General features: G+C 35.8%; 1 protein-coding gene across 1 annotated transcript; it reads right to left on the reverse strand.

Annotated features, from left to right (window-relative positions):
- Nucleotides 1-8,579: 8,579 nt before the first annotated feature.
- On the reverse strand, nucleotides 8,580-243,121 carry WDR70 (WD repeat domain 70). The gene is made up of 18 exons (XM_006207669.4): nucleotides 242,973-243,121; nucleotides 242,811-242,876; nucleotides 239,657-239,740; nucleotides 233,281-233,401; nucleotides 226,366-226,561; nucleotides 199,882-199,941; nucleotides 194,259-194,392; nucleotides 167,753-167,906; nucleotides 151,774-151,850; nucleotides 98,113-98,287; nucleotides 52,852-52,951; nucleotides 49,948-50,032; nucleotides 48,345-48,483; nucleotides 30,448-30,548; nucleotides 28,760-28,839; nucleotides 26,906-27,022; nucleotides 24,730-24,892; nucleotides 8,580-8,752 (listed from the first exon to the last, which is right to left on the reverse strand). Exons 1-18 carry the CDS (start codon nucleotides 242,995-242,997, stop codon nucleotides 8,665-8,667), a joined length of 1,965 nt encoding a protein of 654 aa, XP_006207731.1. The 5' UTR covers nucleotides 242,998-243,121; the 3' UTR covers nucleotides 8,580-8,664.
- Between the last annotated feature and the right edge of the window lie 672 nt (nucleotides 243,122-243,793).

The raw sequence follows: 243,793 nt of genomic DNA on the forward strand, positions 1-243,793 counted from the left end.
AAGGTGCGGGACTGCTTGTCAGATGTCTCCAGAGATAAAAGCAGTAACATCTGCTCATTGTGCTGTTCTGTCTTCTCATTATTTACAGTCCTATGACCCTCAATAAAGGGGAAAGCTGACTATACATAAATTAAAAGAATATTATTGATTGCTGTTGACTGTTTATAATGACAAGATCTTGGAAGATGCAAGTAAATCCAGGCACAGCTAGTTTAGGACCCCACATCTGGCCCTGAGTAGATTCATGAGTCTCACCTCCAGGCCACACATTGTCTGGCGAAAGAGAGGTTCCTCACGCACGACACTCTTGGGGTTCAGCCAGCCTTGGAGCTGGATGAAATAAAGAATGTGGCCACTGGGGCAGAGCAACAGGAGGAAGCCTCGGGTCCTAGTCTAGCTTCCAGCTTCCAGGTGGGCTATGACTGCTGATGGGCACTGAGCAGGGAGGGATTTCCAAAGTACGTTACACATTTTTGAGGTGAAGAAACAGATCTGCAACATGTTCTTCAGGACTTCTTTTCTCCAGATCAAATAATATGTATGGCAGGATGCAGCATTTCCGAGAAATATCCCGAACCAGAATATCTGAAAAGTCTGCCTGCTTCTGCTAGGATGCTGCTGAAAAGAGAAGTAGTAAGAACACTCATGTAGCATACCGTTGTTTGCAGAGTGCTTTCTCACTTTGATCCTCATAACGAGAGTCACCTAGGCTCCAAAGAGCTTCTGTAACTTGCTCACTCTGGGATTTGAACCCAGGTCTCCTGACTCCAGAGCTTTTCTCTATGCTATGTATCTCTGAATAATATGGTATTTCCCCCAAAAGAAAAATACCTCATTATTTTTAAAACAAAATTAGGAGAAGAAAAAAGTCTATGTACTTTAGAGGCAAGATTGCCGCTGGCCACTTGTCACAGCTGACCTGCTGTTTCTCATAAAAAAGAGGCAGCAGGGTCAGAGGGAAAGACCACATGACACCCAAAGATACCAACATGGTACTTTTCAATGCTTTGGAAAAACAGGGCAAACAAGAAAAAAGGGAATATCAAAATAGTATATGAGAGACACAAAAGAGAACTTTCCCATTTTTCTAAATTTGGAGGTTTTGCGCATACTGTTACGACCAGCACCATGAGGGTCATTCAGTCGAAAGCGGCCAACAGTGAGGCCAATAGGAGGTTGATCAGGGTCCCTGCTGGCATCATGGGAAGCTGAATCAGACAGGACCAGGGCCACCCAAGACAATCCTAGCCAGATCTTGGGGAACTTCCACAGTCGATGACAACCTCTCAAATACGCAGAACCAAATTCTTCTTGATTGTGGGGCTGATACGGATTTGGGCTTGTTTTCTAGGAATGTGCCCGTCATGTGCATTCAGTGAAATACTAGTAATAAATAAACACAAAAGCCAACAACTATATTACCATTTCATGGTTTGCAAAGCCCCTTCCTCTCATTTGAACCATAAAACACCCCTCTGGATACAGGCTGAGTGATTAATATCGTCCCCATTCCACTGATGAAGAACCTGAGGCTTACCGTTTATATGACTTTCCTAAACTTCACAAAATTACTGAATAGCAAAGGAGAAACATGAACCTAAAACTTCTGACTTCATATTTCATGCAACTTCCTAGATACCAGCCATACCACTGGTTAAGACTCCTTGACTAATGTAGTAAATATTCTTCAATCATATGTTTATCTTTTGCCATGGCTGATCAACTTCAGAGACCTGAGGAGAGGCACCAGACATCTGGTCTTAGCTTTGTCGGGCAGATCTGAGGAGAGAGTCCAGTTGTCAGCTACCCAGGCTTCAAAGTGACTCATGAACAGCAAAACCATCACTGTTTATTCAGCCATTGGTGTCTCAGAATACAGAAGGAAGGCTGTGAGGAAGACTTACTCACAGGCTCACAACCTCATGAAGACTGCATAGGAGGCTACGGTGTTGGACATCTGTCTGTCTCAAGGATCCATGTGTGGAAGCCACAGCAGCTCAAGGAAACCCTGCCAGCAAAGTCAACTGAGGGGAAAACAACTGAAGAAGGAACAGCTCTGCTAACTCAAGTTTATTACAATTATTACAATTATTTCCTTTAGCTAAGATCTCTGGGCTTGTCCCAAGCGGTTCCTGACAGTCTTCCCATCCTAGAGAATAAAATGTCCCCTCACTCCCATTCCATCAAGAAAAACCAAAGTGGGGAGGGTACAGCTGAAGTGGTAAAGTGCATGCTTAGCATGCACGAGGTTCTGGGTTCAGTCCCCAGTACCTCCTCTAAAAATAAAATAAATAAATAAAACTAATTATCTACCCCACCCCTCCCCCCAAAATAGAAAAAGAACAGGAAAAGCCAAGTGACTTCACTGCCTTAAAACATATTCTTAATAAGTCTACCCCATATACTCAAAATATAAGATGAATTAGCTGCATTAGAAATCAAATTAGTTGTCTATTGCTGTTACAAATTACCCCCAAACTTAGTGGCTTAAAATGACAACCATAGTAAGTCCATACTGATGGTTGAGGCCTTGACGGGGATGGGGTAAGGTGAGGGGAAGATGAAAAGATTCCAAACTTTGATGTTGAACCTTGAGAGTCCTGCGAATTTGTTCTCTCTTCCTGGGCCCTTAATGAGTTGTGATAAGGAGCCTTGTAAAGCCATCACCTGGAACCAAGCATAGCTTACATCTTGCTGCTAGGCATATTCATTTCCTAGGGCTGCCTTAGCCGATTTCCATGAACTGGGAGGCTTAAAACAACAGAAATTAAGTTCCTCACAGTTCTGGAGGCTAGAAGTCCAAAATCAAGGTGTCAGCAGGGCCATGTCCCCTCTGACGGCTCTCGGGAAGGATCCTTTCCTTGCCTCTTCCTAGCCTCGTGGTTGCCAGCAGTCCTTGGGGTTCCTTGACTTGTGGCCTCATCACTCCAGTAACTGCCTCCATCCTCACATGGTCTTTTTCCCTCCATGTGTGTGTCTCTCTGAGTCTCTACATGACCTTCTTATCAAGACAACAGCCATTGGATTTATGGCCCATCCTAATCCATCGTGACTTCATCTTAATTTAACTAATTACACCTACAAAGACTATTTCTAAATAAGATCACATTCTGAGGTTCTGGGTATGCATGAATTTTGGGGGGACACCATTCAACCCAGTGTACTAGGAATATTTCCCAGAATCATCTTTAGCATCTCCAGTTGGGTATCCACAGATAAGAAAACTACCAAGGTTGCAGTGAGTCATTCTCATAGCAAAAACAAGTCATTCTTTTGACCTCCCCTGCCCCAATTCCACTTTGGTAACCAACTCTACGAAAAGAATCCTAGGTATATAAAGAAACTCTAGGTATGGAGCTAAAGGCAAAGCAGCATTGCTCATAATAGCAAATTTGAAATCAACCTATATTTCCAATAATAGGAGAAGAAACATCTGTATAAAGGACAACTAAGTAGCCTCTAAAATTATATATGAGGTTGGTAATAATGTAGAAAATTTATGTGTTTATTTAAAAAGTGAAAGACATACCATATTTTAATAAATATTATTACAATAATGTGTTCAGAAGAGAAAATAAATCTCAAAATCGTTCATAAAAGAAAAAATGGAAAGAAATTCATCAAAATATTAGCACTATTTGTATCTGAATGGCTGAATATCTTTTTTCTTATAAGTTGTTCCAATTATACTTTTGCAAAACAAACTGACAACTTATTGCTTAAAATGATAATAATCATTCACTTTTCTCATTAATCTGCAACTTAGACAGGGCTCAGTAGAGGCTGGCTCATTGCTGCTTCATGCAACAATAGCACGTGTGATTCAACTGGGACTGAAGGATCTGCTTTTTAAGATGACTCAATAACTTGCTGGTGCTGACTGTCAGCTGGGAGTTCAGTTGGGATTCTTGGCCAGGGGCCTCAGTTCTCCAAGTGGGCCTCTCCATGGGACTACTTGGGCTTCCTAACAGCTCGGCAGCCAGCTTTCAATAACAAGCGTTCCAAGAGAAAGGAAGGAGAGACTGCAAGTTTCTTAGTGCCTGGGCCTGGTGACCAGCACAGCACCACTTCTGCCATGCTCTCTGGGTCATGCCAATAGAACACAGAGCATGCTCAGATTTAAGGGGAGGGGATCTCCTTGATGGAAGGAACACCGAAGAACTCGTGGCCACCTTTAATCACCATTACAGATCAGTTTTGACCCCTAATACAGTCTTCAGTAATTCAGGAAACTACTTACAATAGGAAACTTCTCTTCTGTTTGCCCTTAAAGGCCCTTCTCTACCTACAGACCTCTAGAGACACACGCACACACATAATCTCATCTTTAGGCACTTTGCTCCTGGTCTGGTCTTCTCTCTGTTCTTTGGTGAGGGTGGTAAGTAAAAATACTGTACTGTCCTGGTGGCTTGGGCTACGCCCCATTCCAGACAGATACTTTTCACTGGTGTCAGCAACCATCCATTTCCTGATCTCCTTGAGGACACACAAGAAGACTGGTAAATGGATGGGTATATCCCCTCTAAAGGACTCCTGACCCTGGCTCTATGTATACATCTAAGCAGGCACCTGATTGCCCTCTCTTCCTCTTACCGTATCTGACTCTTGGGTTATCAAAGACCTCACAGTTGCCTGAAATAGTCATATCGATTCTTAAAATCTTTCCCAGATTGGCCCAAGTCTCATAATATGTGCTCTTAGATCACATAAAGAAGGGCTCACCTATAAACAACAAAGTCCTAATGTATAGCACAGGGAACTATATCCAGTGGTGTGTAGCGACCTGTAATGAAAAAGTAAGAACATATATACATATATATACTTCAATTTGAAAAAAGTTAAAAAAAAAAAAGCACTCACCTTTGGATGCTGCCTTCATGTAACCGTGAGACTGATATCTAGTTTTTAATGGGACAGAAGGCTAATAATCTTTCAAAGAATGAATACAGGATCTGACTTCAAAGCAGTAAGATTAACTGCTGAAGATTAAATGTGAGCCAGTATGTTAAAAGTTTTTAGTTTAGCTTCTTTTGCATGGTATTGGGTGTGTTTGTATGAATGTGTTCTGGTTTTCAGGGCTAAATGGCCCAATTCTACACAGTCCTCTTGAGAGATGAAGGAGCTGCTAGCAACACCTAACATTCCAGAATTTAATTAGCGCTAGAGATCTTCTCTACAGAAAGCTGTATATGAACATAAGCAAAGTGTGCTTTGTACTCTGAGGGGGTTCGCAGCCACCCTGTCCAGGTTAAAACCCTCATGCTATCAATGCCTCAGATCTTTGGTGACTCAGGACAGATGAGTGCATAAAGATGCCAGGGTGGCTTAGGTCTTGTTGGGCCACGCCAACAACAGCACAGACACCTATTTACAATCCTGCTTCTTCCTCGAGCCAACCAGTTACCTGTGAATACCGCAGTTGCCTGTGTAAATCCCAACAGAGAAAGGCAAAGCAGCCTGGACAGGGACCAAGCTTCGGTATTAATAATCCTCCTTCCCATCTGCAAGGCAGAAGCAATTCTCACGCTTCATTCTCTTCCCATCACTTCTTCTCCCTTTCCTCTGCCAAATATTCAGTGAGCACCTTTTTAACCCCTTTCACCAGGCTAGGATCTAGGAATACAAATGTGCATATGGCTGCTCTCAACCTATTAAACAAATTCATTGAATATTCACAGAAACCAATGTGCTTTAGTTTTTACGATTTACATCCCCTTGGAAGAAACAGACACACTCAGGCCCACAAGCCATGCACACATACACACTTGCAATGCAACATAAAAGAAGGCTTTAGTGGAGAGATACATAAGCAACTCTCGAGGCAGAGGAGGGAGGAAACAGTTGTCGGCCTGGGGGGTCATGGAAGCTGCTCGGGGAAGGTGGTATGGTCTCCACGTTCAAAAACCAACAGGCAGACCAGGAAGGAAGATGTGACAACATAGGCAAAGGCATTCAGGTGCCAGCGAACATGGTACTCTCCAAGTTCAATGTGGCTGCACCTCAGAAGTATGTGGGAGACAGTAGGAGTTAAAGGAAGAAAGACCAGGAGAGACCAAATCCTGAATGTCCTAAGTGCCACCCAAATGGGTTGGATACTGACATGGAGATTCTGGAAGGCTCTAAGCAGAGGAATGAAATGATAGATTTGGGATTTAGAAAGCTAATTCTGACAGCAGAATAAAAAAAAGATGAATTAGATGAGGGCCAAGTGAATCACAGAGATGAGTTGGGAGTGAGGCTCCTGAGAGGTCCTGGTGAGGATGAAAGAGGGCCTCAGTTCCAGGAGGGGCAGTCGGCAAAGAGATGGAGGTCAAATATGAGAGATTCAGAAGACAGTGTGGATGGATGGGAACTGGCAAATGATTAAAAGAGGTGGGAGCAGGGGTGAGGGAGGAGTCATTATTATGACTTTCAGGTTCTTTATTTGAGCAAACAGAAATGTAGTTGACCAGGATTAGGGACACAAGGTTGTAAAGGGTCAGAGAATTGAAGCCTGAGGGGCATGAGGAGTGGCAGGCCTGCAGAATCACCATCCTGGCGGTAAGATGACAGTCAAACGAGCTGCTGCTCTTTGTCCAGTCCTGGATCCAAGGTCCTTGCTCACCAAAATCGGGATTGGAAATCCTTATGTGTATTCTGACAATCTTGTGTGGAAAGAAATTATGCTTCACAAAATTCTCTCAAATGAGACAGATCATCTCAAGCATGAAAATGGCCGCTTGTGTTGTGGGCAACAATGAGAAAATCATCTTCGTGCTAAACTTGCCTTTCTCTCCCCTTACATCATAGCAGGCTCCGCCAAGACCACTATGATCAAGTGTTCGTTCCTCCCTCCAACCCTCCACGGCAACGTCTGGCTGTGCAAGACGAATACTTCCATATGGTGCGATATTTAAGATGGGAAAAAACATGAAATGCTTTCAGTAAATTTTATCCAAGAAGTAATAAATTTACAAATCCTAAGCAGCTGGAACAAAATATTGGCCTGTAATTGATTTTGGAGGAACTGTATTTCAACAAGAATAGGAAATTGGGGACAGTAAGTTGTTAATTACTGTTGTTCAGAGAGACCTTGGGTGTCTTCATACAGTCCCCCCAGACTATCATCTCTGACAGATTATGTGATGTGCTGGACTTCTTTCACCTCCTCTGTAAAATGGGGTTAGCAATTTTACCTATTCATGGGGTTTCTGTGAGGATTAAACGAGCTAATGCAGGTAGAGTTTAGAACAGTAGTCGTCAGACGGTAGGCACCCAACCCACGTCAGTTCTTCCTCTTATTACCTATTAAGCTCAGTGACAAGGGGAGGGGAACGGGAGAAGGAAAGGACAGAAAATAGTTGACAAGAAGGAAGATTTTTAGGATTTATCAATGAAGAATGCCCACTGTCACCTCAGAACCATAGAGGCAAAAAATGCTGTGTGAATTCAACTGGTTGTTAGAAAAGATTCTGGGGGAAGGGCGTGGGGTAGTGTGTGAAGTCTGTAGAACCAGGAGCTTTCTGACATATTTTGGATCATCATTCTCTTTTATAACTATTTAATTCACTGGGACAGATGAGAGCAGGAGGGCAGAGGGCAAGTGTATTAAAATACCTGACTTGTCCAGCGGGGACTATTTGACATGCAAAACCTCCCCCAGGTCTATGTGAAATCAGGGAAGGGAAAGGCAAATTTAGCACAAAGATGGTTTTCTCATTGTTACCCACAATACAAGTGGCCCTTTTCATGCTTGAGAATGAAATAGGATTTTATCCTATTGACTCATTATTACTTTGGACAAACAGCCAACTTTTGTTTTAGTTTTTGAGTCACAAAAGGACAAGGATCTTTTAGAATGATTTTTAACATCTTCTACTTACGTCGCTTTTACGTTCACAAAGCATTTCTATACCTTTCTAATTTAATACTGTAAAAGTCAGGCAAAGTTGGTATCATTACCTCTATTTTAAAAGAGCAAATATTGAGTGTATATTTACTGTCTCAGGTACTATACTAAGTGCTCTACAAGGATATTTATCTAATCCTTCTGACAAACGTACGAGGGTAACCCTATGATCATCTGAGTCTAGAAGACAGAAGCTTAACTCTCCCAAGGCGACCCAGACAGTAACAAGCAGACCCAGGATTTGAACCCACATCAGCCTGCCTTTAAAGTCTTCCTCCTAAATCCTAATCACTGTTTTCTGCTATTGAAGGATAATCAGATACACGTTCTTTCCTAGTATGGCAATGCTTTCAGTCTGAACTCAGCCTAATTGTTTACAGTCGTGTAAACAGCTGTTGTGAAACTACACAGAAATATTAACCGTTTTGATGCCTATTTCCTAGAAACACTCGAGACAGATGTACGTCTCAATGTGCATCCCCCTCCCCTAAGGCTGTAAGACTGTACAAGACCAGTAATTGTTGAATAAAGTTTCAAAATACCTTAAGTACTTGGTAATAGGCCAAGAATCTGCTTCTTATTTACTTATAATACAGTTTAATAGTTGTAAGTAAGAAAATGTAAGCACAATTTTAGTGGAAGGTAGCTGCCAATCTTTTGAATGGTTCGATAATGCAAAGAGCAAAACCTGTTCATAAAAACGTATTTTTATTTCATTAAAAAAAAGAACTTCAATATCCCTCCCCCTCATGCAAATAACTCTCACATGAGAGTCTTCAAATTTTACGTTTTTTCCATTCTGGCTCATTCTTTGTTTCTTCGTCATCAGATTCAACTTGGGCAAACATGGTTTTGGGCTGAGTCCTGAAAGAAAGTTAAGGGAAAGAGGAAAAACTTAGGCGGCAAGTGTTTATCAGGCTTCGCTTCTCTCAGCAAGTGGAAGCACATTTGCGGAATCAATTATACCTCAATTATTAGGTATTATTAAACTTCTGGCAAAGAAAAGGATAATGCACATTTAATTATGTTCAAGTTCTTTTAAAGGTTTTCCTTCTGCGGCAGACTATGTATGTTGTCCTTTCCTTAAATAAAATGAAAATGTATCATATTCAGCGGACTCTTATACATCCATAACCACCCTCCACCCGAACTCAGGCTAACCAGGACCGTGTGGGAGGCCAAACTATAGTCACCAAGCAAGAATCTACATGATCTCTATTTATAACTCTCCGAATGTTCCTAGACTTAAGTAGCCCCAATACACATGATTATGGTGCACATGGATAGGAGAATCTGAGTCAACAGTTTTCTTATCTAATGAGATTAAAATAATAGATACTATATATAGCAATTTGGGCACTGCCAATAAAAATAAAAAACAAAACAGACAAATGAACATTCCCTCCACCCAACACCTAGATCAATGCATGGAAACGTCAAGCATTTTAGGACATACAACTGAGTATGACTGCAGTAATACTGGCACATAGGACACCAAGCAATCTTTGCATTAGGGCCTGCTGTGCTTTGTAAACATACTTGGTTCAATGACATTCCTTTTTACACTGTTCACACAGAAAATAATTCCAAGAAAATGTCAAATGGTTATAATTTACTTTTGGTCATACTACTGCTGATTTCCTTTTGAAAACAGCTCCATACATTATGAGAAAACATCAAAACATTATATCTGAAGATGATATATGTTAGCTTACATCTTCATTTAGAGTTCAATTCATTATATCAAAGTAATTCCAGAATGGTAAAAAAAATGAAAATAATTTCTTTTATTTAGCAAGTGAAATAGGGTTAAAGCCTTATATTACTAACCAGGTGGTTGCCGGCGGTGGGGGTGGGGGTTGGGGGAAGAAAAGAAATACGTGAGGAAGATGAAGAGGTACAAACCTTCAGGTACAGAATTAATGAGTGATGGGTTATAAAATGTACAGTGTGGGGAACAGGGTCAATAATTATGTAATATCTCTGTATGATGACAGCTGGTAACTAGGCTTATCATGATGATTACTGTGAAATGTACAGAAATAGCAAATCACTATGTTTTGTACCAGAAACTAACATAGTACTACTTTAGGTCAATTATACTTCAAAAACAAAGAAACAAATAAATTCACAGAAAAAGAGATCATATTTGTGGTTAACAGAGGCAGGGGATGGCGGGGAGGGGGAACTGGATGAAGGCACAAAAGGTACAGACTTCAAATTACAGACAAATAAGTACTAGGGACATAATGTACAACATGATAAATATAATTAACATTTCTTTATGTTATGTATGAAAGTTGTTGAGAGAAAAAATCCTGAGGGTTTTCATCATAAGGAAAAAATTGTTTTTCTAGTTCTTTAATTTTGTGTCTATATGAGGTGATGGATGTTCATTAAACTTACTGTGGTGATCATTTCATGATGGATGTACGTCAAATCATTATGCTGTACCCCTTAAACTTACACAGTGCTGTGTGTCAATTATAACTCAGTAAAACTGGAGGGAACAAAACCTTTGTATTACTTCTTTCTGTTTCTCTATCATCCTGGGGAAGAAGTATAAACCACCCACAGTCCATGCTGATGTTGTGCTGATGCAAGCCATGTACTAGAATTCCTCAAGCACAAGCTAGTCACAATTCCTGTCTCTCCAGTTACCTACCTAGAGAGCCCAACCTGTCCCCATTTACAATCCAGTTGGTTAAATTTCTTTTTGTCACTTCAAGACACTGTTATGACATCTGTAAACAAGTCATAGCTCTAACATTTCCAAAACCAGCTGCAGAGTTTCATAGGTCATGAGTTGCTGAATTACTAGAAAGCAGGACCGCTGGTCTCTCACATGCTGCAAGGCAATCAGTGCACATGACGTCTTTCATCTTCTCGCAAAGATACTGACCCCTTGGGTACAGACCAACCCGCACAGGAACAAATTTGTCTGGTTTAAAAATCCTTTGAAAGCCTGAAGCTGTGAGGAGTCTCTGAGCTAAGCCTCAGGTTGGGGATCCATTCCCAGTTTGGCACTGATTTGCTCTGTCACCTGGAACAGGTGTTTCCCTCAGGGGCTTGGTTTCCTTCTCTATCAAATGTGGGGGTTGAATTTGATTAGTGGGTCCCGAAGGACTAAAGGCTCAGAGCAGACAATGCTGAAGTATGTGTTTTTAACATTAATGCAAGTATAATACAGACAGAAAAGTGCATGTTTCGTAAATGTACAGGTCTCTGGATTTTCACAAACTGGACATGCCATGAAACCAGATGAAGAAACAGAGCATGACTGGTAGCTTCAAAGCCCCTCATACTCCCCTCCAGTTACTAAACCCCTACCCAGAGTAACCATATCCTGACTTCTGGCCACAAAGGTCAGGCTTGCCTGTGTTTGTCCCGTCTCTGGGTGACGCCTACAGTGTGCACTATTTTGTGCCTGGTTTCTTCCATTTAGCATCATTCATGGTGCTGTGTGTAATGAGCATGTTTGCAACAATACATTCCAAAAAAATACAAAAAAATGAAGGCAATACTGTGCGTTTTACCTTGAGTTAAAATGAGTTTAACTTAAATTACTATCCTTTATTCTAAGATAATGTTCTTTTATTTTGTAATAAAATGTCTTGAAAGTTAAGCATCCGTAGAATTAACTACTTGATTTCTAAGGGGATAAAAAGAACACAGTCTTCTAAAGATACCTGGTAATGCTTCATAAGACACCAGCTTATCAACTTGAGTTGCAATGAGACTTAAGTACCAAGAAGGTGTAGTGTTGCTTTTTTGAGAGTATAAAAAAAGAAATTGAATGACAGGTCACAGGAAGAAAACCTAGAGCTTGAAAAGGCTATTTCATTTATGGAGTTACTTTTTTTTTATAATCCACCTACTTCCAAAAGTATTTTTAGTAAGTTGGTGGCTAACACTGAAGGGCATGGAATCAATGGAACCATTTAACAAGGGGCAAAAAGGAGTGATGATTGCAAAAAGGCAGGGGGGAACATTTTGGGGGAATGGAAATACTCCATTATCTTGATTGAAGTGGTGATTACACAGGTGTATATACTTGTCAGGACTTGACATGGGTGCATGTATTTTATTACATGTAAATTATAGCGCAATAAAACTGACTTATAATAAAGAAAATCAAAACAAAACAAATGACTAGAAGGTCGAGAACAAAGGAATGAAAAGGTATGTAACTGAGTATAAAGTTTAGCACTAAATTTCCTAGCAGCCAAGACTAAAGAAAAAAGGAAAAAGATTAGTTTTTCAAAGAAAAAACCTTTATCCCCCCAGCACTGAATTCAGCAAAATCCACTGAATAAATTTTTACATCAGGGTCACTCAGACTGTCACTTTCAATTACCAGATCACAACAGTTTCCTTTTGCTCTCCAGATATTTTAACTTAAGATATATCAACTTGTTTGGAAGGCAGAATGGTCTTCATTGTGAAGCTCCATGAAATTTATTTTAAATTCCACTTTTGAACTAATAAAAATGTTGCCAGCAAAATCACCATATTATGTGTATGCAACATCAAATCATGACAATTAGCTTTCATGTTCCACTTAGCATTTAACAGCCATGCTTCCCTTCCCCAAATTGCCAAAACCAAGGCATAAACCAGTGTCCAAATTTTCCTAGCAATGCTTGCCTACCACTTTTTCTTTCACTTTGTTGGCCAGGTAGGGAATAACTGAGTTTGAGAACCGGGTTTCTTTCAACAAATGGTGCTGGGGAAATTGTATATCCATGTACAATGAAAGTGGACAGTTTATCTTACACCATATACAAAAATTAACTCAACATGGATCAAAGACCTAAACCTAAGAGCAAAAACTATAAAACTCTTAGAAGAAAACATAGGGGAAAGCTTTATGACATGGGATTTGGCAATGATTTTTTTCAATGTGACACTAAAAGCACAGGCAACAATAACAAAAATAGGTAAACTGGACTACATCAAAACTAAAAACTGTGCATCAAAGGACACAATCAACAGACTGGAATAAAGAACTGTCATTTAGTGGGTATAGAATTTTAGTTTTGCAAGATGAAAAGAGTTCTGGAGATTGGCTGCACAACAATGTGACTGTATTTACTAACACTACCAAAATGTACACTTAATAATGGTTAAGATGGCAAATTTTATGTTATGTGTATTTTACCAAAATCTTTTGAAAAATGAAGAAGAACTAGACTCTTGTACTTGGGAAGAAGGAAGAACAAACAAACCCCCTTCCTGGGTAAAAGGTAGGCACCTTGGAAAGGGCCTTGGCCTCCAATCTGGGGCCATGCCTAGAACAGTGCTTCTCAAATCATCAGTGGTGCAAGGCCAGTTTTTGTTTTCTAATTGCCAACCTTATGCAGAAAAATATTTCTAGAAAAATAAAAAGATTATAAAATACAGATTTAAATTTTTTTTTATTAGATTCAATAAATGTAAAAAATTGCTACAGCATTTTTGGAGCTTATCTCATCAGCACTGGCTGGTGGACCGCACCATGAGTAGCATCTGCTGGCAGCTCCATCCCTCCCTGAGCTTGGAAAAGAAAGGACTCAAGCAGGGCTCTGAAACCATACTGTAAGAATTTGTCTTCTTAACATAAACTTTTACACATGATGAGCTTCCTCCAACTGTAAGAAAATATTCTTCACATCTAGAGAAGCTGTGTGATGCTACTGAAGACCTGGTGAAGGAATGAAGTCCGAGGCTGCACTCTCACAGGACCCCCCTTTAAGGAGCAGTCGTTAATTCTCAGGAGTTCAGCCTGAGACGTGATGTGGCCCACAGAAGGAAGTTCCCCTCGTTCCAACCCATCTGGCCCCCAAAACCAAGCCTCTTACGGCACAGTTCAGCATCTTCCACAAGAGCTGTATGCTGTTTGCTGAATAAAGACTAGGTTCTTCAAAGAATATTATTTGACTTCAGCACAATGAATATCTCTGCCTCATCTGGAGAATGCCAGTACTTTATTGAAGCAGAGGGAGAAAAATACAGCTTTAAATCATGCCGCTATTCTTTCTTGTCAGCAACTTTTGTCTTTAATTTTATTTTCAACAGTTTTTCTTTTGAGATTTGTTTGGAAATCGATGTATGAGGAAGACTCAAAAAATTTCAGTTCAGGATTATTTAGGGCATTTAAAACAGATTTCTTTAGTCACCACTTTTCAAGACAATGAAGAACAGGGATGATTAGGCAACTTCTAACAGAGTAAGGAATAAAACCAGGAGATTTATTCCCTGGGGATGGCCTGGTCTGCCCTTGGCATAGAAAACTACCATAAAAACACATCAGCAATGTCAAGCAAGAGTGAAATGACACATACAAAAAGATAAAATATTCTGAAAACACTTAAAAGCTGGTCCAGAAATTCCTACCTTTAAAACCAACAGGAAACCGACAAATAGCAGAAGTCCTCTAAGTCCCAACTAACCGTGTCACTGGCCACATAAAAGGGATCCCTTTCTGGGCTGCTTGAAGAAATGGAATTTATACACTGCTCTTAACACAGGCACTTTTGGGTGCTTCCATAACAAAAAGTAGGAACAAACCAAGCCACATGGGCACTGAAGCCATGGCAGCAACTCAGGAAATACACGTATAAATAATGTGCAAGAAATATATTCTACTGCTTGAAGAAAGCATTCCCATTACCCACCCATTCCCTGTCTTCTGTTCAATCAGTTCCTCCAGAATTCTATTATCTCCTTTCTCGAGAGACAGGAAGTTATCAGCTCAAACTTACAGACTCACGGCAGATTTATCTCAGTTGCACAAAACAAAAGCCTGTAAAGGGAGTGACCTAAAGAAAAAGGAGGCAAGGGGAACACCCATTGAGCCAAAGCATCATGCATGCCCAACAGGTTAATGGGGATGAGGTAAGCCTCACTGAGACCCAACAAAGTACCCACCCGATTGAAATCAGCTTTATCCAGACTATTTATTTTACTGGTTTACTGTCCACACATATCCATTTTTCTAAATCTTAACTGAAAACTTAAACTTACAGGAGGCTGATGTGAAACTTGTATTTTCCAGTTTGATTAACTCATTTGGCAAATAGTAAACATTTTTCACTTAACTATGTGTCATCTTGTTTACCAGAGTTACCAGGAAAAGGCGAGCAGATTAGATAGCAACATTATTATTACTGCTAACCACTAAATAAACTAATCAGAGGAGTGCTGAGGGTTTTATTTTAGCTTCAGTAAACTCTGCATTTGAGTAATAGCTGATATTTCATAGAGTAACTATAAAAGCTTAAGCAAATGTCTTTCTCAAATCTATGAATTCTGAATAGCTAATACTTTATGCTGATTCATTTTCCCCTTGGAACATTTTTTAAACTGAATTCTCCAAGTTATTTGTACAAAGTGAGTCTTTTCCAGCAACTGTGTGTTATAGAAAAACGACAGAAGCCCAACAGAAACCAAGTCCCACTTTCAGTGTTTCCATTCAGAGGAATTCTGTGTAGAAGAGTCAGTAATGGATAAAAATTCTCCCTGTAACCTTCTAGAAGGGCACTGTTGGGTGCACTGTTTGTGTAAGAGATTCTAAGTGTCAGCAAGGCTGTCCTTTCTCTTCTGACCAAGCTCGACCCTAGACTTTCCACACTCTCCTCGAGTGCTCAGGTGGAGTGAAGCCTCAAAATGTCTCTGGCTGCAATGGGAAGCCCACAGGCCAAATTCTTCTTAGTTACGGATATTCTTCTGATACGATTCATTCAAAAAGCATGAAGTGAGCGCCAAGATAACAGAATGAGTATGAGAGGAAATCACTTGTAATATTTAGTCAAGCTTTTTTGGCTCAGGGCCCATTGTTTATTATGAAGGAAAACCTCAAAGTGAAAATCAATTATAGCCATGACTTGACAATCTGACACACTTGTTAACCCTGTTAGAATGAATACGGTCCAGATGAACTTTGACCCAGTCATCACAATCGCAGAATTATTAAGATTAAATAAAGGCTTGACCAAAAGATTCCACTTGAAATGGTCCCTTCTTTCTGGTGAAGAGCTAATCAAAGATAATTTTTTGAAAAAAATATTAGGGATACATAAGAAGATTGAGAGGTAACAAGATTTATCTAGATAAAGAATGTTCTATCTTCTTTAGGAAATGAACACATAATGATTTTGAAAAATAGATAAACATATCTTAGACTCACTAAATAGGAGATAGTAAGTCATAATGCTTGTGTGAGAATTCAAAGACTGGGTGAGGGTGGGGACAGGGACATACATGAAGCCTGTGGAAATCAGAAAAAAAAGAGAAAGAGAGAGGGAGAAACAACCAAAAGTACCCTCTAAAATCACCATTAGTTACTTTATCACTAAATGGGTAAACAAGTTAGAATGATTAAATCTTTGAAGAGCACACAGGCCTGAGGCAGCCCAGGTAATGTCAGGTAAGTCCGTGCCCTAAGCTCACATTTATAAACTATGTAACTATGTGCCACAATTTCTATCTGAAAACATGTATGAAAGCTGGGCATTAGTATAGCCCTGCTCTCCTACTTCATAGATGGGGAACCAGTGTCACTGAAGATAAGTGAATCTCAGAGCGGGAACTAGGCCCCAGCACTTCTGATGCTCAGTCTAGCATTCTTCCTGCGTGCCACACGGGCTCACACAACAATCTTATCAGCTTCACTATTACTCAGCTTTTCTAGTAGCTACTACCAGTTGCTTTGTGATGAGAAGCAGTACACGACAGTAGTCAAAAGCAGAAGCTTGACTCTGAGGCCAGACTCCCCGTGTTCAAATTCCAATCTGCCCCCTGCTACCTGTATGGCTCTGGTCAAGTTATAAGCCTCAATTTCCTCATATGTAAAACTGGAATAGTACCACTTTCCTCACAGGACTGTTGTGAGGATTAAACAAATAATATGTATAAAGTTTTTAAACCAGCTTGGCAAGATTTAAGTATAATAACAGTGTCATTATTACTATATACCTTGCTTTGGCTATCAGGTGTTCCTCATTTCATATTTTTAAAAAGTTGTATGGAGAATATATTTGATAAAGTAATATATTTATTAAATACAAAATAGCAGCTTGCTAATTTTTTTTTAAAAAATCCTGGGGGAGATACTTTTCTATGTAAATAATCTGTCTTCAGTATGACTCTCTATTATCGAAATAATCTACTCTGTACATGTGAATTTTCATAAGGGCGAATCACTTGTGGTTTATTTTAAATAATTACTTTTGTATTATGACCAAACTTCAGTGTGCAAAATAATCACCTAGGGAACTTCTTAAATTGCAGATTCCCAGTCCCAATCTCTCAGTCTAATTGAATTAGGATGAAGACTAGAAATCTGTATTTTTAACCCTCCCACTCCCACCCTCGACTCTGACAAAGACAGTTCACAAAATCACTTTGAGAAACACTGGCCTTCACAGAGGAATGTGGTGGTTAGTGATATTGGTCACATAACTATATAACAGGGGGGGAAAGTTATATTTTTCTCTGTGGGTTTATGTCTCTTCCTGGCACAAAATAATATATAACTCTCACTCACTCGAAGAGTATCCTCTTTAAATATTGCCTACTAACTCAACATGACTTAAATGGACCCTTTATAGACGGGGATGATATTTTAATACACATACACATATCGGACACATATCCTGTATCAGACAAGACGTGCCCACTGAAAATTAAATTGACTGAACCATCAATAATGGCAGCCTGCCTGGCAAGAAAAGTGACCACGGCTGACAGAGCTGTCAGGCTACTGGCTGGGGTTCAGGCTCCCACACACAACTATCCCTGTTGATGTGTAAGCTAATAGCATTCTGGATCTTCATCCTGCCCACTCCCCAGCCAGCTCCTTTCCCCTCCCTCCAGCAGCATCTTTTGACAAGAAACTGTAATTGAATCCACTCATGGGTAGCTAAACAAGAGTCCTCTATAATTCTGCAGTGTTTTCAAACTTTCATGGCTATTACCTTGTGAGTGCCAGGAATGAGACTTAAACAGGAATGAAACTTAGGTTCAAAGACTCTTTGTTCTCATCACTGGAGAATAAAGGTTCGAATGTGTCATGTGCAAGCAGGCAGATCTATGTAATATCTAAGTGTGCTTTTCTGCGATATAGCAAGATACAGTAAATCTTCATTTCATCACTGACACTAGTCAATTGCAGTGAAGAAAAACAACCAGACACACATTCTCAATTACAGTGACCTTTATGAAAAGATCCTTTTAAATATTAGCTTCCCTTCAAATACTTTGCCACTTGGCAGTGAACAGTATACTCTAGCAGGTGAACACAGGAGAAACTGCGCTGCAATTCTGGCTAACAAATTACATGCCACAGACAGATAGTGCCCTGAACTTAGTATGCAATGTAAGGTGACAAAACTGAGTAGAAGGAGAGGGATAGGAGCCAAATGCAGCTGCAGCAGAAAGGTGTATATTAAGAGAGGTCACAGTCCTCTCTTAATGAAAAGTTCATTAAATTAGGGATCAAGAGAAATGAAGTCTAATTGTAGCAGCAACCACTGTGACCTGTAAGTCTCTAAGTTTTAGTCTCCTCACATTAAGGCAAGGATTTGACAATACCTGTTGTAGCATATTATTCAGCTGCAGATAGAATTAAATCAACTACAATGCAGGACAATGCCATTAGGTAACAGTAATCAATAAACAAAAGCAATTTCTGCTTCAATTAATTCTACTTAAAGAAAGTTGAAAAACTGGATGAATTTTTTCCCAAGAAAAGATTAATTACCAAAGCAGGCTCAGAAGAGTTAGAAAATCCATGACGGAATGGAAAAGAAAGAGAACAATTGAGGAATTACTACCCACCCTCCCCTCCACAAAAGTATCAGACTTTGACAGTTTCAAAAGTGAATTCTATCAAGTTTTTACCAACTGAGTAGATTTAACGGTAGCAAAACAGTTTGAGAGTACATATAGAAAAGGTAAGCATACACAATTTTTATGAGGAAGTCTGACACCTGACAAAGAACAAACCATAACCCTGTGAGGGTCATACCAAAGATGCAAGGATGATTCAATATTAGGAATTTTGTAATGTAACTAATCATATTCATTGATCAAAGCAGAACTACACAGACATACTTCCACAGAGATACAACAAAGGAATTCAATGAAATTCAGCATCTATTTCAGATGAACACACTGCTGGCCTCTGTATGGTGTTATCTTTGCATGGGATGCTCTTCCCTTAGATATGTGCATGACTCATTTCCTCATTTCATTCAAGTCAAAGATCACTCCAGGAGAGGTTCTATCCTGATCACCATACCTAAACACAGTGCCCATTTCTCTCCCTGATTACTCTATGTCCCCTTGTCCCTATTTCAGCTTTCTTCGTTGCTCTTACTACCATCTAACATTTATGGATTTACTTGTGTGTCTCTGTCTATTGGAATACAGGCTCCATAAACAACTTAGAACAATACCCAACACATTGTAGGTGTTCAATAAATCTTTGTTGAATAAACAAATAAAATAAAAAGAGATGAATTTAACATCTTGCATGTGTGTGTTTTCAAAAGGTGTCATGCCTTATGAAGAAACCCATTAAACTGAAAATAAAATTGCTGATAATTTGACTTTTTCTCCATCTATAGAAAGGGCAATTCTGGGGCGGGGGTGGGGGGTGTAGCTCAGTGGTAGAGCGCATGCTCAGAATCATGAGGTCCTGGGGTTAATTCTCAGTACCTCCATTAAAAAACAAACAAACAAACAAACTTAATTACCTCCACCCACTAAAAAAAAAAAAAAAGAAAGAAAAGAAAAGAAAGAAAAGGCAGTAACATATGTTTTAACGTAATCCTATTAAAAGTTCAAAGCAGGAAAAGGATGTGCAGCGTCATTGTTATTATTTAACATTGTTCTGGCAGTACTAGTCAATATACTTAGGTTAAGATAAAGAAATAGCAGGTATAAAAATTGGAAAGGAGGAGATAAATTTTCATTATTTGCATATGGTATAATTTTATGCTTGTAAACCCCTCTAAATCTGACCACATTAAAATATATTTTCCTTCACATGGGGAAAAATGCCATAAAGTAAAATAAAAATGACTGACTGGGAGAAATATTTGCAATACATGACATACAAAGGGTTAAGCTCCTTAATATAAAGAACTCTTACAAATCAGTAAGAAAAGGGCCAATCAACCAAAAGATAAAAGGGTAAAAGACATAAATAGAAAGTTCACAGGAAAAAAGGCTTTCAACATATGAAAAGATGTCTAAAAATGTAAAAATTCAAGTGTAAACTACAATGGAATACAAACTTTCACCTATCAGATTGGCAAAGATAAAAATACCATATTCTCTTAGCAAAGAGGAGGGGAAGGAAGCACTGACACATTGAATAGGATAGTTAAAAACTCTCTTCGGAGGAAATTTTGGCACTTTCTCTACACATTTAAAATGTAAATACCCTTTATCAATGGCAATTCTATTTGCACATGTGGACAAATAAGTATGCCCAAGGATATTAATTTCAGTATTGTTTATAATAGCAAAAGCCTGAAAACAATGCGAATGTCTTTCAATAGGGTGTTGTTTTAGAAAAGTATAATATATCCATACAGTGGAAAATATCAAGAAAGTATAAAGCATGAGCTAGACATGTACAGACGGGTCTGGTCCAGTCTCCCAAGTAATAAGGCAAAAAACCAATAATCAAAAACAAAAACCAGCTTGTAAAACATGTTATATACCTGTTTTTAAACAATGAATGTATCTACACATGTCTGCTCATTTATACATGGACTCTGCCTCAAAGCAAATACAAGAACCTGTCAATGGTGGATAGAACCGTTAGTGGTAGAACCAAGGAACTACGATTAAAGTGAAAGAGAGCTTTCAAATTTCCCTTGTCTACTCTTTAGCACTGCTAGATTTTTTTTTTAAATTGTGTGCATGTTATTACTTAAAATCTCAGACATGAAAATTACCTTCTCAAAATAAGTATTTGTCAGAAGTTAGAACAATAACCTGAAGGTTCTAAGGCCAGGTTCCTGGCTTGGTAGATTCTAGCAATAACCTGCTATCCAGCAGGTTCTAAAAGTTGTCTTCTTGGTGTCTCATTTTCTTCACTGATAAGTTTGACACCTTTCTATGAATTATATATTGCTAATATCAATCATTAATCAGCAAACAGCATTATCTCAGTATTTGTGGAGATACCTCAATGATTTACTTAGTGTATAAACATAAACAAATCTATTGGAACAGTTCACTATCAAAATGATACTTACTATGTTTGGCAAATTTTAAACCATTGCTCTGTTCACTCTTCTTTCCTCAGCTAATTTTGGTATGCTTTTAAATAAGTTTTTTGAAATACAAAAAAACTCTTAATAATAATAGAAAATAACTACTCCTTAAAAACAGAAGTGTCAACAGAGGCATGATCTATAAGCGTATCTGAGTGCCAAGGATGTGTTGACATACATTAGCTTATACACACACAGATTCTATATAAAACGAAGGCTAAATGCACACTATTTAGCTGGCCAGACTTGATACAACCCTCCAACTGATTATTCAGAGATGTTCCATCTGTATTATCTAGTTATTAATACATGCTGTGAACACCCACCAATGACATTACATAGTGAAGTCTGTTCTGCTACAATACATACAGCAGAAGATGCGGTGCTCCCCACAAGATGCCCTCAAACCCCATCAGCATTTTTCTGCAGGCTGCTTTCACTGACAGCAGCAGCAGCACCCATCTCTCTTTGTCAGAGGGCTGTCAGCAGGTTGTTAAAGCCCTGGAGAGCTGGAAGTGCCGGAAATGTCTCCTCCAGTCCTACCTCCAGCCATCACCAACGACCAACAGATGTTGGAGTGGAAGTGCTCTGGTTACTGTGCTGACCAGGGTCTCCAGGGTTACCCTGTGGGACTAAGCCAAAGTGATCCTTCCTGGCACCTTGTTTGATACTGTACCCTTGCTTGGCATAAATCATTTTTATAAGAGTCTTTATCCCAGGGTCTGCTTCTAAGGACAGCATGTTTTTCTTTGATGCACAGTAGCTCATAATGAGCAGCAGATAGGGGACTGATATTAGTATAACATGTAAGTTCAGGTGGTTTCTAAAGGATTTTTTCCAGTATATAAATGGTTTGAAAAGTAATCAGGGTCCAGATTTCTCATAACTGAAGAGAAAACTTTTGCAATGCATAAAAACATCAAGAAAAAAGCTGAATAACTTCCAACAAATACAAAAACACAAATGTAAAAATTTATTCAGTGTTAGTAATTGCAAAATACTGGGAACAACCTAAACACCCATACATAGGAGAGTGGTTGAATAAACCATGGTACATCGACACAATGTAGCATGATGCAATCACAAAAGGAATGAGAATGAGCTCTACTGAACTGATGAAGAGCGATGTCCAGAGCATACTGCTAAATGAAAAAAGGCAAAGCTCAAAAGAGTATACCATGCTACTCTTCATGTACAAAAGGAGGGAATATAAGAAAATATTTATCTGCTCATTTGCACAAAAGAAGATAAACCAGAAATGAAAGGGACTGATTGCCTATAGGGGTGAATGGGAAAAGGACTGAAAGGGGCTACTGGAATGGGGGGAGCAGGGATAAAGAAGGAGTGACACTTCTCTGAGTTTATCTCTTTTAAAGCTCTGACCCCTAGCACCACAGTAATATTTCACATACCCTACACACCCTAAAAAACAAAGAAATATATATAAACACTAAAAATAAGCCTAACTGCATTTTCCAATGAGTAACATAATCACACTGATGAGAGTGGAGAAGAAAAGATATAATCTAAGTAACTATGAAAAACAGTATCATAACTAGACATGGTAAGGATAAAAAAACAAAAAGAATGATACACAAATGCTATAACCTAGTTAGGGCAAGTGTTTCTCACAGGGGGTTAGCAATTTTAAAACTGCTTTAGGTGTATATTAGAATTGAACAAATAAGTAAACGTATTGTAGATAATATGAGCTGCGTTTCTCACTATTAGAGAAAGAAGCTACAAATATGGAAAGGAGAAAGGTTAAATGAACCCTGTGGTACGGGATTGAAATCAGAGGCACCATGGTTTAAAAAATATATACAAACAGATATATACAGAACTATTATGTGTGTATATGTGTAGGTTAGTACTCATACATATATATTTGCACTTTGTCAGCTGAGAGGACTTAGAAGCAATGAGCACATCTAGCACCAACCTCCTGGTTTCTAAACATCATTCTCCAACAAAAAGGAGCCAAGGCTCCTTGAAGAAGTGGTTGATTCTAGGACTGTGGCAAAAAAAAAAAAATGAGGAAGAAGAACCTGGAATATCTTATGGTGTCAGAAAATAAGGAAGCACTAAAACTAACAAAAAACAACAAAACCCCAAAACACCTTTCTGCAAGGAAACAGGAGCCATTCTGAAGGAGATTCCATTGGTTAAAGTGGGAACAAACTAAATAATGACAGTATTGGGTTTTAGTCCATAAAATTTAGTATTTTAAAGTCCATACTGACATTTAAAAAACTTGAAAAAGAAATAAATGTGGAAGAAGGAGTAATTCTTCCTTTCAGTAGAACTCCAATTGACAAATGTAGGAAAAAAAGAGGGAAACAGAAAATCACCACTAGGCAAATACCATGGTAATGGCTGCTGCCAGTAAATCTACCCATGGATGAGAAAATGAGAGAGTGAAAGTTTAAGGACAGACAGGATTTGCATGGTCTTAAAATATTACCCCCAAGAAAGTTATCAATTCAAAATGGAATGACAGTAACTTTACAGTGGAGAAACTTGGCAGATACCACCTTAACCAAGTGATCAAAGTTAGCATCACCAGTCAGTCCTTGATATAATGCACTAAGAAGGATACAATATCATTCCTGGGTAATTTTTGCCAAGAATGCATAGTTTTATTCCAATCATGAGAAAATAATCAGACAAACCCAAACTGAAAGAAAGTGTACAAAGTAATAGAACAGTGTTTACTGAAAGCATCAAGGTCATGAAAGATGAGAAAGAATGAGAAACCACTATGACTGGCAGAGACTAAGGAAAAGTAACAACTAAATACAACATGGGATCTGAGACAGGATCCTGAAACAGAGAAAGGATATTAGTGGGGAAACTGGGAAAATCACATAAGGTCTGTCTGTAGCTTAGTTAACAGTATTGCACCAATGTTAATTTCATGGTGTTGCTGATTAATTGTGCTATGGCTATGTAAGGTGTTAACATTAGGGGAAGTTGAGTGGAAAGTTTTCATGAACTCTCTATACTGTTTTTACAACTTTTCTGTAAGACTAATATTAGTTTAAAATTAAAAATTACCCCCCCCCAAATTCTACGCTAATGCCATTCTTTACTGTAAATGTAGCTGGTTTGGTGGCTTTAAGGACCACTACATGTTCACCTCTGTGAAGCTATCTGAGGGAATCTGAGCAGGCAGGCTCTATTCTGCCTATGTAAGTGTTACAAACAAAAGTCAGTCTTTCATAACAGACCTACAAGCTGCTCCCTTTGATTTGCTTTTCACCCTCCCTAAGATAATGCATATAGGCAGTGGTTTGTATTTTTTTTTAATCACAGGTATAATGGGTTTCACACAATGGGTTTATACTAGGCTATAACTGATGGAACTTGCCTAGTTTAAAAATTTACCATTTTAGAGCCTGCAGATACAAACAAATGCCTTGGTTTCAGGACCATGAGTACCTGGCCTATCTTTCATGCTCAAGAATAAACAAGACATGGAGAAGTCAGAACCTCAAAGCAGCCATTGTCATGTTCTTCCCAAATCATTAAACGTAATCATTTTTCTGTTTTAAAAGGCTGTCTCCTTACTTGGAATATGCTGGAGACACCCAGTACGGGTTGTCCTCGGCTGCTTTGGCATGCCGCAGAATGGCTTCCCGGGGATTGCTGTCATCTGTCTTGTCCAAAGCAATGTTCTTCACAATGTACGAGGACAGAGTGCCCCCGTGGGTTCCAACCCGGCCGCCACGACCTGTTCCAAAGGAGAAAAACCAACTCAGAAATGGAGTGAGCACGTATCTTGTGTACACTGGACTTACCTGACAAGGCTGGGAATCCCACACTGCTGGCTTCCAAGGAGGCCAGTTAAACAAATGACAGGGTAGGGCCAGACATTCAAGCTTTCCTGATTTTTGTCACTGACTGAGGACTCAAGGATTTGAGCACTCTGGGGCTTCTAAAGACTTTGGTTTGAAGCACATAAATCTCTAAGTACTTGGGTATCATCCTTTCAGCTTTTATTTATGATAATCACAACCAGAGTAGGACATCACCATTCCTCAACTCCCCCATAACATTTTAAAACAGAGATACTTTTAATTACACCTTAGCTGCTTAATTTACATAATGACACCAATGTAGGAAGAATTACGAATAGTTTGCTATGTATATGCCTTAAAAAATTCCTCAGGTATGAACATCTGAAATTTAACTAACAAAAATAACCAATATTTGCTAGATGCTATTTTAGTTTTAAACAATATATCTTAGGGCTTGCCACCTTCCAAGTACCCTGTAGGAGAGAAAGCAAATAGGATGAACTGACCGAGTCACATTATTTTACCAGACTATAATTGCTCCCATAGACAAGAAGCTCTGTACGGGCAGGAATTTGTTCCCATTGGACCCTCAACAGCTAGCCTGGTTCCCATTACTCAAAAGATGTATGACTTTTTAGGAAGATTAAGAAAAACAAAAAACACCATACCACCACACATAAAGCCAAGTAACACTAAAAGATTAATTTTACAAATCAAGATAAGAAGACTAAGGCAGGACACAATTGCCGAAGAATCTGTATGACCAGTAATCATTACAGCACTTAGAGGAAGGAGAGAGCCCTTCAGGCCGATGTGATGGTGAGGAGAGGGTATTTAGGAAGCGATAAATCCAATTTGGGAGAACTCAGAAGACAGAGAAGGTTATTTTCAATGAGCAGAATGGTTTAAGTACAAAAGCACAGAAAGAGGAACATTCAATGGGTATTTGAGGGCAGAAGTTAACCAACAGCCATATCAGAAGATCAAAGGAAAAAAGTGAGGTGAAACCTCACAAGTGGATTAGAGTCAGCCTGAAGAGAACTCTGAATCTCTGGAAATGCAACTGGACAATGTAGCTTGTGAAGATTTGAGGGCAGCAGCAATGCGAAAGCTAGAGGGATTGGGAATCAAAGCTGTGTGTAAGATGAATAAAACTAGGGTGGTGAGGACAGAGAGTAACTGGAAATAAGGTGCCTAGTTAGAAGAGTTTTTTGATAATCCAGGCAAGAATATTATTTAGGAACTTTTGATTAGGCTGACGGCAGAGAAAATGGAAAAAAAACTGAGTTTGGTATATGAAATATTTTCAATGCTGAAGGGGCAGGTAAAACAGATAGAGGTCCAGAACTCAGGTTCGGATGAATAAACAAGTCAAAAGGTAGAAGCTTGTGAACCTAGGACAAATGGACACTACACAGGTAATAACAGAAAATGAGATCCTACGAAAGGTATGTGCTGTATGATAGCCAGTGCTGTCTTGCTTTCTTCTGGTACCTACTTTCTTAGAAAGCCTGTGGATTTTTATTCATTTTCTAGGGAAATAGGCAGCTCCATTTTATCAGCATAGAACTAAATAATGGCCACTTTCTGCCTTGTGGGAAATCGAATCCAGCCTAATATTCTGGTCAAAGTACCTAACGCTGTATATTAAGCCAATATTGAGAGCAGTGGTTAACACTAGTTCCAAGAAGCCAGAGTTCCACTGAGGTCACCTAAAGGCTCTAGTTGGAGGTGGAGCAGACAGGGCTCCAGGTTTCCTTTCCAGGTCGGCACGTGAGCCCCATTTTCATCATTTTTATGCACTGGGTTTCTGCATCAGATCTTTGAGCAAAAAGTTCTGGTGCTAAAAGATGTCTGAAAACTCTAAAAGATCTTCCAAATTCTGTACCAATGACCCCACGCTGCCCCCTACCCCCTCTGCAGGTCACCAGCAGGATCACAGTCACCTGGGCCTGCTACAGGAGGTTCAGGCTTGTGCGACTTCAGGGGATCCAGTCTGTCCTTCTCCAGCTGTTTCCTTGTACTCCGTTGGCGGGGCTCGCGGAACATAGGCAAGGCATGAGCTACGAGAAGTCACATTTGAAAAATTTCATTACGATAATAACCCTTCCATCCAAAAACATACCTAAAGCATGACTAACTGAAGATGAAGTGGAAGTCATAATGACAGCCTTCATCTAATAATAAAAGACAGTCTTACTGCAACCAATTAGCCAATTTCATGTGAAACCAGACTCATTGTTCACCTCTCCTGGCAGCTAATGGCACTCAGGAAATACTGTCAAATACTGTCATGGAAACATCGGTGAGGCTCCCCATCTCCCAAACCATGGGTAGCAGTTAAACTTAATTTCTGTGGTTTTGAAAAGAAACATTGGGACCACCTCTTTTCTTTTCTTACAGGACCCAAATGTGAATAGCGCCAATAGCTTGCTTGTCAGACCTGAAGTTTCCTCAGATGCCTCACAAACACTGGAATCACTTCACACGTTTCTGAAATGTGACCACCTCTCAGGAGGAGTTGACAACACGAGTAACTGGAAGGGAGGAACACTTATCCCACTGGAACTGGGATAAAGGTTGCCTTGAGTGGAGGGAGGTGCCTGAATCTCTTGACATGGTGACTTGATGGGGACTTATCCCTTCTTCTGTACGGTCGACAAAAGAATAAAGATCAAAGTGATACTTGTCTAACTGCTGTGGGTTGTTTGTCATAATTAAATTTCAGAATATAAAAGAGTATACAAATTTAAAAGGGAAACAGTGTGACATTCTGGGGGAGAGGGAGAACATTATTTGGGGAAGAATTAAATATCTTTTTTTTTTATCAAAAGAAGTACCAAAATAATTTCCTTGAATGTTTATATGCAAAGTAAAACATCTTTAAGAGAGAAAACTGGGGGAGAGATAAAGGGAATTTATACTATGAATGACAGAATGTCTGTAACACCTCAAAAACACTTCTAGTGCCCCCCATCCTCTGCCCCTACTTTCAGCCTGGACCAGGACCGTATCTCTCACTAGTAAAATATGCCCGCCTTGAGTCAGGGGAGCTGAAACACAGCCACCCGTCACTCTGTCAGGCAACACGACACAACAGTATTTTTAGGAGGGGGAAAAATAGCTTTTCACTTCAAACAACTGCAGGAATTTAAGTAGGCCGCATGTAATTACATGAGCTAGACTGGTTATGACATCGACTTTTAACATTTCTACTCTTGCAAAAAGTGTCACGGGATCTCTTTACTGATCATAAGCTCCAAGGGACTTTGTCTTACATGAGACCCACCACCAGGGAGAAAACCCAGCAGTGCAGCGCCCCCTGGGCTTTAGACTGAGCCACTGATAAAGTCCACAAGGGCATCTGCTAATGACAACTGATACTGCATCCAAGATCTCCTTCCCAGTCGCTACCTGTGACAGGTCTGAGACTGTGACTCTGGGAAACAAAAACTAGTCAGATTAACGAGGTTGTGTAACAAACCCGGGAGAAGCTGCTCTGTCTTGGTAGTTAATTTTACATCTGAAGGTCTCACTGGATCAGTCTACCACGTGGCCAGAGAATTCAGGCTTTTCCCTTTTGGGCTGAAAAGTTACATGAAATAACCCTGTCTCTGTGATGAGTCACAGAAGCTAAAGGGGTTAGCTATTACGTGACTTGCAGTCCTGCCCACAAGAATGGGCTATTTTGTAATATATGCCTGAACTCTGAGGGCTTCTTCTGTTTCTAAAGCCATGAGACCACAACACAGCAGAAGAGAAGACAGATGTGTGATGGACAGACCGTGCTAACAACTTACGGGTGATGATGTAGTCCTGGGTTAGAGTCTCTGCTTGTTTCGCCTTCCGCTGGGTTTTAACGACGCATAATTTTGCTCCCCTGAGGTGAGTAAAAGCAAATTATTTTCTTTACTTGGTCTTAAAAGTCTATCTCAAAAGCATTAGGTACTTTTAGGAACACACTCTGTGCACACCATTTTACCAAGTCCTTGACTTTCTAAGGAATGATAACAGATGGAACCCTCAGTGATAAGAGATTAAACATAAGGGAAAGCAAGTCCGTGAGTCAGTGGAGAGGTAACTAGGCAACAAAAGGCTTGTTTAAAAAATCTATAGAAATAACCTAATATTAAGATCTTAAAGAGATATCAATAACATGAAGCAACTTTTCACCCTAAAGGTCATAGGGCTCAAATTTTAGTTTATGTCTCAGATGAAAGCAACCTGGGTGGTCCACATCCCAAGTGGCATTTGTCCACATCCCAAACGGAAGAGTACAAGTATCTGGAATTGAGTCAGCTTGGCAGTGCTGCCAAGGGGCTACAGCCCAAGAATATGTGGGATTAACCAAAAGTCTACTTAGAATATTTCACTTCTTCTTAGCAATAGCAGCCCTATCAGGAGGAACAAATACAAACAAGCAAATTTTTTAAGTAAAGATTTCAAAGATAGTGCCTTCTACAGGGTGCTGTCAAATGGGGTTTACTATTTTTTCAAGTTAAACAGACATCTTCCCATTCTAATTACACTGGCATTTTTTATTTCTTTATTAAAAAACAAAAACAATCCTATTTGTTTTTGAAGACTACAACATGTAAATTTATTTTATAGGGCAAAGGTTCTAACTCCAGAAAATTCTGGAGGAAATAGGACTGTCTGCTTCTATTCAGAGCCAAATAATGGCCAATAAATACTCATTAATAGAGGATGGGATTCTTTTCCCCCCAAAGAATGTGGGACCTCAAAACAGGTTTATGGAGGAATCAGTAAATTTAGTATGTGAATTTTAATACTAGCTAGTCATGGCTTACTCTAAAGAATGAGCTAATCAGTCACTGTACCTTAAGAGAGAGAAACAAAACCATCCTTTTTTTGGGGGGTGGTGACACGAGTCCACCTTTGTGCCCAAGGAAAACAGAAATAATTGAGGCACTGCCTCAAGTGAAGTTTTTGGGCCCCTGAAACATGTTGGTGTGCTTAAATCTGGCATTTAGGGTGGACAGAGGTTGAAGGGGAAAGTACTTGTGCTGTCCTCCTTTGCTGGCCGAGAACAACCCTGCCAAACATCCAAACTGGTACCTGATAAAAGCCCAAACAGAAAGGGAACAAAATGGACTAGCTGTTCCTATTTCCTGTAAGTGGTTAGTTCCCCACTTTGTTAATCCCTTACATGTATCACTGCTAATGCCACTGTCCAGGGTGGTATGCAAAGTGGGCAGGACTTTTCCCCCCTTGCACTCAACATTTCAGCTAAAGAACTGCAAATCCCCAGGAAACTTTCACTTTGAATTCTGTATGGATCAAGGGAGATATCCAAATCCTCTTTAAAGCACAATACTAGGAGTTTGAGGCTTTACTCTGTGCCAGCTGCATTTTCTAAAAGGGTGGATCCCCATCAAAGAGGGAAATAAATAAAAGCAGAGGTGAAAAAAAAGCCCTCCCCCCAGTTGTTGGCATCCATCTAAAACAGGCAATACTTATGAAATACCTCTGACTCTTGTTGGGGTCATAATAGACTTTAGCCAATCCATTTCCAGTCCCCACCATGATCTGGTTCAGCTTTGGATGCCACAGGCAGCGGACAACACTCTGAAAAGGAAAGGCATGCTAATTAACTAGAGAGATAACATATAAATGGAAAAAATCCTGCTGATACTTTGATGGCTAGTTTACTAAACTGAATATCATGGGGATGGCTACCTCTAAACTTTTAGGACATTTTCTTCTAAACCATGGGGTCGTGTTCCTGAGGTTGTTTCATTCCATCACTTATTATCTGTGTGATACTCTATAAATTTAAAAGATGCTCCCTCCCTGACATCCCTCTTCTCCTTTTCTGGTACTCTAGAAACCACAAAGTTAGGCTTTCCCAGCTTCACTGTCATGTGAGACTGGCATTGTGGAATGCTGGACCCACATTACTGAGTTCATTTTACCACTGAAGCAGATTTAGATCTCAGTGTTTCATGCTTTTACACACACAATATGCCCCTCTGGACAGCATATTGAGACCAGGTGGCTATTGTTTTTAGTTTACAAAGATCTAAATCTCATAAAGCTTTTTCAGGAACAACACACATTTGCAGGTGTTGAATAATATCTCCCTATCTATGAGATAAGCCAGTAGGATAATGCAGAAGTAGACAGAGGTACAAAATACAAAGACTTGACATGAAACCAAATGAAAAGCTGTTTATGAGAAGGTTCACTGGAACTTACGATCCTTTGAATTCATTACTAGTAAGAAAAATAAGTGGTGCTCTGGGGTCGGAAAGAACCATGAGTTCTCAGTGAGAACTACAACCTGTTTTTAATTTTTGCTGAAGTAAGAGGGCAGAGGTGGAAGGGACAGCAAGGACAGAATTAAGGGGAAAAAAGATGAAACTAAGGTTGGTAGGCAGAAATACCACACACATGGATCTGCAGAGCTTACTCTGATATTACAAGAAATGAGTGGAAACATTAATTCAGTGTTCATTGGGAACCTATCCTGTGCCAAACAGCATACAAGGACTAAGGGGAAAATGGTACAACTAGATATTGCCATTTTATGTTCTAATGCTAAAATGCAAATCATGGAATTTCTGTCTCCCAAATCTATCCTGGGCTGAATTTCTTTGGTTTCTTCTCCCCAACCATCCAGCTCTTTTGTTAAGACAGAATATCTGGGAATCTCTGTAATCTCTTTGGATAGAAATTCTGGCTCTCACCTGACTGGCAAAAAAATATGCATATAGTTAAATGGCTACAAATCCTTCTCTGAGATTCCTGAGAAACTAAGGAGGAAATATAAGAGTCTGCAGAACGTCTAATTTATGCCTGACAATACTCTAGAAGATGGTTCTTAACTCTGCATCACCGAGGAGGGTTGAGATGTTCTACTGAGAAAATCAAATCAGAGTGGCTATGCTTCCCCTGTCGTTGGGGGAAAACTAAGTTAAAAGGGCAGGTTTTCACAATTTTAAGTTTTCTTTCCACAACTTTTCTTAAACCTATGGTGCCTGCTACCCAATGTCTGCTAGCAAGTGCTAAAAGATGATAAAACGTATACACTGGTGAGTGAATATTAACAGAAAAACTTGAAAATAGTAAATCATATTTTTAGTAAAATATAAAAATAGTAAATCGAAGTTTGACTTTTTGTGTGTGGGGCTGTCATCATTTTGTGCATATGCTCATGAAACTTACTTTATAATGCATACATATAAAAAGTCATATTTTCTCCTAATAACAGTGTACTTGGTTGGTTAGCTGAAATAAGTGTATCAAAAGTTCATGGTCTGCAAAGCACAGCCTGACCACCAGGAGCTCAGCCAGTAGGACTAATTTGAGAACCATGCCTGGACCACTGGAGATTTCCAAATAGTCAAGACCAGGTATATGGAAATATGAGAAGAATCATAAACATAACTTCATATCCTATCTAGAATAAGTCCATCCAAGCCAATAATCATCGCCTTCAAGTCTCTGCTTAAGTGTCATTACTACCCAGATCATCCTATTTAAAACTGCATCCCTCAAATTCCCTTACTTTCTTTGTTTTCATAGCATGGATCACCTTTCAACGTAATATATAATTTATCATTAATTATGCTTACTGTCTGCATTCCCCACTAGAACATACGTTCCACACAGGCAGATCTTGGTCTGTTTTGTGCAGCTAGAGTAGTGTCTGGTACTCAATAAATGTTTGCTGCAGGAATGAATTAAAAGTTATAGTTCACCCAAACCTAAATGGATTGCTTTACTAGATAGTGTGAGACAATTTTCAAATTAAAATCATTACTACCTATGAGGAATAATTTGATTTCTCCAAATCAGTATAATATTCAAGTACCCTATAAATACAGTAGGGTTAGTTCCCTCCTAATATGGTCCTAAAAAGAGGGATATGCAAGGACCAGAGAGCATGAGAAGATAGTGAGAGGGGCTTTCAAGGGCCTTCAGAAATCTCAGCTACCCACACACAGTCCCAAGACAATTTTTTAAGGACACAGTATTAAAGTTATTTCTCTTCTTTGGTTCCCTAGCGGTCTGGCTAAGCAGTCTGAGATTACTGATTCTCAAATATGTGTTCAAGTGAGCAGGGTGCAGAATTGGAAAGGATCCACAGTGTAGGCCTGGTAAATTCCAAGACACCCAGCCAAATAAGCAGTTTCCAGGGGCAGCAAGTTACTGTTACTCTCTCCCTCTATGCCGAGGGTGTAAATGTTAGAGAGAGGCAACTGCCTAGGCCAAAAGACCAATGTCAGCTTGCTTTCCAGGGAGTCCGAGCTCAGGGCAGTGCACCTCATCCCGTTCACAGCCTTTACTCTCTAACGCCCTTAGACAGCATAAGTTCTCATGAAGAAGCGCATTTACTCCCCTATTCACACAGAAGCAAGAAGAAGGCAAATGAGACCCCTTGAACTAAGCAGTCATTCCAGAGCTCCATCCACTGCAGTGGTGAGTCACCAAAGTGGCCAATGAGAGCTCTGGGAGCAGTTTGACTTAGGCAAAAGATCGTTAAGGCTCAATTACCCTAAGACTGGTTATTAATCAAATACTACAAGGATTCCAAAACATGGAATGAAGAAACAGAATTCAAAGTCAAAGGTGGGTGGGCTTTTTTTTTGTTTATTAATATTTATTGTGTGTGTTTAGCTAACCTCTGTAAACTTTGCAGTTAATGCGGCTCCACACTTCGTCCTGTCAAGGAAATGCATCTTACAGCAGAGAGCTGGCCATCTGCCAAACCAAACAATCCCTGAGACGGCAGCAAGGCTGGGGAGCAAGCAGAGCTTCACGCTGCTAACTTGTCAAACACACATACTGGGTTTTACTTAACAACAACGGGACACGTGCCTGCTAGAAGAAGCCCAAGGAACCATAAGAAGACAGATGAGCTGTAACTACTTAGAAAGAGTGCATTTACTCAATCAACCATCCACCAAGGACTTCCTCCATCCTCTGTTCTTGAAGAGGTACTTCTGTAGCTGGGGGCTTGCCACATTCAGATTTACTGAGTGATGATACAGCAAATGAAGGGTAGAGAGCATGTCTGAATCAAAGGACCAGAGAAAAATGTCATAACATGAGGTCTACATGAACCAAAGGGAAAGCCTTCTCATTGTATTATGAGATTCAAATGACAGAAGACCACTGTGGTGCAAAGAAATAGATTCCACAGTCAGTCTGCAGAGTTTAATATACTGATTTGCTTACTTAAACTGATAAAGTGTTTTATTCTTACACTAATCTACTTCATTTTACCAAAGCATGAGGGACCTGCGTCGGCTTCCCCTAGCTGCCTAAGTGAACTCCATTTTAGCATAAAATTAAGTTTAGTTTTCTAAACCAAAGCCTATTGTCATTTTAGATAATCGGGCAGTGCAGAGCAACCACAGTCTGCCACCCAAGTACTTAGCTCTAGCAGCAGCCACAGAGCGTCAATAACTAGGGGTTGGAGATCATAAGCAAGTTGACAAGGCATTACAAGACTTTCATGCGCTCAACACAGAGATCTTTCTTCTCTGCAGAGACCAAAGGAAAAACAGAGGGGTGGGCTAGGGAAGAAGAAAGCACTATGCGTACAAAAGACAGTGTCAAGATTCCAAAACAGGAATTTGGAATTTACTCCTTAGCAAAAGTAAAAAGGCTAACAAAAATTCCAAGTAATTTATTTCTGTGGTTTATCTGTTTACTTTAAGTGAAATCATGGAAGCAAACAAGGAGAGGAGAAGGAAACCGAGGAGAGAAACGAATTCATATTTTAGGACATGGAGGGAAACTATTAGGTATCTGGAACTTCATGTTATTAAAGTAACTGAATCCTCTCAACTATACCACAAGAGTAGTTATCTCACACCCACTTCACAAGGAGAAGCTGAGGCTTGTAGGAGGCTGGGTAACTTTCCCAAGGTCACGTAACTTGTACACAGAAGAGCAGGGATCGGCAAGGAGGCTTTTCCAACTCCAATGCTTGTTCCTTTAGACTACCTAATTATGTGAAGTCCTATTTTAGAAGTTGGGGAGGAAGGGATGTGGGAGATGTAAAATCATTTCTAAACTCACCTAACCCAGAAGTAGAAACCTTAGCTAGTTTATATTAAAAAGCAGATGGTATTACTAAAACCATAAAGGAAAAAGCCCACCACTACCCAGTTCACAAATGTTACTATAAAAGAAATCAATGCCTGCGTAACATCTTAGGGGTCTGTAATGCACATATCCAAACACTACCCTTATTCTACTTTACAAGCTAAAAGAAGCCCAACATCCTTCATAATTTTATATCTTAAACATGATTATGATGAAACACCATTTCCTGATCCTTCCCAGCTGCTGACCCACACTGTAAAAGAAACTCCATCTGGTTTTTTCATGTTTGGTTTTTGTCATATAGTACAAGAATGAATAAGCTAACTCGGCGATTCCTCGGGAGAACAAGCATTTTCCAGAATTTTCAAATAAGGAGCCTTACACCTGTCTGAAGGAGAGCGTCACACAGTTTTGCAGACATCCTCCAGACTACCCACTGCATTTGAAAGGCTATGTGTATACTGATGCCCAAGGCTAAAAACGCAGATCAAGATGTGAGTCCAAAACAAATAAAAAAGAACGCAGATGAAAATGGAAAGGTTACTGGAGGGGAATTTTCTTCAGATTTCCAGAAGCCCAAGTTTTATTTCACAGAGAAAGAAAAACTGCTTTCCACATTAAGATACTGAGCCAGGGAGGTAGAAGAGTAAGACAGGAATTCTTTGAACTTTTCCAGGCTATTTTTCCTGTCCTCCCATTGCCTTGCTTTTCCCAAACCTGGACTGTTTTGCAGCAGGCATGGGCCATCGGGCTTAGTCTCGTTCCTCTAATGTTCAGGAAGCAAACCTGATGAGTAGGCCTTAGCCTACAATAAATAAGACTCCTCAACACCCACCTGATCTCCGTGGAGACATCCCTTAAATAAAAACAATCAAAGGCATTTTCTCTGCTCTTCTAAGTGAGCACTCACCTATCCTTTTTCCCTCCTCCACATTCCTCCAACTCTAAGGAAGTTCTCCCACAGGGCCAGACTGTAGCAATTGTCACTTTTTGCTGGAAATCTGAATCTTCCTTCTTCCCTGCCCCAAATAATTTTGTTTCTGATAAGTCAGCTAGAAGCCCAATAGTGAAAGGAACAACCGTCTTGGCACCTTCATAAATGCAGGGGTTGCCGCAGAAAAACCAAACAAGGAAAAGTGTTGCTCTATACCTCCATAAATATTTGGTACAGATGCACAGATCATACTTTTTTAAAAACTGGCATCCAGTTATCAAATTAAGTCCCATCAAACACATGGAAAATGCATTTATTAAAATCAGTTTATTTACAGCCTCTGCTTTCAAATTAAGGTAACTGCTAAAGCAGCAAAAATCTGGAACCTGGTAATTGTCCTTGGCACAAAATGAAATCACATCTGTATCTGATAATGAACTTGCCTAAAGAATTTCATCACGAGAAAAAGTTCTCAAGAGAAAAATGGAAGGTCTCTTGGGTAAGAAAATTAAATACAATTTTCTTCATCTAATTCAAAACACTAAATGTTAGTTTGCTCCAACCTGCTATTTGAGAAGAACTTACAAAGGCAAAGAAAGCACAAATAATGACTGAAGAAAATCTGGTAATTATTCTTATTAACAACAGTCTGGGAGCAGGAAACAAACAGGAGGCTGGATGCTGGGGTCCATGTCAGTGAGTGACATCAGTGGTGGGTCATGAAAGGCAAATACCCCAGAGGCCCCGAAGCACAGTGATCCCTTAGAAGCAGCTCTCACTGGAGGCAGGCTCCCGGAATTCAAGTAGAACTTCCTACTGGTGGGCAGAGGATGGATCAAGTATGCCAAGATATGGAGCCCCTCAGGCTTGAGAGGGGCCTGGGGCACTGGAACTTCATGCAAGTCAGTTCTAGCAAACAGTAGCCTTCTCTGTTATATCATATACTATCGTCTATAATGAGGACCAGGTTGTGCAAAAGCTTAGAAAGCACTACTGAGGCCATCTCTCTCAATCAGATCTGTACAGACCCAGAGCCCTTTCCCTTCTTCATTTATCCATAGTGCAACAGAGATAGGCATAAAGAGCATGAACATAAATCTCTCCCTTATATGAATGAACAAAGCACAAATGGATAAAACTTTTAAATCCCTAACTACTGGATAAGAAATATATTATGATCAAATCTCAGAAATCATCAAGTATGTAAAACAAAAATATATATATATATAGGAAAAGCTCAATCTTCAAAGATAAACTATACAGGAGTGTAAGGCACTATTTGTCTTAATACAGTATATGTAAAGATGTCTTACAAATCATACTCTTGTATTTAGCCCTTTGGGGGTCTCACAACCCTTCGTCCTACAAGACATAGCATTATCTATCACTCCAAAAAAGGAACACTGTCCTGGGACATGTGTTAATTATAGAACTTTTTCTTCCCCACACTATATATAATTGTGAAAGTTTGGCTAGAATTCCAACAGAACAGCTGGAAAACTTGTTACCAAAGATCGTTCATCAAGTTCTGGTTGGGACAGGAGAAACTGTCAAAGAAAATCCTACAAAACAAAGTCCTTCACTTGGTCTTCTACCAATGGGATGTAATAGGTGCTGAGGTGAGACGATGGAGCACCAGTCACTACTGTACTGTATGTTTATACATTATACAAAGAACAGTGTCGTTTTGAACACATTTAAATACCTACAAAATCAAGTACTTTTTTGATATTTTATAGAGTCAAGTATGTATCTCCTTCAGGGTTGTATTATCTAATGCCCAATTCTTCATCCAGTTTCACCATTCATGGCAATTATGTCTATACAAGGAAGTACAGATATATTTAAATACCAGTTAAATAAAACACCAAACTCTTGTGTAGAAAAGGAAAAAAAGGTTCTAATTAATCAAAAGGGAAATACTGACTGTTTCTACTCTTTTGAAGGACTAGAAATAGAAGCAAAACAGTAAACAGAAAACATTTCCTTGAAACTGCTGACACCAAGTAAGTAGTAGATGCCTCTTAACACTGTATGTTGCAGGTTAAATGACACTAGAAACATGAATAAACTACTTTTTTTGAATAAACTATTAAACTGGACAAGCCCTCCTTTTAATCCTCATTCATCTGCCTTCGATGATTTGTAAAACCTGAAGCAGTATGTGATAGGCTCTTCATCTCATTGTAACTCCCAAAACGAGATCACTGTCAAATAGATAATTATAGGAAAAGACATCTCACCATTGGTTTTGAAACTGATTCCCACAGTAAACATTACCTCAAAGAAGAGAATGTTGAATAGAGAATCAAAATAACTACATCTGAATTAAGGGTCTACTGGCTAAATTTATAAATTGTTTATTAAAGAGACTGAAAATGAGAACGAAATAAAATAATAAGCACATCAGAATTTGTCTTCTAAGGAAGAATAATGATTACACTTTTGATAAAATATAGTGACAAATTCCAATTAATAATATTTACTTCCAAGCACAGTGTATTTTACAAAATAGATCCAGGAAACAGATCATATTCATTAACAGTATAACCACCAAAACAAATTATATTCATTAGAGTTTCAAATTACCAGCACTTTAAGCATCCGCAGTAAATTTGTTTCCTCCACTGAACTCAAACACAGCTATTTTTAGTAAGTCTGAAAAAGGATCATCTCAAGTTTTAAAGAAGCAGACAATTAAAATCTGTACTTCTTTCATCAAATCTAAAAGAAAACATATTTATGCTCTGAAATTCCAAATTAATTAGAAAAACATTAACAAAAAAGAAAAATAAGAGAAGATGGTATGAAATAGGCCATTATAGTAAGTCCCAATAAGAATCTACTAGAATAAAATATATTAAAAGGAAAAGCAAAATTAACAAATACATTTTTATTAAACACCTACTATGACATGCATTGTGCTGGCCTTTAGGAACAATGCCCTTACCAGCCACATGGCAATGAGGAGACCCTTACTTCAATTTGGTCACTGGAGAATCTAGAAATGACTGACAAGAGTGTGTCAATGATAACTAAAGTGTTGAGAAAATGTGACCCACAAGGAAATGTTAAAACAACAACAACTAAGTCTGGTTTGCTTAGACAAGATAAGACAGCACAGTAACTTTATAATCTTCAAGGAAATAGAGGATGTTGACCAGCTGTTCTCCAATTCCTTGAGGACTAGAGTAAAGGATGTGGGCTCTAAGCATGAGAATGTGAGGCTAAAAGAAAAGGGAAAAAAAAAAAATTTGACGGTGAGGGATTTCATAACCAGAAATGAACTCTTTAGGGAGACTATAAAATCTTCTGTTAAAAGTTTACTTTTCATGTTAGGATAGTTGAGCCATAGTTCTCAGGTGGGCAAGAAGGTGGACTCTTGGAAAGTAATATCGAGACACTGAGCAAAGTGTTCCTGATGCCAGATGGCAGCTAATAAAGAAGAAGCCAGCAACTCTGCCTGTGGCATAGTTATGTCAAGGGAACACATCACCAGAGTAAGAGAGGTGACTCACACTAAGGATCAAGGCCATTACTGTATTTCCCACAATATGAATGTCCCTACGAATGTGCAGCCATCTTAGAAGCTTCCTCTTAGGCACATCTGCTGCAATTTATACTATTTCATTATTTATTTCATATAGTGTTTTCCATCACTGTTACAATTTGTTTGATTAAAAAAATCTCCCAGTTCCGTGTGAGACAGAGGGATCACATTCCATTCAGTCTCTCTCTCTCAATGCAGTTATAAAACCTAAATTTGAGGATTCTGAAAAGCAAGCAGTCCAGAATTCAAAGAAAGTGTCACTGAAGCAGAGGTGAGTTTACTATTTCCCCAATTCTGGTACTCAGATCTCTCCCTCCTCTCACCAAAAACAACCTGTTATTAACAAAATAATCAAAGTTTTAAATAAAGACAGGATCAATCTAACTGAGCTTTCCTTTGGCCTCAGGCTTCAGTATGGCTTGGTATATAGCACTGTTACTGATCTCATTTCTTCTTAAGTATTGGAATTTTATTCATTATGAATTTTTTGCATTAATTTTTGTTTTTTATAATGTTGCGTTAAAATGTTAATTTATCTTGATTACTGAGTTTTTTGGGCCTCCTTAAATTTTGTATTTGAGCCTGACCCTTGTCCTGGCCTTGCCTCAACCTGTATCTTACTTTATTATACAAAAATTAGCTCGAAATAAACCATGCACTCAAAATAAATCACATAAAACTTCTAGAAGAAAACAGAGAAGAAAATCTGTGTGACTGGGGGTCAGTTAAGGAGTTTTTAGATACGACACTAAAACTACATTCTATAAAAGAAAAAAACTGATACATTAGACTTTCTCAAAATTAAAGTATTTTGCTTTGTAAAAGACCTTGTTAAGGGGGGAATAAAAAACAACAAGGAACAGATTGGGATAAAATTTTTATAAGTCACATATCCTAAAAAGAACTTGGCATCTAGAGCATATAAAAGACTCTCAAAATTAACAGTGAGAAAACAACCTTATTTAAAACTGGGCAAACAACTTAAACAGACACTTCACCAAAGAAAATATAAAAATGAACACATGAAGATACTCAACATCATTAGCCATCAGGAAAATGCAAATTGTAACCGTGATGAACTACCACTTCACATGCCTATCAGAATGTATAAAATTAAAAATGTTAACAATACAAAGTGTTAGTGAGGATGTAGAGCAAGTAAAAACACACACTGATGGGAATGCAAAATGGTATTATTAATCTGAAGAATGGCTTGGCAGTTTCTTATAAAAATATACACTCAGCCCATGACTCAGCAAGCCTACTCTTAGGCATTTACCCTAGAGAAATAAAAACTTATATTCAAACAAAACCTATATATGAATGACTACAGCAGCTCTATCCATAATCTCCAAAAATTAAAAACAATTAAATGTCCTTTAGAAGATAAACAAACTGTGCTATTCCCATACAGTGGAATACTACACAGCCATAAAATGTAACAAATTATTGATCTGCATAACAAACCTGTATGAATCTCAAAGGATTCTGCTGAAAGAAATTGATCTTAAAAGGTTACACACTGTATGAGACCATTTATATGATATTCTTGAAAAGCCAACACTATAGTGATGCAGAACACATCAGTGAATATCAGGGATTAGAAATGGAGGGCAAGGAAGTGGGTGAGGGTATGACCATAGAGAGAGAGCACAAAGGAGATTTGGGGGAGTGATGAAACTGTTCTGACCCTGTTGTATTGACAGTGACTACAGGAATCTAAACAAGTTTTTAAAAATTACAGAACTGTACACTTTAAAAGTAATAAAAGAAAATCAGCACTAAACTAATTCCTTTCCTTTTCCCTAGGTAAAACATTTTAAGACTTGATAAGGTAGATATTAACAGTTAAACCATCATGAAATTGGTGTTTTTTTTCCTCTTTACTCTCATGTGTCTACAGATGAACACTCAACTGTACTCTTAAATCCTGAGAACTACTGTCCTGGAACATCCATAGCATGATACCTTTAGGTGCAATGAGAATCAAGAAGTAATTTAATTAGGTCTTACCAGCCCCACCCTGGACACTGAGGCTGACTTACTAGCGACTCCAGCCGAGTTACAGTTACTGTTTAAATTGAACTCTGGTTTGCATGCTGCTGGCTTTAGGAAATCCCCAAAAAAGGGTTTAGTAAGTTAAATCACAAAAGCAGTAAAAATGCAGTATTGTTTTTCATCATAGCCCAATAGCATCTCTGTTTGTATTAAAGAAAATACTTCTACAGAAAGTAGCAGTGACTGATCACTGTGCTTCTTGACAGTAAAATAACCATGCTGAAAGTTAGCTCATGATCCTGGGGAAAGGCAGTGCTTGAAAAAGAACCACGTGACTGCTGTGTTGGCAAATTTACACTAAAACTCCAGCATCTTCTACTTACTCCCAAGTTCCCTATCACATACTCATATATCTCAGAAGACCAGGGAACACCCAGAGCTCACTTACCCTGTCTTTCTGTTCTCAAGTAGCAAACGCTTCATAAACCTATGTTGAGTCTATTGTCTTCATTTGGCGGTGGGAAAATTGACAGATTTTATTAAATACAAGCATGTTAATCAGGATCCATCTAGAATCTACACTGTCTAATCCTCCTAAGAAAGTGAATTACAATAAAATATCATTAAGCTGATACTGTTTTATTCAAAATAATACATAATTCAAAGCAACTGCTATTTCCCCACCAGCCAGCTGCCTGATTGCTATTTAATAAAAATCACATAATGGAAAGCTAGTTAACTCAAAGCCCATTTTTTTCCATCCCCTTGTGCTTCACATTAAAAAGGTTTCACTGTATTTTAGAAAACAGATAAATGCCAAATATAGTCTTTTTTTCAAGTTTATTTTCAGTTGGCATTTGCACTGCCAATAGCTCAAGTTCCCTCTGTGTACTATTTCTTATGTGATCCTGACTGGGCAAAGACACTGCTGGACTCCTTTATTTCTAGAAAACTTTTAAAGAGGTGCACTTCGGCCTGAGCTGGGACTTTATATGAGTGGGACAGATCATTAGCCTATTTCCAGTACAGAATGGAAGAACAGATGAGTTCCTCAGCATCTTCAAAGAGAAGCTTTCACAGGCACAGCTTCTTTAATTCATTAAGTTTGAAGCAATTTCCCAGATTAGTTATATCTGTATTCAAATATGAAAACAAAGATACATTCCAAAGCCAATTCTGAGGACCCCTGGAATAGCCATTAATTTGAATGACCTTTCTGCTCTCCTTCACATATAAAAATAATGGGGGAAATGACTGTGTATCTGAAGACTCAGCATGTCCTTTACACTTATAAATTAAGATAAACAGCTAGATTCATGAAGGATCTATTATTTCATGGCCCCATTACAGCCATTTATTCTTTTTCAATCTGTTTGGATTTAAAATATTCATATTCCCTCCTAGTAAGAACACAAAAACTTTTTATGTGAAACGCAAGTGGTAATCCTTTCATTTTATATGTTATATGTCATTTTATATGTTAACACATAAGCAACTTTTTTGGACATCAAAATTCATTAATTTAAATATCTGGGAATAATCTATGGGTGATGTGATAAGATATGATATTTAATTTCTCAATGATCTCTTGTTAGTTTTTTAGATTTAATATGTACTACTTTTATAATCAGAAAAACTCAATTAAAATACAAAAAGCTAATCTGATGTAATCCTCACTAAAATATATATATGAAGAATGTATGTATATATCAAGAATTAGATCTTACAAGGTGAGGAAAACTAATGTGAACTCAAGTTCTCTTCAGAACTTCACCTAATTAAATAAAGAAGGAAACAAAGTTGGTATTTTTATGGAAATTTTTGCTTTTTTTTTTGTTAAGAAATCTCTCTCTTTTTGTTACATAATATGGACCTTACCTTCTCCTCAGTATATGAAGTAGGCTATCTCTGTAATTGGACAAATAGGTCTGAAATAACAAACTTTCCCCTCCTTTTGGTAAATATATAAACTGTAACTTAACATAACTTTAACAATAATTATATACTTTTCAACCAATACCTATGATAATAAGGGGTAAAGATACAGCCTGTAGGTAGTAAGTAGATAGATAGATAGACAGACAGGTAGATAGATAAATTTGGTAGAAAAACTTCAAATTTTCTCTATCTTTTAAGTAAAGGCCAGAATTAATATTAAAAAGAAATAGAAAAGTCATTATTTATAATTTACTTTCCTCCATTTGACAAAGATGAAAATAACTGACAAAGTTCTGGGAAGGCAAATCCAGAATATAAATACTTTCTGTAACTATAGGGTTGGTTCTGTGAAAAAATTAATAACAATTTTTCAAACTCATAGAAAATACTAATATTTGACACTCTTGAGTTTTCTTTCTGAAAGAACATAAATGAGGTGTGCATAATCCCAATTTCATACTTCATAGGGAAGGAATATTCCAGAGAACAAGTAGCGGTAGAAAGAAACAAAAATCTAAGAAAATCCTTGTTCTCTGCTATCTATTCTCTTCAATGGTTAAAAAAAATGTTCCTAGAGATAATCAAATATGCTTTAGATAATCGCAAATGAATCTTTTTTTCCTTTTCAAAAAAGTTGTACTTATCTTTCTTATGTTGGTACTAGGATTCTCAATCAACTTTGAAATGCCTAAGGCAGTCTAGTTGAAAATGCTACAGCAAATTTCCCTTCCCTTCCCATCAGTGGCCAAATGCTAGATCAGTTGTGCTAAATGCTATAGCTACGTTTTAAAAATAAAGGTTTCGCTTTTTTCTCTTTTGACCTCACTTTTGTTCAGTCAGTGTTTATAGAAACAGAAATACCCAAGCAAACAAACAAATCAGAAGAGAAGTCAGGATCAGGTGTGAAATTTCTGACTTTTTTCCCTTGCACTTTTTTTCTTTGCCCAAGGGAATGTCTGTTATCTCTTTTAAATTACTCTTTTAAAGCAACTGAGGTGAAGAGGCCATCATCTTAAATAATACCAGGTCAAAACAACTTCATTTCACTATGCTTGGGTTAGAGAGTATAAATGGTTAATATGCTAGTACAAATGCATAAACCATGTCCCTTGATTTATATTAGTGAAAAAGGAAATTCTATTAGTCATTTTTCAACAAATTATAGTTTGGTGAAAAAAATCACTAAGCTATTAATAGTTTAAAATGTTATTTCAGAGCATTTACCAAAATAACTGGAACTTTGTAAAGGCTTAAACACTTCTCTGTTTCTTCTAAACATAATTATTCCTTAAAATATTCATATGCAATCTCCAAATTACATTTTGTCCATTCTTTCTCTCCTGTGTTTTTCTCACATAAAACAGAATAATAGAAGCCTTTTACACAATATATAAAAAGTCTACGGTCCCATCTCATACAAAAATAAAAGTGAGCTTGTAAATTCAAGATTCAAGTCACACTCTGGAATTTATCTTAGAAAAGAGGCTAAGCACATTACTCAAATCACAAAGAAATAGATGATAAATGAGGATATGCATTTTTTTAACTTGAAACAAAATTGGACTATAAAGGAAACATCTAAAAATAATTTTAGCAAAATTATAAAATGTGTACAAACATCATATAGTAAAAATAGTAAATGTTAAAGAAACATTTGTCATCTAGTGAAGAATGTTGAGAATCTCTACATTGAATAGAGAAAGACAATTTTTCAAAGCATATGACAATGCAGAGTGTGTAATTAAAACCATCTTTTAAAGTTTGTTTCAAAAATAAATATGGAAAATGTAATTGTTGTAAATTTAATAGCCATTTATTGTGAAGATTGGAAGATAGTTTTAGTTATTAGGAAATTAATTTTATAGATTGTTAACACCTCCTAACAGAAAACAATGTTTGGCTCCCTACATGTGTTGACCTAGGCATTCCAGAATATAACTATCTAGGGGTTTATTTGGTTTCAGAAAAAGGAATGAGAGAAAAATATAATCAGTCATACTTTACTGAAGAAAATGGAGACATGTAGGACAGACATAAAGCCACCTTGGCCTGCCTGGTCAAATAAGCAAACAACTAAATGTTGCTATTAAGAATATGAGACGCTGCTTTTTATCAAATTAAAACTCATTATAGCAGAGTGTGGTATTTCCAAAAGAAATAACTATCATGGCTTTTAATGACAAAACACAAATAAATAAAAGAGGTGTTATTGGCCTTTCTAGTATAGTGTCCACCCTCTTCATCCATTCCAAAGAATGAGTTTGTTTATTTTCTTACATTCCAAGAAGACTTAAAACTTGAGAAAAGAGATCAAAGGGGCAGTTTAAAGTCCCTTTAGCATACCATTCTACAATATAAACAGAAAGCAATGCTGTCTGATGTTAACAACCAAAAAAAGACAAACAAATCCTCAATCAATGATTTAAAAGGCCACATTAAGGTGTGTGGTTTTGTCCCTATTTGAAGTTCCCTCTTCATCCATTAATTAAAATGGGTCTCAAAGTCTGTTTCCTGACTTTTCTAAGATAATTCAATACATGGTATATTCTGTCTACTTAATGTCCTCACTCCCTTGTTTGCTTCTCATCACTTGCTCATCCCTTAAATGCTCCAGTTTCCTAGGGTTCATCTTTCTCTATCCTTTATGCCTTTGCCATGACCAAACTAGCCAGCAACCAACATTTCAAGCATACACTATTAGTACTTCTCCCCAAATTGTGCCTTCTTTCTTCTGAGCACCAAACTCATCTCCCCATCTGCCTTCTGAGCATCTCCACGCAGAGGTCCTAAAGGTACTTCAAGTTCAACATATCAACAACAAAACTATTTTTCTTCTAAAACCTGCTTTCTTCTTTGTTTTAATCTTAGGGAACACTGACCCAGTCTCCTAAATATAAACCTCAGCCTTCATATACAAATGAATGCCACATCCTGTAAATCTAACCTCCATACCTCAGTAAAAATTAACTTCTAAAACCTAGATCTGAATGTCTCATTCCTCTGCTTAAAAGGCCACAAAATAAAGTCATCTTATTATTACGGTATACAAGGTCAGTTTACCTTTCCATTTCTAGATACTTCTCTCCTGCCTCACTCTCCCAAGACACATCTGTGCTCTACAATATGCATTACTGGCACTTCCCAAGTATACATTCACGCAGTCAATAAACAAGCGCCATCTACATGCCAGCCACTGTTTTAAGCATCAAGGATATCGCAGTGAAAAAAATAAAGTTTCTGCCCTCATGGGCTTACATCCAGTGGAAGAAGACAGACCAAAACAAGCAAATATATAATAGACAAGGTGGTGGTAAGTGCTATTGAGAAAAAGATGTAGCTAGGAAAGAAATTTAGAACAACACAACAAACAGCGTGTTCCGCACAAGTAAGAAATCCAGCATATCTTTAAGACTGCAACCATACTTCTACACCCCTTAATTTATTTACATTTCAGTTTAAATTATAATTTAAAAACACAACACCATGAATAACACTGAGATGTATAGTCACTGAGAGGCATAACAAAACACAGCTTACTTCTGGAACAACCAACTAAAACAATAATTTTATTTTTTGAGATTAAAGTTGAGGAAGTCACCAGTGTTTTTCTTTGATTCTGGTGTTTTAGTTGGCTCCTGGATGCACCCTAAAAAGTATTATTCGTGCTGGTACATTTCAAATTATGTCATGAGATTAGTATCTGTAAAACTTAAGGACTCATCTAGAATTAGTCTCATTGTTAGTTCACTGCCTCTAACTATACCATGGTTTTAAATTTAAGGCCTACAAATTAAGACTCCATTGTAATACTAGAATATTAGAGACAGGAGCTTTTTGCTGGTGATTAAAAAAGAGTTGTTCAATTGTCTGAATCATTTAAGTACATAATATGTCTCAACTGTTTACAAAGAGCTGAAACAATTGGAGAAACCTACATAAGAGCACTGTTTAAGATATAGGGTGTTACTAAAGGATTTGACAGCACGCCAAAGAAAATTTGCACTGACATTAAATGGCCTGTTTCATACTCAGAAAATAACAATGATTTGCTTCAGTATCTAAATAATAATACATACTTTGAACGACTTTAAAGGAACTCAGATTTTCCTCTGGGAATCTTCACTATTATTGTATTACATATGGCTCCAATCTCGGGACATGAATTAATGAATGCATGCATGCATACATGCTGGTATTTTAGTGCTTACGTAAATCTGTAAAGAAAACTAAAGGGCTTTTTTTTTTGGATGTATTTAAGTTAAATTTGAAATGTTTTAAACTTCCAATAACTAAACAGAAATTAAGTTCAATGGAAGCTAAGTCTTACTTTTTTTATTTTTAATGAAAAGTACTGGGGATTGAACCCAGGACCTCATACATGCTAAGCATGTGCTCTACCATCGAGCTCTACCCTCCCCACTGAGCCTTACCTCAAGTGACAACTCTGACAGGGAAGACTCTGTCAAAGTTTTCAAACAATGATACATACACTTCATCACATTCTCAGGGCGTAACATTTCACTTCTGCCCATAATCCCTGAATCCTCACAAACAGGCACATTGTGGCAAGTTCCTTTCTGTGTTCTACACGACGATCAGTTTCTCCTCTCCTCAAATTGGTTGGCAGAGGGGGTAAACATCCCAGGCCCAGCTGAAATTCTGACTAAAGTGTGGGCCCACAGGAAATATTGGGTCAGGGGAGAGAGGAAGGTAGTTAAGCCAGTCTGCAATGTACTAATAATTCCTGTGTTGGAGAAAAAAGCAGCTACTATTGCACTATAAGGGCAAGGGCTTACGTTCTGTTTAAAAGCCAAAACCAAAACAAAGACGGCTAAAAGGCAAACTTGACTTCATTCTCAAGACTGGAAGAAAAGAATATACATACCGCATCCGTGATGTCTATTTCATATACCCTTTGGAAAGTCCTGCGCTCAAAGAAAACAAGTTTGCCGCTGCCACATCCCCTTTGAACAGATGTACCGGTGACAATCAGTTTATCATCTGGACTGAAACAACAGTCAGTCCTACAGACAAAAAGAGTTTATAAATACAGGCTTATGACCCCACAACAGTGCAGCGATAATGAGTGAGTTAAATAAAATAGAGCAACATCATTGTAATAAGACAGAACTCTCATATAGGGCTTATAATAAGTCAGGCACTTACATTAATTCACTTAATAATCCTTTGAAGTAGATACTATTATTCCCATTTTACTGACGAGGAAACTGAGGCAGAGAGAGGTGAAATAAACCTTGCTCAAGATCACAAAAGTAAATGGTGCAGCTGGGATTAGAACCTGAATAGTCTAATTACAGAATCTATGCTCTAATTTCTATACATTATAATATCCTTTAATGCAAATAGAGTGTGGGAAAAACTCAATACAGACATTGACAGTGTCTATACACAAATAGACATTGTATGACTAATGTCTAAGCAGTGGTTATTTTGACCAGTTTTGGAACTGTTTTTTACCAGCACCACCTCTCAAGTAATTCGAGTTTTGTCAAGTCAAGGACCATGAAATGAGAAGCAGGCTGCACCGCTGGAGCCTAATTGATGGCTATGATTCAGCAGCTCTTGTGATTAGAGGTCTGGCCACCTGATTGTGAATAATCTAAGACATACCCAAAGATGTTATGTCGTTAGCATTACTTGCAGCAGGCATAACAGCTCAAAAAATTCTCATCACCTATAAATTCATGTTTGTTTGTCCATCTGTTTGTTTTAACAGATAAATGCCATGGGCAGCAGACCATGTTAGAGTTAGTGCTCTGATATTACACAGTTTCCTCCATCTGATGCTTCCATTACCTTCATGCTTTCCTTGTTGGTCATGATTTAACACAGATGTGAAATTTTATTTCTACCAAAATAGAAAATTTTGCTTAGGCACTAACTGTACAGCTCAGAGGTCAAATCCCAACGTAAGCTGCCTCAGAAAAATCTTTAAAGCTTCAGTTATCAACTTAGTAGAATGGATAATAGGGTTCAATGACTTAGAGCGAGACAGTTTCAGTAAGTGAAAGTTACCGAATTATTGACTGGAATGATGGTTTAAAAAAAAAAGAGAAAATGACATATAATAATATTCAGTAACTATGAAAAATTGCTTTAATGGTACGAAGATTCAAATTTTAAAAGACAACAAATATGTAGGCCCACCTTGTCATTTATATTTATACACTTAAAAGAACAGTTCAATCCTTTAAGTATTTTTACTCCCACAAGACCTGTGTGTGCATACAATATACACACACAAACCCATGAACACACACCATTTCAACATCAACAATAAAATTTTAATTCTGAAGAATGTACAACGAAAGGAAAAATAAAATGCATCTTTTAAAAAACCTATTTCAATCACTCTTCAAGTCCCTTTTCTAGAAGATCTAAGACATATAATACAAATTAACATGAAGATAAAGAAATTACTTTTCCATTCTCTTATGCTTATCAAATATTAAAAATATGCTACTTACATTGGGAACATGGTGGGAAGACCCGAGGCTGAAAAGAGTGGCTTATTAAACTGTCGGATATCCCATAATTTTAATGTATCATCACCTGATAGAGGAATAAAAGAGGAAAAAAAAGACAGAAAATAAATTTACCAAAAAGAACCAATTCCAAGTTCAGAGTTTGCTAAACTTAGTGTATAACTATAAGAAGGAAGAAAGGGAGAGAGGTGGGGAGGGAAGGAGAAAGGAAGGAGGAAGAAGGGAAGGAAGGAGGGAAAGAGATACACGTAACATGTTGTACTTTTTTAACTGGGGAGCTTGAAAGCAGTAGTTGGGAGAATAGTAGAAAGACACATGATAATGAATTAGCCTTCTAGAAATTACTTTCCAGATTGTTGTAGCATCTGTAGGCTGGAAAGAACCCTGGAGAATCTACTCTAAAGAGTGACTTTAGAGCAGATGGTAGTTTCCCAGTGGTATACTTGAGCATAACCTGACTTCTTAAGAAGATATTAATTTAACAACCATCCAGACTGAAAGCAGTTCAATTCATAACAGATTCTTTTTCCCACTAGTGTGTGGGTGAAACTATCCATTAACATTAATGAGAGTGAACCATGTGCTTCCCTTCCCTCCAGTGTAACTCTATCTGTGGCTATCAGTCTTCACTTTGCTGGGGAGTACAGCTTTTCCAAGCCATTTAGAGAATAATGAATATTCTTTAAAGAATCACTTTTTAAAAAATATTTCTATAGGGCTACTAATTCCTAACCATAATGAAAGCCAAAACTCATGTAAGTAATGTCTTGCTGTTCTTTCTCCCCAGTGTCCACAGCTGAGACCTGCCTCAACCCCTCGGGTCCAGTGAGCAATCAGTACCAGATGCAAGTGAGGTGAGTGGAGAGTTCAGTAAAAATCCCCATTCTCTCCCCAGCGACCCTTCCTCTGAAGCCCAACTTTTGGCAGGTGCACTAATCTACAACTGGCTGGATTAGAGACCTGCTTATACTTGAAGAACTTTTTAAGACTCACCTTTATGCTTTTAGTCTTGGGGGGAAAAAAAGGTTACATATCCTCACAACCTTCAAACAGTAAGAAAACATTAATCTGAATTAAACACTTTAGCTAACCTGGCAGTTTACGTAGCTAGCAGGAGCACCTTACGACACCCTGGGGGCTCTGCTGAACAGACAGACTTCCATCTGCCATATTCTACAAATCCAGGAAGGAACATGATGGAGTACAGTGTACATGTTGTGGACAACATGTTACCCAATAGCCATTACAGAATGGAAAGGGAAGGTAAAAATTATCACTAAAATGGCTTTGCCTGAAATGGAGTTAATCCTATACCTCTAAGGCAGTAATAATCTATTGGGTGAGGGCTAGCCTATTTCAGAATCCTCTGGAAAGAATTTTGAAACTACATTCCCCTGTTACTCCCCTGTTCTCTCCCCACTCCACCTCTGAGATTCGGGTATATCACTCTAAAGATGCAAGAGTGAATGTGAGAATTTCCAATTTATCATTTGAAAAACCTTCCTAGGGGATTCAGATACACTCTTGGGGTAAGAATCACTGCTTGTAAGTGAAGAGTATAGTATATAGGTTTAATTAAGAGTCCTCTTAGGACTCAAATAGCAGTTTAGAATTGATGAACCAAAATGCATATTTTATACATATCCACCTTTGCCGTGTATACCATAAATAGAAAATACATAATTAAAAAAAATCAAAGCACATGCACATGTAAGTGAGGGTAGTTTGGGTGTAATACACAAGGCTTCCTTGGAAGAAAGAGACCCTGAATAGAGTTCCCAAGAGTAAAAGGACAGCCAAGCTGAGGGGAAAGCTGTGCCAAGTCTATGTTCTCCTTACCTCCACTACCCTCCACACCAGGTTGTAAATTTTTTCAGGAAAGGAGCCCTATCTATCATGTTCACAGTTTATACCAAGAACCTAGCGCAATGCTAGCTCAGAGTAGCTGCTCAATACACAGTAGTAAAGTGAGTGAATGACTAAATGTAGTGTTGCTAGAGTAGTCTGGCCTACAGTATAAAGACTAAATGTGGGAGGAAGGTACAGCTCAAGTAGTAGAGCATGTGCTTAGCATGCGCAAGACTCTGGGTTCAATCCCCAGTACCTCCTCTAAAAGTAAATAAATGAATCTAATTACCCTCCCCAAGTGGGGGGAAAAAAAGACTAAATCCTTTATGGAATATTAAAGGTCATCTGTGACATGGCTCAAATCTACCTACCCTGATTCCCTTCTCTCCCTACAAAAGGTCTACCTGAAGCTCCTCAGTCATGCCCCATACTTCCCCTTCTTATGCTTTGTTCATAGGTTGCCCTCACTAGCCTCTTACTTCTTCTATCAATGTACAACTTATCCATGTGAGAAAGGTTTAGCAGAAAGTTAGAAACAACCTGTATTCAACTACATGAGTGTGGATAAGTAAACTTAGAATACAACCATGCAGAACTATGTAGCTATTTTTTAAAAAAGTCCAAGTATACAACTTTTTAAAACTGAATTTAGTATTTGAACTGAAAAAAAAAATTCAATGGTCAGCAAATAGAAGAGTTTGAAATGCTAGACCCAAAACTATAAAATGATGCACAAAAAATACAGAACATCACTACAAAATTTCATAAGGTAGAGGCAAAGGTCATCCTTGGAGTCTCCAAACACTGATGGAATTTGAAGCTAAAATAAAAACTTAGGCAAAAAAGTACATATATTCTAAATTTTACTTGATACTTTTTAATAAAATAATATTGCTAAGTTGGAAGTGCATTTTAATGAAAAAATCAGACTGGCAAAGGGACATTAACAATACGAAGTGCTAGGATATTAGTGTGACATTTGTTAGAGTTAAATATTTCATAAATAGAAACACATCAAAAAGAAAGCTTTCAACCTACCACCACGAGAGGCAAGGACATTACCATCATAGGAAAAAGCCACACAAGAAGTGTCTGTGCCTGGGTCATGAGCTTGTTTATAGTGGAATTTAGGATGAACCTGTTTGTGAAGACAAGCAAAGTGTTACCATTTCATATGAATTCAGATAACATTTCTGTGGCAAGAATGTTTTACTTTATCACCCAGAAAATGATAAACAACTATATGTAAAATATTAATTTCACCTGATTATAGTTTTCTTTATTCTGGAAAAAATTTCAGAAGGCTTTTAAAAACATCCATTTGCTTTAATAAGAGAAAAGAAGAGATAAGTTCTAGTAGGAGATATTTTCCAGACTGCCTTAGTAAGCTCTGAGCAACACAAGACTGGCACAGCAGTTAGTTTTTATTATATTTATAAAATTACTGGAATCATTTCCTGTAGTTATCTGAAGAACATAAATTACAAGTGAACATTATTAACTCAAAAATATCATTGTATCCCTAGTATATGCCAGATATTGTGCATATGGTTGTAGGTCTTCAACTATCTTTTTTTTTGTATATATATATATATATTTTTTTATTGAAGTATATAGTCAGTTTACAATGTTATGTCAATTTCTGGTGTACAGTATAATGCTTCAGTTATACATGAACATACATATATTTGTTTTCATATTCTTTTTCACCATAAGTTACTACAAGATATTGAATATAGTTCCCTGTGCTATACTGTATAGACTTGTTTATCTATTTTATATATGTCAGTATCTGTGGTCTTGAACTATCTTTAATGTGCTTGTAGGATGATGATGATGATGACAGTTAACCCTTCCACAGTGCTTACTGTAATCTAGGCACTATATCCTTTACTATCTTGCCTATTGGGCAATCACACTACAATATTACCTTCATTTTACAGATTCGGAAACTGAAGCACAGATTATCTTGTCCAAAGTCACAGTTAGTGGTTAAGCTAGGAGTTTGAACCAAAATGTCTGCTCTCAAACACTACACCATACTCCTTCTCTACTGACATATGTCAGTAGTCTGTTTATTTCTAATGTCACTTCTGAACAGTTGAAGGCTGATAAAAGTAACTCTACCACACTAATCCTGCCACCCAGTCATGATTCAGTAACCAGAACAGGCCAAAGTACCAGGGAGTCAATTATTCTAGAACCACCAGGTTGGATAATTCCACCGTGAATGGCCAGGGTAATTATTAGTGATGACAGCATGTAGGTCTCTCCTAGGAGCCATGGTATAGGAATACAGGTGACCTCATCTCCAACAGTCTTGCAGCAACCCAAACAAAGAATCAGTCACAAAATAGCTCACACGTGTTAGCCTCCCAACAATATCCCTGACACTCCATCATTGAGCTTTTACCTAAAAGTTTCTGGTAATGAGGAGCACACTCCAAAAGCAGGTGTTTTTTGTTTGTTTTTTTTTAATAACTTGTACATACTGAGTTAAAAATTTTCTCTTTCTTCTTCTGGGTGAGTCTTCAGTATTTATATTATAGACAGTTATCACGCTTGTACCTTTCATGGATACAAACAATCCATTGATTCATCTTTTTTTTTAAATTGGTCATCAATTGTATGGCAGACACAAGGGTTAGCAGGGAAATACAAATGTGCAGAGATTAACTCAGCTTCTCTCCTCAGAAAGTTGACAGTCCCCTGGAAGGATATGGATAAGCATACAGAGTGACCAGTGGTCCAGTGGGGAAGTGTAGAGTAATGAGCACTAAAGAGAAGTGCTTAACCCAAACTCGAGAAAAGGGGTAAAAGAGGGGCAAAAAGAAATCAGAGACCCAGCGGGCAGAGCGTTAGCAGATGAAGCAGCAGGACGCAGGGACGAGAAAGAGTATTCCAGTCAGAGGGTACTGCATTGTAGTAGCAGAATTCTGACCCCCATGACCTCTGCCCCGTGGTGTCATGCCCATGAATACATTACTCTACATGGCAAAAGGGACTCTGCAGGTATAATTAAGGTACTAGTTACCTGACCTTAAAGTGAAGAGATTATATCCTGGATTATCCAGATAGGGCTGAAGCAGTCACATGAGTCCTCAAAAGCAGAGCTTTCTCCTGGCTGAGGACAGAGAAGGAGGCCACAGAGACATGACAGAAGAGTAAGGCAGAGAGATTTTAAGAATGAGAAGCATTTGACGTGCCGCTATTGACTTAAAAGATGTGTCAAGGAAACAGGGATCTGAATTCTACCAAAACCAGTGAGCTTGAAAGAGGGCTCTGAGGCCCAGATGAGAGCCACAGCCCAGGCCAATGCTACTGACCTTGAACACCATGGGTCTGAACTGGGCCCACTTACACATAAGCTTTTCTCAATAACTACGTAGTACAGTACTACACAATCTGTGGTTGGCTGAACCCACAAATGTGGAATCGTGGATACAGAGGGAAGACTGTAAAGTTATATATGGATTTTCAATTGCTCACAGGGTGGAGGGAGGGGAGGGAGCTGTGCTGTGTCAGCGCCCCTAACCCACCATGTGTTCAAGGGTCCAAAGTACTTCAAGTTTAGACTGGTGAGACCCTAGGAAGAGAATCTAACCATACCATGCCAGGCTGCTTACCCAAAGAAATTGTGAAATAATAAGTTGGTGGGGTTTTTTAAGCCACTAAATGTGTGGTAGTAATTTGTTATAAAGCAACAGAAAATCAAAACGTGCATACTGATAGGCCTGAAGGTAAAACACCTGGTTGATTCAAAGAATTAAAAGAACTTAACCATGGCCCTCGTAGGCCATGTTAAAGGCTTAAATTTTATTCTGAAAGTAAAAGGAGCTGCTAAGGGAGTTTACAGAGGAGCAGTAATGTGACTAGGTTTGGTGATTTTTAAAGGATCATTCTGGACACGTGGAGAATAGATTGAAAATATTTTTTATTCCTCAGAAAAGCAAAACTCCACTACCAATCTCAATAAGGAAAATATGCCACTTAGTTATATTTCAAAAAGCCACCAACTCCTAAACTCTAAATAAAGCTTTTGAAAGATACTGTAGTGGTAACAGTTTACCAAAAAGTCCTATACTTCCATTTGGCCTCTCAGTGAAATTAACTTAAGTTTTTTGTTTATTTGTTTTAAATGTTTTATTTATTTTTATGCCAATAAATACATATACACAGCTAAGCAGAAGGAAGACCCATCATTTCATGAGCTACAAGTAACAGAGGGTGGTAATAGTAAAAGGAATACTGGACCACGACTAGGAGATATGAAATCTGGACTTAGTTCAGTCAAAAACTAGCAACATGACTGGGGACAAATTATTTAGCCTCCGTAGATCACAACTCTACCTTCTGTAAAATAAACAGATTGAACTAGATGATTTCTTAGGTCCTTATAGGTCTTTGACTCTTTAGGGAACAAAGACAAAAACTGGTAAATACATAATATTTTATAATTTGACTAATCAATGTGTACTTTTTACTATTAATAGGACAAAACAGATCATAAATACTAATATTCTAAAATATAAATACACACACATATATAGATGTATACATATACACATACCAGACAGGTGTGATAAAGAACCTTAAAAGGGGTAGAATCCAAAGGAATCATATCATATACACTTCAGCACGAGCCCAAGAGCAAGTAGGTAGTTCCATTTCACTTGAGACTTTATGTCAAAATGCTCTTCGATTATTAACTTGGCTTTAACCAGTGACAAAAGTTTATTCCAATGAAATAAAATAGCCAGAGGAGATCTTAAATTTGCACAAAACATCAATACTTGAACAGTTCATAGTGACAAATACCCTCATGCTTTGAAAACAAAAGTCAATTTGACTGAAAAACACTTCTGGCATAATGTGGGCAATCTATAGCTCCAATTCTTCCTTTAATTCCTTTCATAATCAGCCCAGGCAAAGAACACCGTTCTTCAGGGTAGTTGAGATTATTAACTCCTTTATATAAGTTTCCTGTTCTTAGGAGCACCTTATATTATGATTTGGAGAGCATCAAGTCTCAAACGTTCATAGTGATGGAAAATGCAAGCACGAAAACTTGGAGAGTTGAAGGCCCTCTCTGGGATTATGCAGTACAAACTCTCAATGGGTAAAATTCTCCTTATACCCCTTTTTAGCAGATGGTCATGGGGCCTCCAGCAGCAGAGAAATCATTACAACACAAATTACATCAGTCCATTTCTCTGGGTGGCTCTAATTGGCAACACCTTTCTTAAACTGGGTCCACAACTTCCTCCTTTTAACATCTACTTATAAGTCCTGGTCCTGACTTCTGCGGCTATGCTAACTCTAGTTTCTCCTCTCTAATAAAAGTCTGCCAAATTCTCAAAGAAAATAGGATGCCTTGCCTAAAGTCTTAAATCCTAAATAGTCCAAACATTCTATGGTCGTACCAACAGCCAGTGAGGTGACATACAGCAGCTACTCTGATCTCATTATCTTTCCATTGCTCTAGTGTGTATCTATCAATGCAAGAAGAAAGACAGCCCTTAAAGAGTCAAAACATGTTTTATAACTAATAAAACAGTGGAATAAACTATTTTAAATGAGAGAATTTGCATAAATTGCTGGGCTGAAAATAGGGGAAATTTTAATGGAAAGAATACTGGTCCCAGAGCCAAGCCAGCTCAACCTAAATTTTATTGCCAAGTAATATTCCATTGTATGGGTGTACTACATTTTATTTATCCATTCATCAGTTGATAGACATGTAACGCTGCTTTCTTTATTTTTCTCCTTCATAGGGGTGTCTTGCTCTCTCCCCAGCCTCCTCAGGCTTCCCACCTCCATTTCCCCTTACAGGTCTTTCCCCAAGAAACCTCTTATATGTTTAATCCTTGGTGTCTGTTTCTCAGAGGTCCTGGACTATCACAAGTGGTGCCTGGAGTGATTCAACAACATAGGTGGTAAGATAAAAATCTAGGACTACCTCATTCATTGCCTGGTAGGTAAAGACGACATTGTCCTAAGTGGAATAAAGCACAGACATTCTCTGGTACTTAGTTGTGGTCCAACTGTATTAGATTTCACTGGAGGTAACCTAGGAGAACTTCCTAGTACAGGGGGAATCTCCTTGTGGGAAAAATGTTTTAGGTATTTAAAAGATATGGGAGGAAGATGTCATCAAAGACAATAGAGTTGGCTGGTTACTGCTGAATCATTATCCCTGCAGAGGGATAATGAGAAACTGAGAACCATTAACAGTTAAAGACTAAGTGAGAGAGCCACGTTAGTAGCTTTCAAAGGGGCCCTCATCTCCTGCAGTGGAAGAGCAGACACAGCTGAGCAACAAACAAAAGCCATGGTAGCTGGATTTATAGAGCTCTGAAGACATTTAAATGCTCAGCCAAGGCAGGCCTGTTATTCTAAGGTGAGGGCTCTAGTTGGGAAAACCTGAGACCCTAAAACAAAAGGATAGGCTATTTGGATGGATGCCTTTAAGATGCAGGATCTGCAGGTGCCTCTGAACCCTCACAGCCTACAGCGGTGACCCACCATTGCCTAGGAAAAGCTAGAAATTCCTTTGTGTTGGAAGATGCTACAATATCTCCTCCCCAACAAGGCAGCAGGTAACTTCTCTTAGGACCTGCCCCTACCTCCTCTCCTAGCTTCTAGGCCAGTAACTAGTGTTGAATCCCAACATTACTCAGCTGGAGAAGTAGCTGGGCCTGACAAGGGAGGAAAGAGATTACACACCAAAAGAGATGCAAGAATTAGCTAGCGGCAACTGGCAGGCACAATGAAGTACCTTGAGTTTGGATTTCTGAGGATGTTTAATCAAAGGGGTTTTGATTAGCAGGATTCATTGACTTGGTGGCACATTTCTAAACAAGAACCACAGAGGGTGGGGCAAACTTGCTGCAAGGATGCTACACAGACCTGGAAAAGTTATGGCCAATGTTGAGTAAAATAAAAACACCCCAATTGTACTGGCAGACAACAGAGAAGAGAATAAGATTGCTGGGGTAAGTGGGACAGCTGGAATGGATATATTGTTGTCAAGCCAGAAAAATACAGAATATTATTTTTCATGGGAGGGCCCAGAAGAAATACCATTCACCAAGGCCATCAGGAATACACAGATGAGAGGGAGCCAGCATCACCAAAAAGTTGAGTGGCAGGTCTCCTCTGCAGCCCAGAGCCAATGTCACAGAGCTGGGCCATTAATATCCATGGGCATAATGAGGTCCAAAGTAATAAAAGCCAGGTGGCAGTTCTTAATTGCTAGAAGCCAAAAGGCTGCAATTACTACAATGAATGGCAAGGTCAGAGAGGCAGCCAGGGGGGTGTGATATGCAGAAAACTGTGGAGATGGTTAATAGAACATGGCATTCCCAGGGGCAGAAGAAATATGCAGACAACAAAGGTACTGCTTAATATCTACAATCAAAAAGAGAGATAAACGGAGGAGCAGGAAGCCAAGGGCAGTCACCCCAATAAAAAGTCAGGATCCCTTGCTCTGTTCCAGTATTTAAGCCTATTTTCAGAGCAGTAGCCTACTGACTATCAAGGTGGCCAAATTCCTAAGAGGAAAGAACGTGTTACTCAGTGGGGCAATAATTGGGTCCTAGTCCTTCCTCAAAGGAATTGACTTAATCAAGGAGTGTTTCCATTTGTAGCTGCTGTGCTGAGATATCACCACAGCTAGAGCAGATTAATACAGCCTTGGGTGGACTTAGGCTCAAGGAATTCCCACTGGCCAAAGCTTTCTTAGAACTGTGCTGCAGTCTGAGATTCTTCCTAGCCAACCTTCCTTCATTCCTTCCCTCTTTTCCTTCATAGGGGCCAGACCTACATAACCATCTGATAGTCTCTAGGCTCCTCTGGCTCCCCACCCATTTTTATCTTATAGGAGTTTTGGCAACAAGTCTTTTACACATCTAATGCTGCCTTACCAGCTGCTTCTCAGAGAACCCCAACTAACAGAGGACATTAGCAAACAAGATATAAGCAGAGAACTGTAAAGGCATGTACATTGCGACTTGCTCTCTTGCTGCTTTTGGAACCCAGCCACCTTGTGAAAAAGCACAAGATACTTTCTGTAGGACCAGAGACATGTGCCCAGTCATCCCTGTAGCATCAGCTGACATCTAGCCAATAGCCAGACATGCAGATGAGGCCATCCTAGACCATCCAGCTCCAACTGAGTTGTTAGTTAACTGCAGATGCAATAGAGAACCCAGGAGAAATCAGCCAAGTCAGTTCAGACCAGAAGTACTGCCCCACTGACCCAAAGAATCATGAGAAATAATGCTTGTTGTTTTAAGCTACTAGGTTTTAGGGTAATTTGTTATGAAGCAAAAGTTAACTAATGCAACACATAAAGGATGTGAACAGTGTCTGGCAGATAGTAAACATTATATAAGTGTTTGTCATTATTATAAGTCAGATGATACTATGGGAGTATTAATAATGTTTTAAGAAGATTAATTCTCACTCCCCTGCCCTAGTAGTCTACCAAATAATATCCATCATAAACTAGTCTTGCAACCCTATAGTTAAAATTCATTCAATTTTACAATGTCTTATATTTTATATAATCATTACATTCCTCTCTTGCCTTTTTGCATTTGCCTGTTGAGATCAAAAGTTCTCTCTAGTAATGTTTCTTAATCCTTGCTGTGGTTGCTTGAGATAACCATTGTCTTTAGGTAGCCGTGGTCTGTTTCCAAACATTTGCAGCCATTTCTTCTATATATTCTTTGGCGCTAAGTAAGACAATAATTCCAGAAGACCGTATTAGAGTGAGAGAACAGAAGGCTTGGAAACAACTCATCCTTGGAAGACCCAGAAGGGGGGGTTGTGTGTTTAAATTGTTTTTCTTTATGTTACTAGATGAGAGCTCTTTCCCCACATTTCTGATCCTTTCCTTCCAGTAGGTCAGCCTCAGATTCTTTCTTTCCCAGGCACATCATCTCAACTCTAAGAGCCCCCGTGAGTCTCAGAGTACAGCATAATATGTTATGCATCACATACCACGGTGCTTACAAGATGAACATACTTAGTAAATATAGCAAACGAAACTCTGAACTGAGCATGTTTCAAAGAAACAACATATTTCACAGCAAGATGACAGTTTCCAAGCTTCTAACTTTTTAAAAGATGATAATTATGTTCCAGCCAAGATGTTTTCCCCTTCCCTCATTCCTTCCTGCTCTCTCTTCTCTCTCCCTTCATTTTTTAAAAGAAATAAATTAAAGACAAAAGACAATGATATCTGAGACAAAGATTTCTGAAAAGTCCATTCATCATCCCCCATAAAATAAAAGTGTGACAATAAAATTTTCAGAATCCACATTTCCAATGTCAACCATCTTTACTGAGGATCCATTATACACACAACACAGAGATACATAAATGAAGAGACGATGTGGAATTTTCTTAAAATGATTCACAAGTTGGGAAAGGAAAAGAAACACTTAAGACCTCTTATTCTTTCATAAAATTCTTACTGCATCAAGTATAAGCCAAGTTTAAAGGGCATCAAAATGACCAAGAACTGGCCTCTGCCACACTAGGGAAGCTCAGGGGAAGAGGGGAGGGGAAAGAAGGGAAGGAAAGAGGGAGGGCGAGAAAGAGTGAAGAGGCGAGAGTGAGCATTTACGAACAGGGCTGAACTCTCCAGCAGGGTTCTCCGCTCTTAATCCAGGTTCACTGCTGCAACCACTGTGATTTCAGAAAACAGCTATGACTTAGCATTTATTTTTCAACTGTATTTGGCAAAGAGACAGCCCAGCCTTCATTCATAACTGGACAGTGTTGCAATTACATGCCTGTTTGGTTATCTCAGACCAGGTGACTACAGCATTTAACTACCCAGGGCTGTCTGATGACCAGCTGGAAGCTGCAACTGCAGGAGGAAGCCCAGCCACTGAGATGTGTAAGTCACAGGCAGAATACAATGCCACTGCGCTGGGATCTTCGGGCTCCCCGCGTGTTTGCAACTTGAAATTCAAGGTGTTTACTTTAGTCTATAAAACAAAACCCTTATGGCTGAGGCACAAGTTACCTTCACATTAATCTCCCTTCTTATAAACTGAGCTGAGCTCAATCGGTATACCAGTTAGGCACTCAAGATTTAGGCTTCAGAAACCGGAATGCAAAAAAATGTTAAAGCCCTACAGAAGACCCATGCTTTTAGCAGGCATGGACTGAAGCTTTGGACTTGAGACCCCATTTATAACCCTGAGACATCATACAGAATCATTTAAAGACACAGATATTATCTTATTAGAGCATTTAAGTATCTGGTATATTTTACTGTTGTGATTTTAAGCGAAGTATAATTTTTACTGGGGAAAAAAATGAAGTAATACAGAATCTCATATGATATTTTGTACGTCTCCAAATGAGGATATCACCTAAATCACGAAGAGGAATGATTTAAGAAGAAAGTCCTTCCAAAGAGACGGCCCCAAAGCAGGGTTTCCCAGAGGATGTTTTGTGTAACATTTAGATCCGGGGGTGGGGTGAGTGGTAGGGGTCACTCTATAGCCAAGTAAGCCTGGGAAACTAGAGTTTATTTGCATACCATGGCCCTGTCTTGAAGGTTCACAATGCACATTAGTATATTAAAAGCCAGAGTCTTTTAAGTAGTAGTCCTAGAATAAATCAACTTCTCTAACATTTCCAAAGCTTATTTGACTATGGAACCTTTTTCTTTTTTTCCAGAAAGTACTTACTAACACGAATAGAATTAACATTCTCTGGACCTTAATTGGGGAAATATATATTTGGAGAAAGGGTCAGTAAACTCTTTTTGGAAAGGCCAGGCAGTAAATATTTTAGGCTTTAAGGACTGTTGCAACTGTTTGCTTCTGCTGTTACAGCACGAAAGCAGTCACAGACAATAAACAAATAGATGAGGCTGTGTTCCAATAAAACTTTATTTACAAAAAGAGGCGGCAGGCTGATTTTGGCCCACAGTTTGCTGACTTCTGATCTAGGGAGAACAAAAATCTTGGTGAAAGGCACTGTATTTGTAAAATCACTGTTTCGTAACCTATAGGGCTTCCTCCTGATTCAACAACAATTTTAGCGTGTAACACTAACGGTGGTGGCAGTAGTAATAACAATGACAGGTACGTTTACTGAAAGTGCTGCTACTTACTGTAGTAAAACATGTATTTTCTCATTTCATTCTTAAAACAAGTCTCTGGGTATGTAATTACTATCTCACTTTACAACCAAGAAAGCTGAGGCTTAAAAAGGTAACCTCCCCAAAGATATACAACTAATAAATTGTCAGAGCAGAAATTCAAACCCTGATCCTAACTCCAGAAACCACACTCTTCACTAAAACACCTCTTTTATTTATTTATATGTGTATATTTATATTCTCTGCCTTGTTTTACCAGGCTTCTTTTGGATTTGTACAGATTATTACAATAATAGCTCTAAATGACTTGCCTCTCCTTATGTTCCCAGAAAGGGCAGGAGAGAGATGGCTAACATAAAATACTGTTTTCTTCTTTGAACTACATAATACATTTTTTACACTATCAGGGATTTCTGGAAAAAATTCCATTACAAATTCCATTCAAGGCAGAAACTAGCAGACTTTTATCCATACAGGGGCAGTAAAAATCACAAACATCAGTTGTTTTTCACCCCCTCTAGTTCCAGTCAGTGGGACCTGGCACATGGCAGTAACAGCTGACATTTATTGGGCATGAACTACATCAACACTGTCTAAATACTGTCCTGAGTGCACAGTATGTGTTAACCCCTTGCATCTCCCAACAGCCCTGTGAGATACGTACTATTATAGCCCCACTTTCCAGGGAGGGCAGGGCGATGCAGAAAGGTAAGGTCACGTGCAGAGCAGAGTCAGGATTTGAACCCAAGCAGCCTGGCTGCAGGGCCTGCATTTTTAACCACCAGTCTGCAGGGACATAGTTGCAGCTCTTCTGACCTGAAGCTCCCTCCACTCTGACTCCCATTTGCAACCAAAGTAAGCCTGGACTCCCTGTAGCACCCTTGCTCTTCCTTACTAGGCCAGTCCTCTCCCCAACCACCAACGGAATCTGAAGACGAAAGATGGGAAAGTGCAGTAAGAGAGTGAAGTGTGGCATAGTGGGTGAGCACTACACCAGTTTCTGGAAAACGATAAAACCACTATCCACGACTGAACCCAATTCCAAGTCACTAGCTAAATTCAGTTCATAAGCATAGGTTGATTAGCCTTTACTCAAGAGGATCATACTAAGAGTCCCTGAAGTAATTTAAAACTTGGTAAATAACACAAGCTACAACCAGCAGTGAGGAAAGTCTACTAGCACTGTGGCTCTCCTTAGCTGCACTTTGTATGGTGTTACCTTTTCTCCTCCATCTTTACTCTTAAGCTTGGGGTAACAGGAGTTAGGATCTTAGACTTCTATATCACATAAAAAACCACAAATGTGAACACAAGTGCAGCTTGCAATTCAGCTCTTTAATTGAAGAGGAACTTGAAAGCCACTGTGCCAACACCGGAAGCACAGTGCGGTGGAATGACCTGCCTAGACAGGAGGGAAAGCCCAGCGGTCCCCCCTTTGAAGTCCAGCTGCCTGAGATTCACTGGCAGCCGACCTTCAAAGAGAGCCGATGCTTCCTTCCCTCAGCCTGGCCGCCAAGCTTCCCGGGCAGCTGGGCAGATTTAGCCACTCTCTGCCCAGCTGTCTGTGAACTCTGGCAGCCAGTTCAAGTGAGGGATAGAGAGGTGGTGGAGCAGGGAGGGGGGAGGAAGAGAGAGCGGTGGGGAGAGGAGGGTGGCGGGCCCAGTGGCGCCAGGGCAAAGAGGATGCTGAGTTTTCTTGGAGCCAACCTGATCAATGTCGGTCAAAAGACAGAGCTTCCAAGGGGAGCACAATCCAGCTCTACTACAAAACAACTTTTGAGTGAGCAGAAAAATTTCACATACTTTCCTTCAAAAGCTCAGTGAATCTCAAATGTACTCTTCTAAAGACGGCCCAGTGTCTGCAGAACACGGTGCAATCTCTACACAGGGATGTAGGGGACAAAACTAAGGTCAAGAATCAAAAATTCATGGTCTTTTGCTAATTTTGATTTTCCAGCAGTGTGAGTTTATGCTTCTTAGGGACTTTTGGGGTTGTTTGCGGAGTTTGTTGTGGCAACCCTTCTGTTCCCCTGGCAGCCCATAGCTGAAACCACTTATCTGTTTCTGCGCCTGTGCAGCAGATGCTTGGAGAAGACTGGCTCACTTAACATAAACATCACCAGCATGTTGTTATGTTTATCCTCTGGAACCATATGCTTGGGAAAGAGAACAGTGTGTGTTATCAGCTGCAGGTGCAAATGGGATGCAGAACAGTTCTACTGGTGACAACAAACTTTCAAAAGAAGTCTAAGAACAAGATCTTAAAGTTGGTAGAGTGGGAGGCTATGAAAGTGACTGACATATAGAAAAATGGAAAGAAAAGAATTGATGGGTTATGAATAGAGAAGTAAATCATCAATTCTGCATTTCAGATGGAGTTCCCTGGCAGGTTGATGGAGGAGAGGAAGATTGGAAGCCACAGGAAACATAATGATAAATTTCGTGAAATCTTTTCTCTAGTTTGTGTACAGTTTGGTCAGGAAAGAAGCGTATGGATGAGCCTGTACTGTGCACCATGACAATATGAGGGCCAGATCAAGCATTCACATAGACTACCTACTATTAAGTCTCTAATTACAAACACACCCTATTCCTGCTCTTTAGATCTCTTTAAAGCTGTATGACGCAGCAGCCAGCATTAAGTACAGTGATATCAAAGACATACAATCCCAAAATTATCTAACTTCAAAAGTAAAAAACTAAGTCTACAGAAGAAGCACCAATTAATATTTGCTGAAATTAGTCCAACTGTTTATTCATTCATTCTACAAATATTTATGAAGTCCTTGCCATGTGCAAGGAACCATGCTAGGTGTTACAGGTAAGTAACAGATCGATAAAATGGCTCCTTACTCTCAAGGAGATCTGCCTAGAAAGGGAGGCAAACATAAAAACAACTATTTGCAATGCATTGTGCAATAAATAATGGTAGTATCTACAAACTATATAGCAAACCCACAAAATAATGGTCAACTCCACCATGCTAGCATAATGGTGATAAGCTGGGAGTGGAGGAAAGAGAAATCAGGTAAAGCCTGGTGAAGATGCTTGACTGTGGCTTTTGAAGGTTAAGGAGGAGATCACTAGAAATACAAAAAAAAACTTACTCCTCTACAGGACTCAGAATATAAAAGACTCAAGTGCGAAACAGCACATTGCTTTTGGAACTACAGGTTGTAGATATAAAGAACAAGTCAACAGCACATAAGACTGGAGAGCTGGAGGTCAAATCATTAGTGGCCTCATGTGTTCTATAGAGTTTTAATTTGTACCCTATGGAAAATGCTGAGCTCCTGACAGGTTTTAAGGACAGACAAGTAATATGATTGTATCTTTATTTTAAAAGATGACCCTGCAGCAGTGGGAAATATAAATTGGAAAAGGGGGATGAGTTAAGAAACACCTGCAGTGGTCCAGGTGAGAGCAAGTGGGGCTTGCAGCTGGGTAATGAAGGAGTATGTCTGAGAATCATCTAAGTTACAGTCAGTGACTTTGGCATGGGCAGTTTCAGTGAATCTGTGAAGTGGACACAGCAAATATCATGTACTCTGATCAGAAACCTGACAATGAAAGAAGGAAGAGTTGGAGAAGGCTTTTGTTAAATCAAGTAAATAAGAAGCAGAAGCTTGAGCATATTTTCCAGGAGCCAATAGGGATAAAAAAGGATACAAACATAGGAAAGGGAGTATAGAATTAGGTCTCAGAGGGAGCAGGAAGAACGTGATCAAGTGCACAGGTGGAAGGACTAGTAACTAGAAGAGAAAGACCTCTTCCTTGGGGACTTCAAGGAAGGAGGCTGAGAGACCACGGAGGTATGAACAGACACATTTATACATTTGAGGGCAAGAAGTCTGACAATGTCCAACCTATTGTCCTTAATTCTCCATATTAAGGAGAGGAGATAACTGAGTAGGAAGTAGGGTATTGTAAGATGGACCAGAGAAGATCTAGGCCAAGTTTGAAAATACCCAATGAGATGAAACGATAGTGATAACTAGACAGGGAAAAGGAGGCGATTATCAAAGGCAAGGAGGGCCAAGAAGAAAATGTATATTGTAAATCTGGAATGGCAGCAACCTGAAAACCTGTGGGTTTTATTAGGTTGGACTTAGAGCTAGAGCAAGGAAACAAAGGAACGATACTGCTGTGGTTGCCCAGTAGAAAACAAAAAATAAAGCACAGTTTAAAATCTTGGTAAAATGTATACTGCAGAAATTGAATAATCTTTTGTGTTTTCTCCAAGGACTATGCTCCAGAATTAACTGATTTAAATTTGCATTTTGGCCGCAAAAGTCAAAGCTGAGGTCAACGTAATGCGACTTTAACTTGATAGCCCAATTGCAAAAATAAAACTCTGCCCCCTTTTTAAAATGTATTCTTTATTAGAAAAAAAAATGCCTTCACAACTAAAAATGGTAATATCAATATTTTGCTTATTCTCACCATAGTATTAACTTACTTCAAAAAAAGCAGGAGTTTCAATTTCACTCACTTAAGAAATCAATTTGAAGCAAATGTCTATTGGTTGTCTCTGAGGTCCCTGGCACTCTGCTATGCTTATAGGAACAGATACAAAAACACAGTCCTGCCTTCAAGATGATTACGCTCTAATTCACATTCTGAATGTTTAAATAACTTTTGTTCTTACTTGTTAAAAACTTACATTTAGTTCCTTGTTTAAAAATGCCTTACATTTCTTTGTTCATACATTTGTTAATGATCCTGGTATTTCAACTAAAACCACAAAAATGAACATTGACAAGTAGTGACTGTCAGAGAAAAACTTATTTTTAACAAGTATTTTCATTTATTTTTTAATCTGAAAACATTTGTTAATGATCCTGGTATTTCAACTAAAACCACAAAAATGAACATTGACAAGTAGTGACTGTCAGAGAAAAACTTATTTTTAACAAGTATTTTCATTTATTTTTTAATCTGAAGGAGAGAGAATATGGAAGAAATGAATAGGAATTTATAACAATCTACAGGCATTCAAGAAATTAGGGATTTCCAGCTTCTCCTAATAAACTAAAAGATCTAACATCTCTTATTTCCATCACATTACAACAAAAGGCTAATGGAGGATGTATATGGAAGAACCATTTAGTTTTCATCTGTGTTCTTCTTTTACTGTTTACAAAAAAACCCTTCACTTCAGACACTTCTGGTCACCAAATGTGTGGCGAATTTTTTCCATGCCAAGCAATTCTCCATAATGCCAGCTCAGTGCCCCACAATTTAACCCAATTCTGACACTACCTGGAGGTCAAGGCTCAGCCCTACAAGACTGCCCCCACCCCACGCCCACTTCAGGCATCAATAAAAGTAGTAGGCCCCCAACTTCCTTGGGTTCCACTAATTTGCTAGAGCAACTTTTAGAACTCTTGGGAACACTTATTTACATTTACCAATTTATTAAAGGATATGATAAAGGATACAGATGAACAGCCAGATAAAGAGACACATAGGGTGAAGTCTGGGAAGGTTCCAAGCACAGGAGCTTTTGTCCCTGTGGAGTTGGGGTACATTACCCTCGTGGTACATAGATGCATTCACCAACCTTGAAGCTCTCTCAACCCCATACTATTGGGATTTTTATGGAGACTTCTGCATATAGGTATGACCAATTATTAACTCCATTTCTAGCCCCTCTCTTTTCTCTAGAGAAGGGGTGGGGGCAGGGCAGAAGATTCCAAGCTCCTAATCATAGCTTAATCTTTGTGTTGACCAGTCCCTATCCAACAGCCATCCTAAAGCCCTCTAAGTCACTCACTGGAACAAAAGATGCTCCAAGTACTCTTTAACACCTAAAAATGTACAAGAGCCCTGTGTTAGGCTCTGGGGATGAGGACCAAATATATATTTCTTATTATAAATCACAATATCACAGAGGAGAAACAGACTGCCTTAAGGTAACATGATAAAAGAAGTTGTCTTAATTTGAAGTAAAGAAGATGAAACTCATTTATTAGTAAGATATCATTAAATATAAACACAGGGATGCACTGAAAACATTTTAATCAAGGCAGGGAGTTCCCTACTTTAAGAAGACAAGTATGTTTTGGGAATGGACACAAACCAATCTTTATTAGGGATCTGACATTGAGATCAAAAAATAATTCTTTCAGATATTTAGTGTTTATCTCTACCTTAGAAATCATTTACTTAGCTGTAAAACTGTGCTATCTCTATAAGCTCAAAATATTATCTTAAATTATCCTTTTCATCTGAGTTTTAATGGAAAAATATTGAAGATCTGCTATTTACCAGTATGTCAAATTCTGAAAAACTATCCAGAAGTGCATTTGCTCCTAAGACCCTTTGCACCATCCAAAGGTGGCAAGCACAGAGGTTAAGCTTTGGCCCCGGGCAGCGAGCTGGATACTACTTTGACATAGGGCCAAAATAATCTACTGCTACCAGAGGGTAGAGAACCCTCTTACCTTCTGCTTCTTGCCCCTTCTAGGCAAAGGTCAGATGTCACAGAGAAAAGTGAAGGACAGGCCACTTGCTCTCACCCAAGACCCCCTACAGACACAAAGCAGCATTTGGTGGCTATGAAGGCAAGAGGAAGAAAATCCACACATATTCTGGACCCAAACTCTAACAAAGAAGCCACCTGTCACATGTAGCTATCGAGATCAAGAAACATGGTTACTGTGATTAAGGAACTAGATTTTAAATTTAATTTTAACTAATACAAATTTAAATAACCAGATGTATTGAATAGTAGAGGCCTAAAAGCTTCAGTTAAAAAGCAAAGATTATTACATGAGATTTTTTTTAAAAAGACAACAAAATACCTCTGTAAAAATCCACTTAGGCTTAATTTAAAAGTAAAGGAATGAAAAAAATAACATAGGCAAATACAAATCAAAAGAAACCTGGAGTAGCTATATCACTATCAGACATATACTACTAGACAAAGTAGATGTTCCAAAGAACAAGAAATATTGTCAGAAATAGAGAAATATTACATAATGATGAAGAGGTCGATTCAGCAAGAAAACAATCCTAAACATGTATGGATCCAACAAAAGAGCCTTAAAATACAAAAAGGAAGGAAAAAAGAGAATTGAAAGGAGAGAAACACACATCTATAATTACATTGCAGATTTCAACATTCCTCTTAGTAATTGATAAGTAGACATAAAATCAGTAAAGACTGAGCTATCAATCAACTTGACCTGATTGTCCTTTATAGGACACTCCTTCCCCAAACAGCAGAATACAGTTTTGGTTCAAGTGTACATGGAACATTTATTGAGTTAGACTATTTTCTGAACCAGGAAACAAATCACTAATTTTAAAGAACTAAAATCATACAGAGTATATTCTCGGACCACAATGGAATTAAAGTACAAATCAATTAACAGAACAGAAAAACAAAATATTTGGAAATTATACCACATGCTTCTAAATAATCCATGGCTCCAAAAAGAAATCAGAAGGGGAAATTAGAAAATATTTTTAATTCACTTAAAGTAGAAACACAAAATATCAAACTTTGGGGGATGAAAATTATTCCGGACTAATGTTTGAGTCCCCTCAAAATTCCTGTGTTGAAGCCCTAACCCCCAGTGTGACGGTATCTGGAGGTGGGCCTTTGGAAGGTAATCAGGTTTAGATCAGGTCGTGAGGGGTGGGCCCCCCCCGATGATAAAACTAGTGTCCTTAAAAGAAGAGGAAGAGAGATCAGCTCAACAACCATAACTTGCTGCCTCCGTGCCTTCCCTCCTGCCATGTGAGGACACAGCAATGAGAAGGCTGTCATCTGCAAACTGGAAGGAAGGTCCTCGCTAGGAAATGAATCTGTCGGCACCTTGACCTCAGACTTCCCAAGTCTCCAGAACCATGAGAAGTAAATGTGTGTTGTTTCAGCCACTCACTCTGTGGTATTTTGTACAGCAGCTCGAGCTCACTAAGCCATAGATAAAACAGTATTTAGGGAAGAATTTAAAAACTTTAATGCATATATTAAAAATGAAGAGAGGCCTCAAGTAAAAGTCCTAATAAGCTTTCACTTTAAGAAATTAGAAGGTGAGCAAATAAGAAGGAAGAAAATAATAAAGAGTAGAAATTTAAAAAATTTTTTAAATAAAAAATTAGAGGAAAAAATCAATAAATAGAATCTGAAATTTAAAGTAGTTACAAAAGTATCAAAAACATGAAAATCAAATAGAAATCTGTATCAAACTATGACTTCTGTGATTTATAAAACAGAGAGATTAATCAAAACAAAACTGGTAGGGGTCACAAACAGCCAGGAAATATTACTAATCCGTTTTCTACAAAAGCGTCTACCCTAAAACCCATATATATTTTGCTGAGGAATTAGAACATAGCTTTTTCCCCTCAAGAAACTGAAATAATAGTCTACTTTCAGTTCATTTTTGAAGAATTAGCTAAAGGGAAGATGATGGAATGAAATACGTAAAGATCATTGAGATTCCTCCTACTGACAGAATATATGCTTTGTACTAAAGAGAATCTTCTAGTATAGAGATCAAGAGTTGACTGCAAAGTGTCTAGTCCCCTTTCTCAGTCTCTCCCTTTAAGAAAATGGCCTTCCAGCAGCATGTGGGAAGAAAAAACTGAAAATAAAATTTCAAATATTTCTTTTTATCTTAAAATAAAAGAAAAATCATGCCAAAAATCACGCCTGGCAAATGGGTGGGAGAGGGCCAGTTGCTAGCCTATCACTCTTGTCAAAAACCCAGATTTGGGGCTAGTTGTGGACTTCTATATTACTCATTAACTCAATCATTAATTCATCCATTCCCTAAATACTTACAGCACCTAACTGTGAAGCTAGGGCTTGAGAGATGGCAAGTGTTTAGGGGAACTCATTGAAGTGTGGGAGGAGAGCTCTACCGGTCTCACCCAGGCAGACAGAGAGGAGGAAGTGACTAATTCTAGGGGGGCAGGCATGTTTTTATAGAGGTAAGGACACATAAGGAGGGTTTTGAAGGCTAACTAGGAGGTTACCGGGCAGAGAAATGGGCTAAGTACACTCTAGGAAGAAGGACAATTATTTCCTAAGGCAAAGAGTGGGAGAGGGTAGAGCATGCTTACAGATTAATGGCAAATGTAACCCTCATGCTGTCCCTTCTCACTATTATTTTGCATTAGAGAGTTGGTTATATTTGGATTTCCACTGAAAAAATACCCTCTGTGAATATATAAATTTTATTTAACTAACAGCTAAAATATTTAAAAGGAAAATAAGAACATATGTATCTGTTTTCCATTTTTATTGTAAAACAGAGACAGTGTGCGAGCATTAACCTATAACCATGTTAATCAATTTTCATAATTTTAGAGGCTGTTATCTATGTTCAATTAAAAACAATGAGTCACCTAAACAACACAAAGTTAACATGTTTAGGCTTCCTATCATTTCTCTACATGATTTTTACTGCTAATTCCTTTTCGAAAAGTTATCCCTTGCATATAAATACACTAATTACATAATGACAGAGAGGAGTCAGTGTGTGACATGATTAAGGTGTGAATGCCATGGTATTTGTCACAGAGAGGGGTCAGAGTGAAAATGCAGTAATTTATTAAAGAAATAAAATAAAATGGTATCCTTTTACATTTGAATTTGAAGATGCTATCGTTTCAGTGTAAGACAGACCAGACAGCTGCTGTTGCTCCATATCAACACTGAATTTGGCTCCTCAATTAATGAACTTCTACTGAAAATGAGACCTGTGTTACGTCCCTTGGGGAGCAAGATAACTCCGACAGGGTCCCTGACCCCCAAGATCTCCCAGTCTTGCAAAGGAAACAAAAATGTATACAACTATGAATAACAAAGAATGAAATCACTATTAAGGTTACAAGGTATAATAATCACCATAAAATAGCATTTATTAAGGACTTACTATGCGCCATACCCAGGTTAAGCACTTTATTTGCATTATTCTATTATATCTTCATAAAACTCCCCATATTACAAATGAGGAAACAGGTTATATACTTAGTTAGAGCTGGGATTTAAATCTACAAAGTCCAAATCTGGAGCTTGACTTTTTATCTAAAGCTAATACAAAATGTTTTGGGAAAGCAAAGAAAGGGACAATTATTGCACTCCCAGCCAACTGATTAAGATCTCACAGAGAGACACCATTTGAGCTGGGCCTCAAAGGGAGAGTGGTCTTCCATGACCAAAGGTGGGGAGGAGATTCTGAGGCTGAGGAAACTGCCTAGTCGAAGGTATACAGGTGGGAAAGTACATGGTCTGTTTTAGAAACATTACCCAAACTTATCTAGTTAGAATACAGAAACGTACAAAACAAAGAAAATTTACTGGGGTCAGATTACCAAGGGCCTAAAGACAGGGCACAACCTGAACATTCCTACCAGATGGCCCTGTTGCAATGGTCCAGATTAAGGGACCTGGACTCCAATAAATATCTTGTCCTTAGGGCCACATCACTTAATAGACTCAGAATTTTTTTTTACTACCATGCCGACTTTAGTACAAGAAATCAATCTCCAAAGCAGTATAAGAAATGAAGCAGGAGAAGGATCTATCCATAGATAAAAAGATTCTCTCTTTCCCCTTTCAAAGCCAGTGGTAAGTAGCCAGTTAACTCCTTTAACACTTTGCCCCTGAAAAATAAAGCACATTCTGTTGATTGATGTTCTGAAAGCCCTCAAGAAAGTTGTTGAAGAAAATGCTGCTGTTTCAAGCTAGCATTAAAAAGAGTGGGTGTATGAGCAGTGAAGGGAATTATAAAGGTCAACTTCTTTTCCTTCTTAAAATAGGGAGCAGAGACTATGAGACAGAGTATGTGAGAACAAATATGTGTATGGTTTTGCCCTTAAATGTCTGCTCTCTAGTCCACACCAAGTGCCCAAGAGCTCATGAATGTACAGGGCTTCAATGATCTACCATGCAAATGATCCCTGAATTTTAATCTCACTGTATTCCGTAAGTTTCTCTCAAGCAAAGCCTTTTATGTCTAATGATAATGTGCATTTCCACTTAAATTATCATCTTCTCCAATCAATATTCCTAGAACTAAACTCATACATTTTTACCCATAAACCTGCTCCCAGCCCTGATTTCCTTGCTTCAGTTTACCTACTACACCTTTTTTTTCAGTCACTAAGCATCATCTTTGACCCTTATCAAGTCTCTCTTGACATAATCCATTTCTCATATCCAATGTCTCCTTTTAGTAACCACATGGCCTACATCCTCTGAGATGTGAATAAAAGCTGACAATGATATAATAAGTAATATCAGCCTAAATGTATACAAGCTTCACAGTTTACAAAGCACTTTTATGTGTACTATCACATCTCCCACTCACAACAACCCAGTGACACAATTAGAAAAGGTATTTTTATTATATCCATTGTCCAGGTGCAGAAACCACACAGGATCAGAAAGGTTAACTAACCTGCTCAAGATCTCAAGATCACAGGTCTGACTTCCCATAATGTTCCCCTGCTTCATCCTAATTGTCATAATAATTTAAGGTAAGGAGAGATCTCCTTTCTCTCAGCCCAACCACCTTGTATAACCCCACTAAATTAATCTTTCTAAAACTTTTTGCTGATTATGTTACTTCTATGTTCATAGACCTTTAGGAATTCACACTGCAACATAAGAAAGTAAGTGGGTAAAAAAGTAAGAAAGTAAATAAATAAATAAATGAACAAAAGAATGAATGAACAAATGTCTAAAACCAGATATAAAGATACTCATGTTCCTCCACGGTCTGGCCCAAATCTAGCTTCTTGGTCTCACTTCCTACTGCTCCTTTTGCTCTAGATAAACTCGAATGGACATTACTGCTTGGAAAGTTTTCTTTTTTCCACTTTACATCTCTGCCTGCCTGAGCTGCTCTTTCCTTAGAAAGCCTGACTCTCTTCTCTCTGCCTGCTTGGTAGTTATCCTGTAAATCTTAGTCTAGGTGCCTTTTGCTTCATGAAGCTTTTCTAGTGTACACGCAGCACTCTTTTTAAAACACTTTGCTAAAATTTTTATATGATATGATTTTTACAAAGTTGGATACAGAAATACGATTTTGGGAGTTTATCACTGAAAATTCAGATTGTTTAGTTTTATGTCATTTTTAAATAATTTCTAAAGATCATTTAAAAAATCATTTAGCATCTACTCACAATGTTAATGATGAAAAACAAATTAATATCTTAAAAGTAAAATTCATTAGGATAATGAGAAGCAAAATTCAATAGGATCAATGCAATTTATAAGAGATAAAACTTAAAAATGGCAGAGAAAATTCTTCTCTGAATTATCTTTTTTTGGTTTTTTTTGGATGTGCTGTATGTAACATTTTTATTTATTTATTTTTATTCAATTTACTAAACTAAAACAAAAGCAAAAGCAATTCACCCATTTCTCCTAACCCTTAACCCCCACCTCTGCAACCAGCAATCTGCTCTGTCTATGAGCTTTTCCACACATAAGAGAGATCATACAGTATTTGATTTTCTCTGACTTATTTCACTTACCATAATGCCCTTGAGGTCCAATTGTTGTAAATGGCAAGATTTTATTCTTATTTATGGCTGAATAATATTCCATTGTATACCTACACCACAATTTCTTTATCAAAAGAATAAAATACATGAAATAAAATCTTAATATTTGAAAAATCGTTACTTTTCTCTCCATAAAGAAGATACACTTATTTTAGCCATAATTCAAAATCCCATGAATAACAAACTACAAAGTCATAGGAAGTGTTCAACTTACAGCATTGCTTTGTTCAAAGCCAAAGAAATTTTTCAAACAACTATTTTTCTCATTAACTCCAGATGACAAAATATTGGTGAAAAGTACTAAGCATGTTTGTTGATGTTTTATTTTAAAGTGACTTCTGACAATTTAGCTAATGGCAGATTACCATGAAAAGAATAGCTCTCTCTGGAAAATATCATTCTTAAAGAAAAAGTTATTAACTAGTTTAAGTCAATATTGGGATTAATCACATTGATATTCTAAACTATGGCATCACACTTTACAGTGGAGTGGCTTCAAATATTTAGATGAAAACAGAAGGAAATTCAATATGCCTCAAAGACATGGTCTTTCAGGAATAAAACCCATGAGTTCTTCATACATTGTGATATTATGACCACCTTAGTTAAGCAAGTAAAGGAAGCAAAGATACTGAAGAATTTATTAGGTACATTCTCTCAAAATAAACATTTTTTGTTTGATCTATATATTTACTAGTGAGCTTTTTTTTTTAAGTATTGAGGACTGGGGGTAGAAAATTGGAAAACTAATTTGTTTCCATGATACAACTATTTTATATTTTTGAAACCTCCTCTCTTTTATACACATTTCAGTCTGTCAAATAATATTTATCGAGTGCCTCAGACTCAGGAAACTAAAATATAACTTCTTTTTATGAGAAAAGCACTGACACATTTAGCATTTCACGCCACAAAGTTAATATATAGACATTTGGATACAGTTGATGTAGGAAAGTGTGAAACAGGAAAAATGGTCAAATGAGTTCAAGAGTGTCACAGACACAACCCAGAATAAAAGACGAAAAATTTATTCTACTGATCAGCAAGGTTTTTAAAATAAATTTCAGTTGTTCCTAAACTCATTTTAATCTAGGGCATAGTTTAGTAAGGCTGGAAATATCACAGGTTATCAAAAGGCAGAGCTGTTGTTTTTCTTTTATAAATTATGAGCTACCTAGAAGAATACGTATCAACTCAGGTGTCAGAGAAATTTCACAAGATTCGGGCAGCCTTATACTGGACATATCTGGTTACAGTCTGTATAGTATCATAACAGTCACACATTACATAAAATGCCACTAGAAAAGACCCCACCTATTTCTCTACATTTTCTGCAAGTATTTGGTAGCAACAACCACAGTAACAAAGTTCTAGCCTTTTTATTAAAAAAAGCTGGAAAGGGAATTACATTTTATTTTGTCTTTTCATGACTTAAGGTTAAAATATCTTAGAAAACCTAAAAACTACTTCCCAAAATGCCTAAGGCAATCATGAAAAATTGAAGGTTGATAATTTTGAGGGAAGAATAACGTTCATTTTCTAAAGGAAAATAATGTTTTACCACTTATCTATTTAATAGAAGTAAGAACTAAAATTAGAGGTTCAAAATACTTCTGGGTTTACTAATTAATTGGCAAATGAGATTTCAATCTCTAAGAAAACACAAAACACTCTTTAGGAAAATTTCATTCTCTTATTGCTCACCAAAAAACAAATAACCTCAAAAAGTACATAGACGTAACTCAGGTCAGTTCTGAATTGTTTCCATAGTTTGATCTGGATCATAGTATTATAAAATAACAGACCTAGCGATAGTATTTAGACAATAAATACTAGTTGAATTGAGGATGCTGCATTTTCTCTATTTATGATTGAACTGTTTTCACAGTTTGATCTGGATCATAATGTTACGAAATAATGGACTGTGCAATAGTATTTACGCAATAAATATTAGTTGAATAGAGAACACTGGGTTGTTTTCTGTTTACAAACATCTGATGAAGTTAATTAGAAGTTGGCGGTAAAAAACTGAAGACATAAAACATCTAGAAGTTAAGTTTTTACTGCTCTTTCGCTGTATGCTTTCTTTTTCCCTATACGATGCTTCCTTTTACCTCCTTTGTATTCCTTAGAGGACAAAGCCTTTTCACTCCCAGTACTTCGTGAGACAGTATAAAATGCATGCTCATTGTGTACTCCTAGGTATTGTTCCTCCAACAGGGTTGTCTTTTCTGATTCTAATTATACTTTCCCCTTTTCTGGTTGTCATGAGCACCTGGCATGTGTCTTCTCTGGACAGTTTCATGTTGGAAATATTCTCTTTTAGACCATTTTAAATGGAACGTCTGGATATAAGATTGTAGTTTATGATCATTTTCAACTCTCTTGGTGCTCCTGTTTTAAATCTTGGCAAGAGAGATCAAGATTATCATGCCAAATATAAATAGTAATAAGATGATGAATATAATTCTTATTTTCTAAACTTAAAGAATTTAGTTAACTATTGTTTTCAGTAGTAAGACAAGGGCTGGAGAAAGAACTTATTTGGGAGGGAAAACTAAAGCTAATATTAAGAGGAACAGAAGAGTAGACTGGGTAATACTGTGGGGAGGTGGGAACAGTGAGCTAAGAGAACTGAACTGTAAAAAAATTCATCACCAGTTAGGTGATCTTGAAATAAATACTTGTTACCTTTATATAAATGTAGAGTTCATAATAAATGGATACCTACTCCAAGTAAACAGTTACCACACTTTTAGCAATCGTGCTTTCAAAACTATAGGTGTATTTATATTAAGTATTATACTGAGTTACTAGATCTAGAACATTTAAAGTAATCTTTAATTACGCCTCCACCCTCACCAACCTTCTCTGACCATAGGATAGTCCTTTCTAAACTAGTTAACATCTAAAACCGTTGACATCTAAATGCTACTATAGGACAACAGAAGTCATTTTTCAAAAATTAAGTGTTTCAATGCTCAGTATCTACAACAGAGAAGTGAGTCTGAAGTTTGCACTTACTTGAACTAGGCAGTATAGGGCAGGAGAATCTGGAAGAGAAATTCTAAGTATAAGAAAGTGCTATGAGCAAGAGAAATAGAAGAGAAAAGGCTGAAGGTCATGTTCTTCAGTGGTTTGTGGTGGTAGTAGAACCCAAAGAAAAACAGCTCAAAAGACCCACAGTAATTTCGTTGTGATGAATGGAGTACTGGGAAACAAGTGAATTGTCAATTATGCTAACTCTGGGAAACAGGCTATTATGTTTAGGGAATAGCCTACAAACACTCTTACTCGACGATCCTCTGGTTAATAAAAAGTAGCATTGCAGAGAATTTTAAGGATATTGCCCTATACCTCATCTATTCACGTGAGCATGAACTTTTGGACTTTTAAAATTCATAGACTTAGCTTTAATCACTGATTGAAGAAAAATTCCATTTTTTCAAGGGGACAGAACAGAAAAGGACAAACTTGTTTCTTTGTCTCCTTTAAATGGTGGTTTTTTCACTTCACACAGTATTTCCAAATTTGGAAGGACAATTTAAAATTTACTGAAGTCAAGAATAAGTGCGCTTTAAGATCAAAAGGTAAGTAATACAGAGAGCAAGTATCTGTTCAGAGTTTAAATCCAAAGTGTGACCTACTTTTAAGACTTTATAGCCTAGGGGAGAAAGTCTTTAGATCTAAATGTCAGCATGTTCTTTTAAAATTATTATTGTGATTATTTTTAACTCCATCATTCTCTCGATGGAAAAAACACACAATACAGTCTATTTATCAAAGACTAGTGACTACCACATCAGAAAGGCTAAGACACAGCTATAGAAGAATTATCATGGAAATACAAAATATATCAACACTGACAGCTACTGTCAGGAATGTTAGCTCCCATATTCTAAATAGCATTAAAGATTAAAATAACAGGATTTTCAATGTTAAATAAATGGAATAAGTATTTAAGATGCTTTTAGGATTTTTTTCCCGAATAGATGAAGACAAATTAGTAAAAAAAAGTTCTTGTTTTTCAAAAGTATGCTATTACCATCATGATAATTCTCTATCTTAAAGTATTCTATAACAAAAAAGTTTAAATAGACATTTCAGACACCAAAGAATCAATATCACATAGAAATGTCTATAGAGACTCAAAGAAAACCACGATACAGTGGTTGAAAGCAGTGCTTTTGGAGCCAGACAGATCTGGGCTTCTTGGCTTTAATATTTCTAGTTTTACACAACAGGCAAGTTATTTAATGTTTTTAAGCCTTAGTTTTCTCATCTGTAAAATGGGAAAATAATAACAATTTCAGTAAGCTGTGGTGAGAATTAGATGAAATAATAAGTGTAAAGTGCTCAAACACACTTCTGGTACCCAGGAAATGATCAACAAAAAATAGCTTATTTGTTTTGATATGACCTAGGCAATTGGAAAGTAGACAAATATTGAGAAATATGAATATTGAGAAACTGCAATATTATTAATTCTCAGAATATGCTAACCAGAAGTCAGGAGAATATTTTAAATCAAAGGAACAAACCACTTCATCATCCTGATCACCATCAAAGAGTGCTGTAGAACCCAAGCCAAAAGAAAGTGACTACCCTCAAGGAGCTTATAATCCAAAACAGATGACACTGACATCAACTAATACGTAAAAAGGCCAGAGACACCGAAAGAGAACTGCCAACAAACTCAGACCAGAAACAGCTCAAGAGCCAAGAAAGTGAAGGAATAAAGACTTACAACATTCATGCATAAATAAAGTTCACAGATCAGAGTTCCTCGATCAGCAAATGAGGCAGGAGAAGTATTTACAGAGTAGTTTTTTTTACTTCCTCCTGTCTCACTAGTAGCCCCAGTGAGCAGCCTGGCTTTCTTTTAATAGACTGCTAACTAACTACAATAAAATTTTGAGGAAAGTTTTCACGAGTCTTCAGAGATGGATAACGACGTCCACATCCACCAGGAAAGTGTCATGGTCATATTATAAGGATTAAAATTGCTTCACTGAATCTTAATCACATGATCAGAAAGTGTGAAGCTATAAGGAAGTTTTTCAGGTTTTTTTCCATCATCTTGGTATGATGATTTTTTAGGGAAAACTTACTCCAATAGGCAACCAGGGAAAGAATTTCAAAGGCTCAACACAATGACGGTGTTGTTCATTATTCAAATGAATACACTCTCTGGGGTTGTTTTTATGTTTTCCATTTCTTCCAAATGTTCTAACTTACTCATCCCTTGGGCAGCTAGTGAATAGCTTAATTTTGTTCATCTGGCTTATAAAAATCCATTAAATTAAAATAGATTTTTTTCCTTTTAAGCACTATGTATATTAAATTATTCTAGAAATATTTAAGGGTGATTAATTGAAACTAATGTTTCAGTCTTACTCTTGAGAACAACAAATTTATTGCCTTCTAAAGTTGGACTGTCAGTTATCACTTTCCCTTGAAAGCAAATTACCTATATAAATATATAGTTCAAATAGATTCCAATAACTATCAAGAACAGAATTGATTCTATAACATACGAATTCACAAAATCTGGTCTCAGATCACAATTATCAGTGTGAACTTTTTCCTGTAAGACACATACCAGAGAGATTCACCAAGAGGAAAAGGTACAGCAGACACAAATGGGTTTGAGAACTTGACATATTAAAATCAATCAGAAAAACAAACACAAATAAACTTCTGAGCTGATATAAGAATCAAAATAACAATATCTAGCATTTCATAGAGAGTTTATTACCTGGCAAGCACTGCTCTAAGCACAAACATTACACATACATATGCACACACATACATACACACATATATTTACATATATACACACACACATTCACGTAGTCCTCCTAACAAGCCAAGAAGTAGATGCTGCTATTATTTCATTTTATAACTGGAGAACTCCTTACAGCCTTTCCTTCTCCCTCCACTTCCTCAGGCAAATCTCCCTGCCTTGATGGGTGGCATGGGCCTTCAGTTACTCACTCTAGTAAGTCACTGTGTTTCCCTCCTCATACACAAACACGTACCAAGTCATATGTGGCCTACATATCCTAAATATCTAATTCCCTTCTCTGGATTGGTCTCCATTCTCCCTCCACAGACTTGGTTGAGTCCATCATCATCTCTCATGTGGGACTAAACTAACCTGAGACCTCTCAACTGGCCCCCGTGCCTTAACTGTCTCTTGCCTTAATTTCCTCCAATTTATGTTCCATATAAACAACATAGTGATTCTCCAAAAACCTAAGTCTGATCATACATTTCTCTTGCTTACAGCTATTTACTGAAAGAGAAAAAAAAAAGCTTCCCTCTTAACATCACCCCACTCAATGCCACCAAAAGGGGCATGGCAAGTCACTGTGTGGGGTAAGGAAACAGATTCATTTTAAAAAATAAATTCAATCTACCCACTCTTTCTGTAACACACAGAGTGCAAACAGTAAAGCTTAGCTAGCACTATTCACAATAGCCAAGACATGGAAGCAACCTAAGTGTCCAGGAACAGATGAATGGATAAAGAAGATGTGATAAACACACATACAATGGAATACTACTCAGCCATAAAAAAGAAAGAATACTGCCTTTCACAGCAACGTGGATTGACCTACACATTATCATACTAAGTGAACAAAGTCATACAGAGAAAGACAAATATATCACTTACATGTAAAATCTAAAAAAAAAAATACAAATCAACTTATTTATAAAACAGAAACTCACAGACATAGAAAATAAACATATGGTTACCAAAGGGGAAATGGGGGGTATGAATTAGGAGTATGAGATTAACAGATACATACCACTACATATATAAAATAGACAAACAATAAGGATCTACTATATAGCACAGTGAACTGTATGCAGTATCTTGTAATAACCTATAATGGAAAAGAATCTGAAGCTATACACTTGAAAGTAACACAATATTGTAAATCAACTACAGTTAAATTGAAAAGAAAAAAGGTCTGGGTAGAGCTGGATGGGGACAGAAGAGGGACTCCTGGGGTATTGGTAATGTTCTGTACCCTGATCTGAGGACTGGTTATATGGCTATGTTCCATTTGTGAAAATTAACTGAGTTGTATAGATAGATACAATAGGTGCTCTTTGCTATAGGTACATTATAATTCAATAACATTTTTAAGAGAAAAAAAAGAAAGTAAAGTTTAGCAAATATTCTTAGCTAACTGAAAAAAATAGGATATGTATTGGTTTTTAAAATATTAAAAAATAATCTCCCATAAGATAGAATAGAAGCACTTGGTTTATCTTTGTAAATGGGGAAACCCATACCAACAAGCAACTGCTATCCAAATCAAACACACACACACACACACACACAAATATATCAGTTTCAGGTTTGTGCAGGAGAGTCATTTTCTCTAAGAATGTGGATTTAGGGACATAGTAGAGAATTTTTTATTTTTTGGCTTATCATGTCTTATTAAACAAGAGCATTCTTAATATATCAATACAAAAATAATGACTACCATGTATTTTGCTATAACTTTAAACTGATATTTTAGTGAAATGTCTAAAATAACTTTCTCTATATGAAATACACATTTTATGTGTGGGAAAACATCCACGCCCCATACAACTATCTTTAGTATCTCCGTATGTTTTAACTCATAGCATTTGGAAAGTTTGCTCTGCTACTAAATGGTTTATAGACAAATCTTCCTCGTTTTAAAAATAAAATAGCAAAATGTCATCTGACTACTAGATCTAGTCAATGACAAAGAACTCCATTTAAGTTATGGCCATTTAAACTTAGCAAAATGTTTTAATTTTACACCATTTCTATAATCTTGATTCACTCTCTCAGTAATAGAATATATAAATCATAAATGTAGTACAGAATAAACTATTTCCATCAATGAATGATGAGTCATTACTTAATGGTCACAGAGTGTTTTATGGGGTGATGAAAAAGTTTTGAAACTAGAGAGAGCTGGTGGTTGCACAACACTGTGAAACCACTAAATACCACTGAATTATACATTTTAAAATAGTTAATTGTATGTTATACGAATTTTACCTCAATTTTAAAAGTATTTATAATTTTTAAATACATCAATTTTTAACTAAGTAAACAATAATGTGCTGTATAGACATAGAATTATGCTGTGTAGACATGAGAATTATGAGAGTAGTAGGCAAAAAAAAATGAAGTTAGGGAAATAGACTTAACTAGAGCAGGTCAACTGGATTAGTATGGGTGGGATTTCTGGGGTGAACTACAGGAATCTGAGAGGTAGTCTTGCAAACTAATTTTGGCAGCCTTTCAAGACACCAGCAACTGAGTACATTCTAACCACAGGTGATTTCTGGTGGCATACCATATGTCTTCAAGGGCTTAGGCAGAAATGCCGAGGCAGAGAAAGCATCTTTTGCATCCATCTGCCTCCCGTTCTAAATCTCTGTAACTCCCCTTCCTCTCCCTTACCATTCAAGTGCCTACTGTATTTATTATGACCTCTGGTCTCTCAATGCCCCAACTATTTCTTCTTCTTCAGTCAAAGCTTCTGTTTTTTAAATGTAAGCTCTAACTATATATTTTAGAGATATTAGCCTTGCCTACCTCACAAAGGTTGTTGTGTAAGTCAAATTATATTGGGGACATGCTGTACAAGTGTTTTGCAAACCCTGGATTCTAACTCATTAGTGGGTCATAAAATCAATTTGGTAGATTAGGACCAGTACTTTTTTTTAAATGAAATCATTTACAGAGTGATTTACATTTACAGAGAGAGTGCACTGCACACTGTAAACTATTTCAGTTTTGTGTGTGTGTGTGTGAGACTGTGCAAAGTATGTGTGTAGTCAGTCACAATGTAAAATGTAATTTATGGTAAGTGAAAAATACACAGCTTTACAAGACAAGTAAGTTTTTTTTTTCCTCTCTGTTATATTTTCAGATTGAGAGAGAAAAAAAACTATTTTTCAGAATAAAACAAGGTTACCACATGATGTACACAGCAAGTGGCTCCTTAACCACCTGTCCCATGAGCATCAGTGTTTTCTACCCAGGATAAAACTTTTACAGCAAAAAGTAAAATTCTTTATCAGACAGTTTAGAGTGAAAATAATTCTTTATATAATTAACTATAAGTAAAGTTAAACAATAACTTTAAAAATACTTCTGAATTAAGATCTGATCTTTGCATTACTTTGTAGGATACAACTGAAAGCCACAAAAACTCTAATAAGGAATGAAACTGGTAAATATTTAAAACATTCTGAACTGCTGAGATTTAACAGAATCTTGCAATGCTCTTTAATTCGGGCCTCACGTTATAAAAATAAAAGTTTCTGAGAAGTTTTAAGAAATGTGTCAAGGCTTGGGTAATTAGTAGAAGAAAGAAAGAAATGAAAAACAAAACAAAACAAAACTGAAGATTCATTGTAGCACCGGGAGTTTTGGAGCTCAAATCATCACTGGTTATATCACTTCTCCAGTTGCAATGAATCAAAGAGTAAGTTAAAAGAGAACGCATGCAGACCAGAGAACTGTTTTACACTTTTGGCTCGGACACTACTTTCTGTATATAAAAAGCCCTACTAGTGGCTCTACTGAGTGAACATTTAACATTTACTATTGTGTTTATAATGGTTGAAACAGTAATGTTTGGCCTCGTCAGCTTACAAAATAAATCATAGCTGTCCTGAAGCTGAGCAACAGCTCAGGAAATATCTCTCCTAGAGAGTCATCCCTTATATAGGCTTTCTAGAGACTACAGTCATCCTGCAGCGTCTGACCACTGTAGATGATGTAACAGCCTTATCTAGACAACTGCAGAGAACTTTACTCATGCTATAGAAAACACTAAAAGTCTTTTTTTTTTTTAAGAATTAAGGAGCATTTTCGCTATGTTGCCAACTGATAGAAGATAATAATGGAAGTAAAATTAGCTGTTCAAAATTAACTAAAATAAAACAAAATCAAAGCAGGTTTTCATGCAATGCAAATTCTCAACTTTCAAATAGCTTACTTATCATTAGAAAATCAGGCACCATGAAAGGGAATGATCAATGTGTTTTATGGAATCATTTTCCAATTAAGTTAATCTATATTATACCATTGTACAACTATTTAAAAAGGCATCATTTAAAATACTGTGAAAAAATTACCTTTACATTAAATTTTACTCATTTGTCAATCCTAGTTTCAAAAGCTCTTCAGAAGATAAAATCACTTCTGCCACTAACGCCCTCATCCAAGAAATGACCTGGACAACTGCAACAGCCAGCCCTCAGCCAGTCTCCTGTCTCCGCTTTCTCCCCCTACAGTCACTCTGCATGCTAAATGACCAGAGTGATTCTTTAAAAGATACAACTTGGATGATGTCATTCTTCCCCTACAATCTGTCTAATGGCTTCCTGTTACCCTCAGAAGAGTGTTCCATCTCCTTTACACAGCCTCAAGGCCTTACTGATCTGATACCCTCTCACCCCAACCTCTTCCCACACCTTGCCCACTCTTCCCTGGAAAGGAAGGTAGCTTATTAAGCTGACTTGTGAATGTGGGGAGAATTAACTGGGAGTGCTTGGCTCAGCCCTTCCTTTTTCCTTCTTGGTGCAAGCTCCCCTTAGGGGGTTATTATCCTCTGCATCTGCATGCCCTGAGTTTTCCGGGGCAAGCCCGGCTGAGCAAATCTGTACAATTCCAGGAGTTGGTCAGGAGGCATATCCGCCTCTACCATCTGTAACAAAAGTGGATTTTGACTTTCATCTGTCATTCTTTAGTGATTAGTCTTATTTCTTAATTTGTTAGAACCCACGTAGGGAGAAGGGATAATAATTATCAGGGCCACTAAAAACCCGAACACACTGAAATAAACACTGAAATAAAATAAAGGTGCAAGTACAGAAAGGAACCCAGAAATGTTCATCTCTGGGTAGTGTAGTTACAGGTGACATTTTCCTCATATGCTTTTCTATTTTGGATAAATATTTTTACAAATAACTATGGATGACTTTTTTTAATCAGAAAAAAAAAGCCAAAATAAATTTTCTTTTGGGGCATGAAAGAGCATAAAGCCTGAGACAAGGTTTTCAGAGGAAATTAAGAGCTATGTCTTGGATACATGTCTAATAAAACTGAAAACAGAGTTACAAAATGGCTAACCCTAATTAACAAATGCAGATAAAAGTATCTTACCTTTTCTACAGACATTTCATACTTACTTTCACTTTACTATTTTGGCTAAATTCAAGTCATCAAATAGTTACAAAATTACATTAGTCTCTTGAATCCATATAGTCCCTCTGGTCTATTTATTCAATATAAATGAAAATAAAAGATTATACTAACCGCTTCCTTATGATGTTTATATATTTGACTCCATAACAGCAGCTCTTATATTTTAAACTAGAGGTTTTTAGTTCATGATTTCCTTTGTTTCTGGCCTAAATATCAACACACATCCATAAATATTCACATAAGTTTTGCACTCCTGTCACACTGAGGGAAAATTCTTCTATTTTTATTTATGAGTTACAAATGTTTTTAAAATACTAACAATTCTTTGTAAGTAACTCAATTTTAATTTTTCTTCAGGCTTCCCTGAGCAACTTTGATCAGTATACAATCATCTAAACCCAAGGGTTTTTTCACACATTATTTTCAACAGTTACTTTTTTCCTTCTATATGTTAATGTCTACAACACCAAAGCAGTGCATAAGTTTCGCCTTTTTAAGGATACTGTACAAAGTGTATATTTCAAAATTAGAGTATGAAAGCAAGGATTCTGGGGGGATACAATTTAAATATCTAGGGTGCAGATAAATTAAACCATTGAAATTTAATTCAACAAATACTTATATATGCTTTGCATACTAGTGGATCCAAAGGAAGATAAGAAAAAAATCCTTGTCTGCAAACAGCACATGACAGTGACACACAATCTTTTTTGTCCTTAGCCAACTTACGCAGGATAAAAGATTACATACTTCATCTATTCCCATTTCCAGTGGCAAGAGAACTCAGAGTTTAAAGTTCCACTGTAAACACAGTTTTGAAAAGATTATAATCCATTTTAATAAGAGTTAAGAATCATTTACTTTTTAAACAGCTTTATCTAAGTATAACTTAATACCATAAAATTCACCTATTTTTAAGTTTACAATTTAACAATTTTATTAAATTTACAGAGTTGTGCAACTATCATCCAAATCTAGTTTTAGAGTATCACCATCATGATCATTCATTTTTGAACCATAAAGCAGCAAAACACAGCAATTAGGAGTGTAAGTTCTAGTGCAGAGCCTGGCTCCACAGTCTGCATGATCTTGGACACGTTTTGAACATTTCTCCGCTGTGCTTTAGTTTTCTCATCTAAAATATTTGGTTACTGGTAGTACTTACGTCACAGTATTGTTCTGAGAGTCAGATGGATTAACATAAGCACTTAGAACAGTAGCTAGCACCAAGTATATGTTCAATGAATGTTACCTATTATTATCATACACTTTAAATTTATTTATTAGAACATAGTAGGTTAAAAATATGATTGAACACAGTAGGTTAAAAATATGATTGATGCAAATCAGCTTCGATCCACACTGAAGGCTAAACCAAATAACCTGTAACAACACATTCACTTAATAATGAAGCTTGATTAACAGTAATTTAAAATTTAAAAACAAGAATAACAGCAACTAAAAACCAAACCAATTCAAGATAAAACTTACGATGCTCTGATAGCATCTGTTCACCCATTTACTCAACAAATGTTAACTGCGAGCACAAACGCTATGCCACGTTCTCAGGCACAGGGAAATAGCAAATAAGACAAAAAGTCTCTGACCTTATGAAGCTGAAGGGCAGACAAAATGATTGAGCAGGCAAATGAAAAATAAAACAAAATAATTACACAGTGGTAAGTGCTTTAATGACAATAAAACAAGGCAATGGGACATAGAAACAGGGGCAGGAGAAAGCCAGGGTATTACTCCAGCCAGTAGTCTAGTCTGGCTCTAAAACCGGCCTTCTTAATCTATATTCGCAACTACTCGGTGGCTTTGTGGTTCTCTGAGATGACATTTCACCAGAGGCCAGAATGAGAGGTGTGCAGCCACACCCAGGGCTGTAACCACGGCAAAGGCCTACATGCAGCAAGTATAATAAGCACAAAGCTACAAGATGGACAAGGCCTGATGATACCTGGGGAGCAGAAAGAGGCCAGCTTGCTTGGAGTTCAGCGAGCATGAAGGAGAATAGCAGCAGATGAGGTTGAAGAGGTAGGCAGACAACCGACTGCTGCTTTATTTCACTATTTGAGTCACCCCTTCCCTATTCAACAACTTGAGCCAATGGTCAGTCAATAACTGGACATTTCTGCAGCCTGGGGAAACTCACCATCACCCTGGGCCAAACTATGGCAAAGCATGCTCCACTTACTAAAAAGACGAGATTTTTAAATGGAAGATTAATTTTTTCAAAACATTTGACCTAATTCTGTTATGTGAGTATCTTCAGGGTTTATACTCCTAGATAAACAATCTTCTAGTCCATAAACATAACATCATGACTGTGCAAAAGCATCCCGGAGGGAACGGCGTCCGAGCTGGTCGTCTTCAGTGGATGAGATCTCGACCAGCGGTGGGGACTTGCAGGAGAGACAGATGGGGCAGAGTGGTCAGAACAGGAAGAGGCACCAAAGCAGTAAAGCAGAGGATGATCACGACGGAACAGAGCATACCCTAGTCTGAGGTTAAAAAGAAGTTTTTCTATTCATGAAGAAAGTCGTGGGAGACACTCAAAGGTTGGTTAAAGACAAACTGAAAGGCTGAAGTTTTCAGCCTGAGGAAATGTGAACTATTTTCAGTACGTGGTCAGCACTGAAGCAATGATTATTTAATATGATTTAAACTGGGGCTAGGTATGCCAGAGAGGAGGGACAGAGAAGGGAAAGGCTATCCAACAACACAGGTTAGAGGTAATGAAAGTCTGAAACAGTGTGAAGGCAAAGGAGATGAAATTGAGGGGGCAGATGAGAGGGACACTAAAATATAGAATTTATAGGAGACAGAGGATACCCTGAAATTCTAAATGGAAACATAAAATAAGAAAAATAGCAAAGTCAGAAGGAAGAGTGAGTTCCAAAAGAGATGAGGAGTTGTGTTCTGGGTATTCTGAGCTTAACATCCTGGTGGGCTTGTTTCACAGGCAACTGAATGTGCCTCCGGAGTGCAGAAGCATGTGTAGGATGGAATTAAGAGGAACAGATTCATTTGCTGCAAGTAATGATAACTGAACTTAAAATAGTTCATCTCCTTGACAGGAGACTAGGAAAAATAATGTCCTTCTACTCTAATATGGAGACAGTGGGAAACATAGACAGTAAAGGAGGCTGAGAATAATAAGAACCAAAAGGTAGAGATTGTCACACATGTCCAGGCTGCCTCGCTGTATTGAGTTGAGAGAGCAAGAAGGAATTTGGCAGAAGAGTTGTTTCAAAGAGTGATTCTGTCAACAAGGGGAACAAACAGTATAAAACGACAGCTGAATTTGGTGCTTAGAAAGTCTTTTACTTTTAAAAACATTAAAAGAGATTGCACAACGTCTTCTGATAAATCCTCAAAATACTAATTTTCCAGCTTCTCCAGAGCCTTTGAAAGCAAAGTGTATGGGGTCTCTGTTTTGCTTATTGTGGTATCTCCAACACCTAGAATAGTACTTGGACCAGAGAAGGTGCTCAATAACTTTTGTGGAATGAATGATGTGATCTCTCTGCTTTCCCTTCACATCAGCCTCTCTTGCTCTTCATTTCCTTCCCTATTGAGCTAAGAATCCATGATCTTACATATCTTATCAACACCCTAAATTATATGGCCCCAGTGTCCTTCTATTACATGTTTTCTATTTGTCTCTCTTTCCGTGAGTTTCTAGGATCTTCTCCATAACCCTGGTGTCCTAAAATTTCATGATGCATGGTTTGCTGTGAGTCTTTTTCATTCATTGTGCTGAGCACTTGATGAGTGCTTCTTTCCATCTTTCTACCTGGAAAATATTTGTTTTTCAGTTCTGTAACTTTTTTTGGTGGGGTAGGGGTAGGGCAGTAGTAACTATTCTTACCTAATTGCATCCTCTCTGCTCTACATTTCATCCTTCTAAAACTTTCTGGTCAAATACTAGATCTTGAATTGACCTTTAAATCTGTTTCTTCTTTCTCACTGTGTTTTATTCTACTTTCGAGGAGATTTCCTTGACTGTATCTTTCAACATTCCTATATTTTCCCCAGTATCATTCATCTATTTTCCAAGAGCTCTTTCTTGAACTCCAAATCTTCAAAAAAAATTTTGCAGTATTCTAATTTAGTTTCTTGGCTGAAATACTCTCTCTTTTCTCTCTGAGAATATTAACTATAGGATTTTATTCCTTGAAATATTCTTGTTTCCTGCATTCTCTCTCTCTGAGTTTGCTTTAGTCACTATATTAAGGATTTCTCAAATGTCTTGTGATGCTTGTCTGTCCGTTAATGTATAAGTGTAAGGCACTAAAAAGCTGATTAGAAACTCTATGTCAGGGGTCAAAATCCTCTTCCATAAAGGGTCAGACAGTTAATATTTTAGTCTGTTGCACCTACTTAACTCTGCCATTTTACTGTAAAAGCAGCCACAGATAATACAAAAATGAATGAGCAAGCATGTTCTAATTGAACTTTATTGACAGAGACTGAAATTTGAATTTCACAAAATTTTCATGTATCATGAAATGGCTTTCTTATTTTGATTTTTTTTAAAAAAAATCATTGTGGTAGGGAGAGTAATGCGCCCTAAAGATTTCTACCTCCTAATCCCTGGAACCTATGAATATGTTATCTTACCTGGCAATGGGGAATTAAGATTTCAGATTGAATTAACATTGCTAATCAAGTGATCTTAAAATAGGACAATTATCCTGGGTTACCCGAGTAGATCCAATGTAATCACAAGGGTCTCTAATAGTAGAAGAGGGAAGCAGAAGAGAAGGACATAGTACCGCGATGCAAAATAACTCAGCTCACTGTTGCTGCCCTTAAAGATGGAGGAAGGGGGCCATGAGCCAAGGAGCGACAGTGGCTTCTGGAAGTTGGAAAGGGCAAGGAAATGGATTCGACCTTGAAGCCTCCAGAAAGGAGCACAGTCCTGCCAACACTCTGATTTTTAGTTCAATGAGATTTCTAATCTACGTAAGTGTAAGAGTTTGTGATATTTTAAGCCACTTAAATTTGGGGCAAATCTGTTACAGCAGCCATAGGAAAACAATATAACCTTTTAGAAATGTAAAAACCATTCTTAGCTTGCAGGTTATAACAAAAATAGTTTATTTGGGCTAAATTTGGCACATGGGCCATCATCTGCTGACCCTGGTATAAGCACATGAGCCAGACTGCCTGGGACTGAATCCCAGTCCTGCCGCTTAATAACTGTAATTTTGGGTAGGCAGTGCAACTTCTTTTGGTCTTATCTTCCTCACCTGAAAATAATGATAGTAACACTACTTCCATCATAGGACTGTTGTAAGCATTAAATAAAATAGTACATGTAAAGTGCTTAAAATACTAACTCACAGTAAATATTCAGTAAATGCTATAATCATAATCATAATCATAGAAGGGAGGGGATGAAACACATCTCTGTATGAGGATTTTCACCTTACCTCAGCTTTGAATGGAATACAAAGTCTCTAACAGACCAACCTAGAAGTAATTCCTTAGCCTTGTGTGTTGGTGAGGGAAGGTGGGAAAAGAGCAGGATTCTGGCTGTACAGGGGAGAGGAGGGAATTGCTGGATAAGCCAGTTCATCTTTTATAGGCTTCGCCCAGCACAGCCAAGGTTTCAGCTTTCTCTAGTTAGCCAAGTCAGTTACCATTCATGCATCTGGTTTCTAGCTTCCAAGTTTCTTGACTTCTCTTTTCTGCTGTCATCTCCTCTCTAATTCCCTTCATCTGTGTGGATTCATGCTTTTTAGAATGTTTTTTCTGTCATTTTAGTGGGGTTTCAGGAAGGAGCAGAACTGAATGAATGTGTTTAACTTACCATATTTAATTAGAAGTCTTAAACTCAATTATTCTATTATTCCTGCCCTCAAAAAACAAGGACAATAATCACCTATATTTAAAAGAAAACTTTTTAGCTACCTTTCAAAACCAATATATTCTCACTTTAAAAAATGTTGCTTCCAACAATATGTGATCTTTTACAAGGGTATTTTAAATAAAACTTTAAAGCTTTCAGTAAAACAACTGACAAATTATAACTTAATTTCAGAGCCTGCAAGTAATTTCACAAAGTTTTAATAGTTTATTTGTGTTATGAATCAATGACAAACTTTTTTGAAAAGTGGGCAAAACATATGCATGTTAAAAACACTATAGAGTAAGTTCTATGTCAGATGTTTTCTCTTGAATGTTTATTAAACAATAATTATAATTCATATCTACTCAGGTACACTAACCAGTGGGTATATAACATTCTTTTTTTTTTTACATTTTTTATTGATTCATAATCATTTTACAGTGTTGTGTCAAATTCCAGTGTTCTTATTTATTGATGGTGGTTGTATTTTGATTCACTGAATGACTGGCTACAGCAGGGATCTGCATTCTTATCTTCCTAAACCATAACTTTAGTCACCAAAGAATCTGTCAAACTCAGATTCATAACATTTTCAGAGACATAGTTAAACAGCATCCTGAGATCTAACTTCCCAATTCTACAAAAACTGTAAATTGCCTAGGAGCTATAAAGAAAGGAGGAAGAAGGCGAACAGATATTAAAACCTGTTACTGATAAGTCCTGTTTGGGTGCTTTAAATACATTACCTAATATAATCTTCAAAATAACCTGACCAGGTGGATCATGCCCTATTTCATGAATAAAGAAAATGAGGCTGTAGAGAGCTTGGGAAACTCAGGACTGAGGGACAGGAAGTCCCAAGTAATACAGTGTAATTGTATGTCTCAGGCATCATTTACAAAATGTGCTCTGGAACTATGTAGTAGATTTTCAGCCATTCATATATATTTTTCTAAGTTCCAAGTATTAGGCCTAATGAAAAAACAAAAATCTATATTTGAATTTTTAGCATTACTCTTTATATTTTTTACAGAGATACACCATTTTTTCTCAAAGGAAGACACCAGAATCATTTTCTAAATCATTTGACTTTTTAAAAATGTTTAAAAATATCATTTTTTCCTCTATAATGTCCTTCTCTCCCCCAGTCATCAATAGTTCACTGCTTTACTTAAACAACTAATACTGGGTAAAAGCTATAAATTATTGTTAAGTGATCAGTCTTTGTAAAAAGAAGGGAAGATACCTTTTCATCATTTGCTCATTCTCAGTGAGGTGGCAGGTGCTCAAAAATACCAGGTGAAATGTTCCTTATCTAGACAGATAACTACTAGATACAGGGATACAGATTTAGAGCTATGGAGTGGCGGGTACAGCTCAGTGGCAGAGTGCATGCTTAGCATGTACAAGGTCCTGGGCTCAATCCCCAGTACCTCCATTAACAACAACAACAACAACAAAAACACAGACAAAGACCTATGGAGAAAAGTACAGAAAGATACATACAAGCCTTATGGGGCAAAAATAGGATAATGACAGTAGCACCAAGAGGCAATTGATAAAATGGTAGTAATAGTAGTAATAATAAATTTTTTGAAAAGTATATATTGCGTGTATATAAAATTATGATTCCATTTAAATAACAAAACTTTGAAAAAAGCCAAGTAGAACTATATCTGTTATTATAAGGTTGTTTATGTTATACTTTCAAGTAAAAAAAGCAAATTATAAATTATTTCTATATATATAAACAGAATGTTTTAATCTGTGTGTGTGTGTGTGTATGTATAAAATATTAATAAAGGGAAAGGTGTAGAAGGACATAAACCAACGAATCTTAACTCAGGTTATCTGACAGTGATTGGAGACATTTAAAGATCTCTGGAGCACTGGGTGCAAGCTACTGCTAGTAACTTTATTTCCTGTATTCTTTCTCCTTCACATCTGCTCTCTTGTTCACTGGGGGCTTATCTGCCTAGAAGCTTAACTCCTGGTGTGATTACCAGTTCTTGCTCCAGCTTTCTCTGGCCAATACCAACGATTCTCTAGCATGGCTGAGAGAATGTGAGCACTGATCAACCACGGAGCTGGAGAAATGTCTCTGCAGCATCTCATAGGCTTGACTGAGGCTTTCCTGATAAGGGTTTGTAGTGTGTGGTCATTTTCCCAAAGGGACAGCCCCAGAATCTGGGCTGGGGTCACAGTCCAAAGGAGCAGTAGGGGACAGTCAGGTGGAGTGGGTCAAGTTGCTGGTAGTACCCTACTGCCAAATCAAACTTCAAGTATTATTTCCTCCCATCACCTATGTCTAGGGAAGGCAAAACTCCATGAATATGATGGGTCCTCATGTTCCTGCCAAAATCTTAGTCTACAAATAGTGACTGCAATACAAGGGAGTACAGCATGTTCCTTCAGTAGAGAGTCTAGCATATTGGAGATTCTTGATAGATATTAAAGAGCACTGACACTGCTTTGAGCAAAGTACATCCAAAGAATTTGGTAGGTATTTTTATACGAACAGAAGAAGTCATTTGGTATTTTTTATAAGGTTATACATGCTGGAAGGTAGAAATTATACATGAAAGAGACAAGAAATCCGTTTTTAAAAATCCACCTATTATGTATTTATATACAATTAAGGCTGTATTAACAACTACCTCAATATTCCCTTCCTGATCTCTCTCCCCTCCTCTCTTTCATATCTCCATTGCATTATGTTTTCATATAACAAAGATAGTTATTTATGCTACTATTTTTAATGATTTCTTAGAAATACACTGAAAATCTCATTTTATGTTACCTTTTCAGAATAACATTCATTCACTCATCCATTCAACAAAAAGTTATTAAGGATCTGTCATCGTTATTTGCTCTGGGAATACAGCAGGGAACAAAATAGACAATAATCCTTTCCCTCATGGAACCAAAATCCTACTGGAGGGAAGTAGCCAATAAACATATAAAATATATGTATAGTATGTCAGATGGTGATCAACATGGAAGAAAGTACAAGGGACACCAAGTGCCACTTGTGGGGCAAAGGCTGCAATTTTACGTAGTGTGGTGTCAGGGAAGGCCTAGCTGAGAAGAGGAAATGTGAGCCAAGTACTGAAAGAGGTGAGGAAGAAAAGTCACGTGAACGTCTAGGAGAAGAGTGTTGGAGGCTAACAGGCTCAACGTAGGTAAAGGCCCTGAGTCAGGGTGCATGCTGTTACCTCCGCTTTGTCACCTCCCCTACTTTACTCCAACTAAGCACTAATCTCCCTGCTGTTGCTCAGATATATGCTGGTGAATGGGGGTGGTGAGGGACCAGGGAGGCGGTGCATACCTGCAGAAGCTCCTCTGAAGTGGCCATCTTCTCAGACTGAAAGACAGCCTATCATCATGTGACTGAGAGGGATGCCGGGCAAACAAACACTCCGTTTGAGCAGCATCGCGCAACAGAATTTTCTGCAATGACGGGAATGTTTTCTATCTGTGCTGTCCAATAAGCAGCTGGTATGACTGAGGAACTGAAATTATTTTAAAATGAAACAATCCAATGTGGCAAGTGGCTACCATACTAGTCAGCATAATTCTAGAATAAAGGTAGGTCTTAAGAACATAGGAATTAATCACTGACAGACACCTTACTTCTAAGAACACAAATATGTTTCATTTAATTTGCTTAAGCTCAAGTTGGTCTAATGGGACTTCTATGATTAAACATGGCAATTATGGTAGCTTTACTTAATTGTCACAAAATGTATGTATTAACCATTAGATGCCATGTAATTCTTCAGCTACTTGTGTGGAAAAACTATGGTTTCTTACCTCAGCTTTAGTGTTTCCCTATAGATAATTATTGTTGAAGTAGTAGTTAGGAAAATTTTAAATCTGTTTTTAAATCAAACTGTTTCCTGCTAGCAGGTTTTTGCCTCTCAATTTGTCTTCAGGTGACATACACACATGCAAATGTAAAAATATGAAGGAAATATAATGAATAGGAAGCTATCCCTTCACATCTTATTAAATTCTAACAAAATAGAATAAAAGACTATAATGAGCAGAATGGCTTAAGACTCTTTGGGGGTCTGAGGGGACTGGCATTCAAATAGCTTTGTCTTCTACAAAACTAGAAATAGGAGATATATTAACTATCTCAAGAGATATGCAAGGCCAATGTTTAAAAATTATACTCAACTTTATAAAAATATATGAGCTCTAAGAAAAAGGCAAATATATATACATATATACAAACACACACATATTTAGACACACACACATACACTATACCAAACACATCACTATTAAAACTTCAGAAGAAAACTTCAGGTTTTAGAATTTCTATATTTAAATCAACAGCACCCAGAGACGATGAAAGCCAGTTACTAAAAAATTTATTGCTTATTTAAAACTCAGTTTACAATTCAGAGGATTTTTAAAATCTCTGAGCTGTTATGAAGCTTTATGGGGTTTATAGTAGAGATGAAAACAGAAATAAAAAGATCTGACAAACAGAAAATACCAAAGATATTTCCAGCATTATTAATATGGATTCTTCTTTCCTCTATCATTACTTTTTACCTTATTCCAAGAAAAGTGACTAACTCATCTGTCTGAAAAGACAACTATTTTCCTGGGGCCTCTTTCAAAATGCAAATGCTTAATGGGTAATTTTATTTGAAAGAATATTATTTTTTAAAACTTTTAAAAAGACCTAGAATGTAAGCTCTATGAAGGCAGGACTTTTTGATAATCTACAGTATTCCCAGTGCCTAGAATAGTGCCTGTCATATAGTAAGTAGTTAATAAATATTTATTAAATTAATAATTTGACCAGAACCTTTTATTAAAATAAGATAACCAATCTGTATTAAAACATTAGTGCAGATTTTCATTTTAACATTAGTAATCTAGAGTCATTCCACTTAAAATTCTTGTCTTACCATCTATACATATAACAAAGCCCCTTCAAAGAATTAGCCAAAGGCTTTTATATTCATTATTTCTATGGTTATGGAATTCTACGATCCCTATCCAATTCCAAAATTTATTTATTCTAATAATGATCTAAAATTGAAAAGAAAAAAATGTGAAACATACTCAAATGGAATGTTGTGGAATGTCCAAACAAAATATTATTTAAATTACTACAGAAATCACTGCATAAAAACTGAAGAACCATCCTCGTCATTTTAAGGTTTTCTTAAATCTTTTAAAATGTATTTTCTAGTTCTCTGCTTAGTCTCGTTTTATATTACTATAAAATCCTTCACTATCAAAATCAAGTACATTGAGATGTCATACAATAAACTAGTTTATGCTTTTTAAATTTTATACCAACAGATCTAGTTTATTTTAAAAACAAAATCTAATACGCGTTGGAAAATACTGAGCTGGAATGTTTGCTGAAATCCTGTTTACTGCAAAAGTCGCAATGTTTTATCAACTAACACTGAAGTTTAAATTAGGGCTAAACTCAGGAAATTGATCTTCATAATATTTTAACATGATGTTTGTCTTTATAAGGTAGTTTTCTTCCAAGAAAAACGGACTTAAATGTCCTTGACTTACAGTCAAATTTCGATCCCAGATCTGTATGCTTCCGTTCTGGCAGGCAGCTGCTATGAGGTTTCCATCTCTACTGTATGTGCACGTGGTGGGAATTACTTTTTTACCCTGCATCGTCCGTGGTTTAAACACACTTTTTTGCTTCTTTGGATTTTCAACATCCCATGTCCTCACAGTCCTAAAAAGAATAAGGAGATTTTCATTTATAAAAAAGAAAGTATTAAGGGATAGACTGGGATTTCAAAATTGTAGAATAGATAAACAAGATTACACTGTATAGCACAGGGAAATATACACAAACTGTTATGATATATGTGACAATGAGTGTGTATATGTCCATGAATGACTGAAAAATTGTGCTGAACACTGGAATTTGACACAACACTGTAAAATGATTATGAATCAATAAAAAATGTAAAAAAAAAAAAAAGAAAGTATTTTAAAACACAAAAGAGTCCAAAAACATTGTTTCACCTTTTATGCATATAAATATAATGGTTTTAAACTTATTTAATATTTAAATGATACTTAAACTTACTTAAATATTTTAAATAAAATGTACATTGTAAAACATTCTCCACTTATAAATGAGGTTATTCACTGAAATAAAGCGAACTATACAAATTGTGTTCTCATCAAATCAAATAGCAAGTGGCAAATTCTACTTCAAATCTATGTTATTAGTTCTGACCCTCTAAAGCAGTAGCTTCCAAACAATTCTCATCAGTAAAACTGTTGAGCATATACCTCCTACATACACACATTATTTTCTAAATAACTTGCATATGCTTATATATTGTTATATAACATACACCAGAAAACACACTGGAAAAAACAGGTTACTGAAAAAGAATGATGTCCTGCTCTAGGGCCCAGGCAGCATCTCACACCTCTTGAGGAAGCTTAATACCCTGAGTTTTCACCAAGTAAGAAGTAACAGGAATCTAAGCTGGGGGAGGGACAGAATACCCTTCTGCTCAGAGTCCCAGGCAAAGGAGTACTGCCACTAAGGGAGACTAAAATAAAATCTATAAGACCCAGAGAGAGAGAGAAGAAAATAATAATAATAATAGTAGTAGTAGTAGTAGTAATAATAGTAGTAGAAGTAGTAGTAGTAATAATAATAATTATAATAATAGTAATAATAATAGTAATAATGATAGTAATCATCATCATCATCATCATCATCATCTTCAAAAAACAAAGATGAGTTCTTGGCAGAAATCATCTAAGCCAAACCACTACAGAAAAACATCTCTGAAGTTCTGAAAGAAAAAGTAGTCAATCTAATATTCTACAGCTAGATAAAATACATTTCAAAATAAGATGAAATAAAGACTTTTTCTATGCCTAGACGACTCTTACTGATGCATGGATGATAGACAAAACTTACTGGGATATAACACATAATGAAATTCATCTTTTTAAATGTGCAGTTCTATAAGTTTTGACAAATACATAGTTCTATCACTCCAGAAACTTCCCTTATATTGCCTCATTATAGAAAACTTCTCTCCCCAGTTTTAACATTTGGCAACGATTGACCAGTTCTCTATTCCTATAGTTAAAAGCTTTATTCAATATTATATAGCAGGAATCATACTGTATGTATCCTTTTCAGTCTGGCTTCTTTAACTTAACATAATGTATCTGAGTTGTTGTTACATATATCATTAGTCCATTCCTTTTTCTTGCTGAATATTATTCCAGTACATGGATATAACACATTTTGTTTATCCACTTGGATTTATCCAAATGAAGGATACTGGGTTGTTTCCAGTTTGAGGTGGTTACAAATAAAGTCACTATAAATATTCATGTACAGGTGGGGTTTTTTTGTTGTTGTTTTTTTTTTTTTGTAAAATAAGTTTTTGATTCTCTTGGCTAAATGTCTAGAAATGGAATTGCTAGTCATATGGAATGTGTATGTTTAACTTTATAAGAAATTGCTAAACTATTTTCCAAAGTGGTTATTCCATTTTTGCATTTCCACCAGCAATGTATAAGAGCTTCATATCCTTATCAGCACTTGGCAGTATCAGTTGTTTATTTTTAAGCCATTCTAGTAGGTGTGTGTAGGTATTGTGATTTTAATTTACTTTTCTTAAATGATACTGAAGATCTTTCTATGTACTATTTGTCATCTCTTTCTCTTATTTGGTGCAGTGTCTCTCCATATTAAATATTTAGTTGCTTATTTTCTTATTATTGTGTTTTGAGAGTTCTTTAGATATTCTGGATAAACGTTCTTTACCAGACATGTGTTTGGCAAATATTTTCCAAGTCTGTAGCTTGTTTTTTTTCATTTTTAATAGTCTTTCAAATAGCAAACATTTTAAATTTTGATAAAGCCTGAGTTATCAAATTTTTTATGTCATATCTAAAATTATTTGCCTAAACCAAGGTCACAGAAATTCTCTTCTGTTTTCCTCTAGAAATTTTATAGTTTTAAGTTTTACAACAAGGTCTATGATCTATTAGAATTAGCTTTTATATGTGTTATGAAGTCAGGGTTCTTTTTTTTTTTTTGTATATGGATATTCAATTGCTTCAGTACCATTTTTATCTGAGCATTATAAAGCCTTACCCCTCATGAATGTTTACTTGTCTCCGTTCACTAATGTTTTGCATAGTTAATATGCACAAAAATGTTGAGAAATACTTCATGTGCCTTTTTTTTCTGCCCTTGGTTCTGCAACAATGGGGATAAATTATGATAGCTTCTCTTTTTTTTAATAACTGAACATCTCCAAATGTCAAATGATACTTTAGAATTATGATATGAAAGGCCCCACACAAGTACTATAAAGTATCATTATCATTATCTGGCTTGTTTAAAGTTCTTCATCTCTAAAAGTAGGACAATAATACCAACAATGAGGGGTTGTGAGGATTAAATAAGATTAGGGATGTAAACGTGTCTAGAACAGTACTTGGAACACAGTAGGCACTCAATAAATACTGGTTCCTTTCTGCTCCTCCTCTTAGACCATAAATTAAATATTAAAGTTAATAAACCCAATAACTAAGTATACTCCATTTGTTTCAGGAGATATTAGCAGATTGAGCTAGTTATCAAAATAACAAAGAAAGAAAGAAGCTAACCTAGCATATAGATGGATGAAATATAAATTTACATAGCATCTGATGGTGACTAATTACACTATGGTTTTATGGCTCTGATTCTCTGAATCTGTGCCTGAAAAAATGGATGCTAAAGTGCTAGGCCATTAGGTATCTGTCAAAACATTTAACGCTGAAGAACACATATTTTGAAACTTGGAGTGAGATCTGGTCTTGTAAAATTAAAACTGTGTTTCATTACAAAGATTTAAAAATAGAAGAAGGATCTGCCTGGGCCTTTCTGGACACAAAATGAAAACACCCAGAAGACAAGAAAAAGACACAGGTGGGGTCATTACATTGCCCGAGGCACAAATGCTTTCTATCTTAAAATTCTGAATTCTTTCCAGATACGAGTTCTAAACTTTCTGGCATCTGCTGCATAAATGCATCACAGCATTTGGCAGAAGTCAAGGGAAGCATTAATTTTGTATGGAAATCACTTAAGAGATCTTGGTTTAATTTTTCTCGAAAGACTACACAGGCAAGTTGAGTGATGTAAGAGTTTGAAACTTGCTGGCTCTCTTGGTAGAACAAATCCAACAAGAAGAACTTTCTTTTCAAAAATGCCCAGGTATTAAAGGTATTGTCCCATACAAATGGGGAAAATGTTCTAACTTCTTCATAAACACACATAATTCACATTATGCACACTACATACACATGGTAATTGCAATAAAAATGCAGTTGCTTTCAGAAGAAATGTTAATGCTCTACACTTATAATTATTAAAATTCAGCTTTATGAAATCTAGACTTAGAGTAAGGAATGAATGCCACAATAAATAACCCCTTATACTTTTACATTTGTGGCCAATTGATTTTCAACAAATATGCCAAAATAATTTCACAGAAAAAGAACAGTCTTTGATTTCAAAACATGATGCTGGGACGGTTGGATATCCACATGCAAAATGATGAATGTGGACCTTTACTTAACATCAAACAAAAATTAACTCAAAAGAGATCATTTTATGTTATGTCTAACATTTATATACATAAATGTAAAACTCTTAAAACATGACTTTGAATCAGGGCATGATTCAACACTAAAAGCACAAATAATAAAAGGGGGAAAAAAGATTAAGTTGGATATCAACAAATTGTATGTGCTTCAAAAGATACTATAAAGAAAGTTTAAAGACAAGCCATAAACTTGGAGGAAATATTTGTAAATCATATATCTGAGAAGGGACTGGTATTGAGAATATGTAAAGAACTTTACAACTTAATAAAAAATAAGTGACCCATTTTTTAAATGGGTAAAAGATCTGAATACGTATTTCACTAAAGAATATATACAAGTGCCCATAAGCACATAAAAAGATGCCTGACATCATTTGTTATTAAGAAAATACAAATCAAAGTCACAGTGAGATGTAAGATGGGCTCAGGGGTGTGTTGTACCACACAGAGAATATAGCCAGTATTTTATAATAACCGTAAATGTAAAGTAACCTTTAAAATTGTCTAAAAGGGAGGACAGGTATAGCTCAGTGGTAGAGCGCATGCTTAGCATGCATGAGGTCCTGGGTTCAATCGCCAGTACCTACACACACACACAATCCCCCCCACACACAAAAGGATGATTTAAAAAATCACAATGAGATATCACTTCATAGTCACTAGACAGCAATAATCAAGAGACAGACAATAATAAACGTAGTGAGGAAGTAAAGAAACTGGAACCCTTACACTTCAATGGTAGGAATGTAAAATGGTGGCCAGTTTGGAAAACAGTTTGGCAGTTTTGTAAAATATTAAACACAGATTTACCACATGACTCGGCAATTCTACTTCTAAGTATCCACTTAAGAGAACTGAAAACATATCCTCATGCAACAACTTTAACATGAATCTTCACAGAAGCATTATTTGTAACAGACAAAAACTGGAAACACCCCAGTTTCTATCAACTGGTGAATGGATAAACAAAATGTTAAATTGTCATACAATGGAAAACTACTTGTTTGGCAATAAAAAAGAAAAAGGTGTGATACGCACTATAGTATATGACTTTCTTGAGGCTGCCATAACAATAACTACAAACTGGATGGCTTCAAACAACAGTAAGTTATTTCTTTACAGTTCTGGAGGCCAGAAGTCTGCCCTCTCTGGAGGCTCTACAGGAGAATTCCGTCTTGCCTCTTTCAGCTTATGGTGCCTATTAGCACTGATTGGCTTCACTGGCTAATAACCACATCTCTCCAATCTCTGCCTCTATCTTCACATAGCCTCCCCCTCTGTGTATCTTCTCCTTTTTTGTCTAAATATTTGTTATTGGATTTAAGGCCCACCTGGATAACTCAGGATGATTTCATCTCAAGATCCTAAAGAATTTTATCTGTAAAGATCCCTTTTCTAAATAAGGTAACATTGACAGGTTCCAGGAGTTTCATATGGAAGTATCTCTGGGGGGCTACTACTCAACCCTCTACATACTACACCATGGATAAACCTCAAAATGTATCATGCTAAGTGAAAGAAGTTAGACACAAAAACTCATATGCTGTATAATCCAGTTATCTGAAATGTGCATGAAAAGCAAATATATAGACAGAAAGCAGATTACTGTTTGCCTGGGGCTGGGAGTAAGAATGGGGAATGACTAAACATGGATTTTCTTTAGGGTGATGGAAATCTTATAAATTAGATTGTTGTAATGGTTAACCAACTCTGTAAATATACTAAAAATCATTTAATTGCCCCAACCTCTCCTAGTTTTAGCTGGAATCAGGATAGCCGAACATCTCAATAAATTCCTAGGAAAAACCATAAAAAATTAAACATCTCTGAAAATCACTTTCAGAAACCTCAGATGAGAAAGTGGGTCAAACAGAATTAGATGAAATTCTCAATTTAAAATATATCCCAATATTCTTACTAGACAAAAATATGCCCTGCTCTTATAAACCAAATAACCCTAAAGCTCTTTACAAAGCACTTTTTAAATCTTTTATTTCATTAAATCAAACAACAAGAGAGATCAGGGTCTAGTATGTAAATAAAGAAATAAAGGAAACTAAATTACACAGAGTTCTAGTCCAAGTGACTGCAGGTGAAGTAGTCCTCAACAGCTTCCTACCAACATTAAATTAAAACCTTGCACCAGATAGCAAATGTCCAACTGCTTAAAGGTTTGTGTATAAATAGGATATATAGATATAAATATACAATACATTCATTAATATATTCATATTTATATATTAATAAGTGACCTTAAATATAGGAAGAGAAAAGGAGAGAAAGAGAAGGGAAAACTACATATTCCGATGTATATCCAAATATGTCACAGCAGTAGATTCCTTTTTTTCCCTTTAGGCCATTTCACTTTAACCCATTATGAAGCTCACGAGAGAAGTAGTGCAGTGTTTTAAGAGAACACTCACAAATAGATGCTGAGAATTGTTCTACTCAGACTTATGGCAAAAATGCTTCACAAGTATTTCAAAAGACTGTATGAAGACCTTCAAAGACCTAAAATTGTGAATCAGCATCTTCCAAACAGATACTCATTTTGACTCCTTTTATTCTCTTAACAGCTAGCATCACTATGTACATATAATAAGATTTCAATAAAATTAAAATCTTATGCCAGATTTACAATATATATTTTCATCATCTAGCTATCTTTCAGTACTCTTGTACTCTTGAATTCTCCTGAAATGTTCTTCAACATGATTTGCTCCCATTAACTTCTGTTGAGGCAATGAGCACTGTTCCTAGCTCCGAGGAAACAAAGATTGACTAGGACAGGGCCTTTGCCTTCATGGAAATCACAGCTTGGCTTGTGGAAATAACATACAAGCAATAAGCTATAGGACCATAATTCAACAACTATATATTAAATACTTTCTACAGGCTAGATATCTTGGTGGATACTGAGAATACAAAGGTACCTGTTCTCCAAGAATATATACCCACATGGAGGAGAAAAAGTGGGGAGGGGGGTGTCATCACATCATGAGGAAGCATCCAGAGAAGGGAAAAAGATAGCTCATTTGGAAAGATCTGGAAAGGGTTCCTCAGAGGTGTGTTTTGGGGGAAGAGTTGAGATTCTGCCAGTGAAATTTATAGTTGGGGGAGAGGGGTGAACTCTAGGAATTGGTGTAGAAGATGCAAAGATATGAAGGCTTGCAAAAGCACAGCTTACTCTAGGAACAAGAAGTTGTTTGCTTTGACAAGAGGACGAGGTGCTCAGTAGGCATGAGTAGAAGATGAGATGGTTAATAATCGTTGGCAATACCAGAGTGTAACGAGTATCCAATACAGAGTATAAAAGGTATCCTATAAGCTGTACTGGGATTATAGGCTTTATACTCCAGGAGACTATGAAGCCACTAAATAGAGGAGTGACTTAAGTTATATAATCAGACCTGTGCTTTAGGAAACCACTTGGGATGGCAGTGGAGAAGACTGAGTGGAGAGGACAAGTCTTCAGGCTGCATAGCCCAGGTGAGCGATGATCAAGACCTGGGCTAAGGCAGTGAGGTAAGGAGAGTGTAAAAGAAAAACAACTTTGAGGAGGGAAAGGAGGTGGCGCCATTCATTCAGTCAGACGGAGTTGTGGAAAGTGTGATGTTAAGACAAAAGATAGTAATATTAAAGGAAGTAAGAGCAGGTTAAGGTTCCGGTATCTGTGTGGCAACCAGGTGGAGAATCTTGCGGTACAGGGCAAGGGAAAGGAATACAATTAGGAGTCATCAGAATGCAGACAAAGATACTGTGGGAACTGCAGAATACAAATCCCCATGGAACAGATACTTAAGAAATAGGCAGCCAAAAGGAAAACGAGTGAGACAAAAGACAAGAAAGAGGTATGAGAGGAAGGGCAGGGCAGTGTTAGGAAGGACAATGGAGAAAGTTTAAAAGGATGGTATGATCAAGAGTGTCAGTTCCAAAGAGATATTAAGTAAAATAAGGAGTAAAAGGCTTTCATTGGATTTAACAGATAAAGGTCATAGATGAGGCCTGCAAGAGCAACTTTAGTAGAATGATGGGAGCAGAAATCAAAATACTTTGGAATTAGGAGTGGGAAGTTATAATGGAGAGACAGCAGGCATAGAGTGCTCCTGCATAAAATGCTATTTAAATACAGATAGGAATTGGGAGGGAGGAGATAAACTAGAAGCAAGGGATTAACAGATACAGACTACTACACAGAAAGTAGATAAGCAACAAGGATTTACTATGTAGCACAGGGAACTATATTTGATATCTTGTAATAACCTATAATGGAAAATAATCTGAAAATACACAAACACACACACATATACACACAAATAAAACTGAATCACTTTGTGGTACACCTGAAACTAACCCAAAATTGTAAATCAACTATCCTTCAGTAAAAAAAATAGTAAGAGAAAAAAAATAAGAAATAAAAAATACAGATAAGAATCGATAAAGCCTGGCTAGGGTAAAAGGATGCAAAAGAATGGAACTGAGGAAGAGAGGCTGAGGAGAGGATAGAACATTTGATTTGTCTCCTAAATGGGAAGAAGGAGTTATGGGCTAGATTTTGAAGAAGGGAATTTATGGCAGAAGGAATACCACAAGAAAAGGCCTTGAAAGGAATGGTGAATATAGTCTGATACAGTCACTGTGTGTGTGTGTGTGTGTGTGTGTGTGTGCGCGCGCGCGTGTGTTTTGTCGGGGGGTAGAAGGTGTTTTACACATTGTCTGGATGAAAATGGAAACAGGCTGGGACTGGATTGGGAAAGACCTTGCAAACCCAGCTGGGAAGTGTGCACAGTATTCTGTAAACTTTGGGAAGCAATGGAGATTCAACATCAAAAGAGGTTTGGGATCATGAAGGACAGGCCTGAACTCCTCTCCTGGGCAAGCAGTGTACCCCAAAGTCTGCCTGGACTGGTGCTCCAGCAACAAGACCTGGCCCATGGCTGCAGAGTGTGGAGCCAAGAAGGAATGAAGACAGTGTCCCTGACAAAGTTCCTAGACAAAGGAAAATGATGCTGTTATTAATAGAAATGGAAAATCTGAGAAGAGAGAAACACAAGAAAATGAAATTAAAATAGTAGAGATCCAGTGCTTCTAACCATATGTATTTCTGACCAATTGGAAATAAACACGAAGAAATCACTTATTAAAAAACTACTCTTCGGGAGAAGGCACTGGGAACAGACAGAAGAATTCTGTCATTCTCCCACTGCATTTCTATGTACATGATTGGGGGAAATTCACAACCAATCCACCTGGGGTGTGCTAGCCCACTAATTAATTATTCTTATTATATACATCAAAATAAGAAACCACATGTGGATTTGACCTTAAAATATGGAGAAATAAGTAGTGTGCCTATAATTACAAATGACTGTTTAATTTATGTTAAGAAGTAACACTAACTTCTGACAAGAGCAATACAAAGCCCACTGGGTGGAGGTGGAGAATGGGGAAGATATGGAGGAAGAGGAAAGAGAATATGGTAGTCAACACAGGATAAAGTGGGTATGACAAGTCTTACAGTAATCTGCCTCCACCCACCCTCTACCCTGGTGCTGCCAGGCCTCAACAGTACTTCTGGATCAGCTTCTCTCTGGATATTAGCAGGTGCAAGCAGGCTTTCCAACAGGCCGCTGAAGTATGAAGGCATTATTCTTCATGATTACAGTCATTATACTTAATTTTTTTAAATGCCTCTGAAATACAATACATACATAAAATTTTTACTCAACCAAGTTTCAAAGCAGCAGCCTCCACATCTGCAAAACAGATTCTAAAGATAACATTTTACGTGCCAAAGAGTGATTCAGTGCAAATCTGAAAATGAGATAAATATTCTTTTGAAAGGGAATGGACAGTTCTTCCTGACTGAAAAGTTAAACAATGCTTAATGAAGTTGTAGAGTTAAGTAGTGAAGTCAATGTTATTTTAGAAGTTTACACTAAAAATAATGAACCTTTTTCAATATCTCTAACAAATTAATCTACAACAGAACTCTAGTACTTGAAGGATTATTTCCAGAAATCATGAATGTCAAGATGTGTTTGATAACGAATTCAGAACACTTAATTAATAATCTGAATAAAAGCTAAGATTTGTACTAATAATCATGGTAAATAACATTTACATGCTCATAACAAAGCAAGAACTGTTCTAAGCACTTCATCATTTAATCCTCAACTCTATGAAGAAGGTACTATTATGACCTCCATTTTACAGAGGAAAACTAAGGCACAAAAGGATTAAGTAATAATTAATGTCAATATTCAAATAAGCAAAATAATAAACTACTGTACCAACTGCCCTCTCATGTTTCATAGTGTTGTCTATATGGATCCATGAAAACAGATAAGTTCACAATAATTTTTGATTAATATACCATAAATATTGATGGTTCAAGCAATAATTTTTAGTTGAGTAAGAATACTGCAAAACATCCATACCTATAAAGCCAGTGTAAAATAAAGCTGAATATAATTTATACTTTGTATCTTTTAGGAATAAGTAGTGACTCTGAAAGTCTCTCATAAAGTATATTATATTATAGAACTGTAGTCCTTACTATTTAAGAAAATAAATATCAACTTTTCTCTCCCAATGCAGGTAATCAATGAGAAAACACTTTCAGAAGGATACTAGGGTAAGGGACTGCATTTACTATAATTCTCTCTCTCTATCTTCTATCTCTCACACTTTCTCATCCTCCCAGACCTGTTACACATCTGTTCATAAGCCAGGCATTTTCCCCTTGAATAAGCTCTGTTAGACACTCTTTTAAAATACCTTTAGGGGATACATTTTCTGTGTGTAAGGAAGGAGAAACAGCACATAGAAGAATCAGCATCAGCTGATGCACAATGGGGAAATAACGTGAATCCAGGAAAAATCTTAAAACTCACCACACGTAGTTTAAAGCCTTGCACAGAAGTTATGAACTACTAGGATCAACAGAGTGGGGGTAACCATCCAAGCAGCCTTTTTGCCATCAGAAATGGGTCATTTGAGAAAAGGCACTGAGGGGAGACTCTGCCAAAAAAGTACTAAACACAAGGATAGCCTATGCTGAAAACAGGTTGAAAGTCAGCAGTTTCTCCAAATGCTCTCCAGAAATGCCTTTCCAGTACAGAAAGAGTCATAAAGAAATGTTCACCATCTGCAGCATTACCACTAGGCATAATACTACTAATAAAAGCTAAACATTTATCAAGTCTGCATCATACCAGCATTACACTAAGGGCTTTACACATGTTATCTCAACACTGAGGAAGGTACCTATAATCATCCTCATTTTATATATGAGGTATGAGAAGTTGTGTAATTTGTCTATGATCATACAGTTAGTGGCAGAGTTAGGATTCTGATCCAGGTCAGCCTGGTTGAGAAGTACCTTGATACCTAAAGGATAACTGTGTGTAGACCTCTGGCTGTATAATCACTGTATGAAACTGGGCCATATACTACCAAGTAAGCAGAGAATTCTTGGGTCATACTGCTAGATGTCTGACAAAGGCACTTTGAAAAGTACTGTTTACAGTACTGTTAATCTAGTTTTCAGGGACAATCATTACACATCTCCCTAAAATATTAAAAGGTTTGATTTCATAGTTTGGTTTTCACCTATCCCTACAGTTAGTCTGAATAAAATGGTCAGCACAACACTTCAATTTACTCCAGGAGACGTGAGAACCAGAATACAACTGCTAAAATGATGCATTCTATTCGGGTACATCCTACAGCATGGATGAACCTTGAAGACTTTATGCTAAGCCAGATACATTAGGACAAATATTCCATTCCACTTAATTGAGGTACCTAAAATAGATAAATTCATAGAGATAGAAAGTAGAGTAGTGGTTGCTAGAGGCTAGAGGGGAGGGGGCATAAGGAGTCACTATTGTTTAATGGGTACAGTTTCAGTATGGGATGATGAAAAAGTTCTGGAGAGGACCAGTGGTGATGGTTACACAGCAATGTTGAATGTTCTTAATGCCATTTAACTGTACACTTAAAAAATGGTTAAAATAGCAAATTTTATGTTATATATATTTTACTATAAGAAAATAATGCTCACAGCAAAAATAAATAAAAATAAAAAATGATTCATCCTTTGACTAAGTAGTGAGACCATCAAAGGTACTAATAAGGTAGACATTGCTTTAATAAATTAAAATAAATAGAAGTTTTCATACACTTCCCCCACCCCTGGGAGTTGGCTAAAGTACTGTGAGATCTGGGATTTGGAATCTAGTGAATTATCTCCTCACTTGTCACTTCAGAAGAGACAAGCCATCTAACAGTCAACAGCCAGTTAATGCAAAAAGATCTGTCCCTATTTGAAACAGCTAATATTTATCAGCTTATTGCCTTAGACCCTCTGCTGACCATCTCTAGATCTATGTATAGTTTTGGGGATTTTGCGGGGAGGGTTTTTGGGGGAGGGAAAGGAGGTCTGTGAGTTGCCTAAAATAGTACATATGTGTAGCTTTTGAAGAAAAAGTCTGTAGCTTACCCTAGATCATCAAAGAGACCCAACAAAGGTTAAGAATACAGTTCTAGGTTAACTAAATTTTACTCCTGGCCAAAGTAGGACCTTCAGAGATCTGACTGTATATTTAGATGGCATTGCTTTGATCCTCTCTTAGAATGGCTTTTCTTGGATTTCATTTTTTGGTCCTGCTTCTGACTTACGTTGAGGGGTGTAACAAAAAAATAATAACATGAATACACTACAGAAAAATGATTAAGGGTGAGGACAGTGAATCAGATTTGCCTGTTTTTAAATCCTTTTCCCCTACTTACTATGTGATCTTGGACAAGCCACCTAACCTCTTGGGCCTAAGTTTCCTAATCTGAAAATAATTACTTCACAGGGTCACTGTAAGGTATTGAATGAGAAAATACACATAAAGGACTTAATACAGCACCTTGTCCATAGTAAATGCCCAATTATCATAAATTCACTGTTGTGTTTATTGTGAGAATATTGTCTATTATCAGCTAGTGCTCCCTATATGAAAGCCCCTGGGGAACATTTTTCCCTTATACTCTTTTGAAAGGAAAAGCTCTATGTTTCATCCTGGGGATCCTGGGACTCTTAACCGAGCATGTCTCCATCTTTGTTCAGATCACTAACAAGGTTAGAGCTGAATTAACACCCAAGTTTATCCACTGATCAGCAAAATCTTCCAAATAATTTTTTGTGAACTAACTTTATCCCTTCACTCTTAACTTCCCATGGCCCTGAATGATTTATTTTTTATAATGCTGTGCTACTATTATTATTTTGAGCTTCTCCAAATTCTTTTTTGGAATGAGATAAGATGCATTAAAATAAATAAATTAACAAATCAACAGAAAAAATAAACAGTGCTATTTTTAAGCTGTTGATAATTTGGGTTTAAAAAAAGTTACTTTCCTAATTCATGGGTATACTGACTACAAAGTTAGGAGAAAAATTTTATTATTTGGAATTCCAAAAGTAGGATCTGCCCTAGACCAGTTTAGACTCTTTAAGGAAAGCTGAAATCAAGAGTTATCAGTCAAAAAGCAGAACCAATCACCAGTATGGTGATAAGAACTTAATATGAAGAGTGAGGAAGCAAAGAGGGAGTGTAGCAACATGCTGTCCCTTTGGGTGAATGCTTATATGTCTGAAAACAATTAATTTCTAGAATTCAATGAGGTATATTTCAAACAGAAACTACAAATTCACAGTATGCATCAATTGCTGGGGAAAACAAAAACAAAAAGTTTCCTGTCTTTAACTGTACTGAACCGACAGCAATGGCAGGTAATATCCAAGCTTACTTAAAGGTGTCTGTATTTTCTAACTCAGACAAATGGAAATGTGCCACAGCTGTCGTGTGTGAAGCAGATGGGACACCAAAGGGGCTGAGCTGTTGGCCAAAGACAAAGGGGGAAAAATTCAAAATATAAGCCAAAGAAGCTTTCCATAGCTGCTTGGCAATACAGCTTCTAAATAAACTATCTTAATTTGATTCACATGTAGTGAGTGGAAAATTAAGCACAGGGCAATGAAAAAATTTATGAATTCATTAAGTAGATAAAATTATAAAGCAGTTTCACTACTACATATGTTGATATCAGATACTATATTTACTACAGACATTATAATTACATACATTTAAGAAGCAGTATATTATCTTGGGTATATAACAGATAAGAAACTAATTTTTGAGATGACTCAAATGTGCTCCCACGTGTGACCTCTAAAGAATCAGTATGTTAGAATAAAAATCCAATAATTTTAAAGTAGTATATTACATGAAAATCCTCGGAGAGTAAAATTAAAATGGAGTACTAAGGCAATACAAGACAGAAGAAACTATGAAGACAAAGTAGAGATGATCTTCTAAAAAAAATTACTATAAAACGTTTAGGGGGCTTCTTGTTTCTAAAAGCTGTTGTCTATCACAAAAATTCCATTTTTGTGCCTAATCTATTCAAAACTGTATGAAAGAAAATGTTACCACACTGGATTATTCATAATAATGAAACAAATAAAAGTTCATTTAGTGAAATTCAGATTTCCTTCAGACTATAATCAAATCTCTGTTCCAAATGTTTGATTTTTTCAAAATTGTTCTTCATCAGAGTTGGGTTTTTTGTCCTTTGCTTTGCTCTTCTAGAAGCGAAAATATTTTAATTTTTCCTTTCTTTCTTCTCTCCCTCCCTCCCTTTCCCCTCCATTCAGTCAAGAAGTATTTATGGACCTACTGATAGGCCAAGCACTTCTCTAAGTGCTAGAAATACAGCACTGAACAAAACAAACATCTTGTCCTTGCAAAACTATTAGTCTAGTCAAATATATTGATTCATTTGTTTGTTTCCTCATTTTACTATCTCTTTATCGTGTGCCTTCAAGGAACAGAGTTTGGAGAAATATTTATATTAGGAACTAGAGAAACAAAATTTAATAGCAATACCAGGATTAAGACTATGCAAGGAACAAAACTACAATGAAGTATCACCTCACACAAGTCAGAATGCCCATCATTCAAAAGTCCACAAATGACAAATGCTGGAGAGGCTGTGGAGAAATGGGAACCCTCCTACACTGCTGGTGGGAATGCAGTTTGGTACAGCCACTGTGGAAAACAGTACGGAGATTCCTCGAAAGATTAGGAATAGACTTACCACATGACCCAGTAATCCTGCTCCTGGGCATATATCCAGAAGGAACCCTACTTCAAAAAGATACCTGCACCCCAATGTTGATAGCAGCACTATTTACAATAGCCAAGACATGGAAACAGCCCAAATATCCATCAACAGATAACTGGATAAAGAAGAGGTGGTATATTTATACAATGGAATACTACTCAGCCATAAAAACCGACAACATAATGCCATTTGCAGCAACATGGATGATCCTAGGGAATGTCATTCTAAGTGAAGTAAGCCAGAAAGAGAAAGAAAAATACCATATGAGATTGCTCATATGTGGAATCTAAAAAACAAAAACAAACAAAAACAAAGCATAAATACAGGACAGAAATAGACTCATGGACAGAGAATACAGACTTGTGGTTACTGGGGGGGGGTAGAGGGTGGGAAGGGATAGACTGGGATTTCAAAATTGTAGAATAGATAAACAAGATTACACTGTATAGCACAGGGAAATATACACAAAATGTTATGATAAATCACAGAGAAAAAAATGTGACAATGAGTGTGTATATGTCCATGAGTGACTGAAAAATTGTGCTGAACACTGGAATTTGACACAACACTGTAAAATGATTATGAATCAATAAAAAATGTAAAAAAAAAAAAGAGGTGGTATATTTATACAATGGAATACTGTTCAGCCATAAAAATGGCAATGTAACGCCATTTGTAGCAACATAGATGTCCCTGGAGAATGTCATTCTAAGTGAAGTAAGCCAGAAAGAAAGAAAAATACCATATGAGATCGCTCATATGTGGAATCTAAAAAAAAAGAAGAAAAAGAACATAAATACAAAACAGAAACAGACTCATAGACATAGAATACAAACTTACAGTTGCCAAGGAGGACGGGGGTGGGAAGGGACAGACTGGGAATTCGAAATTTATAGATACTGACAGGCATATGCAGAATAGATAAACAAGATTATACCGTATAGCACAGGGAAATATATACAAGACCTGTGGTAGCTCACAGCGAAAAAGAATGTGACAATGAATGTATGTACGTTAATGTATAACTGAAAAATTGTGCTCTATGCTGGAAATTGACACAACATTATAAAATGACTATAACTCAATAAAAGTAATTTTTAAAAAAGACTATGCAAGGAAAATTAAAACTTCAAATATGCTATATTTCGATGAGAATACAATGTGGGAAAGAGACATGGGTCAGATTCAGGTCAGGGCCCACATACGGAAAGATCCTCTCAGTTCTCCAGGCTAAATCTATCACTTTTTCTGTGCTTCTATTGGGTTGAGTATGTTACACGTCTTGAATAAAACTTGTCATATCACATTATATTTTACACTGTGCATTCTTCAGTCCCACAGTAAACTGACATCATTGAAGAGTCCAGTTTTGTACATTTCTGTGTACCTAGTACCAAGAGCTGTGCCTTGCAAGTGAGCTCAAATAAGTTTACTGAATTTATGGCGTTTAATTATAGGAAGAAAATTACCCAAAATGCTGTACCTTAATCATTATGGAAACACACAAACTTACTTTGATTTTCAATAAAACAGAACCATGAGATGATTTCCGGTCAAGAGGGCAGAGTGGTAGGACCACGAGCTCACCTCTCCTCGCAACTACAATGCAAATAGCTGAATGCTAAACAACCGTTGAAAAGAAGACTGGAACCTAGCAAAAAAGATCTTCTGCAACTGGAAACATGAAGAGGGAACTACAGCAGGATGGTAGGCGGGGTGTGCTTGTGATATAATTGGGCCCCATACTCCCTGGGTGGGTGACCCACAAATTGAAGAACAGCAATTTGCATAGGCCCTCCCACAGGAATGAGAGCTTTAAGCCCCACATCAGGCTCCCCAGCCCAGGTTCTGCATTGGGAGGAGAAGGAGACCCCAGAACATCTGGTTTTGAAGGCCAGCGGGGCTTGGCTCCAGGGGCCCTGTGCACAGGACTGGGGGAAACGGAGGCTCCATTTGCTTGGGAAGCATACACGGAAACTTGCGTGTGCCAAGTCCAAAGGCAGAGGCAGTGATTTCATAGGAAACTGGGCGAGACCTCCCTGCTGGATTTGGAGGGTCTCCTGGGGATGTGGGAGATAACTGCAGCTCATCCAGGGGACATAAAAGCTGGTGGCAGACATTCCAAGAGTGTTCATCTACATGAGCTTTCTTGGAGTCTGACATCTTGATCAGATCATTAGCACTAAGACCTAGCTCCACCCAACAGCCTGTAGGGAAGCCTCAGGCCAAACAATATACAGTGTGGGAACACAGCCCCACCCATCAGCAGACTTCCTAAGCCACAAAGGCCTCTAGACACAGCCCTACCCACCAGAGGTCCAGGACCAAGCTTCACCCAGCAGCGGGCAGGCACCGGCTCCTCCTGCCAGGAAACCTGCATAAGCCTCTAGTCCAGCCTCATTCACTAGGGGCAGATACTAGAAATAAGAAAACAACAATCCCAAAGCCTGTGGAAGGAATCCACAAACACATAGAAAGATAGACAATATGAGGCAGCAATGGAATATCTCCCAGGCCAAGGTATAAGATAAAATCCCAGAAGAAATAAGTGATGAGAAGACAGGCAATTTATCTGAGAAAGAGTTTAAAGTAATGATAGCCAAGATGTTCAGAGAACTCAAAAGGAGTATAGATGCACAGAACGAGGTTTTTAGCAAAGAGTTAGAAAATATAAAGAATACCAAGAGTTGAATAATAAAATCACTGAAATGGATAACACACTGGAAGGAACCAAGAATAAACTAAGTGAGGCAGAAGAACAGATCAGTAAGCTAGAAGGCAGATTAGTGGAAATCACTATTGCAGAACAGAAAAAAGAAAAAAGAATTGAAAAAGAAATGAAGATAGTTCAAGAGAACTCTGGGACAACATGAAGCGCACTAATATTTGCATTATAGGGGTCCCAGAAAGAGAAGAGAGAGACAAAGGACTAGAGAAAATTTTTGGAGAGATAATCACTGAAAAATTCCCCAACTTGGGAAAGGAAACAGTTACCCAAGTCCAGGAAGCGCAGAGAGTACCACAAAGGATCAACCCAAAGAGGAACACACCAAGGCACATAGTCATCAAATTGACAACAATTAAGGAGAAAATAATAAAATTAACAAGAGAAAAGCAACAAATAACTTATAAGGGAACTCCCCAAATCAGCTAATTTTTAACAGAAACTCTACAGGCCAAAAGGGAGTGGCACAATATATTTAGAGTGATGAAAAGGGAAAACTTATAACCAAGAATACACTATCCAGCAAGGCTCTCATTCAGACTTGATGAAGAAATCGAAAGCTTCACAGATAAACAAAAGCTGAAGGAATTCAGGACTACCATATCAGCTTCACAACAAATGTTAAAGGGTCTTCTCTAGTCATCAAACCGTAAGAAAAGAGAACAAAAAGAAAAAGGAAAAAAAAAAAAGACCTACAAAAGACTGCTTTGGCTGTTCAGGGTCTTTTGTGGTTCCTTATAAATTTTGGAATTGTTTGTTCTGGTTCTGTGAGGAATGTCGTGGGTGTTTGGAGGGGGCTCGCACTGGATCTCTGGATTGCCTTGGGCAGTGTGGCCATTTTGACAGCACTGATTATTCCAATCCGAGAGTACAAGAAATTTTTCCATTTCTTTGTATCATTTCAGTTTTCGGAGTATAGGTAACCTCCTTGGTTAAGTTTATTTCTGGGTATTTTGTTGTTTTTGATGTAATGGAAATGTTTATGCCGGTTATAAAATTCTAGTTTTTGAAGTGAAAAAAAAAAGTGAATGAAGGGCTGCAAATGGCAAAATATCCTGCTTTCCTATGGTGAGTTGTATTCTATTACATATATATAGGCTACATCTTCATTATCTATTCAACTATTGATGTGCATTTAGGATGCTTCCATATCTTGGCAATTATAAATAATGTTGCTGTTAACAGCAGGGTGTATGTATCTTTTTGAATTAATTCTTACTTTGTGGTTGGGTTTATTCCTTTGATATGTAAGTTTAAAAAGCTGAAGTTCTAAACGTTCTCAGAAACAATGAATAGTACATATATGTAAAGTTTAAAATACATGTGCAGTAAAAAGAAAAAAAAAGGAATGAGCTATCAAGCCATGAAAGACATGGAAGAAGCTTAAAAGACGTATTACTAAATGAAAGAAGCCAGTCTGAAAAGGCTACAAACTGTACAATTCCAACCAAATGACATTCTGGAAAAAGCACAGCTATAGAAACAATAAAAAGATTGTAGCTTGGGGAAAGGGAGGGAGAGAGGAATGACTGGACAGAGCACAAGGGATTTTTAGGGCAATGAAATTATTCTGTATGATACTATAGTCATGGCTATCTGTCATTATGAATTTATCAAAACCCATTGAACGTACAACATCAAGAGTGAATCCTAATATAAACTATGTACTTTGGTTGATAATAATGTGTGCATATTGGTCCATCGATTGTACCAAATATGTCACACTGATGAGGGATACTGAGGGTAGGGGAGCATATATGTGAGTGGGGAGGGCTATATATGAACTCTGTATTTTCTGCTCAATCCTGCTATGAATCTGAAACTGCTCTAAAAAATTAAGTCTATTAATTAAAAACAAAAACAAAAACAAAAAAAAGAACCATGAGATGCACAGCCAAGAAGTCAGTAAGTTATTAAAATTTCATAAATAGGGTTTAATTGCAGCTGAATGGTTAACTACTGGAAGACTGCTTCCACATGTTGATTACACTGTTACTCTGAAACTCTCTGATCTTCAAGTGGTCTCCACTAACAGTGGGTTCGTTACTCTTAGAGCTATAAAATAAAATGACAATGGTCTGGTACAGAGCCTGAAAAAAAGGGCAAAACAAAAATCCTGACATGTTTATAATTATTCACATCATTAGCTTCATTCTTTCTCTCTGCTCTGCCTGTACTGATCCATTGCACCACCCTTCATGAAACTTCCCTTAATTCCATCTCTCCATTTCTCTTCCCTTCACCAATGCCTCTTTCACGTTTTCATGAAGCTTTGCTTTTTGTCTCTGTCACTATTCTGAAACTAAATTCTTGAGACCAGCAATAACTCCCTGGCTGCCAAACACTTAAGCACACCCTTCATCTGTCTTGAAGCTTTTTCCTCCTCTGCCCTTAAGTTCTCCTGTCTCTTCTGCTGAACCACATCTGACCTGTGCCTTTAAAGAGCTGGTGTTTGAAAATTTTGCTATTTGCAGCAACATGGATGGACCTGGAGAGCATTATGCTAAGTGAAATAAAGGCAGACAGAGAAAAAGAAATACTGTATGATATCACATATGTGGAATCTAAAATAACGACAAATGAACATACAAAAAAGAGGCAGACACAGATTTAAAGAACTAGTGACTAACAGTTTAGGAGGCAATATAGGGGTTGGGGAGTGGAAAGTACAAACTAGTGGGTGACAGATAGGCTACAAGGATGTACTGTATGGCAAAGGGAGTGTAAATGGAGTGTAACATTTAAAAATTGTATTAATTTTTTTAAAAAATTGTTTTTAAGTATTTTTTTTTAAAAAGCTGGTGTCTGTCAGGATTCTGAGGTAACTATACAAAGCCCTATGGCTTCAACCACCACTTATATAATGAATCTCAGGCCTAAGTTGACTAACCACATATCTATCTATTGCCTGGGATGCAATTCTGCATTTCCAACTACCAACCAGACGTGGTTTTCCTGTGGGCATCTAGAACTTAACATGTCGAAATTAGAATGTTATCTCTTACCCTTCTCAGACTGGCTTCTCCTACCTTTCCAGTTTCACTTGGGAGAATCAGCATTAATACAAGTGCTCAAGGAAGTGGTCTCATTCACCCTTGACTCCTTCCTCTCCATCCCCATCTCTACAACGCATGTGTGGTTCCTTCTGTCTGGAACATCACCTTGCTTCATCGTTGTTTCTCTCTCCTTTTCTGTTCACAACGAAAATGGCATCTCCTTGGAAGTCTTCCCTGACCTCTCTCTAATCATCATCATCATCATCATCATCATCATCATCATCATCATCATCATCACCATAATGCTGGACCATTTGACCCAGTCTGTTTGCTTCAAAGGACTGATTACACACCATAATTATGAGTTCAGCAGTGTCTTTCTCTTCCACAGCTACTTCGTAGTTTTTAGTGAGCTACCTTGTTCACTAGTGTTCCCTAAAACCTAGCCCAGGGTGTGACACAGAGCACAGATCAGGTGCCAGTAACTCATGAGTGAATGCACATCCAATCAGATGCTAAGCTCCTATGACTCTCATTCTGAAGCATGCCTCGTATCTGTGCTCTACTTCCAACCAAACTGCCGCCAGTGCTCCAGACTGGGCCACTGTAACCTGATGTCTACACTGTAGAACTAACCCTGGGACTGAGCTCTCTATCTGTAGCCTAGCCTTCTGAACTATCAGGAGAGCGACTTCATCAAATTTCTCATTTTTCCTGAAAAAAACATCATTTTTATGACAGAAGGCTATAGAAAAAAGTTCCAGATAGCACCCAAAAGCCTTCTTAAAAGGACGATAATAAACTCAATTTTCTAGGCTCTGGTCCAGTTACTTTGACTCGCCTTACATTAGATACCCTGGAAGCTGAGAAAGAATTGTTTGGTAGACAAAGCTGGAAGGAAGGGCTAACTTGCAACTAATTAAAAGCAAAAAAGAACCAAATTGTTCTAATACCCTAAGTCAAAATAAAGTTTAAAGACTAAATAGCTAGAAGAATTAAGTGGTATACAGAAATAAAATACACAAAATTGGGATGGGGGAGGTGGGATACGAAATTACATACAAAGGCCAGGAAAAGCATTGCTGAGATTTAGGAAGGGAGTTCAAATGGGAGGAGCAGCCAAGATCAAATACTGACACATTCTAACTGTGAAGGGTTGAGTAAAGGAGGAGAAAAAAAGCAAAGAATATTGAGAAGAAGTGGTCAGTAAGGAAGGAGGAAAACTGTGAAATGTGCAGTGTCACTGTGGAAAGTCATGGAGGTGTGCTGCTAGGATCTTCCTTCAAGAAACCACTTGTCATTCAGTTGTAAGGAGTGCAGTTAACTGACAACCTCCAACTGTTAACAGCCTCAGGATCTGCTCAACTTTTAAGCCTAAGTGACATTCTTCCCAGGTCACCCCAGCTGATCACTGAGCAGTCTATGGGTAATATGGCCTGACCAAGAACCCAATGCAGGCCTCTTTTAACAAGCAACTTTTGCTCCAGAGCTCCCAGTAGGATTGCCAAGGACTCTGTTAGATTTGCAGCATGGTCTGAAGTTCTTCCCTATCCAATTTTGCTTCCTCCCACTTTCTTTCACCGCTATTAAATCTTGGTCTGAAGACCTGACCTAGCCAATCTTGCTTTCTTCCTCTTGTATCTCTCACAGGTAAGCCCTTCCTCCCAATAAGCCTCTTGTATACGTCTCCCTGCATCCTGGAGGACCACATTAAATGGTGACAAAAACCAAGAAGAATGAATGTTTCAAGAAGGAAATGATCCACTGTGATGAGGGTTGCTGAAAAGTCAAGTAAGGAAAGGAGAGAGAACTACCAGTGAGTTTGGCAAAATAAGTCACTGAGAATCCTGAAGAGGGCATTTTCAGTGAAGCAGTGTGACTCAGAACTTAACTGGGTTGGGCTGTGGGGTAAATGACAGAGGAAGAAGGAGCAGAGACTACAGACAACTAACTCACTCTGGAAGTTTTACTTATATAATTGCCAGCTATAACAAGTGCTCTGCAAGAATAGTAGTAGGACTTCAAAACGTGTAACAGAGGAACCTAATATAGAATGGGGAAGGTATATCTGAGGAAGCAAAGTTTACCAGAATAATGGAAATAAGAACATTCCAGGAAGAGGGAAGAGCAGGTGCTAAAGCCAAGGAGTGGGAGAGAGTTTGAGTTATTGGGGGACCAGAAAGCCAGCTGCTGTGGATGAGATAAAGAGAGCCAAGACCAGATTATGCAAGGTCATGTGGGAAGTGATAAACATTCTGGATCTTAGCCTAAAGCCTAGACATTTTAAGCTGGGACTTTATTTGTGATTTTTTTTTAGAAAATATCACTGTTTGCAGTAGAAGAAAAACAGAAGTGAAAGACTTGTTGAGAGATGACAGTGATTTGAACTTGGGTAGCTGAATGCATTCATTCATTCATTCAAATAATATTTTAAAAATGAGAGAAGCAAATAGATTCAAAACGCATTTTCAAAGGTAGAATCTACAGAACTGGTGAAAAAGGGGTTGAAAGAAAGGGAGTTATCAAGGGTAATTCCTCAGACTCTGGCTCAGTTAAGAGCAGAACTAGTTATGATGCCCAGAAGAGGTACACCAACTTCTCAGGGGTCCCACAGGCCACACGTATCTTTTCTTGGTGGTACACGGAGTCTTTCCTGGCCCACCTCAACAATCACAACACCAAAGGACACAACTGTAAAGCACAACTGTATTACACAACACAGGCTTACACAGCATGCTTCTCCTTCAATGCTCAACTATGCCTGAGGGAATGGATTGCCTACTAGAGTTGGAATCTGGTCATACATATTAATGATGCTCTCTTGACCTTTACATATAATTTTACACTAATTTCAGGAAAAGGCCATAATCCCTCAGTTCAGCAATATATTTATGGGCAGTTTTTGAAGTTGTTATCACTGGCTTTTCCTGGCAATTAGGAATCCTTGCTTAACATGAGCTTCTCTCCTCTTTCTCCTTTTATCTATAAGACAACCATTAAACTCCATAAACCAGATCTTAACACTCCTTACCCTTGTTTTTCACTGCAGAGGTCATTCTTTTTGCTCCTGTAATTCTGAATATCCTTTACATAGAAGCACAACAAATGATCAAGCCCCTATCATCTCTGGGGGAAAAAAAAAATCACAAAAAAGCACAGAAAAGAAGAATTTGAGTAAATTAAATACACTTGAATCATTAGGAGGAAGGAAGAAGGGGTGTTTTCAAAGTTGCAACCAAAAATGTAAGGCATATATTTTCATATATATGAAACATTATAAGTGTTTCATGCTGAGTCAAAAGTAACTATTACCACAGTATACTCCAGTGAATTTTAAGTGTAATCACCTTCCAAAGTAAACCTATGGGATAGCTTAATTATTCAGCAGGAAATGGTTCAATTTACTTACCTAAATGGACACATGGGCTTAATATAATTTACTATAAGTTATCAAATTTATTCCTAACCTCTAGGAAAGAACAGACTATTCCAATGACTCTTACATGTTTTGGCACTGTCCTTAAAGATCATTTTGGATCCAGAGGCTTATCAGAGGGAACAATTAGTCTATTTCTGGTCAATTATAAAAAGCTATTTATTGACTCCAATCCTCAATGTTGTAACAATAATGCATATTACAGAATAGGATTTAATTTGTATTATATTATTACAGAAAGGAGCATATGACAATGTTCACAGAACAGGCAGCACTGTTTAGAAATTTTGGTTTTAAAATGACTGTTAATGTGTGACTTTAAATGTTGCTTTTGCCCCGGATTATATTCAAAATCAAGCATTCAAATCCACAAGCATTAATCAAGCAGTATGTATTTGCTACGCACGGTGAAGAATATTAAACAGAAGCAAAAGATGAGTAATACAAGACCCCAGTCCTAACAGAATTAATGCAAACTTGGTGAGTTCAGGAATTAACTATCTTGTCAAGGTACAAAGATGAACTCAAAATCATCTGTGAGAATGCTCAAATATGCTACACTTAGCTGTCAAACGACAGCAAGGAAATAATTTTGCAAGGAGGAGACTTCACAGAAGAGGGGACATTTGAGAAATATCTTTAAAGAAGACTGAGAGTTCCATAAAACTCCAAGACAAAAAGAAATAAAGGACACTGTTAAGGGGAAGGAACAACTTGTACTTAGAAACAGAGGACAATCCTTCAGACCTCACTTTACCTGATCTTACAGCAGCTTTTGATCCCAACCCTTCTCATATCCTTGACACATTCCCCTGGTTTTGTGACACTACACTCTGTTTTCTTCCTGCTCTGGTTAATCTTACTCAGTACTCTTTGCAGACTCCTCTTTGTCTCCTACATAATATCATTTCCTCAGAGTTTAGTCCCCAGACTCTCCCTCTCCCCTCCTTTTTTTAAACAAATGAAAAGCCTTCTGTCTGGCTGCTTCATCTCTCCCCCATGCTTTCAATCACCATATACTCTTGACTCTCAAAGCTCTATCTCCAGAACAGGTAATTTGAGTTTGAGAGCCAAATAACTGCTATGTTCTGGACATATCTTTAAAATTTCACAAGCACCTCAAACTTTACACTTTCAAAGTTAACCTGTCTTCCTCCCAAACCCTCTTCTATCTTGTGATGTCCTTCCACCTAAGTGAACCAGCCAGTCACTTGTCCAAGTCAAAACTTGGACATTATTCTTGACTCTTCACTCTCCATCACACTCACCATTTATTCAGTCCCTATGTCCTGTCAGTTTTGCCTTTTACTTGAATTCATCTACTTCTCTCCATCCCAACTGGCTATTGTCCTGATTGATAGTTCCATCACCTCTTGCATAAATTACTGCAAAACCCTCCTAACTAGACTCCCTTGCCTCTGGTCTTGCTTCCCTCCAAACTACCCTCCACAATGATATGTCTCATTGCATCTTGTGTGACCTAATTCCTAATTACATTCTGAACTTATCTCTTGCCATTAGAATCTACATATTCCATATTTCCAGCCATACCCAACCATTTCTGTTGCCTTTAGGTCTTTTTATATACATTCCCATACATAAAATGCTATTGCTATCCTCATTTTCTGTCTAATTCCCATTCACCCTTTAGATCTAAAATTATATACCATTTCTTCAGGGGAGCCACTGTTCCCCCACTGCTTCCTCTTAAGTTTCTTTTTTTTACTGAGGTATAATTGACAAATAAAACTGTAATATAAAGTTTATAATGGGATGCTTTGATATAAATAAACATTTTAAAAGGACTCTCACCATCAATTTAATTAACTATCATCTTACATATTTACTTTGTGTGTGGGGCCACAGGGGGAGGACACTTAAGCTCTATTCTCAGCAAGTTTCAATTACACAAAACAGTGTTGTCAACTACAGTCACCATGTTACACACTGGATCCTGAGACCTTATTCATCTTCTAACTGTAAGTTTGTACCCTTTAATAAACCTCTCCCTATTTCTCCCACCCCTAGCCCCTGACAACCACCATTCTACTTTTTTATGAGTTCTTTTTTTTTTAATATTCCACATTTAAGTGATGCCATGCAGTATTTGTCTTTCTCTGTCTGGCTCATTTCACTTAGTAATGTCTTCCCAGATTTATCTATGTTGTGGCAAATGGCAAGACTTTCTTTTTAATGCTGATTAATATTCTATTGAGCATGTGTGTGCGTGTGTGTATGTATGTATGTATGTAAATATATATTTTTCTTTATACATTTATACACATTTTCTTTATACATTCATCCACTGACAGACACTTAGGTAGTTTCCATACCTTGGCTATTGTGAATAATACTGCAATGAACATGTATGTGCAAATATCTCTTCAGGATAAGGATTTTATTGCCTGAGGTATATAACCAGAAGTGGGAATGCTGGACCATATGGTAGTTCTGTTTTTAATTTCCTGAGGAACCTCCATACTGTTTTCCACAGTGGCTGCACCAGTTTACATTCCCACTAACAGTGTAGGAGTGTTCCCTTTTCTCCACATCCTTGCCAGCATTTGTTATTTCTTGTCTTTTGGATAACAGACATCCTAACAGGTGTGAGGTGATATCACATTGTGGCTTTGACTTACATTTCCCTGGTGATTAGTGATGTTGTACACCTTTTAATGTACCTGCCCAACTGCTTCCTCTCATGTGTTCCTATCCGACTATATTTTAATTTGCAGTTTACTTGTCAGTATCTTCCTAGACTGTAAGCTCACAAAAGCCCTTGGCACATTGCCTATGCATACCCTAAGAGCTCTAAAACTATTTGTGCTATGGCTAAACAAATGATGAGGAAATCCTTAACACATTTCATCAAAACACTGAGCACACATAAGATTTTAAAAATGGGTACAGGATGACAGGGGACTTCCTGCAGTTCCCCTTCTAATAAGGTCAACAGGACAGATAATATATGAAATACTACTGTAAAGAGAAACCAAAAGCATTGAAAAAGATTTGAAAGAGGGTAATTCCATTCCATTTTCTGTAGAGTCACACTGCAAAAGGCATAGACACAAAGAGAGAAAAATCAAGCTCATTTTTCACAATCAATCTCAAGCACCCTATTTGGATCTATATGTGTATCTACCGATGAGTAAGTACAGTTCAGTATATCATATTCACAATGATTATTCTGATTCAGCCTGGAGTTAAATAACAGTATACTATAGGCAGATAAGTGCATTGTAAAAAGCTTTCCATGATCAGAATGAAGGTTATAAGATTTACAGTAGATAACTCGCTTTACTGTGGTGTCACTCCCCCATGGATTTCAGAGAATAGTGTTTTTACTGCAGTGCACTCTGTTTGTTCACTGTGACTGCTATCAACAAGCCTGAGAAAGTAACAGAACAGCTCACTGTATCACCAGAGAAAGGATTCAATTAAAATAAACAAGGGCTAAGCCCAAGTCAGATCTTTTTCATATAGAGAAAAACTTGTATTTATATAATTCAGGAAAAGGACCAAGCCATGGACTCACTTTCTAAACACCTGCACACAGAGATAAAATTCTCTAGAACACTGATGGAATCATTCACCAGACTCTTATACCATAAGGAGCCAGGTGAATTGATAGGTAGGAATAAACCTGGAAACCTACCAGAAAGAAAATTAGATTAAAATGAAAAAAATACACTCATATGCACAAACTAGTATTAGTAAGGTATTTTTCAGCAACCACAAAAACTACGCTGGCCTTGAATAGGTAAATAGAAACCAGACCAAATTACAGATAAGCTTGAAAGCATGCAGATCTTCAAATCCAAAGATATTACTGGGTGCACTTGATCCTTAGACTATGTGGCCTAGTTTTGCTGGATGACCCTCTAATTTCTGAAAAGTGCTACAGGATCCTCCTGACAACGACCTCTCCTAACTCTAGCATGGGAACTCTTAGCATTTCCGATGCGGATTTCAGAGACAAAGATAGAACACTGAGACCTGCCAAGGCAGAAAAGGATATCACTTTCAAAGGTTAAAAAAAATCCCACCCCCCCTTTTTTTCTGATGACTACCCAATTACACAAGCCAGGCATGATAACCGGGAACAGTGAAAGAAGTCTTCTACAGAAATGGACAAAACTGCCTGTTCAAACTCAGTGAAAAAAAAAAATGCATGGGACACCACAATGAAATGTATCTTTTGGAGGCTGCACACAGTATAGCCAATTTAGCATGAAAAACATTTTTTGAATATAAAACAAAAACTTAGCCCCTCATTACATTATTAGCATTTCTTATCAGGGCCTACTTTTATAATATTAAAACAGCATAGCTTTTTGTTTTCTTATTTTACATAAGAGCATCAAGTTACACAAGAGATTTATTCTTAAAAATCTGTAGGCAGAACAAAATTTTGTAAAGTAAAACTCACTCTTCCTCTGACAGTTATTATTAAAATCCAACCTGTGTATCTATATATAAGCATTCTCCTGAGACAACGATTTAGGTTATATTTTTGTGTACCACAATGAAAGTTGTAGTGTGATGTCCACTTTTATGATGATCCTCATTTTCCACCTGCTCAGTTGATTTAGGTTTCAAGCATCTCTTGTCAATATCTAGCAATATTTCAGTCCTCTTGTTTATTTACAATTCAAAAATAATGTTTTCATTTTATATTCAAAGGAGAAATCTTAAAGCATGAATTCAAGAATGGAGTATTTGTTCAGCCTATGGGTTCTTCTAGTATCTTAGCTGTTGAAAGCATTTGCCATTGCTCATTACTACAGAGACAGTGAAAAAGAGCTACAGTAGGAATAGTCACAGTAAACTATTACCTGTGTTTGCAGACTCCGGGTTTTGTCATTGTTTCCCAAAAAGAGTCAGAGAAGTCTTACACTGATGCTCCTAAAACAGATCTTTCTCTCAGAATTTTTATATAATCAATTTCACAACATCTTTTTCACTCCATATACATGTTGGAGTTTTATACAGTAACAGTCTTTGGATGTCTCTGACAGGTCTCAGCTGAACTAAATCCCAGATGAACTACAGAGCAGATCTCTACAATAATAAAATCCTCAGTATACCTGCCAACTTCAAAAACTATTCCCTTTATTTCTCACTATCAATCCCTGATTTAAACCAGGTAAAACTAGACTAACCTTGCATGACAGGCACATATTTGTGATTATTAACCTAATAGTCATTCAAACAATCAGGTGCCCAAAGTCACATAGCTGGCAACAACCTTAAGTTGCCTGCATTAGTGAGTAAAAATGCATGATCTGTAAAGAATGTCAACTGTTTGTGTGCAAAAAAGGAATGTTTCTAAGATTGAGAAAAAATGCAAAGTTTATTTTAAAGTATTTTAAACAGAAATTCTATTATAACTGCTATGTAAATACTTATTTGTACCATGAGAGAAAGGTATTCTAAGCAAAGATAAATACAATAAAGGTCATTTTATTTATCCCAACTTGGGAGTTAAAGGAAAGAAACATTTATCTCAAATTTTCAGAAATAAAAACAAAAAGAGAGGTAACAACAAAATTTTACCAAATAATAGGTAATCAACAATATACTACTATGTCTAATTAAAACATATGATGACAAATTACTGTTTACAACATGAGGGAAATACAACCTAGTAACACACTGCTACAAATATTTAATAATATAGAACTTAATTACATAACTTCATTAACATGAAGGATCAGTGGTATTAAACTACTATTTACTTGAATTTCAGTGCAAATTTTAGAATTCAAAAAGTAACATAAAGTAGATTAATAGTTGTCACATGTTGAGGGATGGGGAAAATGGGCAGTAATTGCCAATGAGTATGGGATTTCATTTTGGAGCAATGAAATTACTCTAAAAATTAGGTACGTAAATGGTTGTACAACTCTTCAAATATACTAAAAACCAATGAACTGTACATTTTAAAAAGGTAAATTTTATGATATGTGAGTTATTTCTCAATAAAGTTACCATAAAAAGCAAATAATGCTAAACACTTTTATTACCTATGTGAACTTAGAAAATAATTATCTATTCCAGGGTAATATGCAGAGCATATTCAAATCTTCTATCTGTAAACTTCTTTGTGTATTATTTTCTAGGAAATTATCTCCCTGAGGGGTTACTCTGATGCTTTAAATATCCACAGGCTTCTAAATAACTCTTTAAAACATAGAAATGACACTAAACATTGAAGATTTTGACATCTTGACGAACCCATTTTTTTTTAAGGGTTTAAATTCCAGTGGGCTACATAATATAAAGACACCTGTTTTCCTGGGAATTAGCAGTTGTAAATACAGACAACATAAGTAATTTCACACATCAAGCTGATGTGTAATAAAATAAATCTACTCAAGGTTCTTCTTTCAACAAGATAACAGACTCTAACGATAAATGACTACAGCTCATCTTGTTAAGATCAAAAGGGAATGACTTTTGCAGCAAAATATGCCTACCAGCTAAGCTATTTCACCAGCTCAGTTGCTAATGACACAAAAGCAGTCTTGCACCAAGCAGCAAAAAGAAGAAAGAAGGGATTCTCAAAAGACCTGATTTGTCAAGGATGTCAATTGCTTTGTAACTTTTATTTAGATTTTAGAGTTTTATGTAACCAGATGAATATTATCTGAATTGTGCTGACAAGACAATAAATTTTTCCTTAACTTGTAAGCTCTCTGCAGATATTTCAAATCCACCAAAACTAGAGCTATACTAACAGGTCCTTCTTTTTGTTACCTTCTAATATCAGAGCCAATATGCCACAACTGGGACATCAAGAAAGAGCAAGATGTATAAGACCACCTTCTGGCTATCACATCATATAAATGTTAAACAAAGCAGTTCATTTTGTGGTGATGCTATTTCAGAAAGGCTAAAATAGTTTATTTTGTATTTAAATTTTAACTACAAGAGCTACTGCAAATGTTTATGCATAAAAACATGAGCTGCACTTACACTGCCTTTGAAATAAAACAAACATAATTAGAAAAATGTAAATGTCAACAGAAAAAAACTTTTCTAAAATTGTGATTCAGAAACACACCAAAGAAAAAAGATAAAGTGCTATTAGTAAAAACTGTAACTAGCAGTATAAACAGAAAATTTTATTCTTTTTATATCATAAATTTTATCATTAGCTCTCATACAGCTGTCATACCAATTGTAGCCTCACAATTTCACTTAATTTTATCATTAGATCTCATACAGCTGTCATACCAATTGTAGCCTCACAATTTCACTAGAAGAGAAGAAAAGGAACCTTTTTTTCTATGCCCAGTCTAAAGAGCTAAGGTTCCTCCAAAACTACCTAACATGCCCACGTAACAGTTGATAGGAAACTTGAGTCTCAAAGCCACTGAGCAGCTTGTAGGTTTCAAACCTAAGTCTTCTGACTTTTCTAGAATGTCATCATAAAAAATAAAGAAAATTTTCCACTTGACTACACAAAATCTGATTATCCATTTGGTATCATCTACTCATATCTAGACCCCAGGACCATAAGTGCATTTGGGTCCCCCCCTATTCACGGGGAACCTAGAATGCCTGCCCTATCCCATTCCCTTCAAACGCCTCTTTCTTCTTTGTCACTGTTTCCTTCAGCCTTAATTCTCTAAACTTATGAGTTCTTTCTTCCTTTTTCACACTAAAACATTAAATAATTTTTATAGATGTATATAGCAAATGCACTTCCAACTTTAGATGCTATGTTTATGTTAAATCAACAGAGAGAACTTTTCTAGTTTATTACTAAAAACCAATATGTCATAATATACACTATAATAATAAGAATTCTACCCACCAGAGGATTAAGCTTTGCCAATACAATGAGACCTGCTTTATAAAAATAACTCTCATAATGATATGGCCTGTTGCCGAGACCCTCCTACAGCAGATCCTGTCCTTGTTGGGGACAAAACAAGCCTTAGCACCATGCCAACATAACAGCTGCCAAAAATGAATTCTTCCTGATTCTGGAGAACCGTCACTCCATTTTCCTACCAAGGTACCTAACCTTATCTACTGTGACCATGTTTTTTGATTAAGTATCTCATAAAAACATTTTATTCAATTTTAATTAAATAGTTGTTTTATTAACACAGTGTGTGCCATCTCTATATCAATTAGTGAGGAAGACTTTATTTCTAAAGGAATTAAAAATATGGATTTATATGTTGACCAAAATAATCTTATCTCTCCACTTTCTATATTTAATTCTATTTTTCTAGAACTTTGAGAAAGCCTACAGAGGATACAAGAAGTACAAAATATTCCTCCTTCATGGCACTTAAAGTAATATTTAAAGAGATAATTTTAACAGAGTTAAAAATAATTAGAAAACACTTAAGTGAATGGTACTACAGATTTTATTTCCTAATGATCTTTCTCCTGCAATAGCCATGAGGTAAGGCATGGTGAGTCTGCAATGGCCCATCATAGCCAACCTTCTTAGTAGATCTCCCCCAACAGTATGTATAATAGACCATCTGTCTCATGAAATTAAAGGAAGTATGACGTTGATATAGTAATAGTAAACATACACATGAGCCTGCCAGTCATGGATACATGTACCAACCACATGGCTGGCTCAGCCAAAGCCACTGCCTGACTAGATAAACTGCTTTGACTTGTATTATTTTTCCCTCAAGATTGACTTCTCTAAGCTTTGCTCATATAATAAAATAAATGATGAATAGTTGGTGGGGTGGCCTGGGAAAGCCCAGTGACTCCAACTGTCACAAAACTTCTAACATATAGAACTAGTCCATTTTTTATAATGAACTACTAAAGCAACTCAGACAGGTTCACTTATAATTTGAGATACGTAGTACACTAGTTTGAATAAACACTATAGCAACTGGCAATAACTAAGAAACACAATTTCATGTTCTGCAAAGAGCATGTAATTTGAAGATGTGAAACAGCATAAAAGATAAAAAGGAAAAGTGTCAATCTGACAGAGACCGATAATAGCTCATATTTGGCTTACCAAACAATCTCTCAAATTTGAATTTAAATCAAGAATCCTGGGAAAGAGGATATACTATAGCTTATAAACTGTACATCTTAAAAGAAGGAGCTGAACTAAATGATCTAGCTCTCGTTAAAACTGTGTAACTTCAACTAAGGAAAAATATATGGCACAACAGGTCAGAGAGAGGCCATTGAATACAGTAAAAAAGGAAATAATTCATTGTAAGTCAGTGCTTAATCCATAATGGTTTTGAAGAATATCTGGCTCTGACCTAGTCCCCCAAACCACTACAATGTTGGTTTTTTACAATATTCACATCAAAAATAAACGTAGTGTCTGTACTTCTCTATCTTGAATTACATAAACTCATAATTCAAGCTACTTTGGGAACACTCAGTTATTAATGGCTTTTCTTGGTTTTAAATTCTCCCCATAACTAGCTTTGCTTAAATTGGCCACTTAAAATATCACAATTTTGTTCTGCTTTCAAAAGTGAAGCATTATTAAAAAAAAAAACCATAAAAGTTCTTTTAAAAAGTCATAAACATAAGCAATAAATAGAGGGAAGCAGAGGTTCATCAGTCAAAGCAAAACAAAATACATAACCAAAAGGAGTCAAAAAATTTTTTTGAAAAATTTTAATATAAGAAAAACAAAACTAGTTTAGTGCTATTAAAGAATAACAAGAGCCAATCCATAGTCTCCCAAGCTTTCAAAAAGCCTTATATATTTCTACTGATTAACACCTTTCCAGCAACCAAATAACACCAAAGTTAGGTATTTCTTTACAACTTTATAGGAGTATGCTCTGGATTAATATTTGTTGTAGAGAGAGATGAATGAGGAGGAGCATGGCGGAAGGAAGAAGAGAGAGGGGAAAAATGGGGACGGGGAGGGGATGGAAATGGAGGAGTGACGAAAAGCAGAGAAGGGGAAGAATGAATGAGAAGCGGTAAGTGATGCCACGTTCAATACATCTTGCTTGAAGATAGGGTAAGAATACACATAATTATGAGAATAAGTATCCAAGGAGATAAATTATTAACATTCTAGCTAAGGGTAGGGTGGTGGCAGGTATAAGGGGCAAAAAAAGCAACAAAACTAGGCCTACCAGCCTAAGAATGAGATCCCTATGGAGCCACCTGCTTTTCTCTACTGAAGAATTAAAACATATCTCTACAAATAACATAGATGGCTGGTAGATAAGGAAGAACAGGGGAATAAGCGTTCACCAAGGGGTCATTTAATAATCAAAGGAAAATATTAAATATACTGAGTTCAAAATAAAAAAATTAGGGCCAATAGATATTAACATGGCAACTATACACAATACAGTAGCTTTAAATAGTAAACGGCAAACTGTCAGAAAATCTAGACAGATTACATCATAGTAAGTGCTCCTAAATAAATGTCTAATATCTTTTTTAAGTTTGACATTCTAAAGGGCTTTCTGTGCATCTAAAAATGACCAATATTCTTACAGGATGTTACTGCTAATGGAACTTGAACAGCCAATGCACTCAACATATGTAGAGTGAAACAGAGTGGTCATGCTAATTCTTACAGAAACTGTATTAAGAATACTATTAATATTGAGATATAAATATAATTATAAATTAATGTATATAATACATAATATATTTCAAAATAAACCCCAAGAGAAAATCTAAATTAGATGTTCACACAATGAAAATCTAAATAATTCATTTTTTTAACTATATAGCCAACACTGCAGGGCAGATTAAGTGATGTAAGAATTAGTCACAGAAAATGCTTATTTAATAAGATACTCAGAATTATCATGAACCAAAATAAAATTCTTATTAGAGGATGCTTAACATTTGAAACTATATAGTTACCAAAAGCCCACTGACACTACCACAACTTTGAAACGTTCCTCTTACCAGTAAGATTATAGCACCTCCCACATTTTGCCAAAGTGCATCTCCAGAGCAATGCAATGATTTCATATTTCTACACAAAAAGTAGATGAGGAAGAGAAGGCAACAGGAAGGAAGGATCTTGCAATTGCCCAACCTGTCTTGTGAGAGAATTAAATGAGTTAATACATACAAAGTGTTTAGAAGAGTGATCTGGCACAAAGCAAGCACTCAGTAACACCGGCTATTACTCTCACACAAATATAGTGTCTTACAGAAGTCTCAGTCTCCATAAACTATCTAAGAAGAATAAATAGCCCATATTTGGTAAACTCACAGTTGATCTCAGGGTCAGTGCCTTGCCAATGCTCTTCAAGGCCCATCGCATTAATTACAACAGCTACTTGGGTGGTCATTAACATGAGCGATTTTGTTAAACTTTTTAAAAAATGAACTTTATAAATGTCAAGCACTAGTTCTGCTGTTTTGAAACAACAGCTAACTTCTCATCATGCTGGCTAACCATATATTTCATTTCACGATATAAGTATTATGCACTACCAGATAGAGTCAATTCAACATAACTGACCTTTTCCTTTGGAAGTTACTCAGGTTGTGTCTAAAAACAAAATCGTTTAGAAATGATTCTAATGTATAATTTCATTTCAAAAATAAAATAAAAATATTAAGTCCTGTGAAACCCCTCAATAATATATACTTCCTAATGTAACACTAAGTTGGACATAAAGCAATTGGAAGTTGAGCCCAATCCTCTATAACATGCTCACCCTATGGACTCTATGAAAAAAGATTAACTCATATCATTATATTATATGTACTGATTATACTGTGAATTGGTTTGGGCTTTTCCTGGCAAAACGTAATGGATTTTTCCAATGCATTTATTGCCTGCAATTCTAGCAGCTGCCATTAGGTGGTGCCTGCTAATGGGAGCTAAGAAGAGAAGTAAAGCACATGATAAAATTCTATAAACAAAACAATATTTTATCATGAATCTTCATAATAAAATATAGTTAACTATTCGCTATAAGATGAGGTTGGTTATATAAAAGTATAATTTGAAATAATACAAACAATTCTCTACACATATTTAAACTTTGTTTATTTCTTTCCAGTAAGTTTTTATAAAAATCTGTAACTGATAACCTAGAAGGTAACAGCCTAGAGTTTCTTCTGTTCACTGTTTGTGCTTGTTCTTGCCTTTCTATGACCATTTTAAGACTTCTGGGCTTTAGAGTTTGGTATAAAATCCTACTGGTGCCTGGAATTATTTTCGTTTAACTACTCTCCTAGAAGACTTTCTATTCATCCTTCAACTCTCAACTCAAATATTATTTCCTTTGTGAAGCTTCCCCTAAGCACCCAAAGAGCTTACTCAAAATCTGTCACAGAGCTTGAGGCAGGTGGACCTAAGAATAATCCTCAGTTAGCCCTCTATAACACCGTGGGCCAGGACATAAACATGCATTCTATGAGCTAGTGATGGTGGACTATGACCAGGATTAAATCAGCCTATAAAGCCAGACAGTTCTTCACAGGCCGAGATCTGGTAGAGTCATGCTATTTTCCACAATAACTCTTAAACAGGTACATGGCTTAGCATCTGTCTTTGGTGGTGTTCATGGAGAGAAAAAACAATCTGAATGTATAGAGTATTTCACTAAACCAGGGGGAAAGTTAGCATTCTTGTAGCATATGAAAAGTTCACAACAAATTAATTAACCAAATGAATCAATTCTCTGCTGTGGAAAACTGTTGTTAAAGCAATACATCCATAATCTGTGAGAGATATAAACCTTCCCACGACACTAACAATAACAATAGTAACAGAAATAACTGACAAGTGCTACTATGAGGACACCATTCTAAGCACTTTAGGTATATAAATTCATCTAATCCTCACACAATCCCATTTTACAGAAGACGAAGCAGAAGCATGGAGACACTAAATAACTTGCCAAAGGTCACACAGCTAGTTTTCTGGCAGAGTCCGGATTCAAACCTGCATAGTCCAGCTCCAGGGTCCATGCTGAGAACTACATTTTACTGCCTTGTAACTAAAAGAAATACAGAATATTTTTAAAGCCCAGTGAAAGACACAACAGTGAGCTTGTGATCATGTCCTATAATCAAAACAGGGAGTGACTTTCACATGGCAGGAAATATATTATACTAAGACCCAGCATGTGCACATACCCACTTACCACCCAACACCCACACACAAATGAAACAAAAATTTCAGGAAACAGTACTACCCAGGACACAGTCTAACAATTTCTACTTGACTTTATTTTGTAAAAAAATGCTGTCGTGACCCAAAAATGGTCTCACAGTGGAGTTCAGAAAACACTATACTACCCCAAGATCAATTTTACTATGCAACCATCTATTATGACGGAAGATACAGTAAACAGGATACAGATGATCGGGGGCTTAAAGCAACTAAAGCTAGGAAGGGAATGTGGTATAATAGAGTTCATGAGTTCCAATCCCTACTCCACCTCTAGATGGATGTGTGACCCAGCTAGTCACTTCCTTCTTCAAGCCAATGCTGCAAGGATTAAGTGAGACAGAGTAGATAAAGCTACTGACCCATAACACATATAAAGAAACACTAACTCTTGGGGTTTACTCCGTTGGTTTAAAGTAACTTTCATAAAAGCAGAGGTTGAAGTTATTTAGAAATAGGAAATGATCCGGTAATTGACACTATGACTTACTGAAGACTCAAGCACCATCTTATCTGGAAAAAACTTTCTCTTTCCCACTTGAGTCTAAACTAATGCCCACACTGAAAAGTAACTACAGAAGAACTCTACTCTTCCATTATGGGATCCATGTCTCCACAAACAGGGCTCCTTGTTCCTCTGAAGAAACAGTCCAGCATGAGCCGTCCCCTTGTCCTTGTTGTAAAACGTAGTGCTGTGGGTGTCCAACGATCCCAGGAGACTGGGAAGCACCCTGGAGAGTAAGGACCATGTTGTATTCATCTCTGTGCATTCAGCTCAAAGCATGGTTCCTAATGCAGGCATGGACCCATAACAATAGATGTAAAACAAATATCTGTTGAACTTCAGTGAAGAAAATTTGTTAGCTCTGGCCTGTGGAGAAAGGGTCTTCCAAATGCAAATCTATACCATCCGTTTCATTTCTGTGTGACCCCTTTTTGCCTCTCCTTCCTGCATTCCCACAGTAGATAGTTCTTCTGGTAACTATTTTTACACTACCCACCGTTTTCACTCCCTCTTCCTAATCAAAGCCAATTTAGTACTGGCTTACTTCTCCGTAGTTCAGTTTGAGAATTGTTCTTCACATAGATAACTAGTATTTCTTGAAAAACCAGAATTAAATTAATGTAGCCTAGAGTTTTATTTTACAAATAAAGACACTGGTCCAGGAAAGGTAAGTATGTTGCCCAAGCTCTGACAGGTAGAAAGATGACAGATGAAATGATCTGTGGTCTAAACTTTGCCTTACATTAAAAGCAAACTTGGCCTTCTGTATTTTAGACAGATTTGGTTGAAGGGGAAAAAAAAACTCAGAATGAAACTAAACTTGTACTGAGCACCAACTATGTGCCAAGTACTATGCTTTCTGTATATTATCATATTAGAGCTTGCAAAAAAACCTACAAACCCATTCAAATATATATCTGGTAAATTCCCTGGGTGACATGAAAAAACACAGAGCTTTAAAGATATACATGGCAATTTCTCTGCCAATGCTTCTATACTAAACTTGCTAGACTATACTAATTAGAGAAGCCATTCAATACGAGTTGCTAAAAATACTGAGTTACATATTTTAAAGAAATCGAGTAAATACGGAACTTTTAACTGCATGCCACAAGTATAATTATATTAAATGTTAAGACAAAGAAATCCTTTAAAGGTTGGTATGGATGGCAATTTGACAAAATGCATTAACAGACATTAAAATACTCACACATCTCAAGCACAATAGCACAAAATTCTAAAATATTTACTAGCTCAGTTAAGAATATTAACAAACTCATTACAGGTTAGCATGTTTTATGAAAAATATATAAACAGAAGTAAGTCTTATGAAAATACAACAATATTTTCCAAAGCAAACAAACAAAAATAGTAAGAAATGTGGCACTGTTCTACATTTTTGCAAATCACTTTAAAGTGTGGCTTGGCAGACAACAGTACTTAATACTTCTATATTCAATCTGTTACAACATGTTGTTCTGGTTAAACCACAAGAAGGGAAATCCATCACACAGGTATGCAATGGGAAAAAAGGGTCTTTTTTAATAGTCCTTTCAGATAATTGTGGATATTCTTCAATACTACACCAAAACTTAACAAGTGGTAGCTTCTTAAAAATCAGTTGCAATGTGGATGCTGAAGCCATGTCAATACACTTTACATACTCTTCTATTAAGTCTATACTTATACTTATGTCTTATACTTTGAATAGATCTTTTAACTGTGCATGATTTTGTAACATCACGCACTGGTCACTTGAAAAATCCTGGCCACTGGGCTATGCAAATCTTCAAAATGTTGACACATTTCATTAAATAACTGACAAAAAAAAACTCATTAATATGATAACCGATCTCATCAAAAACACTCTAAGTACTAAGAAGCTGTCAAGCTGAAAGGAGCATTTTAAAATTTCCAAAGTTCTATATTTTACCTGAAAGCTCAAATTTCATCATTGGGCACAAACCTGCCAATTGTTCTCATAAAATGATAGTGACTTTGTTCTTTTTTTTTTAAATAAAATGTCTGCCAAATACCCAGCCTGCATAATTTGTCTGTTGATAGTTCTTCAAGTGAAAATGATGTTCTATGAAAAAGAGCAGTTAGCTCACAACTCAGTCATGCATATGCCTTTCCTCCAGACAACCATCATACTTCGGTATGCAGCAGAAGTGCTTTCTGTGCCATTCCCATTTTGACATACAGAACAGCAAAAACACGCACTTGAGTGATAAGATTTTAAAAAATTAATCATTTTTAGTGCTTCATCAAAAACAGTCTTAAGTAAAACTGACTTTTTAAAAAATTATGACTGTGTGACAGTAAATACAATAATTAGTAATGCAGCTTGGTACCACTGCCTTGATTAAGGCCAATTTTACCCACCACTGATCTGCTGTCATCAGTGCAAATGTCAACACAGTGAAAAAAGCCAAATTATGCCTTAGCATTTTTATGAAAATAGTTTTGACCTTATGAAGCAGCAAAAAGATCTCAGGGACCTCCAGAGGTCCTTGGATCACACTGTGAAACCTGCTGTTGCAAACCATTGTTTCATTCAACATTATCTCCCATAGTATATTGTTATATTAGAGAATTTGCTACATTTATTTTATGTTATCCAATAGCCAATCCACAGTAAATACATTATAATTGATGATGCTAGTTTCCTAAACTTCAGACAAATTATGTGAAAAGGGCTCTGGAAGATTTTCTCAACTATGACTTGAAGTGTTTGCTCTGCTCTAACTAGCTACCTGACCTTGAGCTAAGTCACTCCTCTCAGCATCAGTTTTCCCATCAGTAAAACTAGGTAAGAGCTGGACTGGCTCAGTGAGTCTCACCTGAGGGATGGGTAGCATATGGATGGAGATTAGATTCACTACAAATGATGAGCAGTGTTACAGACAGGAGTATGTTTCGTATATAAAGACTCTACAGGCAAAAAAAAAAAAAAAAAAAAAAGAATCACTAACCTAACAGCATGAAAGCCATTCATTATAAATACAATTCTTAGAATATGGTTACAACTGCCCCCACCTTCACCTATCCAATTTATTCTCCATAGAGATGCCAAGAGATGCCAGAGTAATTCTTCTTAATGTAAATCTGACTGCGTCACTCCCCACCCCTCACCTTTAAAATCCTTTAACCTCTTGTAGTTGTCCTTGGAATAAAATTCAAATGTGTTATTCAACATGGTCTGTGAGGCCCTGCATGAGTTGGCCCCCACCTACTTCAGCAAATTCATCTCATGCTGCTCTCCATCTTGCTCGCTGTGCTTTAGTGATGTTGGATTTCTCTCAGTTTCTGTAATAGGCATTTTAATATGATGCTTCCTCTGTCTCGGATGGCATCCCCTCCTCTCTGCCTACCAATAACCATTCATCTTTCACATCTCAGCGTAAACATCACAACCTCAGAGAAGTTTTTACTGACCTTCCAGTATACTTTAGGTCTTCCTCATATATTGGTGTTTCACACCACTTTGTAATTATTACCTACTTATTCATAAGTACTTTCAAATGTCTATCTCCTCATTGTTTTAAATTCTACAAGAGCAGGAACTGCTTTATTTATCCCCAATGTCTAGCTGAGCCCACGCAAACAGTGGGTTATCAATAAATATTTGCTGGTTGACAAAATGGCTTTACAACAAGAGCAGAAAAGAATTAAGGATGTTAAAAGTTGTGTGTTTGCAAAGAATACATTTTTCTGTGAAAAAAATTAATTATATAATGAGTTATGAAAAAGAATCATAATCTTCAGCCTATTTGGGACATATAAGTAAAACTACCTAGGTAAGATAAAGAATGTTAACTACAACATAGTTATGTGATATATACCAGAAGCTGCCCTACCTTTCTAGTTAATCTATGCAGAGATAAAGCTATATAACCAATTTTTTGTTGGAAAGAATGTCATCAGTGAGTCTTATTTCCTTCATGAAAACACTGCAAGATTTAAGTGACCATATGAAGTGTCATTAAATAAGTCTGTGCTAGCTGTATTTATTGGTAAGTTATACAGCTTTCCAAAAATATCATTTGTTTTATTCAAATTAATAGAACACAGCCCATTAAGGAAACATGTATCAAAGGGAAGCTTAATAATTTATGAGATCTTTCTACTCTACAGTCTACTTGATTTTATTACTATTATAATAACAGAAAAGTATTATCAAGGGAAGAGTAAACTATTTTCACTTAGAGCCTTTTTAAAAAGCAGTAACAAAATTTAACATTTTCATCAAGACAAATTTTAGAAGTACCATCACAAGAAAGGATAGTTTATAAGACAGAAATAGTTTTACAAAGTCATATAAACTTAGAAGATTTAGAAAGAAGCTGTGGAAAAGGGCAACTCATTATTCACACTTCCTAGTAAAGTGCCTGAAAACTTGCCACCCTAACTTCATCAATTCTGTCAATGTGAAACTGAAAAGATGAGGTAACAACTTTTTCAAACTTGGGAATGGATTCAACAGGCTTATACAACATAATAGAAAAGAAGGGATTCAAAAACAGTATACATCTAAATTGCCATGTAGTCACAGAAATATAGGAAAGAGATGGAAAGGATAATATAAAGAAGAAAAATCACTTGTTGTAGCCAAGTCTTTCAAGAAAAGTCAGAGTCAAAACAAAGCATCATTTTACTTTTAATTATGAGTTTCAAGAAATACAATCCACAATATGGAAACACCTTTGATTCCCATTCCTTAACTAAGTTCAGCTCATCAGTTTTCACAGGAACACTACACTTCTTCATATACAACTACTCCATAAATGGCCAAGAGGGTCACCATACACTACAAGAGTACTGGTGTATTAATCGTACATATAGATCTATTCAGTCACCCATGGACTGGACTGACTATATAGATGCTACCTTGCCTGGCCTAGAAATACCCAGAAGAAATCCAGACTACCTTCTATCAAATCCTTGGTTAACCTCTGGATGCCAGTAAACAAGTATACATTTCAACATTTGAAAACATCTACATTCTCCTATAAAAGAACAAATACTTTTAAATGGAACTGATTAGAGGTACTGATGAAATTAATGTTTTTCTTACAGATTTCAAGACAAAGAAAATACTAAAAAGCATCCTCCACAGTTTATAATCCCTACATAGAAATTATCGTTTAGCATTGATGTTCCCATCACCAAAACAAGTTACTGATTAATAACTGTGAAAAGTGCAAATAAAGTAAAACATAAATTTGGACTTTATCAAACTTTCTGCCAACATTTTTAAAGATGTGAACATCTCACCCTTGTTACATAGGCAACAGAGTACACATGAGCAACATTTAGTATAAAAATCACATAAAACTTGTATCAAGGATAATGTGGTATTAAATTCTGCATAATTCCTAGAGATACAAGATGATGTTTTATACTTACCCATATGATAAAAAAAAATCTAAGTAAGTTGAAAGTACTAGAAAAATTATAAATCAAACAGGCTATTCAGGCATAACAAGAGCTTAAAAATTAAAATGTACATAAAATTAAAATGCTTAATTATAAATTACTCTTGCCTGTTCAGTAAATTCAACTTCCCCAGTAATATTCTGTTAGTTTATTTTGAATTATAAATATAAATGACATTATATCTCAACTTTAAAAGATGAATATAAAAGACTTTCTACATGTTTCATTAATAATACTAAAAAATTATGAAGATTTTTTGAAAAATTATATGTCAGGTTTAATAGTGAGCCAAACCATGACACCAGTAAATAGAATAATAAACTCATGCATGAAATTTCTCCTCTGAATCTAGTGCTCTGACTACTTTAGACCAGCATCTAATTACTTTCAATCACCATAAAACCAAAATATAATTAATAATCTAGACTGTTTTTGATGTGTTATTTTCAAATCACTTCAAAATAACTGATTAAATAAAGCCCTATTTTATGCTCTTACCAATTCCTAAAAGAAAAATAGTTCTAAAGCTCCAAATACTTCATGGTCCTCAATAACTGCTAACTTCATTTTCCAATTAAAATACATTTCTAGGATTTTGAGTTTCATAGCATTATGTTTCATGACAGGAACTGAGAACACTGACATTTTCCATTTAAAATAAAATAGATTACAAACAACAAATAAAATTCCATCCTCAATCTTCTGTGTAACAAATTAGCACACATAAAAATAAACTAACAAAAATCCTTTCTATATTTAAACAATTATAATTCAGACAATAACTTTAAGGATTCTATGACTGAATCAAAGGCAGAGACTTAAAACTGTGATGATCACATATTAACCAGAATGTTGATATTTAGAGGGCAACCTAAACCATAAACCCTAATTTTAAATTCTAAACTTAACCTCTTAAAGAATTTGTCCTGGTAGCTCTGCAGTGGGTTATTACTATTATTTTAAAATCTTATAGACTTTTACCTACGGTGTGTTTCTCAGTATAATAGAAATAAAATAGAGCTGAGTAAAAGGAAAGTATTTTGAGAGGAAGGAATTTATATGAACTAAATGAATTTGTAACAAAATTTTTAAAAGATGTACATTTTTCTCCTATTCAAGCCGACAGAAAAAGCTTGTCAGTTGAAACTAAATCAGACTAATACCAAAACGTGCACATCTTAATTAAAGCAGCAATTGAGAACAGATTTTCATTACTCTCAGAACTCATGAAGAAAAAGAACTTTAAAAAGTATCTGCGTAAACTTTGTCTTTTATTATAAGCACATTTCACCATTAACAGCAAGTTTGAATATTTTCAGGATTTAGGTTCTACTGACTGCTAAATCCTAATTAATTTTTGATGAAATTATCCTGAAGTTTGATGAAGTTTCATGTAAAATGTCTATTAACACATGCTTTAAAAAGATGGACATGTTTTTAATTACTCACACAATGAAAACAAAATTGAAACTATTAAATTTTTAAATGCTGGTAGCTCTTGAAAAATAGTTTAAAAAGCATCCTTACGGCTTTAAAATGAAAGACTATGAAAGTATATTAAAGAATAGACTTAGATAAAAGAATCAAAAAATTAAGTTGGATAAAAGCAATACCAGATAGTACAAAAATAAGATCTAAACAGTATATTTTCTTTTTTTTAATTGAGGTATAACTAATACAATGTAACAATATATTAGTTTTGAGTGTACAACATAATGATTTGATATTTGTATCGATTACAAAATGAGCACTACAGTAAGTCTAGTTAACAGCCGAAAACACTACATTTTCTGTTTCTGTAAGGGGATCACCAAAAAAGAACCATTAGGAATATAAACACCACCTTACTTATGTTGCCGCATGGACGGTACAAAACTCTGCCCAGAACTAGAAAGTAAGCAAGAAAAAGTCTCCTAGTGGCCAGAGATGGCAAAAATTAATGTGCTTAAAGAATATAACTTCTACACTATGCAAATTGCTTATTCCTTCTTCTTCTGCATAAATTCTAAAAAGCCTGAACCACTCTAGCTCTAGCCCCAGTCTACAGCTTATTAGAAGCAAAAAACTGGAGAAACTAAGGCACTTACACAGATTGTCACACCAACACCAGCAAGAAGTAACAATTAACAGGGGAAATCAAAAATAAAAATAGCAATCAAGAACTCAAAAAGCTGTAAATAGGCCTATATATGCCAACACTTTCTGAGGCATATTATACCACAATATAATAATTTATAAATGATGTTAAATTATATTTAAAGCACTTACAAATAACAAAGGAAGCCAATATATTTTTCAAGTTTCCCCCCAAAATAAGTAAATAGGAAAAAACCCTTTGAATTATAGAAAGCTTACTTTTCTGAGATCCATGTGAATCATTGTTCCTTTGAGAATTTTATAATTATTTTTATGTTATTGATTATAAAAATCACGTCAAATCTGCTTAGCAGCTTTCCAGCAAAAGCTTGTAAACTCGGTGGTAAATTACTAGGTCACAATGATGATGCGTGGTAGAATACCCAACTTCCTCTGGGACTGAAAAGTGCATGCTCTTTCTATTATGCCACACCAAAATTCATCAAAAATTTTAATTTGTATAATTCATCTTTATAAGCTGCAACCAAATTTTAAAACTATAATTTACTAAATTCCACCATGAAAAGCATTTACTAGTGGCAATCTTCATTTCCAAACTATATTCCCAGAAACACTACACCCAGAGTGTAACACGTATTGTTGGCTATAAGAGAGAGAAGGGGTTGTATCAGTATGTTTAGAAAATGTTGGTTTCTTTCATTAATATATTTTTCAGGATCTTTACTGGACTTTTGTCTTTGGCACTATGACTCCAAGTCAAGGACTAAGGAACCCCTTCTCCATGGACACTCTACAGGTATGAGCATTACTAGGAACAGACTTAGGAAATCCTGCTACAATCCCTGATCACTAGGTTCTCACAATCTAAGTCAGTACTGATACGCAGAAACTTAAAATATACTGAAAAAAAAAAATCCAAGAAAAAATTTGATTAAGTGGAGTGCAACAAATTAGAATCTTTATGACCCTTTTTACTCCATCTTATCTTCAACTTTTAGATGAAAAATTGGTGGGGGGTGGGATGGATGGCATATTAAGAAGATCCTCCCAACTTTTTATTTGGAAAAGCTTCAAAGCTACAAAAAAAGTTACAAGAGTAATAAATAAGCAGCCATATGTCTTTTCCAATGAATACCAAATATGCTAACTTCTATATTCTCAATCTCTCTCTCCATAAACACATACACACACACACAAATATACACTCTTTATTTTTTCTACACCATTTAAAAATAAGTTGTATATCTCATGATACTTCACACCTAAATTCATCAGCTGGAATCTTCTAAGACCAAAGATATTTTTCTATATAACCATGATTTTATATAACATGATGCAATGATATCATCTGTATCAGTTAACAACTGGTGCATAACAAAAACATTTTCAAAATTTAATGGCTTAAAACAGCAGGCATATATTACTGCTTATGCATCTACGAGTCAGTCAGGGACATGGTTCTGCCCTAGTTGAGTCAACTCATGTGTCTGTGGTCAGTTCTGCTGATCTAGGTTGGGGTCTCTCACAAATCTGGGAGTTGGCTGACTGTAAGCTGGTCTAGGATAGCCTCAGCTGAGACAACTGGTGGAGACAATCTTCTCCACCAGATTTTTCACCCTCCAGTACAGCAGCTGGAGCCTGATCAGACAGCAATGCCATGGTTCAAGAGAGCAGAAGCATGCAAGAACCCTTAAGAAGCCTATGCTCAGAGATGGCACACTATTATTTTTGCCATCTTCTGTTGGCCAGCCCAGATTCATAACGTAGGGAAATAATCTCTACCTCTTAATGGGGGTAGCTGCAAAGTCACATTACAAAAGGCATGGACACAAGGAAAGATGAAGAACTGTGGCCATTTTTGTAATCCATCATATCACCTAATATTCAAATTCCTCAACTGTCCACAAAACTGTCTCTTTATTGTTGTTTTAGATTATTCCTTTCTTTCTACCTCCCTTCCTTTCTCCTTCATTCTCTCTTTCCTATTGCAGAATTCTAGCCTTCAAAGACTCACTCAGTACTTGGGAATCATTTTTCACAAATGCTTACACAAATGTGTCTTGTGGCTATTTTGTGATATCTACCAAAAGTCTTCCTCTTTTACTTGAGTCTAGACCCATTTTCTCTTGCCCATTTTATTTTATTTTGTTTTAATAACTAGGCGCTCTGCCATTTCCTACCTATTCTTCTATACTTCTTCTCTCTCCTGACTGTGGAAAGGGACATTACTCTGTGAAGTTTTGTCATCTCTTATTTTTGTTTTGTTTCTTACCTAATCCTGCCTGTTTTTCTGCAGTAACACACTGTGAAATGTTTGTGCGTTTCATTATTTTCCTCATCATTAACTGCATGTAGAAGCAGAAGCAGTCACAACAGATCTGAACAAATTCCTCTGTGATACAAACTCCTGGGTAAGCAATGGAAGACCTGCAAGGTGTATAACGGAAAACATCTGATTCACTCACCAGTATGTATACACAGAGCTCTGTGCTAAGCTGTAATTTGATTAGTACAAATTTTCTGTAATAAGGACTTGGATTACACTTGTTATCATCTGTACTCTCACTCAGTCACTACTACAATTCAAATTATAAGCTGCTCCATATCACATCATATAAATTCACAAATAGGAATTACTTCCTCTGGATAGCATTTTTATCTTTTATCTTCATTACCATCTGGTTTTCATTAACATTAACTTCCAAGCATAATGTAGTAAAAAAGTATGTTAAAAAAGTATGTAGTAAAAAAAAGTATTAGAGCAGATTTTATTGAAAGGCCCCCACTGAACTAATTCCTAAATGATAGGAATATTTCTTAACTCAGGATGAATTTCATAGTATCAGACCTAAGAATTCTGACGATGCCTTATCAGATGCCAGTTGTTCCTAACAATCCATGTAGTTTTCCAGTATGAAGGAAAGTAACCAATATACCATGGATATTCATTTTTTTTCCTAAAACGTATTTAGAATATTTTATAATGTCACATGATAAAATAGTCATTTCACAATTACACTAGGGTATAATAAAAAGTATCACCAACTTTACTTAGTTTATAGTGTTATCCCAGAGTTTCTCCAATAACAAAATTAAAATCTTTTATCCCTAATGTCTTAGGGTAAAAAACAAAAATATGATTCTTGATCCTAATTGCCTATTTTAAACAATGGAAGCTTTTGATCTCCAAAGATAATATACACACTACCTTGAGCTACTAGAGTAGATAGCTGGCAACTGTTCTTAAATATTGACACCTCAATTCAAGGCACATTCTTGCTTTTACAGAAAAAGACTTCTAAGTACATTTACTCAAACTGATTCACATCAAGAAATATTTGAGGCCCCAAGATCCCATTTCTATGCTCTTTTACATCTCCTCCCCACTTCCTCTGTTCATATGTCCAGGTCCACTCACCTTCCTTTACGAGCAAACTCAGTCCAGATGCAATATTAGTACACTGAACCTTGTATCATGGATATTTTCATGAAAAAATTTTTATCAAAGTATTATCTTTTAAATTGCTCATTTATTTCTAAAATGTCTTCTAAATTTATTAAACACATTTTCTCAGAAAAAAAATATGAGAAATTGAAGTCAGAAATAAAACAAACCTTGTAAAAGTAATACTGATATTAGAAGCCTAGGTATGGACTTCAATTCACATTGTTGGATAACCTTAGAGGTTCCATGAGATTTTTATGTACAGCCATGTTTATGAACTTGGACATGGGTGCAGACAACAGAAAAAGAGGAAAAGCTGCTGTACTTTAAGAAGCCAACATAAGTTTGGTTCCATAACCAAATAAAAACAACACACACACACAAAATTCTCCTTTTACTTAATATAAAATTAAAATTGTACATAAAATACCAGTTTCCTAAATAGAGCAATATATTTTTAAATAAAAAAACAAGGTGATCACAAATGATTTACTATAAGAAAGCAGGGATGGTTTAACATTCTGTAATGCACTAATGTACTTCTCTATAAAAATGGACAGCAAAAAAAGGGCAAGATTATATCAAATACTCCACAAAAGCATCTGACAAAGTTCAACAGCTATGATAAAATTAGAAATGGAATAAAAATTCTTTAACTTAATAAAGTTATATACCAAATCCATCATACTGTTTTTCAAAAAAATCTTAAAATAAGAGGTATTTAACCTAGCACACAGTTTTCCTTGTTTAGTTTTTGCTTAGGAATGTGGGGCAGGGGGCTGGGGAGGCCATACCAACCTCCAAGTTGGTAAGAGAAATGGAGGAAAATTCTCAGGAGTAAATATAATTTACCCCTGTCTGTGTCAGGCCAGCCCCCAGTATAGCCAAAATGGCTCCACATCTCAAAAATCAATTAGTATTATCCAGGAGGTGTAAAAATCTACTCCTAACAACAGTGGACCTTTCATGAGCATCATCACAGTCAGATAATGTAGTACCATCAACACTGATGTGTCCTACCAGAGACTCCAAGGTAAAGGGAAATTGTCCTGTCAATGGGGAACAGTACTGCACAGTGTTCTTAAGGAAGTGAGCTTTTGTAACCTTTCCTTACATAGAAGGGATTTTTATCTTGTATGTGCATCTATGAATCAACTGCCATAAACTGTGACAACCAGTCACAAAGTACCTAACGCAGTGGGTTCACATCTTGGTTCAGACACTTGGAATCATGTGTCCTTGGGAAAGTCAAAACTGGTTTCTTCATTTGAAATATGTAATAACATTACTACCTACTCCATTGCTGAAGGAAAACATAGGATAAAGTGCTTATTTAGCACATATAAAGTTTACTGCAAAGTGTTCAATAAGTGTTAGATATTATCTCAATGTTATCTTGTTGGAAAATTTTAACAGTCTCTAAAGAGGTATTAAATCATTCCTACTGATTTTGACTTTTCAATAATATATGGTACAGATTTATTTAGTACTCTTCAATGGCTTGCCTTGTAATTACATTAAAATCCTAGCCAATTATACCTTAACCTTCAACATCTTGTATGATCACTGTGTGATCTAGTCCCTGCCTTCCTCCCCAAATTCAATTACTATCATTCCCACCTTTCCTACCAACCTACAAATTGTCAGTAAAATTGGATTTTCTGTCCCCTAAATATGCTATATTACATTCGCTTCTTAAGGTCTTGAAATATGCTATTTTGGCCTGGAAAGCTTTTTTCCCTGAGGATGCCTCACATGCATGGTGTTAAGTCTCAACTAAAAGGTCACCTCTTCAGAGGTTTTCTCTGACTACTCTATATGCAGTAGACTCTTCTATTCTCCATCCTTTTGTTTTACTTTACTTTATTCTTAATACTTATTACTACATAAAACTATATTAATTTATTAGTGTATCTGTACCTTGTCCATCTCCCAGCACTCACCTCCACTTGAATGTAAGCCCCACGAAGGCAGAGACTTAGATCACACAGTATACCTGGCACACAGAGCACATATATATTTGTTGATTGAGTTAGACATCTAGACTGATCTCCTATAGCTTAGCCCACTGCTACTTACTACTCAGAGTCAAAGGCCAAGAAAAAGTCAATCAAACTGCAAACCACCTGAATTTATTAATGGTAGAATTAGCTAAAAGGTGGTAAAGGATATGTATAATGGGGGGGAGGGAGGAATCTATGGTTAAACCCCACTTATCCTCACATAGAGTTATGGACAAAGACAGCCCAATTTGTATAGTATAAAAGAAATTGGAGCACATTTTCAAATGTATAACATACCAGTAAGTCAGTGATTTGGACAGGGAACTAAAGAATTGCTCTTTTAAGGAATCAGATAAACTACATTTTATACCCACTAAAATAATGTCATGCCTTAATACTTTACCCAAACTATTTAGAGGATTAACAAAGTTAAATAGGTTTCTTTATATCCTATTCAAAATGATTTAAATGTTTATTGTGGATCACTGACCTCAGAATATATAACAAAGTTTCTTAAACTTCTTTGATCGTGTAATATCTTTCTTCAGACTACTAATTTATATATCCTGGAAATCAATTTGGGAAAAGCTTCTGTAGACCTCATAAAAGTTACTGTGTTAGCGACTATTAGAGCCCACCATTCAGCCTGATCTTTAAGAGTTCTGAGAACAAAAGTTTTCCTGTTTTTCCAATTGCTTTTATTCAGCTTAAGTTTTTAACCAGAGTAGCCTAGATCCTCCGTGCTTTTTGTTATTTTCTTCCAACATTAATATCAATTATGTATTTTCTTACCTAACTATACTGCATGAAGTTTCTAAATAGCTGTAGGCATCTCTGCCTTACTTCCTATTTAAATGCAAGTAGCTTTAGTATTCCTATATATAATAAAATATTTACTTTAAATTTTTGTAAATGGTCTTTATCAGGTTTCAATAAGTTCTTCCTATTCCTAGAACTTTTACTAGGAAAGACTAATAAATTATCAAATGTCAATTTTATTATATAATAAAATCATATGATTCTTTCACCTTTCATTTTTTTAAACATTTTTTATTGAGTTAGTCATTTTACAATGTTGTGTCAAATTCCAGTGTAGAGCACAATTTTTCAGTTATACATGAACATACACATATTCATTTCACATTTTTTTTCGCTGTGAGCTCACCTTTCATTTTTTAAATATCAAATTATATTGAAAATTTCTTAATGGTAAAATTTTCTAATTGTAAAATATCCTTGCATTCCTAGAATAAACCTTACTTGACCATGGGATACTATTAATTTAGATTAGCTGCTGAAGTTGGCTTCCTAATGCTGAAGTAAGGAATGTGACTTTAAACATACATAATTTAAGTATTTGGAAAGCTAATAAGACAAAGATAAAAACAAAACTACAGTTACATTTATCAGGAATTTTAATCAAATGCATTATCCCATTTCAATCATATTCTGTATATTCCCAATTTTTACTTCCTTTTAGATCAAGTTATTTTTTAATTTGTGCTACAGATTTAAAATTATGTCTTTTGTCTGTTTTTCTACAGATTAATTCTAGAAAACATAAAATATCAAATGTGAACAGTAATTTTGAAAGTTAATGAGGCAGATTATAACTATCAGAAAGCAAAAAAATAGAAAACAAAATAACCTAAAAACAAAAATGTTCTTTTTATCTAAAATATAAGTGTTTCACCTAAATAACACCATCTACAGTTTAATTTATAAGATTTTTCATTATAATTTTCTCTGTAATATTACAAATAGCTAATTCTTATGAACTCTTAATACTAAAAATAGATCTTACTAAAGAGAGATATTTGGTAAGAAGAAAGAAGTCTTCCCCCTGGAAGATATTATAATTTTAAAGCAAAAATGGATAGAACTTGATAGATCTACAGTAATAGTAGGAGACTTCAACATACCCTTCAGCAGCTGATAGACTAAGTAGACATAAAATCACTTAGAGTATCTGAACAATACAATGAACCAATTGACATAATTGACAAAAATATATAGAATATTTACCTAACATCATTAGAATACACATTCTTTTAAAATGCACATACAGCATTTACCAAAGTTGATAAGCTGGGTTATAAAGCAAGCTTCAATAAATTTCAAAAAAATCATACAATGTAACAATATAGGAAAAAGCTGTTCAAATATTCCCTATAATAATCCTAAGCCAAAAAACACAGTGCAAAAGAATCTTAATAACGATTTAATCAATTGTTTCAGTTATTACTTCAAAAAAACAACCATTTAAGCATCAAACGTATATAAGCTACTAGATTTAGATGGAAATCAGCCTTTACTATAAAAAGTAACAAATTATTGGTCACAACGTTGAAGTCATTTGGGTCCATTTAATAGCATCAGTTTGATCCATTGTGCTCCCTAACAAACTCTAGTGGAATTTATACCAACTCTCATTTTTATAGTTTCCATAAGTAAACCTTATACTGTCAGTTAAAGTCAGAGTAAAGTTAAGAACAAGAATATATAAACATTAGGATTCCTAACATTCTAACTCCTACTTTACTGGCAAGATGGCACAATACAAATGTTAAAGAAAATATAGACATAGAAATGTATAAGATGAATTATCAACAATACTCACGCGTCATTTGAGCAAGTCATAAATTCTCCCTTTATTTTGGGATGCCATGAGCCAGTATGAAGCATTGCTGTGTGACCCTTAAAAAATAAACAAATAAAAGAAAAATATCTTTTAAGAATGTAAAAATAAACAACCAGAGGCTGATATTTTATGCTTAAAAATAAAACTTTTTAGTCCTCCCCAATGCACACTATTTTAATTACAAACTGATAATATTTTATCCCAGTTTTATTTCATAATATGCTTTATTTCCTTTTGTTTATTTTAATTTTAATTCACTGTGTAATCCCTCCTGCCCACGAATTAGCACAGTGCTTACATATAACAGATGCTTAATAAGGAAGGAAAGAGAAGGGGAAATGATAGCCTCTCATTAAAAAAGAAATAAAAAGAAAAACCAAAACAAGAGAGACAATGGAAAAAGTCAGTGGAAAAGTATTAAGAAACACAGAAAGTATTTACAAATAATTAAGGCAAAAACAAGAGGATGAGGGAAAAAAACCCACTTCTTTGAAATATGTCAACAATGTTTTTTTTCTACAACACATCTGTAAGAATATGTGAGAAAAGAAGAAACATTGTATTGAAAAATAGAATAATAAAAATTAAAAATTCACTGGAGGGGCCCAATAAAAGAATGGATATGTTGGAGGAAAGAGTCAGTGAACCTGAAGACAGACCAAAAGAAATAATTCAATCTAAACAACAGGAAGAAAAAAGAATAAGGGAAAAATGAGTAGAATCACAAACACCTATGAGATAATATCAAAAGATTTAGTATTCCAGACTTGTGGTTACCAGGGGGGTAGAGGGTGGGAAGGAATAGACTGGGATTTCAAAATTGTAGAATAGATAAACAAGATTACACTGTATAGCACAGGGAAATATACACAAAATGTTATGATAAATCACAGAGAAAAAAATGTGACAATGAGTGTGTATATGTCCATGAATGACTGAAAAATTGTGCTGAACACTGGAATTTGACACAACATTGTAAAATGATTATAAATCAATAAAAAATGTTAAAAAAAATTTTAAAAAAAGATTTAGTATTCATGTTATATAAGACTCGGGAGGAAAGAGAGAGGTACAGAAATGTATTTGATTAAATAATTGCTAAAAATTTCCCAAATGTGGTGAATAATGTAAATTCACAGACTTAAGAACCTCAGTGAATGTCAAACAAAATGAACTAAAAACAAAACACTAAATTAATGGAAGCCAGAAGACAGTGGAAAACATTTTTAAAGTACTTAGAGAAAAATATTGCCAAGTTAAATGTATATAGAATGTACTTTGGAACTAAAGGCGAAATAAAGACATTCTCAGATGAAAGGAAACTAAGAGAATTTGTCACCAGTAGACCTGCTTTAAAAGAACTGGTACAAAAATTTCAAAACTGCTCATATAATTCATATGGAAATTCAAAGAATTACAAAAAATGTTAAGATTTTATCATTTCAAGAATATCATTTTATTATTAAAACTTATTATTTTATTATTTCAAGAAATACTAATTCAAAAATAATCATGTAAAGAAACAACAAAGTGGGAGGATTCATACTTCCCAATTTCAAAATTAACTACACATTAATGTTACTAGCAGATTTATTCATAAAACTTTGTGTTCAAAGATGTTTTGCCAATAGGTCAGATATGCAGTGAAAGAGAAAGAAGGAAGAAGGTGTTTCAAGGAGAGAATAAACAACTGTGTCAAATACTGCTGAGGGTTACAAATTTATGAGAACTGAGGACAGACCATGAGATGTGGATGGCACAGTAACAGGGTGCCATGAACAGAGAGGTGAGTTAGGTTCCCCTTAGTTCTGTGCACCTAAGGCACAAAGAGATTGTAATTAAACTGACTGATTCATAGATTAAAATCCATAGGATTGCCAGGGATCCCATTAAACTCTTTCCAAAATGGAAATGTTACTCTTTGCTTATTTAAGAAGAAAAGAATTTCTAATGCCAAGCAGTAAATAGGTATCTGATCTAGTTTCACCCCATTAAATACATCTGCCTCTGGCTCAGAAAAACAGCTCATGATTTTCAACAAAAGGAACTCAATAACGCCAAGACATGCCCTGCCTTCAGAGACTTAGATCCTAAACTGCCTTGGATTCCTCAATCTTGCACACTACTCCCTACTCTCATTTCTCCCTCTGCTTAACTCAGCCCCACCTCCACCTCCGCTGTCATCTGTGGTCCCTTAATCTGCTTATCTCCCAGTCAGCTCCCACCCTCCTCTCCCACTCCCAGACTCAAGGATTCACCCATTCTCAGCACAGAGGGTGCTGCTCAGTCCAGTCCTTAGAACGGGACTCCCTGTGCTTTGTCCTAATAGCAATCCCAAAACTGACCCAGCCCATGAAGGTCTTGAAGGCAGGCTCCAGAAAACAAGTCTTTTACAGATCTTTCTTGATTAGAGTTGAAATAGCATCTCAAAATATAAAGGATGTTTCTAAGAAGACCAAAAGAAGATGATCCCTATTACAGAGGACATTAAGATAAAATGTGGTCACCTTAGTTGTAGAGTATACAGAATATAAAGATAAATAGTAGGTTAAACTGAAGAAATCTGAAAGACTATGAATGTTGTTTCTTGTTTGTAAAGACAGGAGCATGACAAAGGCAATGGGAACGTTAAGTACCCTGTGTTAAAACAGTGACCAAAATTAGTCATAACAAAAATGAAGTTCAACTAAGGATTCTTACATGAATCTAAACAGATTCAGTACCATGGCTAACACTAGTGGAAAAAGTTTTAAAGTGACACCTATTAAAGGACAGTCAGTGACTAAAATACTTTTTCATCAAATAAACCAGGTTTTCTTTCTTCTTTATCTAAACATAGGCACTCCTTGGGGGGGGGAGGTGGAATCCCTTTCCCTATTTAGCAGAATTAACTGGAAAGAGCCTAGTAGAAAGAATTAAGCATCTATTTGTTTCTCATAATATGCTAAACTGTGCATAAAGAGAGGATATTATCAAACCATGACTAACATCTGCTTCCTCTAACGCACATGCACACGCACAGAGGTGCTGATCCATACCTATTAGCCATACGTTTGTGGCAGCCTCATGACAAAAGCTGTAAAACAGCTGCTCTACTGCAGTGCCATATGTAGTCACTGAATGAGGTGAGGCTGTGTGACCCACAAAATCAAAGTCCTTGGCCTGGTGAGCTAGCTAACAGAGGCAACTCCTATGAGAAGTGAAATGCATCAGGGAACATACTGTGAGTTTTAATCCAAAAGTTCTTCTTGGCCAGAGTTCACTCGTAGGCTTTCAGGAATCACCAAACTTCCTGAAATTATTTTGTTGGAGAAAATATTCAATAGCCTGATTTGGGGAGCTGGCAAACTTTTTCTCTAAGGGACTAGATAGTAACTACTTTAGGTTTTGTGGGCCACATGGTCTTTGCAGCAACTACTCACACTCTACCACAATAAACACAAAAGCAGTCATAGACAATAGTAAACATATGCATACACAGCTGTGTTCCAGTAAAACTTTTACTTACAAAAAACAGGGTGTAGGCTGGATTTGGACCACAGGCCACAGTTTGCTGACCCCTGCTCTAATCCATCACATTCTTAGTCATTTCCTTCTATGAATCAAGGACTCTGAAGTCCAAATCTTTCTAATTCCTAAGCATTCTAAAATCCATTTGAAGACATCAAAGAGATAGATTCATTCTTCTTTGATCTACTCAACTCCAATGACCTCTTCCAAGATATTTCAGCAGCCCCAACTACTGCTAACTCTGCCGTTACCACAAATGGTTCCTTTCCTGAAATTGTGAACTTTCTTTCAACATCCTAAACTTCAAGCAATCTCTCAGCATAAACCTGAGTGCCCATAAACATAAAAAGTGTCCAGAACAACGTTTATTCCGGAATAACTCCCTCTTCCCCATCATTGTGTTCCATTCAAATAACTCAGGCTCCCGAATAGACTCAAGAATATCATACAAATATGCAGAATGTCTGTACAAATTAAGATCTGGTAGCCCTTAATGCTCCCATGATTTTTCTAGTAATTTTTCTCTCACATCATCAATAGCTATTCTAAATCTTTCCTATCCTACATAAGGCCTCATCCCAACATCTCCCAACACAAAACTAGGAAATGACCTTGTGACCAGATGGTGACAACTTGAACTTCTCATGTAAGGCCCACCACCTATAAACATATTGCGTATGAGCCCATTCTTATTCCTCCATTCCCAGCGTAAAAATACATTCCCTCCTTCCACTCAAAGCTCATTCCTGCTCTTACGTTTGATCTCTATCACCACCACCTCCTCAGGGACTTTCATTATTACGTATGTTTGGTTTTTGCAGAATGGTATTAGTTTTCTATTGCTGTGTAACAAATTACCACAAACTCAGGGGCTTAAAACACTTCCAGTCTATTACCTAGCAGTTTGAGAGGTCAGAAGTGTGGTCACAATGTGAGTGGGTTTTCTGCTCAGGGCCTCATAGAATAAAATCAGAATGTTGGTAGGGCTACATTCCTTTCTGGAGGCTCTGGGGAAGCATTCTTTTCCAAGTTCACTCAGGTTGCTGGCAGAACCCAAGCTCCTGTGGTTGCTGGACTAAGACAACTATTTCACTGTGTCTGTCAACTGGGGGCTACCCTCAGCATCAAGAAGCTGCATGCCTTCCTTGCCACATGGATTCCTCCACCTTCAAAGCCAGCAAATGAGAATCTTTCTCTTGTTCAATCTGAACTAGACAAAGCCATGCCCAAAAACCTTGTAAAGCAATCCCTTTTTTATCCATAGCTCTTGCTGAAATGGCCAAGAAATAACATTCTTAAGCTTCCTAGAGGTTACCTGGTTTGATTGAAAAAGTCTGTGAGGCACATGCTTCGTTTCTTCAAAGAGTCTTTAGTGTAACTGAATATTCTGACCTTTTAATCCTTCTGAGATTTTAGCAAAAGGTTACCCAGCCACACCTGGGCTTTTTCTCTATACCACACTTTCAGGAGCAATTTCTTCACTTACACATCGCCAACTGGATAGGCTCAAAATCAGCTAAATCATCTAGTACTAGCTCCTTTTTAACAACACTTCTCTCAATTTACCTTTTTTCTTTCATTTTCTACTATAAGTAGCAAGAAGAAACCAGGCACTGCTTTCAAACATGCTGCTCGGAAATCTCCTTAGCTATAGCATATATCCAACTTCATCACTCAAGTTCTGCTTCCATCTTCAAAGCCAGGGACAGAGAATTCCCTGGAGTCAAATCCCTCCCACACTTTGAAATCTCTTTTGCCAGGAAGACCCCAATCCCTTTTAAGGATTCACCTGATTAGGCAGGATCCACTGAGGATAATCTTCCTTTCTTAAAATCAACTGTGCCAGACAATATAACCTAATCACAGAAATGTCTTATCATATTCATGGTTCACATTCCACTCTCAAGGCAGGGGGCAGGGGATTTGGGCGGTAGTGCAAAGAATCTTGGGAGCCATCTCCCAATTCTGCCTATAAGAACTATGTGTGTAGCTATTCTGAAATTACTTTCCATAGCATTGAACAAATGAGTAAATATAGTGGTAATGCTGAAAGCCAAGTTTCTCACTGTTGGAGAAGTGAAACAGAAATCTGAGTGAGGAAAGGGAAGTTGGATTAGGATTGTATATATCAGTGTGAACTCCTCATTTTTTCACATGTTTTGTTTTTTGGTTGGTTGGTTTATCCCCACAGCCCCAGCTATGTCTTCTGAAATAGTCTAGAAGCAATAACATCTCAGCAGCAATGAACATATCCAGTGCCCAGACCTTGATTTGTAAAAGAATTCCCTATTCAAAAGAGCCATGGAACACTAGAGAAACGGGTAACATCAGAACAGGAAAAGTATAAGATAAGTCAGGAACATTCTGTTGTGCCAGAATGTAAGAAAGTACCCCCAAAATAATGGTGATTTATCAAAAGGATAGAAACCAGTGTTAGAGAGTTTCTATTAGATAAAAGGCTCTGGAAATATTCAGAAATCGGAAAGAAACATAATGTATTTTGAATCACTGAACTTTTTAGAGTTTATATTTGCAGTTAAAACCATCAGTTACAACTGCTTTAAAAAAATAAATATATACCTAGAATTCACAGTTTACAGTATTTTACTCCTTAGGAACAGTATTTACCATTAAAAGGGCATGACTAAAATATTTAATCTCCAAATAATACGGCAAATTTTTGGAGTGGCTGGGTATCAGAATAACTACATGTTCTGTTCAAATATAAATAAAGCATTTGACAATATCTTTTTTTCCAGAATTCCTTATAAAACTTCTAATTTCCATATTAAAGTACACTTATGGAGAAATCGCCTACTAAAATGTCCAAGCATTCTGAGATCCCGAGCCTATCCTCTTTCATTTTAGCCAACTAATTATGAACTAAGTGGCACAGAATTGTTTTAATATTGAAAAGAAAAGGGTTGAAAGCAAGTGTCTAAGAGTTTAAAGCAATAGAGAAAAACACTCTAACTGGAAGTATCATACCAAAATTCTGGTTTAGAATAAATGAGTTTTAGATGACAATGTAACTACAGTTTTTAAAGCATGCTTTTAAATAGTTTAAGGGTTGATTCCTGCTTATCCTTGTCCTACTTTCCTAATCACTTAAACTTGAAGAAATAATGTCCTATTTTCCCAAATAATATAACCAGTAAATCCCATGAACTCCAGATAAGTGATCTTCATATTTTAAATAGCAGAAACTGATTTTGAAAGGATATCTTACAGAGAACTGAACAGATAAAAATAGCAAAACTGGAACTTCTCTGGCTGAAGGAGAAGGCCACCTACTCCTCACTCCCACCTTAAGGTCTCTCACTGCACCCCAATGTAGCCCCTGAGACACTGGCACCCAACCCCAAGACAACAAAATATGTAAAATATGGCTCCAAGCAACACTTGATATAAAAGTTCTAGTGTGATCAGAAAATATGTTTTTCAGATGCTTAAAGAAAAAAAGACACAGAAACTGAAATCTTAATAGTGATTATATTTTGGTAGTATAATTATGAGTATTTGTTTTCTTTTTTCTTTTCTCAATTTTTATAGTCAACAGGAATTACTTTTAGAAACCCAATAAGCTATATTTTTTAAAGATGTAAGTATAAATATTGTCCCTATAATGCATCGTATTGCAGTACATACAGAAAAGGAAGTTCTGTACCACTATAAGTAAACATTAAAAAAAATACACACACACAACTAGACATCAAAAAACAAACAACTTGATTCAAAACTGGGCAAAGGATCTGAATGGTTACTTTTCTGAATAGGAAATTTAGATAGCCAACAGGCACATGAAAAGATGCTCAACATCACTAATCACCAGGGAAAGGCAAATCAAAACCACAATGAGATTATCACCCGCAACCATCAGAATGGCTGTCATCGAAAAGAACACAAATAATCAATGTTGGCAAGGACGTGAAGAAAAGGAAACTCTCCTACACTATTGGTGGGAATGCAAATTGGTTCAGCCACTATAATATGGAGATTTCTCAAAAACTAAAAATAGAACTACCATATGACCCAGCAATTCCACCCCTGGGCATATATTAGGAAAAACTAAAAACACTAACTCAAAAAGATACATGCACCCCAATGTTCACAGCAGCATTATTTATAATTGCCAACATATAGAAGAAATAGATGAATAAAGAAGACACACACAGACACATACACACACACACACACACAAACACACAATGGAAGACAACTCAGTCACAAAAAATAATGAAATTTTGTCATCTGCAGCAACATGGATGGACTTGGAGGGCACTATGCTAAGTGAAATAAGACAAAGAAAAACAAATACTGTATGATATCACTTATATGTGGAATCTAAAAAATACAACAAACTAGTGAATAAAACAAAAAAGAACAGACTCATAGATATAAAGAACAAATTAGTGGTTACCAGTGGGGAGACTGAAGGGAGGAGGGGCAATATAGAGGTAGGAGATTTTTTTTAAAGGGTTATTATGGAATTAAATGAAATCATGTGTGTGAAACTTTTGAAAATCGTAAAGCACTATAGAATTTAAAGAATCTTTCAATCAATTAAAAAAAATCCGATGACAGTTGATTCCTAGTCAAGATGGCAGAGTAACAGGACCACAAGCTTGGCTCCTCTCATGACTACAACAAAACCACAAGTGACTGCTAAACCGCCACTGAAAAAAAAAAGACTGGAACCTAGCAAAAAAGATCTTCAATAGGAAACATGAAGGGGGAACCACAGCAGGACAGGAGGAGGGGTGTGCTTGCAATATAATCAGTCCCCATACGCTGCAGGTGGGCAACCAACAAGCAGAAGAATAAGTAAGTCACAGAGGCCCTCCCACAGGAGTAAGAGTACTGAGCCCCACATCAGGCTCCCCGCCTGGGGGGCTAGCATCAGAAGGAGGAGCCCCCAGAGTTTTGAAGGCCAGTGGTGCCTAATTGCGTGAGCAACACGGGACTGGGGTAAACAGAGAGTTCACTCTCTTGGGAAGCGCAAAAGAATCTCGTGTACACTGGGACCAAGGGCAGAAGCAGAGATTTCATAGAAACCTGTGCCAGATTTCCCTGCTGGTTTTGGAAGGTCTCCTGGGGAAGTGGGGAGTAGATGTGGCTCACCCCAGGGACATAAAAGCTGGTGGCAGACATTCTGGGAGTATTCATCTACATGAGCTTTCCTGGAGGCTGATATTTTGCTTGTGTCATTAGCACCAAGCCCTAGCCCCATCCAACAGCCTGTAGGCTTATGTGCTAGGAAGCTTCAGGCCAAATATACTAGGTGAGAATGCAGCCCTACCCATTAGTAGACTTCCTGAACTCACCACAGATGCCTCTGAACACACCCCTAGACACAGCCCTGCACACCAGAGGGCCAGGACCAAGCTCCACCCTGCAGTGGGCAGGCACTGACTCCTCCCATCAGGAAACCTTCACAAGCGTCTAATCCAGCCTCACCCACTCGGGGAAGATACCAGAAGTAAGAAAACAACAATCCCAAAGCCTGTGGAAGGAATCTGCAAACACAGGCTGGACTCTACCCTATGCCCAGCTGGACCCTGGCCCTTGGGTGACCACGAAGAGTGCACTGCTGGGATGCGTAGGAAGTCTCATACAAAGGGTCATTTCTGCAAGATTGAGAAATGTAACTAACCTACATAAAAATACAAATAGAAATTTAGACAGTATGAGGCAGCAGAGGAATATGTTCCAAGCAATGGCAAAAGATAAAATCCCAGAAGAAGAAAAAAGTGATGAGGAGCTAGGCAATCTACATGAGAAAGATTTTAGAGTAATGATTGTGAAGATCATCAGAGAACTCAGGAGGAGAATAGATGCACAAAGTTTTAGCAGAGTTAGAAAATATAAAGACTACTCAAACAGAGTTGAAGAATACAATTACTGAAATACAATACACTAGAAGGAACCAAGAATAGATTAAATGAGGCAGAAGAACAGATCAGTGAGCTAGAAGATAGAGCTGTCACTACCATAGAAAAGGAAAAAAAAAAAAAGAATGAAAAGAAATGAGGATGGTTTAAGAAATCTCTGGGACAACATGAAGCATACTAATATTCTCATTACATCGGTCCCAGAAAGAGAAAAGACCTGAGAAAATATCTGAAGTGATGATAGCTGAAAACTTCCCTAATCTGGCAAAGGAAACAGTCACCCAAGTCCAGTAAGAATAGAGAATTCCACACAGGATTAACCCAAAGAGGAACACACCGAGGCACATACTAATAAAACTGACAAAAATTAAAGATAAGGAGAAAATATTAAAATCAGTTAAGAGAAAAGCAACAAATAACATACAAGGGAACTCCCATAAGGTTATCATCTGACTTCTCAGCAGAAACTCTAAAGGCCAGAAGGGAGTGGCACAATATATTTAAAATGATGAAAGGGAAAATCTACAACCAAGAACACTCTACCCAGCAAGGCTCTCATTCAGATTTGATGGAGCAATCAAAAGCTTCACAGATAAACAAAAGCTAAAAGAATTCAGCATCATTAAACCAGTTTTACAACAAATGTTAAAGGAACTTCTCTAGGTAAAAAAGAAAAAGCCACAACTAGAAACAAGAAAAGTAACTGTTAGTGGAGGGCAAGAATGCAGAGTATCTGCAATGCATCTGAAATTAAGCGATCAGCAACTTATAACAATCATGATATATACGTTTCTATACCAAAACCTCATGGTAACCACAAACCAATATAACTCTATAGTCACCAAACCACAAGAGAACAAAAAGAAGAAAGAGAACAAAAAGAAGAAAGAGAAAAAAAGATCTAAAAAACTAAATCAAAACAATTAACAAATGGCAATAATAATACACATATCAATAATTACCTTAAATGTAAATCAATTAACTGTTCCAACCAAAAGACACATACTGGCCGAATGGATACAAAAATAAGACCCATACTTATGCTGTCTACAAGAGACCCACTTCAGAGCTAGAGACACATACAGACTGAAAGTGAAGGAATGGAAAAAAGATATTCCATGCAAATGGAAACCAAAAGAAAGCTGACGTAGCAATACTTACATTAGACAAAATAGATTTTAAAATAAAGACTGTTACAAGAGACAAAAAAAGGGACAATCAAGGGATTGCTCAAGGGATCAATTCAAGAAGATGTAACAATTGAAATATATATGCACCCAACATAGGAGCACCTCAATATACAAGGCAATTATTAACAGACATAAAAGGAGAAATCGACAATAACACAATAATTATGGGGGACCTTAATATCCCACTTACATCAATGGACAGATTATCCAGATGGAAAATCAATAGGGAAATACAGGCTTTAAATGACACATTAGACCAGATAAATTTAATTTATATTTATAGAGCATTCCATCTAAAAGCAGCAGAATACACATTTTTCTCAAATGCACATGGAGCATTCTCCAGAATTGATCACATGCTGGCCCACAAAGCAAGCCTTGGTAAATTTAAGAAAACTAAAATCATATCAAGCATGTTTTCCAACCACAACACAATGAGATTAGACATCAACTACAAGAGAAAAATTGCAAAAACCACAAACACATGGAGGCTAAATAATATGCTACTAAACAACCAATGGCTCACTGAAGAAATCACAGAAAAAAAAAAACTACTTTGAGACAAATGAAAGCGAAAACAATGATACAAAACCTCTGAGATGCAGCAAAAGCAGGTCTAAGATGGAAGTTTATAGCGAGACAAGCTTACCTCAGGAAACAAGAAAACTCCCAAATAAACAACCTAACCTTATACCTAAAGCAATTGGAGAAGGAAGAACAAACAAAACCCCAAGTTAGTAGAAGGAAAGAAATCATAATGATTAGAGCAGAAATAAATGAAATAGAGACTAAAAAAACAATAGAAAACATCAATGAAACTAAAAGCTGGTTCCTTGAAAAGATAAACACAATTGATAAACCTTTAGTCAGACTCATCAAGAAAAAAGGGAGATGGCCCAAATTAATAAAATCAAAAATGAAAAGGAGACTTTACAACTGACACCACAGAAATACAAGGGATCATAAGAGGCTACTAGGAGCAACTATACACCAACAAAAAGAACAACCTAGAAGAAATGGATCATTTCTTAGAAAGGTAAAATTTGCCAAGATTGAAGAAATAGAAAATATGAATAGACCAATTACCAGTACTGAAATTGAACCAGTAATTTAAAAACTCCCAAAAAACGAAAGTCCAGGACCAGATGGCTTCACAGGCGAATTCTACCAAACATTTAGAGAAGAGTTAATACCTATCCTTCTGAAACTATTCCAAACAATTGCAGAGGAAGGAACACTTCCAAACTCATTCCATAAGACTATCATCACCCTGATCCCAAAACCAGACAAAGATACCACACAAAAAAAAAGAAAATTACAGGCCAATATCACTTATGAATATAGATGCAAAAATCCTCAACAAAATCTAGCAAACTGACTCCAACAATGCATTAAAAGGATCATATACCACAATCAAGTGAGATTTATCCTAGGGATGCAAGGATTTTTCAATATCTGCAAATCAATCAATGTGATACTCCACATTAACAAATCGAAAAATAAAAACCATATGACCATTTTCACCAACAGATGCAGGAAAAGCTTTTGATAAAATTCAACATCCACCTATGATAAAAACACTCCAGGGAGTGGGCAGAGAGGGAACATACCTCAACATAATAAAGGCCATATATGAAAAGCCCACAGCTAACATCATACTTAACAATGAAAAGCTGAAAGCATTTCCTCTAAGATCAGAAACAAGACCAAGATGCCCACTCTCGCCACATATTCAACATAGATTTGGAAGTCCTAGCCATAGCAATTAGAGAAGAAAAAGAAATAAAAGGAATCCAAATTGGAAAAGAAGAAGTAAAACTGTCACTGTTTGTGGATGGCATATATTATACATAGAAAATACTAAAGACACTACCAGAAAACTACTAGAGCTCATCAATGAATTTGCTAAAGTTGCAGCTGTATGCAGAAATCAGCTGCATTTCTATACACTAACAACAAAATAGCAGAAAAAGAAATTAAGGAAACAATATCATTTACCATCACAGCAAAAATAATAAAATACCTAGGAATAAACATACCCAAGGAGGCAAAGGACCTGTACTCCTAAAACTGTATGACACCGATGAAAGAAGTAGATGACTACATAAACAAATGGAAAGATACATCATGTTCTTGGATTGGAAGAATCAATATTGTGAAAATGGCCATACTAACAGGCAATATACAGATTCAATGTAAACCATATCAAATTGCCAATGACATTTTTCACAAAGCTGTAACAACAACAAAAAAAAATGTTAAAATGTGTATGGAAACACAAAAGACCCCTAATAGTCAAAATAATCTTGAAAAAGGAGAACTGAGCTGAAGGAATCATGCTCCCTTACTTCAGACTATACTACAAAGCTACAGTAATCAAAATAATACAGTACTAGCACAAAAACAGACATATAGATCAATGGCAAAGTCCAAAAATAAAGCCACACATTTTTGGTAAATTAATCCACAACAAAGGAGGCAAGAATATATAATGGAGAAAAGACAGTGTCTTCAATAAATGGTGATGGGAAACCTGGACAGCTACCCATAGAAGACTGAAATAAGAACATTTTCTAACACCATATACAAAAATAAACTCAAAGTGGATTAAAGGCCTAAATGTAAGACCAGATACTATAAAACTCCTAGAGGAAAAGATAGGCAGAACACTCTGCCATAAATGACAGCAATACTTTTTTTGAACCATCTCCAAGTAAACAAATAAAAAAATAACAAATGAGTCCTAATTAAACTTAAAAGCTTTTGCACAGCTAAGGATACCATCAACAAAATGAAAAGACAACCTACAGAATGGGAGAAAACATCTGCAAGTGATGTGACCAACAAGTGACTAATTTCCAAAATATACAAACAGCTCATACAGCTTAAAACCAAAAAAAAGAGAGAAAAAAAAATAACCCAATCAAAAAGTGGGCAGAAGACCTAAATAGACATCTCTCCAAAGAAAATATCTAGATGGCCAACAGGAACATGAAAAGATGCTCAGCATCGCTAATCATTAGAGAAATGCAGATCAAAACTATAATGAGATATCACCTCAGATATAGCCATCATAAAAAAGTCCACAAACAATAAATGCTGGAGAGAGTATGGAGAAAAAGGAATCCTCCTACACCATTGGTAGGAATGTAAATTGGTACAGTCACTATGAAGGACAGGACAGAGGTTCCTTAAAAAACTAAAAATAAACTTACCATATGATCCAGCAATCCCACTACTGGGCATACATCCAGAGAAAAATATATTTCAAAAAGATACATGGACCCTACTGTTCATAGCAGCACTATTTACAATAGCCAAGACATGGAAACAACCTAAATGTCCATTGATGGATGACTGGATAAAGAAGTTGTGGTATATATACACAATGGAATACTCCTAAGCCATAAAAAAGAATAAAATAATTCCATTTACAGTAACATGGATGGAACTGGAACTAATCATTCTAAGTGAAGTAAGCCAGAAAGAGAAAGAAAAATACCATATGATAAAGCTCATATATGGAATCTAAAAAAAAAGACACAAATGAACCTGTTTACAGAGCAGAGACAGACTCATGGCCATAGAGAACAAATTTATGGTTACTGGGGGGTAAAAGGGGTGGGAAGAGATAAATCGGGAATTTGAAATTTGCACCTCTTGGGGAGTGATGGAAATGTTAGGTATCTTGATTGTGGTGGTGGTTTCATATGTGTATACATCTATCAAATTCATCATATTGTACATCTGAAATATGCGCAGTTACCACAATAAAGCTGTTTTACAAAAAGATGAAAAAAAAACTCCAACAGAGTCCATAAAGTTCATAAAAATTTATACACAAGATTTTTCAGGAATCAGTGGGAAAAACTATCGAGAGAAATTAAGGACTGAAATAAATGGGGTGATATCCTATGTTTAAGGATTAGAAGACCTAATATTGTAAAAATGACAGTTCTTTCGAAAATTATCTGTAGATTTAATGAAATTTCAATAAAAACTTCAAAAATTAAAAAAACACAGTGATATAAAGATTAGAGATACAAATTTAACAATATAACAATTTAACAGTGTAATTAGAAAGTCCTCTTTATATTTGAAGTATATAATATTTTATCATAATAGATTAGATATATTTAATAGTTTACTTTAGTGTATTGAATTTTCCAGTGGAGCCACAAGTTACTAATTACTCTTGAAATCAGAAAAGAGGTTTAAAAGTTAAGAAAAAAGTGTCCCATGAAATCTGGTTCTTTCAAGTAATAATTCTTACATTTCTAAAGCTCATCACTCAAGCCAAAGACTACAATTAAGTTAAAAGTAGTATTTCCTACACAAATGGTCAGTTAATTACATTTGCTTCTGGGAAATGGAGAGAGTAAATATGAACCATGATTTTGAAATCAAAATAGAGATAATACTAGACAGGGTCGAGGGAGTTATAATACATAGTTACAATATATAGTTATTTTTTGCATATTGGTAATTAATTCAATATTTTAATTTCCTATTTTTCTACATGGATTTATTTATATACCCTTGTCTTACTTTACTAATAATCTTACTATATGTACTATATATAAGCCTGAAACTGCAGAAATAGCCAGATATGGAACCAACCAGATTCCCTTCTTCTTGAAATTTTCTTGGCTAAAACTTCAGATTTATTAAGGTCTGGCATCAAGCCTTACATAGCATCACAGGATCAGACAAAATTTGGGGAGAGAGGAGACAGACTCCACCATTTGACGGAGGAATGGCAAGATCACATTGTAAAATATCATGTGGAGTGGGAGATACGAATGCAGCCATCTTTGGAAATACAGTCCACCACAAACCTATTATGTACTAGGCTTTAGAACAAGAAGGAAAGAGAGTCTCATCAGTTTTTTTACGTAAAGATTTTTAGTGGAATGATTATATTTTAAAATTAGTATATATTAAATGTTCCCATGTTCATCCTTCATGGAAATGCAACCCAGTCATCAAGGAGTCAAACCACACTAAGTCCACCACATTGTGAGAAAGTCCAAACTAGACATGTAGGAGAAATGAGGGCTGGAGTAGAGAATGTGAGAGAGAGAGAGAGTGGCAGGGGAAGAGGAAGAGAGAAAGAGATGCAGACGGGTAAAGTACCAACTGTAAACCATCCAAGTGAAATCATTTTGACCTTACAACTATCCTAGAGCCTTAACTGACACTATGAAGCAGAAGAACTTCCAGGTCGATGCACAGAATTGTGATAAATAATAAATTACTTAAAGCAAGACACTAACTTTTGGGGTGAATTGTGGCAGCACAAACAAGTTATTAATAAATGTGTACCAAATTAATTAAATTCACTAAAATATTCTGTTTACTACTTACCTTGGTGTTGGCCATATCCACAATATACTGGTCTCCCTTTATACATTCCATTACTTCAAAACCGTCTCTGTCAATCACTTTGGCCTGAGAGCTTCCAGATACAACAAGAATCATGTCTCCTGTGTTACTATACTGTAATGACTTGATCTGATGGCTATGCAAAAAAAAAAAAAAAAAAAAAAAAAAAAAGAAGAAGAAGAAGAAGAAAGAAAAGAAAATAGTCTGGTAAGAAACTGAACATGTTTATACTTTCACTACATTACGTGTTGTCAGAAAAAAAAGTCATACAACTGCACAAATTGACAATTCTACAAAACCAGAAACATCAACCTCCAATGGGCCCTCAACACCAGTGGATGTCCCGCTAAGCTCTCCTCTCACTCTCCAGAGCAATCTATTAAAATCCTCTCTACGCACCTTCAATCTTCAACACAAACAACTCCCTCTTTCAGCTATTAATTATTCCTGTCCTTTTCCAGAAGAAACATATAAAAACTGCCTCAACTTCCTCCCATCACTATTATAAACGTAACTGTATCTGAACTCCTCTCTTGCTTGTTCTCTTTGATTACAGTGGTGAAAGTAAACCTATTCCTATCCAAGGCATGTCTACTACCTATATTCTGAGACCCATCCCTTCTAGTCTCCTCAGGAATTTCTGACTATCCTCTCTCCTCCCCTTCACAGCTAAGCTATCTGAACAAGTTTTCATCTTCTCTCTTATCTTTCTAGCACTATGGTATCCTTCCCACCCTCACCACTCCACTAAAAGTGATCTTCCCACTGTGGCTGCAGTGAACGCTGTGGTGTACCATCCACATCAACCCTTTCAGGACTGAAATACTCATTCCCCCAGCTTCCAGGATTTGGCCTGCTGATGGCTTACAACTGAAACTTCAGGAATTTCCCTGAGTTGCAGAGAACGCCCTCACTCAAGGTTATGTTACCATTCCAAAGTAGCCCACATTCAATGATTGGTCAATGCTCAGTAAAACGGTGCAGCCCTCTGCTTCAATCCTGAATATCTCAGAAGGGTTGTTCTGGCTTCAGATCTCCCTTGTGGGAATCAGCTGAGGCAATTCAGTTTCTCCATCTTCCTAATGCTGTTTCCCTTGCACCTTCTCTCATAGGAGTTGATCCCAGAACCATGCCTCAACAAACTCCCTGCATGCAAATCCTGAAGATTCAAAATGCGTTTTGGGGGAACCTGACCTGAAAGAGTTGGTAGCAAAAGTAGTCCTATGAAGTCTAATCCAAAATGTGATTTTGGAGTGGTATCAATCACTCACTGGTTAGCAATGAGGACCCCATCTTTGGTGGTACATGGTCCCTGATATACTGCAACAGTGCCATTGCTAAAACTTTGTTGGTAAAAGGGAAGGCACAGCTGGCGTAATATTTCAGGCACTGGAGAGATACAGGAAAAGAAGTTACAAAAAGGTCTATGGAATCGGCTAGCTACTGCTAGGGGCAGCCAATACAATGAAGAAAGACAATGAAAGGTTAAGGATAATTAATCACCAATTAAAGACTACAGTGCAAAAGTCAGAGGGCTTATCTGGCAGCATATAAAAACAGGGTTATTGCTCTCTGTCAGGTAATTACTAAGAAAAACCAAAAGCACTTGACATTCACATTTAAATCAACAGCAGCATACATTTACATGCTTGAAGCAGGGCTATGTTAATTTTCCAGATCTTTGTCTTAACCTAATCCCAAGGGATTGGGATCACCTGGACAATCCAAAGAAATTCATGCTGGTCCACGATCTTGATGATAGCATGTTAACTCTAACAGGTGAGCACAAGTATCAACTACATTGGTGAGAAACATGCTGTCCATGAGATGAAAGATAAAACCTAGAAAGATGAAGAGACTGAGAAAAAGAGATGTGGGGAAGATGCATGAAGATAGACATGTGAAAGTAGGCAGAATGGAAGTAGAGAGATGCAACATGTTAAGAGTTAACTGTCAAAACTGGGGAAAATGATAAAAGACACTAAACCAGAGATTGAGTAAATACTATAAACCCCAATTGGGTAGCAGAAAACCAAACCCAGGCACATCATAGTAAAACTGCTGAAAGTCAAAGACAAAGGTAAAACCTTTAAAACAGCTAGAGCAGGGGGAAAATTCCTTCGAAAGAGTAAAAATAAAACTAATAGATGATTTTTCCACAGAAGCAACAAAAATTCTGATCGATGCAATGATATCTTCAAAGTTCTGAATAAAAATAACTGCCTAGATGGAATTATAAAATCAGTAAAAATCAAGGCAAAATAAAGATGTCTTCAGAAAAATATAAACTAAAAAATTTGTCAACAACTGACTACACTACTACAAAGAGCTCTTCACGCAGAAAGAAAATGATCCCAAATTAAAGCCTAAAGACACAGTATGGCATGAAGAATAACAGAAAGCGAGAATATATAAGTAAATTTCAGTGACTATTGGCTGCATAAAACAATAATAATATGGGAATTAAAATGCACATACATAAACATGCCCATATATAAAATTGAAATACATGAAAATAACTGCAAAAGGATGGGAGAGGATAAATGTAGTTACATATAGTAAATGTTCCAAAGTCGCTGCATTGGCTGGGAAGGAGTAAAAGAACTAATTTTTAATAAAATTTAAGTCTATTATAAAAATATATGATGTAATCTTTACGGTAACCATGAAAAGAACAGTAAGAGACAATAACAAGCTAACTAAGAGGAAACTATATAATATTTTGAAAACTAAAGCAAAAGAAAAGACAATAAAGGGGAAATCAGTCTGGACAAAAAGAAAACAATGAATGAGACGGTCAACTTATGCTCAAACTTAACAGCAATTACATTAAGTATAATTAAACTAAATATTCCAATTAAAAGGCAAAGTTTATAAGAATGAATAAAAAATAAACTTTCACTTAAAAGGGACACTTTATACAAAGAGATAATGTTAAAGTAAAAGAATGTAAAAACATAACTCGCAAAAACTGACTAAAAGAAAGCTGGTATATCTGCTAATAACAGGCAGGGTAGTAGATTTTAAAGCAAAGAAGATTACTGAAGATAAAAAGGACATTTCATAATGATGAAAGGTGAAATCCACCAAGATGATATTATAGATGTACTTGCACCTAATGATACATCTTTAAGTACATAAAGCAAAAAACAACCAAACTAAATGAAGAAACAGGCAAATTCACAGTCATACTGGGAATGTGACTTTTCCAGTAGCTGCTACTGTAAGCAAATAAAAAGATCAGAAAGGAAATAGAAGATTTGAATAACATAATTAATAAACAACTAATTTACATATGTTGTACCAACAACAGCAAAATACACTCAAGCATACAAAGGATGCTTTAAAAATTGATATATACTGGCCTGCAGATATAGTTCCCAAAATGCCAAAAGTCTAAAACCACATAGAATATGTGCTCTAATCCTAGTGGAATTAAGTCAGAATGCAATTTTTAAAAATAATTTGAAAACCACTAAATGTTTGAAAATTAAGCAATACTTGTAAATAATCCCTAGGTCAAAGAAGAAAATGCAAGAGAAATTGGATACTATATATAAAATAGATAAACAACAATTTCATACTATATAGCACAGGGAACTATATTCAATATCTTGTAGTAACCTATAATGAGAAAGAATATATAAAGGAATATATGTGTATGACTGAAACATTGTACTGTATACCAGAAATTGACACAACATTGTAAATGGACTATACTTCAATTAAAAAGAGAGAGAATTAGAAAATATTTTTAATTGGACGATAATGAAAACACAATGGATTAGAACTTGTGACATTCAGCCAAAGCCAAAGTTAGAAGAAAATTTACACACTTAAATGCATATATTACCCCCCAAAAAAGTTTTAATCAATGATCTAAACATCCATTTCAAAAAGCTAGAAAAAAATAGTAAACTATATCCAAAGATCTCCAGAGCACAAAAATGGTAGGAATCATTTCCAATTCTTTTCATGAGGACAGAAAAATCTTGATACCAAAATCTGACAAGAACATTGTAAAAAGGAAGACAGCATGCCAATATCCCTTATGAACAAAGATGCAAAAAGTTCTAAACAAAATACTAGCAAATCAAATCCAGCAATATGTAAAGGGAAAATACAATACACTCAAGTAAGATTTATTTCAGGAAGGCAATTTGGGTTTAACATCCAGTCAATTCATGTGATTTTCTACAATAACAGACTAGAGGAGGAAAAATAATTCAACTATTTCAAAAACCTTACTAAAAGACAACATTAAGAATATGAATGGGTTTGGGGGAGTGGTTTTTTGGATTTTTTAATGGGGGTACTGGGAACTGAACCCAGGACTTTGTGCACACTAAGCATGCACTCTACCACTGAGCTACACCCCCACCCCTCAAGAATATGAATAAGCCAAGTCACAGACTAGGGGAAAATATTCACAACACATGTATCTGGCAAACGGTTCCTATCTAATAAATATAAAGAACTTCTAAAATACAACCATTTTTTAAAAAATATAATGACCAAAAACACACTAAAAAGTAAGCAAAAAAGGAAAAGACACTTCCCAAAATATAAGCAAATGCCCCATATAAACAGTAAAAGACATGGCCAATTACCAGACAGCGTAGGGGACCACAGTTAGGAGGAGCAAGACCATGAGACTTCTTCATACACTTGAGGCCAGCCTATGGATATGATGCTTTGAGGATAGATTCCGACCCCACCCCAGCTATGGCCATAAGTCAGAGTCACATGTTATTAAGGAGACAAAAGGAAATCCTCAGAAGTACAAACTAAAAAAGGTACGCAACTGTTTCTAAGAATGGGACTGTTCTTTACTTCCCCATAACACTTGCCACTATCTGTCATTTTGTTTGTTTGTTTTTAGTTGGTCTTTCCTCACCAGAATGAAACCTCCAAGGACAGGGCTGTATTTATGTCGGGTTCTATGCCCAAAACTTAAACACCATCAGCACATAAGAAGTGCTCTATAAATGCTTGTCAAGTGGATAAAAATTTTAGAAAAATTCCACCCATATACTGTTTGTGACAATATATAAACATTAAAAAGTAAGTTGTAAAACAGTATGTACAGAATGGTACACCTTACATACTATATAATGTATAGCTCCTAAATGTGACTTCCAGTCACAAATTTAGAAATGACTATTGAAGTAAACTCCTCAGGTAAAAATCTTATTCACCATTCTAAAAAATAGTCTGTAACATTTTTCACACGTGGCAAAGTAAAGTATCACATCAAAGCGATCTTAACGGTATGCTATCACAGGTGTCATTCTCTTAAAAAAAGAAATCCCTAAACAACTACAAGTAGAAAGCAAATAATTAAACATCTTAAATACATATTAATACACAAACTCATAAAGAATTCTGGTGGGGTATATATACACAATGTAATATGACTCAGCTATAAAAAAGAATAAAATATTGCCTTTGCAACAATATGAATGGACCAGGAGGGTATTGTGCTTAGTGAAATAAGTCAGACAGAGAAAGACAAATACTGTATGTTATCTCTTATATGTGGAATCTAAAAAATAAAACAAACAAATAAATATAACAAAACAAACACAGACTCACAGATACAGAGAACCAACCAATGATTACCAGTGGGAAGAGAGATGGGGGAAAGGGACAGAAAAGGGTAGGGGGCTAAGAGGTAAAAACTACTATGTATAAAATAAATAAGATATAAGGATATGTTGTACATCACAGGGAATGTAGCCAATATTTTATAATAAATTTAAATGGCATATAATCAATAAAAATAATCAATATATATATTGTTCAACTGAAACTTAATAATTAAAGCTGAAAATATAAAATTTCTCTATCAAAAATAAAAATGAACTTTTTTTTAAAAGCTGTCTTCAACTATAGCTTCCTTTATGATTTATCCTGACAAGCCAATCCCAAAATAAAATCAACTTTAATAATAAAACAATTTTAAGAAAATTTTAGGCCATTTAGTCCAATTTACTTTCTAAGTCTATAATTTCAAAGCTGAGAAATAAATGGGTATTTCAGGAAAAAAGCTATTAACTCACTATAATTTTGTTTTCTAAAAATAGAAAATATATAAAAAGTTAAAAATTTATGTGTGCCTAGCTAGGCCTCATCGGAATTTATTCTTCCTGATTGGTTATCAAAACCAAATCAGATATTTACCAATGAACTGTGTTTATGTCTAGCCACCACTAACCAGAAACTGTTGCTCACAATTTATACTGATTTTTTTCTAAAATGCTGAAATTCTAGCTGACAGTTTTTGAAATATTTATTCTGCAAAAAGCCATTCTTAATTTACTAATTCAGAGTACTGATTCCAGTGGCAAAGAAAATTCAGACAAAGATCTGAGTGGACTCTAAGATTAGAACGTGTGACAGTGTGAGTAATTTCACCACAATACCCAATACTGAAATGTCAAGGTAAATGAAAAATTGAAACTCCCAAACCAGATGTTCATGAAAAAGGAACCTAGAAAAGCAAAGGCAAGGCTACTGCCCAGGGTCCTTCCTTTCTAAAAAAGAAAATCTCTCTAGCCTCATGACATCCTTTCTGAAACACTGGGAAGGAAGGAGCAAAATTCTGACCAGGGTCCCAAATTTAAATTAAGTCCATAAGGAGGCACCAATAATAATAAAATATAAAATTACTTGTTTGACCAAACATGTCAGTTGTCCATTTACTGCCTCTCAGCTCCAAATACACCCTTCACTGACTGCTCTGCAAAAATGGATTGGGGCCCTTTAAATATTTTCCTATGCCAGCTGTCATGATGTTAAGTTTTATCCGTAATGCTCGATAAACTTTAGTGACATTGCAGGACAAAGAGGTTTTCCTCCCTGGGTCGTGTGCTCCTCTTGGTAGGTTCCTGCACCACACATGGCTTCTCCAGAATCCAGCTCCTGCAGTTGGTCCAGCTTCTCCACTCGCAGGCTTCTGAAGTGCACAGTAGTCAGTAGCTGGTAGCACCCAACAGCTTCCCCCAGCACCTCCCTCAGGCAGTTTTGTAGCAAAGTGATCTGGTGAGAGAGGTGTCAAGTTCTGCAGTCACAGCACCACAGCAACTTCTTTATCATTTAGTGAGCCACACAGCCTTGCCCTCTCAAATAGGGTCTGGATCTCCAACCTGGAGGCCTCTTTCTTAAATGTTCTATCTATATGCTAAGGGTAAGGCTGCTCCTTTTATCTGCTATTCCTATATTCTGTTGAGTTCCCTTTACTTTTTACTAGCCAATCCCTCATTATTCCAATCTCCTGTTATAGTTAGTAATTCTTTATAATAAGCTTTCCATGTTCAAATTACTGTCCGGTATCTCTCTTCTAATCAGTCCCTGGTATACCAAATCTCAAGCGATTAATTAGGAACTGAGAAAACTATAGGCCATTTAGTCTAATTTTTTATACATGAACAAACAGATTAGATCTTTGATAATTAGAGAGTTCAGACTACTAAACCAAAGTCTGTAAAGTAATAGAGTGAACCAACAGTTCACAGGGTGTGTCTTTGTTAACAGTATTCCTATCTGGGGAGGGTCTTAATTTTTTTCATAAACATAAAGATCAAATACTTTAAGCAATAGCTTTGTCTTTTCTGGTGAATCATTTTTCCAAAGGGAAATGAAAATCAAAAAGACACGTGAAATTTAAGAAGACGGTAGTAAAAACAGTTCAGTGGCTCCATTTCTCTCGATATTTGCTCTACCAAACTGCTCTATTTACTTTTGGAGGGAAATACAAAATCTCAGCAAGCCAACACTAATATTCATCTTGCTTTTTAGCTTTATAGGACAAATTAACGTTTTCCCTCTGTCTCACTGTTTTTCACGTGCATTCTTTGCCAACATTAAAATGTTCAGCATCAAGCTCAGCATTCCTGTCCCACTTCGCTCTTAATTCTGCTAGCCACAGAGTTAAAAGGACAGGATTAAGAGTCATTAGACACAGTACTAAGGAGAATTAAAGGGCTTGTTCAAGGGGTATAACATCTGCTTCTCAAATTCCTTGCCTAAACAACCAAGATTCCGATCAAAGAGAAGAGAGGGAAAGCCAAGCTGACAGTAAACTGGAATCATGAGGAAGTGAATGTTCTCTCAGGGAGTAACTCTGACACCAGAGGAAGGCTTAGTGACATTGCACAATTCCTTCTGTGAAGTTATTCATGGGGCAAGTGGGAGTACATGAGTGTAAGTGGAGGGGAGTGGGAAGGTGAAGATTGAGGATCCTTTTAAGTAGTTTTTGCTCTGCTAGCAAAACAAGCTGGGACATGCAAGACAGATAAACACAGCTGTTTGGGGCTGTCACTTGGGGCTCAGGAGCCAAGGTGTCCTGATATAGTGAAAAGCGCACCGGAATGTGAGTCAGGAGGCCAGGGATCCAAGTCCTCGCTCTGCCACTAACTAGCTGTGTGATGATGAGCAAGCCCTTCGGCCTCACTAGACTCAGTCTTTCCAGCTTCTTTCCAAATTAGTAGATGGAACTAGACGGCAGCACTAAGTTCCTGAGACATAGTTCACGACCAGCTTTATACCTTTGCTGAGTCCTGGTTTCCTCCACTGAAAAATAATACTTAAAGGACTGGGGTGAGGATTAAAAATAATACACACAAAGGCTTCTAGTACGGTATGTGAGACAAGTAGTTGTCACTACTACTACTACTTTATTTCCAGGTCTCTTTAAGATTATGAGGGGTATAAAATCTTGGTAGCTAGCTGTAATGAATACATTTGAATTGAATACATGGAATATTTCAAATCTGTTACAAGTTAGTATAAGTTTAGCATGTTTTAATTACTACTAACCAAAATGCTCAAGAGAAACATTCTTACATCTTTTTTATTTTTTTGTATCCACTCACAAAACTCAAGCACTATGCCAAATATAAATACTACTACATTCTTGAAAATGTAAGGCAGTAATAGAGAAAATGTAGTTTCAGATTTGTGTGCCATCTTACAATAGAATTTAATGAAATTGTCTGTTCCTTCTAAGTATGCGAAATACATTATTTAGTGTTGGTACCAGGTCAAGAAAGCAAGAGACATGAGACAGAATCATCAAAGGTTTCTGTATGAGAATATAAGAAAATACTGATTTACTCCATGCTAAAATAAATCTTCAGTTACTTCAACATTTTAGCTTTTATACTTAAGAATAGATTTCGAGTGCAAAACTAATTAGGAACATATCACCTATTGACTCAAATATACTAAAGTTTAGGAAGCTAGTAGTAACTTTACAAAATCATATTATCTTTCAAACAAAACTAAAGCCACAGAAAATTGCTATCCAGGACTAAATATAATTTTACTAAAGCCAATCAATAACTCTTTCCCTCATTAAAATGTATAGTCTTGTTTATAAATGTGATAAAATCACTCTACCACTCAAGTACGGCTTATTAGCTTCATGACTTTACACGATCTCACAGACAAGTTCCATGCTACAAAATAGGATAAGCCCAAAAGACAACAGACCTGAATATCTAAACAATACATTTTCATATCTTCTGAAGATTAAAGAATATAATGAAGAAGAGTCAACCAATGAAGATGACTAGAAAAAGCTAAGTCCTTTTTCTGATTATTCCCAATAACTTCCTTTATGATAATGTTTATGTTGGAAATAACTCGAGTCTTAACTCTAATAGCAGAACAAAAGGGGCTCAGCATTTAACAATGAATAAAAGGTGTTGAGGGAGCAAATAATGGGAGAGCCCTTGTTTAGAGAGCCTCTCTAGAAAAGCAGTATTCAGGTAGCAACCTAAGCATAAGCATAAGAAACTAACCATGTTTGTGAGGAGGGAGCAGGTAGCAGGGGATGGGGAAGAGTATTCTAAGCAGGAAAAAAAGTACTGTGTAAAATCCCTCAGACATTCTGCTAGATCATACTAAGAAAAGAGAAAAAATGGGCAGGAGTCAGATCACAAAGGACTTTAGAAATCATAGCAAAGCATTTGAGTTTTAGTCAAAAAGTATCAGGAAGGTATTAAGGGGACTGAGCATGAATAGTGGGGGGAATCAGACTGCTGCAGTATTCTACGTAAGATTTAAATGAGGAAGCAGCTTGATTCATAATACCCAGAAACTGGAAGCAACCCAAAAGTCTACCAGGAAAAGGGAATGACTGCAAAGTGGCTAGAGGGAACTTTCTGGGATAACGAAAATGTTCTATAACTTGATTGTGATGGTGGTGATGGTGGCAACATGACTACACGTTTCTCAAAACTTGTAGAACTGTACACTTAAAAAGTATTGCTGTATATAAATTATACTTGAATAAATATGAATTTTTTAAAGTTCATTTAAAAAATAATATTTAATTTTTAAAAATTCATCAAAAGCAATAAAGAACTGAATTAAAACAGTGAGAAATTAGTAAAGTGGACTAATTTTAAGAGATTTTCAAAGATTGTAGAAAAAATAAGAAAAAGAGAACTGGGTCAGAAAGAAGAAAAGGGAAATGGAGAAGAGACAGTAGACAATCAAAAGTGGATATCAAGTACTTCTAAAAAGGAAATCAGGACAGATAACAGCTTAAAAAGTAGTCTAAATTTTTAGAAGTACAATCCAATTTCATGGTGCTAACAAAATCTTAAGTAATGGGAAGTAATACAGAAAAGATAATAACTTGTCAAAGTTTAGGTACTGAAATTCCTTCATGTTAAACAATAACTAAGACAAAAAGAGCCAATATTTACAGTGCTTTACCCAGTGCCAAGCACTGTGCCACACACTGTGAGTACATTATTCATTAATCATTATCACAACCCAAAGAAATGAAATTGTTCATCTTATTTACAGAGAAAGAAACCAAGAGTCAAAGTGATTAAATAACTTGCTTAGTCATACAGCAAATGAACTGGTTAAAGAAGAATTCAAACTCAGACTTGTAACTCAGAATTTTTTTTCACCCAACATACATATAGACCCTGGACTATTGCTTAGTTGTAGAATTGAATTTTATATAAACCAGTCACTATTGAAAGGAAAGGCGGGGAAAATACTTCAATGGAAGTCTGGGAGAGTAATGAAATTTTCTTTTATCTCCACCAAAACTGACAGCTATGACACAAGTTCAGTGAAATAAGCAGAGAAGACAGTGTATCATGCCCAAAGGCTAGAACAATGACTCACCCATTCTGATTTCTACTAACAGAAATTTTTTTAATTTCTGAAACCAGGATTCACTCAGAAGGGTGAAATATTGGGTAAAGGTAGGTTTTTTCTTTCCTTTGAACTCTGGATCTATTTAATCAAAAAAAGAAACCAACAGATATATTCCAAGGACAACAAATATCATTTCAAAAAGTAGAACACATGGCTCAGTGCAGTCAATTTTAATATAAAATGAATGGAAATGATAAGATGCATCACTAATCAGTTACCTTGAGATTACATGTCCTGTTTTTTGTTTTTCAAAATAGCTAAACATATCAACCTGAGGCTTGAAGCCCAATGCATCACAACAATGCAGAGCCAGAGATTTCAAAAACCGCCTGCTCCTTATTTGCCCTGAACGGACATGGTTTAAGCCAAAAATTTTATATTTTCCAGGAAAAGAAATCTTTATACTTCCTTTCTTTTTTGAAAAACTGGGCACATATTAGTAGAAATGGTTTTTTATTCCACACAATAGGAAATTTTTGCAGAAAAATATGAAAATATTCTATTATTTATACTTTATTTAATGAATAATAAATTCCTATTATATGCCAGGCACTATTCCAGGTGCTGGTATACAAGTAAACAAATGTAAAAAACAGATCATGATTTCTGATAATGATAAGTGCTATAAAGAAAACAAATCAAAGCAATGGACAGAGTGGGTGGCAGTAGAGAGGTGAGGAGATGAGCTACTATTAACAGGTTGGAAAGGTCTCTTTGAAGAGCTGACATCTGAGCTGAGACACAATCCAAGAGGTCACTGGTTTTTAGTTAATAAGATAAAATTCACAAATTATGTAACTTGATGGCAGTTACAGAGAGTAACAGAAACCCAAGAAATTAAGCAAAAAACCATCCTTAAGCTTATAGAATTTTACAATGGAAAATATCAAAGGAGAAAATATATTCAGGTATATGGTGTATACCAAAGAATTTTAACTGTGCTTTCCCACACCACTTTCACCACATATTAAACCTTTCTGGTGATGCACATTGTCCCACGCTGATCTTCCTTCCTACAGACCATGTGAACAACCTCCTTTCTAGCTAGTAAACCACAAGACAGTCTTGTCATCTCCAGGATTGTTCTGATATACCAAGAATGACATGTGATTTTATTAACCTACTAACTTTACAAATGAAGGTATCTTCCAAATTTTTCTTGCCTATTGGTGATATCCAAGATTAGCTGCAAATAAATTAAATCCTGTTGTGCAAAACTGAAGTAGCTAGATGGATTTCATATTCTACTTTGCTTCTCAAGTAGAGCCTAATCAATGATGCCACTGATGAGTGATTATCTATAGGGGAAAAGTCATATTTGGCCTTATGGTTACTTACTCTAAGAGTTGCAAAATCTAATAGTTTAGAAAATAACATTACTACAGAAACTCATAAAGCAAGTTTACCAATTCATTAATAATTATAAAAAGTTCAATCAAAAATACTTGATTAACTTGAATTTCAATTAATGAGCTATTAGCCAGGAGAAATGAGAGCTACAATGATATGATTACTGAAATTTATGTAACTCTGCTTCTTTACACATCAACTCATACACAAAATCATGAATTCAGTTTTCCAAGAGGAATTTTTATCCATCTTGTTTCTTTTTTAGAACTAACTGATAACATGAAAAACAAAAGAAAGCATAAATGCCTTAACAAAACACACTAATTTATCACACAATTATGTTAAATAAATGAACTACTATGCTGCATAAATATCAGCTGTAAACTAATTTTAAAACTTTATCTAAAAGCTAAAATAGTATTATTACTTTAGTTACCTGGCATAGGCAGTAAATAAATTGTTGAGATAACTAAGACTTATAGATAAATGAATGTAAACAAATACAGACATCCTTGATGGTTTCTGATGGCACTTACTCTAAACGGTTTTAATCCCACTGTGCCTTTGTATAACATACTGATTAATCATACAAGCTCTACAGTTAGAATGCCTGCATTCAAATCTCTGTTCTATCACTTACTGTATGACTTTGGGCTAGTTAATTAATCTCTCTAAGCCTCCATTTTCACATCTGTAAAACGGAGATAATGTAAGAACCTATGACATGGGGCAGTTATGAGAATTAACTGATACAAAGAACTTGGCCAGACTCAATAAATGTTAGCTATGATAATGACACACATCATTATCATTACTTTTAAGTAAACAAAACATATCTTTGTTCTTGAGCAAAAAATAACAATAATAATTTCTGTATTAAATAAGTAAATATATATACCTGGTGCCTAAAACTCAAAAGATATTAAAGGGCAAATAATTACACATTTTCCTCTCACCTTGGTCTCCCAGATAACAAGTTCTTTGCCCCACAGATAACTAATGTTATTGGTTTCTTGTGTACCTTTCCAAGAATATTTAATGTGTAAATGACCAAATAGACTATATTATTTTTCCAAGCTTTTTAAAAAATTATATACTATTCTATACTGTGTTTTAACACAATATATTTTGAAGACTGTTCTACAACTTTTCCCAATTCCTTAGGTAGTGCATGTAATTTCAGTAATAATACATTCCTTTTGATGGGAAAGCAGGTTTGGAGATCACTTTGTGATGACAAATAATTTTACTATAATATTATTTAACTGAGTATGAACATGTAACTGGGCTCCTTATACTAACAACTCTTATAAAACTATAAATTCACATTAAATTTAAAAGTAAATACTAGTCACTCCACACTCACAGGAATGATTATCATCAAAAAAGACAATCACATCCAAAAATGGGCAGAAGACCTAAACAAGCAATTCTCCAAGGAAGACATACAAATGATCAAAAAGCACATGAAAAAATGCTCAATATCACTAATTATCAGAGAAATGCAAATCAAAACTACAATGAGGTATCACCTCACACCAGTCAGAATGGCCGTCATTCAAAAATCCAAAAATGACAAATGCTGGAGAGGCTGTGGAGAAAGGGGAACCCTCCTACACTGCTGGTGGGAATGCAGTTTGGTGCAGCCACTATGGAAAACAGTGTGGAGATTCCTCAAAAGACTAGGAATAGACTTACCATATGACCCAGGAATCCCACTCCTGGGCTTGTACCCAGAAGGAAAGCTACTTCAGGATGACACCTGCACCCCAATGTTCATAGCAGCACTATTTACAATAGCCAAAACATGGAAACAACCTAAATGTCCATCAACAAATGACTGGATAAAGAAGATGTGGTATATTTATACAATGGAATACTACTCAGCCATAAAAACCGACAACATAATGCCATTTGCAGCAACATGGATGATCCTGGAGAATGTCATTCTAAGTGAAGTAAGCCAGAAAGAGAAAGAAAAATACCATATGAGATCGCTCATATGCGGAATCTAAAAAACAAAAACAAAGCATAAATACAGGACAGAAATAGACTCATGGACAGAGAATACAGACTTGTGGTTACCGGGGGGGGGGGTAGAGGGTGGGAAGGGATAGACTGGGATTTCAAAATTGTAGAATAGATAAACAAGATTACACTGTATAGCACAGGGAAATATACACAAAATGTTATGATAAATCACAGAGGAAAAAAAATGTGACAATGACTGTGTATATGTCCATGAATGACTGAAAAATTGTGCTGAACACTGGAATTTGACACAACACTGTAAAATGATTATGAAGCAATAAAAAATGTAAAAAAAAAAAAGACAATCACGTGTTAGTGAGAATGTAGAGAAACTGGAACCCTTATAATATTGCTGGTGGGAATGTAATATGGTGCAGTCGCTTTGGAAAACAATTTTCAGGTTATTAGTATATTAAACATAAATTTACCATATGATCTAGCAATTCCCTATTTAGGTTAAGAGATGGAAACATATATCCATTCAAAGACTTGAACACAAATGTTCATAGCAGCATTACTCATAATAGCCAAAAAGTGGAAGCAACCCAAATGTCCTCCAAATGGTGAACGGACAAACAGAATATGCTCTATATATACAGCAGAATACTACTCAATCATAAAAAGGAATGAAAGTCCTGATATATGTTATAACATGGGTGAAATGTTATGCTCAGGGAAAGAGGCCAGAGACAAGAGACCACATATTGTATGATTCCACTTATACGACATGTCCAGAAAAAGCAAACCTATAAAGGTTAGTGGCTGCCTAAGGCTGAAGGTGGAAATGGAGAGTGACCACAAACGGGAATGAGGTTTGTTTTCAGGGTGACAGAAATTAGATTGCGGTAATGGTTGCACAACTCTGTAAGTTTACTAAAAACTACTGAATTGCATGCTTATAATGAGTGAATTTTACGGTATATAAATTAAACTTCAATAAAGTGATTTTTTAAGTAAACACTATAACAAAAGAATCAATAAAATTCAAATTAATTTTAAGATGCTGTTTGCTGAAACAGTATCATACAGAATGAAACAACTTCTTTATTGTGAGACAAAACTGCTATTTGCCACAGTCCTGTAACCTGCCATCGGGTCAAGTTAACGAATACCTGTTGCCTGCTTGAGCACGTGCCTACTTTACTAGGTTACAGTGATGACTCAGTTTTTCCCATCAATTGTCTCCTTTACAATGATCATGGAAACTCTATTCATACAACACTTTATGACAAAGTAAGCTTTCACTTGGTGCCATCCATCATTACATATGAAGGGTGTGTCTGCTCCTTTGTCATGAGGCCACGGCAACTGAAAGCGAAAGAAGCAGTTGAGCCCAGGTGATTTTTAAACACAAAGATCAACAAATGCAGGCATTAGGGTTGCGTCAAATGATTATCAAAATGAAAAAAACAAAAATTTTAAATTAATGAAAAGAATTCATGAGCCCCTGAGAATATACCCATAAACCCCAGCTTGAGAAACCTCTCATGTGCAAAGTCTCAGAAGTTACTAAAGTCTGCAGGGCTGTCTGACTTCACACTGAATGTTATCCATACACTGAGAAGTTTCAGTAAGTGCCCATTCACAAAATGGCTTTGGGAAGACAGTCCCTACAATGCATGACCAAAACAACCATGTCTTCACTTATAAATCTTTGATGGCTTCTGAAATAGAAAATTATTTTAACATTTATATGTCAAATAAGAATAGCAATTTTAACACAAGAAACACCTGATGAAAAATAGCAGCATTCATCTACTTAAAAAGGTTGAACATCTGACACAAATGATTAACAAACTGTTGAAAACCATATTGTATACCAATAAAAAGTGCAAAAAGTTTTCTCAAAAATGAATGTAAATAATACACAATCACTTAAATCAATACTTACTGTGTACAAAATTGTGTTGCATTTGACCAAAAAAAAAAAACCTGATTGACTAAATTATCCCAGAAATTAAAGCAAAACACCTGGTATATAAATCTCCAAACTAATCACTAACATGTTGATCTGTTAGCAGACCAGAAGTTCAGGGTAGAGGGATATTTTTCAACAGTAAAAAAGCTATTTTATTCTATATGTCCCACTGATTATTTTTATGTCAAATACAGGTATAATCCTTGCTTTATATGCTTCCGATATGCATGAATTTCGGTTACCATGGTTTAGATAAAGAATACCAGGCCCCAACAACATGGCTTGAATTTCAGTCACTATGGTGTATTAACTGTGAGTAACTGTGTAAAGTACAAGCTTTGCTGCTAGCACTTCAGTCCAAAACTCACTACATAAAAAGCAGACGTGCATCCTGACCAATGACCAGTCACACCACTTCTTCCAAAGTCTGCAGCTGACCGGTCACTGCACATGTATTATTCAGTTCATCCACTGAAAGCAAAGTATGTAGCTGCGTTGCCTCCTTGTTTCCCAGGGATAAACCCATGTCACATTTTACAAAATGAATAATCGAAAAAGGGTTATTTGAAAATGTCAACATTTTTAAATGTGCACCAAAGGCATTCATTTCTTGCTATCTGTTCTTGAGAAACACTCAATTTACACATACGTCCAATGAGGTATAATCACCTCATCATTTACTTGTAATAGTGAAACAGCGGCCACAACCCTAAAATCCATCAAGGGGAGAAGAGCTAATCAGCATAGTGTTTTTCAAAGTGTGTCCTCAGATCAGGTACACTAGTAGCACGTAGTTCTAACTAGTAGAACTTGTTAGAAATGCAAATTCTTGGGTCACAGCAGATCTAAAGAATTGGAAACTCTAAAGGTGAGGCCCAGCATTTAACATTCTAACAAGCCCATCAGATGGATCTGATCCCTACTAAAGTTTCAAAACTAGGGTAAATTATATATAGTATGCTATGGAGCACTCAGAAAAGACTACAGTAGTATACATGTAGTAATACTGAAAATTTCCAAGCAATACTGTGAGTGGGGAAAAAATTATGGGATAATAACCATCTGATACCATTTGCGAAAACAAATACAGTATATATTGGTTTTGATAGATATATTTGATATTTGTTAATACTTTTTTTAACATTTTTTATTGATTTATAATCATTTTACAATGTTGTGTCAAATTCCAGTGTTCAGCACAATTTTTCAGTCATTCATGGACATATACACACTCATTGTCACATTTTTTTTCTCTGTGAGTTATCATAACATTTTGTGTATATTTCCCTGTGCTATACAGTGTAATCTTGTTTATCTATTCTACAATTTTGAAATCCCAGTCTATCCCTTCCCACCCTCCACCTCCCTGGTAACCACAAGTCTGTATTCTCTGTCTGTGAATCTATTTCTGTCCTGTATTTATGCTTTGTTTTTGTTTGTTTGTTTGTTTTTGTTTTTGTTTTTTAGATTCCACATATGAGCGATCTCATATGGTATTTTTCTTTCTCTTTCTGGCTTACTTCACTTAGAATGACATTCTCCAGGAGCATCCATGTTGCTGCAAATGGCATTATGTTGTTGGTTTTTATGGCTGAGTAGTATTCCATTGTATAAATATACCACCTCTTCTTTATCCAGTCATCTGTTGATGGACATTTAGGTTGTTTCCATGTTTTGGCTATTGTAAATAGTGCTGCTATGAACATTGGAGTGCAGGTGTCATCCTGAAGTAGCTTTCCTTCTGGGTACAAGCCCAGGAGTGGGATTCCTGGGTCATATGGTAAGTCTATTCCTAGTCTTTTGAGGAATCTCCACACTGTTTTCCATAGTGGCTGCACCAAATTGCATCCCCACCAGCAGTGTAGGAGGGTTCCCCTTTCTCCACAGCCTCTCCAGCATTTGTCATTTTTGGATTTTTGAATGACGGCCATTCTGACTGGTGTGAGGTGATACCTCATTGTAGTTTTGATTTGCATTTCTCTGATAATTAGTGATATTGAGCATTTTTTCATGTGCTTTTTGATCATTTGTATGTCTTCCTTGGAGAATTGCTTGTTTAGGTCTTCTGCCCATTTTTGGATTGGGTTGTTTATTTTTTTCTTATTGAGTCGTATGAGCTGCTTATATATTCTGGAGATCAAGCCTTTGTTGGTTTCACTTGCAAAAATTTTCTCCCATTCCGTAGGCTTTCTTCTTGTTTTACTTCTGGTTTCCTTTGCTGTGCAGAAGCTTGTAAGTTTCATTAGGTCCCATTTGTTTATTCTTGCTTTTATTTCTTCTAGGAGAAAATTTTTGAAATGTATGTCAGATAAAGTTTTGCCTATGTTTTCCTCTAGGAGGTTTATTGTATCTTGTCTTATGTTTAAGTCTTTGATCCATTTTGAGTTTATTTTTGTGTATGGTGTAAGGGAGTGTTCTAGCTTCATTGATTTACATGCTGCTGTCCAGTTTTCCCAACACCATTTGCTGAAGAGACTGTCTTTATTCCATTGTATATTCTTGCCTCCTTTGTTGAAGATGAGTTGACCAATAGTTTATGGGTTCATTTCTGGGCTCTCTATTCTGTTCCATTGGTCTATATGTCTGTTTGGGTACCAATACCATGCTGCCTTGATGACTGTAGCTCTATAGTATTGTCTGAAGTCTGGGAGAGTTATTCCTCTAGCCTCTTTCTTTCTCTTCAGTAATGCTTTGGCAATTCTAGGTCTTTGATGGTTCCATATAAATTTTATTATGATTTGTTCTAGTTCTGTGAAATATGTCCTGGGTAATTGGATAGGGATTGCATTAAATCTGTAGATTGCCTTGGGCAGTGTGACCATTTTAACAATATTGATTCTTCCAATCCAAGAGCATGGAATAGCTTGCCATTTTTTAAAGTCTTCTTTAATTTCCTTCATCAATGGTTTATAGTTTTCTGTGTATAATTCTTTCACCTCCTTGGTCAGATTTATTCCCAGATATTTTATTACTTTGGGTGCTATTTTAAAGGGGACTGTTCCTTTACTTTCTTTTTCTGTTGATTTATCGTTAGTGTAAAGAAACGCAACTGATTTTTGAACGTTAATTTTGTAACCTGTTACCTTGCTGAATTCTTCAATCAGCTCTAGTAGCTTTTGTGTGGACCTTTTAGGGTTTTCTATATATAGTAACATGTCATCAGCATATAATGACACTTTTACCTCTTCTTTTCCAATTTGGATCCCTTTTATTTCTTTCTCTTGCCTGACTGCTGTGGCTAGGACTTCCAGGATATGTTGAATAGGAGTGGTGATTGTGGGCATCCTTGTCTTGTCCCAGATTTTAGTGGGAAGCTTTTGAGTTTTTCACCGTTGAGTACTATGCTGGCTGTAGGTTTGTCATATATAGCTTTTATTATGTTGAGATATGTTCCCTCTATACCCACTTTGGCGAGAGTTTTTATCATAAATGGGTGTTGAATTTTATCAAATGCTTTTTCTGCATCTGTTGAGATGATCATGTGGTTTTTGTCCTTTCTCTTGTTGATGTGATGTATTACACTGATTGATTTGCATATGTTGAACCAGCCTTGTGTCCCTGGGATGAACCCCACTTGGTCATGATGTATAATCTTTTTTATGTGTTGTTGGATTCTATTTGCTAAAATTTTGGTGAGGATTATATTTGTTAATACTTGATGGGAAAAAAACTCAAAGAATATACATGAAAATGATACCTAAGAAAGAGATTAAAATAAAAACGATCAAGGATGAATTTTAGTGTTACCTGTAATGTTTTAATTTCTGTATGAAAACAACTTATGTACTACTTGATTAGTTTAAATGTTTTAAAAAGAAGAAAATAGAGTATCTAGCCATTTTTCAAATGGCCAGAAGATAAGAAATTCTTAATTGGGGCTACCTAAGTGATCAAAAGCTTCTCAAAATTTTACAAGAAGTTTTACTTTATCTACATTTTCTTCTTCTTTTTTGCATAGAGGGTTTGCATGAAGGGTTTGTGATCCCAAGGATTCTGACTCTTGAACCTATATAATTATTAAGAATCTGTGAGGAAACATAGGGAAAGTAAAAAGTGACTAGCAGATTGGATCAGAGAAAATGTAGTACTGATTTTCACTAAATGGGACAAAGGAAGACTTAAGAAACTAGAGATCCACAAATCTAATATTGATGCTGGGCAAAAGTCCAAAACAAACTATAAAACAGACTTCAAAATACCAAAAATGGAAGATGTATCAGAAAAGAAGTTAAACAACACAAAAGAAAAGCGTTTTTTAAATCTTATTTTTATACTGGTAAATCAAGAAAACATTCAACATCGTTCTTTTTAAGGTGTCCCAAGGGAGTGAGAACAAGGCTAAGAATATTACAGCATTGGATAAATTCATCAGAGGTGCCCAAAATCCATAACACTTTACCTCAGTCTCATCCCTAAACTTAGAACTTCTACCTCCCCTCCTGAATGGCTAAGGGGGTCCTGTGTGTAAATACCTGTTTGACATCCACTTATTCATTTCTAATGCTGCCTCTTGGATATCAGCCAAATTCTGGCATCTGCTACTACAGGTGAGGAGGTGGTCTGAAAGCAGCATATTGTGCTTTTATATCTTCAAGACAGTCAACAAATTCCCTCAAGTTTTCTTGGCACATGATATAGGAAAAATATAGATGCGTGACCGTAAAGTTATGAAATAAGTAAGCACAGATTCTTACGTGGGTAAACAACTTAATCTAAAAAGTTGTTCAACAAATCGATGTCAAAATAAAGAAAGGTTTCTAATGGCATACCGAACTCTGACTCTTGCCATATTTAACAAATATCGATTGAATGACAACTTACTGCACAATTAACAAATTTTTAATTGGCAAAAAAAACAAGGATTTGATCATCAATGTATGAGATGTCAGATCAAAAACTGGAACAATGAGCTAACAAAATAAAGATAATGAAAGTGAAAGCAAAAAAAAAAGGGAAATACCTGCATTGCACTTTTTTCTTTAAAAATTTAATTTAAATTTAATACTATGTTATATAGACACCCATGTATGCACACATGAATAAATTTAACAAAGATCATTTGTGGCCTGTAAGGCCTAAAATATTTACTATCTGATCCTTTGCGAAAATAATTGGCCAACTGCTGGTCTTGACTGGTAGGTCTTCCTCAAAAATACGTTCTCTTTGAATTTGAGTATAAAAATCAAAGACAGTAAAAAAACATTCTGTAATATCAAATTTAAATTGGAACAGGAGTACAGATCAACAATTCTGAAACTATTTGACATGTATACTGGGCTTAAATAAACATGTAAATGGAGGGGTGGTAAGAGCCAGGTTTCTCACTGGAGGAAAGCAGAAGTTTCCAAATAGGAAGAAGAAGGAAGGCTAGAATGAACCATTGTGTATTGGATGAGAGTCAGAGATTGCAGTATGAACTCATGTTTAGCTTAATATAAATACAAAAGGATACAGAAGCAATTATAGATATACCACATACATGCATAAACTTCGTAGCTCTGTTGGCTGAGAAGGTCTAGAAGTAGTGACACCCCAGGAGCAACAAGCACATGGAGAACCTAGATCCTGTTTTCTGATGCCTTTCGCCTAAGAAGTATCACTAATTCTAGGACTGGAGTAAAGAAAAAATAAGATGAGTCTGAAGCATCTTACAGTATCAAAAAATAAGGAAATACAAACAAATAAACAAACAAAAAGGCATGTCAAGAGCCAAACTCAAAGAGCTCATTATGGCCAGAGCTGAAAGAATCTGAGCAATAAAATGAATAATGCAGTGCTGACTTAAAATTCAAAGTATAAATAACCAGTCATCAATATTGGAAGAAATAAATTATTAAATAAATAAATAAATAAATGGAGACAATTCTTCCTTATAGAAAAATTCCAAGTAGTTTGTGTAACTACCAACCCCTTCAGGAAGCAGAGCTTAATTTTTCCACTCTCCCAAGTGTGAGCAGCATCTGTTGACTTACTTCAGAAGAATGGTATATGGAAAGGGGAGGAAAAAGTAACTTTATAGTGAAGAAACCTTAAAAACATAGTAGTACATACCCCTGATACGTGATAAGAAGGGCATTTCATCTCTGTGATATTCAGCCCCAAACCCATAGCCTCAGTATAACCATGAAAAAAAATAGTAAATTGAGGTACACTTTACAAAATACCTGACTAGTACACCTCAAAACTGTCAAGGTCATGAAAAACAAAGAAAGATTAAGAAACTATAAGAAACCAGAGGAGACTAAATAGACATGAAGACTTACTGTAATATAATATCTTAGAAGGGATATTAGTTTTTTTTAAAAAGTGAAATCCAAATAAAGTTTGGAGTTTAGTTAATGGTAATTTGTTGGTTTAATTGTCACAAATGTAGTGAGACATGGTATGTATGATGTTAACAACAGGAGAAACTGGGTTAGGGGTATATCTGAACACCAGATCAGATTTACAGCTTTTCTGTAAATTAAAAAATACTCTGAAATTAAAACTTTACTAAAATTTTTAAATGGAAATATCAATATGATCTTGTGATATAGACACACACATGTATCTGTACCTCTATCTCTTTCCACTGAAAAGGTCAACAAGTAATGATGCCCCAATATCAATGAACATGTGTAGCATCCAGATTTGGTCTTTAAACAACATTTCCACTAAAAAAACAGGTGTCCGTGGGGAAATACTCATTTTGGGACTCGGAAAGGAATGTAACAGGAAGTCTACATCATGTTGTGCCAGAAAATAAGAAAGCTTTTAAAGACTAATGAGGTCATGTCAAAACTCATAGCAATCAGGGACTCCCACTGGCCAAATCGGGGATAATTTAAACATCAAAAAGAATAATGACCGCAAATGGCTGAAACACATGAAAAGTTTAAAACCATAAATACTGAAAATCAAAAAAGAAAAGAAAAAATCACCACCAATAACTCATTTATCCACACCAACCCTCAAGCTAAAAGTGAGTAATAAAAGGAAAAAAACTAAGCATTTATCCTGACTTTTCAGTAGAAACTATTTCAAGGGAACCAAATAATATCAGTTAAGTAAGAAAAGAATTATTTTTGAAGAATGACAGCAAATAAGGGCGGATGAAACAATAGAATTAGAAAATCACTACCTTGCAGCCCGCAATGAAATAACTGATTCAAGTAGAAGTTATCAACAGATGCTTATCTTATTACGTGAAGGGATGACTAGAATCTGGATATTTACATGGTACCCAAGTATCTTCCCACAGAGTTATTGCCTATCTCAAGTATATAATATTAACTTTACAATGAAGAAGTCAGGTGTCCCAACTTGCTCCAGGGGTCAATCTTAATTGCTAGTCACTGAAAGTGGCAACAACCAGATAATACATGCCACTTAATGTGAAATAATATGGCTTATAATCAAGCCTTTGGACCTTCTATAGGAAATACTAGAGATAAACAACTTAAATGATACTATAAGAAAGCAATTAGAAACTCAGGGAGGAAGAACCTTATAAAGGACAACTGGACTTGTTTAACAAAGTTATGAGAAAGAAAATGATAAGGAAGAGTCAGTATACATTAAAAGATATGTAAGAGAGGCACAAAATACATGTGACGTGTATCACGTGACTGGGTCTATGTTTGACAGACTGGCATTAAGACATATTTTGAGGGCAAATGGAGAAATTTAAATATAGAAGGTTTATTAGAAATATTAAGGAATTCTAAAGAATTTTATTAGAATAATGGAACTACATGTATCTAAGAAAATGTCTGTAATTCTTAAAGATACATACAAGTATCTCAAAGTGAAAGCTATGTTTGTCTATACTTTTTTTAACTGAAATGTAGTTGATTTACAATATTATATCAGTTTCAGGTATACAACATGGTGAATCAATATTTTTATAGTTTATACTCCATTTAAAGTTATTACAAACTAAAGGCTCTGTCTCCTTGTGCTATATGATATATCCTTGTTTCTTATTTATGTTATACATAGTAGTTCATATCTCCTTAATCCCACACCTCTATCTTGCCCCTCCCCTCTTCCCTCTTCCCATTGGTAACCACTAGTTTATTTTCTGTCTGTGAGTCTGTGTCTGTTTTGTTATATACAAACAGAATGTCTTTACTTTTAAATATTTCAAAAAATTACAAAAAAAAATAAATATGGAAAAATTTTTATAACTGTTAAATCTAAGTAAAGGGTAGATGGCTATTAATACAACACTTTACCTTATGTTTGAAATTTTTCCAGTAAAAAGTGAATTATAGATGAGTATACAAATAGATATAAAATACTCAGTGAGCTAAAAAAAAAAATCACAAAAAAACAAAGTCACATTATTTGGAGATCAGGAACAAATGATGACAAAGCCAAACAGTTCTCATGATTCACATAATGTTTGCAATATTAGAATTTATATTAATTTTATATGAATTGTCAAGAATTCTTTTCCCATCTAACCTTTGATAGATCACAATTATATGTAGGATGCAACAATTCACTTATTGAAGAGAAAATAAGCTTATTCTTCGGCTTTTCTGCATTTTCAATTACAACAGTGTAGCAAATGACATAGTTTAGTTAATAATAGAGCACTGGCTTGAGACTCATGAGACCTGTATTCTATTCAGAACTGATTATTAAAAAGCACTGGACAGTCCTCAGTGAGTTAGCTTATAGTTGTAAAGGTAGAAGGAGAGCACGATCCCTATATGAATCAAGAGACTATCATGTGGGGGAAAAGGATACAACATATTTAAAGCACATTTTTAAAAGTTCACCATACTAACTCAAGACAAATGTTCCTATTCTAAATCGTAGGAGCTATTTTAAATCCAGCCATCATAGGAGATACTCAATTTTTAATTTTTTCTTCCTTTCCAATTGATCATAGATCTGCTATGATCCACTTAGAGAATTCTCAACTATTTAGTAGACAGTTTAAGAGTTATGACCTCAAAATTTATAAATTGATGATTTATAGAATATTTACCAGAGCAACTTTAGTCAACAAGGTTATTTGGCTAGATAACTGTAGCTCAGAGAAATCTGAGGTCTCAGACTCAATTCTGATCCACATACAGATATTAATTACATAAGCATTTATCAGCAAGTAAGCCCAAACAATTCATTTGACCTGTTCTGCAAGCCTGAGAAAAATCCCAGCATCTCTTTTAGATGCTCCATCACGCTTTCATGAAAGGTTCACTGGAAGCAAACACTCAACAGTCCAGAGACAGGAATTTTCTCCATATAGTTGATAGGATCCAGAGTTTACAGATTGATATTAAGTTAAGCAAAAAAAATCATACCTAAGAGTTCAGGTTGAAGGCAAAGTGAGATTCTTATACCCCATTCACACAAGAGTAGGAAACTGCATCTAAGTAATTCCAGCTAATCCATATATCTTGAACATTTTAAAATATCATCATTGAAAGCCATTTCTAACATACATTATCATACATTATACAAGTTAATAAGACAGCAGGTTCACCAAGAAGATCCATTTCTGATATCCAATATGCTACAAGATCAAAGATGGTCAAAAATAGAAATAACAGGGTAGCTTATGACAGCAACATGTAAAGCCCTTTATGATATAATGTTACCTGATTTATCTGCACAGTGCAGCACTGACTAGCACTTGAGTATTGGTTTATATGTTGTACATATATATTTATATATATATATATATATATATAATATTACACAGTATTTACTGAAGTGTTTTAAAATAAAACAGGCAAAGTAACAATTTCAAAATAAAAATATTTTTTAAAAACAACAAAAAATAGAAAATGTCTTTAAACCATAGGCTAATGAAACTAAAGGAAAAACAATTACTAAACTAAAGGAAAGAAATGTAAAAGTACATTTTACTTTCATCTGAGTAACGAAGGTATTGTATAGTCATATAAATTTATTGCATTTTGGTAAAAATCATCATAATTGGAATTCAAATGACAAGAGCAGTTGGTCTTCAAATATGAAGATACTAAGGTACATGATACATACCATTCACAGGGCTGAAGGGATCTAAATGCCTTAAAAGAAGCATCCATTCCAGCAAAATCCCAAAACTTAACATCATAGTCATAACCTCCAGTCACCAAACGGGCACCTGAGGGATCCAAACCCAAAGCAGAAACCTGGTTTAAAAAAAAAAAATTAATTGGAGAAAAGTTACTTAGAGTCTATTATTTCCTTTCTCTAACCCAACCTCCTACCTTATAGGTATTGGAACTATATAGATCACCAACTGTTCTTACTTCTGATTAGCGAAAATGGACAACACCTCCTATATTATTTGACTTTGTTATTATGAGTATTATTTCTTTGAAATAAAGAAAAATATTTTTAATTTAATCTAATCATCTGCTTTACCCCAACTTATCTATCACGTACTCAGAATAGTTCATACGAAATTGTATGTAAGCACAAATCTTACAAACAACTCAGTTTTTTCAATAAGCAATTTTGAGGAAACCTTTTAAGATAGTTTGACTATCACTAAATGAAGAACATATGAGTCTAAAATTATCAAAATGAGGAATGCTAACTCATTGTCAACCTTAAATCTATTTAACAAAATAAAACAAAGTAGAAATTATCTTGCCCATATAGCTAAATGACTCGGTACAGTCACCTTAAACAATTATTTGTAAAGCTGAATTTATAAGTAACTAACCACATTATAATATCGCTTATACTGGTTCCACAAAATGTTTCCTTTCCCTTAGAACTTTTCAAGGTTCACTTCACATATAAAACCCAATGTGTCACTCACTATTCTCGAGCTACATTTAATATTCTTATCAAAGCAGTTAGTCCCTGGATCTGCTGCCCTCTCAGAAGGAAAGAACTGCATTAGGAAAATTAAATATGATTACCATACACATGAGACAGTAAAAGAATCATAATTTTATATAAAGGTAGCTACTATAAACCAATTCTCCAAAATAAATAGACTTGAAATGTTAACTGAATGTAATAGAATTACTGCAGTTAAAACCAGGTATCAACAAAGTAATTTCATTTATATTCATTTCAATTACTACCTGCAAATACGGATTTCAGAATAGAAGGGAATTATACATAAACATAATTAATAACTTCTTATATGTTTAAATTAGACATGTACCCTAAGGGTGTTAAAGAATGCATACAAATGAGAACTGTCATTTTTATGCCTGAATAATATGTCTTAAAACTTAAAACAATCAAAAATAAAAATAAATAAACAAAAGTTTTTAAAGTCTAAGACATGACTTCTGCTACGACCAAGTACAAACTTACTAGACTCCGTGCCCACTCTAGCCTTCTTCTCTCTTGTTAAAATTAAAAAGGTGTCCCTCCTCCTGATAAGGCTAACCCCACCAGTGTTCATCTCCCTACAATGCAATTTGAAATCACAAATTCATTTGTGGCTTGTCTATTCTATTTTTGTCTTCCTCTCAAGAATGTAAACTCCACTCCTACCCTATGACTACTAGTCATGGTGGTGTGGAGCCATAGGGGCAGAGGTCTCGAGTCATGGCAGGAGGAATGGTGACGAGCTGCAGGCATCCTCACTGATTGCGTGGGGAAAGGGATAGGGTTGTTTGGAGCCTGCAGTTTTCAACTTCCTGGGCATCATTTGAAGCTTAGGGTAAACTGGGAAGAATGTGCCCAAAAGAAAACCTAGGAAGAAACAGTTCTTCACTTACAAAATGCTCACTTTGCCTCTGTTGTGAATTCGTTCACCAAGAAAGAGATTTACCATTATGTCATTACATTAATAAAAGAAAAAATGGATATGACTCATTATATAGAACCAAAACAAAACAAAACAAAAAAAAAGAGGAAAGTTCAAAGTGGATTCCTTGGGAAGAATTGCCTCTACTGGATCAGTTTTTCTGGGCATTACATTGTTTACAGGAACAATGCTATGACCCTTGTTCGGATCATCTGGTAGGATATAAAGGAAACCATCCCTAAGTGGTCAAGAAGACTCCTTTTTTTTTTTTTAATTAAGACAAAATAAGGTCTGTTTAAGGAATGGAAAATATCTAATTTCAGAAAAATTCCCATTTCATCTAAAAGGTTCCAAATGACTGCCAGTTTATTTGCAAGTTCTTAATAAACTCACCACCCTTTCAGCCACTGCTTCTGAAAATTTTCCTAAGATATGTGACTGAATAGTATTCAGACACAGAATATGTGATAAATGGTGAGACTATGGTTAATCTGCTTTCTGTATTTCTCTATATTTACTATGCAGTTTGTCATTAGCAGCTTACATGGAATAGAGTACAATAGAATTTGCCTTAGCATTTTAGTTCAAATTAAGAGCCTAATTAAAATGCTAACACAGTAAGCCTAAAGCAGAGTTGATCATATTTGTTGATTTTCCTCTTCATTTTTATTTTTTAAAAATGGGAGGTAGGAGCAGTAATATTGTGACAGTCCTTGCAACTAGAGAGAATATCACAGGCATTTAGGGTATATTTCCCAGGTTGGTTTGTGATTGAGAATCTAAACCAAGAGCAGTGAGAGAACTCTAGGATCTGTATCCTACCATTAATAGGCCATGTAACTTTGGATTTCTCACTTAATCTCCCTGAGATCTAGTGCATTTACATGTAAAATGAGGAGATAACAATATAGCAGTGGTTCTCAGAATGTGGTCTGGGAGGGTTCACAAGACCCTTTCAAGTCAAAGCTATTTTTACAATACTAAGACATTATTTGCCTTTTTTTCAGAGGCTACATGATGTGTGATATTGTGAAAAACTGAATGCAAAAAAGCAGATATGATAACCCAGCTCTCTTCTATTAAGCCACACATTAAAGAGATTTGCAAAAGTATAAAACAGTATCATTTTCCTCATTAAATTTTTGTTTATTTTAGAAAAAGGTATTTTTCATAAAATTTATTTATGATAACATGTATCAGGTTTTTGGTATCTGTAAATCAGTTAACAAAAAATTCTTAAAATTAGAGGGAAAAAAAAAAGGAGTATAAGTTCCACGTGGACAAAGACCATACATGTCCATCTACAGGATCTGCTGAGCTACTTCTCAGTTCCTGTGTTCCAAAGACTTGAAGAACACAGTTAATTTTCATGTGCATTTTAATCACACTGAAATAAAAAAGGAACTCATATAAATGTTGGTTTAAAACAATAGAGTTGTAAGAATTATTTTAATTTACATAAAAAGACTAAAATCTAATACTACACTCAAAACAGGTCCTTTCAAACACTGAGGGACAAAAGGCCACTGAAACTAGGTAATCTAACTCATTCTTAATTGGTTTCAGAGAAAGATCTTCATCAAAAGGAGGAAACATAAAAAATTAATAAACAGAAACCTCAAATGGAGTTGGGAGACCAGAAGAGGGAGCCCTGCGATGACAGTAGAGCCCAACAGGAAGAAGAAAGACCCCTCTTCTTTCCTTGTAAGGACTCAGCCAATGGAAAGCCATGGACTCTGTTTGCTACAGCCCTCCCAACTTCCTTTTCACCTCTATAAAAGGGTTCTCCTTTCCTTGCCATGCAGGAACTTGCACATGGCTCACCATGGTAGCAGACCCCAAACTATAATTCTCTGTGATCCCAAATAAACCTATCTTTGCTGAAGAAGTATCTGGCAGTATATTTGTTTTAAGTCAACAGTAAGTATACTCAACAAATAGATACATTTCTTCAATGGCAATGAGGAAATAAAGCAGAAAAACTTACATATTAAAAACATAAATACACAATGGCTCTCTTAAGAGTGAGTCAGACATTGTTTGGATATTGATTTTAACAAACTAACTGTAAAAATATTTATGGGACATTGAAGAAATGTGAACAATAATGGGATACTGGATGATATTAAATAATCATTGGAAAAATTACAGATTTATTGAAGATGTTCTGATTATGAGGGAGAGAGAAAAGGAGAGGGGGAGGAGGCAAAAGAGAGACATACCAACCTTACCTCTTAGAGATGCATACTGAAACATTTACAAATGAAATCATGTGAAACCTGGAATTTGCTTTTAAACAATCTCACAAAGTAGGTAGATGCGGTGGTAGGGAGGGAGGTTTACTAGAAATGTAAAGTATACATGAAACAGGATTGGCCTTATGTAGATAATTGGTAAGGCTCAGAGATAAATATATGGGAATTCCTTTCACTATTCTCTATACTTCTGTGAATGTGTAAATATTTTTACAATAATTAATTTAAAAAAAAAAAAAAACCAGCCAAACAGTCACCTTCTTAATCTCTGACATATTTCCAAGAGGTTGAAATACACACAGGGCAAAGGCAGGACTGCAGAAAAAATTAGTTAATCTAAAAGTACAATTAGAAACTCAAATTGATTTTTAATGTATAAACAATTTGGAGTTTTTTTATTATATATATTTTAAAGATAAAATTTGATTTGAAAAAACAGGAATATTTAAATAAAACGTATGTGAAACAGATGAACTCTCTCTCGGTTGTAAAAGTCTCTGGATAGGAATGCTTCCTTTAAGTACTAACAGTCTATAACTTTTTTCCTTACTTATACTTAAAAACATGAAAATTAGTAAAATTCTTCCACAATTTCAAAATAAAAATATCAAAAGTCTGATTTAATAAAACATAGATATAATATCAAGAATTAAATGGAAATAATTTCTTAAGGCAGCAGTTCTTAGATATTTTGGTTGCAAGACCCTTTACACTACAAATCTTTTGAGGACCCCCAAGAATGTCTGTTTATATGAATTATGTGTAACAATATTGACAGCAAAAATTAAACTTAAGGCATTTAAAAATACTTACTGTTTACTTCATTTAAAATAACAATAAACCCAAAGTATTTTAACATAAATATTTTACAAAAATTATACTTTCAATAGCAAAAAATTTAGTGAGAATGTCACTATTTTAACATCCTTGGCTATTAATTATATCATTTGTTTTATTTCTGGGCCTATTTTTATTGACATTTTCCCTCTCATTATGGGATGTATTTTCCTACTTTTTTACATGTGAGACAGTAGAAAAAGGTAGGTTTTTTTATTGTAAAGGGGAAGTAAGATAATTTTATTCTTTCATTCATTCACAAACTTCATTCATTCAACTATCATTCATAATGGTTTTACAGTAAGATAAAATACTTTCAACTTTTTCCTCAAAATTTTAATTACTAATTTAAATAACATAAATGACAATATAAATATAATCCATTAATCTAAATAATATAATCAAGCCATTCATTAACTGTGTTATGTTCATTTCTTATCTCAACATCTACCTAAAAAATGAACTCAGGCCTTTTACTGATACAGAAATTAAGCTAAGGGTAATGAGAAATTTTCCCACACCATAAAAAAAGAAAGTATTTGAGTTTCATTTCTTTCTTTCACTTACAATGTTCCTATATCAAAGAAAGACTGTAAAGCCAACAATAACAATGACAATAAGTGTTCCTGGTTTAAATGAAACGCAATGGCTATTTTGACTGAGCAGAAAAGTAATCTATTTTCCTTAATGTCCATAGCTTTATGATATCAGTTAATTGTGTAACTGATCTTAATACAAATGCATCTTATTACTTCACTTTTCCATAAGAGCCCTGTTACTGAGGGAAAAGAATCAAATTTTTGAAACTTACTGTTTTAGTGCCATGCTTTAGTGTTATCTCATGCGAGTCAGGGATCTTTTGGACAGGATTCTGAAAAAAGAAAATTCCATGACACTGATAAGTCATATAACATATTTGGGGAGAACTACATACTACACTAACAGGAAATGTAATTTTTAAAAATTGCATCACTAGCTTTTTAACACAAAACTGTGTGAGCATGTCTTATTTCTACACTTCTAGATGGATTGCAATTGGTCACTATGAGCTGATAATAAATTTATCTTAAATCTCTAAAAAAGATAAATATAAGAAACTCTTTAGGTTGTATGAAACCATAAGGCTCTCTCAGTATGGAAAAACTTTTAAGTCCTCTTTTCCCTGGTATTTGGACATACCTTGAAGTATTTATGTACTCAATTTATATTAGACAACAAAATTTATATAGGATACACCTTTTAATCCATAAAAGTTTAAAAAAAAACTGCTGTTCAAATGGAATTGAGTCATACACTGATTCGATTCAATAAGCCCTTATTAAAGTGAGATTATACCAGATGCTTAGTGGCATTATACATAGGTCCTACTCATCTTCCCTCCCAAGAAGCATATGGTCTAAGAGGGAAACATCAATGACTCTACTTCAATATAATACATGCTATGTTAGAAAGGTTACAGACAGAGTAACTGAGGGTTAGAGAAGATGGATGCATAAATCAGACATAAGAGATCACAGTGATCATTTAAATAAGAAGTTTCATTATTCAGCCAAGTCCCCTTTATTCAAGAGCAGGGTAATCATACTAAAATTCCACAGCCATTATAAATTCATGTTAGGATTATCTTGCAATCTACTTCATTAAATATGTGCAATCTAACAGACTTTGGTCCCTAACTTCCCTCATTCTTTAGGATCTTTGATGAACCAATCAATCACCAGCTCTTTCTATTTTATCTTAAATCTTTTCCCTACTATAGCTCCTTCTCCTCCGCATATAAACTATTAAAGTATTTCCCATATTAAACACACACACACATTTTCCCTATGTTTACTGCAGTGTCACTATCTTTTCCTCTACAATCAAGGTACTTTCACACTACAGTTTTCTACTTTCTTTCACTCTTCTACCGCTCCCACTTTGGCACTTGTCACTTAATTCCTAATGCTTAGCACAATTCTTGGCACTTAAGGGACTCTCAGTAAATATTACTTGAATGAATAAATAAGTCACATAAGTGCCCCAGGACACTTTTCAGAACTTAACCTGCACACCTGACCTTTCAACAGCATGATAACTACTTAACTGTTGTTTCCTCCATCTTGAAACTATTCTTTCTTGGAAGGAAACAGAACAGCCTAGACAAAAAGCTAGGAAACTTAGGGTTTTAAAATCTAGCTCTGACACTCATTAAACCTGCCACAACCTTGGGAGAGTAATGACTCTCAGTTTCATCATTTGCAAACTAAGGATAATAACACCTGCTCCTTAGGTTACTGTGAAGTGGTTTAAAGCTCATAATACAGCAGGGAGGGTATAGCTCAGTGGTAGACTGTTTGCTTAACATACATGAGATCCTAGGTTCGACCACCAGTACTTCCATGAAAAACAAAAGTTAACTTAATTACATCCCCTTGCAAAAAAAAAAATTTTTTTTAAGCTCATAATACAGAGTTTGACACAAAGTACATGCTTTATAAATGACAGCCACCAGTTATCCTAAGGCTTACCTCCTGTCTCTCTGGTCATTTATGTTAGTCTATTTCCAGGCTTCTCGTCCTCTTTATCTGGCTAATTCCTACTCACCTTTCAAGACTCATTTCAGATGTGACCTGCTCATGGAAGCTTTTCTCAACATTTCAAATTCTGGCTTAAATGACCTTTCTGTGCACTCGTATGACCACCTCTCCTTATCTCTTATCACAGAACCTATCAAAATACATCGTAATGTTTTACCTATCTCCCTCACACCACTCCCTAACCAAACTGCAAAATGGACACTCCTCAAAGACTGTGCATATATATTACCTCTGGGTCCCCAGTCCACAATACACTTGGTGTATGGCAGACACAGACAAAAGTTTCTGGAGTGAATTAATGGCCTCATAAATCATATTAGATTACAATTTTTAATATATCTTCAAACATTAATGTTTATGTTCATAAAGAAAAACAGGTAGGTGCTATCCATCAGGTGAGCCTGGTGAGTGAGAGTCAGGGATAACTGAAGGTTTTCCCAAAGTGAAAACCTTTGAAGACCAAACGATTCTACCCCAGACTAAAAGCAGATGAAAAGTTACAAGAATAGAGAATTAAAGGTAGTTTTGTTTTAGATGGTTTGCATCTGAGAGGTGACTATAATACATTATCACCACAGATCAATGAAGAAAGAGATTAGGAACCAAGAGGCACTAAACAAAAATACTTACCTCAAGGAATCCAAGGAACTGCTAGAGAGTTTGCAGTTTATTTCAAGACAAAGACATCACGGTATAGAGTACTATCTTTTGGGAAGAACTACACATACCTATCTCAGAGATACCAATATTTCAACACAAATTCCAAAATAATTTAAAAGTTGAACAAACGAATCCTAGACTACTCCTGTATTAAATTTTGTAAACCACTGACTGCTACCTTTGCAGTTGACAATATCTGTAAGAAATAAAAGCCCATATAAAGGTGCTAAGTACTCTTGCAAGAAACAGGAGAACAATTCAAATGTTTTACTTAGAGAAGAATCTATTATCGTCTGTGTCTCATTTCATAACTAATTACTTTTTCATCACTCAAGAAAGAGAAACACTGTCACCAAAAGGAGGGATGAAAATTATTTCATTGAATTCAGTGCAGAATATGCCTATATATAGACAATTTTTGACATTCAAAGAAAAAACTTACAAGAACACAGAACAACTCAGTATTTACATTAGGAGTGAATTGAATGTTTAAATAAATGCTGTTTACATTTAAAATAAAAGTTTTACTGGAAATCATGTAGGCATAACTCATAAAAAGCCCATATAATTGGCACAACTAAATCATCTAAAATAGTAGCAATCCATCTTCTGGTAGCATATCACTTGATGGTGACTGTTCTTTTTCCAGAACTTTTACTAATGACTTTTTGAAATATGGCTTAGTGTGAAACTTGCTATAACAGTAAAATATTTTCAAGATTTCCCTGCCAAGGGACGTCATAAACTATAAGACTTCAATGAAGTCATTTATTACCAAAATTCATAACAAGAGCTACAGTCTTAATGGAAAGGGGGAAAAGATACCAGTTTTTGCTTTGGTTTGGTTTTAAATGCCAACCAAAGGATTACTTCCCAGGCTCTTTGGTTTACCCCCAATAAGAACAATGATAGCAAACTGGAATAACATGAGCAATTCCATCTGATGCACATACATCCTTACAGTGTTTTCAAAAGACTTGCAAATCAGAAATAAACTTTCTGGGGTAAATTTGTCATAAATTTAAAAAGCTGTATATGTATAGTACTATAAGCCATAATAAAAAGTCTACTCAGTAATAAGGATCTGCCACAAAGTGGCTAGGAGTCAGGGGAAGAATGGAGATTCCCAACCAGGAGTCTGAAAATGAGTGCTACTTCCTCCCAGAAACCATACCGGAAACAGTTATCAGTGCAGTACCACAAGCAACCAGAATTAAGAGTCCATTGTGGTGTAACTGTGGAGATCCAGTAAGACTGACTTAAAATTACTTCATTTATTCATTCATTCGCTAATCACATATTCACTTAACAAACATTTATTGAGTATTTAATTATATACTACACACCACATACCAGGAACTAAGTTAAAGATTAAAAGTCCCATAACAGAGATTCTGCTCACAAAGAACTGTCAGTCCAGTAAAGCAAAACAGACAGGTAAACAAATAAGCAAACTAAAATGTTTCAGATGCTAAGAGAAGAATACACAGGGTTCAGGGCTCAATTCCATTGTGTCTGGGGAAGTAGAGGGTAATTAGAAAAGGTTTCATAAAAGAGATGTTTGAGATGCCTTTGGAAAAATAGAAGTTCCTTAGGTGAATGTAGAGGACATCGAGGAGAGAATAAGATGACTCTTGACACTTTCTAAACTGCAAATATTTCTACCTGGCTAGAGTTCAAATTGCCAGGCAGGAAAAAGGGGAAGGAGGTGTGGTGTAGGCTGTGTGTGTATGTGTGTGTGTATTTTTTTTTTAATGTTAACCCAGAGAGCTAGTTATGAGCCAGATAGTATACAATGCCAAGAATCTGAAATTTAAGCTTTGAGCCATGTAGAGTATTTTGATAAGATTTGAGACTTCAAAAAACCACCAAGGCATTCTGTACATCAAAAGACACAATTAACACAGCAAAAAAGCAATCTACAGAATGGGCTAAAATATCTGCAAATTACATATCTGGTAAACTGTTAATATCCAGAATGTATTATTAAAAAACTCCTCTGACTCAACAATTAAAAAAAAAACCTGATTCAAAATTTGACAATGGATTTGAATAGAGATTTCTCCAAAGAAGAAATACAGGTGATCAAGAAGCATATGAAAAGATACTCAACATCACTAATAATAAGGGAAATGCAAATCGAAACCACAATGAGATAACCACTTCACATCCAATGTGACAGCTATTATTAAGGGAGAAAAGAAAGAAAAACAAAATAAGTATTAGTGAGGATAAACAGAAATTGGGGATGCCTGTACATTGCTGAAGGGAAATGGTGCAGCTGCTATGGAAAACAGTACGGTAGTTCCTCAAAAAATTTAAAAAATAATTACCTGTGATTCAGCAATTCCACTGGCATATATACCCAAAAGAAATAAAGAGTAGAGTCTCAAAGAGGTATTTGTACACTGATGTTCATAGCAGCTTTATTCACAATAGTCAAAAGGTGGAAATAATTCAAGGGTCCATCCATGGATGAAGGAATAAATTGTGATATAAATGTATAATGGAATATTATTCAGTCTTTAAAAGGAAGGAAATTCTGACACTTGCTACAACATGGATGAACCTGAAGGACAGTATACGAAGTGAAATAAGCTACTCACAAAAAGAGAAATCCTGTATGACTGCACTTATCTGAGGTATCTAGAATAGTCAAATTCATTGAAACAGAAAGAACAGTGGTTGCCAGGGCTGAGGAAGAGATGGAAATAGGGAGTTGTCGTTCAATGGGTACAGAGTTTTTGTTTTGCAGAATGAAAAAGTTCTGGAGGTTGGTTGGACAACAATGTAACACTACTGAGCTGTACATTTTTAAATGGTTAAGACTGCAAATTTTATGTTACGTATATTTTACCAAAACTTCAAAAAAATTTAATAGATATAACACACATAAATAAACAAAAAAGATTAAAAGACGTATACTATTAAGCCTGAATACTTCTCAATGCAATAATAAATATTAGGTAAGCTTCAAAATACATCATTTATCAAATGTTTAAAATCTTCCTCCAAAAACGTAAAGTTATGTGTCTAAAATATTGCAGGAAGGAAAGACAATTTCCTATCTAAATCTCACAGCTGGTTCCAATCCTTCAATTAGCAGTATTCCCAAACCACTTCTAAATTATCTTCAAACCATTAATGCCCTATTGCAAGCTTCAATCTTACAGAACATTTCTTAGTAACATGACTTAAGAGTACACTGTTAAACAACTTTTTATATTTGTGTGAGGGCTGAGAAACTTAAAAAGGATAGTTCATTCTTATATTTTATAAGAAATCATATTTTTTAAATATGACATTAGCAATAAACACAAAGATAACAATTTTCTATGTTTATTTATCAGACAATAATGGCAGTAATTAGCCAACAGGATTTATATCAAATGACACATCTACTTTCAAAGCTACCATGAACGTATGTTCTATCACTTCCTAACACCCTAAAATTTTATGAATACGTCAGTTCATTCTTATTTGTTCTCTTAAGTACAAAGACTTAAAATCTAGACAGGACTCTGAGATTAATTTCCAGTTGTAACCTTCACCAAGTCATTTAACTATACAGAACCTCAGCCTTTTCACTTGTGAAAGCGAGAGTTGGACTAGGTAATTCATGACATTCCATAATGACATGGCTAACCTTAAACTTACTCACATCTGGAACTATGAACAGTACTCTATGTCCTTCCCTGACCTCCATCCTCTTCAATTCTTCCCACGTTGCTCACTACTGTGATATTAGTCTTCGTATGTCATTTTTCACTGAAAACCTTCAATATCTCTCTACCACCTTAGCTAGCAATAGTATCGTTTCAGAGCACTTATACACTTATGTTTTAGAAATTTTCTACATCTGTTGAATGTTGTTCCAGGTTACATTTAGAAAAATTACTGTTTTTTAAGAAGTTTCTGGTCAAAGGTTAAAAACTTTTGGTTATAAAATAAGTTCTAAAGGATCAAATATACAGCATGGTGACTATAGTTAATAACTCTGTGCTGTATACTTGAAATTTGCTTAGAGTTGATCATAAGTGTTCTCACCACACCAAAAAAATAAATAAATAAAATAACTATGTGAGGTGATGGATGTGTTAATTAAGTTGATTGTGGCAATCGTTTCACAATGCATACATATATCAAATCATCACATTATACATCTTAAATACATACAATTTTTGTCAGTTACACCTCAATAAAGCTGGAAAATAAATATCATTAAGAAAACAACGAAAGAATTTCATATGTAACCAAAAAGCAGATCGTTTCTTAAGAGATACTAATCTAAAAAGCCTAGTAACATTCTTATCATTTGCAGTGGTATTTACTTTTCATTTATTACTTACTAAGGTATGTATTAAGAGCCCATCCTTACCCACAGCATTAACCATCCTAGGCAGGGATGGAAAACCACAGAGGCTGAGCTTGCCAGAGATGGGGTAGGGGTAGGTACTATAACAGAATTAAAAAGGAACAATCTGGCTTTCTAGGACCCTTATAATGAAACTCTTCCCTCCCACTCCTTTACCCCCACCTAAAAGAGAAGGCTTTCTTTTACAACTACAAACGTAGGGGTAAATTTCACCAGCTCAGACTGGGGCCCCTGAGTTTTACCATTTGTCCTATTCCTAAAAAAGGCCCACCTTGCCAGTCACAACAATGTATACACCATTCTCATATCTTCACAAAACTTGAACTAATTATTCTCTCAAAGCCATATTTCCTTAGCCACCTATCTACAAAGAATAAGAATTGGTTAAAATGATTCATTTGGGAAACAAAGTGCTTTTGTAAGTGGAGTAAAGATTAATATAAGCCTCAGTCTGACAGCTCCACAGTTCTCACAGAAGCCTTTCTAACGCCTTGCACCTCAAAGTACAGGACACAAAGCAGCACCAGGGACATCACCTAGGAACTTGTTAAAATTCAGAATGTCAGGCCTCTCCCAGACACACCAAATCAGAATCTGCTTTTGGACAAGGTCCCCCAGGAGATTTAAAGTGCACATTAAAGTGTGAGAAGCAAAAGTTTTCTGAGATTATCACTTTATTGCAACACAAGTTCACCAGTCCTATTACAGCTTGGTAGTACATTGCCTGAGCAACATTTTATATCTTAAGATAATTTTTATAACCTAAGAAAGATATTCAACTGGAAAATCTTTTTTTTCTTTTGTTAATTTTTTATTACCATGAAACAGGAAGACCTAATACATAACATGTTTATTTTATTTTATTTTTAAAATTGAAGTATAGTTGCTGTAAAATATCGTGTTAGTTTCAGGTGTACAGCACAGTGATTCAGTACTTCCATTATACCTCATTATAGGTTATTGTAAGATAGTGGGTATAATTTTCTGTATTACATAGTATATCCTTGTTTTTCTTTTTTATACACAACAATTTGTTAGTCCTATACCCCTTATTTGTCCCTTCCCCTTCCCTCGCCCCTTGGTAACCACAGGTTTGTTTTCTATATCTGTGAGTCTGTTTCTGTTTTGCATATACATTCCTTTATATTATTTTTTAGATTACACATTAAATACCATAATTTATTTCTCTTTCTCTTCAACTGGAAAATCCTGGAAGTCAAATTTACTTTCCAATTTAGCAAAAATCTTACTCTATAATTCAATTTTCCAAACTGCCTGGTTATATGGGATTTTTGTTTTCTAATTCATACAATCGTTCATTCAACAGCTACTTAATAAAAACATATTGTTTTAAAGAGACAAGGCAAGAGCAGGACAAGACTCTGAACTGTTACTTACTAGTGGTAAGAACAAAACATCTCTTCTCCTTAGAGCCTCTATTCCCTTAACCATTTACTGGATATAAATAATAAAAGTAGCAACTTGCATATACATGCATACTATCAGCCAAGCACTGCTTAAGGCACCATATACTAAGTAATTTAATTCTCACAACAACTCTCTAATAGGTTTTATCATCACCCCATTTTACAGAAGACGAAACTTAGGCAAAAGGAGGTTAAGTAATTTGTCCAAGATCACATAACTGGTAAGTGACTGAGAAGGAATGTGAACTTAGAAGTCTGGCCCAAAAGTCCGTGTGTGTAATCATTACAATCTACTGCCTCCTCTACAGTAATACTTGCCCTACTAGCTTCACAGAGTTCCCGTGACGACCAAATGAGTTAATGTACCAAAACACTTTATAATCACAACCCATTCTAAGTAAAATATTACTATGAGCCTATGGCTGTACAGGTTTTATCCTGAAAGTACACATTTGAGAAATTGTTTGAGACCAGGTATAAAATGCCTTGAGATAGAAAAGTTTCACCGACTTTCAGCATCTTAGATCTGCAGGGCAGAACTAGTTCAACATGGGTTAAGTACTGTAGTATTCTGAGTTATGTTTAAGATTTCATAACTGTTCTTTATAAAAAACTGAGTTCTTGCTTGGGCAATCTTTTTATATTTAGTTAAAGATGCACAGACTACACTAATTTTGACTATAAAAAATGTCAAGGTATCAGTCAAATTAATGAGAATTAATTTATTTAGGAAAATAAAAGAAACTTGAGGCATAATAAATGTTTATTAAATTCACTTGGTACTGAGAAAAGGTCTATCTTAATCTTTCTCTACTACAGATCTTTTAAAAACCTAACACTGCAGAATAAATACCATATCTGATGTAATCTGATTTTCCATACATACAAAAACAAGTATATGTTTCACAACTGTGAAAGGTACATTGAGAATTAGAGACATCTCAAAAGCCAATCTGTACAGGTTTCGTCGCATTCATTCTACAGTTCTAGCTTTAGCAATTATACACCCTATTCATTCCACCAAATATGGAACAAACACATTATTAACACTTCATCATACTTTCCATAATGTCTAAAGCCACCACCACAACAAAGTATTTTAAATTGCTCTTGGGCATTTCTTGCCAAAGAACAGAAGCAGATTGCTTACTTACCATCTCCTCACTAGTCTGTAAAATCCTTGAGGACAGGGACTAAACCTGATTTTATTTGCATCTTCAGTACTAGGCACAGGGTCTAACATACAGTATGTGCCCAAATATATTCATTCTTAACTAAAGATATAAATTGCCTAGTAATGATTGTATTTTAAAGAAAATAAGCATGAAATCCATGAGGAAAAAAAATACACAACCAGGGTTTGTACTTATCATGGTATGTTTATATACCCTTCTAAAATATGCGGACATATTTATTAACTATTTATATTTTACATCTACTCTTGAATATTTTCCTGTATACTTTCAAAATAAAAACATTCAAAGCCACAGACAGACTTACTATAAGCTGTACATAATAAAACCTAAGTGCCAGGTACTATGCTGAATACCAGGGATCCCAAAATAAGGAAGACACAATGCACAACTTTCATAGAGCTCAGAAACTACAGAAGGTGCGCTCTTGTAAACAAGTAACTATTACAATTACAATCATTTTATCATAGTTATGAAAGGTACAACAACAGAAGAATGTCCTATGTCAAATCACAGACAAAAATTAACTTAAAATGGACCAAAGACCTAAATGTAAGTGCTAAAACAATAAAACTCACAGGAAAAAAAAACATAGGAGTAAATCTTCACAACCTTGGGTTAGATTACTTAGATATGACACCAAAAGCACAAGAAACAACATAAAAAAACAGATAAACTGGACTTCACCAAAATTTAAAATTATTATACTTCAAATTATACAATCAAGAAGGTGATAGGACAACCCACAGAATGAAAGAAAATATTTGCAAATCATATGTCTGAGAAGGGACTTGTGTCCAGAAGGCATAAAGAACCCTTATAATTCAATAATAAATAAATATCCCAGCTGAAACAGGCATAAGATCTGAAAAGACAGTCCTCCAAATAAGACATAGAATTAGCCGATAAGAACATGAAAACAGTGTTCAACATCGTAATTCTTAAGGAAAATACAAATCAAAACCACAATGAGATAACACATCACATCCACTAGGATGGCTATAACCAAAAAGACAAACAATAATATGTTTTGGTGAGGATGTGGAGAAATTGAACCCTCACAGAATACCAATGGGATTGTAAAATGATGCAACTACTATGAAAAACAGTTTGGCAGTTCCTCAAAATGTTAAACAGAGTTATCATATGACCTAGCAATTCCATTCCTATACACTCCCAAAACACAAAAATATACGTCTATACAAAAACTTCTAGACAAATATAACATCATTATTCATAATAGCAAAAGAGTGTGAACACCCAATGTCCATCAATTAATGCATTTTTACAATGTGGTATGTCCAGACAATAGAATATTATTTGGCCATAAAAAGGAATGAAGTACTGATACATGCTACAACACAGATGAACCTTGAAAATGTTATGCTAAGTGAAAGAAATCAGTCACAAAACACCATTTACTGTATTATTCCATTGATATGAAATGTCCAGAATAGGCAAAACCATACAGACAGAAAGTAGATTGGTGGTTGCCAAAAGTTGGAGGCACGGTAGTGGAGGGAGAACAGGGAGTGAAAGTTAAAGGCTGCAGGGATGCTTTTAGGAAGGACAAAAATGTTTTAAAGTTAGATAGTGGTGATGATTGCACAATTCTATGGTTATGCTAAAAACCACTGAATTGCAAACCTGAAAATTATGAATTTTAGGGTATTAATTATAATCTCAATAAAGCTGTTACAAAAATTATAAAATAATAGAGGAATATAACTAATGCAGAAGTAGCACAAGGAAGCAAGTATTCAATTCTCACTTTGTGCATCAGTGAAGGTCCTTAAAAGAGAAAAATGCTCTCCTTTCACAAGGAGAAAAGCTAGATCCTGATAAATGAAAAGGTTCTCCCTTGATGGAGACAGATCTGTCACTATGTTACCCAGAGAGTCACTACTTACATAGAGACCCTACACAAGAGAATGGAGTTGTACTGAGTATTGACCAGGGTCCAGATAGAAGGAGCATGTTGGAATGCATAAAAGGGAATTCATATTCAAAAACTGCTCATAGTTTGTAAGGATGGGGCATGAGACAGTATAGGAGAGACAAAAGAGGACCCTGAGAAGCAGAAAAGGTCACATCCAATGGTAAAGGAAGGTGTAATGGATAAGCATATTATTCTGGAGTAGATTCCCCTAGATTTGAAACCTGGCTCCACCGTTTACTAACAGGGTAGCTTTGGGTAACAGTGCCTCTGAGTATCAGTTTCCTTATCTGTCAAAAGAGGATAACAGAAGTAGGAGGAGTAAATGAGTTATTTCACCTTAAGTATTTAGAATTTTGCTGCACAAAGGAAGTAACCACTTACTGTCAGTACCATTATTTGGTTCTAGATTTGAGTATACACTTATTTCTTTATCATAAATCAAACAAAAGGGGATTGAAGATACTGAACCGTGAATTACTTAATAGTGAATTCCTAGTTTGTTATAGCATCATTTTTTATAATAGTAAAAATCAAGATTATGCCATTAACTCCTTGATTTAATCAAAAAATATTTAAATCCCCTTTATACTGTTCAAGGTTCTGTGGGATGCGGATGTGCATAAAGACTCACTGATTCCAAACAAGATCAGTAATGAAATGGCAAAATAACCATCCAACAGCTGCCTGGTAGGCCACGTGAATCAACTTGGTGGTCTTGGTCTTATTTCAAATTTCATAATTAGCTGCACTTCCGGTACTCAGCACAAATAGTATGAACAAACTGTCTCTCCAAAGACTGAGGTCTATGAAAGAATTTTTTTAAAGTGCACTCTGTTAACACTGCTTTAAAATGTACTTATATGCTACTCTATCAATTTGGCACTCAAAAATACAAAATATATTCAAATGCAAACTTTATAATCTTGGTAACAGGGAAGTACCTAATTCCACTGAAAGACAAACTATATCAACTTCGGTAAATATATGATTTTGTAAAAATTATTTAAAAGCACTTTTTTAAAAAAGCACTAAGAAATCTTTTTCAAAATTGACATATGCAAATCTTTCACTTTTAACCATGTATAGAAGGGGTGAAAGATCAAGGGAGATGTTTTACTTTCAAATACTGTGTTTATATCTACTAAACTGAAAAACTGATGTCTATTTCTATGGCTTCTTTAACATTTAGAAGAGTGTAAAAATTAATTACATGACTTTTGCTCTTAAGAATACTTAACTAGTTGGGAAGATAGAAGAAAACAAAATGAGATCAATAAATAAAGTAGCTCAAAGTAAAATTTTAAAATAATAAAGTGAGAGTAAAAAATGGGGGGAAATTTAATTACATTGAATTCAGTTTTTTAAAAACAACATTAAGGTAAAGTGAAACATAACTGAAACAGAGCCAAAAGGTGAGGCTTACTAGGAAGATAAAAAGAACTGGAAAGAAAAGAGAAATGAAGGAAAAGATAAAAAGGAAGAGGATTCCACATAGATAAATAAGAAGTAAAGGACTCTGGGAGGGCCAATTACAAAAGTATTCATAGAACTATAAAGTGTAAATAATTTAACCCTCTGAACCTAAGATCAAAAATATAAAGTGTGAAAAAAATTGCAGTGTTATAACCAGAGAGAGTTGGGGGAATAAAAGAAGAAGAGAATTTCATTCCTTCACAGAAAGTACTAACGACAGTAAAAATCCTTGGGTAAAGGGAAAAAAAGGTTTTGAGAAAGAAAGGGATGTGCCAAGTGATTATATGGAGAAATGAACAAGGGCTCTGTGAATCCAGAAGATAGATATATGGCTATAATAAATAATAAAGGATACAAGGGAGAACATAATAACATTCTTTCATGATTACAAGAAAAGTAGTCAATTGAAAAGGAGACCTAAATTTTCATAAAAGAGGGACATAAAAAGGTTGGATTAAAATATCTTAAAATGAATTTAAATTTTTAGACAGTTTATTTAATCTTTAACAAAATTTAAGTTATTACTACATCAAATCTCAGAATACACCAAATCTTAGAATCTGCAAAGAATGAATCAGGTATTATTACACACCATTGCTGGCTTGAAGATGAAGGGGCCACATCCAAGAACTGGGAAGCAGCTTCTAGTTCCTGAGAACAACCTCTGGCCACAATCACAAGGAAATGAACTCTGCCAACAATCTAGCTGAGCTTGGAAGCAGATTCTTCTCCAGAACTTCCAGAGAAGATTCCTACCCTAACCTGATTTTGAGCAAGTAATCAGAGAATTCGGTCCAGCCTTCCCAGACTTCTGATCTACCGAACTGTGAACCAATAAATGTTATTTTAAGTCACTAAAAAAACCAAAACAAAATAAAAATACTATGGCAACTTTAACAGTACATAATAAAAATGCATCAGATCACCAAAATTTTCACCATAATAAACAGCTGTAAAATGGATGACATAAGCTTAAAAATTTTTTTCACTCATCTTGTAAAATAAGTCTTTGTTCATTTGGGCTTGTGGTTATGTTCAATGATGAATTATGTAAAGCTTTGAATTAAAAACTTGAATTTTCTTACCATTTTATTTTCCTTAAAAAAGGTATTATTTTATTGGAAGTTGGAAGTAATTTTTCCAACTAAAGTTTATAAAGCATAAAATGGCATTACAGACTATACATGATCAACCTTGGCAGGAATATTAAGAGGTATGTTTTTACAAAAAATAATCAAAGCCTTCATGAATTTTCTATTCAAATCGTTTATCAATCTTGTTAAATTTCTCTTTTTCAGTTAAGAACTGGTCCAACTTAACTAGATCCTCATCTGACGACGACTCTGGGTGGAGTGAAGGACATCCTTAACATCACTTCCACAGACTTAATGAAATTTTACATCTGCAAGATTTGCAACTCACTGATAGCAGTTTGCCAGAATTTAATGTTAAATACTTATATGTTAAAACAACTTGTAATTGTGGAGACTACAATCAGTCAGATAAAAGTACCCTCCTGTCTTCTTCATTGCACTTAATTATGCTTTGTGTTGTCTGCATAAACTAGTCCATCTTACCCACTATACACTAATTCCTGAGAATAGAGAAAATGGCCCATACTAGCTGTGTCATTCACATTGCAGGTGCATAAAATAAAAACTCCTGATCAGAGGCAGAAAGGACCCATACTAGGGACTGTTCCTGGCAGCCACCTGAAAGAATACAAAATCTCACCTAGCAATGAGAGCTTAAAAAGGTCTGCATCCATCTAACAAGGGAACTGTGGTAGAACCAGCCAGGAAATGTGAGAGGGGACTGTTACTCCTGAGTTTCTAAAGGTTAACTGTGACTAGATCAGAAGTAGCTCTCAGTCCATGAAATGTTTAGGGGAAAGAGAGTAAGTATAACCACAGCCAAAGATGGCCATGTATTCAACAAATATTCCTTGAGTATCTACTATGTGCCAAGTACAACAGGTCAAGCCACTGAGGATACAATAGTGAAAGAGACAGTGTTATTGCCCTTATGAAACTTAAATTACTATGAAGAGAAAGACAATAAACCAATAAAAATGTCAGCTAATGGAGCATCAGAATGCAGTGGAATGCAGGTGGAATACTTGTATAAGGTAGTCAAAGAGACAACACTTGAACAAAGATCCAAATGAAATGAGGGCATCATGCGAAGCTCCTAGTGTTATTTCCCACAGAGGAAAGACAAAATAGAAAGGCTCTATGAGGGATCAAGCTTAGCTGTTCAAAGAAAAGCAGAAAAGTCAACATGAGTAGAGAAGAGGGAGCAAGACAGGAGTGGAAGGAGATTAAGTCAGAGAGATCTGCAGAAGCCAAGTCATGCAGAGCCTTAGAGGTCAAGACAAGGATTTCTTAACATGTGACAGAAAGAAATTGCAAAGTTTACTGACAGGAAAGTAACCAAAAAAAGCAGGGAAGTAACAAAATCTGATATGTGCTTTTTAAAGTTTGGTTCACTCTGGTGAACAGAGAAATAAACCTTATTTGACCTTACAGAGTTAAATTATAAAGAAGCCATCCTTAAAATTCCTGCCATTAAGCCTTATTCTATACAGGAATCTGTTACTGATTTTAAAAGCTTAAAGACAGAAAATAAATTGTAAATATATTCCTGTCAAATTCTCAAATCAGAAAAGAATAAAAAATTCACTCTACATTATTCTTTAAGTAATTTATTCCAGCATTAATCTCAACCTGAATCTCACCTGTTCCAGTATGTAAGAAGACATTGTTTGTAAGATTATTTTTTTTCTGTCCACTGTAGACAGGAGACAGTTGAAAACAATGGATTCACGCCAAAAGCCAAAATGCTTCTATTGCCCCCTAGTGCCCATCTTAAAGAATGAAGACCTTCCCACAGTAGTTTGGAAACAGTAATGAACACATTCACTGGATTTTGGAGTAGAGCTTTTAGCATCCTCTACTGACAGAATCTTGCAGGTGTAAGCAGGTGTAACTAAATTGCTCTGTTTTAAAGAATATTCATTTTCCTCCAAAGTTAAAATCATTGTTTCCTAACAGTTTTTTAACTTTTCTTTCTCATCAGCTGCAATTAAATTAAAACTGGTCATTAATCAATTATTGGTAATGATGATGAAAATGATACAACGCAGCAATTTTAAGTACTTAGTATGTGTCAATCCTATATTGTTTACATAAATCATTTCAATCCTCATATAATCAACTCCTGAGAACTAAGAGTTTTTTTCCACTTTTAATTCATCAAACTTTCCCTGTGCATGAGGGACAGAGACTGACTGATACAGGTGGTTGGCAATGATCAAGGCCAAGGGGATGAGAAGCCTCAGACAAAAAGTCAGGGAAGCACAGTGGTGGCCCAAACTTGGACTCTCCACCACAGAACGTGCCAAGCAGGGAGTCAGAGAAAGTTCATGGAAAACAGGTGCTCACAACCAAAAAGTCACTGTTACATCTAGCCTTTAGTTACAGTCATAAAAATGCAACTTTCAATTTTCTGTAGTAATGGGAAATGGGATAGCAAGGATAATGAAAATCCTCAATAATCTCAAAGTTTCCATTTGATTATGTTACAACTTTCTTTACCTTTAAAATAAAAAAAACAGAATTACACACATGTAATAGATACAGTTTAAAAATCATATTTCACCTCTTTCCTGACTCTACCTATCCCTCTGAATTTTTGTTCACTTATTTAGCTCAGAGCAAAACAATAATAATACATTTGAAATATTCACTAAATACTTCAAATTATTTAACAGTTGGTATAGTTTGACAAGGTTCAGTAATGGTTTGCATACCATTTTCATTTGCATTCTATTTGAAAGAGTAATTTTATTACCACTGTAGATAAGTAAAATGGAACAAAGGAAGAATGAGTGAAAAGCAGGCTTATCATCAAAAGAAATTATGATATACAACACTAACATTTCCAATCCAGTGACTTCAGCAGTAACACTGAACCAACTAGTAACCAGCAACTGAAGTAAATGCATATTTAAAAAAATTAGAGACAATCGGGTGGTATAGCTCTAACGTAACTACTCATATGTTCTCTCATAATTTTCCTTCCAACTCTAGTGCTATGAAAACTTTTTTAAAAAGTCTGTGACTAGAAGAGGGCACAAAGAACCATCAGGGTGACAGGAATGTCCTCTAACTTGTTTGGGATGGTGGCTACACTCGCTGCATATACAACTGTCAAAACTGTTTAAAATGAAATCTTAAGATCTGTGCGCATTATTATATATAATTATACCTCAATCAAAACAAAAATAATTTGTTTTAAGTTTTGTGGGACTGGTTTTAAGAAGAGAAAATCACGGCTTTTTTTTTTTTTGCCGCATTTAACTGGTAGGTTCATAAGCGGGTATAGCCTATATAACTAAATTAATTAATCTCAACCATGGGTCACCTCTTGCAATTATTAAACTACTATGTAACTAAATTTTAGGCTTAGGACAAGGCATATATAATGGCGCTTACAAACACTGGTGTCTATTTGCATTTTCATGCTCATATTTCTTCTGTTCACTCCTCTATCCCTACTTCCACTTTCCATGTAAAAACTAGAGATTGACATGTCAAAAAGAGAATCTCTCAAATGTCATAAAATGAAATTTTCAATTATAAAAACCAAATACATTCAATTCCACTTGACAAATATTTATTCTATGTAATAAAGGCACTACACTAGAAGGTATGAGTTTTAAAAACTTACTGTGCTATTTATATACAGATCTCTATACTTAAGGTCATTACAAAAGATTGCAAAGGCAGAGGCATTAACACAAGAATACAAATATTATGTCACAAGAAAAATAGTTTGTTTGCTATAGAAAGTAGAAAACAGACCTAGGAAGTAGCACATACAGCTGGCATCTGGAGAGGATGCTTGGAGGAAATGGTCTCTGAAGGTTAGACAGAATTTAACAAGCAGAAACTGGAGGAGTGGGAAGGAAGCATTAAAGTTTTGATCAGTGTCAATTCAAAACTAGCAGACTCATTTGTCAGACACAATTAATGGGCAAACAGGAATTCATGAGGTCTAATATACTTAACAAACGAGGCCTTCTCTATATTAGCCTATTCTAATGAGAGATTAGATATGTCCTTGAAAAAATCTTGAACAACTGATAGAACCAGTGCTAAATGAGGAATGAATTATGTCTGTTGTGGAAAAGATAGCAGGGAGGAGGTGAAACTCCTTTTTAAAAAATGATAATCATAAACTCAAAGAAGGAAAATTGCTTAGTTTACAGTTACAACTTGCCTCATTAAAGAAGCACATTCTCCTAAATTAAAAGCATTTAAAATGTACTTTCTTTGTTAAGATTTCTTACTGGAATCCTTTTATCAAATTAAAACAAAAGAAATCCATGCCTATGACTTCATTTCCTTTATGAATGTTTCAGTGATCCTCTATATAAATGACCTTGACATATATGGCTGAAATTGACTAAAATCTTAGCCAAGACTACTTTTATGGAATCTTTCTTTAACAAAATGAGCCAAAAAGATTACACCTCATTTTGGAAGAATAACTAAAGCTAATTAATAACTTATTTAGAATAACTAAATAGCAAGATGAAACAGACAGGAATTCAAAGGAAATCATGCATGCTAATATAGTAACCAAATCCTAAGAGTTTAAAGATTGCGTTAGTATCCATAAACTTTCTTTTGCTACTTTGGAGAAAGGCAGCTAATATGTTCACAATATACAAAATGAAATCAAATTATAGAATATACGTATGTATGTCATATAATATTAAAGGACTACTCCATTACTACCAGTGAAAGCATCAAGAACTGAATATAAACTCATGCACACTACATAGTTCCTAGCTGGCTCTCCGCATCATCCATCCTTTGTAGTGGAAGCATTAAGTTTTAGCTAGAACCCTGGATTCCTAAAGTGAATATTATATTTCTCACATAATAGAAAGATACGAAGTTCAAAATGAGTAGCTGTCTATCCATTCTGCCTTCCTGCTGACAAAACTGCAAAAATAATACAGCTAAAAAATACGGCTAGAGTGTCCAAGATGAAGCTGACACATTGAGGATAGCAGGACAAAAAGACAGCCTAGTTCTGTGATATCCTGAACCTGAAACTAGTGATGGTCCTTTTAACTCTTGATTTCATCTATGTAAAAGAGGGGGAAAAAAAGACTTCTGTCTTGTTTAAGCCACTGTTATTTTCCATTTTCTGTCACCGGCAGCCAAATCAATAATGTACTAACTGATAATGTAGGTTCACCACTTAAAACAGGCTCAGAGCTCAAGGCCACTGGCTTCCAAATAGGGGAGGAAGCACAGTAATGTTAAAAGCACAGACAACCCAGATTTGAATAGTAACTCTACCACTTAATAGTGAGATAAGGGAGCAAATAAGGTTGGGAAAAAAATCTCCGTGGGAAAATTTTTGAGAAAGGTTTACTGGTCATTTAGCGATTCTTATTCAAATTCTTTTTTGTACTGAAAAGCTTTATAGAGTTATTTATATTCAAATGGATCTCTCACTAAGATTACTCCTAATTTTTTGTTGTTCCTGTTGTGAAATGGGTATCTCTTCTTCAATTTTAACCCTTTAAACTGGACTCATTAATCTGTTGCTTTTTTAATATTAGTCTGTTTTGATTAGTCCCTTTTTGTTTTAGAGTCACAAAAAATACAATATTCTCACTTCTTTCTTTTTAGTCTTGATTATTTCAGTTTGTTTAATTAGCAAAAATGTCTAGAATAATATAATAATGTGACAGTTACCATTTTTCATTCCTGGTTTTAAAGGGAATACTCTAATGCTGCTTAGATATGTTTAGCCTAACACTGACTGGTGATATGAAGCATGAATGAATTATTTAATATGACATTAAACTTTCCTCTGAGTTTCATTCTTAAATGTTTTTTATTAGGAATCATAAATTTTATAAACTCCCTTTTTGTTATATATTAAAACAGATGATTGCAATGATAAATCCCAGGCGTCGTTATAAGGGTTCCACACATATTCATTCACTTATTCGATCATCCACACAAGTTGAGTGAAACTCACACAGCTTGAAAGTGAAAGAGCTCCGCCTGATTTCAAAGTCCATTTCCTTAATCACTGCTCTCTACTATGGCCTCCCTATGTCTGTATCTTGTCTCTTTTTATTGCCTGGAATACAATCATAGTAGTCCAGTCAATAGTGGAAGCTGGGCGATGACTTAAGCGGCTACTAATGTTGAAGTAGTATCAGATTAGCCTAAGGTGACAGCAATGGAAACAGAAATGGAGAGATCTGGTATCTTTGGAGATAGAGCTGATGAGAGTTGATAATGAATTAGAGATTAGATGTGGGGTAAGAAGGAAAGATAGGAATCAGTAATGGTGACTAGGTTTTGTGGCCTACCTATAGCAAATATTTAGAACTGCTTCTTGTGTTTTATATTAACTTTATTTATGTACCTTTGTTTTACCTTTTTCATTCATTCTTTCTAATTTTTGCCTTCTTAGAGCATTTCACTTCATTAAATCCTTCTTGGAACAAAGTAAATCATAAAAAACAAAAGTTTATGCACTAGTACTTAACATTTATTTTATATTCATATTCAATCTTGTTCTGTTTGGGTTTTTTTCTATATCTGTTCCAGATTTTTGAATTAAGATCATAATTGCCTTATAATAAAGGACTGCTGCTTGTAATCCCATTATTTGTTTCCAATGACAGGCACAGTTAATGATCAATGTGGAAACTGGAAAAGAACAGAAAAGTATAGCGCAGAAACAAACATTAACCTCACTCCCACAACCCAGAAGCAAGTAATGTGAGGACTTTTTTCCACACGTATGTTTCACTTAAAATTCCAAAATCATACTGCCTATACAGTTTTTTATCCTTTCCTATTGCTACCGAAAACTCTTATTAAATATGGCAGATGACTACATATTTTTATATGACTACACAACAATTTACTGGTCCTTCCTCCATTATTTTGTATTTACAATATTTCAAATTATTCTAATATTTTATATATGCCAGTTATTTTCAAACTTCTTTAGACATAGAATCTGCCAAGAGAAAGCTCTGAGCAAGCCTAACACAACAGAGCTGGCCTTGTTGAATATCGGTGCGGGACCCAATCCCACCACAACCACCCTCCAGGAGTATTCCATGGAACATATTCTGAAAACCACTATTATATGCAGTAGTGATAAACATGTTTGTGCATAAAGCTTGTCCCAAACTTCCTCAGGATAGAATCCCAGAAGTGATATTACTGAGTTTAAATGAAATGAACATTTTTAAGGCTCCTGATATTTAGTAATACGGTTTCAATAATAAAAAAATAAACTGTGAGAGCTACTGCCTCAATTCCTAGAATATCTACCTATCACAGCCCTTCACAAAATATGACAGTTATGATTTAATAGATATAATTCAAGATAGGCCTAAAAAGACATAAAAATGGGTGAGATTCCAAAGGCCAGGAACTTACCATCCCTCCTATCTTATCTTCAGAAATAATTAAACACTAATGTTTCTAGAGATATCAACCTTCACATAACATGAAAAATATTTTTTACAAAATAAAAATCAAAATAAATATTACATCTAAGCCATTTGGGAGAAAGAATATTCCTACATAAATTTTATGTGAAAACCTCACAGTGGCTTCATTAGCACAGAGAAACAGAGGAGCAATTCCCTAATCCTTCTTTTTCGGAAACATTATTTTGTAGGATCCCATGTTCTTAAGTATCCGTGAGGCATGATACAGATCATAACCTAACTTAGATAACCTATGACCCCAACTGTGACTCTTTAAGTAAGCAGGCACAAGTGGTTTGGGAAGAGGTGCACCAGAATAACCTAGGGAACCTTTTCTTACAACACAGGTTGCAGGAGTTGAGGCAGGTTCACCCTAGTCCTATTGAATTGATCTCCTGATTACAGAACCTAAGAGTATATATATTTTCAGCTGTACCAAAGATGATTCTTACATTCAGATCAAGAATCACTGGTAAGTTCTGCTCAATTCTGTTGTGAACCTGAAACTGCTCTAAAAGAATAAAGTCTACTAAAAAAAAAATCACTGGTAAGTCTATTTTTAGTTTTTTAAGGAATCTCCATACTGCTTTCCATAGTGGCTGCACCAAACTACATTCCCACAAACAGTGTAGGATAGTTCCCTTTTCTCCACACTCTTTCCAGCATTTATTGTTTGTGGACTTTTGAATGATGGCCATTCTGACTGGTGTGAGGTGATACCTCATTGTAGTTTTGATTTGCATTTCTCTGATAATTAGTGATATTGAATATTTTTTCATGGGCCTATTGGCCATTTGTATGTATAGCACAGGCAAGTATATTCAATATCTTGCAGAAACCTATAATGAAAAAGACTATGAAAAGGAATATATGTGTATATATGTATGACTGAAACATTATGCTGTACCCCAGAAATTGACACATTGTAAACTGACTACATGTCAATTTAAAAAAAAAATAACTGGGTTAAAAATATTTTTAAAAATATTTTTCCATTAATTTCAATAATACTTGCTGAAATACTTAGCCACCCAAGTATGTAAACTTGGCTGCTTTCCTACTAAGCAGAATGTCTCTCTAAAAAGCCACAGTGATTTGCAAATTCCTGAGCAACAAAAAAATCAAATTGTATTCACGAATCCCCAGGAGTCATGCTTGCTGTGGTGGTTTATTTTCCCTCATCTAGGGAATGAGTACTATTACTTGCAATGTGACTTGTGTTACAAATAGTTTAATCCTGCAGCAGCAGGAAAAGGGACCGAAGATCCCAGAGGCAAAGAGACAACCCAAATGACTACAGCAAACGTTTAAGGGGGAGAAAGCAAAAGCCTGAGTTTGACCTTAAACGTTGAATTTAGAACACTGTTGGAGCTTAAATATGGACATGATTCACGAGTGGTTAGAAACCTGCATCTGAAGTTCAAATGAGAGGAGGCAATGCCTCCAGTTGCTCTGAGCAAATAGGAGTCATGAGTATAGGAAGATGTAAGAAACTCCACCCTGGCCAAATATGAAATGAAAAGGTAGATAAGGACATATCCTCAAGAATGCTTACGGTTGGAGAAATTTAAGGAAATACGAAGCAGTAGAAGAGACTTAGCAGAAATGTAAGCAGTACAAGTCAGCTCAGGCTACCTTAACAAAATACCACAGACTGGGTGGCTTAAAGATCACAAATTTATTTTCTCACAGTTCTGGAGGCTAGAAGTCCATGATCAAGGTGCCCAGCAAATCTGGTTTCTGTTGAAGACTTTCTTCCTGGTTTGTAAATAGCCATCTTCTTGCTTTTATGTACAGACCTAGCTCTCTGGTGTCTCTTCTTAAAGGGACACTATTTCTATTTGGATCAGGGCCACCCTATGACCTAACTTAACCTTGATTACTTCCAAAGAGGCTCATTTCCAAATACAAGTCACAATGAAGGTTAGGTCTTCAATATATGAATTGGGGGAGGGGAGCACACATTCATAACAAACAAACATAATAAAACTCATTCTCACATATCATAGTTCAACCTAAATATTACCTACTCTATGAACTACCCAAAATAGCTAAACACATCTTTTTCTTGTCCACAGCACACTGTGGCCTAGATGTGTGGTTGTTGTTGCTCCTGATTTTCCATGTGTGCTTAAAAAGAAAATGTTAGATAACGGTTCTACATATGTTCAATAGATAAAACTTGTGTATTTGTATTGCTAAATCCTATACTTTTACTAATTGTTATCTTTAATTTCTGAATTGTTTCTGAACAATTCTCCATTATGATTGTAGATTTGTCCATTTCCCCTTATAATTCTGTCAATTTCTGCTTTGATTATATTGTGTTAAAATGCAAGAGGTTAAGGAACACCAAATTTTCCCAGAGAACAAATTGTTTCTTTTACTGTTGGGAATAACCCTCATTTTGCTAATTAGGATTATAACTTAGATTATTTTGTCTTTACATTAATTTTATAATGCTAATCAGTTATCTTTTGATTAGCATTTTCCTGCTATATTCTCTTCTATCCCTTTCTTTCCAACCTTTCTACATCATTACATTTTAGGTGCATCATTTATAAACAGAATATGCCTGAATTTTTTTAATTCAATCTGAGAATTTTTATCTTTTAAATGGAAAGTTTAGTCCATTTACATCTATTATGAATACTGACATACAGCTGACCTTGGAACAACATGGGTTTGAACTGCATGGGTCCACTTATACACAGATTTTTTTTATAATAAATACTCCAGTACTATATGATCCACAGTTGGTTGAATCTGAGGATGTGGAACCTTGGAAATGGAGGAACTGTGTAAATGGAGGTCTGACTATAAGTTACACTCAGATTTTTTTTTTTAATTGAAGTGTAGTTGATTTACAATGTTGTGTTAGTTTCTGGTGTTCTAGATTCAGTTATATACATATATATATCCTTTTTCAGATTCTTTTCCATTATAGTTTATTACAAGATATTAAATATAGTTTCCTGTGCTATAAACTCCTAATTTATCCATTCCCCCACTTTCTCTTTTACCATTAGTTTGTTTTTTATATCTCTGTTTCTGTTTTGTAAAGTTCACCTGTATCATTTTTTTTTTAGATTCCACATTTAAGTGATATCATATGATACTTGTCTTTCTGTCTTACTTCACTTAGTACAATAATCTCTAGGTCCATCCATGTTGCTGCAAATGGCATTATTTCATTCTTCATCATGCTTGTATACTCAGATTTTTGACTGCTCAGAGCGCTGGTGTCCCTAATCCCTGCATTATTCAAGGGTTAGCTGTATTTGTATTCATGCCTACCATCTTATTTCATGTTCTCTATTCACCAAGATTTTCCTCTGCTTCTTTTTCTCTTTTCCTGCCTTTTATTGAAATGACTGGGCTTTCTTCAATGGCATGTCAAGAGCATTTCAGTGGAAGTAGTATAGGCAATGAGGGGGTACATTTTCTGTACAGAATTTTAAGACAATAATAAAATCAACTAAAGAAGAGACTACTTTTTCTTATCACCATGTGCTGGCAATTCTAAAAATGTCAGTTCAGAAATTTGTTTTGTTGTTTTTTGCTATGATCAGTGCTGCATTTTGACAATATATATGTAAGCTTCAAATTAGCATATTTTATTACTTATCTTTTAATAAACATTGCATTCTACATGAAGTTAGTTTGGCAAGCTCCCAGTTATACCATCAGCATCACATACATTCATACATATACTCACCTACATACATTTTCAGATAACATTTTTAATGGTTCAGAATCATTCAAGCTTCCTTCAAGGGTAGTTTCATACCTCTAATCCCTGTTGTACTACACATTCTTGCACTTAAACAGTACATTCAAAATAAATAATGATTATAAAAGTCAAAGAAACAAAATGACTATCTTTCATTCTGCTATTCTTTCTATGCCAGAAAAAACAAGACTCCAGACTAGGTCAGCAGAATACAAAAAGGCAATGTTTGAACACTCAAGTGTCTTCATCAAAAACACTCTAAAGCAATGGATCATTTAAGACAACATTTGCACTGTTTAGCCATTTTCTCTGATTTTTACAGAAAAAAAGCTTTTCAAGCTTTTACCAAATATATTAGAAAATGATGAATTTTCTGGAGAAAGAGATTTTAGTAAAAAATATTTCAAAAACGGAGATATTTAAAAGCTAGTAGAACTGATATCAAAGGAAAAAAGATATGGTCAACATTGCAGGTTCAGGAGTCTATTATAAAACTATACTTTAAATGAAACTGCCAAATTTATCCTTATGGTCCTCTTTTCCTAATTTTACATACACACATACATGTATGCATGAAAAACTTTTTTTAATAAACACAGAATGACAAATTTGATATATTGTATATTAAACACAAATACACAAAGAATGCCCATTTAGATGAAATCACTGACAGATTTGCAAAGGCTGTCAATTTCTCTTCTGAATATTACTATTTGTTTCAGTTCATAATTATCACTGAAAATAATTTGTCACACAGAGAAAGGTGGTATTAAAAAATGACCCACTCCATGATTCAAAAATATAAAGGACATCAATGCTTTTCTTTATATTTTTTCCTTTTACTATTTTGGAGGTCACACAATTTCTTTCTTTCTTCTTTTTTTTTTTTACCCTCCCCACACACAATTTATTTCTATTCTTTGGGCACCTACTCTTAAAATTGTAACTTGCAACTTGACTTAAGCTAATCTAAAGTTAACTAACATCTCTAGCTTCTTCCCAAATAATATAGCTTCAAAATGATAAACTGATTCCACTCTCCCAAGTTCCACATGATTATTCACAGTAATTTTAGATCTACTTTGTCTTTAAATCCCCCCAAACTTATCCACCAACATTAATTAACAAAATGTTTATTAACTTTTCAACACATTGCTACCTGCTGTCCATTTATTATTTTGAGTTCTATTTCCTTACTCCTGAAGTATATCCTTTAGAGTTCTTTCAACAAGGGCTGTCAGTAGTAAACTCAGATTTTTTTAAAATTTGCTCTCATTCATGAATAAATGTCTAGCAAAGAAATTATCTCTACACTACTCTAAAAGATACCACTCTACTGAATTCTTAAATTACCACTGAAATACTTACTTCTTCCTCTTCTGAATCACCATCATCATCATCATCTTCTTCCACTTCTTCACCAAGAGGTGGAGGTAAAGGACCAAGGATATCTTCCTCCATCCGATTAACCGGTTCTTCCACCATTTTAAGGGGTAAAGGGGGGCCAATTAACTCATCATCAGAAGAATTAGAACTCTCTTCACTTTCACTGCTGCTCGTATCCCTGAAAATACAGAAACAGAAATTCATAGTCTTTGCCAAAACAAAGAACATACTCTGGAGATAGTACTGATTTCTCAGGAAATCCTGACTCTCCATTTAACAACTGAGTTTTTCAAATGTTTTTATCTTTCTGACCTCAGAGTAAAGACTCATTTCTTAAACAAAACACAAAGCAAAAAACACAAAAGAAAAAGTTTTCTAATTTTATTAGAATATATTAAAATTTGAAATTTACTTTTAATAACCACTGAAAAGATTTTTAAGTAATAAACCACCAATTAAGAGGAGAACACAAGCAACCCAACAGAAAACCTTGCGAGAGACATAGTTCTTATTTTATCTACAGAAAAGAAAATACATGACCAATGAACCTTTGAAATAATGTACAACCATACTAATAACCAGCAAAATGCAAATGAACATTAAGTATATCACCACACAGCAATAAGATTGGTAAAAATAAAAATGTCTAACAAGCACTGACAAGGATGTGGAGCAACTGGATCAATTATACTCTGCTGGTGGAAAGTAAATTGGAACTCTTAGAAAATAATTGAGCCAAATCTAAGATGAATGTGTACTTACTTAAAGACCTGGCAAGTCCATTACTAGGTATATACTCTAAAGCATAAAACAGGGGATAGCTATAGTGAGGTCTCTAAAAGCTTATTTTGTAACAGTATAGAAAACAGCTACCTGAAGTGACTAGACAATGGATAAACTGCAGTATATTTCTAAGTGGAAAACTAACATGCACTGAAAATGAATGAACTATAGATTCACTTGAGAGAACCTCAAAAACCTCTTGTTAAATAAAAAAGGAAAATTGAAAAAAATACATTCATCACAGCATTAATGACATCTATATAAAATAAGGAATCACACAAAATAATATATTATTTAGGAATACATTCATTATAATAAAATTATTAAAAAGAGGAAGGAAGGATAAACACAGAGGTTTCCCTTGTAGAGGAGCCAGAGAAAGGTGAGTTGACTACAAACCTCCTAGAAGAAAACACAGGCAAAATATTGTCTGACATAAATCTTAACAATGTTCTCCCAAGGCAGTCTACCCAGAAAATAGAAATAAAAGCAAAAATAAACAAAAGGGACCTAATTAAACTAATAAGCTTTTGCATAGCAAAGGAAAGAAAACAAAGACAACCTACGGAATGGAAGAAAGTATCTGCAAACAATGAGACTGACAAGGACTTAATTTTCAAAATATACAAACAGCTTCTATGACTTAGTAACAAAAAGACAAACAACCCAACCCAGAAATGGGCAGAAGACCTAAACAAACACTTCTCCAATGAAGACATACAAATGGGTAATGGGCACATGAAAAAGTGCTCAATATGGCTAATTATCAGGGAAATGTAAATCAAAACTACAATGAGGTATCATCTCACACCAGTCAGAAAGGCTATCACTAAAAAGTCCACAAATGACAAATGCTGAAGGAAGTGTGGAGAAAGGGGTATATATACTGTTGGTAGGAATGTAGTTTGGTACAGCCATTATGGAAAAAGTATAGAGATACCTTAAGAAACTAAAAATAGATTTATCCTATGATCCAGCAATCCTACTCCTGGGCATATATCCAGAGAAACTCTAATTTGAAAAGATATATGCATCCCAATGTTCATAGCAGCACTATATACACCAGCCAAGACATGGAAACAACCTAAATGTCCATTAACAGATGACTGAATAAAGAAGTTATGGTATATACATATACAATGGAATATACTAAAATATATATATTCTTTTCAGCCATAAAATAGAATAAAATAATGTCATTGGCAGCATTAACATGGGTGGACCTGAGCTTCTCATACTAAGTGAAGTAAGCCAGAAAGAGAAAGAAAAATAACATATAATATCATCGACATGTGGAATCTAAAAAAATGACACAAATGAACTTATTTACAAAACAGAAACTGACTCACAGACATAGAAAACAAACTTATGGTTACTAGTGGGGATAAGTGGGGAGGTGGAGGGATAAAACTGGGAGTTCAGGATTTGTCGATACTAACTACTATATATAAAGCAGATAAACAACAAGGTCCTACTGTATAGCACAGGGAACTATATCCAATATCTTGTAATAGCCTATAATGAAAAAGAATATGAAAAGGAATGTATATGTGTGTGTAACTGTATTACTTTGCTGTACACCAGAAATTAACACAACACTGTAAAACAACTACACCTCAATTAAAAAAAAAAAAAGGAAGAAAGAAAGAAATATGAGTAGGTAGAAGATTTTAAAGCCATTGGTAAAGCTCTGTGTCTCGCACGCTGGGTATTTGTTTCATCGTTCTTTTTACTTTAAATGCAGGATATCTAAATTTTTATATGTATGACATACTTTATAACAAAAATTCTTTGTTTAATTAAGGGGAAAAATGTCCCTGACCTTATGCTGTCCACAATCATATAAAAGAACACATTCCAGAAATAGTACCTGATAGTTTATAGCATGCTAAGAGCTATAATAGACATACGTAGAGAAAGATTTTAAAATATACAAAACAATATTATTTATTGCTAAATAAATAACAGAGATACACTAAAATTATAAAGAGATTTGTGAAAAAATTTAAATTTAGAAGGTTGAGGGAAAGGAGACAAGAAGGGAGACGGATGCAACTGAAGACAGTTCTCAGAAGTGTTCACTCCTAATGTAAAAGTGTACTCCTTAAGTTGTCTGCTGCATATACTTATCTTTCTGAAAGACTTAAATGCTTCATAATAATAATCTCATTTAAATCTTTCAAGTAATTTTTACTAAATCTAGAAAAAAAAGAAAACAGCATAATAATCTGATTTGTAAGGAAAGCTGCTTAAGAAATATATCTTAAATACATTAAAACATGATCAAACACATGGGAAAATGTATGATGAAATGTGATATAACTAAGATTTTTTTTAAAAGCATGATAACGAGAAAGAAATATCAAATCTAAAAAAAATTATCAATATACATATAAAACATGAGGTCAAAATCCAAATAAGCAGAGAAATAATCAAATTTATTCAAAAAGAAAGATATACCAAAAATCACAAGAAAAAAATACATAGCCCCAATGCAATTAAAATTATGTAAAAATTAACAAACTTTAAGATACCTCACTGAGGAAAAGTCATTTAATTTAACATTTCTCTCTGCCTATATACTTTTTTCCTAATAATAAGAGAGAATTCTTTTTAAGCTGTCTTAAACATTCTGAAAGTCACTGGCAAAAGGGCCTTTAAAAGTCTTTAACTAATGAGTATTTTCTTATTTTTTATTAAAAATGTGTACTGTTTTGAAGTTTTATAAAACTTCAAAAGATAATTACCTTTAATTACAGATCACCATGTCCATTCTCAGGATCAGTAAAGACTGCTTCCCGTAGTGCCAATGCATAGTACTTGTGGTAATCACAAAAGAAGTTACCACTTGCTTTACATCTCTGGGAAAACTAAAATCTGATAGTGTTTACTTGCTGATCTCTAGTTAGAACTGAAGGTCTTTAAAAAGAATAAATAAGCTTAGAACAAAATTACTATCTTTATCCTTTTTATTCTGTCCAATAGATAACCACCCAGTTTCACTACCTAATGTAAAATTAAACATTTAAATGGGAGTAAAAGAAGTCATCTAATCAAAGCTATGAAGAATTCCTAGCCTGTTACGTCCTTACGAATATAAACCCTGTTTTAACTGTCTTTATTTCTTAGTATATAGAACAGAACACTACCTGGCCCATGGGTGAACTAATTTTTTCTCAAAAATAATTCCTAGGCAAAAAGGTCAGCAATGTTTTGTTTGAGTCCACTACCAATTCAGTCATTGACTTCAGTGGCCTTGTCAAAGTTACTTGATTTCTGGACATTTCCACGTGTTTCCTTATAATGTGAAAAGTGTTGGAGGCACTGATTTACTAGTGTTTTGAATAGTGGAAGTAAAAGTTGCAATACATTTAAGACAATTAACTAAATATTCAGTTGGAGCCAGATGGTTCCAATAATTCCCTAAACAAAACCGTGTTCCCAGCACAAAGACTGTTCCCTGAACTGGAGTTCTGGGATGAGACAACACAAAAGAACACTAAATTGAGCACTGAGATTTCTAAGAGCCATGGCAAAAAGGGCAACGATGTTTCAAGTGTCTAATAAGAAAAAGTACTTAGAGAAGAAAGGAATGTTTTGTCCTGATGCTAAATTCAAGAAATAATTTATTGGATGCATACTAATATAGTAGAAAATACCTCGGATTACATCTTGTAGTCAATAAAGATGTTCTTAAAAGAGCTATTTTTAAAAACAGACTTCAAATTTAATTTAGGCACAGTGAAGTTATTTCATAGTAACATGATTCAATGCCTAAGCAGAAATAGCTTAAAGACTCCTATGATAAAAGCAAAATCTACAAGAAATACAGCTGATGTTAACAGTCTCAGTTAAGCTTTTGACAGGACTATTCATCTACCATGGAATATTCATTCAAGGCCTTCTCAAACAGCAGTAAGTAAACTTCCATTCTTTGATCAACAAAATACTGGAATAAACTTGTATTATTATATTTTTCTTGATGATTATTTATTTCATTATATTTTATATCGATGGTCCCCCTTAAAATTTAGACTTAACGATTTTTCAGCTCTATAATGGTGTGAAAGCAACATGCATTCAGCAGAAATCATACACTGAATTTTAAATTTTGATCTTTTCCAGGGCTAGCAATTAGCAGAATGATACTCTCTGGGCAGTGATGCTGGGTAGTGGCAGCTGCAACTCCTAACTGGCGTGCATTCATCGGGGTAAACAATCAACATACTTACAACCATTCTGTTTTTCACTTTCGTATAGTATTTAATAAATTATATGAGATAGTCAAAATATTATCATAAAATAGGCTTTTTGTTCTATGACTTTGTCCAAATGTAGGCTAATATAAGTGCTCTGAGCATCTTAAGGTAGACTAGCCTAAGCTTTGATGTTCGGTAGGTTAGGTATATTAAATGCATTTTCAACTTACAGTGTTTTCAATTTTTGATAGATTTATCTAGACATAAACCCATCATAAGTCAAGGAAGACCTGCAATTATAATCTCAACAATAGTTCTGTAATTTTAATCACTAATAACAAAAGTAATGCTGGGTTTTGTTATATCAATAAAATTTATTCTCAATACCAATAGTGCATGTTCTTTATCTTTGGGCTTTCAAGTTAGTATTGCAACAAAATACGAAATCAACAGAACTACTGAAATTTTTATAATTTTCAATTAATGGAATCATTTGTTTGTTAAAATCTTAGCAGTAAGATAAATTTCCAAAAACACAACAGTAGTCTTTTGATACCTTAAGTCATCCCAAAAGTAAGAAACTAAAGGTAGATATTAAATGTTCCTCTTAGGAAAGAGGGTTTTTTTTTTTCCCTATCATATTGAAACCCATATTGTGAGACTGATAACTGATATTAAACCATAGACAACGTTAAGCTAAATTTTTTGACTAGCATATAAAGGAAGGACACTCTATAGCACGGGTTGGCAAATTCTGGCCCGCTGTTTATTTTGTAAGGAAGGACTGAACACAGACAAGCTCATTTGTTGATGTATTGTCTATGGCAGAGTTGAGTAGCTGAAAAAAAGACTATATGGATCCCAATGCCTAAAATATTTACTATCTGTCTTTGATAGGAAAAGTTTGTTGAACCTTGCTCTTTACTAATATATGCAGATACTCACATGCTTCAGAGCCTAACAGATGTTAGGGTTCTGTTGTTATAAAAAGGAGAATCAAACTAGTACATATTCCCCTTCCTAAAAAAGAAGCTACAGAAAAGACCAACACCATTATGGACTGATACTCTGCTCAACAGCCTAGCCTGAGATACCAAAGAATGCACCAGAGAATAGATAAGCAAAAAATGAAATTACACAGTATAAATGATATTTTGTGTATTTAGATATTTTATGTTTTTCTATCATGAACAGAAAAAATATCAATCCCATGGTAAAATCTGCCATGAATAGTTTATGGAACCACTTTGACAATTTAAAACATACCTAAACAACATTAGAATTTGGGGGGGGGTGGTAATTAGGTTTATTTATTCATATTTTTAAGAGATATCCCCTGGGATATCTTGCACACTAAGCATGTGCTCTACCACTGAGCTATCCTCTTACCCTTAGAATACTTGCATTATTCCACCTAGATTTGATATCTATATACCTATTTATGTTAAAGTTCTTAGTAATTAAGTTACATTGTATTAAATTTCACTTTAAAGAATTTTAATGGCTGCTGTTTCCTATAACTCAGTAAACTTTATAATGTTCCTCTACTTACATTCTTTATTACCTATTTCCATAAAGGATTCTAGTAAAAAAGGTTACCATGAATACAGAATTTGGGGAAAAAGGAGAAAAGACATAAATGACAAAACGAAGATTAAAATAATTACAAACTTGTCAACATCTTTCCAACTTTACACAGTCAAAAGGCATAAATTTTAACACTACATCTAGAATATGTTAGAAAAAGTCAACTGATTCACAATGTGACAAAATACTTTTTCATGGTTCTAAGGATACACAATTGCCTAAAATGGGAGAAATTATGCAAGCTTTAGAATCAGGAACTTTGCCTAAATTATATTACAAACATCTAAAAACGACAGTTTAATAGCATCCTTTTAAAAGAGACAAGCACCTGGAAGATGATTTAGAGCAATCTCTGGCCACATTTGAGCCTGAAGATGTTGGTTCAATATCTTCACTTTGTCTTCTTAATTCTTTCTCTCTGTTCATTTCTTCCTCTTTTTCTCTTGCTTCTGAAAAGATTTTTTAAAATTTTCAACAGTTAAACTTCAAAATTTGTCATTATTGAAAAGGCTGAAAATTAAAGTAGTCACAAAGAGATGTGTTATCAGTAACAGCAAAAATTATCCATCTAAATGCCCAACACTGAGAAAATAATTGAATTTACTGTACATCAACATAATATATAGTCAATAAAAATAGTGATGGAAGGGGGTCAGTACAGCTCCGTGATAGAGCACATGTTTAGCATGTACGATGTCCTGGGTTCAATCCCCAGAACCTCCCTAAAAATAAACAATCAAAAAATAAAAATAAACAAATTTTTCAATATAAAGAACAAAAAAAAATTTTTAAGTAATGATGGAAAATGTACAAATCTGGGAAAATATTAACAGATAGGCTAAGCAAAATCAGCATGTGAATAGTATATGAATCATGACTGTACTATGTAAAAAGATGTGGCAAGTAAAGTATATTCAAAGTTAAGTTTTTTTGTTATTGTTGCTGCTATTGTTTTTTATTCTTTTGGGTAACCTCACTTTTTATTTTTAATGTTTTAAAACATAAACTTAGCACTTTGCTCCTTTCTGAATTTCCCAAACTGTATTTTTGGTCAGAGACTTCCTTCTAAAATCATGAAAAAATATTAATTTTCACACTAAGTTTTCAGAATTGTTTATCTTAGAAAGACAAAAAAAATTTATCCAAGGGAATTTAGTCTTTCTCCTATGATAATCTCACTCTATGGCTGTGGGGCACCCAGGAAGGAAATTATATGAATAGTCTGCTTCTTAACTGCTACCATCCTCAATAACCTGAGATAATCTGAAATTTTTTTTTAATTTAATAATGAAGAATAATACACTCAACATTAAGCAGTATCAAAGGGCACTTATTTATTGGAATGTTGAACTCTTCAGTCTTGTTGCTAGGATAAAGAGGGTGAGGAAAAAGGAGATAGCCAGCAAGTGTCAACAACTAGTTTTAATTTCAAACATGGAAGATAAAACTGTCCAGGAAGGGGTAAGGCATAGCTCATTAATTTTTGCGGAGGCTCTCCACTGGCCTGACATGGGTCAGGAGTCAACAATTCTGCACTCTGATGCTGGAGGAGGTTGAAACAGTAAGAAAAGAATAACATCCAAATTTAAGAGCTTGCTGGGCTTCTACCCTCATCCTGCTTCTCCAGTCATTCCCTCTATACTCTCCAGGGTGGGGTTGGGGTTGGGGTTGGGGGAGCGGCCACACTTGGACTGCAGGCTCAGGTCTTAGGGGCAGTTCTGACCCTAATGAGGAACCAATACTAAGGCACATATTATTAGCCACCTACATAACAGCCATTTCTCCCTTTTTTCCTTGCTAAGAAAATCACAGTTCTGTCCAGATAACAGGCAGCTCTGTGCTTCAGGAGATTCTGGGCCCCTTCCTGCCTAGAAAGAGTAAAGTTGATTCCAAGTCAACCATACTGTTCTTGCAACGGATGTTTCTGGAACTGATGTGCCACACTAATATTGGCCAATAACAGGTGAAGGGTATCAGCTGGAGGTACATTTGAGAAAGGTTTTCTTACTCCTAAAAAGAGTTACACAAAAGTCTCCTTTCAATCTGTAAATGTATGGTCAACTGCATTTAACAAAATTTAGCTGACAAAATTTTGAGTCATGGGACAGTCAGCTTAGAAGCCAACACTCTATAAAGCTGGCAAAGAAGAAAAAGAGGAAAAAACTGCATGTCCTTCACGTCAGGACTCAGAAGATGGAAGAGCCCCATTCCAGAGTTCTTGTCATGGTGTGATACTAAACTTTTCTTATTTGAGCCATTTTCAATTAGGTTTCCTATGTCTTCTTTGCCAGTAATCAAAAGCATCTTAATATCATCCTTAATTTAACAAAAATAATAGCAACTAATACTCACACGGAGCTTATTACGCTATGTACTAGATACTGTTTTAAGCATTTCCTATAAATTAACTCCTTTAATCTTCAGAGCAATCCTGAGATGGAAAGTTTTTTTCTTCAGCTTTATTAAGGTATAATTGACAAATAAAATTTTAAGATATGTATAGTGCACACCATGATGATTTTATATAAATATACATTGTGAAAGAATTCTCCCCATTGAAGTCAATAAACACATACATCATCCCACATATTTATTCCCCTTTTTTTGGTAAAAACATTTAAGTCTACTATCTTAGCAAATTTCAATTGTACAATATAGTTGAGGTAGGTACTATTACTATCCTCACTTTACAGTTGAGAAATCTAAGGGAGAGAAGTAACAGAGCTATTAAGTCCCAAAGCAGTGAACAGAGGCTCCACAGCTGTACCTTTCCTTGATGTGACCAGACTCTCTAAAGACTAAAATTACCCAGTGAGTACCACCCACCTTATGAAACAGTGAGCCTACCTCTCTTTCCAAAGGGCCATGAAGTACAGTACTTAAGTCACCAGATCATCTGGAAACTATAATCCACTCACCTGACTAACTGGAGTTCCTCCCCAGTGGACAAATACTCCAAACTACTTGCCCCATCCTAGAGAAGCATCTGACTTTTTAATTTAAAATTTAATTCTTTTTTACACTAGTAAGGATTTTCTATTCAAAGAGGTTCCTGCTGTCACCTGCTGCCTCATTAAAGCAAGGGGGGGGGGCACATTCTGAACTAAAAAAATTTTTTCCTCATTGTTGACTGAGGACAAAAATCAAAATGAAACAGAATTCAATAAACTGCAGCTCCCTGACCAGGGGGATCATTTTTGTGCATTTTTACCAAATGTAGGACCAAGTAAAATGCTCTGCATATTCCCTTAACAAAAGTGAATTAACCTACTCCCCAACACCTTGTTTTATTCTTCCAAGTATCTCATTTTATTGTTCTCTAATTTCAGATAGTCACCAACTCTGGACAGGCATTTCTGTAAATGCACCACATATGTATGCAACTCTTCTCCAGGTTAACAGCAAACTATCCAAAACTACCATGTCCCATCTGAGCCAATTCACACACCTCGCAGAATCATATGAATGTAATTAAGCAACTGAAAAGCTCATTTTCATTATATCATTATATTGCAGTCATTATAGCAACCACTTAACTTAAAGGAAGAAATGAGAGTTAAGATAAAATGTAAAGGACAGGGAAGCTATAGTTTAAGTGGTACAGCGCATGCTTAGCATGCACCAGGTCCTGGGTTCAATCCCCAGTACCTCCATTAAAAAAATAATTAAATGAATAAATCTAATTATCCCTCCCTCCAAAAAATAAAAAGTAAAGGAATTAAAACTAATAGAAGCATAAGCTAGAATTATTTGTTTAATCATGGTATTATATTTTTACCTATGGGACATAAACTTTGCTAAATGTTTTGCTATTCTAATTTAAAACAATTCACTACCAATTTTATGGAAATTTACATTTAATTTTAAATGTTTAAAGCAAAAAAGACTAGAAATGAAAAATAAGATGAGAACACTTTACCTACATTAGTTACAATTCTCCATTCAATATTTACAGATGTAACTATTACACACTAAGCTCTGTGTGAGGCATCATAAGTTAAGTATAAAAATGAAGAACAAGGTTATCATCAAGACATGAACAATAATAAAGTAAATTTGTAAATTTTTTAAGTATTACAAAAATACAAAGGCAGGGAACAATTATGATGCCCAGAGGAGTTCTGAAATAATACCTAGAAAAGGTAAAACATGAGGTGAGGCTTTAAAGGATGAGGTAGGATTTAACTAGGTAGAAAGACTACTTCAGGTAAAAAAAATTCTTAAGCTTTTCTAATTCCTAAAATGTAAGGGACAATTTTTCTTTTCAAGATCATTAAGTCATCCATTGAAATCATATTAAAATCCTGTCTCAATCATTTTTTCAAGTAATTTTTTCCAGACATGTAACAGAGAAGGTTCACAATCTATCTAAGGCATGGCTTCACCCCAAATAAGCATTTTTAATAAAAGAAATTTTTCTTCCCCATGTGTCTCCTTACAGTATGAGTTCTAAAAAAGGGTCTATGTCTTTCAAATGTCCTACACCTACTTATAGCTTTCATGAACACAGAAAATATTTTAAAAAAAATAATCTGTACCATTATCATTTCCTGATATTTTATGTATTTTATTGGAATTTTATAGTAATTCACCCTTTCTATTAGAGCATTTAAGAACCAAAATTTCATATCCATATACAAAGACAATTAAACATGTTATTAAAACGGGTGAAAGTTCTTATTTTCCTCAAGTCTGATGTCAATGCCCAGGAAAAGACTCTAGTACCAATCATTAGATAAATAATGCCCATATCAGAATTTTTAAACTTTCTTTTAAGAAAAGAAAGTCAAACTTTGGATTCTTATGCTTAGATCAGGAGTAGAAACAGTAGTCCAAGTCAAAGGATTTAATAATAAACCAAGAAGGTCCAAAATATTTAATTCATTCACAAATATCATAGGAAAACATGGCCTTGAGAAAATGTTTCAAAATTTTAAAAATATAATAATTCTCTATTGGAATTCCTGTTAGATGCCAAATGCATACATATTTTATTAAGAAAAATAATAGAAATTAAAAGTGGTATTTGTAAGTACATCGCTGTTTAAAAAGTCCTATGCCCAATCCCTTCAAGAATCGTCTAAGGGAAATCTTATTATCATAGCTATAAGAACAGATCAGGAAACTAAGGATCTGAAATTTGAAAATCCATCCAATTACTCAACTAGTGGAATGTGGGGCTGACTTTTAAACCTGGGGCCTCCAACTCCATACCCCAAGCTCTTTAAAATGGATCGTGCCATTTTAGAACATTCTCCAAAGAGGCAGGATTTATTATTTAAAAGGCAGTACTGCAGTTCTAAATTCAACTCAATCTTCACAAATATATATTGAGAATCCATCTTATAAGGCATAGTATTGGGGTCTATAAAACTCACTTAGGTGAATAAGGCAATCTCTGTTCAAAGCATTTTGTATCATATGCTAGAAGGTAAATACAAGAAATCTACACTATAATAGTATAAGCATTCATTAAAATATTTAAAAATTGGAAGTGTTTAACATATTCATATATATGCCACAGACAGTACAACTTTATATTTCATTTGATGATATTAAATTATTCAATATTTTTAGGTGCATTAACCATATATTGGTTAAGATTTTTCCAAGGATCCCTTTCTCTTAAAGACATACTAAAATATTTATGGGTGAAATGATGTGTCTAGGATTTATGTCAAAATAATCTGAGAGAAGCAAATGGAAATAATACTGGCCATAAATTGTTACAGTAGTTAAATCTGTGTGACAGGTATACGGGAGTCCATTACTGTACTTTTGTATGTGTGTGAAATTTCACAACATAATGAAAGTTTAAAAAAAATGCATAGTATATGTAGACAGCTGTCTTTCTCACCACAAAATACACACACACACACACACACACACACACACACACACAAACTGTTATTCTTCCAAAGACCAAAAACATTTCACATCAAGCTCACTTTCTAAATATGATATTACTGCTACACAGTTTCTATCATTTTAAAACCAACAATGACAAGTACTGAAACAACATTCACTTGAGTTTCCCCAGAAGTCCTGTCTCTCCTAGGTTTCCAGCTCCTTTTACTCTATCAGGTTACATCTATCCCTTCTCCAGTGTAAGAATGATCTGAATCAGATCCAAAGAAAGCAGTAAAGGAGTCAGTCTCCTTTGAAGACCCTGAGGTGGTACCTAGAATTGTCGACCACCAGATATCAAACCAGACAGTCTGGAAGTTAAGGCCTTCATTAAATGTCTGAAACAACTCATTACTGCAGGGATTCAACAACAGCAGCCACATTCACCGTATGTCTCAATTTTCTATACTATCTGGGTCAACAGTCAGTGGTGTACACAGCTCTGAGAGCCACCTCTTGCCCAGCCTTCCAAATAGTGGTTCCACTGTAAGCAGGAAAGGAAAAATGAAATGAGAATCAGAAAGAGGGGGGAGAAGAGGTAATAAAGAAACTGCTATTCTGATTCTTATAATTTAGGATCCTTGTTTGTTCACAGCTCACACTTTTAAAAGATATTAGCACTCAGACCTTCTTATCCTGTTTATCATCACGTTTTAAAAAAGAAAAAAAAAAACTCTTTGTTTCCAAAGGAACCAGCACATGTGGTCTTTCAACAATTCAAAATTTTTTTTCAGTCTTATAATTACTGGTAACACACTTGCGTAAGCTGGATACAGTAAAACAACTGAACTTCTTACCCAGTGTTTTCCGACTTCTTTCCACCGCTGTTCTTCGAGTTTGTTCAAACATTGCTTCCAAATCAAACGTGCGAGCTTTTTTTCCTAAAACAGGAATAAGTAGCAGACTGTAATCTTCTTAAACTAAGTTGGCCAAACTTCAGGTATTCAATAAACACTTACTGATTGATCAATAACTATGTAGTCTATCTAACTTATAGCATGGCTACAAAACAACCATAAAATAGCAATGAAGAGTTTACTTCTCAAGGAATTGTTAATGATAATCTTACCACTAAATAACATTAACCAGCTAACTTTCCCATCCTCCTGTTCATCTAAACCCTACTCCTTGAAACTACAAAACTAGTGTGCTAGGCAGAACAGAATATTCATACACTAACCCATGAAATCTGTGAATATATTACATTATGTAGCAAAAGGGACTTTGCAGATCTAATTGAGGTTATGGACTTTTAAATTGGGAGATTATCCTGGTCAGCCCAATCTAATCATAGGAGTCCTTACAAGCAAAGATGAAGAATAGATATGGCAGAAGTCAGAGATCTGAAGCTTGAGAAGGACTGGAGTTCATCTGAAGATGAAGGGAGCAAGAGGACAAGTAACACAGGTATCTAAAAGAGCTAAGAAATTCTCATCTGACAGCCAGTAAGGAAACAGGGGCCTCAGTCCTAAAACCACAAGGAAATGACATTCTGACAACCTGAATGTGCTTAGAAGCAATGCTGTATTTGCTTTTACTACCATTTTTTAAAACAATACCAATTTTGTATTGGCAAGAATATGGTAAAAATGGCTTTCTTACACAGTTGACTTTGGTATAAATTGAAATCACCTTTTTGAATGGCATTAAGACAATATGTATCAAGAGGTTTTAAAAGATATATACCCAATTTTTGCTACTTTTTAATATTTATGTTTTTTATCAAAGTAGTCCCTCCTTTAGAAACATACCCTATGGAAATTGTATAAAGCTCCTCCTACAAAAGGAGATAAAAGGGTTATTTATAAAAATGTTCATTTTAGTATTATTGACAAAAATTAGAGACTATGTGTGAGAAGTTTGAAATATTACAAATTATGACACTTCTGTTCACTATTCAGCCTTCAAAATCATGTTTTGGAAGAGTGTTTTATAATATGGGAAGAGCCTCAAGATATTAAGAATTAAACAAATTCTGTATAATTAAGAATAATATACAATTGTGCATACATACGACCTTAATTTTCTTAGTAAATACACAAAAGGAAAAACTGAAAAACAAACTAACTTTTAATTCTTGATTTCTAGATCATGAGACAATGAATGATTTTAGTTTCTTCCTTCTCATTTATTGTGTTCTTTAGACTTTCCTGCTGTTAATAATGTGTTACTTTTGAAATTAGGGAGAAAGCTATTTAAAAGAACTGAAACAGGACCTAATTAAACTTACAAGCTTCTGCACAGCAAAGGAAACCATAAGCAAAACAAAAAGACAACCTACGGAATGGGAGAAAATTTTTGCAAATGAAATTGACAAAGGCTTGATCTCCAGAATATATAAGCAGCCCATACGACTTTATAAGGAAAAAAACAAACAACCCAATCCAAAAGTGGCCAGAAAACCTAAACAAACAATTCTCCAAGGAAGAAATACAAATGATCAATAGGTGCATGAAAAAATGCTCAATATCACTACTTATCAGAGAAATGCACATCAAAACTACAATGAGGTATCACCTCACACCAGTTAGAATGGCCATCATTCAAAAATCCACAAATGACAAACGCTGGAGAGGCTGTGGAGAAAAGGGAACCCTCCTACAATGCTGGTGGGAATGCAGTTTGGTGCAGCCCCTTGGAAAATAGTATGGAGATTCCTCAAAAGACTAGGAACAGACTTACCATATGACCCAGGAATCCTGCTCCTGGGCATATATCCAGAAGGAGCCCTACTTCAAAATGACACCTGCACCCCAATGTTCATAGCAGCACTATTTACAACAGCCAAGACATGGAAACAGCCTAAATGTCCACTGACAGATGACTAGATAAAGATGTGGTTTATTTATACAATGGAATGCTATTCAGCCATAAAAACCGACAACATAACACCATTTGCAGCAACATGGATATCCCTGGAGAATGTCATTCTAAGTGAAGTAAGCCAGAAAGAGAAAGAAAAATACCGTATGAGATCGCTCATAAGTATAATCTAAAAAAAAAAAAAACATAAATACAAAACAGAAACAGACTCATAGACATAGAATACAAACTTGTGGTTGCTAAGGGGGAGGGGGTGGGAAGAGACCGACAGACTGGGAGTTCAAAATTCGTAGATACTTACAGGCATAGGTAGAATAGATAAACAAGATTATACTGTATAGCACAGGGAAATATATACAAGATCTTGTAGTAGCTCGCAGCGAAAAAAATGTGACAATGAATATATGTATGTTCATGTATAACTGAAAGATTGTGCTCTACACTGAAAATTGACACAACATTGTAAAATGACTATAACTCAATAAAAAATGTTTAAAAAAAGATAAAATAGCATACACAGAAAAAAATAATTAAAGAACTGAATAAAAGAACTGAAACAAAAATAAGTACCATAATACTTCAAAAGCATACAGTACTTTTGTGGACATGACCACCTAGAAGATAGTAAATATGTGACTCAAGACGTACCACAATAAAAGAATATACAAACGAACAAACAAGAGATTGAAGATTCTGGGGTACAAAAACTTGAATCAAAAAAACATTTACTATTATAACGAACTATTATATCACGAACGGCCTATCTGTTGCCAAAAGGGCCATCTCATTACAGACTACAGTGAGTGGTTAGCTCTGAGTCTCCGGACGCAGAGAAACTACTCTCTCCATCAACCAACACCCGCCATTGCGTGGGTCACAAAGCAATCCTCCTCACTAGCTTCCCGTAAGCGTCACCTAAGCCGGTCCCAAGAAACAGGCAGGAATTAGAAAAGTACGGGGAAGAGAGTGTCTAGAAATTGCAAGATACACACACTACAGCTAAAGTAATCAGGACTTGGCACAGCGGAGGGTGCAGAACACAGGTGACAGCTCGGGCCCCGCTCCCAGTCTGCGGCTTGTAAAACCTCTGCAAAAGGAGACAGGACCACGCCTAGGGCAGTCACTCACCGAAACCCGTGAAGCCCATGGTGACCGCTAGCTTTGGGTCCGGTACCGAGGCGTCCGAGCCAGTCACTGGAACAGGAGAAAAGAGAATAGGCCTTGTTAGTGCGGCGCCCCCATCGCCGCTGGCCCTGCCCGGCCCACTCAGCCTGCGCTCACTGAACCCACCTTCACTGGGCGCCGGGCGCTCCATGGTCGGCCACCCGCCACTGAACTAGAGACAGCCGCAGCCCAAACACCTGCCGAAGACTCCCGGGAAACCGCGCAGGAAGTATTGCCTGCGAGCGTCAGCGTCGCCTCCAAGCCAAGAGCGGCGCCTTCCGCAGAGGGACAGCGGCCCCCTTAGCTGCGCCGCCCTAGCGGGCTGGAGGAATATAAGCGCCGCAGAGGCGGTCTTCCAGTTGACTCCACTTGAAAGAGAAGTGTTATCTGGAGTTTCTGTAACGCTTTTTACTGAGCATTCGCTAAGTAAGGACATCTTTGTTACCTCTAATTTTTGGCAATTATGAATTAAGCTACTATAAACATCCATTAGCAGGTTTTTTATGGACATAAGTTTTTCAACTCCTTTGGGCAAAAATCAAGGAACGTGAGCGCTGAGGGTATAGCTCAGTGGCACTGTGTGTGCTTAGCATGCATCAGGTCCTGGGTTTAATCCCTTCTACCTCCATTAAAAAAACAAGAAAAAAAGAAAAGAAATAAAAATAAAATGTCCACAGTAAAGCCATAATATTATTAATTTTATTCAACCTTGACCCCTGAATACATGCTTTTTGAATACACTGAGTAACAAAAATAAGAAGTACCCATTATCAGAGTATGATAGTTGTCTCAAAAAAAAAAAAAACACTTGTGAAATTGAGTGGTTAGCTTTTTTCATGGAACACCATTTTTACTTGAAAGTAATACTCACAAAGGACACTTACTCAGACTCAAGTACTTATTTGGGAGACATTTCCTCAAAAATGAGTGAAATGAGTTCGTCACTT

The sequence above is a fragment of the Vicugna pacos genome, chromosome 3 (genome assembly GCF_048564905.1).
Source record: "Vicugna pacos chromosome 3, VicPac4, whole genome shotgun sequence".
NCBI classification, from domain to species: Eukaryota; Metazoa; Chordata; class Mammalia; order Artiodactyla; family Camelidae; genus Vicugna; species Vicugna pacos.

What these genes read in the sequence shown, in the direction of transcription:
- WDR70 (XM_006207669.4), bottom strand. Translation starts at nt 242,997, where the DNA reads ATGGAGCGCCCGGCGCCCAGTGAAG. An exon ending in GTGATTCAGAAGAGGAAGAA is followed by an intron (nt 199,942 to 226,365) that starts GTAAGTATTTCA and finishes TTCTTTTTTCAG; the next exon opens with AATCCTGTCCAAAAGATCCC. An exon ending in CTTCCCACCATGTTCCCAAT is followed by an intron (nt 48,484 to 49,947) that starts GTAAGTAGCATA and finishes TTTTGTCTGTAG; the next exon opens with GACTGACTGTTGTTTCAGTC.